The 255990-nt window shown below is 51.4% G+C and overlaps 5 protein-coding genes and 1 pseudogene across 14 annotated transcripts; 4 read left to right on the top strand and 2 right to left on the bottom strand.

The window, feature by feature from the left end:
- The first annotated feature begins 39644 nt into the window (after positions 1–39644).
- Positions 39645–40001, top strand: LOC101036638 (protein S100-A7). Its single transcript, XM_003929321.4, has one exon. It carries the CDS (start codon positions 39684–39686, stop codon positions 39987–39989), a length of 306 nt encoding a protein of 101 aa, XP_003929370.2. The 5' UTR covers positions 39645–39683; the 3' UTR covers positions 39990–40001.
- Positions 40002–59430: 19429 nt separating this feature from the next.
- Positions 59431–90847, bottom strand: MAP2K3 (mitogen-activated protein kinase kinase 3). 3 transcript variants are annotated; one of them, XM_010339954.3, is made up of 13 exons: positions 90607–90684; positions 79769–79863; positions 76289–76355; positions 75606–75654; positions 74186–74299; positions 73853–73972; positions 72614–72730; positions 71648–71699; positions 70333–70460; positions 69763–69840; positions 62029–62168; positions 61095–61140; positions 59431–60491 (listed from the first exon to the last, which is right to left on the bottom strand). In XM_010339954.3, the coding sequence occupies exons 3-13, from the start codon at positions 76315–76317 to the stop codon at positions 60408–60410; spliced, it is 957 nt and encodes a 318-aa protein (XP_010338256.1). In that variant the 5' UTR covers positions 76318–76355; positions 79769–79863; positions 90607–90684; the 3' UTR covers positions 59431–60407. The 3 variants fall into 3 exon arrangements, with proteins under 3 accessions (XP_010338256.1, XP_003929366.1, XP_074244424.1); XM_003929317.4 differs by lacking the exon at positions 79769–79863 and having other exon boundaries at positions 90607–90847; XM_074388323.1 differs by lacking the exons at positions 59431–60491; positions 90607–90684 and having other exon boundaries at positions 61104–61140; positions 62018–62168.
- A 40072-nt stretch (positions 90848–130919) lies between these two features.
- NATD1 (N-acetyltransferase domain containing 1) lies at positions 130920–145342 on the top strand. The gene is made up of 3 exons (XM_039476160.2): positions 130920–131185; positions 140318–140436; positions 141197–145342. Exons 1-3 carry the CDS (start codon positions 131080–131082, stop codon positions 141311–141313), a joined length of 342 nt encoding a protein of 113 aa, XP_039332094.1. The 5' UTR covers positions 130920–131079; the 3' UTR covers positions 141314–145342.
- Positions 145343–154380: 9038 nt separating this feature from the next.
- TMEM11 (transmembrane protein 11) lies at positions 154381–171868 on the top strand. 2 transcript variants are annotated; one of them, XM_074388322.1, is made up of 3 exons: positions 154441–154526; positions 158489–158779; positions 170981–171868. In XM_074388322.1, coding segments are annotated over exons 2-3 (519 nt in total). In that variant the 5' UTR covers positions 154441–154526; positions 158489–158777; the 3' UTR covers positions 171498–171868. The 2 variants fall into 2 exon arrangements, with proteins under 2 accessions (XP_003929368.3, XP_074244423.1); XM_003929319.4 differs by lacking the exon at positions 158489–158779 and having other exon boundaries at positions 154381–154526.
- Positions 171869–176816: 4948 nt separating this feature from the next.
- Positions 176817–247669, bottom strand: DHRS7B (dehydrogenase/reductase 7B). Of its 7 annotated transcripts, XM_074388320.1 has the most exons (9): positions 222763–225301; positions 207439–207556; positions 206781–206900; positions 198691–198869; positions 192252–192361; positions 187880–188096; positions 187276–187368; positions 182339–182491; positions 176817–179980 (listed from the first exon to the last, which is right to left on the bottom strand). In XM_074388320.1, exons 4-9 carry the CDS (start codon positions 198842–198844, stop codon positions 179775–179777), a joined length of 933 nt encoding a protein of 310 aa, XP_074244421.1. In that variant the 5' UTR covers positions 198845–198869; positions 206781–206900; positions 207439–207556; positions 222763–225301; the 3' UTR covers positions 176817–179774. The 7 variants fall into 7 exon arrangements, with proteins under 7 accessions (XP_074244421.1, XP_010338253.1, XP_074244422.1 ...); XM_010339951.3 differs by lacking the exons at positions 207439–207556; positions 222763–225301 and adding an exon at positions 247585–247669; XM_074388321.1 differs by lacking the exon at positions 207439–207556.
- On the top strand, positions 232282–232631 carry LOC120366805 (small ribosomal subunit protein eS24 pseudogene; annotated as a pseudogene).
- Positions 247670–255990: the final 8321 nt, after the last annotated feature.

The raw sequence follows: 255990 nt of genomic DNA, 5'->3' as shown, positions 1-255990 counted from the left end.
GGCCCCTGGACACCAGCAGCCTGATTCTGTCGCTGGGCCTTGGTGCCTGCCTCCGTCAGGAACACTGTCCCTCCAAACTACCCTACATGCAAGGGCAGCTGCGGTGGCGTGTCTGTGAGAGGCCTGCCGACCACCGGGACTCACCTGCTGTGCCCAGTGTGTGTTCTTCCCAAGCTGGCCATTCTCTGAGGTGTCTGGCTCACTGTCGTATCCCCCACCAGCATGGCACCCCCAGGAGGGCAGGAGCTTGTCCTCCAGGCGTGTCCGCAGGGCAGGACCTGGCACACCGAAGGCATGCCATGAGTGCAGACCAGTGCTAACAGACTCAGCTCAGGAACGTCTCAGCCACAAACGTTCTCCCACCCTCCTCTCTCCGCACAGCTTGGCTGTCATAGCCACTCCCAACTCCACCTGCACTGTCACAAAGCCACGCTGGCCCCTGCAATCACAGGCTGTTTATCAGCACAAGCCTTGCCCCCTCCTCCAGGCAGGTGGCCAGGATCTGGGTCTCACTCGGCCTCCCATCCCCACCCACCATAAGGCCGGCAGAAGGCCAGGTGCTGGCCAGTTCCAGGATATGCACTTCTGATAGGGTCGCCTTCCACCTGAGCCGGGTCCACACCCTACCTGGAAGGGTGGAAAGAGGATCTGTCACTCAGGCAGTGAGCCTCAGAGCAGAGCCCAGTTCCAGCAGCCCCGCCCTCAGCCCAGTCTCTTTCCTCAACACCTTTTGTCACTAGACACTGTGATGATACTAACAGCAAAGGTGGCAAGGGTCGACGCCCACCACGCACCAGGCAGGCACCAGGCTGCAAGCTAAATGCCAACCAACACCACAGGCCACAGGCAGATGCACAGAGAAATGACGCCTGGGTGGATAGAGGCACTTGCCCCAAGAGGACACGGCTGCCCCTGGATCACGGTGGGGACGTGGCTCGAACCCGCACACAGTCGCACCCACATGCGCACGCGCAGCGCATGCACGCACGCCCCTCCCCCTGCCTAGGTGCCCGCGGGCCCCTGGCTGACCCTGCGGTATTGATCTGAGGCACATGGAACTTCAGGAACGGTTGGCGGCCCTGGAAACAGGACACTGAGTCCCTCCTGCCCCGTCAGGAAGCAGGCATTGATCAGCTGGGCCTGGAGCTGGCCGGTTGACTGATTCCCCGTGGGGGCTCCGCACTCCCGCGGCCCCGCCCTCTGCTGGAGCAGCAGCTTGGAGGAGGATGCGCTAACCGCGGCCCGGAGGGCAGCCGCCAGGGCCAGGGCTCAAGCCAGGACGTTCAGCCGTGCTCCATCTGGCATCTCCTGGCCAGGCCTGGGTGTCAGGGTTTCTGTCCTGGCGAGACTTAGAGGCATGCGAGACGCTGGTCCAAGCCCGCCTGTGTCCAAGCTGCTCTTCTGAGAGCCTCGTGCTTGGGGTCCCCCTCCTCCTACACCATACCCTCTACCATATGTGGTGGAGGCAGCCCCAGGGCCCAGGGGTGGGCGAGTGACCCAGGTCTGGCTCTGAGCATCACAGCAACCTGTTGAGGGATGGACATGTGATTGAATCCAGCCAATGAGAATCAGCCCTAGGACTTTCGCTGGGTCTGCAGGAAAGCAGGAGCTGTATTTTCCAGGGCTTGGGGGCTGGCCAGGGACCCCGGGACACCTTTGCCTCCACATGGGGTGAGCCCACATGAAATGAGACCCACCCAGAGAAAGCAGAGCTGAGATATTGAGAGCAACAAGAATCTGGGCTGGTCTTTGGAGCCCCTTAGTTCCACCCCGGGGCTTTTTATTATAGGCCAGAACCATCCCATTTTTGATTTGGGAAATTTCCAACAGCCTCAAGGGGCTGCTGGTGGACGCGATAGATGTCAAAAGACCAATAAGTCCTCCAGAATCCCCTCAAGCTTTCTGAAGTTCTCTCTCCTTTTCTGAAACGGGCCGCATGAGAACCCTGCCTGGCAGAGCCGTGTGGGGACCACTCTCTATGGTATGTGTGAGGAGCGGTTCATCCCTCCCTGCCTCTAAAGGGACAGAGCTTCCAGGAAGGCGGGCAAAGCCTGCAGGCCCCAGGAATAAAGGGCAATAAAGAGAGGGAGGGAAGTGGCTGCAGCATCTCTCAGAGTTAAAAATAGCTTCCCCAAGGAGGCCTCCCCGCCGGGATAATCCGGCCAATTATCAGCCCCTCTCCACCCTGGTGGGCACTGCCTGCCTCCTCCCTGTCCCCACGTGGGGTCATCGCTCCACAGACAGGGCCTCTGCCCCAGCACCAGCCCCATGACCCTCCTTCCTTGTGGGGGCCGGGCCCCAGCCCTCGGCCCAGGACCCCTCTGAAATAGAAAGGTCCTGACAGCAGTGTGAGCTGTCCAAAACACACTGTACCCCCAACACACGCAGAGAAAAAAATAAATCAGGAGGCAGCCTGGGGCCTGTTGCGTGATTCTGTTTATGTTAAGAAAAACGACAGATTTGCTTCGCAAAGAAAAAATCTGGAAGTTTGGAGACAAATTGTTGGTGATTGTGTCCTCCTGGGACCTTTTTCTCTTTCACTGCTGCGCGGAGGAAGGTGTCTACCTGTTTCCCGGGGCTGTGGGCTCAGGCCCACCTGGTGAGAGCCCATGGCTCCCATCACAGGCGAGAGACGTGGACAGGTGCGCAGGCCAGCCTCACTCGGCCCCGAGGAAGGAGAGTCGTATGCACTCGGCGCGTGGGCACATTGTAGCTTTCAGGGCTGTTTTGTTTGCATTTTGTACAGCAAGCATTTATTGCTTCAGCAATTTTTTAAAATCAAGTTATTTTGTAAATGGAATAAAGCCCGATGACCGGGCAGCAGGGTCAGGCAAGGATTCCCAGAGCTGGAAAGGCCAGAAGCCAGCCTCCAGTACCTGCCCCGCAGCGCAGCTCAGCCCCTGGCTCTGGGCTCTCTCGAGGCCTCTGTTTTCCCACTGTCCCTTATCCCTGTGGTCAGGCTGGACCTCTCGATGTGTCTGCTCTAGGCTTCCAGAGGAGTTTTCAGTTCTGTGCCTGGAGCTGAGCAGACCCTGGGAGTGACCCTCTTGGGACCTCTGTCTGTGAAACAGGCTTGCGCTTCTGAAGGCTCAATCCAGCCCTGTGCTTGGACCTCAATGTGCCAGGGTCTGGTCTTCCTTGAGTGGTGCTGGAGGCTGAGTGTGGGCTGGGATGAGCCAGGGCCAAGCCAGGGCAACCACCCAGGTCACCTTGGTCCTAGGAAGCCAGAGCCACAGGAACAGGGCTGGAAGGCTTGTCAGGCCAGGGCAGCCTCCGTGGGTGTCTGGCACCTGGCCTCTGGCCCTCTGGGGCAGGACTAGAGGGCTGGCTTGGCCTGGGGTCCTTTCCCAGGAACCAGCTGGGGCCAGAACTCTTTAGGGAAGCACCCACAGCCTGGGCAGCTCTCAGGCACAGGGGCCAGAAAGGAGGGAGACGACTCCTAGGTTCCAAGCCTTTGCCTTCTCCTTCAAAGCCTCGGTTTCCTCAGCTGTAGGATGGGTGTGATGCCCGCTGGGCGGGTACTGCTTCACACGCAGTGCTATTTACAGTGCCCAGCACCAGGTAGGCACTCAGATTATCCACTGGAGGAGGGAATCAGTGATGCAACCCTCCCAGGAGATGACACGTGGGAGGCAACCCAGCACAGGGACTGGCAGACACTGGGTACTCCGTGGAGAGGCCCCCTCCCAGCCTTCCTGGATGCCCACCCTCCCAAGCCATCCAGTCGCCTCCTCTGGGCACTCACAGCCTCCTGGGCTTCCCCACCACAGCTCCCTTGGGACATTGCTCCTCTCCACTTCTGCCCCTTCCTCATACTAGGGGATCCTCAAGGGCAGAGGGAGGCTCTTCCCAGCCACATCCCACCTCTGGCCCCTGCACCTTCCTCTCCACCCACGCCAGCACCATCCTCAGCCTCCACACCAGCCTGGGGGCACCTCCCTGCCCACAACCTAAACCCTGAGGGTTCAACCACAATCTAGGAACAGCTGGTTAAGCTAAGAAGACACATCGCCTTTTATCCCAGGAGCTCCGGGTCTAGGAATTTATCCCACGACACCTGGGGACTCACCTAGAAATAGCAGCAACCTGCCTGGTGTCCCCAAGGAGGCAACCACGAGAGCACACATGGGTGCAGGGAGCGGCCCCCCCTGTGAAGGAGCCAGGCCCAGGCTCCAGGGCTGGAGCAGCTGCCTCTGGCCTCGAGAGAGCAGCACCCAGCCCTTGGTGGGTGCTCAAGAAATATTTGTTGAGTGACTCTAATCGAGAAAGTGCTCTAAGACAAAGTAAAGGTACAGTGCAGAGGAGTATAGTTCACTGGACGTTTAAAAGGTGCATATGTACACACACACACACACACACACACACACACACACACAGGTGTGTGTATGTTGGTAGAATATTCTGGAAAGAGATGCCAGAAACTGGCCATCGGGAGGGCAACTGGGAGGTTAGAGGGAGGAAGAGGGGGCCAAAGACCTTCTCTGTAGGGCCATCGTATCTTTAGACCGCGTTCAAGGATTTTAGGATCCCTCAAATTAATTCAAGAGCTGAGAGAAGAGGGAGGCTCCCCGTCCTATGGGAGGCTGGGCCAGGCAGCCCACCCTTCCCGCCGGTCCTGAACTCCTTTCTCACGGGGTTCCCTCCCTCTCCCAACTCCCCGTAGAGCTGCTGAGCAGGCCCGACCCCATCTTGTCTGTGGTGATTAATAAACACCCCATGATGGCCTGAATCTTGCAGAAGCTCCAGGGAGCCGGGTGCCTCTGCCTGGACAGCCTTGCCCGCTACCCCTGGACCGGGAAGACTTGTTAGCAATACAGATACGTGCAAGGCTTCCCAGCAGGTCCCTAGGACCCACCTCCTCACCCTTGCCCACCCTGTCCCTGGGTCCCAAGTGCCCACGCTACTCTTGTCTTGGTCCATTTAAATCCTCACCCTAGGTTCGGTGCAGGTCTGTGCTGAGGAATTCGGTCCCAGGGCTGGAGGAAGCCCTCTCCTAGGCTGGCCCATCCACAGTACAGGGGCAATTAGTATCTACTCCGTTTAAAATCCATTAACCTACCTAGAAATGGGGATGATAAATATAGAACCCATTGTTAATCGGCAGAGCCCAGCTCAGCCCCAGGGAATGTCCCTCTGTGAATACAGAAATTGAGCAATGACCCTTTAAATGGGTCAAACATGCGTTAAACCCCACTTGTGTGCCAGGCATTCTAAGGGGGAACAGCACAGGCTCTGGAGGCAGATCAGCTTGGGTTCAAACCCTAACACCATCGTTTGCGAGCTGTGTCACTTTGGGCAAGTCACTTAGCCTCTCTGTGCCTCAGTTTCTCCCTCTGCAAAATGAAGACACCAATGGTGGCTGCCTTTCAGGGCTGAGCGAAGGTTGTGTGAGGGAGGCCCTCAGCCCAGTGTCTGCTGGCCGCCGCTCTTCGCCGTCATTTACTGCTTGTGGCGCTGCTGAGGCTGCTGTTCCTGGCGGGAAGCTCTAGAGCTGGGGAACGCCAGGATGGAATCGGGGTCTCTGCAAGTGAACGGGAAAGTGTGGGCCAGCCTCCAGCTGAAATGTGGCCTTTTCTTCCACGGTGGACTGAGACGGCAAACCTGGCAGCGTCAGCGCGCCTGAGGCTGTCACCAGCAGAGGCCACAGATGTGTCCACATCCCAGTCTGGACTGGCAGATGCCCCCACAGCTCTCTCACATTTGTCTCTGGGTGAAAGTGACAGGTAGGCTGAAACCCACCAGGCAATCCTGCAATCCTATCACCAGCGCCTCATAAGGGAAGGGTGCACACAGTTCAACCCATGACACACGTGCCATTTCACCATTTTAGCAACCGGCTTCCTTTGGAATCCTGGGTGCTACTGGATGTATTAAGCCTTAGATTCTGAAGAGGAGTCAGGAAAAGTCCAGCCCCCTCAGAAGGATGGCAACAGGCGGTACTGACCACTAACCTCCTGCTCGCTCCAGCCAGTCCTGGCCCGGTTACCAGGGCCTTACACGTCCATCTGCACAAACTCTGGCATCTCTATGACCCTTCTAAGAGATCAGACCGAGAAGGGGGTGTCTGAGCCCTGGGCCAGGGGTGCGTCATGGTTGGGGGTACCTCTGTCCACCTCATGTCCTGGGGAGGCCTCACACATTCACCCCCATAACCTCAATTTCCAAGTCTGCCTTGAGAGCTCTCCCACCCCGAGCTACGGGGGTCACTCCCTGGCCAGCCTCCTGGCCGGGTCTTGGATGCCCTTTGTTACCCCAAAATCTTCTCCAAGCTCACCATCTCCAGCCCCCTGAAGCTGGGGAAAGCAAGCAGTGAAAACAAGAGCTGGGGTGGGGTCAGCCCCCCCAATCGGGCTCCCCAGGCCTGAGTACCAGGAGGCAAGAGGGTAGGGGTTGTCCGCAGGCAAGGGGTTCTCAGATGCCGGCGGTGGGGGGCATGGAGAAAGCAACCCCTCCTCCCATCCCTAAAGGTGGCAATCTGCTGAATGCAGGTTCCAACATCGCCTGTGTTTCGGCTCATTCACGCTCCATTCTCCAGGCAGCCTTCCCACCTAGATCTCCATTCCCCCAATTAGAGTATTTTTTGTCAATTGACAAATGAGGGAAACTGAGGCACGGAGCAGTTAAGTCCAGGGTCACAGAGCTGTGAAGTGGCCAGCTACAGAGAGGACAGCCAGAGTGCCTCACTGCATTCCCGGCTGGAGGAAGCGCTTGCGGGGTCCAAGTTCCCAGGCTCTCCGGTGTCTAAAGGGCCGACCAGCACTGGGAGTGCGGAGTCCTGGGGAGGAGAGAATGCTGAGAAGAGAGGGATGGTGGCAGGAGCCGGGGAGGGGTGCCCGGTGGAACCAAGGCCTCTCGGAGACTGAAGCTCAGCCTCTGTTCTTTGCAGAAGAAAGAACAACCGCCCTACAATCCTAGCAGGTCAGAGGGACGCGCACTGCAGAAGGGGCCTGGCCCACATATGCTCCGGGGCTTCTCATGCTAATCCTTGTCTAGGTCTGGTCGAGGCAGCCACCAGCTCCCTGAAGCCTCCACAGGGGAAACCAGGGGCAGATGGAAGTGGGGAGGCAGGCTGAGTCCCCAAAGCACCCAAGACAGGGGCTGCCGCTTCCCATCACATCATAGCTTTGGGGAGCCAGTTACAACCGGCTCCCCCAAAACGGGAAGGTAGTGAGCACTCCATCACAGGAGGCGTGCAAGTAGCCAGGACCCTCTGTCCCTGAGCAGCAGCCTTGGGTGTCTGGGTGGGGTGCTCTGGTCAGCTTGCCCTGTGTGGGCTGGGGTAGGGGGCGGACAGCAGAGATCAGGCCCGTCTAGGCGCGGCCACGAGGTCAGTCCCAGAGTTGGGCACCATTGTCCTGGGATCTGTCCTGGGCCTTCAGCCGAGCCAGGGCTTAGACGCAAAATGGGTGCAGTGAGGGAAGCAAGATGGGGAATTTGGGGCTTTGTGTCAGCACATAGCTCCCACTGGGAGAGGCAGCTGCCCCTCCCCCAGACCCCCATGCCCAGGCAGGGCCTTACAGCCTCCCAGTCACAGCCCCCACCCCCAGCATTGTCTGGGGAGGCCATTGGGAGCCTGAGGAAGGATTTTTACCCTTTTGCTTTTGAAACACTTCCACTTTCCACCTGGCTGTGCCCTGCACACACTAGGGGCTCCTGCCTGGAGAAAAACTTGAATCAACAAACTGTTTCCAAATGGAAAGACAATGTTTTGCAAGGCAGCGGGGACAGTGGCACAGGCCGCGCTGAGCCTCCGAGTGCAGTCACTTCCTGGCTCATGCCTCAGTGTCCCTCCTAAGGTCTCCTTCTTACATTTTGGAGCCCGGAGCTCCTGGGAGCTCGTGGCCCAGACGGGGGCTGAGGGAAGAGCTGTCTGTCTGCCTGGGCCACATGGGCTCCTGGGCACCTAACCCCAGGCTTTGTCTAGGTCTGGTTGAGGCAGCCACCAGCTCCCTGCAGCCTCCACAGGGGGAAACCAGGGGTAGATGGAAGTGGGGAGACAGAGCCAAGTCCCACAGCACCCAGGAGAGCCGTGGCCGCTTCCCAGCACGTGGCAGCCTTGGGGACCCAGCTGCAACCTCTGCACTAACCCTCCCATGACCTCAGCTCCACCGCAGTCTGCAGGTCCCCATGACCTTGAGATCTCACCTCCTGTCCCTCTTCCTGTCATACCTCCTTGTGATTCCTGAACACACCAGGTCCTGCCTACCCCAGGACCTTTACACTTGCTGCTCTCTCTGCCAAATACTCTGCTCACTCTTCTACCACCCTCAGGTCTCTGTTCAAATGTCTTTTCTCAGGGAGATGCCTTTTCTGGAAATCTTATTTAAAACTTGCCCTTCCCATCCTCTCATGCCTTCCCCAGCACCTGCCCTGTGGCCAGCGCTTTCCGGGCACCATCTCACCGATGGCCCTAGCTTCCCATAAGCCAGCTCAGATTAGGTCACCAGTTTTACCTGCAGGCCCCAGGCTGACGCATTAAGACTTGCATCTGCAGGGCTGGCCCCTGCACCACTGCTCTTTTCTGGAGCACAGGCCCTGGGAACCATGGGGCTAGTTGGAAAGGGCTCCCCTCATCTCCGGTGAATCATGCCAGTTGCCCTTCTGCCCACACTGCTTTCCCTGTGGATGGTGCTGCCAGTGTGGTGTGAAGGACTGTGGGTGCGTGGCTCCCCCATCTCACTCCTCTGGGGCCAAATGTAGCTGAAAACATTATATTGAAGCCAAGAGATCTTCCCAGAGGCCTTCTCCCCAAGAGGAAAGTCAATAGGTGCTTCAGAGATGCCCACACAGGGTGCCTGTCCTCAGCATGTGCCTATCTATGTGGGGGAGACCCCACACTGAACAACAAGACAGCTAAGGGCTGAGCTCACCTGAGTATAAATCTGGCCTCAACCTCTCCTAAGCCATGAGACCTTGTTAAGTCATTTTATGATCATAAGACTCAGTTTTTCCATCTGTAAAATGAGAAAAGAAATGGCTCCCTGAAAATGTTGTAATGAGAATTTTAAATGAGATTGATACATAAAGTACAGACAAGGCACACAGAAAGTACTCAGTAAATAATTTTTAGTATTGTTATCATAATAATCCTAGCCATCTGTACACCCATCCAGTCATTGATGGATCCTTCCATCCATTCTTTCACCCATACTCATCCACCCATCTAGCAACATGTTTGTCCATCCATCCACTCATCCATCCATCCACTCATCCATTCATTCATCCACTCATTCATCCATCTGCACATTCATCTATCTGCTTATCCATTCATTCATCCAATCGTTTATCCATCCACCCATCTGTTTATTTATTCATCCATCTGTCCACTCATCCATCTATCCATCCACTCATCCATCTCTCCACTCCTCCATCTGTCCATCCACTCATCCATCTGTCCACTCATCCTTTCATCTATCCATCCACTCATCCACTGAGCCACTCCTCCATCTGTTCACTCATCTATCCACTCATTCACTCATCCCTCTGTCCATTCATCCATCTGCTTTTATCCATTCATCCCTTCATACATCCATCTGTCCACTTATCCATTTATCCACTCATCTATCCATTCATCCATCCACTCATCTACATATCTATCCATCCATTCATCTGTTTGCCCATTCATCCATCCACTCTTTTATCCATTCATCCATCATCTATCCATTGATCTAACTAAGGATTCATTCACTCATCCATCTACCCACTGATCTATTCATCCATCCCCCATCTATCCATTCATCCACTCATTCATCCATCCACCCATCCATCTATTCATCCACTGTTCATCCACTTCTCCATCCATCTGCACACCCATCCATCCACTCATCCATTCATTCATCCATCCAACAATTCATCCATCCATCCATTCATCTATTCATCCATGCACCCATCTCTCCATTCATCCATCCTTCAATCCATCTATACTTCCACTCATTCATTCATCCATCTACTCATCTATCTATTCACCCATTCATCTAACCATCTGTCCACTCATCCATCTATCCATCTGTTCATCTATCCACTGATTCATCTGTCCTCTCACCTTTTCATCTATCCATCTACTCATCCATCCATCCATTCATCCATCCATCCATCCATTTATCCATCCACTCACTCATCCATCCATCCATGCATCTTTTCATGCATTTGTCCACTCATCCATCCATCTACTCATTTATCTGTCTACTAATCTATCCATTCCATTGATTCATCTGTTCACCCATTCATCCATCCACTCATTCATTCATTCATCCATCATCCATCTCTTTATTCATCTATCTGTTCATTTACCTCTCCGCTCATCCATCTGTCTGTTCATCCATCTTCCTATAAGTTTCCTTTCTTCGCCATTTACAGCATGGGCTTTCTCACTCATCTCTCACTTCCAGAGACTTTTCTAGCATCTGACCTCAACCTTCCTAGTACAACTCCCCTCTCTGTCCCCCATTGCTGACACAGTCAAGCCCAAACTTCAAACTTAGCTGAATATTCACCTTCTACACTGGACTCAGCAGAGGCTTCAGGGCTCAGGTGGTGGAAGAGAAAAAAGGAGGGGGTAGGGCCGCCACCACCTCACCCCCGCCCCAGCCGGCCCTTACTCTCCACTCCAGGCCAGAGACGGTGGAGCAGGCAGCCTGCCCTGCAGGTAATTAATCAATAAACCAATCATTGAAGTAATATTAATTTGGCACTCACTTGATGCCAGGCACTGTGCCCACTACTGGGGAGAAGACAGTGAACAGAGCAGAATCCCTACGCTTGTGCAGGTGGAGTTCTAGCTCAGGAGAGAGAGAACAAACACGCTGAGTGAGGAATTAGAGCATAAGGCGTTATGGAGAAAAGTGGGGCGAGGGGTTGCCCTGTTAGGTGGGATCACTAGTTTCACCGAGGAAGACCTGAAGAAGGTATGAGGAGCATGGTGAGGACAGCAGCAGGCAGAGGGAACAGCACGTGCAAAGGCCCTGAGATGGGACTGGTGTGGGGAGCTCCAGGGAAAGCCTCCGTGGTGGAGCAGAGGGAGTAAAGGCAAGAGGGGTGGAGTTTGGGGGGGCTCAAGGCCTTGGGGAGCCTTTGCTTTTGTTTCTGGAGAGGGTGGATCTGTGGAAAAGTTTGACAGAGGGTGACCTGAGCCGATTCAGGTGTGAAAAGGCAGAGAGGAGGCTCCCCTGCAGGCCCTCAGGGTGGCTGGCGTCACTTGCAATCTTGGATGGTCCCTGGAATGCGTCTGCCTCCCCCACTGACTGGAGGTGCCTAAGGACAGAGACTGGTCTCCAGCACTCAGCAGGGGCCTGGCTGTGGAAGGCAACGGGAAACATTGGCTGAGACGAAGGTGGGGGAGAGACAGATGATAAGAACGAGAGAATCAGTGAGCAAAGGAAAGGATGTGCTAGTGAGTGAGTGAGGCCACAGGCCGGGGGCTCCCCCATTCCCCTCTTCCCAGGCCTCTGGGTGCCCCACTCCCCACCTGTTAAACTGTGTAATCCTCCCCACCTAGAGCTCCGAGGCCCTGGCAGTCTCAAGCTGCCGCCCCCAGCCTCTACAGGCGGTGGGTGACAGCACTGGGGGTCTCTGCTCCAGCTGGGGGTCAGGAAGTCCTTCCATCCACTCCAGCAGCTGCAACCAGACACCTGGTCCCTGAGGCTAGGGAAGGCAGTGGAAAGGACTCCAAGGGGACCCCACCTTTGTCTAGAGATGCCAGGCTGCTCCCCCACCCCAGTGCCATTGCAGCCACTCTCAGGAACTGCTCAGCCTTAGTAATGCTAGCTTCTCCCTCCCTGGAGGCCTCATCTAGGCCTGGGGACCAGGAGGACAATTAGCATTCGCGTCTCCATTTCACAGATAGGGAAGTGGAGGCCCCCCTCCCCCGCCCTGCTGGTCCCAAGCCCCTTTCAGCAACCTGTCTCAGTCCACCTCCTGTTCCTCAGTCCCATATGTAGCTGTGAATACAAAATCATGTTTTCAAAAGCTACTTTGAAATTTAACATTTTCCACGTAAAATAGAAACAATACTATCGTGTTCTATTTTGCCTCAGCCCAGGATCAGGCTATGCTGGGGGGCTGAGTGCTCCCCAGAACACCCAGGGGAAAGGGCCCCTACCCCACTGCTGCGGAAACCTTCACTTCAGAATTCCTCAAGTTTAGCCCAACCTCCATGAAAGAGATTTGGACCTGGCAGCCCGGCAGGGGCTGATTTACCCAGGGACCTGCTGGGGACTCCCTATTGGGGTGAGGTAAACAAAAACGCTTTGCTGCAGAGGAAGCAGTTAAACCAGGCCGGGAAGGAGACAGAAGGCGTTTCAGCTCTGAACAGAGCCAAGGTGGGGCAAAGCACAGACCTGGAAGCAGGAACCTGGCTGGATGAGCATGGGGCGGGGTCACGGGGCAGCAGGCAGGTCACAGGAGTGCCCCAGGTGAGCTCTCATCAGGAGCACTGTGGGGAGCCGAGGCAGCGAGGCCATCTGTGTCCCGGCCCCCGTGGAGCTGAGTGTGGTCCTTCCTTCCTAGTGCAGCCTCTGCTCACAGCCAGGCCCCTTTCTACCCAGCAAGGAGAAAGGGTCTCAATGTTGAGGGTGTCCCCTTCCTGGAAGGGCTGTTGAGGCCCCAGGATCTGCCTGTCCAGCAAAGGCTGAAATTCTCACACTGGTGGCTCATTGTGGGAGCGACTTGAGGGGTGGGAGGACCACGAGAAGCGTGGTGGGGCAGACGGCAGCACAGGTGAGGGGCCCTCTCCTCAAAATTGGAAGAAAGGGACAGTCCCACCCAGCCACAGTCAGCGCCACACGCCTGTGGGCACATGAACACGCACACACACGCACATACATGCATGCATATATGCACACACAGTCACACACGCACATATATGTATGTGCACATGCACGTATACACACAGACATACATGCATGCATGCACATATGCACACCGACCCACGCGTGCATGCATGTATGCACACATGCACATATGCACACACAAACCTGCATGCACGCATGCACGCACATATGCAGACACGCACGCACATGCATGCATGCACATACGCATGGATGCACACACATACACTCATGCATGCATGCACGTATACACAGACATACACATGCATGCATACACACATGTGCATACAGACACACGCACACACGGATGCACACACATGCACACGTGCATGCACACACACATGTATACACACACTGACACACACGTGCATGCATGCATGCGCACACTTCAGCTTGGAAAATATCTGTGGCTCTCCCTGCACACTGTCATTATAAAATAATTGAGCGCTTGTAACACTGTTTCTCCTTGAGGATCCCAATTAAGACATCACTTCATGCTCCTCCTCCCCTGAAGGCCTTCTCTAATTCCCCTCCCCTGGCACGCAGGGCAGGCAGCGCTAAAAATACTGTTCCAGCCACACGCTCCCTCTGCCACGCCTTCCCCCTCCCCACGCTTACCCCACCCAGAGGTCAGGTGCCCCTATCCTCCCTGAGTGACCTGGAACAAGTGACTTCATCTAGGTAATGGGGAGAAGAATGGCATCTGTCTCATCGGGTCCTCATGAAGATCAAAGAAACGCGGGTCAGGCAGGGTCAGGCCCTCCACGGCCTGGGTCTGGTACGTGTTCCAGGTGGGATAGCTCACTTTAGGGTGCGGCTCAGCCCAGATTGTGAGGTCCCCGCTTCCTGCCAGCGCCATCCTGGAATGCCAGGGCTAAGAGCTTCTAATTCTAATTCTAATGCAGACAGTCTGATACTGAGTTTCACAAGGATTCGGACTCCTGGCTGCTCAGATCCCAGCAGATGCCAAGTCCCCTCTTCGCTCCCCACACCTGGCCAGAGCCCCCATGGTTGCCAGAACACAGGCAGTGCCCCCACCACCACCCCACAGGCCTTCCTGCTGCCTCTGAGCGCCTCATGCACAGCCAAGGGACTTCTGGGAGACTGGAGTCAGACCTGAGCCCTCAGGCTTAGCATAGCAGTAAGAATATAAGATCTCCCTCTGCCACCTCCCACCTCCCTCCCTCTCCCCTCACCTCACAGGCTTGCTAGCTTCCCCCCCACCTAGGGACACTTACACGTGGCGTCCACTGCCTGTGACCTTCAGCCCTTGCCCTCCACTTGGCAGCTTCCTTCTCACCACCCAGGCTCAGCTCGAAGGTCTCCTGGAAGAGGCTTCCCCAAACCCTCACAACAGCGGCCACCCCACGCCTGTCTCCTGACGCCTGCTTCGTCTCCTGCGCAGCCCTTTCCTTCCAGAAATCGTCCCACTGATTGCTTTCTGTGTTCACTGTCGCCTCCTCTACTGGAGTCTCTCTCCCTGCCGTGTTCCAGTGCCTGGCATGCAGTGAGCACTCACTAAATATCTGTTAGTGAATGAATGAATTCTGCAACCAGGAGAGCCTAAGGTCTTGGCTCTCCCACACCAGGTCCGATGCTTTGTTAGCACAACAAACTTTTGTTGATTGACTGACTGATGGGGCACAGCCCCTCCGTAAGGGTAGTTCACATACACTAGGCGAGACAGTCAGAAATCAGCCATGCAACCCTTCTTGGCAAAGATGACAGAGGCGCCTGACTCACTGGCCCTACAGCCCACACAGCGCTCCACTGGCCATCACTACCTGCCTCAGAGATGGGTGAAGCCCTTTCAGCGGGTCCAGCCGCCACTTACACCTCGCTTTCCTTTGTCCTCCCCGGCTCTGCAAGGGTCAGCTGCAGCCCTGCCCAGGCTCACCGGAACTTGACATCTTGACCTTGGATGGGGCCTCTGAGGCCTGTGGTGGGGGGGTGGTTGCTGAAGGGGCAGAAGGTCTGTCAATAACGGCAGGTCCTGAATGGAGCCAGAGTAGGGGCTGGGAGGGAGGGGCAGGGCTAATGGGCTGCTAATGGCCCTGTAGCTGGGTTGTGGTGACCCCTGGCTCCCTAGGGGCTGGGAACAGTGCTAATGGGGCTGCCCCTCCCGCAGCAGGCCCTTCCTTTCTGTTCCAGGTCAGCCCGGCTGTTAAGGGGTAAGTGGCAGGAGAGAGGGAAGAGTGATCAGCCCCCTCCATGATCCCCACCACCCTGGCCCTCAAGGCAGCTCAGGGAGCCCAGAAAGCAGCTTAGATTGTGGCGGAGGACATAGGCACTCCATCACCTCATTATCAGTGGGGAGCTGAGGCTGCTGCGTTAATCAGGTCCCATTCACCTTTTCCCCTCTTGTTCCCATGTTCATGCTTCACCTCTCCTCTCTGGATTCAAGTCCCCAGGCACAGGCCCCAGCTGGCAGAGAAGGCCAGGGAGGGCACAGTAGGCACAGTACCCAGGCCCCACGCAACTTCCAGATCCACAGTGGGAGCAGTGAGAGGAGACAAGATAGATTCAAGCCTTGAAAGCCAGCTGAGTCTGAAGTTTGGGTTTGGATCTGTGAGCAATGGGAAGTGAAGAGAGGGCTTGTGATGGGAAGGTTGGGATCAGAAGCTAGAAAAATCTCCAGAGAGAAGAGATGATTGCAGAGGCTGATGTAGTAAATAATGGAGAATGGAAACAGAGGGAATGTGAGGAGATGGATGAGTGGGCAGGTGGGTGAGTATATGCGCAGGCAGACAGGCAACTGAATGGGGTGAGCAGAGGTGCTAAGAAGGATGGATGCATGCATGGATGGATGGATGTACGGATGGATGGATGGATGGATGTACGGATGTATGTATGGATGGACGGATGGATGGATGGATGATTGGATGGATGTACGGATGGATGTACGGATGGATGGATGGATGGATGGATGTGCGGATGGATGGATGGATGTACGAATGGATGTATGGATGGATGGACAGATGTAAGAATGGACAGATGGATGGATGTGTGGATGGATGGATGGATGGATGGATGGATGGATGGATGGAAGGATGGCTGGATGGATGTAAGGATAGATAGATGGATGGATGGACGGATGTATGTATGTATGGATGGATGGATGGATGGAGGGATGGATGGATGGCTGGCCGGATGGATGGATGGATGGATGGATAGATGGGTGGATATACAGATATATGTATGTATGGACGGATGGATGGATGGATGGTTGGATGTATGTATGTATGGATGGATGGATGGATGGATGGATGTAAGGATAGATGGATGGATGGACGGATGGATGGATGATTGGATGGATGTACGGATGGATGGATGTACGGATGAATGGATGGATGAATGGATGGATGGATGGATGGATGGATGTGCAGATGGATGTGCAGATGGATGGATGGATGGTTGGATGGATGTATGGATGGATGTGTGGATGGATGGACAGATGTAAGGATGGACAGATGGATGGATGTACGGATGGATGGATGGATGGATGTGCTAATGGATGGATGAATGGATGGATGGATGAATGGATGGAGGGATGGATGGATGGATGTACAGATGGATGGATGGATGGATGGATATACGGATGGATGGATGGATGAATGGATGGATGGGTGGATATACAGATGGATATATGGATGGATGGATGGATGGATGGTTGGATGGATGTACGGATGGATGGACGGATGGACGAACGGACAGACGGATGGGTGGATAGACAAACAGATGGATGAATGGATGGCTGGTTGGATTGGTGAGAGGGTTCACGGATGCATGGATGGGTGGATGTATGCTGGGTGGATGAATGAATGCACAGATTGATGAATGGACAAGTGAATGGGTGGGTGGGTAAGATGGATGGATGGATAAGTGAGTGGACGGATAGACGAATGGGTAAGTGGATGGGTAGGTGAGTAGGATGGATGGATGGATGGATGAGTGAGTGTACAGATAGACGAATGGGTAAGTGGATGGGTGGGTGGGTAGATGGATGAATTGATGGATGAATAAATGAGTGGATGAATGAATGGATGGGAGAATTAGTGAAAGAGTTGGTGGATTTTGAATGGGTAGATGCATGAGTAGGTGGATGGATAGACGAATGGATGCATGCATGAGTGGGTAAATGGATGGGTGGATGGATGGATGGATGGGTGGGTTGACAGATGAGTTAACTGGTGAGTGGGTCAGTGAATAAATGGAGGGTGGCTGAATAGATGGATGGATGGAGGGATAGATGGATGGATGCGTGAGTGGTTGGCTAGGTGAGTGAATGGAGTTAGAGGGATAGATGGATGGACAGGGAATGAATGGGTAAATGGATGACTAACGAATTATATTTCTCTCTATTCCAATGAAGTCATAAAATCTATGTGCCAGTGTTTTTTTTATGGAGAAAGGGACTCATTTAGGCCAAAGTGCCCTGGGTGCTTGTAAGTCATAATGTGGCCCTGGGGAAGGCCTAGCCGCCCTCCCATGATGAGCTGCCCTGTCCTCCTCCCTCCCTCCAGCCTGCCTTGGCCTCCAGGAGGCCTCAGTTTCCCCACCTCCAGGCTTTTGCCCAGGCTGTCTCTTCTGCCTTGAATACTCTTGCCAAAACTCTTCTCCAGGAAGCCCTCTGGAGCTGGCTTAGAGCCTGGTCTGGGCTCTCGCAGAGGCTTGGTCTTCTGTTTGAAACAGCCTTCACCCAGACTGTGAGTCTGGGGGGTGGGGGGTGGGGAAGGGGGGCACGGAAGCGGGGCGGTGGTGGGAGCCATCATCTCGACACACAGGCAGGAGCCCTGGGACAGCCCCAGTTACCTCTGTTGCCCAGATCCCCGCCAGGGACCATATGCCAGGTCCCTCATTATCGCCTCTCACCATGCAGTTTTCCAGATGAGGACCAGCCCCAGGTCAGTAAATGGCTAGATCTTTATTCAGCAAGCGTGGCCTGAGGCTCTGAAGGGGCAGGAGGGGCGGAGGGGAAAGGGTCCTGGGGACAGAGAGCCCAGGACCCAGCAGCAGCAACAGGAATAAAAAGGCTGTTACCATAAAGGCAGTGCGGCAGCCACAGCAGCTCTGTCCCATCTCTGCTGTGTGACTGTGGAGCACATCCTTAACCTCTCTGAGCCTCAGTTTTTTCATCTGAAAAATAAAGTCAAGTTATCACACAACCAGAGGTCAAGTGGTGAAGGACATGCAGGTGCTCAGGGGAACATCCATGACTGTGGTCGTCGGTCGTGCCTCCCAAGCTGGCTTCTCAGCTCCCCTCAAATCCCACCAGCAAGGTCAGTCTCGCTACACTCCTCACCGTGGCCTCAGGCAGGCATAGGGCCTGGAGGTGGGACCTGTCGGTGGTGGGTGCAAGCACTGGTGTTGGGGGTGGGGGCTGAGGGTGGTAGGAATTGACAGCTGGCCAGCTCGGGCAGGGGAAGGGCTGGAAAACCAGGCCAGATGCGGCGGCATTAACCCAAGGGCAACAGGCCACAGTCATAACTTCATCAAATGCCCAGGAGGGCCCTGGGCTAGGCTTGTGGGTGGGGATCCACTGTGAGAAGAGGAATCATAGACTCACTGGAGGAGTCAGAGACAGAGCATGAAAGATGGGAGCCAACTTCCATTCATTCATTCATTCATTCATTCATTCCTTTGCTGAACGCCTGCTCTGGGCCAGTCCCTGATCTGGGCGCTGGGGACAAAAGAGACCAAAGCCCCCGTTCTTGTGCAGGAAACAGACAGCTAAAATGGAAATGCGTCAACTTCAGAGGAGGCAGTTTCAGGCAGAGGTCGGGGTATGAAGGTCAGGGTAGCAGGGAGGAGAATCAGGCGCCAGTGGCCATGCAGCCAGGGAGGTCAGTGAAGGCCTCTCCAAAGACGGATGTTTGACAGGAGACGTGAAAACTGGTGCAGAGACGGAAGAAGAGCGTTCCATTCTGAGTGCAGGGGGTCACCAGGCACAAGGCTTGGAAGCAGGACAGAGCATGGCGGCTCACGCAGAGCCCAGAGAAGCAGAACGCTGGCTCCGAGTGGGGGAGAGGCTAAGCCGGATCATGGGCCCTGAGGGTCACAGCGCAAGGCTTGAACTTTATTTTTTTGTTTTGTGGGGAGCAGCTGGAAGGTTTTAAACAGGGGCAAGATGGTCTCTCTGGTGGGTTTATTTCTTTTAGTTGAGATGCTATTTATATAACATAAAATTAACCATTTCAAAGTGAACAGGCCAGGTGCAGTGACTCATGCCTGTAACCTCAGCAATTTAGGAGGCCAAGGCAGGAGGATTGCTTGAAGCCAGGAGTTCGGGACCAGCCTAAGCAACGTAATGATATTCTGTCTCTATTTTTAAAATGTAGTTTTTAAATGAATCATTTAGTGGAATTTATGATACTCACAAGGTTGTGCAACCGCCACTTCAATCTAGTTCCAACACATTTCCGTCATCCCAAGAGAAAACTCTGTCCCCATCTCCTCTCCTTTCAGTCCGTCGTAACCAGGAACCTGCTTTCTGTCTCTGTGGATTTTCTACAAACACACTGGCACTTTTGCCCTTTGTCTCCCCACTAAAATGTTGCTCTCCTGGGACAGGGACGTTTCTGGGACCTGCTCACCTGCAGTGCCCAGCGCAGTGCCTGACACACAGTGAGCACTCCGTGACCTGGCGGAAAGAATGAATTTGAGGATTGCTGTCCACTGGCATTTCCTGTGAATGAAATCCTGCACACACGCTCCTGCACCTGGCTGCTTTCACTCAACCTACGCCGTGAGGCTCATCCGTGTTGCGTGACCGGCACGTCCTTCCTTGTGTCGGTTACATGATGCTCTGCTGTGTGGACAGACCACGTTTCACTTTGCATCCTCGGGTGATGGACGTCAGGATGCCTCCACCTCTGGCGACAGTGAGCAGCCTTGTGTGAACATGGCCGTGGCGGTGCTGTGTGGACGCCTGTCTTCATTTCTCCCGGGTGTACACACCTGAGCATGTGATCGCTGGACCACGTGGTGACGCAAATGTGCCAGCACGTATGGAAAATGGGACGGTCGGGAAACGAAGTTGGATGTGGGGCTGAGGTGACCCCCCCAGGCCGGGCTTGCTCTTCCCACACCAGCTTTAGGACATGCTCCCCTCACAGCGGGGCGACTTGGAGCCAGAGTCTGATGCCAGGAAGGGCTTGCTGGGGAGCCCCAGAGTTTGGAGCGGGGTGGGCGCTCAGCCACCCCAGGAGCCAGAGAAGCCCCGCTTTGAGAAGCCTGCAGGCCCCAGAAGCAGATGGCTACGCAGGCTCCTGCCGCTCTGCAGATCTGTCTCACGCCCCTGCGGAGGCCAAGCGAGGAGAGGGACACTGGGCGGCGGAGCTGCTGGACTCGTCCTCGGCAAGGATGAGCCAGGCCCAGCAACTCAGCAGCCCGGATGTGACGAGCACAGTCACAATAAATCAACTGTTGCTCACCCCACCGCCTCTCTTCTCCCCTCCCTGCCAGGGCCGTGCTGTGAGCCTCAGGTGAATTTCCTCCCCTTCTTCGAGGACCCCCAGGCTTCTGGGCTTCAAGGTAGCTCACCCTGCCGGAAATCCAGGAGGATTGCCACCATTTCCCAGAGGCTGCTCTGTGGGCACAAAGATCTGGGGCCCGTCCTCTGACACTTTAAGGGCCTCCACATGCCCTTCTGTGAAATGGGAACAAGAATCCTTGTCCCACCACCTGCCTAGGAGCTGCACAGGGGGAAATGAAAGCCCAGTTCCCTGAAACTGTGGGAGCCTGTCACAGCATTGCACCTTGCTGAGCCTCAGTTTACCCAAATACTCAGCAGGATTGGACCTGTGGCTTCTCTGCCCCTCTGGCCTGTCGCCCTGAGCCAGGAGGAGTGCCTCCCACCCAGGCCGGGAGAAGGCCTGTATGACAGGGGAGGCGAGGCCCAGCCCAAGCCCAAAATAGCACGGGATGGCAGGATGATGGAGGCAGTGCCAGGCAGCGGCGGGGTGGGTAATTGATTGCCCTGTGCCGGCCATGAATAAAACATCGGCCTCTGCTCCATGCGGGTTCATTATTTGCTGGGGGGACAGGCCTCGTTTATTAGGGTTGCCTCTGCTTGCTTCCTCCGCCTCCAGATGAAGAAGACCCTGCCCTTGCCCCTCCCTCCTTCCTCTCCTGACTTGGCTCCCCAGTGCCCAGAGGACAAACTGAGGCTCTGGGCAAGATGACCTGTCCGTGTCCTGTCCCATCCGGTCAGCAGCCCCGACTTTCATACCTCCCTGCCTTTGCCTGTGCTATTCCAGCGCCTGGAACCCTCTCTTTCTTCCCTGAGGAAATCCTGCGCTCACCCCACAGCCCAGTGAAGAAGCTCTTTCAGGAGGCTTTGCCTGTCCTCAACACCACCCTGGGGGACACAGGGCCCCACCCACGCTGAGCGGGGTTAGTGTTGTCCCACCCCTGCAACAGCTGACCGCTGGCCTGGGGGCCCTGCTCTCCACTCCCCAAAACCACACTGCTCACTCTCAAAAGTGCAAACCCCATTCAGTCTACCTGGAGGCGCCGTTTTTCACCCATCAGGTTGTCAAAGACCCCAGAGTGGCATGGGCCATAACCCCAGACCCACTGATGACTATGGCTCACAGAGAGCCAGGTCCCTGAGCAAGGCACAACTGGGACGCCACCATGGTGCATAACACGTGGGGACATCCACGCTGTCAAAGGGGACAGAGCCAGGAAAAAGGAGGCAGCAGCTCCAGTGTCCCCACATGAGACACTTCACCAATGCATCAGGTTTGCAAAACCCTGGGTGCAGAGCAGTGCCCACACAGGCTACCTTTTCTGTTCAAAATAACCACAAAAAAGGACCCAGCGACAGAGGCTCACACATGTAATCCCAGCACTACAAGAGGCCAAGGGAGGATGATTGATGGAGCCCAGGAGTTCTCAACCAGCATGGGTAATAGAGGAAGATCCCATCTCTACCAAAAAAAAAAAAAAAAATTTTTTTAATTAGCTGTGAGTGGTGGCTCATGCCTGTAGTCCTACCAACTTAGGAGGCTGAGTCGGAAGGATCCCTTGAGCCCAGGAGTTTGAGGCTGCAGTGAGCTGTGATGTCATCACGGCACTCCAGCCTGGGCAACAGAGTGAGACTGTGTCTCGCGAAAACCAAAACTGAAAAACAACCGAACAAAAAAGAACCGCAAAAAAGATGTCATAGCAATGCTGTGTGTACGGAAGCCTCCAGAGAACACACAAGCAATCCAGCACTGACCTCTGGAGAGAACTGAGAGGCTGGGGGCGCGGCGGGGAGGGAGGCCCACTCCATGCCTGGATGACCGTGAACATGGGGCCATGCACAGTGCCCATGGAAATGAAATAAAACCTGCCAGCCTGCTGGCTGGGGACTTGCAGTAAAGCACAGACACCACGGACGTGATTGTTGCTGGTGGAGGTGGCAGCCTCTGGATGCCTCGGTAGCGTTGTTCTGGTAGCTGAGCGGAGATGCCGGCAGCATCCCATGCAGCATGTGCCCGGGGGCCTGTAGCCTCGACAGCCGCCCACCTGGAGGCACTGACGGCACAGAAAGGAATCCGGGAGGGCTCTGTCCCCTTCGATAGCGTGGATGTCCCCATGCGTTATGCACCCTGCCCCATGGTGGCATCCCGGTTGTGCAGACCGGCTGCAGTCAGTACCCTTGCTCAGGGACCTGGCTATCTGTGAGCTGGAAGGTAGCTGGCGGGGGAGGTGGAGGAGAACCCTGAGTCATGTTTCACCGCATGACAGACGTCCCTGAATCCACCCGGAGGCTGGCGGAGGCTCTGGCCTCTTCTTGCTGCCTCTCTGTTTTTGAAAATGCATTGCTGATGGAGTGAAGGGACTCACCCTCAGGACAGCCACCCCACCAGGCTGGGCACCCAGCATTACCCCATTCCAGCCCTGGGCTGCGTGTGTGTGTGTCTGGGCGTATCTGTGTTAGCATGTCTGTGTGTGTCTCTGTATCTATGCAGGTATAGATATGTATGTCTATTATCTGTATTTATGTGTCCATGTATGCATGTGTGTCTGTGCAGATGTGCCTGTATGTGTGTGTGCATGTGTCTATGTGTACCTGTGTTTGATTGTGTCCGTGTGTCTGTATGTGATCATGTGTGTCATGTATGCACACGTGTCCGTGTGTCTTCGTACCCATGTGTGATTGTGTGTGTCCCTGTGTGTCTGTGCTGTGCATGCCCCAGGTGTCTGTGTGCACGTGTATGTATCTGTGTGTAGCTGGGTCCGTGTCTAGCTGTGTAAGAGGCCCCAGCAGGGGAGGCTGGGCTCTCCCACGGGCCCTGATGAAAGTCAAGTCCGTAAAACAAACCTTCTGAGCTCCAAACCCCTGGTCCTAGGAACAGGCTGGATTTGGGAGTAAGTCAGGCCGGAGTGACTGTGAGGTGCCCAAGCCTGTGGGAACAAGAATGAAGAGGAGTCCTGGGTTTGGGGTCCAGGCCCCCCCAGCCAGTCCTGAGAGGGCAAGAGAGTGATCACGGCAGCCCTGTTGGCTGGGCTGATCCTCTGGCCCGAAGACTGCAGGCGGCGGCGGTGGTGGGTGGGTGGGGGGTCTTCCTCTTGGCCTCCAGGGCCACTAGGTGATGCTCAGGGCTAGGGGTAGGGACGGACCCTTCATGACACCCTGGAGCTGCCTGACTGGCCCTGGCTGTGCCTGCTACACAAGTGCTATGTAGTGACAGCATGAGATGTGACGTCACTGAGGCCTCCTGGAAGCTGAGTCTGTTACCGTGGAAGAAGACCGTCCGTCTTCCTCCTCAGGCAGCTCACGATTCCGGCAAGGAAAGAGGCCCACAGCCAGACCACTGCCACCGGCGCAGTCGGGCCACGGCCACAGGCGCATCAGGCAGGATCCGGCCGGGAAGCGGAAGCCCTCAGGTCTCTCCAACCGAGAGACCTGCGTCTAGGGAACTGGTCACACCGTGATAAAGGCTCTGCCACCTAAACAGGGGATGGGGAGGAATCCCACACTGGAATCAGCACGAAGCCGCCATCCCAGTCCGGAGGCAGGGAGGAAAGCCTGGGGTCACCAGTCCCAGGGGCTGTGTTCACGCGAAGGGAGAGCTGGAGCCTCTCCAGGGCTGTCTGGAGCCATCGGGGGGATGTGGCTGCTGCCAAGGAGGCCATCCAAGGAGAGATGTAAGGAGACACGCGCCCCTTCCCCCACCACCGCCAAACGCAGAAGCCTGAGAGCAAAGGATGCTAGGAAGTGACCTAAGGGATCGAGCAGGGGCCCACCTGGCAGGCTCCGACGGGGCAGCACAGCTAGGCGTGCAGCAGCCGGTCCCAGTGGCCTGCCCGAGCCCCAGCCCGCCGCGCATCCTAGCAGCGGCCTGGTCTACATCAGGTGCTCAAAAGCAGGCATCGCACAGTGAATGGATGCCGGGCGGGAGATCAGCCAGGGGGCTGGGGCCCCAGGTGGGAAGAAGGAAGGGGTGGACGCTGGGTGCATCCGAGCCGAGACCTCAGGGGCCCTGAATGCCAGCTTAGGTTTGGCTGAAACCTGAGGGCTGGCATGTCCCCAAACAATCTCTGTCTTACCATCAAGTCCCCTGACTGCTCTTGTTTCTGTCCTGAGCTAGGCAGCCCAGTGTTCATTTCCCTCATTCTCCAGACAAGGAAACAGGCACAGAGGTGTGGAGGATCTCGACAAAGCGACCTGCCCGAGGCGTTAGTGAGGGGCAGCACAGCCCAGCAAGCGGCGGTGGACGCAAGGCCCATCCACCCCCAACTTCCCAGAGTTGGAGAGATTGCTGCAAACTGCCAGCGATGGGTGACAACCAGGAGCACCTTGTCAGGACTGTTCGGTGACCTTTCAGTCCTGCCTTGTTGGGTGGCAACCTCGCTTCAATCACCAACGTTTTTCTCCAGGCAGACGATAAAGAAGCAGAAACCTGGCCCAGTGCAATGGCTCATGCCTGTAATCCCAGCACTTTGGGAGGCTGAGGCGGGCAGATCATGAGGTCAGGAGATCGAGACCATCCCGGTCAACGTGGTGAAACCCCATCTCTACTAAAAATACAAAAAATTAGCTGGGCATGGTGGCGCATGCCTGTAATCCCAGCTACTCGGGAGGCTGAGGCAGGAGAATTGCCTGAACCCAGGAGGCGGAGGTTGCAGTGAGCCGAGATCGCGCCATTGCACTCCAGCCTGGGTAACAAGAGCGAAACGCCGTCTCAAAAAAAAAAAAAAAAAAAAGCAGAAACCTGTGATGACACAGGTGCCATCTGTGCACTGTCCACATCCTCTTGCCAGGGCCACATGCCCGGGTCCTCGCGGGACTCAAGCGAGAGGGTGGAGGAGGAGAAGCAAGTGCGGAGGAATTGCAGGCCAAAGGGGTGGACGCTCCTCACCCCAGGTCTCAATTCCTTAAGAAATCAGGACTTTTTATGGAAACAAATCTCAGATTTGAAAATGCTGGCCCCTAGTTGGCATGTTTAAAGTAGGTAGAACGAATCCATGGAAGCCAGGCTGAGTGTCTGCAGTACGGGCCAGGCCCGTGAGCTCTGCCGGCTCTGAAGCAACTTTCTCGAGTGCCAAGCACATGCCAACCACAGGCCCTTTGCACTGCTGCTCCCTCCCCAGAAAGCTCTTCCTGCTGGCATCTCGGGGCTCACTCCCACACTGTCTTCAGGCATCTGCTCAAATGTCGTCTCCTCCAAGAGGCCTTCCCTGACCTTTTCTTTCCCATTTTATGGGCTGATTTTTCTTCCCAGTGCTCACTTCCACCTGACATCTCAGTTTCATCTAGCTCGCGATGAGACCATCAGCTCTGTCATGAGGGCAGGGTCCCTGGCTTAGGCCTCCCTGGATGCACCGGGCCTGCTCAGCTCAGAGCAGACACTCAGTCAACATTTAATGAATCTGTGGTTTAGCACTTCAGGACCCCTGGAGCATGGCCACAGGGACACGGGGCCCCCAGGACCACACACGTCAGACATGATGTCTGAAAGAGGGGCCAGCTGAGCGGGTTTCCACCCCTTCCCACCCCACAGGCTTGCTGAGAACTTTGGGAAGGCCCAACCCCACTGGAGGCCTCAATTTTCCCACCTGTGCAATGAGGGGGTGATACGTGCTACAGTCTCGGGGGCACATGTGAGGTCCCAAGGCCGCCATCATTGCCAGCTGCCTCAGCCAAGCAGAGGGACAGAGGGATTGATCAGCTCCATACTGATTGTGTGGTCACAGCTGCTCTGGAGGGGGCAGGAAGGATGGGAAGTGGAGAGGAGCCAGGGCCCCTGGAGGAATGAAGAGAAAATGCCACCCACCCATCAATGCCTGGGGCTGGCCGGCGGGAGGGACATGATATCCATCTGAGGGTTTCTTTCCCTGTCACCTAGGGGTTCGGATAGGCTCACGTGAGCTTCAGGGAAGCCAGGCAGGGGTGAGTTCTGAACACGGCAAAGAGCCCTTCCCAGCACACCCTGAGGAGGCCATCCCAGAGCCTCCCTGCCTCTAAGACTTGGAGCAGCTGAGGCCGGAGGGCTGAGGCAGAGGAGCTCAGGGTGGGGGGGGGTGGGGAAGGTCCCTGCCCCCCCAAGCCATGTTTCTTAGATGCCGCTCACCGAGGCTGGAAGTGTATGCCAGGCTGGCATTCTGCTGCAGAGCCCGCTTGAGACTTGTTTTCACACAAAAGCCCCCACGCCCTGCCCTGGATCTGCCAGGAAAGCCAGTGCCAGGAGATGAGATGCTGAGAATGTGGCCAGCTCTATCCGGGAGCAATAGCCCTGTGTGGGACATGCAGCTACAGCACAAAGACCTAGGACCTGCGGATCTTGGGAAGGGAGCGGGGCTGAGGCTAAATCCCAGCTCCACTCCAACTTACGGGGCAAAACTCTTTTCCGCAGAGGACCTCCATTTCCCCATCTGGAACCTGTCCCTCGGAGTCCTGGAGCTCCTGGGTTTCAGGGAGGGAGGGGCAGAAAGCAACCTTGGAGTGGACTGATGGGCAGGTCGGGAGCCCAGAGAGAAGACGCAGACGGGACCAGACCATGAGGACTGTTGTCAAGGCCTCGACTGGCAGGAAAACAAGCCCTTAAACACGGGGACTGAAATTCAGCCATTACGCTGCTGGGTCCCTACCCCACAGAATCGGAACAGACGCTCAGACAAAGCTTGTAGATGAATGCGGATAACAACGCTGTGCACAGCAGCCAAGAGGTGGAGACAGCCCTGAGCCCATCCGCAGATGAATGAACACACAAGTGTGTCCGCACAATGAACCCGCTCATCCACGACATGAAGAGCGTGGCGTTCCGGCACTGGTACAGCATGCAAAGACCTGGAGGACACAGAAGGACAAATGCTTAGGGTTCCATTCACATGAAATGCCCAGAACTGGCAAACCCATACAGACCAAAGCAGATCAGAGGCTCCCGTGGGCTCAGGGGAGGGCACGTGGGAAGTGACCGCTCCACGTTTTCACGGGGTCTTCTTCTGGAGCAATGGGAATATTCTGGAACTAGAGTGGCGTTAATTGCACAACATCGTGAGTGGAATGCCACTTAATTTGTATGCTTTAAGGAGGGCAATTTTACCTCAATAAAAAGGGAGGAACCCTCCACCGGGGACACAGCAGCCCATGCAGAGACGTGGCAGAGAGGCGGGGCTCTGGATCTGGCCCTGGGGAGGAGGACACCCATGCCAGGGCTGCTGTGGGGGAGGAGCGCAGAGCACGGGGCCCAGGGCAAGTGATACATTTGCTGCGTTTGTCACCCTCCCCAGACCACGTTTCTGCAGGGCGACCCAGGCGGCTCAGGCTGGCTGTCCTGTCTGGGGAGGTGCCGGGCCGACCCAGGCCACACCTGGGGCCACAGCCTTCACAGTGGCCAGGAGCTGAGCCAGAGTGGGGAGTCAGGTAGGTGGGGTTGGCCCTCTGCCCGTGGCTAGCTCATGTCTCTGCCCTGGGCCTCACCCACCTCTGAGAAGGGGATAGAGACCAGTCCTCTAGGAAGCTTCGCGCCAGAACATTTCTGCATCTGGAGCCCCCAGGGAAGATGATCCATCAATCAATCTGTTGATCCACCCACAGGACCAATGGAGGCAGGATGCCACATTGGGTAAGCAGTGGTGAGCAAGCTGACAGACAGGTTCAAATCCCAGCTCCTCCACCTCCCAGCCTTCCACCCTCAGGCCCTAGCTGCCCTAGCCAGCCTTTCTGCGCCACAGTTTACCCACCTGTAAAATTCAGGTAATAATCACCACTACCCCATAGGGTATTGTGAAGATGGAAAGAGTCGGTGGGAACAGCCCCTGGCTTGTGGCGTGGGCTCTGGAGGTGGGGACCGATGTCCTGTCTAATTCTCACTGTTGAGAATTAGAACAAACTGTCGTCCAGCTAAGGGGAGAAAGGAGCCCTGCACAGAACCAGCCAGAATGAGAAGAGACTGCATGGGCTCCTGCCACCAGCTCTGCCCCCTCCTAAGAAGCTGTGCTGAGCTGTCCCCAGAGTGGACACTAGAGGAGAGGCCAGGAGAGGGGGGCTCGGGAGAGGACCGAGGAGGTGCCCCCCACTCACTCACACACTCATAAACTCACTCGCACACACTCGGTCACACACACTCACAGTTACACACTCACACAGATGGAATCACACAAAGTCACATACACAGAGTCACACACACAGTTACACACTCACACCCTCACACAGCCACACTCAGTCACACACTCACACAGAAAATAACATATAGTCACATAGAGTCACACACACAGTTACACACCCTCACAGTTACACACATTGAGTCACACACACAGTTACACACACACACAATCACATGTTCACATACACAGTCACACACACTCACAGTTACACACTCACTCCCTCACAGTTACACACCCTCAGAGTTACACACACAGAGACAGAGAATCACACATAGTCACATACAGAGTCACACAGTTACACTCACACCCTCAAACGGAGTCACACACACTCAGTTACACACACATACGAACACCCTCACAGTCACACACTCAGTTACACACTCACACACAGAGTCACACACCCACAGAGACACAGAATCACACACAGTCACATACAGTCACACACACAGTGACACACTCACACACTCACATACTCACTTGCACCCGCAGAGGAAGAACGCTGAGTGGGTGGGGTGCTCTGGCCACGCGCGGGGGCAGCCTCAGCCCCAGCAGCCACACTTGATGAATTTTGCATCACCTTGGCTATGAATAGCTTCCTCTGCAGCGAAACAGACAGTTCAAAGAAAGGAAGAGGACCTGATGAGGGAGAAGGAGGGTGAGATGCACCCCGAATCCCTAACTCGGCTCAGGAGGACAGCGGGGCGAGGCAAGGACGCAGAGGGTGGACAGGGCCTCCCACTCCCACGGGGATGCCTGCGTTTCCAGAGGTGGCAGGTGAGGCTGCGAGGGGTCTCCCGCAGGGCCCTGGCAGCCCTGTTGTGCTTCCAAGATGAGGCCGGAAGGATGCAGTGGGGACAAGAGGGTGTCCGGGAGCCTGGGCAGCACGTGGGCCACCTGCTCATGTGCTTCGAGGCCATTTCTTAGATGGGCACACTGAGGCCTGGGAAGATCACTGTCCCGTCAGGGACCGTGCACTGCATCCTGAGCCTGGGGAGGATGCTGATGGGCCGGGGCACGGAGGCCGCAGGGAGCCAGGTCCAGCAGGCATGGGCGGGGAGGCTCAGCATGCATGGCTAGGCTGAAGGTGTCATGGGGACCTCTGCAGCCTCTGGCTGGAGAACCTGGCTTCCAACCCCAGCTCTACCCTTTCCTGCCTGGGCAGCCCTGGGCAAGACACGACACCTCTGTGTGCCTGTTTCCCTAGTAACTAACTCATAATAATGCAAGCACCCCACTTACCAGGTGGTGGACAAGGTGCAGCCCCAGAGTCCCTGCTGCTCACCCGCTGTGGAACTGTGCCTCCCAGCTCGGTTTTCCCATCTGCAGAATGGGCTGCTGCCACTGTTCCCTGCCCCAACGATGAGGCGTAAAGCATTGAGAATGAGCCCTGCACAGTGTCAGGGCCACGTGAGCTTTGTCAGCGCTACCAGCTTCTTGGCCAGTGACACCCATAAACAGAGAGTCCCTGCTAGGCAGCCCCCACCTGCCACCAAGGGGGCACCCCTAAAGATTCAAGCCATATGCCTCGTCCTGCCAGGCCGCCAGCCCTGGCTGAGGCCCATGCAATGGGCACCCAGACCAGGGAGCTGAGTGAGGGATTCCAGGCGGGTGTGTGGGTGGATGCCAGGCAGTCGTGTTAGCCTGGCTGCCCTCTCTGGCCAGGCTGGGGTGAGTGGGTTTCACCTCAAGGCCGTCTTGTGTGAACTATGGGAATGTCCCAGCTGCCCACTAGCTCTCCAGAGACCCAGTGCCGGCACCACAGCCCCGAGGCCCCAGCGTCGTGGTGCCAGCGGCTGCACTGGGCACCTGCCGCAGGTGGGCTGTCTCCTAAGTGCTTTGTGTGCATTCGCTCCATTAATCTCCAAAGCCATCCCCCGGGGCAGGTGCTGTTAGCATCTCCACTTTACGGAGAGAGAAGCAGAGGCGCAGGGAGCTAAGGGAACGTGCACGGGACACGGGACCCCACCCACATCCCTCTGGCCTCCGTGGCACCCAGCATTTCTGATCCCAGCTCTTCTATTCCAGTGCTGGGACATCAGGGTGGGTCCTTTCCTCTCCCTGGCCTCAGTTTCCCTAGCAGTGAAGGGTCCCGGTGCACAGAATCTAATCCCTGGCCCCTCTACTTGCTGGCCTAGAAGGTGACTCCTTCGCCCTCTCTGTGCTTCTGTTTCCTCCCCCGTAAAACGGGAAAGGGAACGGCCCCTGCCTCCCAGGAGTGAGCTCCTAGGGCAGTGCGTGCGCTTAGTAAGTGTTCAGGAAGTGGCAGCCGTGCTGTTATTATTGCTGCTGCTACTGCTGTGAAGTGAGTACTCCCTGAGACCCCTGACCAGAGGATGAGGGTGTCCAGTCACCCAGGGACCCAGAGAGGCCCAGGAGGTGGCCTGTGCCCAGGGCCTGAGGCAGCTGCAGGAACTCACAGCCTCTTGAAGTGGGCAGAGCTGCGACCCTCCCTCTGTTCTTCCCCACAGCCTCCCACTGTCAGGCCTGCCTCCACGGCCTCTCCGCTCTTCCCTCTGGCCACATCAGAAGGGACCACAAGGAAGCAAAGATTCAGAGAGTGAACTTTCCCACAGGGACCATCCCAAAGATGCCCACACTGGCATCTTGCAGCCCCGTTCTCCTGGCAGGGCCTGGAGTCCAGAGGGTTCCCAGCATAGCAGCTAAGAGCCAGGACTCTTCAGAGTCCCAACCACTATGACCCATTCCTGGCTTTGCCACCTACCTGCTGTGTGAACTTGGGCAGGTTGCTTTGCCTCTCTGTGCCCCAATTTCCCCATCTCCAAGATGGTAGGTGATAGCAGCCCTAGAGGAGGTGGTTGCGAAGATTCACGGCCATGACACAGACAAAGCATTTAGCCTGGCACCCACTGGGCTTGATGTCCCGGCTCCTGAGGCTGCCAGCTGGTGAGGACAGCAGGACTGCTGGCATCAGACATTCCCTGGGCCACAGCTTTTCTAATTGTGTGAACTCAGGCAATCCACTTCATCGTTCTGTGCCTCAGTTTCCCCATCTGCAAAACAGGCCTAATAACACCTATCTTGGGACATGATGCGGATTCAACGAGGAGATTAGCCCAGGAGAGCGCCTGGTGAACAGTGCTGTTCCTGCGATTGCTGCTGCCGCCATTGTCACCCCCGCCGTCCAGGAGACACCCACAGCATCTGTGGCTTTCTCTGGGGCATGCCCCAGCCTGGAAGACACTGGAGACTTCCTCTCCAGATGACAAGGAGCAGCTGAAGGATGCGTCTCCTTTGTTTTCTTCCCAGCAAAGCTGACATGTGACAAACATGTCAAAAGGGAAAGGAAGGTCGTGAGCCCTGGGCGGCCAGGCCAGGGCAGAGCAGGCACCGGGGAACAAGTGGTTCCCGCAAAGTAGGTCTTGGCTCCGGGTCCCAGAATGTGTCCCCTGGAGACCCTCTTGCTGCCTGTGTTTCGTCAGCCTTCGTGCCCAAGCCTCGGCCACCTGCCTCCCCAAGCTTACCTGCACGCACACCTCCGTGCTCACTGGCCCACCTGGGAGTGTCTCACTTACTGACTCCATCAGGGTCAAAGCCAGTTGGCTCTAGACAGGTGCCAAAGGCCGGGCATACTTGGATCCCAATCTCAGACCTTCCTCAGGCTGCGTAACCTCACCCACGCTGAGCCTCGGCAAACAACCCAGAGCTGGCGAGAGCACAATGAACGTCGGTGCAGAATCAAGGGCAGCTCCTGTCCCCCGCAGCCACAAGACACTTCACAACCGCATTAGAGTTTATTCCCCACATACATACCACCCCATGACCCCATGACCTCTTTTTTTTTAGACAGTCTCACTCTTGTCCCCCAGGCTGGAGGGCAGTGGCGCGATCTCGGCTCACTGCAACCGCCGCCTTCTGGTTTCAGCAATTTTCCTGCCTCAGCCTCCCAAGTATCTGGGATTACAGGCAGCTGCCACCACACCTGGCTCATTTTTGTATTTTTGGTAGAGACAGAGTTTCACCATGTTGGCCAGGCTGGTCTCGAACTTCCAACCTCAGGTGATCTGCCCACCTTGGCCTCCCAAAGTGTTGGGATTACAGGCGTGAGGCACTCTGCCCGGCCGACCTCCTTTGTCTGTTAAGACAAACCTTTCATTGGCTTCTAGCACCTTGGATGTGCTCCTGTCTGACTGTGTCTGCCTCCTCCATCAGGCTGGAGGCTCCTGGGGTGGAGATACCAAGTTGGATTTCTCACCCTGGTCCAAGCACTACCCAGCATAAGGCCTGACGTATCAGGGCCAGGGGAGGGAGTGGTGCTCAGAACATGTTTATTGATAGAACTCAAGATCGCTTTCACTACATCTAAATTGCAATATGGCTGCAAGTTATTTGCAGCAACTTCCGTGAAGAAAGGACTCTATCTCCCCTCCCTCAAGTCATGTGATTGCCGTGCCAGTAGAAGGCAGAGCAATGCTGTGCCAGTTCTGAGACTAGGTATCAAGGGGCCTTGCAGCTTCCACTCTTGTGCTGGGGACTCCTCTGCCACCAGTGACCCAGCCAGGACTAGCCCACTGGAGAGTGAGAGGCCCCCTACAGCACCAGGCCCAGATGTCCCAGCTGAGGCCACAGACAGTGAGTAAGTGGCTGAGAGCAGCTGAGCCCAACAAAGAACTGTGAGCTAATGAAAATTGTTGTTTTGTACCCCTGAGTTTAGGGGATGTTTGTTATGGCATGCTACCTAACTGATACACACCGTAGCCCCATTTGGCAGGGAGAAGATTGGGCTTTCAAGAGGGCAGAGCTCAAGGCCTCATCTCCATCAGGGGCTGCAGCAGTGAATTAAAAGTGCATGCCCAGAGGATGAGGAGCTGTGACCGCATCTGCCAGCAGTTTTGGCTGCATCATTAATAAAGACATATTGTTGCAGATAAAGCTCAGACCACAGGTACCTTCCAATTGCTCCTGACATTTTTGCACTGGCTGTTCATTGATCCAGCTGGCAGCCTGGCCCCCACCAGAAAGCGTAAAAGGGCCAGCGGGCATCAGTGTCCTCCCTGAGACGGGGCCACAAGGAGAGGGGCTTCTCTTTTGCCTAGGAAGTCAGCCGTGCCCTGGATGGTGGCAGAGGGGAGGTCGGAGCTGGCTTGGCTTCCCCTGTGCCCCCCGCAGCCCCAGCCACACCAGGCTCAGCATTTTCCACCCATGCCCTGCCTCTGCCACTGCTGTTCTTTCTTCCGGAGGCACCATTTGCTCATTCCCTGCTAGACCATGTCCAACTCACACGCAGCCCTCAAGGCCCCTCCAAGTGAATGTCTTTGTTGTCCCTACTGCCTGTCCCCTCGTTCCAGAAAGAATCCTCCTCTTCTGTGAGCCTTCCCAGATCACTCAGCCCAAGACTGAAAGCACCCGCATTTCTCCCTATGAGCGTCCCTTGACCATCATTGTGGCTGCTTGTTTCTTTGATGCCTGTTGGCTGCACCAGGCTGAGTTTGGTGAGGGCGGGCTGTGGGCACGGTGGCATCCGCAGAGCAAAGTCCGCTCACCAAGGGGCTCTGTAGACACACGGGGTGAGTGCGTGAGTAAATGAAGAAACGGCCGAACAAGCGAACGAACTCGCTCGCCCTCCTGAGGCTCACAAGTAGGAGTGGAGGCAGAGATCAGTGGAGGAGGGCCGGGCGCGGTGGCTCACGCCTGTAATCCCAGCACTTTGGGAGGCCGAGGCGGACGGATCACGAGGTCAAGAGATCGAGACCATCCTGGCCAACATGGTGAAACTTCGTCTCTACTATAAATACAAAAATTAGCCAGGCATGGTGGCACACGCCTATGGTCCCAGCTACTCGGGAGGCTGAGGCGGAAGAATCACTTGAACCCAGGAGGCAGAGGTTGCAGTGAGCGAGATTGCACCACTGCACTCCAGCCTGGCAACAGAGCAAGACTCCGCGTCCAAAAAAAAAAAAAAAAAAAAGAGATCAGTGGATGAGGGGCAACGGGCCTGGGGCCCCCGCAGGCAGTGGGACCCAGCATCCCAGGGACGTGGAAGCCAGTGACCCAGCCATGGCGCCAGAGGCCAGCCTTGCGGGAAGAGGGCTCCCGGGCTCGGAACTGTGCTCCCTCCCAGCCCTGCGCGGAGCCTCGCACTGGTTACTTGCCTCTGTGTGCCTTGGTTTCCCAACCACAAGGTGAAGGTGACGGTAGCTGCTTGGGCAGTAACTATGGAGCTCATTGTGGGTTGGTATAAAAAGTTGGTGGACCAGAGCTGGCTGTGCCAGTGTTGGTGGTTGTTTCTGAGTATTTGCCATGGGCAGATGCCAGGCTCACACCCACCCCAGGAGACAGTTAGGATGCCCATTTTGTAGATGAAGAAACGGAGGCACAGAGAGGTAGTCACTGGTCCAAGGTTACACAGCTGGTAAGAGGCAGAGCCAGGATTCTAACTGAGCCCTCACTCCACAGCCCAGGTGCTGGACGGAGGGACAGGACAGGCACTGGCAGGAGGGGTGCTGGCTTCCTGCTCATTGCCCCTCTCCCACTCCCTCACAGGACCGTGGGTGACAAAGGGGACGGCGGGCAAGAGACCTTCTCAGCCGGGATGCCGAACGCTGCTGCCCAGCAGCCCGGCCATTCATCTTCACTGACCGCAGACACCAGCGCCAGCCTCTTAGCTCACAGCCAACGAGGTTAAAAATACACCCAAACCGTGTTTCCATTGACTTGGCCCTGAGTTACGGCCTGGGCCCTGTGCTGCCTCCAGCTCAGACTCCAGAGATTTGGCAAGCCAGGCTGGCTGGGGCTGCAGAAAGCTGGGCACCCTGCCAGAGAGACCAGCTCCCCTTCCTCACCTATGAAAGGGGCTGACCGGCCCCTGCCTGCAGACACCACGCCCGAGAGAGGCTCCTCCAGCCCCGACCCTGTGGCCAGCAAGGAGCCGGCCAGGCCTGGGGTTCAGAAGAAGAAGAAAGGAATTTGGAATCGCTGTCGTGTCAGTTCCTCCTCCTCAGCTGGGAAGAACTAAAGAGGGGCCTGTATGCTGAGCCAAAATCAGAGCCCGAGGGGCCTTGGAGACCGCAGAGAGGGTGCTGAGCTTTCTGCAGCCCCGAGGGTGGGGCCGAAGACCTGGTGTGCTGGTCGGTGCATGGGGTGAGTTCTCTCCCAGTCTCCCTCCCCACGAAGCGAGCAGAGGTGCTGTGGCCCCTCGGCCTCGTACGCCTCTCGCCTCCACATACACACATTCACGGGGTTCCACATCTACTCGCAGGCGGGCAGATGCCTGGCTCACCTCCTCGACTGACATCTCCCTTCTCCCCATGAACAGAAGCCAGACCTCATCCAGCTGGGGCCAATGGCGCAACCCCCAGAGCCGGCTGGCCATCGCAGCAGCCTCTCACCACACATTCACACTCAAACGCCCGAAAATGACCTTTAATAGGAATTCCAGTCCTCCATCGGATGAACCAGATTCTGGGTGCTCGGTGGCCGCCTGTGGCTGGTGGCTGTCATTTGCACAGCGCAGACCTGGACCATTTCCATCAACACAGAGAGTTCTGTTGCACAGCTCAGCTCTCAAAGCCCAAACCAGTCAGGGAATCCCACTCCCCATGGGACACGAACTCATCGTTTTTGATGGTTGCATAATATTCCATGGTGTATATGTGCCACATTTTCCCTGTCCAGTCTATCATCGATGGGCGAACTCTGACGACATGAGACTAAGGCATGAAAGGACAAACGTGATTCCACTGACATGAGGCCCTCAAGTTGTCAAATTCATAGACAGGGAAAATGTGGCACATATACACCATGGAATATTATGCAACCATCAAAAACGATGAGTTCGTGTCCTTTGTAGGGACATGGATGAACCTGGAAACCATCATTCTCAGCGAACTGACACAAGAACAGAAAATCAAGCACCGCATGTTCTCACTCATAGGTGGGTGTTGAACAGTGAGAACACATGGACACAGGGAGGGGAGCATCACACGCTGGGGTCTGTTGGGGGGAAGTAGGGGAGGGACAGTGGGGGGTGGGGAGTTGGGGAGAGATACCATGGGAAGAAATGCCAGATACAGGTGAAGGGGAGGAAGGCAGCAAATCACACTGCCACATGTGTACCTATGCAACAATCCTGCATGTTCTTCACATGTACCCCACAACCTAAAATGCAATAAAAAAATAGAAAAAGAAAAAAAAAAGAAAAAGAGAAAAAAGTTCATAAAGACGCAGAGTAGAATGGGTTTCAGGGGATGGGGGCGAGACGGGAAGTTGTTTAATGAGGGCAGAGTTTCAGTTTTGCGAGATGAAAAGAATTCTGGAGTTGGATGCTGGCGATGACCACACAGCAGTGTGACATACTTAATGCCATTGAACTGCGCACTTAAGAGTGGTTAAGATGGTAGATTTTATATTATGTGTATTTTACCACAATTAAAGATTTGCTGACATGCTATGCGGAACTGTGATATTGTTAAATATATGTTTGGTCTTCTTCCCTTTTCCTGGCATTCAACTCCTGAAATGCTTGGAATCTCCAAAGCAATATCTTTTTGCATGTGAATGATTCACGGAGGGCCAGCAGCCCCTGGGCAGCTTCAGGATGGGACAGGTCAATGGAAAGACCAAGGCAGGATCCATCCTGGGGAGAGGAGAGAGACGTGGTTAAGCTGCTCACCGGTGACACCACAGTCATTTCATCAGTCATAGCTCCAACATGAAGCCTCCATAAAAACCCAAAAACAGGTTCAGGGAGCTGAACACATGAAGGTTCCTGGAGGGCAGTGCCCCCCCGGAAGGGCATGGAGGCTCCCCACCCCTTCCCCATCACTTGCCCTGGGCACCACTTCAGCTGCAACCTTTTTCATATCTCTTGCAATAAACCAGTAAATATACGGAAGTATCTCCCTGAGTTCCATGAGCCACTCTAGCAAGTTAAACCCAAGGAAGGGGTCATGGGAACCCCAGTTTCTAGCTGGTCAGCCAGAAGCACAGGTGAAACAACCTGGGGCTTTTGACCGACATTGGAAGTTGGGGGACAGTCTTGGGGACTGAGTCTTGGGGACTGACCAAACCGGACTGGGGTCTGCTTGCCAGGTACAGTAAAGCCAAACGTTCACATTGAGATTTTGCAGCAGGAGAAGAGAGGGCATTTATTTGCAGGGCGCCAAGCAAGAGAATGGGGACAGCTCACACGGAAGACCCAGCTTTCTCAGGTGCTAACAAACAAGGCCTCTTAAAAGCAGGAGTACATTTCAGGAAAGCAGTACTCACAAGTACAATCATAACTCAATACATGGAAGCTACACATTGGTTTGGCCTAAAAAGGTGGGATATCTTGAAGTGAGTGCACTTCCAGGTCATAGGTCGATTCAAAGACTCTCTGTTTGCCATCGATTGAGGAATCTAGGCTTTGTCTAAAAACCTGGGGTCAGCAGACAGGAATGGTAAGGTCTGGCCTGTGGAGGTGGCTTCTTCCCCAGGCCCCACAGGAAGAAATGTAGATCAAAGAACAGCAGTGGTCAGAGTTCAGTACTCAGCTCCCCCTTATCTGAAGTCTACCGGCCGGCCGATTCCACGTGGTGGGGGTCCAGGTTTGTTGTTGTTATTGTTGTTGTTGTTTTTGAAATGGAGTCTCGCTCTGTCACCCAGGCTGGAGTGCAGTGGTGTGATCTCAGCTCATCGCAACCTCCGCCACCCTGGTTCAAGCGATTCTCCTGCCTCAGCCTCCCAAGTATCTGGGATTACAGGCACATGCCACTGCACCCGGCTAATTTTTGTATTTTTAGTAGAGACGGGGTTTCACCACCTTGGTCAGGCTGGTCTCGAACTCCTGACATCTTGATCCACCCGCCATGGCCTCCCAAAGTGCTGAGATTATAGACTAAATCTCTTCTGTGGCTTCCTCCTCTCCTTGGATATCTCGGGGTGGGCATTTCTGTTATTATCTGTTAAACTTGCCTGCTCGTTGCTGTGTCTCACACACTTAACAGTTACAAACAAATACATACAGTGCTAAATGTAAAGTTCAAAGTCTTAAAAAAGATAGAGTAGTGTAAGTGACTGTTTCCATGCTCTTCAGATGAGGAAGCCCTGTGTGCCAGCATGTCTCCAAAGACAAACCACGACAGAATAGACTGGTACATTTGATGACAAAGCAGTCTGAAACACCTGTGGATTAAAAAAAACACCGGAAGCACTGGCCGGGCGCGGTGGCTCACGCCTGTAATCCCAGCACTTTGGGAGGCCGAGTCGGGCAGATCACGAGGTCAAGAGGTTGAGGCCATCCTGATCAACATGGTGAAACCCCATCTCTACTAAAAATACAAAAATTAGGCATGGTGGCACGTGCCCGTAGTTCCAGCTACTCAGGAGGCTGAGGCAGGAGAATTGCTTGAATCCAAGAGGCAGAAGTTGCGGTGAGCCGAGATCGTGCCATTGCATTCCAGCCTGTTAAACAATACGGGATGCTTTAAACTATTAAATTTATTGGAACCATGTTCCAGAAAAGGTATCTCCTTAAGTTGAGAAATAATGACGCTGCTGTAGCTTTATGAAGAAGAAGGTGGTACTCTGATAGACTGTGCATCAGAATTAAACACGGTACAGCCACTCTGGAAAACATTTTGGCAGCCGAATCTACATTTATCACAGAACCCAGAAATTCTATTCTCAGCTATTTACCCAGGAGAAATGAAAACATGTGACCACACAGAACTTGCACACAAATGTTCACAGCGTCTCTATTCACAATAGCCCAAAACTGGAAACAACCCAAGCATCCCTCAACTGCTAAACGGGTAATAAGCTAATCATGGCACATCTATACTATGAAATACAGCTCAGCAATAAAAAGGAATGGACTTTTGAATCAATCTCAAAAGCATTCTGTTAAGAGAATGAAGCTAGACACAAAAGGCTAGATACAGGATGATTCCATTTATATGGCATTCTGAAAAAGGTAAAATTCTAGTGACAGAAAATAGATCCATGCTCGATGCGGGGATGGGAGGGATGGGGTGGGAATGGAAGTCAACCACAAATGTGCAGGTGAGATCTTTGGGGTGCGAAGGAAGGGTCCTAAATTTTTAGCATAGCAGGGGTTACACAGCTGTCTCCATTTATCAAACTGACACTTCAAGTTGGTGAATTTTAAAGTCTATAGATTATGACTCATTAAGCTGATGTTTTTAACAGTTTTTTAAAGCATGTTATAAAACAACACGGTTAATAGGGTCTCAATTGACACATCTCTCTCATCCTTCCCCTGGTGACACGTCCCAGCTCTGCCTTTTGAAAGCAAAGATGAGCAGCACTCAAGCTGAGAAGTCCATAGTGGGCATGATCAACATGTTTCACAAATACACCGGAAATGACGACAAGATTGACAAGCCCAGCCTGCTGACGATGATGAAGGAGAACTTCCCCAACTTCCTCAGTGCCTGTGACAAAAAGGGCACAAATTACCTGGCCAATGCCTTTGAGAAAAAGGACAAGAATGGGGATAAGAAGATTGATTTTTCTGAGTATCTGTCCCTTCTGGGAGACATAGCCATTGACTACCACAAGCAGAGCCACGGAGCAGAGCCCTGTTCCGGGGGAAGCCAGTGATCCAGCCCCACCCAGGGGCCTCCAGAGACCCCAGAACGATAAAATGTGTCCCACCACAAGACACGTGCCTGATGTCCTTCTCTTTGTGACTGACATTGTCAAAACTACAAATTCCAGGTCAAGTTTGTGAGAATTTGTGAGAGACCCCAGAACAATAAAGTGTGTCCTGCCACCAGACAAAAAAAAAAAAAAAAAATAGGGTCTCAATTTTGTGCAAAAAAGAAGTACACACCTATGTTAGTCAGGACAGATTAAGACGGGCTGTGGTAACAAAACCCCTCAATCTTGATGGCTTAAGCAAAGTAATATTCATTTCCTCATCACGTCCCAGTCTAAGATAAACTGGGCCATGTCTGAGGCAGCTCTGCTCCACACAGTGATGCTGGCATCCAAGCAGCATCCACCCTCAGTTCTGTCCTCTCAACACGTGACTCCCATGGTTACTGCCAACAGAGGGGAGGGTGTGCAGAGGCCCCAACTCTTAACTGTCTCCACTGCAGTTGGCCCAGCTCCCCACTGCGTCCGCCATCTACCGGAAGAGTCATGTGGCCCCAACTCAGCAGGCAGGGAGGCTGGGAAAGGAAGGAGACCATGGATATGCAGCAAGGGCCGATTGTCTCTGCTGCAACATTTCCTTAGAGACACCAGCTCCCTCTTGCTCCCTTTTTCCTGTACAGAGAACACCCCCTCCTCTCTAAGGGGAGGAAACCTGTCCCACCCAGCGCTGCCTCCAGCCCAGGGTGATGTGCAGGTCCTATGTCTGTGAGGGTCCTGTTGTCCGGGGCCTTCTGAACGTAAACGACAAGTGACCCACCCTTCTCCACACCCCTCAATATACGCCGGTGGACACCACAGGCAGCATTCCCACCTAGCGCCTGTGCAGACAGGTCAAGATTCACAGTGCGTCTGAGAGCCTGCCGGCACGCTGTGGGCAACCCCTACCTTGAGGATGAGGATGGGCTTTTCGTCAGGCCCTGAGGCTTCTCAGGGCAGAAACTCCCTTGTCCAGTGTCATCCAGGGCCCCTCATTCTGCTTTTTGGGGTGTTCTCTTTCTGCCGGTTTCCCTTTTCTTCTTATCCCTATCTGCGGTGAGATCTCCCACTTTCTCAGGCCACTTCCTGTCTCCTAGAAGGGCAGAGGTTCTAATATCACTTAATCTCATTTCAAATTTCAAATCATCAAAGGCTTTTGCGGGCCAGGTGTGGGAATTCCCTGCAATCATATTCCCTTTAAACACTTCGTAGGATTCTGAGCTAGTTGCCTCCAATCCGTTCTGTGTGCTTTAGAGGGATGACGGGGGATCAAGGCTCCCTCTACCTTAGAAGTCACTGTGTCTGCGGAGATCACCACAGCCATAAAAGAAAGGAAGGGAGGGAACGTACCAGGCCTTAACCGCTTCCAACTGGAAGTGACAGTCATTGCTCAAACTGGGAGGACTTGCTACACGTCCCACTTGTGGGTGATTACAAGGGGTCCATAGAAAAGTCAGAGGAAGGCTGGGCACAGTGGCTCACGCCTGTAATCCCAGCCCTTTGGGAGGCCAAGGCAGGTGGATCACGAGGTCAGGAGATCGAGACCATCCTGGCCAACATAGTGAAACCCCATCTCTACTAAAAATAAAAAATTAGCTGGACATGGTGGCACCCACATGTAATCCCAGCTACTCAGGAGGCTGAGGCAGGAGAATCACTTGAACCCGGGAGGCGGAGGTTGCAGTGAGCCAAGATCACACCCCTGCACTCCAGCCTGGTGACAGAGTGAGACTCCATCTAAAAAAAAAAAAAAAAAAAAAAAAGAAAGAAAGAAAGAAAAGGCCTGGAACAGTGCAGGCCCCATGAACTTTCCCTGTAATAAATTAAAACTCCCTTCCAGGCAGGGCCCACACTGAGAACTGGCTGAGAGTGGTCAGGGTGTGGTGGCTCATGCCTGTAATCCAGCATTTTAGGAGGCCAAGGTGGGCAGATTGCTCAAGCTTAGGAGTTCAAGACCAGCATGGCAAATCCTCATCTCTACAGGAAACACAAAAATTAGCTGGGCATGGTGACACACACCTGTAATCCCAGCTATTTGGGAAGCTGAGGCAGGCGGATCACTTGAGCCCAGGAGGTCAAGGCTGCAGTGAGCTGAGATCATGCCACTGCACTCAAGCCTGGGCGACAGAGTGAGACACTGTCTCAAAAAAAAAAAAAAAAAAAAAAAAAAAAACTGGCTGAGAGTGGCATCCAAACTGGGCAGAACAGAGACAACAAGAATCAAAACCTAGAAATGAAAGAAAGAAAGAAAGAAAGAGCAGGAGAGGAAGGGAGGGAGGGAGGGAGGGGGAGAAAATCCAGGTGGAAAGGAGGAGGGATATAAAACACAAGATCCTATTTTTTAACACTTCACAAAAACAACAAAAGGAAACGATAGAGCCATGAAGCTAGAAAAGTGAGTCTGACCCACCCCTCTTCTTGAGAGTTTAGAAAACTCATTTCATTCAAAAATGAGCAACACAAAATGATTGTGGTTAAATCTCATACAAAGTCATTATAAGAAAAATGAGAATGGGGATTCCGTGTTTGGATCCCCTTCCACGAACACTCCCTTCGTGGAAGCCGTCTTTCTCTCTCCTGGATTTTCCCTCTGGAGTCCCCTTCCATGAACACTCCCTCGTGGAAGCCTGTCTTCCCCTCCTAGACTCCATCTCTCTCTATTCCCTTCCACTCCGTGTGGAAGCTGCTTTCCTCTCCTGGATTCCATCTTTCTGGATTCTCTCACTCAGTGTGAGAGTTAGCTATTTATTTCTCTCTCCTTCTCCCATTCTCTCTCTCTCTCTCTCTCTCTCTCTCTCTCTCTCTGTCTCTAAATAAATCAAAATAAATAAATAAAAATTAATTAATTAATTTAAAAAAGAAAAACGAGAATGATAAGCGACGCCCTCACAGATAATGAAGACATTCCAAGAAACACATGCCCCTAAATACATACCTGAAAGTGTAGAAACTCATTTTAAAATGAGCCAACAGAAATTAAGAAAGTAACAAAAGATACAAAAGAATAACAAAAGTTGGAAGACTTCAGGAGAGATGTGCTAGAACTAAAGAAATAATTAGAAATAAAAGAAAAACTGATTTCAGACTAAACTAGAAGGAACACAAGAACAATGAACACAAAGAAGACAAAATGGTGCATGTTTCTAAAACAGAAAAATGGAAGACAGAGAACTTGGATTAAGAGAAAGTGACTGTGAAGATGACAGGCAAATGATCTAACATATGTATAATAGTAGCTGCTGAAAAAGAAAACCACATCTAGGGAATCGAAGAAAGATTATGCACTACAATTTAAAAACACTTTCCTAAGATAAATAAAAACTTAAAACGACATTGCGTACTTTAAAAAAGTGACCCAGCCGGGCACGGTGGCTCAAGCCTGTAATCCCAGAACTTTGGGAGGCCGAGGCGGGTGGATCACAACGTCGAAAGATCGAGACCATCCTGGTTAACATGATGAAACCCCGTCTCTACTAAAAATACAAAAAATCAGCTGGGCATGGTGGCGCGTGCCTGTAATCCCAGCTACTCAGGAGGCTGAGGCAGGAGAATTGCCTGAACCCAGGAGGCGGAGGTTGCGGTGAGCCGAGATCGCGCCGTTGCACTCCAGCCTGGGTAACAAGAGCGAAACTCTGTCTCAAAAAAAAAAAAAAAAAAAAAAAAAAAAAAACTGACCCAGCGCATTTGACAGAGAATCATATTCTATGACATATTCTATGGATGCCATCGAGGATCCGGGAAAAGATCAAGTCACTCTTAGACAAGATGGCATGAGAAAAAGAAAAAGATGAAGTCACTTACCAGGAAAATCAGATTGTCATCAGACTTACCTACACCAATACTTCATGCCGGAAGACAAGGGACTAGTATAGCCACATTATTAAGGGGGCAAAGTATGATCCAAGAAAGATATGTGTCCAGCCAAACTGATGTTCAAGTATAAGGGACATGAACAATTTTCGACATGCGACAACTCCAAGAATATTACCCCTGGGAGCACCTACTGAGGACTCCGTTAGAAAACAAGCATCAGGCAGCCAACGTGACTAGAGAAACATAAACATAAGGGCTGATGGCAACAATTCAACATATATGGCATATACTTACTTGTACAATTAGGACCAAGAAATGGTTGTAAGGAATAAAGTGTAGCATGTTACAGTACGAATGCAAGATATTTCAGGGGAAATGAGAAGAGCATATGAAAGGTAGAATACGCTTGTTGACTGCCTTATAGTTAATATCTAGGCGTGAAAGGATATCAGATCAGGTGTTTTGGGAGAGAAAGGAAAGGGAAGAGAATACTAGCAAATTTCAGTATTGCTCACGGTAGGAAACAGATAAAAAAGAGGGGGCTGAAAGCACTATGTGCAGATATGGGATAAAGGTTAGCATGTCAACAAATCATGACCCTTCCTAAGTACAAAAAAAAAAAGAGAGAGATAGAGAAAAATAAAAGCCACACTGGAAAACAATTTGCTTAAAAAATTTACATCAGTTTAAATGTAACAGAAAACAACATGACAGAACTGAGGTTAAACATACCGATCTCATACCTGGTCTTAATTCACATATTAAGAGAAAAAAGATGTCTATATTGGCTAGCAAAACGAAATTCAAATCTGTGCTTTAAAGTTTCTCTGGAGGCTGAGGTGGAGGCTCACACCTGTAATTCCAACACTTTTGGAGGCCAAGGCAGGAGGATTGCTTGAGCCCAGGAGTTTGAGATCAGCCTGGGCAACATAGGAAGACCCTATCTCAAAAAAAGTAATAGCCCAGTGCAGTGGGGCACATCTGTGGTCCCAGCTACTCAGGAGGATGAGAAGGGAGGATTGCTTGAGCCCAGGAAGTTGAGGCTGCAGTAAGCTATGATCACACAACTATACTCCAGCAAGACTCTGTCTCAAATCAAAATAAATAAAATAAGATAAAATAAAATCTCTCTGGAGTGATGGCCAGAACATATTGTCTAGTGAAAAGTGTGAGGTAGGAAGTGACTCTCATATGCTACCATTTATCTAATACAGGGGCAGGATATACACAGGTATGAACCAGCTTATATAAAAATGAAAAAGGAAAGGTGTTCTAATTACCTGAATCAGTGTAACAAACTACGTTTTTCATGGTTCTGAACAATCGTTGTATTACATAAAAATTATTTGGGTCAGGAATTCAGGCAGGGCTGGCTGGGTGGTTTTTCTTTCCCATGTGGCACTAATAGAGGTCACTCATTCACATCCAGTTGGAGGATGAACTGATCTGAAGGCTCCTTGATGGCTTCCCTCACGTAACAGTGTTTGGCAGGAAGGCTGGGCTCAGCTGGGGGTGCCTACACATGGCCTTTTCAAAAAGGGGTGGCTGGACTTCTTCACGTGGTGGCTCAGGAAGCGCTGAGCATGAGCATCCCAGGTGAGCTGGGTGGAGGCTCTAAGGCATTTTCCAACCCACCTCAGAAGTCTGAGAATCATTTCTGCCACACTATTAGCTAAAGCTGTCACAAGTCCTCCAGATGCAACCAGAGGGACATAGACCACATATCTGACTGGGATGAATAGCCAAGGACTTGTGGCTGTGTTTCACAAATGCCATGAAGGGGAGACTGTATATTGTGCATATGGTTACACATGGGGAGGAGTGGGGAAAGGGTGGGGCGGACGAGGAGAGAAGTCAGACTTCTCTGAATAGAATTCATTTTGTAGATCCGATTTTCGAAGCATGTAAGTATGTTATATGATTATAAATAAAAGTTTTACAAATTCCCTAAACACTGAAAGCAAAAGGAAACAAACGTACCTGTGTATACACATTTTACAAGCACATTGAGAGGAAGTATTCCAAGGAACTTTAAAATACCGTAATATGACTATGTAGCCCAGATATAATATGTCCTAAAGACAAAAAGAAAAACTCATCTTAAATGGTTCCAATCATTGCATTATGTTGATGATGGTGCTGATATTATTCTGATATCACTGTGTGTGTACAGTGGCTTCATGCAAATGGTTTTCTGACTTTATTAATCTGTGTCATTGAGAACCAGATTCTTGCCTAGAGAAAATGAATACAAATGAATAGTAGAAGTTAAGTGAAAGGCCTGCAGTCCTAAATTTGAATAAGTAGTATCACCATGAATTAATGATGTAGAAATACTGACCACAGGCTGGGCTCATGCTTGTAATCCCAACACTTTGAGACCCACCTTGAGAGGCCGAGGTGGGCAGATCACTTGACGACAAGAATTCAAGACCAGCCTGGTCAGCATGGTGAAACCCGTCTCTACTGACAAAACCAAACCAAACAAAAATTAGCCAGGCATGGCAGTGTACACCTGTAATCCCAGCTGCTTGGAAGGTTGAGGCAAGAGAATCATTGGAACCCAGAAGGTGGAGATTGAAGTGAGTGAAGATCAGGCCACTGCACTCCAGCCTGGATAACAGAGGGGGCTGTGAGAAGGGGAAGAAGAAGAAAGAAGAAAAGAAGGAGGAGGAGGAGGAGGAGGGGGAGGAGGAGGGGGAAGAGGAGGAGGAAGGAGGAGGAGGAGGAAGGGGGAGGAGGAGGAAGGGGGAGGAGGAGGAAGGGGAGGAGGAGGAAGGGGGAGGAGGAGGGAGAGGAGAAGGAGGGGGAAGAGGGGAAGGAGGAGGGGGAGGAGGGGGAGAAGGAGGAGGAGGAGGAGGGGGAGGAGGAGGAGGAAGGGGGAGGAGGAGGAAGGGGGAGGAGGAGGGAGAGGAGAAGGAGGGGGAGGAGGGGAAGGAGGAGGAGGAGGGGGAAGGAGGAGGGGAAAGAAGAAGGAGGAGGGGGAGGAGGAGGAGGGGGAGGAGAAGAAGGGGGAGAAGGGCAAGGAGGAGGAGGGGGAGGAGAAGGAGGGGAGGAGGGAGAAGAAAAAGAAGGGGAGGGGTAGGAGAAGGAGAAGAAGGAGAAGGAGAGGAGGAAGAAGAAGAATTAGAAGAGGAAGAAGGAAGAGGAGGAGGGGAAGGAGGGGGAGAAGGAGGAGGGGGGAGGAGAAGGAGGGGGAGGAAGGGAAGGAGGAGGAGGAGGCGGAAGGAGGAGGGGGAAGGAGAAGGAGGAGGAGGGAGGACGAGAAGGAGAAGAAGGAGGGGGAGGAGGGCAAGGAGGAGGAGGGGAAGAGGGAGAAGAAAAAGGAAGGGGAGGGGTAGGAGGAGGAGAGGAAGAAGGAGAGGAAGAAGAAGAATTAGAAGAGGAAGAAGGAGGAGGAGAAGGAGGAGGGGGAGGGGGAGGAAAAGGAGGAGAAGGAGAAGAAAGAAGAAGGGGAGAAGGAGGAGGAAGAAGAAGAAGGAGAAGGAAAAGAAGAAGGGGGAGAGGAGGGGGAGGAGGAGGGGGGAGGAGGAGAAGGAGAGGGAGGAGGGGGGAGGAGAGGGAGGAGTGGGGGTGAGGAGGGGGAGGAGGAGGGGGGAGGAGAGGGAGGAGTGGGGGGAGGAGGAGGAGGAGGAGGAGAACTACTGACCACTGTGCACCCCGGGTACTCAAGTCATGGTTTTTCAAATTTCATTTTATTTTTCTTTTTTATGTTTCGTTTTACATGCTATTTTGACAAAGGCTGTGGTTTCTCAACACCATTTCTCACTAAAAGGAATGAGAGCTCCTAGGAGAAATGGCTGACGACAGGAGCAGTAAATGCACACACTAAACCTGCAGCATCTCACCAAACCAGAGAGCAAGTACAGTCTCAAAGACCACTGCGGTCATGTCCTAAGTGCTCAAAGATGCGACAATTTGAACTTCAATAAGAGCAATTAATACAATCAATTAAAACACAGAAAATATCCTTGAACTCATGAGTTCATAGTTATTCTTTTATCCCTACTTGATCGCCAGTGGAAGAACAATTTAGTTTAGAAAACTGTTAGAGGAACCAGATCAAGCATATATCACTTTATAAACTGTACCATCAAGTAGCCAAATAGCAGAGGTTTGGTTGAGAGGAAGTTTCTATCTATAGAAACATTTCAGTGAACACATGAAGGAATGATAGCATTAGAATATCACCATTATGCAACCACTAATTTGTTTTAAATTTATTTGCAACCGCTAATATATTAATGAGTCTAGGCAGTGAGCATCAGCAGCTGCTAATACCACAAAGAGAGGACAGAACACTGCCTCCCAACAGAAGAGCACAGAACTCCGCACCAAGTGTTCTTGCCAAAAAATAAAAAAGGTCCAACCTGATCTGGTCGAGTGGCTAGACCAGCTACCGATGTACCGGAAATACAGACTAGGGGAATCTAACAGCACGGTTTCTTCAACGAATAAATTACAAGGAAGAAAACAGGGAGGGGCAACCACTCAATGAAAGACACCAAGACAATCCATCAGCCCGTCGAGACGCAGGGTCTTACTCAGATACCAAATCAAACCACTCTTTTGTTAATTCTATTACTTATGAGACCATTGGAAGTTTGAAAAGAGACTGGATCGTTGCTGATATCAAGGGATGATTGTTACTTGTGTAAATATTAAAGACGGTTGTTGTCATTTTTTAAAAGATCCTAATCGTCCAGAGCTATGCTCTGAAATAGTTGTGAATTAAATTATACAATGTCTGGGATGAATGAAATGGGAATGTTCGGATAATTTGGGAGGGGAAGTGGCTGAGGGAAGGATGAGCCAGGACTTCTGTGCAGGCATCACTGCTGCAGCTGATGGTGGCTTCCTGAAGGTTCCTTATGCAACTCTCTCTATTTCTGTGTATGTCTGTACCTTTCATAATAAAACCCTTCTGTATGTAAATTTTCACACCATAAAAAATTTATATGTAGAAAAAAGGCTAGAAGGATATAAATCAACATGCTAGCAGATGGGATTATAGGTAAATTTACTTTTTAAATTGCTTAGTATCTTCTAAAGTACTCTAAAAATCTGGGAAAGAGATGAAAGCAAATGATTCCACCCTTCCGAGGAAGGTTTCGCCTGGGCCCTGCAGGTGGTCGGGTGCATTGGCACCACTGGACCAAGCAGACATTTGGCTGTACCAACCACCGCCCTTACAGGCAAATGCGCTTTCCCGACCCAAACTCTCTTCTGGGAATCATGCCCGAGGAAATCATCTCAAATCTGAAATGCCGACAAAACTGCCTGCGCGAGTGTCCACGTCGGGGCTATTTACTGGAGTGGACGCTGGAGCCGGAGGCCGCGTCCAGGGAGGGGAGTGCCTCGGGGAAGCCACAGAAAACGGTGACCGCGGGGCAGAAGGCCGCGGAGGCTGCTGGGGCGCGTGCGCGTCTGTGCATCCGACACATGCGTTTTGCAAACCAGTGTGGAAAACGGACGGAAGCCCGTTATTAGCCTCCCGGGACGCCCCGCTCGTATTTAAAATGGAAACGCCCCTAGCCCCTCCTGGGGGAGCCTGACTTTCTCAAGCCGTCCGGAAATTCCCAGGAGGCCTAGGGTCCCTCACCCCACTGCTGCCGTGTTCCGTGTCCGGCACACTCGCGACCTGGCTTTGCCGTTTGCAACGTGTCCCTGCCCTCCTGGAGGGCTCCGTCTACACCCGCTCCTTTTCCCCACCTCCGACGCCCCTCCCAGGCTGCCGCCTGAGCCCACTTTCCCTGGAGATGAGAGAAGGTCGGGTTTCCCCGGGAGGGTCCTCATGGGCAGTTCCGGCCGGGCCACTCCTTGCCCCAGGACGCCCTGGGCCGGGCACCTCCAGAAACATCTTCCCGCCTCCCCGGCAGGAGCTCCCTTTCCACACCGGCAGAATCCTCTGCGTATTTTCTTACACGAAGACCACTCTGTCCCCGCTTTAAAGTGCGTGCCCCATGCCTGCGGACGGAATGACAGCCCTCACCTCGATTCCCCTCCCGCAGCTGTGAACCCCACTGTCCCGGGGGCAGCCGGCTCCCTTATAAATACTACATTTCCCAGCCTCCTTTGCGGCCACAGCTGGCCATGTGACCCAAAACCGCCAATGGGGTGCGAGCGGCGCGGGGTGTCCCTCCCGGAGGTGGCCTGCAGGAAGGGGAAGAATCCACACAGCCCAGGGCAGAAGAGGGATCGGGCCCAGGCCGCCGCCGCCGCCGTGAACCACCGACTGTTACAGGAGCGAATAATGGTCGACCTTGTTTAAACCGTTGTTAACTTGAGTTTTGGTGTGTGTTTGTCTTTTGAGACGGAGTCTCGCTGTGTCGCCCAGGCTGAAGTGCAGTGGCGCAATCTCGGCTCACTGCAACCTCCGCTTCTCGGGTTCAACAATTCTCCCTGCGTACGCCTGGCTAATTTTTGTATTTCTTAGTAGAGATGGGGGTTTCCTCATGTTCGCCAGGCTGGTCTCGAACTCCTGGCCTCGGGTGATCCTCCCGCCTCCTTCTCCCAAAGTGCTGGGATTAAAGGCGTGAAACACTGCGCCTGGCGGGTTTTGTTTTTTAATATGTAACCAACCCTGCATCCTAGCCAATAAACTCACTCGATTAAAACCTGCCCAGGGCCAGTGGGTTGCCTCTTCAGGTTCTCCCAGAGGCAGAACCTGAGAGGAGGATTCAGGTGCAAATGTTTCCCTAGGGAGGTTCTCCCAGCAGAAACCAGCGAGGGAACCTGGAAAAGAGAAGGAGAAGCCAAGCAAGGGTTTCTTCCATTTCCACCCCTGCTGTGGCCTGAGCCCAAGGGAGCTCACAGCACAAATTAGGCCTCTCACTTTGTCCTGCCTTCAGGCAAGGGGCTGGGCTTTCCTGCTGCATACATCTCTGAAGCAGGTGTGAGATGCAAGGGTTAGCAGCACACACAGAGCAGGGAGGGAGTTGGCTTGTCCCTATAGGAAGGTCTGTAGGCTGTGGTCAAGGCACCAACATTACTGTATGCCCAGGAGTCTCAAGACTCTTTGCAGCAGCCTTCCAGGCCCTCCGTGATTTCCACACCTGTCAACCTCTCCCACCCATCTCGGCCCGCCTCCTCACGCCCTGGCCCAACAAGATGAATGACTGTTAGCCCCAGAAACACTTCCCCGGACCTTCAACCAGGAGTGCAATACCCCACCCCACCAGCCTTTATCCCCAGGACCTCCGGCCAGCCACACTAACAGCCAGGCCTTCATCCTCTGCCTCTCAGAGATTTCTGGCAGACAGCACAAGACCTGGGATAGGACTGATCAGCAAAGCATGCTGGGATTTGCCCAGAGAGGGCGTCAGGTCCCAGCACACGGGGCTGACAACATGAAGAATCAGAGAGGTGCGGTGACTTGCCCAGGGCCACACAGGTAACGGGGAAGGGCTGAGATGGTGAGAAGAGGAGAAAGCAGTGCCACAGAGAAGTCTAAAGGTGAGAGAGAAGCTGGGAGAAGTAGACCTCAGACTGTGGGGAGCCCCCAGTGCTGGTGTGGACGGCGTGGTCCAGTGGGGCAACAAGGTTCCCTGTGTCATTTGCTGAGCACTTCGTGGTCAGCTCCTGCACTCCCTGCTATGATTCGCAGAGGCTCTGTCTTCCTTGGGTTCTCCCAGTACACTCTGAGACATGAGAAGATTTGGACTCAAGTAAATCCTAGGAAATACCCACAGGGAAGTGGAGAAGTGAGACAGGGAAGAGCCAACCAGGGCCATGTTATCAGCAGAGCTAAAGCCGGCTGCAACTGGAGCTCCCTCCCCTGGAAACAGCACAGGATATACACTTCCAGGTCTCTCTCGGCTGGACGGATGCTCCTGAGGAACAGCAGCCTCAGCTTTGCACTCACGCAAGCAGCCTTGACCCCTCCACTCCACTCCACGGCAGCCAAACCGTGAGAGACGTGATGACTCACTGCAAGTCACCCACAGACAGAAGGGACCAAGTGGGCCCCAAGAGGGGGTTTGGGCACCCGGCCAGGCTCTGCCCTAGTCCAGTCAGGGCTCCAGGACCCCAAGATGGCAGGTGTGTGCCCACTCATAAGCACAGCCTGTGAAATCTCACAGTCCTGGGTCACCTCCTTCCTGCCTCCTAGCCCATGGTCTGAGGGCAAGGCCAGCTCTTCCATGGATGTGCGTCCTCAGGGAGCTCACAGGGACAGATTGTAGTTGAAGGCGACTGGAGGAAGAAGAGTAAACTCGGGCTTGGCCCAAGAGGAGGCAGTGGAGGCAGGGACCAGAGGGACAGCATGATTCCTGGGGCACCTACTGTGTGCCACCGGTTCCCCACCACAGGGTTCTGTTGAAAGCACCCTCAGTCCCGAAAGATCCTGCTCCAATTTGCAGATGAGGAAACTGAGTCTCTGAGGGGTGCGGTGACATCTTCAAGGTCATACAACCTGGCGCAAGGGTGTCAAATTCAAGGTTGTCTGATCCAACAGCTGGCGACAGTGGGGGCTGAAGAGACACGGAGTAGGGCTTTGAGGGCAAACGGGGTGATCTTGCCGTCGCTGCTGTCCTTAATGCAATCAGATGACGTCTCTCCCAGTCACAGCCCTCCCATGACTTCCCTTCCGCCCTGAATATGAAGTTCAGCCTCTCTGCCATGGCCTGCAGGGCCGGTGCCATCTGTCCTTCAACCCCTTGGTCTCTTGGGTGGCACGAAATCCCTGCCTGCCCCGGGGCTTTTAAATTCAAATGTAAATAATTTAATTAATTGAATATAATCATTTGATGGTAATTAAGCGTAACTAGTTTAAATGACTTTGCTAATTAACTTAGATTGAGTTCACTGCTTCTCCCTGGAGTGATCATGGGGTGATGCTGGAAGAATGGGGGGAGCCGGGCTTATCTGGAGGGTGAGTGCCTCCTCCCTGCCTGATGCCCTGGCTGAGCAGGCCCAGCTGTGTCTGAACTGGACAGCTCCAGTTCTGGAATACAACCTGGCACATATGAGGGGCTCAGATAATACGTGCCATGGGCCAAGCCCTGTGGAGAATCACCCAGACAGGGCCCTGCCGTCAAGTTCATGCTGTACCTGCTTTTCCTTGGATGTTGTGGGAGTAGGGAGCCATGGAGGGCTTGGGAGGCAGAGAAGGGATGAACTTCCTCGCCTAGTACACAAAGTAACTCCCCCATCCCCAGCCAGAGCCTGCAGCTGCCGCTGCCTCCCCAGGCCTCTCCAACTCAAGTCCCCAATAAGGCCGGCCCAGAACAGGAATAGAGCGGCCCACGGCTTCTTCGAGGACAGAGTGGGTGGCTGCAGCTAAACCTGGCTTGGCAGGTGGCTCACTGAGGCGGGGCAGAGCCTCAGCTGGGGGTAGGGCCTGGGGGCCAGACACAGGGGTTTCTGAGCTTCCCTGGCTCTGCCTCACTCTCTGGTGGCCTCAGGAGGGGCTGGAGCCTCGCTGAGCCTCTGTAACCTCCAGGAGAAGCCGGCTGCCTTAGGCATGAAGATACACAAGTTCTGATAAACATAGTACAGCCGATGTATATATAGACCCTCCCACCTGGTTCCAAAAGGATTTGCAACAGCTTTCACAAGAGGCGAAGAAATGAGCATTGACAGCGAGCCAGGGTTTACACATGGGGCCCCCACGTCACAGGCCTGGGGGACTAGAACAGGGACAAGAAGATAGAACCTGGATCCCTCCAGGAATCGCATGTGTATGAGAGTGAGCTCCCCATCAGAGCAGCTATGCAAGCAGAGGCCAGCAGGCCCTGGTGGGGCTATGGTTGAGGGGACTGGTACATCAGGGAGAGGTGTGGTCAGATGCAAAGCCCATGTTGGAAGATGAGGTGGCTGGTCCTGCCCGCCCACCACGGCCCCTCTCCACAAGGAAGCCAGGATGAGATAATGCTGGTTTGGGGGACCTGTCTTCATCAGTTTCATTGTTGCTATAACAAAATACCACAAACTAGGTGATCGCTTCTTTTTTCTTTTTTCTTTTTTTTGTTTTTTGAGACGGAGTTTCGTTCTTTTTTTTTGTTTTTTTTTTTTTTTTTGAGACGGAGTTTCACTCTTGTTACCCAGGCTGGAGTGCAATGGCGCGATCTCGGCTCACCGCAACCTCCGCCTCCTGGGTTCAAGCAATTCTCCTGTCTCAGCCTCCTGAGTAGCTGGGATTACAGGCACACACCACCATGCCCAGCTAATTTGGAGTTTCGTTCTTGTTACCCAGGCTGGAGTGCCATGGCGCGATCTCGGCTCACCGCAACCTCCGCCTCCTGGGTTCAGGCAATTCTCCTGCCTCAGCCTCCTGAGTAGCTGGGATTACAGGCACGCGCCACCATGCCCAGCTAATTTTTTGTATTTTTAGTAGAGACAGGGTTTCACCATGTTGACCGGGATGGTCTCGATCTCCGGACCTCGTGATCCACCCGCCTCGGCCTCCCAAAGTGCTGGGATTACAGGCTTGAGCCACCGTGCCTGGCTCTTTTTTCTTTAAGTGGAGACAGGGACTCGATCTGTCACCCAGGCTGGAGTGCAGTGCTGATCACCACTCATTGCAGCCTCGAACTCCTGGGCTCAAACAATCCTCCCACTTTAGCTCCGGGTGTAGTTGGGACTACAGACATGCACGACCACACTTGGCTTTTTTGTAGAGATGGGGTGTCGCTATGTTGACCCAGCTGGTCTCGAGCTCCTGGGCTCAAGCGATCCTCCCACCTTGGCCTCCCAAAGTGCTGGGATTGCAAGTGTGAGCCACCCGCCCAGCCCAGACTAAACAATAGAAATTCCTCATGGTTCTGGAAGCTGGGAAATAAAGATCCAGGGCCAGCATCTGACAGGGCCTTCCTGCTGTGTCCTCCCATGGCAGAAGGAAGGTGGAAGGCTTGCTAGAGGGTTATTATAACCCAACCCCTCGGGTAACTAACCCACTGGGAGGTGGCTGGCAGCATTCATCCCTTCAGGAGGGCGGGCCCCCAGGACCCAATCCTGCTGTGAGGCGCCACCTCCCATCACAGCAGCTTGAGGGGCACATTCAATCCTGCTGGCCCCTGCCGCTTCCCTGGGAGGAGAGGAATTGACCACAGTTTCAGGGCTGCTGGAGCCTGAGCAGCCAGGCGAGCAGCACAGGCCTCCTGGGGCTCTGCCCTCAGAAACTGAGCTCAGCGCAAGGACTTGGGAGCAGGATCACGGCGCTCACCCTCCCAGCATGGGTGCTGCCTGCTGTCTTGCCTGGAGCTCCTGCCTTCCCTTCTCTCAGGTGCGGAGTCCTCAGCCAGCACGATGTGGGGATCGGCTCACTCCTGGAGAGCCTTCCCAGGGCAGAATACACAGAATGGTAGCACCGCCACCAGACCACCTCCGGAACAGCCCTGCTGCCTGCTGGCTGCACTGGGCCTTGGGGCAGCCTTCCTGCACCAGCCCTGTCTCCTGTGAGCAAGGATGGCTCCTCCTGGTCTTGTGGGGGAGGCAGTCAGTGGGCAAGAATGAAAATAAATAAATGTGAAGAAAGGGCGGGCCGGGCGCAGTGGCTCACGCCTGTAATCCCAGCACTTTAGGAGGCCTAGGCGGGCGGATCATAAGGTCAGGAGTTTGAGACCAGCCTGGCCAGTGCGGTGAAACCCCATCTCTATTAAAAATACAAAAAAAAAAAATCAAGCCGGGCGCGGTGGCTCAAGCCTGTAATCCCAGCACTTTGGGAGGCCGAGGCGGGTGGATCACGAGGTCGAGAGATCGAGACCATCCTGGTCAACATGGTGAAACCCCGTCTCTACTAAAAATACAAAAAATTAGCCGGGCATGGTGGCGCGTGCCTGTAATCCCAGCTACTCAGGAGGCTGAGGCAGGAGAATTGCCTGAACCCAGGAGGCGGAGGTTGCGGTGAGCCGAGATCGCGCCATTGCACTCCAGCCTGCGTAACAGGAGCGAAACTCCGTCTCAAAAAAAAAAAAAAAAATGGGTGGGCGCGGTGGCTCATGCCTATAATCCCAACACTTTGAGAGGCCAAGGCGGGTGGATCACGAGGTCAAGAGATTGAGACCATCCCGGTCAACACGGTGAAACCCCGTCTCTACTAAAAATAGAGAAAATTAGCTGGGCATGGTGGCGCGCACCTGTAGTCCCAGCTACTCAGGAGGCTGAGGCAGGAGAATTGCTTGAACTCAGGAGGCGGAGGTTGCGGTGAGCCAAGATCATGCCATTGCACTCCAGCCTGGGCAACAAGAGCGAAACTCCGTCTCAAAAAAAAAAAAAAAAATTAGCCAGGTGTGGTGGTGCGTGCCTGTAATCCCATCTACTCAGGAGGCTGAGGCAGGAGAATTGCTTGAACCCGGGAAGTGGAAGTTGCAGTGAGCCACTCCAGCCCAGCCTGGGCAACAGAGTGAGACTTCATCTCAAACAAACAAACAAACAAAAGTGCAGCAGGGTGAAGGTGGTCAGGGAGGCCTCTCTGAAGTGGCATCTGAGCAGACTCCTGAGCGGTTGCACATCTGGGGAATAGCATTCCGGGTGGAGAATGGGACAGTCAGTCCAGAGGCCCCGCTGCCAGGCTCCAGGTAAAGTGCAGGGAGCGAGGCACAGGGTACAGGGGAGATGGGGGCAGGCACGGGGTGAGGCACCGTGGACCATCAGGAGGCCCTCACCGAAGGCAGGAGCCACAGCAGGGATCTGAGCGGAGAAGAAGCTTCCCGCCCTGGCCTCTAGAAGGGAATTCACCAAATCCTCCTTCTGCAGCCTCACTGATCCTGAGCAGGCCTGTCTGCTGTATTTTTCTTTTTCTTTTTCTTTTTTTTTTTTTTTTGAGACGGAGTCTTGCTCTGTCACCCAGGCTGGAGTGCCATGGCACGATCTCAGCTCACTGCAACCTCCATAGCAAGCCTCCCAGGTTCAAGCTATTATTCTGCCTCAGCCTCCCGAGTAGCTGGGACTACAGGCGAGCGCCACCATGGCTAATTTTTGTATTTTTAGTAGAGATGGGGTTTCCCATATTGCCCAAGCTGGATCCACCCGCCTGAGCCTCCTAAAGTGTTGAGATTACAGGCGTGAGCCACCATGCCTGGGCTTTTTTTTTTTTTTTTTTTTTTTTTTTTAGATAGAGTCTCACTCTGTCATCCAGGCTGGAGTGCAGTGGCATCATCTCAGCTCACTGCAACCTCCGCCTCCCGGGTTCAAGCGATTCTCTTGTCTCAGCCTCCCGAATAGCTGGGATTACAGACGCGCGCCACCACGCCCGTCTAAGTTTGGTATTTTTTTTAGTAGAGACAGACTTTCATCATGTTAGCGAGGCTGGTTTCGAACTCCCGATGTTAGGTGATCCACCTGCCTCAGCCTCCCAAGTGCTGGGATTACAGGCGTGAGCCAACGCGCCCGGCCTGTCTGCTGCATTTTTAATGCTGCCTGATGAGGAGGCTCTCACGGCTGTAATTGAACAGAAAGTCCACATGCCTCTGCCATCACCCCGTCCAGAGACTCATTAATCCCGGGACTGGAAGAGGCGCCTGCCCGGCCCCTGCTGCCTGACAGGAAATGCGGCGTCTGGCCTCGGGCGAGAGGGGGTCGGGCCGCTCCCCATCTCCATTCCCACACCTCAGGGCCGAGGCGCCCTGCCGCTTGGGACCGCCACGGAGGTCGTGGGTAGTATAAAGGGCCTGGGCTTTATAGATGTCACCGATCTGCACACTGGCTTCCCCACTCTGACGGTTGGACACGCTCTGTAGAAGCCAAAGGGTCCCATAAACCGCAAGGGAACTGGACACCACCCGGGCGGCAGTCGTGTGCGGAGGGGCCGGCTCTCTGCGAAGGGCTGCGGCGTCCGGCCAGGCCTGCGAGCCGCGAGGGGCGCGGTGAGCTGCGGCGCGCTGGGTCATCCGCAGGGGCGCGCACGGTAAATCGCTAGGCGTGGGGTCTGCTGCGCTCCGCAGACTGCAGAGCCCCCGGAAGCCCCGAGTGCTGGGCCGGGGGTTGCACACCGGCACGCCGGCCGCGGAGACCGAGAACTGGGTCGACGGGTGGCAAACCCGCGGAGCCCAGCCGCGCGTTGGCTCCGCGCTCCCGAGGACGCGGACCAGCGCTCGGGTCCGGGCGGGGCTCCAGGGCACGCGGTGGAAGCCGAGCTCTACCGCCCCCTGGCGGCTGCAGGAAATAGCGCCTGGGGCCGCGCCCCGGGACCCGGGTGGGTGGCCACGCTGACTCCTGGGCAAGAGATTCATTCCCTTCCTCCCCTCCCTCCCTCCCTCCCTCATTCATTCTTTCATGTGTTCATTCAGCAGAAGCAGAGGGATCCCTCGGTGTCGGTGTCGGCAGCATCCTCAGCGCTGACGACACAACAGTGTCAAGTCAGGTCTGCCTGGATAACGCAGGATAATGCGCTAGATTGTCTGGGCCTGGAAGGCAGAGGCTATTTGAGTCAGCGTGGTCCTGGAAGACTTCCCTGAGGAGGTGACATGGGAGACCGGGATGGGGGAGGTGGCAGCCATAAAAAGCTGGGGGAGAGGGTGTTCTAGGCAGAGGGGACAGTCAGTGCAAAGGCCCTGGGGTGAGAACAAGTCTTCACGACTGAAGGATGGAGGGAGGAAAACAACAGCTCCCAGGAACTGCTAGCCCCTGTGCCAGGGAAGGGTTAGTGGGCAGAGGTCTGTCCCAGACTGGAGCTGGAAGACAGGAGGAGTGGAGAGACAGACCCCATGGGGACCCTCCTCCTGGGAACACACCCTAGGCTTCCTCAGAGGACCACAGAGGCCCTGCTCTTGGACCCTGAGCCATGGTGGGCTGAGTCCCCTCATGCCTGACCTGACCTGGGCCATCACGCCCACCCTCCCAGCATGGGGATGAATGCGACTCCTTCCCAGCTGGTTAAGAGCCAGCACTGGGATCTGGGTGTATGCTGGGTCCAGTATGACAAGCTGTTGGAGTCCCTGGGTCCTGACTGGTCCCCATGAGTGGGTGAACTGAGACTGATGAACCAAGGTGGACCCAAGTCCTTCAGGCCATCAGCTGAACTTCGAATCCAAAGGTACCACAGCCAAGCACACCCCACTTAGGTGAACAAATTCCCTGCTGCCCGGCCATGCTGCTGGTGTCACGGGGCCAGAGGGGACCCTGCATGGGCACCTTCATCAAGCTGTCCCCACTCCCCTCGCAGCCTTCTCCAGAGCCCACCACCTGTCCCCTAGTCTGCTCTTCTGTCTTATAAGCTGTATGGCTTTGGGCAAGTAGTATCAGCTCTCTGGGTCTGCTTTCCCATCTGTAAATTGGAGGTCATGTAACCTCCATGAGGCCGCCATGTCCAGTCGAGGCACAGTGCCTGGGGTGCTCGCCACTCTGTGCACCTGGCTGTCATCACTGCTCCAGGACAGTGGGATGGGTGGCCGCAAGGGACTGGGCCTGCATGTTCGCTGTTCTTTCCAGCATCAGTACAGGGCCTGGTGCCTGGATGGTCACAGGATATCACCTTGTCACAGCCCTCTGGAGGCCTCTGTGTCCTCAGATGTAGGAGGGCCTGGTGGGTTGGCAGCCCTCCCTCCCCTGAGCATGCCACCCTGGCCCTAGTCCAGAGGCAAGGGTCCCTCGAGAAACCCCAACCTTCCCGGAGTAAGAGGGGGCTCACAGGTGTCATACATAGTCTCACACAACCTTTAGTCCTTTTCTTTTTTTAATTAAAACAGCAACCAGGTACCTGCCCCAACCCATCAGGAAAGGACCCGGGATGGGCAGTCATTTTTTCAAAAAAATATATTTTCTTTTTTTAAAACACCACCAAAGCAAATCCATAGCCCCTGTGGAGCCGAGCCAGAAGGCTCCCCCTGCACTTCTCGGAGCAGAGACTTGGGCCCCTCCCACTAGACCCCAGCGGGAGCAGAGGGTGAGGCTCTGCCTGCTGGTGCCTTACGGGATGGGGGAGAAGTGATCAGCTCCAAACCATGCAAGAAAAACAAGCCAAACCCAGAAAGCAAAAGAAAAAAATCAACAGAGGATAAATTAAAAAAACAAAACAAAACAAAACAAAAAAAAGGTGAAATGACACCAATAAAGGTGGCGGGCAGGACTGGGTGACCCAGTGTGCCCCAAAGAGGCCCTGTTCGCCCGTGCCAGGGGAAGGCCTCGGGCGGCTCATGGCATCTCCCCCATGGGATTCTTGGGGGATTCACATAGCTCATCCCCACTTGTGGACCCCGCACCAAAGTCGGGATAGAGGTGTGACCACCCTGGGCCAAAGTGTGTAAAGTCCATTCAGTCAAGAGAGTAAAAAAATATACAACTTGGGTGGCATCCAGGCTGGGCAAGGCACCTGCTGTGCAAGGGGCAGCAGCATCTAAAGGGGCGTCCAGGCCCCGGCAGTCCAGGGTCTCAGCAACTGGAGACGGTCCTCAGAGCAGCAGGGAGAGAGAGGCACTTCGGGGCCACTAAGGGCCTGGCTGGCGGTCCCAGCGGTCTGCTTCTTTGGCACTTGGGACAAATGGCTGGCTGCAGAGCCAAGTGGGAGCAGCCCCCTCGGTTCCTCCTGGATGCCCTGGGCCGGGACGGCAGTAGCTTATGGTGCGGGTGAGCACTGCCCCTGCAGATGGGCCTGTGGGGCTCGGGAGGGCCGGAGTGGGGTCCAAGGCCCAGGCCCTATGAGTCTTCTCCCAAGATCTCCTTCACGAAGGCAGCAATGTCCGTCTTCTTGGTTTTGTGCAAAGTGAAGAAGGGGTGCGCCTGGGGGTGACAGAAGGCACACTCACCATGGAGGGGGCAGTGGCAGGGGGAGGTGCCACTCCTCCCCAACCAGCCCCAGCCCAAGTGTTCCTCCTGCCTGGCAAAATCCTACTCATCCTTCTAGGACCTCCACCCCCAGGAGGTACTCCATGACTGTCACAGATGGTGTTCGTGGCTCCTCCTCAGCTCTCTTGTGATCACTCTTCAGCCACACTAACCTCCCTTTCCCCCACACATCAGGCCTCTGCCCATGCTGGACCTTCAGCTTGGAACAGCCTCTCCATCAGCAGATAACCCTTATTCATCCTTCCAGGCTCAGTTCAAATGGTACCTCCTCCATGAAGCCTTCCCTGATGCCACCCTTGGCCCCTCTGCCCCATTCTATCCCACACTGCCCGTGTACCCTTCCCAGAGCCTGGCGTGAAGGAATGATGGAGGAGGAAGCCAGGTATGCAGAAGCAAACGAATGAATGAGCACCTAAAGGAGTCAGCGTGGGGCCAGAGGAGCTGCCCGTCTGTGTGCAGGATGTGGCCCTCTCCTGAGCCCACCCAGCCACCAGCCAGCCCTGAAGAGCAGGGCAGGCACCTCCCGCCCACACTCACCATCAGCTCCAGGTAGCTCATCCGCTCTGCGGGGTTCTTCCTCAGGCTAGGAGAGAACAGTGCAGGTATAGCCAGGCTGGCAGGGAGGAAGGAAGCCCAACCCCCAAAGGCCAGCCAAGCCACTCTAGGATTGCCCCAGGCCTGGGGGACATGTGCACCCAGGGAAGATGGGACAGGACCATCCAGGGTTTCTCCCAGGGTGGAGGGGCATTCACAGGGGCAAACTAGAGGCTTGCAGCAAGTTTCTCTGGCTCTTGGGGTCCTGGTTTTCTTGTCTCCTTAGTGACCTCGGAATTTCCGTATCAACACCGAAACAGGACTCTCCAATGCTCTGCCTCACAATCATATGGAGACAAAACTCCTTAGCATGGGTCCTGGGAGAGGTCAGTCCCCAATTAAAGGGGCCAGACTGCCCAGGGGCTCTGCTGGGCTCCTCTGTTGCTGATGATGGTCAACAAGTACCGGGACCTTGGGTGTGAGCCACGGTACCCGGCTGCTTCTTCCTTACCAAGTTCTTGCTCTATTTAAGGATGGTCAGAGAAGTTGGTCTGTATGACTCTGCCCTTTTCCTTATTCCCTCTGTAATCTCAAACATGACTTTTATAAGGCTCCCGTGGGGCATTCTTTAATTTGGTTCAAAGTTCTAGATATCAATAAAAGCAAACTTGTTTTCTGTGTTCAAATCTTCCATATACTTTTTCCTCTTTTTCAGCCTATCTGATCTGCCACTTCTGGAAGAACTGCATTAAAACCTCCTGCCAGGACCATAGTTTTGTCCAACACTCCTCATGCTCCAGCTGTTTCTGCCTTACATATTTTGATGCCTTTCATCAGGGGGGGTTATCTGCTAAAGGAAAAAGGAACAGGGCCCAGGAAGATGCTGGGATCAGGCCAGGGAGGGCACCAATAGGCACTCAGCATACCCTGGACTCACCACTGCGCAGTGAAGTCCACAAACTCGGGGGAGAAACGGTCAGCTGGGAGCTGGGGGGACGGCTCCTCCACCACCTGCTTCAGCTGCTGAAACGGGGTCCCCCAGGACTCGTAAGGGAATCGTAGGATGGCCATCTCAATCTGCAGCAGGGACAGGGAGGTCAGTGTATCTGGCCCTGGACCCAGATACACCCACGCTCTGCAGCCAGGAGCCAGGGTTGGGGGCTCTCGCCCATCCTGGCACCAGAGCGAGGCCTCAAGGCTACACAGCTGATCTCCCTACCACATCCCAGCAGAGCAAAGGTGAAAGCCAGGGATGGCAGCTCTCAGCTCCCCCGACCCAGCCAGCAGGACCCAGTTCAGAAAGCAGATCCAGCGCACGCCAGGACTGGTGAGACCATCGCTGGGTTTTCAAACAACCTGAATTCTGAAGATTTTACAAAACAATCCAGGTTCCAGCTGCTCTGAAAAAATCTGAGAAGCTGGTAACCTCGGGCTGCAGCAGGTGGGCAGGTCCTGGTGGTCACAGCCACTCCCCTCCCTAACATCTGATCATCTTGGACTTCAGCATCTGCTGACATTTATTTGGGCTGCTATTTTCACAGAGAAAGCACACAAGAAGTCACACACACGCGCGCACACACACACACACACACACACACGGCCCTCCCCAAGGCCGTGGACAGGGTGAGACCACGAGGCTGCTTCGCCTCTGCACCTGCAGGCTGGTGGGGAGCCGGAGCCTGCAGCCTCATCTTCTGCGGGGCCCCGGCACTGTTTTCCACCTAGACAGGTGGCCTGTGTGGCCACATGTGCCCTGCTGGAGCCGGACTTCCTGTGGGTGACATCGAGCTGATGGGTCTCTGTACTCGCTCCAAACTCCCAGCCCTGTGCCCTGCCTGTGGTCAGCAGGAAGTCATCATGGAAGGGACGAGCGACCTAGTGTACAACCAACTCTGGGCTCCGACCATCATGACTGGATGGAAAAAACAAGTCATGTCAGCCCTGGCCCCGGCCTGGAAGAACAGAGAATTCTCGGGCTCCAGCATGAGGCCCCTTGCTGACGGTCATCATCCCAAGATGGACGGAAAAGACCTCAGCACTAACACATGGCGCTGGACCCTAGGACCGTGCTGAGAACGTGCCTCCCATCAGGCTGGAGGCCCCTTCTAACCCAGACACACACACACACATGCACAGCTCACTGCGCGTGTGTGTGCATGTGTGCATGCGTGTTCGAGGGACAAAACCGTACCAATTCAGGGAGCTTTCCTCTTAAAACTTTCAGGACTCTAATCTGTAGAGCAAGGAGCCCACATGAGCTGCAGGAGAAGGACCAGCAGCCATGACCGTTTCTTTCTTTTTTTTTTTTTATATATATATATATATTTTTTTAGTAGAGACGGGGTTTCACCATGTTGACCAGGATGGTCTCGATCTGTTGACCTCGTGATCCACCCACCTCAGCCTCCCAAAGTGCTGGGATTACAGGCTTGAGCCACCGCGCCCGGCTATCATGACCGTTTCTTAACTGGAAAAGCAGAAGTGTCCAAACCCCCAACCTCACACTCCTTTAATTTTTCTAAAGAGCTAAAAAAAAGAAAAACAACAGAAAAAGGCCTCCAGGCACAAAGATGTGCCACATGGTATCATCTGCCAGGAGATGTTTAGAAGCAGCCTGAATGTCCAGCGCCAGGGGGCGGCCCCACCATGGGGCTGAGACCCAGCCAGGACTGCAGACGCACCCCTGTGACTCCCCAGCGACAACACTCACTCCCGCCCTGGCACGACCCCTCCCTGTTCTGGGTGATTGGCACTGGTGTCCTGAGGCTTGTACAGCGAGTGGGAAAAAGCCAACACCGAGAGGGCTCTGGGGCCCTTGCAGGATTGGGGGAGGCCGAGACCCAGACCGGGGCCCCGCCCAGGAGACTCTCCCGACAGTTTCACCAGCCACTCCCGCAGGATGGCGGAGAGTTTCAAAAGGAAGGAAAACATCAGGAACAAGGGAAACACCCCACATCAGCAGACAGGGTGAGTGCAGGGCGGATGGTTATGGAGTCTTTGGAAGGGATACACACACGGGTCTGTATAATTTAGAGAAACATGAACAATATGTGATGCTATAAAATAAAATATGTTTTTTAAAAAGAAGTATTACATATTGTTCATATTTCTAATTATAATAAAATATATTTTTATTATATATAATAACATATATAATAAAAATACGACATTTATGCTATAGTGCACAATGTTAGCATTGAAATGGGGTAAGAGGTGTCTCTAGGTAGAATAACTACAGTCATTTTCCCCTTACTTTGCCTTTGTATTTCTGTGTTAGCTTTCCACTACTTTGGTAACTTACGGCAGAAAAACCTAGGCGTGCCTAACGTGGCCACCTCCGCCTCTCCCTGGGTATACCCGCCGATCCTCCATCAGGCTGAGAGCATTCCCTGCCCTTAAACCTGGGCTGGCCTGTGACTGGCTGACTGACACAATAAGGCAGAAGCAATGCTGTGCCAGTTCCAGGCCTAGCACTTCAGAGGACTTCCTTTTGGATGCCCGCCACCACGAAAGAACTCCAAGTATGCTGATGCTGCCACACTCTGAAGCCCACGGAGCAGGCCACTGTGAGTAAGTGGCATGGAGAGGCCACACAGAGGAGGTCCAGGACTGTGAGTCTGTCTTGGGCCTTCCAGCCCAGCCCAGCCAGTGCCAGGTATAGCAGAAGAGCCATCCAGCTGAGCCTAGCCACAATGGCTGCAACATGAGAAATCAGAAACTGCTGTTGGTTTGGGTCACTAGGTTCTGCGATGGTTTGCTATGTAACACTTGACAACCGAAATATGCACTTAGCACGTACTTGTCCAAGTTCTACCAGCCACATTAGAAGGTCACTAGCCATGTTGGGCCCAACAGTGATGATAGATAGACAGGTAGAAGGGAGACAGGGAGGTGGGGAAGGGACATAAGCGTGTGTGTATGTGTGAGGTGGTCATGAGGGGGGACTCTTTAATTTCTAACCAGTTCTGTGCTGTCTAAATACAGCAAGAACTTGTCCTTTTCAGCTAACTTAGAACTTGGAAAACTGTTATATTAAAAAAATATTCCTCTCCACCTAAAAAAAAAAAAAAAGTTTAATTGAAAAATTGCATGTCACCAGGCCGGGCGCAGTGGCTCATACCTGTAACCCCAGCACTTTGGGGGGCCAAGGGGGGCGGATCACCTGAGGCCAGGAGTTTGAAACCAGCCTGACCAACACGGAGAAACCTTGTCTCTACTAAAAACATAAAATTCCCCGGGGCAAGGTGGCGCATGCATATAATCCCAGCTACTCGGGAGGCTGAAGCAGGAGAATTGCTTGAACCCAGGAGGCAGAGGTTGCAGTGAGGTGAGATAGCACCATTGCACTCCAGCCTGGGCAACAAGAGCGAAACTCTGTTTCAAAAAAAGAAAAATTACATGTCACCAATTAAAGAAAATTGAAGGCATTGCCCAGTCCCACCTCTCTGACAAAATTATTTCGACTTTGAGTCTTTCCTAGTCACTGTCTGCAGATACACTGTTTATAAAGTCACAGCCACAGGCTGGGCACAGTGGCTCAAGGCCAGGCCTGGTGGCTCACGCCTGTAATCCCAACACTTTGGGAGGCCAAGCCAGGCAGATCACCTGAGGTCAAGAGTTTCGAGACCAGCCTGGCCAACACAACGAAACCCTGTGTCTACTAAAAATACTAAATTAGCCGGGCATAATGGCCGGTGCCTGTAATCCCAGTTACTCAGGAAAATCGACTGAACCTGGGAGGTGGAGGTTGCAGTGAGCTGAGATCATGCCACTGTACTCCAGCCTGGTCAACAGAGTGAGACGTTGTCTCAAAAAAAAGGCCCGACGTGGTGGCTCACACTTGCAATCCCAGCACTTTGGGAGGCCGAGGCAAGTAGATCACCTAAGGTCAGGACTTTGGGACCATCCTGGCCAACACGGCAAAACCCCATCTCTTCTAAAAATACAAAAATTAACTGGGTGTGGTGACTCACACCTGTAATCCCAGCCACTGAAGGGGCTGAGGCAGGAGAATCATTTCAACCCAGGATGCGGAGGTTGCAGTGAGCTGAGATCGTGCCATTGCACTCCAGCCTGGACAACAGAGTGAGAATCCGTCTCAAAAAAAAAAAAAAAAAGCGGCCGGGCGCGGTGGCTCAAGCCTGTAATCCCAGCACTTTGGGAGGCCGAGGCGGGTGGATCACGAGGTCAAGAGATCGAGACCATCCTGGTCAATATGGTGAAACCCCGTCTCTACTAAAAATACAAAAAATTAGCTGGGCATGGTGGCACATGCCTGTAATCCGAGCTACTCAGGAGGCTGAGGCAGGAGAATTGCCTGAACCCAGGAGGCGGAGGTTGCGGTGAGCCGAGATCGCGCCATTGCACTCCAGCCTGGGTAACAAGAGCGAAACTCCGTCTCAGAAAAAAAAAAAAAAAAAAAAAATAGCCAGGCATAGTGGCACAAGCCTGCAATCTCAGTCACTCAGGAGGCTGAGGTAGGGGAATCACTTGAACCCAGGAGGCAGAGATTGCAGTGAGCTGAGATCACTGCATTCCAGTCTGGGTGACAAGAGTGAGAATCTGTCTCAAAAAAACAAAAAGTACATAAATAAAGTGACAGCCACACGACGATGATAACATATGGTAGCAGCAACACCAGTAAAACCCAAAACAGCAGCGTCAACTCTGTATCCACCAGACACCTCTCTGCCCTCGCTCCCAATCCTCCCTCCCTCTCCACTGACCCAGCCATGCAGGCACACAGCAGGCGCAGCCCCACCTCAGGGCCTTTGCACCTGCACTCCCTGGGTCACCATGCCCTCAGGTCAGCAGAGCCCCTCCTTGCAGAGGCCTCCGCATCTGCTGCAGTCGCCCTCCACATCTCCCCAGAGCCACCCCACCTGCTCCACTCTTCTCCACCCCTGGGGCATAAAAAGAAATTTATTTGGACTTTGTTCCTGGAACAGAGCTCCTACAACGCTTGGAATTTCCTGAGTGACAGGAGTGGCTTTTGTTATCCACAAGGAGCCTGAGTTTATGCGAATGAGGTACCTAGATGGCCTCAGGATGGGGGCTGCTCCCCAGAAAGCCCTCTGAGAGGAGGAGGGGCTGGAGACTGTGGTCTATAAAAACTTGCAGTGGGTGTGAGAGCTCAGGCCTGTAATCCCAACACAGCGGGAGGCTGAGGCAGGCAGACTGCTTGAGCCCAGGAGTTCAAGACCAGCCTGGGCAACACAGTGAGACCCCTTCTCTACAAAACATGAAAAAACTAGCTGGGTGTGGGGCACACACCTGTAGTTCCAGCTACTTGGGAGACTGAGGTGGGAGGATGGCTGCAGTGAGCCATGATCACACCACTGCATTCCAACCAGAGTGAGACTCCTCTCAAAAAAAAAAAAAAAACTCGGCCGGGCACGGTGGCTCAAGCCTGTAATCCCAGCACTTTGGGAGGCCGAGGCGGGTGGATCATGAGGTCGAGAGATCGAGACCATCCTGGTCAACATGGTGAAACCCCGTCTCTACTAAAAATACAAAAAAATTAGCTGGGCATGGTGGCACGTGCCTGTAATCCCAGCTACTCAGGAGGCTGAGGCAGGAGAATTGCCTGAACCCGGGAGGCGGAGGTTGCGGTGAGCCGAGATCGCGCCATTGCACTCTAGCCTGGGTAACAAGAGCGAAACTCTGTCTCAAAAAAAAAAAAAAAAGAAAAAACAAAAACAAAAAAAAAAACTCTCCATGTGAGGCTGGGCACAGTGGCTCCTGCCTGTAATCCCAGCACTTTGGGAGGCTGATGGCGGGCAGATCACTTGAGGTCAGCAGTTCAAGACCAGCTTGGCCAACATGGCAAAACCCCATTTCTACTAAAAATACAAAAATTAGCTGGGCATGGTGGTGCCTGTAATCCCAGCTACTCGGGAGGCTGAGGCACAAGAATCGCTTGACCTAGGAGGCAGAGGTTATAGTGAGCTGAGATTGTGCCACTGTACTCCAGCCTGGGCGACAAAGTGAGACTCTGTCTCAAAAACAACAACAAAACTATATGAGCTTGGGGAGCCTGCAGGTTGACAAGCACAGGGGTGCAAGGAGGGCGGCAGGGCACAGCGGCTCAGCACCCCACACTCACTCCCCTTCCCCCAGGAGGCTCTTCCATCTGGCTGGTCCTCAGTTATATCCTTTCTGATAAGCCAGTAAACACAAGTAAAGAGTTTTCCTAGGCCGGGCGTGGTGGCTCAAGCCTGTAATCCCAGCACTTTGGGAGGCCGAGGCGGGTGGATCACGAGGTCGAGAGATCAAGACCATCCTGGTCAACATGGTGAAACCCCGTCTCTACTAAAAATACAAAAAATTAGCTGGGCATGGTGGCGCGTGCCTGTAATCCCAGCTCCTCAGGAGGCTGAGGCAGGAGAATTGCCTGAACCCAGGAGGCGGAGGTTGCGGTGAGCTGAGATTGCGCCATTGCACTCCAGCCTGGGTAACAAGAGTGAAACTCCGTCTCAAAAAAAAAAAAAAAAAAAAAAAAAGAAAGAGTTTTCTTGAGTTTTGTGAGCCATCCTAGGAAATGATCAAACCTTAGGAGAGGGTCGTGGGGACCCCCAATTTGTAGCTGGTCAGTCAGTAGTATGGGAAGCCTGCTACTTCCAACTAGTATGTGATGTGGGGGCAGTCTGGTGGAACACAGCCCTCACCTACGGGGTCTGTGGGAACTCCAGGTAGCATCAGAACCAAACAGAACCGCAGGACAGTGGGTGGGTGTCTGGAGAATCTGAGAACGGGTTGCTGGTGTTGGAAAACATCCTAAGTCTTACTACATCTTACCAATTTTGTCTGATGGCCTCACACCCAACACCAAATAGTCAAAGGGACTGGGGCAAGCGAATGTCCTGGGCCAGGCTGCTCTAGGCAGGAAGGAGCTGATGCCCAGGACACTCCATTGGTCCCAAACCACCCAGCTGGCCAAGGCCACCAGCCTGAGCCCTACCTGCAGTTGGCATCGTCCTTCCACGCATATCCTGTACAACTTCCAGGCCCTGGTTGGGGACACATCCCGGTGGTCTTCCCAACCCTCCAATCCACTGTCCACATGGGAGCCAGAGTGAGCTCGCCCACACCTTGACCTGAGCCCCAGCACGGAAGGCATGGGGGTTCTGCCAGGTAATTCTAGAGGCAACTGCTCTGGTCCCACCCCTGCACCTGGACTTCCGTCGCACCTACCCTCACCCTCCCCAAGCCAGGGGTGCCTTTGGCCTCCGCAGGCCCAGGACTGACAGCCCACCCACGCCTCCTACCACCCCACAGCAATGTGCCGGGATGCCACTCACAGCAAAGCTTCTGCTATGAAATGTTTTTGAAAACATTTTTATCATCCTGCTTTTGCAAGATTTACATACCAGCAAATCACATAACTTGGGATTGGCTGTGATTTCTCAACAAGCACCAAGAACTCCGGAGAAGCCACATGGTCACTGTGTCAAGAGTGCCCAGGCCTTCATGACAGCTGACCCTGACTCTAGGATGTTCCCTTAAATAAATGGTAATTTCTCATGGCACATTTTCTTCTCAGATTTTGAAGCAAATACTTTTTTCCAGGATGTAAACTATGTGATGAGTTCCCCAAAAGCTCAGGGCCCCAGGCACGGCCCCACCCCACCCCACCCGACTACCAAGGGCAGGCCCTGGCCCCACACAGTACCATGGTGATGCCCAGGCTCCAGACATCAGACTTGACATTGTAGCCCTTCTGGTTCAGCTCCGGGTTGATCCTCTCAGGCTGCAGGAGGGAGCAGTGAGGCATGAACACCCACCCCAAGCAAGCTCCTGTAGCCAAGCCCTGCCCCCCGATCCCAAAACTGAGTGCTCAGCTTTGCCCACCTGCCCATGTGACAGGGGAGGAAACTGAGGCTAGGAAGGCCTCGGTCATGCTTAGAAGGCTTACTCCTTGCCTTGAGCTGCCCCTACCCAGGAGCAGGCCCTACTACGGCCCTCCTGACAATAGGGGTGGGGCGGGACTTGCACAGCCACCAGTCTCCTCCACGGAGGTACATGCAGCTTACCACCCAACTGGGACACTATGGGGGGCAGTTAACCACAGGGTACAGAAGGGCTGCCCCCGTACAGCAAGACACAGGTAGCCCTACTATGGCAGGAAATAGTGTGGGGAGGCTCTGCCTGGCGGACAGAGGGCACGGCCAGGGTGGCCAATCTGGACAGGTCTCTCCCCGCACCATCCTCTCCTGAGCCTGGGGGCTCGGGGACCACTCACGGCCATGTAGGGCTTGCAGCCGGCATCCATCGTCTTAGCCACAGAGTCCACCAAGTAGCCACTGATGCCAAAGTCACACATCTTCACGTGGCCCTCCTTGTTGATAAGCACATTGGAGGGCTTCACATCTGCCAGGGTGGGACATGCCTCACTCAGCCACATCTGTGGACCATGACTGGAGGCAGGTGTCATGCTCTGCACAGCGGCATCCCCCTCCCTGGACCAAGGCCCCTCCTGTGCCCGCTCCCAAACCCCAGTGGGCAGATTCCAGCAGGGTCCCAAGGGTTGGGCCAGGGAACTGAGGCTGCAGGAGGCGCCAGGCCAGTTGACAGTTATACTCAGTCCTCAGGGCACAGCCAGGAAGTGCCCAGCCCGGCCCAGCCACTTCGGGGAAGGCAGGACTCCAGGTGCTTGGCTGGGGGCGCCATGCCTGCATCTGCCCTCCAGATGCGAGGCCCAGTGAGAGCCTGGCTCGCGTGGGTGCTCCCAGAGGGCAGCAGGGTCCATTACAGCCTGGGAGGCAGGATCTGCAGGCCTGGACCTGGAGTCCCCACAGACCAGCACGGGCGACCAGCCCGGCAGGGATTCTCCACGCAAATGCACACAGGACACTCGCATCCCCATGCCCTCCATGAGGATGTGTGTAAAGATGGAAATGCACAGAAAAAGGAACAGAAGGTTCCGTGCCAAATGTCAACCACAGTGACCCACAGGCGGGGGCTGAGACGGGCACCCAGTGGTCAATGGAAACTAAGCCTAATTCATCTTTTGAAAAGCAGTAAATCTGGAAAAACAGACGTGTACTCAGCAGCAAAAAGGAACAAACCGAGACCACAGCAGACCTGGCTGGGTCCAGGAGCATCAAGCTAGTAAGGCTGATGTTCCAGAAAAGGCGAAACCCACCCACCATGGGGAAACCAGACTTGCGGCTGCCGTAGGCACATGGGGGCGGCAGGGAGGGCCCGAGAGAACGTTCTGGGCTGGGGTGAGGGAAACGTCCTGGAGCTTGGAGGGAGGTGCTTGTGCGGGTGTGAACGTGATCATGTGTATTCTGCTGGAGTTTCACGATTTGTAAACTGTATGTCAGAATGGAACCCAGTCCACCTTGCCCAGGACAGAGGTCGAGCCAGTCCTTGCTCCGAACACCAGCAAACCTGAGCAGGTGGAAAGCCGCCAGGACCCCATCGGGCAGTCACAACCTATCACCTCTCTGAGCCTTAGCTGCTCATCACGGAAACAGGGAAACGTCCACCCGCCTTGGCCTGGGACCCCTCTCGTTGGCCACACCGTGCCTGGGTAGCTGCAGGGCACTGACCTCTGTGGATCACCGACAGCTTGCTGTGCAGATGCTCCAGGGCCCGCACGATCTGGCGGTGAGGTGGGAAGGAGGGAGAGACAGGGCTTCTGTTATTCCTGGTCACGTCAACGACAGAGCAGTAAGACCCGGTCTGTGTCCGCCTGCCTCCTGCTCCTGCTGCACAGGCTAGGCACCTCCTCATCCCGGCCTCCTGCCCTGTGCTGGCATTTCCCCAGCTGCATCCCAACAACCCTGCTGCAGACACACTCGGCCTCCTGCCTCCTCTCACCCTCCCGGGCTCACCTCCCAGGGGCCATCATCACTGCCTGCCAGGCTCTTCTTGGCAGCTCTTGGCAGCCTGCTTCCCTACCCCATCTCCCCTCCCAGGGTACAGCCAGCATTCTAGCACTTGGAGCCATTTCCCTTGAGAAGGGTGGGTGGGGAGCCTGAGGCAGGGGTACATTGTAAATGTTTCCAGATGCGGTGAGGATTGAACCAGTGTCACCGGTTCCATTTTCCTTTTTTCTTTGGCCACTGGGATGCTCAAGCCCAGGGTCGCTGCCCTCCCTCAGTGACTTTTTAAGACTCGAAAAGCACATATTTTGGATGCTAACCTTTTTTCCCCAACTTGGCTTGTACCTCTGTGAGCTGCCCCAGGGCATTTTTAGTATGACGCTGTTGTAAATACTAAATTCCTTTTTTTTTAAATGGTCTGGAACTCATGGGTCGGACTCAATGGCTCAGACATCCAGATCTACCAAATCCGTGGGGCTCCTGGAGCCCCACAAGCTGAGGTCTCCTAAGTAGGAAGACTCTGGTCTGGGGTAGAGGAGGAGGGTCTATGCAGGACCACTGCCCAGGTTCAGGGGGCACACTGATGCCCAGCTCTGCCCAAGACACCAGCATCAGGCAGGCTCTATGCCTGCTGGCAGGGCTGGGCCTCTGCCTATGCACCTGGGACCCCCAGCCCACTGGGCTACTCACAGACACAGCAATCTCCCCGAGGATGTCCTCTGGAATTGTCATGCCTTTCTCCAGCACCTTCCGGTAGAACTTGTCCAGGGATGTGTCCATGAGCTCCATGCAGATCCACACATCTCCCTGTGGGTGACACCCAGAGCTCAGCCAGGCTGCTGGGCTGCCGTGTCTGCACCACCTGCATGGCCTGCCCCAGCACCAGCCCCCACCCCTTCCTCGACATGTGCCCACCCACGGAGCCACGGTTCACCAAGCCGCCAGCCCCCCCACCAACCTGCCTCTGCCCGCTTCTCCCCAACATCTTCCCACCTCCCCACTGCCAGGTTCGGGCGCCAGCCTCCTCCATCTGATCCCTAAATCCAGGTGTCTCCAGGGAGGAGGGATTAGCACACAGCCTCGCCGGGTCCCTCCACTGGAGCTTCAGAATGCACCTGCACCAGCTCCATGGCAAGAGCCAGCTGATCCTGGCAGATGGCTCCCTGCCTGCAGAGACCTGCTCCCTCTTCCCCAGTGAACGCCTGCGGACCCGCCTGGTTGGGAGATGCACAGGGCGTACCCACAGGCTGCAGGGGCCCCATCAGCTAGGAGCTGACAGAGGATGCTGAGCTCTTCATGAGTGAAGAGTGAGGCCAGGTGAGGCCGCCCTGACCTTGCCCCGATCGCCCGACTCAGACACCCTGACCTTAGCACAGCTCCTTGAGGGCAAGTGAGCAGTATGAGCCCGGCGCCGCCCAGGCTCCTGGCCTCCCTGCTCACCCACACCCACCCGGCTTGGCGGAAGGCAGCTCCTTCCAGCCTCAGTCGCTCTCTCAGCACACACCCCATCCTGTCCACAGACCCAAAACCCAGAATCCAGATCGCACACTCCATGGCCGCTGCCTGCTCGGGCACCCCACGCCCCATATGCCATGGGGATGCAAACGGTCACACAGGCAGAACAGAGTGCAGCCCAATGCCAGGCCCTAGGCCATATCATTTAACCTCTCTGTCAACTTTAGGAGGCAGCCACAACTACCCGCCTCATCTGACAGATGAGGAAACTGAGGCACCAAACCAGAAAGTAACAGCCAGGAGACAGGGGAGCCTGGTGGCCTGGCAGGGCTGGTGCCCCTGGGAGCTGTGCTGGCCCAGGTGGCTCCCCATGTCCCCAGCACCTGGCACACTGGAGGGACTGAGTGGCAGTGGGTTGCAGGCGACTGATGGGTGGGTGGTAGAGCACCCTGCCGGCACCGTGCAAGGACACACCTCTCGGAATAGTGCGCCATAGAAGGTGACAGTGTAGAAGCAATCGACCGTGCGCATGTTGATGTCCAGGTCCATGAGCAGCCGCTTCTGCTCCTGTGAGTTCACGGTGGCCCGGATCCGCTGCAGAGAAGGGCTGCCGTTCAGAGGTTGCCATGGCAGAGGCCAACTCCCCACTCGTGACAGGAGGGCCAGGAGCTCAGGGGGCTACGTCCAGCATGCCCCAAAACGTCTGGCCTTCGTACTGGTCACTGAGAGGGACAGGCAGGGCCCCATGGCAGAGCTCAGCCCGCCTCCTCCCGGGAGCCCTTCCAGCTGTCTCCAGGCACTGCTCACCTTCACGGCCATGATGGTGCCACTCTGGGCATGCCGCACCTTCTCCACCACCCCATAGGCTCCACGCCCCAGTTCTGAGATGGTCACCAAGTCATCGGCCTCCACCTCAAAGTTCTTGGGGGACAGAAAAGAGAGTCAATGGCCACCAAGCTGGGAGCCAGTCCTTACCCCTCACCCAGTGGAGATGGCTGGGCAGCGTGAAGAGGACCAGCTGGTTAGATCTGGGCTCAAACCTCATGCCCACCACTCCTTGCTGTGTGACCTTCAGCACATCACTTAACCTCTCTGAGCCTCACATTGCCCTCTATAAAACAGGTACAGCGCCAACACCCCAAGAGGCTGTGGAGTGTGACTGAGACACCCATGAAATGCCACACCAACAGGCAGAGTTCTGGGAGAGAGGTGCCCTGTCCCTCTTTCCCCAGCCCCACTCAGCTGGTTGGAATGAGACACTCATTCATCCACTGTTTACCAAGCATCCACAACGTGTTTTGGGCACTGGGGACACAGTGACAACAAAGTCTTGCCCTCACAGAAGTTCCCCTCTGTTGGGAGGGACAGAAAAAGGAATAAGCAAATAGATGAACAGGACAGCAGGTGGTGAGGGTCAGGGGTTGCAACAACCTGGAGGGAGCGTTGGCAAGGACAGGCCTAGGGAGTGCGGTTTCTTTTTTTAATTTGAAACGGTCTCACCGTCACCCAGGCTGGAGTACAGTGGCGCGATCACAGCTCGCTGCAACCTCCTGGGCTCAAGCAATCCTCCCACCTCAGCCTCTCAAGCGGCTGGGACCAGAGGCATGTGCCACCACACTGACTCATCTTTTGTATTTTTGTACAGACAGGGTTTCGCCATGTTGCCCAGGCCTGGTCTCAAGTTCCTGGGTCCAAATGATCCTCCTGCCTCAGCCTCCCAAAGTGCTGGGATTACAGGTATGAGCCACTGCACCCGGCCGGGAGTAGGGTTTCTCCTGGGAGGACCTGGGCATGGCACGGTCCCTGGGCCAGGATTCTCAATGGCTGGTGCCCCTCCAAGGCTTCCGGAGGCATAAAATGCAGGTTTCCCTGCAGGCCTGAGGGGATAATCCAGCAGGTCTGGGGCGGCCTGGAAGCCTGCATGTTCAGTACCCGCCCTAGGGCTAGGATGCGGGGGCAGGGCCTTGCTCTCAGCTCAGAACCCCTCCTGCCAGCTCAGAGCTCGCCAAGCTCCAGTGAGGCCACCGATGGTCCTCATTCCCACCAGGAGGGTCAGACAGTGGATGGCCAGGGCCACACAGCCAGCGGCGCAGGACCAGGCTCTTCTCCAGAGCCTGACCCTCTCTGACCCCTCAGTCACCTCCGCCCAGAGTGGCCCTGCGGGGTCAGCTCTACCCGCTGATCGAGTAACGTCAGAGGCCCCGCCGGGAAGATGGCCGGCACCTACTCTGTCTCCAATGGTGATGAAGGTCCGGGAGTCCAGGTTCCGGGGGGGTCTGTGGAGAAAGAAGACTCCGTGACCCTCAGAAAGAACCACATCCTTCCCCAGGAGCAGCAGCAGATGGGCCAGTGTGGGGACAGGCGTGGGGTGAGGTACACCCTGCCCCAGGGGCGCCTCCTCGGACCACCTCCTCTCATTGGCTGCTGAGCACTTGCCCCAGAAGGGCCTTCTCGGACCACCTCCTCTCATTGGCTGCTGAGCAGAGGCGCCTCCTCGGACCACCTCCCCTCATTGGCTGCTGAGCACTTGCCTCAGGGGGCCCTCCTCGGACCACCTCCTCTCATTGGCTGCTGAGCATCTGTCCCAGAGGCGCCTCCTGGGACCACCTCCCCTCATTGGCTGCTGAGCAGAGGCGCCTCCTCAGACCACCTCCCCTCATTGGCTGCTGAGTGTCTACACTGGGCTGGGCATGGCCCAAAGAGCCTCCAAGACGGGGTAAGGAGTGAGCAGAGTGGAGCAGATGGCTCTGCGGAGCGTCCGGCAGCCATGCATAGCCAGACCCACAGCAGGTGCTGCCCAGGACAGGACGAGGCAAAGCAGCACCGGCCCCCCTGCTTCTCACCCCTGCCGCTGAGCCCCATGCGGGAAGCCTCTCTAGGGTCAGCCAGGGAGAAACTAGGCAGACTCACGTGGGGTTGGGTGCGGGCGGCTTGGACATGCAGGATATCCTCAGATCCTTCTTCCTCTTGGATTTTCCTAGAATGGAGAGAAGGTGAAGAGTCTGGCCTACCCCTTGGTCATCAATATCCCCTGTACTCCCCTCGGGCTGCGCAAAGATGGGGACAGGGATGACTCAGGCCCTGGCCCACAAGGGTGCCAGCCTCTGCCATCACCTGAGCTGGGAGCCCCCTCTCCGAGCCAGGACTTGAAGCCTTCAAAAGGGGAAAGAGGCCTGTCACAGCCCTGCAGGGGGTACAGAGAGGACAGACCCAGGCCTGGAGGCTGGACCTCAGGGCCTTATCTCAGCTCTGCCCACTGGGCACATCTTGAGTACCTCCCTGGGCCTCAGTTTCCCCATCTGTGAGGTGGCCTCACTGCCCTAGCTAACTAGCCAACAGGGGTGTAGGGTGAGAAGGGCCCAGCAGCAGTCCAGCACCTGCAGCAGCCACTGTCCAGGAGCCTCATGGCTGCAGATAGGGGGACAAGGCTCATACCATGTCCAAGATGAAGAAGGCCAGGCCCTCAGAGAGGGCAGCAGGTGGTGGAGCAGGCCGAGGCTCCAGCCCAGGTTGCCCTCCAGGCTAGCTCTGCTCACCCTGGAGGCTGACTGGTGATGCCTGTTTCCCTCCCATGAAAAGTGCTGGCTCTCTCCCCTCCCCTGCACCAGGTAGGCCAGAGTCCTGGGGGAACACCTTCCTCACCCCACCGTGTCCACATCTCTCAGGCTGGCTGCAGGAGCGTGGCTGGGTGCACAGCACTCAGCTGGTATTAACGGAAGGTCAGCATTTCTGGGGCTCCAGGCACAGTGGGGCTGGCATGCAGGTAGTCAGGGCCGCCCTTTGCAGAAGGCACAGCCACCATTCCACAGGTAGGAGAAACAAGGATCAGAGATGCCAGGAGCCTGCCTGCCCAGGAGCTGAGCGGACCTGAACCTAGAACCCTGGCCCCAGGCACCTGACAGCAGGCTGGATTCTCCAGAGGAGGGAAGGGACTTGCCTGGGTCACCTGGTGCTCTGGCACCAGCAGGCAGCAGGGCTGGAAGTGACACAGCTCCCCGAGATCACCCAGTGCAGACATGCTGACCACATGTGTGCCCTTTCGGGAGCTTCAGCCCCACTTCCAAGCATGGCCCTGCCACACCTCAGCCCTCACCCACTACTCCTGCTTGCTGCTGCTGCCTCACCCTGGCTGCTGGCACTGGGGCCTGGAAACTGCCCAGGGCCCTGCTGCCACCTGAAAAGAACACCTCGGTCTCTGAAGCCACCTCCAAGCCAGGTTCAGACCCAGCCTTGGCCACGGTGTAACACAGCCTTGGGGCCACACCTGAGAACCACACACCCGGGCCCAGCGGCCAACCCAACCCAGATGGAGGGTAGGGGGTGGTTCCCGCCACTGGGAAGACAACAGCGGAGCAACAGGAAACAGAATAGCCTTGGTGGGGACGGGGATCCCAGGGTCCATCCTGGGGCAGGTGGGCAGAGTGCAGGGGCCAAGCAGATACCTGCAGCCTTTCCACCAAAGCCGCGCCAGAGACCCCACTGCCAGGCCCCAGAGGCTTCAGAAACAACAGCGTCCACAGACAGAAGCAGCAGCAGCTGCTGCTGCCACATGCACTGGGCACCTGCCTGCTGACCACTCACCCATGAATCAATCGCCTGGTCACCACGCCTGTGTGTGCCTGGTCACTACGCCTGTATGCACCTGGTCACCACGCCTGTGTGCGCCTGGTCACTACGCCTGTGTGCACCTGGTCACCACGCCTGTGTGCGCCTGGTCACTACGCCTGTGTGCATCTGGTCACCACCCCTGTGTGCGCCTGGTCACTACGCCTGTGTGCGCCTGGTCACCATGCCTGTGTGCGCCTGGTCACTACACCTGTGTGTGGGCAGATGTACCTCATCAGTGAATGTGTTTTTATCTCATATTAAGAAGCCACGAAGCCGGGCGCGGTGGCTCAAGCCTGTAATCCCAGCACTTTGGGAGGCCGAGGCGGGTGGATCACGAGGTCAAGAGATTGAGACCATCCAGGTCAACATGGTGAAACCCCGTCTCTAATAAAATACAAAAAATTAGCTGGGCATGGTGGCGCGTGCCTGTAATCCCAGCTTCTCAGGAGGCTGAGGCAGGAGAATTGCCTGAACCCAGGAGGCGGAGGTTGCGGTGAGCCGAGATCGCGCCATTGCACTCCAGCCTGGGTAACAAGAGCGAAACTCCGTCTCAAAAAAAAAAAAAAAAAAAAAAAAAGAAGCCACAACACACTGACTGTCAGGGACCACATGGGTCTCCCTGTGAGTCTGTCACAGCCACAGCCACCAGCCAGAGGCAGGGTCCTCTCATCTGTGACTCCGGATGCTCCCACGGTCCTGCAGGAAGGGGCTCCCAACCTCATTTTACTTGGGGAAGAGGCTCAGAGAGGTCAAGCCACTTGCCCCAGGCTGTGCAGCAAGTCAGGGCTCTGGCCTGGAGTCACTCCTGGGTTTGCTGACTTGGAGACCCCAAGAGGCCAGGCCGAGGTTCACAGCACCCCGACACAGGGAGCCCTCCCTGAGGCAGAAGGACGGGCCCAGGTCTAGTGCTCAACAAGAAATGGCAACCAAGTCTGGAGACCTAGAGGCTCAGCACATTCTAACAGGAAAAACCATGGTATGCAGGGCCAGCAGCTCCTGAGGCCACTCTGTCCTGCCTCTGGGTCAGTGGCTGTCGGAACTTCCTGGGCTCTGGGGCAGCCATGGCATGGTGCCCTCCTCTGCATCTCGCGTTCCTCATATACAAAACAGCTTGAGGCGAAAACGCCACCCACCTGCCCCACACAGCTTTGCAGGACAAAGTGAGATTGTGTCTGCAAAGTGCTCAGCTCAGGGTTCACCGCACAAAAGGGGACCTGTGTGGCCTGGTCACCATGGATGTGACTAGCCTCTCCGCAAAGGTGAAAAAAAACTGTCCTAAGTAATGAGAATTATAGGTAGCTTTTATTCCTGACCAGCCTTTTTTTAACCAGAATATAAAATGTTAGTTAAAAATTAAAGCCCTGCCCCGGGCATGGTGGCTCACAACTGTAATCCCAGACCTTTGGGAGGCCGAGGCTGGCGGATCACAAGGTCAGGAGATCAAGACCAGCCTGGCCAACATGGTGAAACCCCATCTGTGTGAATATACATATATGTGTTTATATATACGTGTGTACATATATATGCGTAGAGAGAGAGAGAAACAGAGAGAGAAAGAGAGACTTTTTGTTTGTTTTAACTAAAGCTCTGCACAGAGCCCCTGGGCCTTGACCTTGCCCCAGCCCCTTGCAGTCCCATCCTTTTCCTGTGGGGTCCTCGCCGCACCCGCCCTGCTCTCTCTGCTCTTGGTCCCTCTGGCCCCAGCCTGCCACCCACCTCACACCCTGGGACTTGGGGATGTCGTCTCATGTGCCCCCCTTCACCAGGCCTCAGTTTCCTCACCTGTCAAAGGCACTTCCACATATGGGCTGGATGGGTGGGGACCACCCTCGTCGCAGGCCTGGGGAGCGCAAGGCCTGGCCTCTGCATCCACCTGCCTGTTGGGGACACCGGGCCTGCATCAGGAGGGCCGCAGGCTCCACAGGGAAGCCACCCAGCTGTCAGAGGGAGTGGGTGAGGCCGTCATGGAGACAGCCCAGAAACAAGCCTCAGGCTGCTGCAGACGTCAGAGCTGGGCCCAGATGGCCAGGCAGCCCAGGGCTGCCCAGGTGCAGCCGTTGTACCAACCGTCACCACAACAAACAGAGGCTCTCGGCGGCCACTGGCAACCCACAACAAGCCTGCCTGTCCCAGCTCCCAGCACGGGATGTCCTGGGGTGTCCTCCGCGTATTCCAGCCTCACAGCACCTCCCAGGCAGGGGTAAGGAAACTGAAACTGACCAGAATTCAGCCACTGACCTGAGGCTACCCACAGGTAAAGAGGGGCACCCCCAGACTAAGACACAACTCCCACTGGCCGTGGCAGCTCTGCCCTATCTCCTCCCACATACCCCTCGCTAGAACCCGAACCCTTGAATGAGCCATTCCCTGAATGAGACCTTCTTTCCCACCGCAGGGCCTTCGTGCATGCCCTTCCCTCTGCCTGAAATGCTCTTCCCTGTGACTCTGTCCTAGCTGATGCATGCTCCTGCCTTTCACCCATTCAGAGAGGCTGCCTGACCGCAGAGGGTCCAGTGGCCGGCTCTCCCTTGTGGCCTGCTGGCATCTCTGCTGTGGAATCGCATAGGCGGCCGTTCTGCAGTTCCCATCTCAGAAAGCCAGTCAGCAGCTCACCTGGGGCACTCACTCTGGAGCCTCGGCTTGGGCTCATGGCAACTCTGCCCCTTCCTAGCTGTGCGCCGTCAGGCAAACGGCTTCACTTCTCTGAACATATGTGAAGTAGAGACTACAGCCCACCCTCCCGGGGTTATCAGCACCTTGCCGTAACAGCGCCTGGTGCATGGCGATTAGGTGAGGCCATCTGGACATGCACAGCTCCAGAGATAACACCACCCTCAGCCCCAGACCACCCCTGTCCACCCTCTCAGTGACTCCACGAGGGAGTAGGGGAGGTCCATGTGTCTGTTGTACCAAGCACGTGGGAGAAGAGGTGACTTACAGAGGCCACACAGTGGGCGTCTGGTGGGGTGGCCATAAAGGCCGGTCTGTCTGGCTGCCCCTCCGCCCTGGGCCTGGGGAAACTTGAAACAGACTGAGCTGTGCAGCCCTCTCGGGGTCACCCACAAGGGAAGGGAGATGACCCCTCCTTGAAGCCCCTGCCCTGCCTCCACTCACAAAGGCAGCCCCCACGCCACGCCATGTGCAGGAGCATCACCAGGTTTCTGGTGACAAAAGTAATCTCTGCTCCTAGTTCACTGCCCTCGCCTGACTTCTGAATGTTCCAGGAGGTCCCTGTTCCACTGTGGAAGTTCTGGGCCTGCCAGGGAAGGAGCCACAGGCACTGGGAGATGGGAGCAGCAGGGGGCGCCACCCTGCCCCAGGCCACCTCTATTCCGCAGGGTTCCTCAGGGACAGCAACAAGGCCAACTGCTCCATGGCATGGGGGAAACTGAGGCACTGAGAAGTGTGCACAGGCTTGTGCATGGGCAGATGCACCTCGGCAGTGAATGTATTTGGCTGTGACCTGCCAGCCACAGGCCCCTCTCCTCAGGACAGGCCGTGCCGTCAGAGGTCCAGAGGCGCTGCAGGCACCATTGCCAGGCACCTGTGGGCAGCAGGGGTTGGCCATGCACCTCCAGGCAGGGCCCCTCGTCCTGAGGTCCTGGGGCCCCTGTCCCAGGCTCTAGAGAGGACGCAGGACATGGGGAAGTTTCTCCCATCTACCCAACCCCTTGCTCCATGCCAGGCCTAGACTGCCCCATCCAGCCACGCATTTGGCTACTGCAGGCCTCACCTTCTCTATCCTCACCTCGCAGGCATGCAGTAGGCTGGGGTGAGGAGGCTCTGCCCGCCACATCCCTGCCCTGCCTCTGTGCAGCTGTGCAAGGCCAGCTGGCCAGAGCCTCGCACCCTCCCCCCACTCCACCCCACAGGGCCTTCCTCACCTGCAGAGCACTGAGGACCCCTGGCCTACCTACCTGGCAGCGCCCCCTCCCCAGTGATGCTCCGGGCCAACACAGCTTGGGAGCACCCCTAACATCCAGGGGGAGGCCAGACACTCAGCCACACCGGAGCACCCACGGCTGCCCGAGGGTCCTCCTACCCAACGCCCACAGCCCAGCAGAGACAACTTGGCCCACCTGCAACACAGAACCACCTGTGCTTTGGAGGGAAGGATCCAGGGAAGGGCCAGAGGTGCGGGCCTCACTGAGGAGGGAAGGAAGCAACACAGGAGGACCCCAGGCAGAGTGACCTGGGCACAAGGCATGTGAAAGACAGGGAGGCCACAGCAGGCAGCTGTGGGCATCAGAGTATGGCCTGGCCTCCCATGGCCAGACCTCACCAGTCTGGGCCCTCCATGCCCCATGGCCATCAAAACGCCCATTCTTCTATACCTAGAAATTCCATATTGAGCAGCTCACCCCCACGCTACAACACCTACTAACATTTAGTGAGCACCTACTATGTGCCTGGCCTCTGCAAATTACTTTCATTACATCTCATTTGATCCTCTCAGCAACCTCTTGAGGCAGGTACTAATGTGATCTCCATGCTACAGATGGGGAAACTGAGCCCAGGATTTATAGAATCAAACGGCTGGCACGTGGAATTGGTGAGCATTCTGCAGGTCCTCAGCAGGATGCCAGGAGCAGCCTCCCAGGGACAGGAAGAGCCAAGAGCAGAGGGAGGACAGCAGTGTGAGAAAGAGTATGCTGATCAGACCGGGCACGGTGGCTCACACCTGCAGTCCTGGCACTCTGGGAAGCCAAGGCAGGTAGACCACTTGAGGTCAGGAGTTCGAGATCAGCCTGGCCAACATGGTGAAACCCCATCTCTACTAAAAATACAAAAGTAGCTGAGTGTGGTGGCGCATGCCTGTAATCCTACTTTGAGATCACCACCACTCCTGATCTCAAGTGATCCACCCACCTCGGCCTCCCAAGTGCTGGGCAACATGACAAAATTCTATCTCTAAAAAAACCAAAACAAAAATTTAGTGGGTGTGCGGGTGCGTGCCTGTAGTCCCAGTTACCTGGAAGACTGAGGTAGGAGGATCGTCTGAGCCTGGAAGGTCGAGGCTGCAGTGAGCCACGACTGTGCCACTGGGCGACAGAATGAGACCCTGTCTCAAAATAAAACAATTTTTTAAAAAAGGAAAGAAAATGCTGGTTTCTACAGAGTATTCCAAGGAGAAGCAAGAGACTGCCTTTTTGTCCCTTTGAGATTCCTGCCCTGATCGATAAAGGCTACTCAAATGCAGACAATTTAAAGAAAAGAATTAAAAAAGAGGCCGGTTTGAAGCCAGCCCCAGTGCCCTGCTCTGTCTGGAGGGGCAGCCGTACTCACTGAGCTCAGGAGGGGCTCCGCAGCAGGCTGCTCAGACTGGACAGTGCCTGAGAGACTGGCCAGTGCAGACACTGATACCGGGGCCCCGGGACCCACCCGGGTTGAAGCACCAGGACAGCAGCAGAGCCACGCCCCGAACCTGAGCCCCGAGCCTGGGCCCCGCTCCTGTCTTCCCCACAGTCAGCAGAGCAACCACCACAGCGTCAGCCCCATGCAGCCTCGGGGTGAGCCGCATTCCCTCTCCGGGCAAGCCCCGGTTTCCTCCCTTGATGTTCTACGGACGGGTGAAGGGGCCAGGACCTCTGGGAGAAGATGAGCAAGGGTCAGGAGTTGTAAAGACAAAGCCGTGCTCCCAGGACAGTCCTTTGTGACCTTGAGCAGGTCAGTGTCCCGCCAGGCCTCGGTTCACTCACTCCTGAGATGGAGGTGATCACAACACACCCAGGTTGCTGGGTAGCCCTGAGATCTGAACGAGTCCATGCACACAAAATCCCTGGCACAAAACGGGTCAGATCGGTGGGACTCTGGCCCCAGGCCCCCACACTGTGGGGTGGGGGGCCCATGCTCAGGCTTCAAGACAGCGTGACAGGGGAGGGGACCCACAAGTGATGCCCTCCCTGAGCATCAGAAGAATGGGGCATTCCTTGCACTAGGCTCGTGGGCTGTGCTCCAAAGGTCCCCATGTGGGGCTGACAAGGTCAGCAAGGCCATCTCCGGCCACCTGCACTGTCAACAGGCCTGTGCTGCTGCAGAACAGAAAACGAAGCTTCTGAACAAATGCCATCTGTGCTTCATTGTTCTCACTATTTCTATGTTTTTTAAAGAGACAGGGTCTCACTCTGTCACCCAGGCTGGAGTACGATGGTGCCATTACGGCTCATCGCAGCCTCACCCTCCCAGGCACAAACAATCCTCCCACCTCTGCCTCCCGAGTAGCTGGGACTACAGACGTGTGCCACCACACCCAGCTAATATTTTACATTTTTTTTTAGAGATGAGGTCTCCCTGTGTTGCCCAGGCTAGTTGTGAACTCCCGCCCTCAAATGATCCTCCTGTTTCGGCCTCCCAAAGACTGGGATTTATCGTATTGAGCTCAGGAGTTCAATACTAGCCTGGGCAACATGACGAAATCCTACCTCTACAAAAACAAAAACAAAAATTTAGTGGGTGTGGTGCTGCATGTCTGTAGTCCCAGCTGCCTGGGAGGCTGAGGTGGGAGGATCGTCTGAGTCTGGAAGGTCGAGGCTGCAGTGAGCCATGACTGTGCCACTGAGTGACAGAGTGAGACCCTGTCACCAAAAAAAAAAAAAAAAAAGTAAAAAGGAAAGAAAATGTTGATCTCTGCACAAAGTATTCCAAGGAGAAGCAAGAGACTGCCTTTTCGTCCCTTTGAGATTCCTACTAAACAAAATCTTACAAAGCATGGGGTTGATGACGATAGATACCAAAAAGGGGTCTGTCCCAGCCACCGGGGTGCAGTGTGCCATGCCAATGGCAGGAGGCTGGGGGGTTGACCAGAAGGCCAAGCCAGGTGAGAGCAGAACGGTGAGGGCAGCTATCTCTACCCCCCGTACCCAGAGTCGTCCTGGGCAGGCCTCCCCTGTGTGCCTCAGCGGCCAACGAACACCGCCAATGCAACCTTCCTGGGCATCAGTGCCCCAGCCCCCACACACCTCCTGATTAGGTCTGAATGCTCCGCCGGCATCCACAGCCCCTCGCAGCCCTGCCCCAGCAAGGCAGCCTCCTGGCCTGTCACTGCGTCACCGCACACACTGGCACATGCAAACCTTAGGACGGGCCTCGGAAGGCCTTGGGGACATCAGCGCGGTGATACAGGCGAGGGCAGTCAGAGGACCCGGTACAGCCACACAGCTTGCGGGGGCACAGCAGTGGCAGCCTCGGACACACACACCTATTCAAGCAGCCCCACGCTGAGCACGCCCCATGTCAGCCAACTGGATCCTCGCAGCCGCTGGCCAGCACCGGCCTGCCTCCGACCACATGCCAGGCGGCACTGTGGCCCACACAGTGGACGCGGGATGTGGGACACCGAGGGAGCCAAACATGCCACAAATGCACTAAAGCTCAATCTTTAAAACTAAGCAGAAGCAAGGAATGCCGAGCCACAGCTAGGGCGGCTGCTGCCCCGAGGAGTCCAGGCCGCTCAATCTCTTTAGCTGGGTATTGGGTACACAGAGCTCACCACACTGTCATTTTCTAAAAGACGTATATTCTGCATGTCCTTTTAGTGTCGGTGGATACAGTTACAACTTTTTTAAAGGAGGGGGATGAAAGTCCTGCCTGCTGGGACGGCATCAGCCAGGAGGTGTCAGCAGAGCCAGGCACCATCCCGGCTGTGGGCCGAATGGCAGGAGGTGATATGGGCTACCGTGGGCAGGGGCCCAGCTGGGAGAGGGGCAGCTGGATGTGGCCTCCCCAGAGAAAGCAGAGAGGGTGGCCCTGGAATGCAGGGCAGGGAGATGACAGGGACATGTGCCCAGGACTGGGGTCAGGGGAAGAAAGCCTGGGGCCCTCTCTGGAGCCGCTGCAGCCAGGCTTGGTATCTGGAAGCTGCAAAGGGCCCAGCACGCTGCTGCTGCCTCCCCTGGCCCTCTCTGGCCTTCAGGCCCTTGACATGAGGCTGTTTGAGGTTTCCAGGGCCACTGCTTCAGGGAGGCACCTGCAGAAGTCACTGGGCAGACAGGCCTGACGAGGGTGGGCAGTGCCAGGAGGGACGGCCAAGGGCAGGCGTGGATGGCATGTGGGCATCAGTCATGGGGCGCTGCCACGACATGGCGTCCTCCATGCTGCTGCCCAGCAGCCCTCCTCTGGGACCCCTCCTGAGACACTGGCACCATGACCCTGTGCCCAGTTCCCCACCTCAGATTGGCCCAACTTCCACCAACACCCCTGACTCAGGACAGGCCCTGCTTCTGCTTCCCAGGCTGGCCCAGGGGGCTGCGTCCTGATTCCCGGCCCCACCCCGCCTTCTCCCTGTCCTCCTGTTAATGTCGCATGCCAAAGCCGGGGACGGGACAGGCCTGCAGGAGCAGGCTCCAGCTCTCTGCTCCCCACGTGCCCTCCCCAGGAAGGGCCAGGAGGCCAGGGGCAGCCCCTAGCCCCAGCCTGGGGACCAGAAGTTTAAGAGGCCCTAAAGCCTGATAAATTCTGGCCTAGATTAAAGGACCCTATTGCCCAGAGGCCTCGCACCGCAGTGCCCAGGAGCCCACCGTCATGAAGCCCTGCTACTGTTTATCCACCACCAATGAACTACAGCCACAAAAGTAACAACAATAAAATAGTAACAGGTGCCATTCACTTGACAAATGCTATCTGCAATTTCGACCACTACCCTGCACGGGAGGGGTGTTTACTCTCACTTTACAGAAGAGAAGACTGAGGATTAGAAAGCACACAAGATTTACCCAGGTGAGGAAACAGCAGAGCCAGGATTCGAACCCGGGGCCATCCGACCAGAGCCCAGGTTCTCCTGACTTCCTGCCTGGCAGAGGCGTGCCTCAGCTGGGTTCTTTGTAGACAGAGGGCAGTCTTGCCATGACTCGCGCCTGAAACTCAGCAAGTGTGGAATGGAACTAGCTGCATCCAGACAGACAGCGTCCTCGTTCCCAGTCTGCAGAGGAGGAAATGGAGGCTTCTCCTCTGAGAGCTGGGCCATGCCCAGGGGACAGAAATCATTTACAGAGTGCAGCGAGTGGACCAGCTGCAACTTGTCCAATGTCACATCGCAAAAGGGACGGAGCTGGGGCATGAACTCAGGCAGTTAGGCTCTGGAGACAGGTCTCACAGCCTCTCCACATAATCACCTTCCAGGACTCAGGCCGGGCCCCTCCCCAGCCTACCCTGCACCACCTCTGCTGCTCGCCCTCCCTGAGTCCCAGCTGCACAGCTGAACCTGAGGAGTCCCCTGGGCCAAAGGCAGTAAACAGCCACTGCCACCTGCTCCTGCTCCATGAGCAAGAGGAAGCAGAGCCCCTTGCCTAATAGAGGAAGTTCCTGGGTGGGGCACAGAGGGCCTGCCCAGGGGGTCCCAGCCCAGCCCGAGGTCCCGGAAGGGGCCACCTCCAGTGCCCCAGCTCAGGGCTAGGTGCCACCTGCAGGACACGTAACCCCCTCCCCACCCACCAGCCTGGCGGCATCGCCCCTTTAAGCTGTAGGCAGCCGGCTGGCATGCCCAGCGGGTGAGTCAGCACCCAGTGCCCGCTGACTCACGGCCGGAAGCCTCCGCGGCCCCGGCCCTCTCCTCACACAGGCCAACTGAGAACCTTGCTCCCTTTGGGCCCTGGGCCATGGGTTGGCTGACAGAGAGTTTCCTGTGCGTCACAAGAGGGGTGGGGGAAGTCCCCGAGGTGCCACCTCCAGTCTTTCCGACAGCCGGGGGTGGGGGAGGGTGGCCGCACCAGGCAGGGCTAGGGCATGGCAGTGCTCCGTGAAGCCTCGGTGTCCCCATGGGGCAGTCAGGAGTCCGCAGCCACGGTCCAAGCTGTGTGAAAATTAACCATGAAGTGCCCCCACAGGTGGCACTCTTAGGGCAGAAGGGGCAGAACCCATGCTCTGAACGACAACAGGACGTGTGGTACCCTGCAAGGACAAAGGTGGCTTGCACATTTGCCCCTGCCCACTGGCCCAAAGTTGGCCATGTGGGCAAGGAGGCCAGGGGAAAACCAGCAGAGCTCCGGGCCTGAGGGCTGCATACACACGGAAAACTCCCCAGGCCCATGGCACGGAGGACGGGCCGTGTACCTGCTGCAAGGCAGGAAGCTCAAAGGTAAAGCTCCAGTAAGGTCAGGCGCCAGCCACTCCCTGCCGTGTTCAAATTCCTTTGAGAAGGTGGAGAAGGCTCCATGCTGGGAGGCCCAGTGCCCAGGATGGGGCGGCCATGGCGCAAGGATCTCCACCTATTGGGGCAGGCCGGCCATCCTCCCTCCAAGCTCAGCTCTGCATCTGTCAAATGGGTCGGATTGCGGGGAACATGCCTCAGGCCCAGCGTAAAGCGCTGTGTGCAGGAGAGGCAGCACCTCTGCTTCCATCTGTCCTGGAGGTCCGACATGGCCGTGACGACAGGCCCACTGCACAGGCTGAGAGCAAGGCCAGGGGTGAGGGTGTCCCACCAGCTCAGCTCAGGCATCTAGCATGGGAGCGGCACACAGAGGGTCACTGGGAAGGCCTCTGTAGAGACACACAGTCCTGGGGGAACCCTAGTCCACCTGTCACTGCTGTGTGGCCTCAGGCAAGGCACTTAATGCCTCTGGGCCTCAGCTTCCTTATCTGTAAATGGGGCTGTGAGGAATGAATGAGGAAATGCATGGCACATGGGAAAAAAAAAGAAGGCGCTCACAGGGATTTTGGTGAGGGGCATTGTGGCTCTGCCACCACATACTTCCCCAGACCCCGAAGAGGCTACAGGGTCCCTGGGCCTGAGGGAGGTCCCTGACCCTCCATTCAGCCCACCCAACCTCATCTGGGACCTGGGTTCACATCTAGAAGTTCATCCTGGCCTTCTCGCAGCGTTCCCACCACCTCTATGACCCCTCTCCCTGCACAACACTGCAACTGGAACTTTTATTTTGCCGAGGCATTCCCTGCCTGAAGAGCTAAAAAAGCCTCCAAAACAAACAGTGCTTCCTCCCCCTCCCCGAGCTCTCCAGAGTGGAGAAGTGTCTGATTTCCCGGTTCCCAAGCTCCACGAGGTCTGTGCAGTGAAGTCCCTCCTCAGACGCCTCCCCCCCCACCGCGAGTGCCTCCTGAGTTACTCACAGTGGTTGGGCAATTGTCAGGGATCCGGCCTCCCACTTATGTAAGGCATAATTATTCTGCCCACCCGGCTCCAGCCACCACAGCAGCCAGCAGCAGGGACCAGGAAGAGCCCATGCCCTCCCCAGACCCCCATTGGGCTTCTACTGGCTTGCACCCTCCAGGGCAGGAGAGTGGTTGACCCCTGATGAGGGGGTGCCCACTGCTACCTGCCTCCTGCTCACTCTGCAGCAGAGTCCCAGCAGCGGAGGCCTTTCCAGGAAGAATGAAAGCAACAGGGAGATGTGTGCAGCCAGTGTCCCCTGATGGGCACCAGCTCCGCAACAGCGAGACGTGTGCAGCCAGTGTCCCCTGATGGGCACCAGTTCTGCGCCAGGTGTTCTTCGCTCTTTGAGTGAACGCCTCAGAGCTCATAGCATTCACCACCCCACGCCCCACTCCCTAGTCCACAGAAGCAGGTGTGATTACTTCCAATTTACAGAAAAGGAAACTGAGACCCAGAGACACCAGGGAGCTTGCTGGGGTGAGGCAGCCCATTCATTACGGCTATGTCCGGTTTGGAAATCTCTCACAGCCCAGCCTGCTGAAACTCCGACGCACCAAAAACATCCTCTCCTCTTCCTGAAAAAAAAAAAATCCCCTTCTGCCCTCCAAGTCTCGTCCTTCCCCCCCTCCGCATGACAAATCCTGCTGCCGCCACCTCACAAAAATTTCCAGGAAGGCCAGCTACTCGGAGAAGAGCAAATCCCTTGCACAGCCAGCACCCTGGCCTGGCGGCTGGCCCAGATCCCAGGCAGCCAGGACAGGAACCAGATGGGATGAGTGCCCCAAGTGCAGGGAGAAGCTTGCAACTCAAGACAGAGAGGAGCCGGTAGAGAGGGGGCTGCACCTTAGGGAGGGGTGAGAGGACAAGGGAGGTTCCTGGGGACACAGGACTGCAGGACGGGGTGGAGGTCAGCCAGGGAAGGGGCAACATAGGGCCTAAAGGAGAGGGAGAGCTGGGGGAGAGGAGGTCAGGCGGTTCCGAGCTGGGGTTTAGCCAGAGCACCCGCATAGGGGTTACAGTGAGGTCCGAAACCACAGGGGCACTCTGGGGCCCAGATGGAGACGCAAGCGAAATCCCAGCCTAGATACAGCCCTGGGTCCCGAAACTGGACGTGGGACTGGGTGCTGACCAAGGACCCAGGTGGCGGCCGGTGTGAATCTCACCCGGGTCCCGCGGAGGGAGAAGACTGGGAGAGTTCCTGTCTAGGCTGCAGCCATAAGGCCCAAATGAGGTCAGAGTGGGGCTCCTGACTTGGATGGGTGGGAACAAAGTCCTCGCCTGGGTCCAGCCTGGGTGATCTCGAGCCTGGGTGCAGTCCCAAGGCCTAACCTGGGGGTTCAGGTGAGGTCCCAGGCTGGGGCCGGTCCCGGGACCCCAAACAGGAAGGGGTTCCGTGACAGGGCGCCGCTGCCAGATCGAGGACAGAATAGGGTGGGACCACAGAACGGTTGGAGTTTGCAGCCTGGCCCCAGACTGGGCCCGGGGTCAGGCCGAGGTTCCGGCGGGGAGCGCCTACCTTTGGACTGGGGCATGCTGGCGGGTTGGCTCGAGGCGGGCGACTCCATGCTGCAAACGGGTCCGGGACGGCGGCGGGGACTAATCTAGAGGACAGCAGGCTCCACCGGGGCCGAGCACGCTCATGGCTGCGGGCAGACGGCCCGGGTCAAGCGGAGGAGCAGAGGCACGCGGCAGCAACTGCAGCGGGACGCGTCCGCAACTGGCGGCGCCGGAGTCAGACTGGGCAGCGCCCCGGGGACCCCTGCCGAACGGCGCTAACTTAGGCCCCACCCCTGCGAGCCGATTGGCCCTCCCGTTTCCAAGGCCTGTCCCCCGCCTATCAGACGCCGGCTGTCCCTGCCTATCAAACACACGCCCCACCCCCCGTGGGCTCAGGATCCTGGCCCCTCTAGCTCTCTGTCAAGTCCGCCCGCCGCCCGAAAAACCGAGGCCCGGCCAGACTCCGCCCTCCTCGTCTAAAGCCTCGCCCCTCGCGCTGCCCGTCAACACGCAAGCCCCGCCCACTCCCGGGACCCACTGAGCCCGCTACTCCCTGCAGGCGCCAGGCCCCGCCCAGCACCCCCAGACCCCGCTCAGCACCCCTAGACCCGCAGCCCCGGCGGGTGCGCTGCGAGGACGCGTTCTCCTGGGTGCGTGGTCTGGAAAAACCCCGAGATCCCCAAAGGTGGCCCTGCTGGGCCTGGCGAGGCGGGCGGGGATTAAAAGCACGCTGCTGGGTTGAGACCGGGTTTCAGATCCGATTCGGCAACTTTGCAGCGGGACTGGCCTCGGGCAGGTCGTGACACTTGAGCCTCAGTCTACGCCTCTGTGAGCGGGCGGCGGTGACAGCCACCTCCCGGCCCTGCTCGCTAACACGCACGGAGGGCCCGCGCCAGCAAACGTCCACTTGCGCCCGGGCACCAGGCGCCCGGCCAGGGCGCGGAGTCGGTGGTGAGCTCAGAGATGCCCGGTGACGAGGCAGCATGAGGAGCTTTCGTGGCTGGTTACTGCTGCCGCTGTTCTACACAGGGGGAAACTGTCTCAGAAGGAGTGAGGTGGCATGCGGTGCATTTTATCCCGCGAGCCCAGGCCCCATCCCGGCTCTCTTGGGCCTTGGTTTTCAATCCTCTCCTGCTAGGACCTCAATCTGCTCATCTGCATAATGGGTGGACGGGCCAGTCCTCCCTCTGCTCCCACACGGAACCTCGGGGAATTTCAGGAACCGCTGACCAATCTGGTGCTGGGATCAGCTGACTCTGGATGTAAAGCCAGGGCTAGTGAGGGCAGAATGTGCCAGGCAAAGGTCAATGGGTCAGCCCCTGGCCTCCAGGCAGACATGAGTGTGTACCCTGTCAGGGACCTCACGTGAGGGAAGCAGATTCCACCACCTGCCAGAAACGCTTGAGGGCAGGGCTGACCTCTGCTTGCCCAGGTGTGAAGTGGGGGTGATGCAGGCCCCGTGCACACAGCGGCAGGGAGGGCCAGGTGAGATAAGAGGGAAGCCTTGGAATCATCACCTTTCTCTTCCTGCATCTCCTGTTTACCCTTCCCAGGCAGTGGGGTGGAAATCATGAGCCTGGGGCTCAGACAGGTATGGACTCCAACACCAGCTCCCCCACTTACTAACTGGGTGACCTTGGAGAAGTCACTGAGAAGCTCTGTCCCTCAGTTTACCTATCCCATGGGGACAATAAGGTCTCTGAAAGCATTTCATGAGTTCAGGAGTGGAAATGCCTGGCCTAGGGCCTGGCACTCACTTGGTGCCCAGGACATGTGAGTTAGTAAACACTGTGGGCTGCCTCCATCCTAGCCATATAATCCCGAGTGACCTGTGCTTACCCATCTGTAAAATGCGCATCCAGCAGCCGTTTCCTTTCTACCAGAACTGCAAGCCTGGTCCAGCGAGTTTTCTGGGTTCAGGCCCTGGCCAACGGCCTTGACTCCTGCTCCCCCACACTCCTCCTTGTGCACTCTGCTCCTTGGGATGTTCAAGAGTCTTAGTGTGCCCCTCAAATGTGCCAGGGATGGTTCTGCTGCAGGGGCTTCACCCTTGCTGCTACTGCCCAGAACATTTCTCCACTCAAGCCTCCTGGGGCTGGTTGCCTCTCATCCCTCAGACCACCTCTTAAATGAATGCCCCTAAGAGGCCGTCTCATCATGGTCCTCATACTGAGGCACAACACCCATGCTGCTGATGCCTTTGTTACTGACTGAGTTTTTAACACAGTTCTCCCTCCAGACCACCTCATTCCCTGCTGTGTCCCCGATGCAGCCCAGAACCAGGCACATCGTAGGTGCCTAATAAATATTTGAGGAATGAAAAAAGGAAGGAAGAAAACATCCACAGACCAGGGTGAAGCGACTCCAGTCCCGTGCCAACCTCCGTGGCGGCCAGATGACTCAGACAGGCTCTCACATACAAGGAGTTTGTGGATTAGTCAGGAGCCCGATAAACAGTGCAGGAATCACAAAACTCCATGTGAGTGCTATAAATAGATGCATGAGCCAAAGTCCCAGGAGGATGCCTGGGTGATGCCGGTATCTCCATGTGGGTGGGGTCAGGGAAGGCTTCTCAGAGGAGGTGGTTTTGAGACTGGACCTTTAAGGAGGTCCAGGGCCGGTAGGAGCTTGCCAGGCAAAGAAGCAAGATAGAGCATCCCTGGAAAAGAGCAGCAGGGGCAAGGGGTTGGAGGTGTAAAACGGGTCACACATGAGGACCACGTGAGGGCCAGACTGGGACGCACAGCTGCACTGCTGCAGCTCAAGAAGTACCACCGAGGACCGTCAGAGACAAAGGTCTCTTGCTGGCTTGCCGTAGTGACATCTCCTGATTTCCTTCTGATTGTAAGTGGCACAGTCAGGCTGGGGAACTCCATGACCACGCAGAAATCAGAAGGAATGTTTGACGTGGGTCACAAGAGGCTGCGTCTTACCCTGACTCCTAGGGAAAAAGTCCCAAACCCCCTCTCGGCAGACACAGGGAAACAGAGGCTCTGGATGGGAAGGATTGTGGCCAAAGTCAGGATACAAGCATGATCTGAGGTAGGCAGGACCTGGGGTGACAGAAGGCTGTAGAGACAGGCTGACCCAAACCCAGGATGTGGGCAGCTCATTCATTAATTCAACAGATATTTGTTGAGCAATTACTATGTAACTGGCACTCAGAGCACAACATTGAATAAAACTGACACAACTCCCTGGCGAGTATGACCTGGTGTGTGAGCCAGACAAGCAAAATGACTGTCAAAGTGTGGCAGGCCAGACACAGTGGCTCACACCTGCAGCCCCAGCACCTTGGGAGGCCGAGACAGGTGAATCATTTGAGCCCAGTGGTTTGAGACCAGCCTGGGCAACCTGGCAAAACCTCATCTCTACCAAAAAAAAAAAAAGTTGGCTGGGTATGGTGGCATACACCAGCTACTCAGGAGGCTGAGGTAGGAGGATCACTTGAGCCCAGGAGGTCAAGGCCGCAGTGAGCCAAGGTTATGCCACTGCACTCCAGCCTGGCAGATACTGAGACCCTTTCAAAAAAAAAATGCTGGGCCAGGCGCGGTGGCCCACACCTGTGATCCCAGCACTTTGGGAGACCGAGGCGGGTGGATCACAAGGTCAAGAGATCGAGACCATCCTGGTCAACATGGTGAAACCCCGTCCCTACTAAAAATACAAAAAATCAGCTGGGCATGGTGGCGCGTGCCTGTAATCCCAGCTACTCGGGAGGCTGAGGCAGGAGAATTGCTTGAATCCAGGAGGCAGAGGTTGCAGTGAGCCGAGACCGCGCCATTGCACTCCAGCTTGGGTAACAAGAGCGAAACTCCATCTCAAAAAAAAAAAAAAAAAAAAAATGCTACGGGGAAAAGTAGATGAGGGGACAGGGTGTGTGTCTGGACGTGGGGGCTATAATTTTAAGGAGGGAGGTCAGGCAAAGCCTCCCTGGAAGGTGCCATGTAAGCAGAGACCAAAGGACATAAGGGAAGGAGACATCTCGGGGGGAAAAGCATTCCAGGCACAGGGAACAGCTGTGCAAGGGCCCTGAGGTGGATGGTTAGCAGGAGAGTAACAAGGAGACCCGTGTGGCTGGGTGGTAGGAGCTGAGGGGTCCCTGTTCTCACCTATTCATACTCCTTGGACATACTTATTCTCATGTGCCGCTTCAGACCCATGCAAGTCCACACACCCCAAATACACATGCACACACACACACAAATGCAAGGGGGTGCTCAGGTGCGTATGTGCACGTGGAGGCACCACATAGGCACGTCCACAGACACAAGCCACAGCACAGCGGTGCACATGGTATGTGCATGCTCTTGCCACCAGCTGGGCCTCCCCTGCTTGCTGCCCCACAGCGCCCTCTGGTGGCCAGGGCACAGCAGCGCTCTGGGGTGCCCAGCAGCGCGGGACCCACTGCCCTCGCTGCTTTGACCGCCATCTAGCCTCCTCTCCTCCGTGCTTCCCGCCCCCAGGCCTTCCACACTGCAGCCAGAGCCTTCCCAAACATGGCTGGCCAAGTTCTAAACTCCGCCCTGGCTCAGAGGTGAGGAGCTTGCAACACTCCGATCCCGGCTGACTTCTCCAGACATCCCTCAGTCCAGCAACTCCCAATTCAAGCTTTCCTCCTTGTACCTTTCCTTTTTTGTTTTTTGTTTTTTGTTTTTTTTTTTTGAGACGGAGTTTCGCTCTTGTTAACCCAGGCTGGAGTGCAATGTCACGATCTCGGCTCACCGCAACCTCTGCCTCCTGGGTTCAGGCAATTCTCCTGCCTCAGCCTCCTGAGTAGCTGGGATTACAGGCACACGCCACCATGCCCAGCTAATTTTTTGTATTTTTAGTAGAGACGGGGTTTCACCATGTTGACCAGGCTGGTCTCGATCTCTTGACCTCGTGATCCACCCGCCTCGGCCTCCCAAAGTGCTGGGATTACAGGCTTGAGCCACCGCGCCCAGCCTCCTTTTTTGTTTTTTGAGACAGAATCACTCTACCACCAGGCTGGAGTGCAGTGGCATGATCTCAGCTCACTACAACCTCCACCACCAGCCTCAAGCAATTCTCTGCCTCAGCCTCCCGAGTAGCTGGGATTACAAGCACTCACCACCACGCCCGGCTAATTTTTTTGTAATTTTAGTAGAGACAGGGTTTCACCATCTTGACCAGGCTGGTTTTGAACTCCTGACCTTGTGATCCACCCACCTCGGCCTCCCAAAGTGCTGGTATTACAGGTGTGAGCCGCCGCGCCCGGCCTCCTTGAACCTTTCTTTGCAAAGGTTGTTCCCTGGGTGAGGAATGCCCTTCCCTGCCTTTCCACCTGAAACATTCCCTACATTCCTTCAAGGCCTGATTCTGAAGCTGGGACAGGAGGCCCTGCCTGACACTACTTCCCCCAGTGCCCCTGCCACAGCCCCTCTCACCATGGCTCACTCCCCCACCCCCCGTCAGTGGCTGCCTCTCCCATCGGACTCCCGCTGCTTCAAAGCAGGGCCTGTGGCTGGTTCTCCCCGCAGCAGCATCAGGCCATCCTGGGGGTGGTGGAAAAGTGAACATTTACCCTTGAGAAGCTTGGAGGCAGCAATACATGGTTCCTGAGCACTCACACAGGGGCGGGGGCTGAAGTCGAAATATACAGAGGAAACCTCAACAGAGGCCCACCCGCTTTATGGAAATCATCATCACTCTCAAACAGCAAAAGATGAATTCCTACAACTGACTGGCTCCCCTAGCAAAACATCAAGTCCCATTTTTACAGCTCCTACTATGTGCTAGTCCCTCCAAGCACGGCATCTTGTGGACTCACTGTGATGCAAGCTGCAAGGGGGCAGTGCCTTTGCTCTGGTCACTGCAGTGACCGGCACATAGTAGGTATTCAGTGAATACTTGTGGGGTAGAGCAAATTTCTCAACATCCCAACAAGGTGTCTACGATTATCATCGCCCCATTAAACAGATGAGAAAATGGAGGCTTGGAGAGGTGCCCAGAAGCATCCAAGCCTGCTGGTAATGGCAGAGCTCTTGTTTGAAATCTATTCTGTCAGACGGAGCATTTTCCCTGCCTTTTCCTGCCCACACTTCCACTAAAACGTTTTGCAACACCCCCTTCCAAGCAAAACAAATGGCCCTTGAGCCTCTTTCGCTGCTTTCTGGAAAACCACCAGCTCTACTTATAACAGAGCAGTCGAGTCTGGCATGCCAGGATCCCTGCAGGGTTGCACAGTAACCCTGTGGCTGTCCCCAATACCAGTCCAGAGGTCCCAGGAGTCTCAGCATGGTGTCTCCCTGCCCAGGGTCCTCAAACGTAGCACTTCCTGCCCAGCAGGCAGGGAGCAGCCATGGGGACAATATTTCTTGGCACCTGTTGCATGCCAGGCCTAGTGACTTGACACACACCCCAGGGAAGCGGGTGTGGTTAGACCTTCATCTCTCAGATGAGGAAACTGAGGCCCAAGACTTCAGCTTGCCCACGTCCCACCACCAGGAAGGATAACACCAGATTTTTAACCCACACCAACACCATAACAGCCTTCTGCGTGCTGGGCTTTTTACTTCAAGCTGACGCTTCACATCTAGAAGCCCAGACTGCAGGGCTGTCCTTATTGTCACCTGATGGGTGAGAAGTACTACAGCCATGGAGAAATGAAGCAACTTGCCCAGGAGATCACATAACCAGGGAGCAGAGAGGCAGAAGCGTCCCAGCGGGGCTGACTCCATAACACGGGTGCATCCAGCATCTCTGCCTCTTCAAAGGGCTGTCTTCTAATCTGAGCCAGGAAGAAGAGGAATGACCTCGAACCAATGATTTGCCTCAGCCAGGCCTTGTAGGTCACCCTGTCCGCTCCCATCAATGCTTCCGTCCCTTTTTGACCATCCAAGCCTGGGTTTACGTCTCTCCCACAAAGGGTGTCTCACCCTTTCATACCAGGGTCTTTCATTCCCAGTAGGCTTAGACCATTATCAGCTGCTTTTTTTTTTTTTTTTTTTTGAGACGGAGTTTCGCTCTCGTTACCCAGGCTGGAGTGCAATGGCGCGATCTTGGCTCACCGCAACCTCTGCCTCCTGGGCTCAGGCAATTCTCCTGCCTCAGCCTCCTAAGTAGCTGGGATTACAGGCACCCGCCACCACGCCCAGCTAGTTTTTTGTATTTTTAGTAGAGACGGGGTTTCACTATGTTGGCCAGGATGGTCTCGATCTCTCGACCTCGTGATCCACCCGCCTCGGCCTCCCAAAGTGCTGGGATTACAGGCTGAGCCACCGCGCCCGGCCTTTTTTTTTTTTTTTTTTTTTTGAGACGGAGTTTCGCTCTTGTTACCCAGGCTGGAGTGCAATGGCACGATCTCGGCTCACCGCAACCTCCGCCTCCTGGGTTCAGGCAATTCTCCTGCCTCAGCCTCCTGAGTAGCTGGGATCACAGGCACGCGCCACCATGCCCAGCTGATTTTTTGTATTTTTAGTAGAGACGGGGTTTCACCACGTTGACCAGGATGGTCTCGATCTCTTGACCTCGTGATCCACCCGCCTCAGCCTCGCAAAGTGCTGGGATTACAGGTGTGAGCCACCGTGCCCGGCCCCATTATCAGCTTCTTAAGCAATGCTGAAGTTGCGTCACGACCAAACCCATCCACCCGTTCCATATGCGTCCTCAGTATCTAGTTTTCCCTGACACTATGGGAGGCACTGAGGATAGAGTGAAAACCAAGACAGACAGGTCCCTGCTTTCATGGGGCAGTGAAGACCTCCTGCCTTCATGGGGCAAGCCTTCTGGAGGAGCTTGAGAAATAAGGCAAATTCAGCATTGATTAACATAAATCTATAAAACAACCAAAGTGGAGCTGAGTGAGGTAGCAGAGAAGCACTGGGTGGTCAGTGCCCAGTGTCCCTGCCTCAGCAGGTCAGGGAGGCCTTCCTGGAGGAGGTGGCTTCTCTGCTCAGGCCTGGCTGACGAGAAAGAGCCATGTGAAACTGGGGATGGAGGCTGGCTTAAAATAGCATGTAGAGTGAGTGGGACTTCTGGCTAACATGGAATGAACAGGGATAGTTTTCTCCTTTCCCTCCCCAACCCCAATAAGATGACAATAAAAAGAAAAATGTTTACATTGCAAACTTACAAAGAAAGTCAATGACAAACATAAAAAGTCTGCAGAACTTTTTTTTTTTTTTTTTTTTTTTGGAGACAGGGTCTCTCTCTGGCACCAAGGATGTATTGCAGTGGTGTGATCTCTGCTCACTGCAGCCTGAATCTCCTAGACTTAAGTGATCCTCCTGCTTCAAGCTCCAGAGTAGCTGGGACCACTGGCCTGTGCCACCACACCCCACTAATTTTAAAATTTTTGGGGAGGCCGGGGCGGGTGGATCAAGAGGTCAAGAGATCGAGACCATCCTGGTCAACATGGTGAAACCCTGTCTCTACTAAAAATACAAAAAGTTAGCTGGGCATGGTGGTGCGTGCCTGTAATCCCAGCTACTCAGGAGGCTAAGGGAGGAGAATTGCCTGAACCCAGGAGGCGGAGGTTGTGGTGAGCCAAGATCGCGCCATTGCACTCCAGCCTGGGTGACAAGAGCGAAACTCCTTCTCAAAAAAAAAAAAAAAAAAAAAAAAAAAAATTTATGGAGACAGGGTCTTGCTGCCACGTTGCCCAGGCTGGTCTCAAATTTTCCTGGGCTCAATCGATCTTGCTGCCTCAGCCTCCCAAAGTTCTGGGATTAAAGGCCCAAGCAACTGAACCCTGCCTACAGAATTTTCGAAGCTGGAAAATTAATAGTAATCACCTAGGCAGAGTGGAAGAAGTTGCAGCCAAATTCTGCATATCAAGGGGATCATTCAAGGCCGGAGGCCCCCCAGAAACATAGGCTGGGGGTCACAAGGTCCCTCTGGAGGTGGAAGGGTAGGTAGGGACAAAAACATGATGAGTTAAGAGTTTGTGCCATGCACGGTAGCACGTGCCTGTAGTCCCAGCTACTCGGGAGGCTGTGGGAGGATCCCTTGAGTCCAGGAGTTCTGGGCTGTAGTGGGCTATGCTGATCAGGTGTCTGCACTAACTTCGGCATCAATATGGTAACCTCCCGGGAGCGGAGGACCACCAGGTTGCCTAAGGAGGGGTGAACCGGCCCAGGTCGGAAACGGAGCAGGTCAAAACTCCTGTGCTAATCAGTAGTGGGTTCGCGCCTGTGAATAGCCACTGCACTGCAGCCTGGGCAACATACTGAGACCCCGTCTCTAAAAATAAAAAATAAAAAGAGTTTGTAAAAACAGCAGTTGTGCCTTCCAGCTTCCCAGAACCGAAGGTCATGAGTCTCCAGATTTGAAAGGATCTACTCAGTGTCCAGCTTGATGCAAGAAGAAAACAGGCTATTATGAATTCCCAGGAAAACAAACAACACAAAATAGAAAACGTTGTCACAATGTACTCCACAGCTCAGCTGGGAACAATATTTACATAACCCTAATGCCGTAAACATCAAATACTGATGCATCCCGAAACTGATGACTGGGAGCTCACAGGAGACAAAGCACAGGGTTCATACCTAAGAGAACCGAATCCTCACTGAGAGCCGGCGGATATTGTTTAAAATCACAAAGAAAGAAAAGAATCGCAGTATATGCGATTGAGAAATAAGGAGGGAGGAGCTCAAAGGGCCGAAGAGATGCACCTGCCGAGTCACGGCGGGACTGGGTCTATTCGGGTGACCAGGACCCGAGCTGCACCGGCGCTGCGCATCCTGGGGAGGCCCCTTCGCGATCGCCGCCATGAGCCCTGCAGCCGCTGGCTCCCCGCTCCCTGCGCCACTGCCTCCCTACAGACCAAAGGCAGCTGCAGGGCACGGGCAAGGAAGGCCCACGTGTCCCCAGCACACAAGACCGAAGGAGGAGAGGAGCGCAGGGACACAGGGTGAGCAGGCCAGCCCAGGTCGTCGAAGGCCAAAAATGGAGTATTTTTAGGGAATCTTTTTTTTTTTTTTTTTTTTTTTGAGACGGAGTTTCGCTCTTGTTACCCAGGCTGGAGTGCAATGGCGCGATCTCGGCTCACCGCAACCTCCGCCTCCTGGGTTCAGGCAATTCTCCTGCCTCAGCCTCCTGAGGAGCTGGGATTACAGGCACGCGCCACCATGCCCAGCTGATTTTTTGTATTTTTATTAGAGACGGGGTTTCACCATGTTGACCAGGATGGTCTCGATCTCTTGACCTCGTGATCCACCTGCCTCGGCCTCCGAAAGTGTTGGGATTACAGGCTTGAGCCACCGCGCCCGGCTTTTAGGGAATCTTAAATCACTCGGGACTCTCGGGCCCGCCACAACCCTCCACGCAGCAGCGCGAGCAAAGGCTGCAGCGCAGAGAGGCCGCTGGGACCGCCCAGCCACGCCCCAAGCCATGCTCCGACCACGCCCCCAGCCGCGCCCCCCAGCCACGCTCCAGCCACGCCCCCAGCCCTCCAAGGAGCCCAGGGCGAGCCTCTGATTGGCTGCGCCCGCACACAGGGTCGGGCGGGCGGCGGGGCAGGCGGCCGGGGAGAGTGTGCGGCCGCCTCCAGCGCTGCAGCCACGAGCTCGGTGGAGTGGAGTCGCCGGGTCTGCGCAGGGCCGGTTGAAGGGGCGCATGTGCCCCGGACAGAGCCCTTCGGTCCTGGCTGGGAGCGTGGCCTCGGGTCCCAGGTCACAGCTCAGCCCTCAGGGACGGGCCTCCCGAGGGCCGCGGACCTTGGGGACCTGGGGGCGTGGAGCCGGACCCGAAGCCAAGCCTCAGATCTGTGCGGGACAGCGGCGTGGCCGACGCTGTTAAACCGGTGCTGTAAAGGCCTCGTTTTCTCTCCCTGAGCGGCTCCCCAGATACCCATGCAGAGAAGAGGCCGCTTCTCCTCTCCCGTCAAGTGTGCCCCCGGGTGCAGCAGCTACGGGTTCAGCCCTTTAAAGGACAGTCACCCACCCCATACTTCCCAGCAAGGAACAGGTCTTGCTTGTATGAGGGTAGAGAGGACATTCAAGTGGTTGGTCTTGGAAAACTGCCACCCGAAGGATTGCAAACATTCTTGGGTGGAGAGAAGAATTTGTCCCCGGGTGGAGGAGGGCTGCTGGGTGCTCCTGAGGCCGCTGATGAAGGGAATTCATTTCCTCTCCCGGGTTCCTGGGGTTCAGACTGATCCAGACATCTGTTGGGCGGGCAGCCAGGATGCCCCCGGCGTGCTTAGAGAAGTGGCTTTCTTTGCCTTCCTGAGGATAGATTTACACTGTTCTGAGTCTGCAGGTTATATTTTGTGCTTGGGGACTTCAGAGTCAAGGACAGTCTGCAGCAGGAATGATGCACCATCTACAAGACTGCCCCTTGGGAGGCTGGGGCAGACGGATCACGGGAGGTCAGGAGTTTGAGACCAGGCTGACTGACCAACATGGCAAAACCCTGTCTCTACTAAAAATACACAAAATTAGCTGGGCGTGGTGGCGCGTGTCTGTAGTCCCAACTACTCTGGAGGCTGAGGCTTGGAGAATTGCTTGAACCTGGGAGGCGGAGATTGCAGAGTCCGCCTTGACGGAGATGGTTCTGATGGGAATGACTTGAGGGGGGAGGAACAGCTGTGAGAGCCCCTTCGGTGGTCCGTACAGGGCAGTGAAGGAGCAGCCTTGGACTAGGGACCCTGAGTCGTCCTGTCTGGGCATGAGCTGGCACCCTCCTTGGAGGCCATATGGCCCAAACATGGGCACTTCTGCTGGTAATGGGATCTCTCTCTTCTGCCAGCTGGTTTCTCCCCTGCTTGAGCTGGGAAAGTCTGCTAAAGGCTGCAGCCTGATCTGAGTTGCATGGTAGAAATGTAGGAAATACACCAACACGTCAGCCATGATGGTTTCTGGACCCTGAAATTACAAAGATTGTTTTGTTTTGTTTCTTTCTTTTTTTTTGAGACGGAGTTTCACTCTTGTTACCCAGGCTGGAGTGCAATGGTGCGATCTCGGCTCACCGCAACCTCCGCCTCCTGGGTTCAAGCAATTCTCCTGCCTCAGCCTCCTGAGTAGCTGGGATTACAGGCACGTACCACCATGCCCAGCTAATTTTTAGTATTTTTATTAGAGACGGGGTTTCACCATGTTGACAAGGATGGTCTCGATCTCTTGACCTCGTGGATCCACCTGCCTCGGCCTCCCAAAGTGCTGGTATTACAGGCTTGAGCCACTGCGCCCGGCCCTATTTATTGTTTTGTTTCTTTACACTTTTTCTGACAAAGATTTCTGCAGAAAGTGTTTATTATTTTCAGGATATTTTAAATTTATAGTCTTTTAATGTTAAAACAAAGCCACTGCGCCCGGCCCTATTGTTTTGTTTCTTTACACTTTTTCTGACAAACATTTCTGCAGAAAGTGTTTATTATTTTCAGGATATTTTAAATTTATAGTCTTTTAATGTTAAAACAATATAATTAAGATAACATTTTAATATGAATAAGCAAAATATCACAATTATTTCAACTCTGCCTGTTCTTTACAGCTCAAATCCTGCCTCCTCCATGCAACCTCCCAGGATTACCCAAATTGAGGTCCTCACGGGAAGCCAGAGCCAGGAGGAACATGTCACCATCTAGTGACCTGAGACCCAGACTCAAGTGTTGTTGGGGGCTAGGGTGTGTGCAGTGGGTTGGGAGTAGTGCAGGGGGTCCCATCAAATGTTCCCTGATTCTAATCCTGCCCCACTGTTTTACAGGGACAGGGAAAACAGTGTATCTAGAATTTGACCCTGAGCAACCCCTGTCCCCTCATGGGTTCCAGCAGATATGTGTTGAGAAAGGACTGATGACCAGGGTTGGGGGAAGTCACAAAATCCCCTCTTTGCTTATCTCCTGCTGTGTCACAAACCACCATAAACTCAGGAGTATGAAACAGCGGGCACAGTAGGGATGGCCTGTCCCTGTGCTGGAAGGTCCCAACCTCAGCTGGATTCAAGTGTGGGTTCCTTCACCTGCACGTTCACCTCCTCCTCGCCTGGCCTAGGAGAACCCTAAGCTGGGCCCTGCCTGACTGGGGACTGGAGCACCTCCACCCAGCCTCTGCCTGTGACTTCCTCATAGCATGGCGACAGACATGGAGCACGAGTGTCCCAAGAGAAGCAGATTGAAGCTGCCTGGCCTGATGCAGCATAAACAGCCCCCGGCTTCACTTCTGCGTCACTCTGTGGGTTGAAGTAGCCCATTTAGATATAAGGGGAGGTGACACAGACCCTGCCTCTCAATGGAGGAATGACAGAGAATTTGCAGCCATTCTCTAAAACCTCCACACTCCTGGAATTGATTGTGAACTGTGACCATTCACAGGGCCGTCTGCCACACTTCCCAGTCTGTCTGCACATTTCCTAGAGCAGGGTCCCTGGCGGAGGCTTCCTCCTCCAGCGGGGAGGGGCCGGGACCTGAAAAAGATTCTGAGGCTGTGGTGGCAGGTGGGCAGTAGAAGGAGGCTGAGGGAGGAGGCCAGGGTAGTGGGGAGGCTTGGAGCCTCCTCCAGATCAGGGTTGGGGCGGCTGCCAATCACAAAGATAAAACCAGGCGGGGCAGTGGGTGTGGGAAGGGGCGATAGAGCGTGGTGGAGAAAATGTGGAGTTGATAGGCTGATGACCACGCCATCTTTCTAGGCCACATGTCAGCACCACCTCCCCTGGGCAGCCTGCCCTGATGCTCCAGGTGGAATTAGCATGGGCTCCTCTGGGGTTCTTGCAAGCCCTGTACTGTCCTCGAGCCAGATGTATCTTTGGGTTCCTAGTGTCATTCAGAGCAAGAGAAAGGCCCCTGTAAGCCTCGAGGCCTCCCGCAGTTGGAAGGGCCAGGCCGCCTTGGCCAGCCTGCTTCAGGGTCTGCTGCAAACCTCTGGACGGAGTTCTGGTCCTTGTAGCTGCTTGGGTGGGGAAGCTGGCCTAAGAGGCAGCCCTGCATGGGACAAGGTTCAGAGATGGGGCCACATGAGCTTGACGGGAGAAGAAAAGGGGACTTCACGGGTAAATGGGGATGGCAAGGCCTTCTGGAGGGCCTTTGTGACGATTGGTGAGGACGCACACAGAGCATGCGTGCTCTCAGAACTGTGGGCCAGACGGGGGCCCATCCCACTCAAAGGACACAGCCCATGGATTCAGTTTGGCCCAGCAGTCAGGCACTGGGGCTGAGGAAACCGTGTGCCTGGTTTCAAATCCTGCTCTACCACTAATTTATTGAGTGCATCACTAGGTCTCTTTAAGCCTCAGTTTCCTGGTCTGTAAAATGGGACAATAACACAATAACAGCCACTCCCTGGAGTGAGATCATTTATGCAGTCTGGTGTTTCCTCCCTGCTGGGTGCTCAACAGCTGCTGCCTGCCTCTGGCTGCAATCATATCTCAGGGCCACCCTTCTGGGCTGCGGGGTTCTGGGCAGCCATGTGGCCTCTTCAAGCCTCTGTTGTCTCATTTGCAAATGGGAATCGTGGCCTAGACCCAGGTGCCGTGGTGTGGCTCTAATGAATGGGAGATGTCTGCACGCACCCAGCACGCTGGGCTGTGGATTCCTGCCTGACGATGGGGAGAGCTGTGATGTTGTCTCTCCCACAAATCCCGGAGGGCGAGGCCACCTCCCAGGCCTCCCCTCCCATGAGCAGTGCGGTGGAGCAGCCTAAGCCAGCTGACTGGTTTTGATAAATGAGGATCATAAACACCAGATAACACAGAGAGCGCATCCTGGAGCTCTGGTAGAAGCTAGGGCTCCTTCAGGGAGGGCCGGCTGGAGGGGACCCGACTGGTGGGTACGGGGCACCAAAGAAGCCCTGTGGGCAGGTGCTCCTGGCAGTTCTGGGCTGGGAAGCACATCAGCGTATCCACAATGACAAAATGAAGTAATAAATAATGGAAGTCATCAGAATCATGGTAAGAGCACCCACTATTGGGTGTTGATGGTGTTGATGATGTCATTTAATGCTCAAAACAACCTTGAGAGAAGATCTTGGCAGAATAACTCTCAGATGCAAGGCTTGCCCCCAGAGCATGCAAAGAACTCCTACAACTCAATAGTAAGAGAGCAACACAATGAAAAACACACTAAAGATCTGAACAGACGCCTCCCCCAGGAAGACATAGGGAAGGTAAATAAGCACATGGAAAGAGACTCAACCCTGGGGGTCATCATGGGAATTCAGTATGCTGAAACCCCGTCTCTACTAAAAATACAAAAATTAGCTGGGCGTGGTGACGCGCGCCTGTAGTCTCAGCTACTACGGAGGCTGAGGCAGGAGAATTGCTTGAACCCGGGAGGCAGGGGTTGCAGTGAGCTCAGATTGTGCTACTGCACTCCAGCCTGGTGCCTGGTCCCTGGTGACAGAGTGAGACTCTGTCTCAAAAAAAAAAAAAAAAAAAGCCGGGCGCGGTGGCTCAAGCCTGTAATCCCAGCACTTTGGGAGGCTGAGGCGGGTGGATCACGAGGTCAAGAGATCGATACCATCCTGGTCAACATGGTGAAACCCCGTCTCTACTAAAAATACAAAAATTAGCTGGGCATGGTGGCACGTGCCTGTAATCCCAGCTACTCGGGAGGCTGAGGCAGGAAAATTGCCTGAACCCAGGAGGCGGAGGTTGCGGTGAGCCGAGATCGCGCCATTGCACTCCAGCCTGGGTAACAAGAGCGAAACTCCGTCTCAAAAAATAAATAAATAACTAAATAAATAAAGAAGGAAGATAATTCCAAGTATTGTTGAGGATGTGCAGAAGCTAGAACTCTCACACATTGCTGTGGGAATGTGAAATGGTAGGATCACTTTAGAAAACAGTTTGGCAGTTTCTTATAAAGTTAAATACACCTACTTAGGACTCAGCCGTTTCACTCCCAAGAGAAATGATAACTGTGTTTACACACACACACAAACCTGAACACAAATGTTAGTAACAACTTTTTCCATAATAGATAAAACCTAGGAGCCGGGCGCGGTGGCTCAAGCCTGTAATCCCAGCACTTTGGGAGGCTGAGGCGGGTGGATCACGAGGTCAAGAGATCAAGACCATCCTTGGTCAATATGGTGAAACCCTGTCTCTACTAAAAATACAAAAAATTAGCTGGGCATGGTGGTGAGTGCCTGTAATCCCAGCTACTCAGGAGGCTGAGGCAGGAGAACTGCCTGAACCCAGGAGGCGGAGGTTGCGGTGAGCTGAGATCGCTGCATTGCACTCCAGCCTGGGTAACAGAGAGCGAAATTCCGTCTCAAAAAAAAAAAATTAAAAAAAAAAGCAAAACCGTAGTGGCACAGGGCCATCCGTGGTGGCAGGGGACTGGGATCAACTGCAAAGGAGCACGAGGGAAATTTGGGAGTAAAGGAAATGTGTATGATAATGGCAGTGGTGGTTTTTTGTTTTTTGTTTTAAACAGGCCTCACTCTGTCACCCAGGCTGGAGTGTGGTGGCGTGATTTCACCTCACTGCAACCTCTGCCTCCCAGGTTCCCAGGACCAAGCAATTCTCCTGCCTCAGCCTCCTGAGTAGCTGGGATTACAGGCAACCGCCACTATGCCCGACTGATTTTTGTATTTCTTTTTTTTTTTTTTTTTTTGAGACGGAGTTTCGCTCTTGTTACCCAGGCTGGAGTGCAATGGTGCGATCTGGGCTCACCGTAACCTCCGCCTCCTGGGTTCAGGCAATTCTTCTGCCTCAGCCTCCTGAGTAGCTGGGATTACAAGCACGCGCCACCATGCCCAGCTAGTTTTTTGTATTTTTAGTAGAGACGGGGTTTCACCATGTTGACCAGGATGATCTCGATCTCTTGACCTCGTGATCCACCCGCCTTGGCCTCCCAAAGTGCTGGGATTACAGGCTTGAGCCACCGCGCCCGGCTCTTTCTTTTTTTTTTTTTTTTTTTTTTTTTGACAAAGAGTCTCACTCTGTCATCCAGGCTGGAGTGCAGTGGTGCATTCTCAGCTCACTGCAACCTCCAACTCCCTGGTTCAAGTGATTCTCCTGCCTCAGCCTCCCAAGTAGATTTTTGTATTTCTAGTACAGACGGTGTTTCATGATGTTAGTCAGGCTGGCTGACCTCACTTGATCAGCCAGCCTTGGCCTCCCAAAGTGCTGGGATTACCGGCATGAGCCACCACACCCAGCCTGTAGTGGTGCTTATGCAACTGTATACATTTGTCAAAAATCATCAAACTGTGCACTTAAATGGCTGCATTTTATTGTATGTAAATTATACTTCATTAAAGCTGAGGGAGGAGCAGAAAATCCCTTTCAATGAAGGGAAAAACTGTGAGCAGTCGGGGCCATTATTGTCATGTTACACATGAGGAGCCTGAGGCTCAGAGGGTGACGTCATAGGCCCAAGGTCAAGAAAAGGGTCTGTGGTGAGACTGGGCTTTGCCTGTACTCTCACCCTCAGGCCTCTGCCCTGCATTTGCTATATGACTACAGGCTGGCCTCAGTTTCCCCTTTTTTAAAATGGATGTGGGGTGAGCAAAACCCAGGCCCCCTCTGGTGATGCAGCAGGAAAACCCACGCCCACAGAATGGTGGCACTCAAGAGAGACTGCAGGAGCCACTGGTTGGTGCCTGACCCAACCTGGGCTGAGGATGGGGACAAGCTTCTCAGAGTGAGGATATTTAACCTGGGCTTCAAAGGATGAATAGGAGTTTGCCAATAGGAGTGTGGGAAAAAGGACATTCCAGATAAGGGGTGACAATGTCCCATATGTCTCTCCAGGTGCTCTGTGTCTTGCTGCCTGAAATTCCACTACTAGTTTCTGCCATTCCTCAGGGCCAAAGCCTGGCTAGTGGCAAACCCTGACAGGAGGAAACACGCAGAAGCCTATGGGGAAGCTGGAGGAAGCTTCGGCAAGGCGGGGCAGGGACCATGTGACAGAACTGACCTTGTGCAGGGCAGCAGGGCAGGAGCTTTCGAATGGGTCACCTCATTAACTCCTTACCCCTGAAGCAGCTCAGAGATGTCAGGTGAATCCCCGAAGGTCACACAGCAAAACCAGGGGTCGGGCTGGGTCTGCTGATCCAAAGCCACTGCTTGTGATTTAGGGATCGGAGGAAGTGGAGGCCTCAGGACCAGCTCCCCACCCCAACTCACTATGCGGCTCAGACAAGTGACTTCTGCTATCAGGCCCTCAGCTTCCACCTCTGTGAAATGGGCTGTAACAGAACCACCCTCTCAGAGCTCTGTCAGGAAGAGAACAGACAAAGGGATAGGAAGTGCCGACTCAGCCTCTCCTGGCCAAACGCTTGCACCAGGCGTGTCATGAGGAGAACGGAATTAGGGAGGGAAGTCGGCTCTGAAAAGAGACACTCCCTCCGCCTCTCTGGGCCTCAGTTTCCCCATCCTGCATTGCGGGAGGATTGGGCTGAATGACATGTCACAAACCAGGGGCCATTTCTAGCACCCGTATGTTTTGTTTCAGCCCCGTGGTCGCTTTCCCTACTTTTCCTCTGAATTTTTATTATGTAAAATTTAAGCACCCAGGAAGTCAAAAGCAGAATCCACAGCCACCATCTGGTACAGCCCGCCGGGTGCCGGCACTCCACCGCGTGCACTCTCTCCTCTCTACACACAGCTATGCACTGTTTTCTGAATCATTTGAAAGTAAGCTATTGGCCAAGAGCAGTGGTCACGCCTGTAATTCCAATGCTTTAGGAGGCCAAGGAAGGAGGATCACTTGAGGCCAGAAGTTCAAGACCAGCCTGGGCAACATAGCAAGATCTCTCCCTATTCCTCAATCTTTATCTAAAAGTCATTTAAAAGAAAAAAAGAGGCTGGGTGCAGTGGCTCGCGCCTGTAATCCTAACACTTTCAGTGGCCGAGGCAGGTCGATTATGAGATCAGGAGTTCACGACCAGCCTGGCCAAGATGGTGAAACCCTGTCTCTACTAAAAATACAAAAGAATTAGCTGGGTGTGGTGGCGGGCACCTGTAATCTCAGCTACTCAGAAGGCTGAGGCAGGAGAATCGCTTGAAATCGGAAGGCGGAGGCGGAGGTTGCGGTGAGCCGAGATCACGTCATTGCACTCTAGCCTGGGTAACAAGAGCAAAACTCCGTCTCACAAAAAAAAAAAAAAAAAAACAAAGTTCGTGACTTTGTGACCATCTGCTCATCATCCGTCAGCATGCAGCAGCTGAGAAGAAGGTCATTCTCCCACAAGACCATGATATGCTTACCTCACCTGTGAAAACGCTGTTAATTCCACGGATACCTAACACACAGTCCACACTCAGCTTACCCAGTTGTCCCCAAAATGTCTTTCATGGCTAGACTTTTTGTTTCAAAGTAGGAGCTAATCAAGATTCAGATGTTACATTTCGTTTTATCCCTTTTGGGTGAACACTTTTCTTATTTCGAAAAAATTAACACCTACAGAAAAACAGCGAGGATCATGCAGTGAACCTGTACGTGGCCTTTGCTTGGACTCAGCAAGGGTTTCCTGTTTACCAAAGTACCTTTCTCTTCTGTCTGTCTGTCTCTCTCTCTCTCTTTCTCTCTCTCTCCCCAACAACCATCTAAATTACCAGCAGAAAAACCTAGCTGTGTTTTTAAATCAATTCAATTACCATTTATTTATTTGTTTGCTTATTTATTATTTATTTTTTGAGACAGAGTCTTGCTCCATCACCCAGGCTGGGGTGCAGTGGCACCATCTCTGCTCACTGTAACCTCCACCCCCCAGATTTAAGCAATTCTTGTGCCTCAGCCTTCTGAGTAGCTGAGACTACAGGCATATGCCATCATGCTGTTGGCTATTTTTTGTATTTTTAGTAGAGACAAGTTTTCGCTATGTTGGCCAGGTTGGTCTTGAACTCCTGGCCTCAAGTGATTCCCCCACCTCGCCCTCCCAAAGTGCTGGGATTATAGGTGTGAGCCATCACACCCAGCCAGAATTCACTGCCTTTTTTTTTTTTTTTTTTTTTTTTTACTTTTTTTGTTTTAGAGACGGGGTATCACCATGTTGGTCAGGCTGGTCTTGAACTCCTGACCACAGGTGATCCACCTGCCTCAGCCTCCCAAAGCGCGGGGATTATAGGCTTGAGCCACCGCACCCGGCCTAATTAATTGCCATTTAAACATCAAGAAGCCTCACATTCTTATTTGATTTTCAGCTCCTACTGAAAACCAGAAGACTCAGCCCAGGGCTCCTATGTGGAACAATGTGCTGGAAGGAGGAGAAGCTGCTCCCAGGACAGACTGGGTGGTCCTACTTTGCCACACTCCACACTCCACACTGCTCCTTCCTGTCTGACGCCCAGCCATCTCCTGCAATCATGTAACCTGCCTGGGCCCTGCACCGTGGAATTTTTGATCCTCAATTAATTCCACTAATTTTTTTTTTTTTTTTTTTTTTTTTTTTGAGACGGAGTTTTGCTCTTGTTACCCAGGCTGGAGTGCAATGGCACGATCTCAGCTCACCGCAACCTCTGCCTCCTGGGTTCAGGCAATTCTCCTGCCTCAGCCTCCTGAGTAGCTGGGATTACAGACACGTGCCACCATGCCCAGCTAATTTTTTTTGTATTTTTAGTAGAGATGGGGTTTCACCATATTGACCAGGTTGGACTCGATCTCTCGACCTTGTGATCCACCCGCCTCGGCCTCCCAAAGTGCTGGGATTACAGGCTTGAGCCACCGCGCCCGGCCCGTTTTTTTTTTTTTTTGAGACGGACTTTCGCTCTTTTTGTCGGGGCTGGAGTGCAATGGCGCAATCTCAGCTCACTACAACCTCTGCCTCCCAGGTTCAAGCGATTCTCCTGCTTCAGCCTCCCTAGTAACTGGAATTATTACAGGCATCCACCACCACACCCGGCTAATTTTGTATTTTTAGTAGAGACGGGGTTTCACCATGTTGGCCAGGCTGATCTAGAACTCCTGACCTCAGGTGATCCACCTGCCTCAGCCTCCCAAAGTGGTGGGATTACAGGCATGAGCCACTGCGCCGGGCCCCAGATAATCTTTAAGGACCTCAGATCTCTTCGGGGTGGGAGACCATCCTCACCCTCGGGAGGCGACTGCCCATCAGTGCCAGTGGTTTCACAATGCATGGACTTTGTAATCACTTATCCTTTGCTCTGGAGGTCAGACTCTAGACTTACCCTCACAGCGGTTCAGATCCAAATTCCACAAGCTACCAACAAGGAGACCTTTGGAAAGTTCGCAGATCCCCTCCTGCTTCCAGGGTGGGTGTGAGGACGGATGAGAGAATGCCCAGGACGCACTGAGCATAGCACCTGGCCTAGGAGGAGCCCCCAGGGACCATTTTCCTGAGGAGATGATCAGGCGGGTGGGCAGAAAGGAGTACTCATCCATCGAAACGCAATGAAACAATGGAAATGACCTAAATCCCAGCAAGAGGGAACGTGATAGATCGTGATTATATCCCTAAAATGAAAGAATCAGGCCAGGCGCGGTGGCTGACGCCTGTAATCCCAGCGCTTTGGGAGGCCAAGGTGGGCGGATTACCTGAGAGCAGGAGTTGGAGACCAGCCACAACACGGAGAAACATCGTCTCTACTAAAAATACAAAAAATTAGCCTAAAAATACAAAAAATCAACAGAGGGCGGGTGCGGTGGCTCAGGCCTGTAATCCCAGAACTTTGGGAGGCCGAGGCAGGTGGATCACGAGGTGAGGAGTTCAAGACCAGCCTGGCCACGATAGTGAAACCCCATCTCTATTAAAAAAAAAAAGAATCAACAACCGAGACAAAGATGCTGTACTTTGAAATAACCAGATAGCCGTCGATAAAGGACTGCTGTATCCAGGAGGATGGTTAGGGTCTCGCGCTGTGAGTGCCACGCCCCCCACTCCGTGGACTGCTGTGTGCTAGGGAGAGATAGGCGGGTCTCCAGGAGAGACGGTTAAGTGATACGCCAACTTAAGGTTTAAAAGTGAGGAAATAATATATATTTGTATTTACATGTATTTATGTGTGGAAAACACTGGAAGAATTCATGAGCAATGAGTAAAAATGCTTCCCCGTGTGAAGGAGAGGAGTTTCTGGCAGATGGCAGATGGCAGACAAAGGCAGTGGGGAGAGTTTCTTCTTGGTACCCATAGATACTTCATTCTAGTTTTGAAACATAAATATATTACCTAATCAAAGTTATATTTTAAAATATCTTTTTTTTTTTTTTTTTTTTTTTTTTGTAAAGATGTTTCCCAGGCTGATCTGAAACTCCTGGCTCAAGTGATCATCCTGCCATGGCATGAAGTGTTGGGATTACAGCCGGGCGCGGTGGCTCAAGCCTGTAATCCCAGCACTTTGGGAGGCGGAGGCGGGTGGATCACGAGGTCAAGAGATCGAGACCATCCTGGTCAACATGGTGAAACCCCGTCTCTACTAAAAATACAAAAAAATTAGCTGGGCATGGTGGCACATGCCTGTAATCCCAGCTACTCAGGAGGCTGAGGCAGGAGAATTGCCTGAACCCAGGAGGCGGAGGTTGCGGTGAGCCGTGATCGCGCCATTGCACTCCAGCCTGGGTAACAAGAGCAAAACTCCGTCTCAAAAAAAAACTAAAAATAAAATAAAAATAAAAATAAAATGTATTTTTTTTTTTAAAAAGTGTTGGGATTACAGGTGTGACCCAGCCCGCTCAGCCTAAAACTATTCTTACAGAATAATTCTGTGGTTTTGTATATATTAACAGAGGAAAATGATCACACTGCATTGTTAAATTGAAAAAAAAAAACAAGGACGGGTGCGGTGGCTCAAGCCTGTAATCCCAGCACTTTGGGAGGCCGAGGCGGGTGGATCATGAGGTCAAGAGATCGAGACCATCCTGGTCAACATGGTGAAACCCCGTCTCTACTAAAAATACAAAAAATTAGCTGGGCATGGTGGCGCGTGCCTGTAATCCCAGCTACTCAGGAGGCTGAGGCAGGAGAATTGCCTGAACCCAGGAGGCAGAGGTTGCAATGAGCCGAGATCGCGCCATTGCACTCCAGCCTGGGTAACAAGGGCAAAACTCCGTCTCAAAAAAAAAAAAAAAAAAAAAAGGCCGGGCGCGGTGGCTCAAGCCTGTAATCCCAGCACTTTGGGAGGCCGAGGCGGGCGGATCACGAGGTCAAGAGATCGAGACCATCCTGGTCAACATGGTGAAACCCCGTCTCTACTGAAAATACAAAACAGTAGCTGGGCATGGTGGCACATGCCTGTAATCCCAGCTTCTCAGGAGGCTGAGGCAGGAGAATTACCTGAACCCAGGAGGCAGAGGTTGCGGTGAGCCGAGATCGTGCCATTGCACTCCAGCCTGGGTAACAAGAGCGAAACTCTGTCTCAAAAAAAAAAAAAAAAAAAAAAAAAAAAAAAAAACAGCAACAACAAGCTATATAACAGAGAAATCTGATCTTGATTAAAATTTTGTTGGAAAACATTCTTCTTATTTTTTTTTCTGTGAGACAGGGTCTTGTTCTGTTCCCCAAGGTTGGAGTACAGTGGTGCGATCTGGGCTCACTGCAACCCCTTCTTCCCCAGCTAAAGCGATCTTCCCACCTCAGCTAACGAAGAAGCTGGTGTACACAACCATGCCTGGCTAACTTTTGTATTTTTGGCAGAGACAAGGTTTCATCATGTTCCCAGGATGGTCTTGAACTCCTGGACTCAAGTGATCTGCCTACCTTGGCAAAATGCAGGGATTACATGCGTGAACCACCACACCCAGCCTTGTTGGAAAACATTCTATTTGCATATAAAGAGCTCCATGAGGCTAGGCATGGTGGCTCACATCTGCAATCCAAGCACTTTGGAGGCCAAGGCGGGCAGATCACCTGAGGTCAGGAGTTCAAGACTATCCTGACCAACATGGTGAAATCCGGCCTTTATTTAAAAATAAATAAATAGGCCGGGCGCAGTGGCTCAAGACTGTAATACCAGCACTTTGGGAGGCCGAGGCGGGTGGATCACGAGGTCAAGAGATTGAGACCATCCCGGTCAACATGGTGAAACCCCGTCTCTACTAAAAATACAAAAAATTAGCTGGGCATGGTGGCGCGTGCCTGTAATCCCAGCTACTCAGGAGGCTGAGGCAGGAGAATTGCCTGAACCCAGGAGGCGGAGGTTGTGGCGAGCCGAGATCGCGCCATTGCATTCCAGCCTGGGCAACAAGAGCGAAACTCCGTCTCAAAATAAATAAATAAGGCCAGGCGCGGTGGCTCAAGCTTGTAATCCCAGCACTTTGGGAGGCCGAGGCGGGTGGATCACGAGGTCAATAGATCAAGACCATCCTGGTCAACATGGTGAAACCCTGTCTCTACTAAAAATACAAAAAATTAGCTGGGCATGGTGGCACGTGCCTATAATCCCAGCTACTCAGGAGGCTGAGGTGGGAGAATTGCCTGAACCCGGGAGGCGGAGGTTTCGGTGAGCCAAGACCATGCCATTGCACTCCAGCCTGGGCAACAAGAGCAAAAACTCCGTCTCCAAAAAAAAAATAAATAAATAAATAAAAATAAAAATAAAAAAAATTAATAAAGAGCTCTACGTGTGCAGGGCTTTGTCTGTCTGTTCTCTGCTGTTTTCCCAGAATTCAGAACACAAAGCAGTTGCTCAATAAGCACGGTGTGAGTGAGCAAGTGAATGACTGAATGAGTGAGTGAGTGAGTGAGTAAATGAATGGATGATTACAGGATCAGGAAGATGTCTGAGGTCATGTGGCCAGCTGAACAGTGGTGGATTTATGACTTTTATCTTCTTGATATTCTTGATATTTATCTTCTTGTGTTCTGAAATTTTTTTTTTCTTTTTTTTTTTTTTTTTTTTTTTGAGATGGAGTTTCGCTCTCGTTACCCAGGCTGGAGTGAGTGAGTGAGTAAATGAATGGATGATTACAGGATCAGGAAGATGTCTGAGGTCATGTGGCCAGCTGAACAGTGGTGGATTTATGACTTTTATCTTCTTGATATTCTTGATATTTATCTTCTTGTGTTCTGAAATTTTTTTTTTTTTTTTTTTTTTTTTTTTTTTGAGATGGAGTTTCGCTCTCGTTACCCAGGCTGGAGTGCAATGGCGCGATCTCGGCTCACTGCAACCTCCGCCTCCTGGGTTCAGGCAATTCTCCTGCCTCAGCCTCCTGAGTAGCTGGGATTACAGGTACGTGCCACCATGCCCAGCTAATTTTTTGTATTTTTTAGTAGAGACGGGGTTTCACTATGTTGACCGGGATGGTCTCGATCTCTTGACCTCGTGATCCACCCGTCTCGGCCTCCCAAAGTGCTGGGATTACAGGCTTGAGCCACCGCGCCCGGCCCCTGAAAATTTTTAATGAGCACTCCTCATGCTTCTAATCAGGAAAGAAAAACAGAAAAGGCAGACCAGGCACAGTGGCTCATGCCTGTAATCCCAGCACTTTGGGAGGCCAAAGCTGGTGGATCACTTGAGGTCAGGAGTTGGAGATCAGCCTGGCCAACATGGTGAAACCCCGTCTCTACTGAAAATACAAAAATTAGCCAGGTGTGGTGGCGGGCGCCTGTAATCCCAGCTGAGGCAGGAGAATCACTTGAACCCGGGAAGTAGAGTTTGCAGTGAGCTGAGATTGTGCCGCTGCACTCCAGCCTGGGCAACAAGAGTAAGACTCTGTCTCAAAAAAAAAAAGAAAACAGAAAAACAGTAAAGGCACAAAAAGAAAAAGCAAAGGCTCTGTCTGCAGGTGTCATGGCACCCGGGGCTTGGCAAGGGAAGCGGGTAGACTCACTGGGAAGGAGCCTGGGCTGGTGGCTGGCACATGTCCCACATGCCTTGCCCACACTGTTCTACCCCAGCAGCAGAGCCAAGATTCCCCGGGGTGGGCAGCTCAGGAGTACAGAGAGTCAGGGCTGCAGGAGCCCTGTGGAGGGAAGATGAGGCCCAGAGAAGGGCTGTGACTGGCCTGAGGCCACACAGCAATGCCAGGTTGGAACCAGGCCTGCTCAGGTGTCGCCCTCCAACACCAGGACACTTTGATGCTGGATGAAGCAATTCACACTTCTTTTTTTTTTTTTTTTTGAGACGGAGTTTCGCCCTTGTTACCCAGGCTGGAGTGCAATGGCGTGATCTCGGCTCACCGCAACGTCCACCTCCTGGGCTCAGGCAATTCTCCTGCCTCAGCCTCCTGAGTAGCTGGGATTACAGGCACGTGCCACCATGCCCAGCTAATTTTTTGCACTTTTAGTAGAGACGGGGTTTCACCATGTTGACCAGGATGGTCTCGATCTCTCGACCTCGTGATCCACCCTCCTCGGCTCCCAAAGCGCTGGGTTTTTTTTTTTTTTTTTTTTTGAGACGGAGTTTCACTCAGGTTACCCAGGCTGGAGTGCAATGGCGCGATCTCGGCTCACCGCAACCTCCGCCTCCCGGGTTCAGGCAATTCTCCTGCCTCAGCCTCCTGAGTAGCTGGGATTACAGGCACGCGCCACCATGCCCAGCTAATTTTTTGTATTTTTAGTAGAGACGGGGTTTCACCATGTTGACCAGGATGGTCTCGATCTCTTGACCTCGTGATCCACCCGCCTCGGCCTCCCAAAGTGCTGGTATTACAGGCTTGAGCTACCGCGCCCGGCCTGCAATTCACACTTCTTACCTCTGGTTCACAGATGGGGAAACTGAGGCCCGGGGGGGTAGAGCTAGAGGCTCTAGAGACAGACTCAGCATCATATCCTAGACCTATCGGACACCACACTTTTGCTGGTTCTCCTCCCTCTCCTGCAGGGGGCAGTAGGATCTGGGTCGAGCCCCAGAGCTGCCTGCACATATGGGGGTCCTCACGCTGCTGTTGGCTATTAGGATTCTGGGGTCGAGCTTGGCTGCCTCCCTGGAGTCGGTTCCCTGGCCCCACAGAGGGGGTCAGAAAATCTACAAATGTCCCTGGAGCCCCTGGGGAGCCCTGTAGAGACTGCTTACTCCTGGAGACAGAACACGGAGGGGTTGGGTTTGAATCTGACTTTGCCACTTGCCAGCATGTGACCTAAGGAAGTGACCTCCCTTCTCTGCAAAGCGAGGCTGAACTGCGCACGGCACCTTCTGCACAGCACTGCCGTGAGAGGGAGGAGCTCAGGGCCACAGGCACCGCCACTGCTGTCACTGTGTGTAGCGAGAGAACAGGGGTCCCCTGCTCCCCACCTTCCCATCCAGGGTTCATCCCTCACAGGGAGGGCAGAGCGGTTCTCAAAACCGAGGCCAGTACACCATTCCCTGGAATCCCACGCAGCTGTGAAGGGAAAGACTGCAGACCCGTGCAGCACCAGGTGACCATTCTTTTTTTCTCTCTCTTTTCTTCTTTGAGACAGGGTCTCACGCTCACCTAGGCTGGAGTTAAGCGGTGCAATACTGTTCACTGTAGCCTCCACCTCCTGGGCTCAAGCAATCCTCCCATCTCCGTCTCCTAAGTTGCTGCGGAGGCACGTGCCATTGCACCCCTCTAATATTTTTTATTTTCATAGAGATGGAGTCTCACTATGTTGCCCAGGCTGGTATCAAACTCCTGGGCTCAAGCAATCCTCCTTCCTCAGGGGAAGGAATTTATCATGCTGGGATGATAAACTGTTTCATAACTTTGTAGTGGTCATGCTTAAAGGATCAGATATGTTTGTCAAAACTTGCAGAGCGTGCTGAAAGAATTTCTACTCCATATAAACAGTACATTCCATTTTTCTTATTTATTTATTCATTTATTTTTAATTTTATTTATTTATTTATTTATTTTTTGAGACGGAGTTTCGCTCTTGTTACCCAGGCTGGAGTGCAATGGCGCGATCTCAGCTCACCGCAACCTCCGCCTCCTGGGTTCAATCAATTCTCCTGCCTCAGCCTCCCTAGTAGCTGGGACTACAGGCACGCGCCACCATGCCCAGCTCATTCTTTGTATTTTTAGTAGAGACGGGGTTTCACCATGTTGACCAGGATGGTCTCGATCTCTTGACCTCGTGATCCACCCGCCTTGGCCTCCCAAAGTGCTGGGATTACAGGCTTGAGCCACCGTGCCCAGCTATTTATTTTTTTAAAGATAGGGTTTCACTATGTTGGCCAGGCTGGTTTTGAAATCCTGACCTCAGGTGATCCACCCACCTCAGCCTCCCAAAGTGCTAGGATTACAAGTGTGAGCCACCGCACCCGGCTTCCTTTTCATTTTTTTTTTTTTTTTTTTTTTTTGAGTCGGAGTTTCGCTCGTTACCCAGGCTGGAGTGCAATGGCGCGATCTCGGCTCACCGCAACCTCCGCCTCCTGGGTTCAGGTAATTCTCCTGCCTCAGCCTCCTGAGTAGCTGGGATTACAGGCACACGCCACCATGCCCAGCTGATTTTTTTGTATTTTTAGTAGAGACAGGGTTTCACCATGTCGACCAGGATGGTCTCGAACTCTCGACCTCGTGATCCACCCGCCTTGGCCTCCCAAAGTGCTGGGATTACAGGCTTGAGCCACCGCGCCCGGCCATTTTTTTTTTTAAGACAGAGTCTCGCCGGGCGCGGTGGCTCAAGCCTGTAATCCCAGCACTGTGGGAGGCCGAGGGGGGTGGATCACGAGGTCAAGAGATCGAGACCATCCTGGTCGACATGGTGAAACCCCGTCTCTACTAAAAATACAAAAAATTAGCTGGGCATGGTGGCGCGTGCCTGTAATCCCAGCTACTCAGGAGGCTGAGGCAGGAGAATTGCCTGAACCCAGGAGGCAGAGGTTGCAATGAGCCGAGATCGCGCCATTGCACTCCAGCCTGGGTAACAAGGGCAAAACTCCGTCTCAAAAAAAAAAAAGGCCGGGCGCGGTGGCTCAAGCCTGTAATCCCAGCACTTTGGGAGGCCGAGGCGGGCGGATCACGAGGTCAAGAGATCGAGACCATCCTGGTCAACATGGTGAAACCCCGTCTCTACTGAAAATACAAAACAGTAGCTGGGCATGGTGGCACATGCCTGTAATCCCAGCTTCTCAGGAGGCTGAGGCAGGAGAATTACCTGAACCCAGGAGGCAGAGGTTGCGGTGAGCCGAGATCGTGCCATTGCACTCCAGCCTGGGTAACAAGAGCGAAACTCTGTCTCAAAAAAAAAAAAAAAAAAAAAAAAAAAAAAAAAAAACAGCAACAACAAGCTATATAACAGAGAAATCTGATCTTGATTAAAATTTTGTTGGAAAACATTCTTCTTATTTTTTTTTCTGTGAGACAGGGTCTTGTTCTGTTCCCCAAGGTTGGAGTACAGTGGTGCGATCTGGGCTCACTGCAACCCCTTCTTCCCCAGCTAAAGCGATCTTCCCACCTCAGCTAACGAAGAAGCTGGTGTACACAACCATGCCTGGCTAACTTTTGTATTTTTGGCAGAGACAAGGTTTCATCATGTTCCCAGGATGGTCTTGAACTCCTGGACTCAAGTGATCTGCCTACCTTGGCAAAATGCAGGGATTACATGCGTGAACCACCACACCCAGCCTTGTTGGAAAACATTCTATTTGCATATAAAGAGCTCCATGAGGCTAGGCATGGTGGCTCACATCTGCAATCCAAGCACTTTGGAGGCCAAGGCGGGCAGATCACCTGAGGTCAGGAGTTCAAGACTATCCTGACCAACATGGTGAAATCCGGCCTTTATTTAAAAATAAATAAATAGGCCGGGCGCAGTGGCTCAAGACTGTAATACCAGCACTTTGGGAGGCCGAGGCGGGTGGATCACGAGGTCAAGAGATTGAGACCATCCCGGTCAACATGGTGAAACCCCGTCTCTACTAAAAATACAAAAAATTAGCTGGGCATGGTGGCGCGTGCCTGTAATCCCAGCTACTCAGGAGGCTGAGGCAGGAGAATTGCCTGAACCCAGGAGGCGGAGGTTGTGGCGAGCCGAGATCGCGCCATTGCATTCCAGCCTGGGCAACAAGAGCGAAACTCCGTCTCAAAATAAATAAATAAGGCCAGGCGCGGTGGCTCAAGCTTGTAATCCCAGCACTTTGGGAGGCCGAGGCGGGTGGATCACGAGGTCAATAGATCAAGACCATCCTGGTCAACATGGTGAAACCCTGTCTCTACTAAAAATACAAAAAATTAGCTGGGCATGGTGGCACGTGCCTATAATCCCAGCTACTCAGGAGGCTGAGGTGGGAGAATTGCCTGAACCCGGGAGGCGGAGGTTTCGGTGAGCCAAGACCATGCCATTGCACTCCAGCCTGGGCAACAAGAGCAAAAACTCCGTCTCCAAAAAAAAAATAAATAAATAAATAAAAATAAAAATAAAAAAAATTAATAAAGAGCTCTACGTGTGCAGGGCTTTGTCTGTCTGTTCTCTGCTGTTTTCCCAGAATTCAGAACACAAAGCAGTTGCTCAATAAGCACGGTGTGAGTGAGCAAGTGAATGACTGAATGAGTGAGTGAGTGAGTGAGTAAATGAATGGATGATTACAGGATCAGGAAGATGTCTGAGGTCATGTGGCCAGCTGAACAGTGGTGGATTTATGACTTTTATCTTCTTGATATTCTTGATATTTATCTTCTTGTGTTCTGAAATTTTTTTTTTTTTTTTTTTTTTTTTTTTTTTTTTGAGATGGAGTTTCGCTCTCGTTACCCAGGCTGGAGTGCAATGGCGCGATCTCGGCTCACTGCAACCTCCGCCTCCTGGGTTCAGGCAATTCTCCTGCCTCAGCCTCCTGAGTAGCTGGGATTACAGGTACGTGCCACCATGCCCAGCTAATTTTTTGTATTTTTTAGTAGAGACGGGGTTTCACTATGTTGACCGGGATGGTCTCGATCTCTTGACCTCGTGATCCACCCGTCTCGGCCTCCCAAAGTGCTGGGATTACAGGCTTGAGCCACCGCGCCCGGCCCCTGAAAATTTTTAATGAGCACTCCTCATGCTTCTAATCAGGAAAGAAAAACAGAAAAGGCAGACCAGGCACAGTGGCTCATGCCTGTAATCCCAGCACTTTGGGAGGCCAAAGCTGGTGGATCACTTGAGGTCAGGAGTTGGAGATCAGCCTGGCCAACATGGTGAAACCCCGTCTCTACTGAAAATACAAAAATTAGCCAGGTGTGGTGGCGGGCGCCTGTAATCCCAGCTGAGGCAGGAGAATCACTTGAACCCGGGAAGTAGAGTTTGCAGTGAGCTGAGATTGTGCCGCTGCACTCCAGCCTGGGCAACAAGAGTAAGACTCTGTCTCAAAAAAAAAAAGAAAACAGAAAAACAGTAAAGGCACAAAAAGAAAAAGCAAAGGCTCTGTCTGCAGGTGTCATGGCACCCGGGGCTTGGCAAGGGAAGCGGGTAGACTCACTGGGAAGGAGCCTGGGCTGGTGGCTGGCACATGTCCCACATGCCTTGCCCACACTGTTCTACCCCAGCAGCAGAGCCAAGATTCCCCGGGGTGGGCAGCTCAGGAGTACAGAGAGTCAGGGCTGCAGGAGCCCTGTGGAGGGAAGATGAGGCCCAGAGAAGGGCTGTGACTGGCCTGAGGCCACACAGCAATGCCAGGTTGGAACCAGGCCTGCTCAGGTGTCGCCCTCCAACACCAGGACACTTTGATGCTGGATGAAGCAATTCACACTTCTTTTTTTTTTTTTTTTGAGACGGAGTTTCGCCCTTGTTACCCAGGCTGGAGTGCAATGGCGTGATCTCGGCTCACCGCAACGTCCACCTCCTGGGCTCAGGCAATTCTCCTGCCTCAGCCTCCTGAGTAGCTGGGATTACAGGCACGTGCCACCATGCCCAGCTAATTTTTTGCACTTTTAGTAGAGACGGGGTTTCACCATGTTGACCAGGATGGTCTCGATCTCTCGACCTCGTGATCCACCCTCCTCGGCTCCCAAAGCGCTGGGTTTTTTTTTTTTTTTTTTTTTGAGACGGAGTTTCACTCAGGTTACCCAGGCTGGAGTGCAATGGCGCGATCTCGGCTCACCGCAACCTCCGCCTCCCGGGTTCAGGCAATTCTCCTGCCTCAGCCTCCTGAGTAGCTGGGATTACAGGCACGCGCCACCATGCCCAGCTAATTTTTTGTATTTTTAGTAGAGACGGGGTTTCACCATGTTGACCAGGATGGTCTCGATCTCTTGACCTCGTGATCCACCCGCCTCGGCCTCCCAAAGTGCTGGTATTACAGGCTTGAGCTACCGCGCCCGGCCTGCAATTCACACTTCTTACCTCTGGTTCACAGATGGGGAAACTGAGGCCCGGGGGGGTAGAGCTAGAGGCTCTAGAGACAGACTCAGCATCATATCCTAGACCTATCGGACACCACACTTTTGCTGGTTCTCCTCCCTCTCCTGCAGGGGGCAGTAGGATCTGGGTCGAGCCCCAGAGCTGCCTGCACATATGGGGGTCCTCACGCTGCTGTTGGCTATTAGGATTCTGGGGTCGAGCTTGGCTGCCTCCCTGGAGTCGGTTCCCTGGCCCCACAGAGGGGGTCAGAAAATCTACAAATGTCCCTGGAGCCCCTGGGGAGCCCTGTAGAGACTGCTTACTCCTGGAGACAGAACACGGAGGGGTTGGGTTTGAATCTGACTTTGCCACTTGCCAGCATGTGACCTAAGGAAGTGACCTCCCTTCTCTGCAAAGCGAGGCTGAACTGCGCACGGCACCTTCTGCACAGCACTGCCGTGAGAGGGAGGAGCTCAGGGCCACAGGCACCGCCACTGCTGTCACTGTGTGTAGCGAGAGAACAGGGGTCCCCTGCTCCCCACCTTCCCATCCAGGGTTCATCCCTCACAGGGAGGGCAGAGCGGTTCTCAAAACCGAGGCCAGTACACCATTCCCTGGAATCCCACGCAGCTGTGAAGGGAAAGACTGCAGACCCGTGCAGCACCAGGTGACCATTCTTTTTTTCTCTCTCTTTTCTTCTTTGAGACAGGGTCTCACGCTCACCTAGGCTGGAGTTAAGCGGTGCAATACTGTTCACTGTAGCCTCCACCTCCTGGGCTCAAGCAATCCTCCCATCTCCGTCTCCTAAGTTGCTGCGGAGGCACGTGCCATTGCACCCCTCTAATATTTTTTATTTTCATAGAGATGGAGTCTCACTATGTTGCCCAGGCTGGTATCAAACTCCTGGGCTCAAGCAATCCTCCTTCCTCAGGGGAAGGAATTTATCATGCTGGGATGATAAACTGTTTCATAACTTTGTAGTGGTCATGCTTAAAGGATCAGATATGTTTGTCAAAACTTGCAGAGCGTGCTGAAAGAATTTCTACTCCATATAAACAGTACATTCCATTTTTCTTATTTATTTATTCATTTATTTTTAATTTTATTTATTTATTTATTTATTTTTTGAGACGGAGTTTCGCTCTTGTTACCCAGGCTGGAGTGCAATGGCGCGATCTCAGCTCACCGCAACCTCCGCCTCCTGGGTTCAATCAATTCTCCTGCCTCAGCCTCCCTAGTAGCTGGGACTACAGGCACGCGCCACCATGCCCAGCTCATTCTTTGTATTTTTAGTAGAGACGGGGTTTCACCATGTTGACCAGGATGGTCTCGATCTCTTGACCTCGTGATCCACCCGCCTTGGCCTCCCAAAGTGCTGGGATTACAGGCTTGAGCCACCGTGCCCAGCTATTTATTTTTTTAAAGATAGGGTTTCACTATGTTGGCCAGGCTGGTTTTGAAATCCTGACCTCAGGTGATCCACCCACCTCAGCCTCCCAAAGTGCTAGGATTACAAGTGTGAGCCACCGCACCCGGCTTCCTTTTCATTTTTTTTTTTTTTTTTTTTTTTTGAGTCGGAGTTTCGCTCGTTACCCAGGCTGGAGTGCAATGGCGCGATCTCGGCTCACCGCAACCTCCGCCTCCTGGGTTCAGGTAATTCTCCTGCCTCAGCCTCCTGAGTAGCTGGGATTACAGGCACACGCCACCATGCCCAGCTGATTTTTTTGTATTTTTAGTAGAGACAGGGTTTCACCATGTCGACCAGGATGGTCTCGAACTCTCGACCTCGTGATCCACCCGCCTTGGCCTCCCAAAGTGCTGGGATTACAGGCTTGAGCCACCGCGCCCGGCCATTTTTTTTTTTAAGACAGAGTCTCGCCGGGCGCGGTGGCTCAAGCCTGTAATCCCAGCACTGTGGGAGGCCGAGGGGGGTGGATCACGAGGTCAAGAGATCGAGACCATCCTGGTCGACATGGTGAAACCCCGTCTCTACTAAAAATACAAAAAATTAGCTGGGCATGGTGGCGCGTGCCTGTAATCCCAGCTACTCAGAAGGCAGAGGCAGGAGAATTGCCTGAACCCAGGAGGCAGAGGTTGCGGTGAGCCGATATCGCGCCATTGCACTCCAGCCTGGGTAACAAGAGCGAAACTCCATCTCAAAAAAAAAAAGAAAGCAAAGTAATAGGCCGGGCATGATAGCTCATGCCTGTAATCCCAGCACTTTGGGAGGCCGAGGTGGGTGGATCACCAGGTCAAGAGTTCAAGACCATCCTGGCCAACATGGTGAAACCCCATCTCTACTAAGAATAGCCAGTTTCTTTACTGCAAACTATTTTATCAGCGAGGTCTTTATGACCTGTAGCTTGGGTTGACCTCCTATCTCATCCTGTGACTTAAAATGTCTGATTTTTGTGTGTGTGTGTGTGTGTGTGTGTGTGTGTGTTTTTTTTTTTTTTTTTTTTGAGACGGAGTTTTGCTCTTGTTACCCAGGCTGGAGTGCAATGGCACGATCTCGGCTCACTGCAACCTCCGCCTCCTGGGTTCAGGCAATTCTCCTGCCTCAGCCTCCTGAGTAGCTGGGATTACAGGCACGCGCCACCATGCCCAGCTGATTTTTTGTATTTTTTAGTAGAGACAGGGTTTCACCATGTTGACCAGGATGGTCTCGATCTCTTGACCTCGTGATCCACCCGCCTCGGCCTCCCAAAGTGCTGGGATTACAGGCTTGAGCCACCATGCCCAGCTTTTTTTTTGAGACGGAGTTTCTTGTTACCCAGGCTGGAGTGCGATGGCACGATCTCGGCTCACCGCAACCTCCGCCTCCTGGGTTCAGGCGATTCTCCTCCTCAGCCTCCTGAGTAGCTGGGATTACATGCATGTGCCACCATGCCCAGCTAATTTTTTGTATTTTTAGTAGAGATGGGGTTTCACCATGTTGACCAGGATGGTCTCGATCTCTTGACCTCGTGATCCACCCGCCTCGGCCTCCCAAAGTGCTGGGATTACAGGCTTGAGCCACCGCGCCCGGCCCTAAAATGTCTGATTTACTAAGAATGCAGCCCAGCAGGTCTTGGCCTTATATTACCCCATTCCTATTCAAGATGGAGTCACTCTGGTTCAAACACCGTCTGACAAGATCATGCCCCAAACCCTCCCAGGTCAGAGTCCAAGCCAAAGACCCCTCAATCCATCCGTAGGACCTCTGGTCTCATCCCCTGCCCCCAGATTCACCCCCTCACCCCTCACTTCCTTCAAGTCTTTCTTTCCTTCTTTCTTTTTTTTAAGACGGGGTTTCACCATGATGGCCAGGCTGGTTTTGAACTCCTGGCCTCAGGTGATCCACCCACCTCGGCCTCCCAAAGTGCTAGGATTACAGGGGTGAGCCGCCCTCCGTGCCTGGCTCAACTCTTTCTTTCTTTCTTTCTTTTTTTCTTTTAGAGATAGAGTTTCACTCTGTCGCCCAGGCTGGAGTGCAGTGACCTGATCTCAGTTTACTGAAGCCTCTGCCTCCTGGGTTCAAGCGATTCTCCTGCCTCAGCCTCCCAAACAGCTGGGATTGCAGGTGTGTACCACCACGCCCGGCTAATGTTTGTATTTTTAGTAAGGATGGAGTTTCAACATGTTGGTCGTGCTGGTCTCAAACTCCTGACCTCAGATGATCTGCCCACCTCAGCCTCCCAAAGTGCCGGGATTACAGGCGTGAGCCACCACCCCACCCCTGACGGCCTCTTCAAGTCTTTCATAAAAGACTCCACATCAGCTGATGTCTGTTCTGGCCACCCAGTCTGAAACCAGAACCTCCTCCAGGAGCACACCTCGTCCCCTGCTGAAGCTTCCTCTGGGCCACCAGAAGGACCAGATCATTGTTTTCTTCTTTGCTTATTGTCTCTCCCCGAGCCAGAGCATCAGCTCCTAAAGGACGGGGAGTTTTTCGTTTTGTTGACTGTTGTGTCTCCTTAAAACGGTACCTGGCATGCAGTAAGCGTCCAATATTTGCTAAATGACTGACTGAATAAATGATATCCTACGTCTACAACCTGGTCTCCACATGGTCTGGTTTTGGCACAGATTTCTTCCCCAGGGTAGGGAGGCAGAGCACATCCACTGACTCAGCAGATGGTTAATGCTCACTTGATTCTTTTGTTTATTCTTGTTCCCTAAGGGATTTCTGCAAGGGGAAAAGATGCCAGCAAACTAAGGATATTCAAAAGTCGGGGAGAAAGAAGGGAGCCAGAGACAAGGAAGACCCTGGCTTTTTACTGGGCCTGGTGGGTGCTGGGCTCTGCCAGGGACCGATCAGAGAGGAATCTGCCCAGGATCTAGGCTAGCTGGGGGATAGACACTAAATAAATGTGACTGTAGACATGAGGGCTTCCCAGAGGAGGTGATATTTGGACAACAGCATGTGCACAGGCCCAGGGGTGGGAAAGCGTATGGCCTGTTCATGAAACTTCAGTAACATGTTCTGGCCTCCCCGCCCCACTTAAGTGCTCTGGAGATGGAGAAGTCACCTGAGACACTCACGAGGTTACATCTTGCTTGCTCAGGACTGCAGGCGCCGTGACTCAGCCGAGGTTAAAGACTTCTGTGACTCCAGAATCCATTTCTGTCTCTTAGCAAGTAATGACTCACTCTCTAGTCTTGCTTTGTTTACAGATCCCCAATACAAGACACACTGGTTAAAACAACAATAAAAACAAGCTAGCAGTGGCTAGTCTCGGTAAATATAGCTGACAAAGGAATAACAACTGAACAACAAAAATCACTCTAATGAATTTAAAAATGAAAAAATTAATTTTGGGCCACAAAAGTTTTGGCACAAAAATAGGCCAAAGTGTTCACAACGGTGGATATCCAAATGGCTAAGGGGCATATAAAAAGAGGCACAATATCTGCGTTCACCAGGTCACCGCAGACGACAGCTACACTGTGATGTGACTTCACAAGCAGAACGGCTAACTTGGCAAAGATGGAGCAATGAATGAAACTGACAAAACTGTCGGCAGGTGTGTAAAATGGTACACCCACTTTGGAAAAAGCTCTGGCAGTTTCTAACAAAACTAAATATACACCTACGCATAAGATCCAGCAAAGGCCAGGTATGGTGGCTCACACTTGTAATCCCAGCACTCTAAGAGGTCAATATCGGAGGATCACTTGAGGCCAGGAGTTTGATACCAGTCTGAACAACACAGAGAGGCTCCCATCTCTATGAAACTGAAAACAATTAGCCCAGCATGGCAGCACACACCTGTAGTCCCAGCTACTCAGAAAGCTGAGGTGGATCACTTGAACCCAGGAGATTGAGGCTACAGTGAGCTGTGATTACGCCACTGCACTCCAGCCTCGGTTACAGAGTGTCTCTTAAAAAATCAAAAATTCCAGCTACACAAGAGGAATTCTACAATGTAGACACTAAAAGACATGTTTAAGAATCTCCATAGCAGATTTATTCATAATAGTCCAGAACCAAAAGAGCCCAAATGCCCATCAACAGGTGAATGGATAGACTGCGATATATACTTCTAGAAACCAAAAAAAAAAAAAAAATTCTGAGCTCCTCAACCGATTGAATAAATCCCCCCTCTTCCCCAAGGGGATTCCAAAGACACTTGAAAAGCTAGTTCAGGCCATGATGGGAAGGGAAGTGGGACAAGCCTCATTTAAAACCCCCCTCCCGTTGAAGTTGTGGCACAACTGACCAGCATTAACATGAAAATATACATCATGAGACTGACAAAACAGACTCTCTGTAGCACTGAGATACCAAATTCCAACCTGAGTCTGGTATAGCATCACAGGACAGATAACAGGCTCTGAAAGAAATGAAAGAATTTCACCCCAAATTATATTCTTCCACATATTCTGGAATGGCCCTGCAATGCCCTCTCTAGTGTGGGAAATTTGCATGTGTGGAGAGTCTCCCTCCCTTTCTGAGTCTTTTCCTGATTAAGGAGAGATTTGACTAAGAGTCTGACACCTTTTAAAGTCCTAAAAGAGACATTTACCATCTATTCTTTCTGAAGCCTGCTACTCAGAGGCTTCATCTGCATAATAAGAACTCTGGCTTCCACAAGCCCCCTTATCTTAACTCAAGTATTTCTTTCTGACATCAACTCTTTGGGCAAAGCTTAACTCTTTCAACTAACGGCCAATCAGAACATCTTTGAATCGGCAGGGCGGGTGTCTCACGCCCGTAATCCCAGAACTTTAAGAGGTCGAGGCAGGTGGATCGCCTGAGCGTAGACAACACGGTGAAAGCCCATCTCTCCAAGAAATAAAGAAAATTAGCCGGGTGTGGTGGCCTACGCCAGTGGTCCCAGCTACTTGGGAGGCTGAGGTGGGAGGATCAGAGGATATTCTCAGTAAATACATCTGACAAAGGAATGGCTTGAGCCAGGTAGGCAGAGGTTGCAGTGGGCCAAGATGGTGCCACTGCACTCCAACGTGGGTGACAGAGACCTTGTTTCAAAAAAAGAAAATATTTGACCAGGCGTGATGGCTCACACCTGTAATCCCAGCACTTTGGGAAGCCGAGGCGGGCGGATTTCCTGAGCTCAGGAGTTCGAGACCAGCTTGGGCAACACGGTGAAACCCAGTCTCTACTAAAATACAAGAATTCAGCCGTGCATGGCGGCGAGGACCTGTAGTCTCAGCTACTCCAAGGCGGAGGTTGCAGTGAGCCGAGATCGCGCTACTGCACTCCAGCCTGGGCAACAGAGCAAGACTCCCTCTCAAAAATAAAAAAATAATAAAAAAAGAAAGAAAGAAATAAAATATTTGAATATATCTATGACTCATAAGCCCCCACCACCTTCTGGATGGCCGAACCAGTGTACACCTTACACGTATTAGGTGTTTGCTTGTAACTTCTGTCTCCCTAAAATGTATAAAACGAAGCTATAACCCAAACACCTTGGGCACATGTTCTCGGGATCTCTTGAGGCTGTATATTGGGCCATAGTCACTCATATTTGGCTCAGAATAAGCTCTTCAAGTATTTTAGAGTTTCGGTTTTTCCGTCAAGACAATGGAATAATTACTCGGAGGTGAAAAAGATGCAACCACAGGGATGGATCTCACAGATAAATATTGAGCAAAGGAAATTGGACATTAAAAGCACATATTGGGCTGGGCGTGGCGGTTCATGCCTGTAATCCCAGCATTTTGGGAGGCCACGGCGGATCCACCTGAGGTTGGAAGTTCTAAGCTAGCCTGGCCAACATGGCGAAACCCCGTCTCTACTAAAAATACAGAAATTAGCCGGGCGTGGTGGCGCACGCCTGTTGTCCCAGCTACTTGAGAGGCTGAGGCAGGGGAATAGCTTGAACCCGGGAGACGGAGGCTGTAGTGAGCCGAGATCGCGCTACTGTACTCCAGCCTGGGCGACAGGGCGAGACTCCATGTCACAAAAATTAAAATTAAAAAAAGTAACCTGTGTGATACACTGCACAGCTATGGACAGCAGGCGTGAAGCTTCAGGTATGAGCAAGAGGGGAGGGCTTGGGTCTGAGATTGAGCCTTGTGGAGCCTAATTCCTTTGCCTTTCAAAGAAGTCTGAGCCCCAAGTGTCTTCAAGCAAGTCCCTGCCCCTTTCTGGGACTGAGCCTCTCCATCTGTAGACTGGATCCAGGGATCCCCAAGGCCTCTCCCTACATTTCTGCCTCTTTGGGAGAGGTGGCATTTGACACCTAACCCAAGCAAGGTTTCAAGGGGCAATTCTTCCCCAGTAGCCCAGGCTGCGCACACGGGTGGGCGTAAACACGGGTGGGTGCGCACTCCTAGCACCAATCGCCCCAGGGCTCCAGCTGCATGAGAACTTCTGCACGTCTTTCACTGCCTTAGATCTCTATTTACTCGTCTGTAAAATGGAGTCAAGCGTATCTGTTGCTCAGGCTTTGGTGATACATCTCAGCGCAGTGTTCACTGAGCGCTTTCTGTGCGCCAGGGCTTTGCGATACACAGGCCATGCACACAGCAAGTGCTTAATAAATGGTGGCCGTCTTGGGGACGATTAGAATTCCCATACAGGTTGTTACGTCTTTTTTACAAGGGTCCTTGTGGTGGCCCCAAAGTTGCACGTGGGACAAACGCCAAGAGGAAAAGTAGCTCGGTGCGCGGCGGCCCGTGTTGTTTTGTTTGGGGCTGCGAGCAGAATCTGGCCGGCGCGGCTCCTTTAAGAGCGGACTGGAATGTATCAAAACAAAAAGGCCGCGCGCCCACTGGCTGCGCGCCGCACGTGACCTCACAGCTGATTTCCTGGCCCCCCCTCCTTTTTGTTGCTGCGGCCGCCGCCGCCGAGTGTCAGTTTCAGCGCCGCCGCCTGCGGTCTCCCAGGCCCGAACCAGCCCACCGCCCGCCGCCCGCCGCCCGCGCCCGCGCCCGAGCCCCGCCGCGCGCCCGAGCCCTCCCCGCGCGCCCAGGCCCCCGCCGGCGCCACTCGGGTCCCCGCGCCGCAGCCGCGCGCGCAGATGGCGCACTCGGCGGCCGCGGTGCCGCTGGGCGCGCTGGAGCAGGGCTGCCCCATCCGCGTGGAGCACGACCGCCGGCGCCGCCAGTTCACCGTCCGGCTCAACGGTAACGCTGCCCCGGCCCGCCCCCACCTTTTGTGTGCGAGCGTGCGGGGCCCGCCGGGGCAGCCCCCTAGCTGGGCGCCAGTCCCCCGCGCGCCCCCGGCCCGGCCCGGGCCCCGCCGCTTGGGAGGGCTGTTGCGAGCGCGCGCCGCGGGGTGGTCCTGGGCGGCCGGAGCTCTGGGCGCTGGCTGGGTTGCGCTCGGGGCCAGGTGGGGGCGCGGCCGGCGCTCCGGGAACGGGAACGGGCTGGGCAGGGGCGGACTTCCCCTGAGAGCAGTGGCCAGGGCGGATGGGCCCCTGGAAAAGCAGAGGCAGGAGCTGGGGCAGCGCGGGTCCCCCGTCTCAGCCGCAGGGGACCCGCACCTGCTCAGGCCCAGTTGTTCACCGCTGTTGGGCACCCACTGAGAGCTGCCGTTTGAAAGCTGTTCAGCCGTCACCTGTCCCCTTCTATGGGTGTCATACAGCTTTTTGCTGTCCCGGGACCCTTAGTCTTTCTACACTGGGGAGATTGGAAGAATCCTCCCTGCGGACCTGGAGCTGACCGCGAAAGAGGCTTTTGGTCCCGTGGCGGGTGGGAGGGCGGCGAATGGCTCTCACTATCAGACTTCAGCGGCTCTGGGACTTGCCATTTGCGTCACTTCTGTGTGCCTCAGTTTCTCCCTCTCCGCAATGAGAATAGCCCCAGTGCACACCCCATTGGATAGTTGTAAGGATGAAACACTGTAACAACTGGAAAGGATCAGACCAGCTTGTTGGGCACTAGTAAGTGCTGGTAAGCGTGGGCCGATCGTGATTCATGAAGCCAGAGAGCAAGGTCAAGTCCTTCCGTGTAGAGAAGTTTGGACTAGCCCATCCCCCAGGAGGTCAGACGGGTAGAAAATAGAACTACAAAAACCAGGGCCTTTACCCACTGTGGCCCAGCCCGCCCCAGTGGGAATGTCCAAGCTGGACCGGCCCTTAGAGGCCACTGTGCCTGTTTTCAAGAAGGGAGGGTGGAAGGCCAGGAAAGGGAAGGGCTTGCCAGAGGTCAGGCCGAGAGCCGGGGCAGAGCTGGGATGGCATCCTGACTGGTCTGACTCTCTGAACGATGGGGCTCTTGCGATCGGCACGTGGCTTCAGCCGGGAGGGACCTCTGCCAGATCTCTGATGCCATCTGGAAGGTACTGAGTGTTGAGCCAGGCCCCACTACAGCATCGTGGATGGTCTGTCACGATATCCTGACACTGTTGTGACACCCGCCCCATGTTACAGATGTGTAAGCCAAGGCTAGGCACCAGGAAGTGATTGCCCTGCATCAGCCAGAACTTCAGCGTTGGCCCAGCGGACTCTACACCAACAGGCAGAGGCTGCTTCTGCTGTGGTGCCGGCGGGCTCAGCTGGCCGTGACACCCGGGCCCTGGCCACTCAGGGAGAGAGGCCTCATGGCTTTCAGATCCTCCTTTCTGAGGTTCCAGGGCAGCCTCTGGTTCCCTTGGGGACTCGGGAAGCCCATTATTACACTCAGGGACAGAAAGAAGAGGGGAAATGTTTGTTTGTTTTTTTTCTTTCTCTTCCAAGTGGGTACAGCCAAAGGACAGCCCTCCAGAGCTGGCAGTGGTCAGAGCTGGACATGCCCAGCCTTGTTTCTAAACTTGCCCCCTTATGGAACTTACTACCCAGACGGCTGACTACAGATGTGGCTGAAGATCCCTCCAGCCAAGCCCAGGGGAGAAAGAAGGGAGGCCAGAGGCCCCCAGGGGAGAGGCTGTGCAGCATAGGGAGGGCCTCCTCTGGGCCTCCAGGCCATACTGGGTTTGGGTGTGTGTCTTGGGGCCAGAGAGGGGTTGTCTGAGTCTGGGCCCTAGCCTCCCTGAGCCGGGGAGGGGAACAGGCTGTGGTATCATTCCTGACCTGTAAGGCAAGCCTGGAGGATGGGACTGTTGTGCCCACTGAGAGATACGAACCCAGAGGCTGAGGGCTCAGGTAGTCCCGGGCTCCTGGTGCAAGAGTGTGCCTGGGCTGTCCACGTGGCAGAGCTAGACTGATTCTTTTCCTTCGAACTCTGGTTCTGAGTGAGGGAAAACGTTTAAGAAGCTTTGTTGATTAAGCACTTACAGTGTTCTAGGAGGCCCTGACCCGGAGTCACTTCATTCCATAGCCACACGGCACACGGAGAGGGAAAACTGCATTGCCCCTATATAGATGGGGAGACCGAGGCATGGGGAAGTGAAAGCACTTGCCCAAAGTCTTGCACCACAGAGGTGGAAACGCTGAGATTCACCCCGTAAGTCTTTCTTGAGTGCCTACATGTGCCAAGCCCTCCTTCAGGTGTTGGGGTCTCGTGGGGCTGACAGTTTAGAGAGGGAAATGGACAAGAAATAGAGTCAGTTTTAGCATGTCCTAGAAAACAAGGGCTCTCATGAAAAGTGCAGCAGCCAGAGGGGAGGCTGCGTCGGGGCAGGGCTGCTGTTTAGAATCATGTGTTCAGGAAGGCCCCTCCCTGGAGGGTGGCATTTAAGTGAGGACCTGAAGGGGCAAGAGATGGCGTTACAACAGGGAAGAGTGTTCAAGTGGAGGGAACAGTGACAGCAAAGGCTCTGCGGCGGCCAGTGTGTGCAGGATGGGTAGGAGGCACAGGGGCAGGTGGCCCAGGGCCTGGAAGCCAGCGTCCTGTGGGCTTGGCTTTGACTCTGAGGCACCCAGGAGGGTTCTGCTGGAGGACGGAGGGGATGCGCCAGCTCCCTCTGGCTGCTCTAAGGGGAGCAAACTCGGGGGGGCCAGGACAGAGTAGGGAGGTGGCTGCTTTACTAGTGCAGATGGTGGAAACAGGTGTGGGCAAGACATTCAGATCCCGAACAGATGTGGAAGGAAGCATGGCTGTGACTTGCTGATGGGTGATGAGAGACGGCTTGTGCTCGGGCTTGTCTGATCCCACATCCCAGTTCTGAAATGCAAGCTTGTCATCACTTTGTAGATGAGGAAACTAAGGCACACAGCCTGTAGGCAGCTAAGCCGGAATCAAGCCCCCAGCGTCCATCTGAGGATGGTTTCTGAAGGTTAGAGGCAGCTGGAAGAGACCCTCACCTCCCAGGCAGCCCCCTCCTCGGCCTTCCCTCTCTCCCTCACAGGCAGGACTGAGTATCCCACTTGCTGCAAGGGAAGAGTCAATTGAGGGTTGCAGAACCCTGGAACTTTCTGCATCCTCCCTAACCCTCATTTTACAGACAGGCAGACTGAGGCCCCAGAGAGTCAGCTGCTGCCTCTGGCCTTCCTCAGCACCCCAGATGCAGTGGAGCTGAGACCGCAGCCCCAGGTCTTGCGGGGTGCTCAGATCACAGTCCCAGTATGTATGAGGCCCCTGGCTGTGTTGGGCTGGGCTGGACCAGGGTCCTGTGGGGAGGGGAAGGACCTATGGTTGAGCTTCTCCAGGCTCACAGTCGCCTCTGCCTCACCCACCAGTGAGCCATCAACATGTGGCCCCTCCCTGATCCAGACCGTGCTTATGGAGTGCCGGAAAAGCCGGCCAGGGTGTCTGCTTGTCTTTGTTCAGTGCCACGGCTCCGGGAGCCTGGGCTCTGCCTCGTCTGCCTTGGTTTCCTCATCTGTACATTGGCGTTTTGATCTGCCAGCTCTCCTTGAGGGGTTGATGTGGGCTGAGTGGAGAAGGCAGAGGTCAACACCTTCTGCAGACTTCACATCTCTTAGGGGTCCTGCCCCTCTTCCTGACCTGCATGCTTTGGTCTTTCTCCATGATGACCTCCCCTGACAACTTCCTAGGACCCCTTTGGTCCTGAGGTTGGGGAGGGGCAGAGAGAGCGTGGGGGTACAGAGACCCAGGGATGGGTCCCCCACCAGCAGAGCAGCTTTAACTTTTCTCAGACCAGTCACAGTCCATGACGTTGGTGGGGTTGTCAGGCCCAGGAGGGAAGAGGGTGGTGGGTGATCGTCCTGGGGCAGAGAGGTGTCAGGACTGGCCTGAGATCACCTGGCAGGGTTGAGACTGGAACTGAGAGCCCTGCCCTGGGCTTGTTCCTGTGACTCCCACGTGACAAGTACTGACCCCTGTGCTAGTCTGAGGTCTGGAGCTCTCAGGGCAGCTCTTAGGGCCTAGCCCAGAAGGGGGAGGCTGTGCCCGTGTCACTGTGAGCTGAGACAGCAGGATCCACGGTGCCCAGAAGCGAGAGCATGGCCGACAGTGCTGCCCTGGTGTCCTGCTGTCCCATCATGTGGGCTGTGGGCAGCCAGGGGAGGCCTCTGGGCAGGTGATGTTTGGGCTCACCTGGAATGAGGAGGAAGGGTCCCTGGAGGCCTTGGGCAGAAAGGTGGTGGGCAGGGGCACAGCCACCAAGGCAGAGGCCAGAGAGGCAGCTGGACCCCAGGCACGTTCAGAAAGCTGTGGCTGCTGCCTTGCCGAGGGTCAGGTCAGATGAGAAACGCAAGGCGACATGGAGCCAAGGACCTTGGCTCAAGCTTTGGGGACTTGGGCATTTGCTGGCATCTCCAGGCAGATTGGGGGCAGGATGAAGAGTTGAGTACAAGGACTGGGATTGCATTTGCGGGACGTGTTATGGGTGTAGACACTTGTGACTGGGGGGCCTTTGAGGCGCAGTGCCGTGTGATCTGGCTCATGTAGGGTGTCCCTTTAAACTCGGTCTTTTCCACACATGCAGCCCCGCCACCATCCTGGCCACCCCAGACGCCCTCTGTTCCCCTTTCAGCCTGAAGAGTCTCCTTTGACTCAGCCCTATCCCCAGTCAACTCCATGCACCTCCGTGACTCTCATTCCAGGTGAGCCCAAACATCAGCCTACGGTGATCTTAGGCCGGTCCTGACGCCTCTCTGCCCCAGAGATCTCACCTGTCCTGAGATGGTCAGCACCACCCTCCTCCCTCCTGGGCCTCAGTTTCCCCATCTGTATACATGGGGCTGTGGGAATCCTGCCTGTTTAGTGGGATGGATGTGAGGATTGCCGTGTGGAGAGAGCAGAGCACAAGCCTGCCCCGTGCTGGGGCTGCACACACTTGGGCCACCACCATTCCTGTCCTGCTGTCTCCCGGAAGCCAGGGCCCAAGGCGCAGGCCCAGCTGTGGGAAGGCCAGCATGCTGGTCCAGCCAGTTGTCCACAGGTCTGCTGCAGGGCCCTAGTGTGTGACTGGCAGACAGAACAGCAGTTGTTTTAGTTGGGCAGATATTTCTTGGGTGTCTGCCCGGAGCTGGGCACCTGGAGTATGGTAGTGGCTGAGCTGTGTGACCACTGAGAGCCAACGGGAAGCAGAGAAGTTCTGAGGCCTCGCAGGGTCAGGCCCATCCATGGCCCAGGTGGCTACTCCAGAAACAGTGATCAGGGTGTGCACAGAGGAGCACTAATGAGCTTGCCAGGCTCCTTGTGTTGACCTCCCTGCTTGCCCAGGCTGGAGTGCAGTGGCATGATCTCAGCTCACTACAACCTTTGCCGCCCGGGTTCAAGCGATTCTCCTGCCTCAGCAACTTCCTATCCCAGGGCCTTTGTACTTGGTATTCTCGCCAGTGGACAGCTCATACCTCATGTGTCCTATGGGGTCCCTGTATGCCCTCTTTACAGTGGCAGCCCTGCCCTTCCCCACCCACCCCTCTTCTGATGTGTAGTGATCCTTGGCATGTGTCAGCTTGCCACCTGTGTGCCCTCATTGATGTATGTATTTATTTAGAGACAGGGTCTCATTCTGTCACCCAGGCTAGAGTGCAGTGATACAATCATGTCTCTCTGCAGCCTCGAACACCCGAGTTCAAGTGATCCTTCTGCCTCAGCCTCCCAAATAGCTGGGCCCATAGTTGTGTACCATGCTCAGCTAACTTTTTTTTTTTTTTTTTTGGATATGGAGTTTGGCTCTTCTAGCCCAGGCTGGAGTGCAATGGTGTGATCTTGGCTCACTGCAACGTCTGCCTCCCGGGTTCAAGTGATTCTCCTGCCTCAGCCTTTCAAGTAGCTGGGATTACAAGCACCTGCTACCACGCCCAGCTAATTTTTATATTTTTGTAGAGATGGGATTTCACCATGTTGGCCAGGCTGATATCGAAATCCTGACCTCAGGTGATCTACCCGCCTTGACCTCCCAAAGTGCTGGGATTACAGGAGTGAGCCACTGTGCCTGGCCTTTTTTATTTTTATTTTTGTAGAGACTGGGTCACCATGTTGCCCAGGGTGGTCTTGAACTCTTGGGCTCATGCAATCCTCCTGCCTCTGCCTCCTAAAGTGCTGGGATTACAGGCACGAGCCACCGTGCCCAGCTCCTGTATTATTTGTAATGATACTATTGTGTAATAAATAGATAAGATGTCCACGCTGGGCTGGGTGCAGTGGCTCACGCCTGTAATCCCAGCACTTTGGGAGGCCTAGGCAGGTGGATCGCCTGAGGTTGGGAGTTCAAGGCCAGCCTGGCCCGCATGGTGAAACCCTGTCTCTACTAAAAATAAAAAAAGTAGCCATGCTTGGTGGCGGATGCCTGTAATCCCAGCTACTCGGAAAACTGAGGCAGGAGAATCACTTGAACCTGGGAGGCAGAGATTGCAGTGAACTGAGATTGCACCACTGCACTCCAGCCTGGGCACAGAACCAGACCCCGTCTCAAAAAAAAAAAAAAGATCTCCATGAGGAAGAACGTCATGGGTTTTATTCACTGCTGCCTGCCCTGCAACCCAAACCCTACTGGGACATAGTAGGCCCTCAGTGAGCCTGGGGTAATTAAATGGCCAGGGTAGGTAGGCAGCTCTGTTGGTGACCAGGTCAGTCCCAAAATAGCCTCCCACTCTCTGCTTGCCTGTCCTGGATGAGTTGAATTAACCCCAGTAGGTGGGGAGCCAAGAACCACGTCCCTTGCTGTGTAGCCAGGACAGGTGGCAGTGGCCATAGCTAGGCCTTGGCCAGGGTGGTGGGCACAGCCCACAGAAGGACATTTAGGCCCACAAGGAGGCGGCGGCAGGGCCAGAGGGGGCGGGGGCTGCAAGCCTGAGCAGAGTGGGGCTGGGGAACCCTCAGCTGGGCCTGGCAGGAATGGGGGAAGGGCATTGGGCAGAGGGCAGTACCTAGGCGATGGCGGCACAGGACGTAGCAGGTCCGTCGCTGGAGCAGGAGTGGCTGTGACTCGGGGCCGTCAGGCCTGAGCTCCAGTGTCCTCTTGGCCTGTGTGTGACTTGGATCCCCAGCTCTCGGTAGTTCCGCATCTGGAAATGGGGACATGAATTGTAGCCGCTCTCCTGAGGCCTGGGGAGAATCAAAGGAGAGACCGAGGGGCAGAAAGCCTCCTTGCTGCTGCTGGCCCCGGTTCCTGTGGCCCTGGACACGTGGTTGGACCTCTTCCCCTTGTGTCACCCAGCACAGGCTTTAGGGCAGGTTCTCTGGGATTTTGAAGCTAAAACACATGAAGCATGGTGTGCTTTTAAAGAGTGGAGAAGGACGCGTGGCGATGAGCGTCTTTCAGGGCCAGCATGGTGAGTTTCCCACCTGGGGCCCTGTGCCCGGGCTGTGCCCCACACACCTTCCCTATACGGCCCCCTAACGGCCTCCCTAACGGCCCCACCCAGCTTGTTCATTTCCTTCACACACTTGGAGCTCCCTGAAGCTGGATACCTCGCGATAGTCCGAGACTCCCCTTTCCCCGCTTGACCACATCCGAGCCATCAGCAAATCCTGCTGGCTGTGCTTTGAAAACCCATCCAGTCAAAACCCTGTTCCACACAGCCCTGCTGCCCTGCCCTGGTCTGTGCCCCATCTTCACCCTCGGGACTCCCGCCCCCCATCAGTTCTCCTCACGGTAGCAGCAGGATCCTGTGCAGTCATGAATCACATCTGTCCTTTTGCTGATGGCCTTCCGGTGGCACCCAGCTCAGATGGCTTAGGAGGCTCTGCGGGACCTGCCCTATCACCTCCCTGCCTCACCGCTCCACTCTAGCTACCCCTCATTCAGGCCCACTCCTGTCTCCACCTGCCCCCATTCCCTGGCATCCTACACATCCGCTTGATTTTCATGTCTATTCCCTTTCTCCCTGTTTCATGAGGGCGTGACTCCTTGCCTGGCTTGTTCGTTGCTGCATTCCCAGCATCTGAAACCGTACCTGGGGCTCAGTAAATATTTGGTGGATGGTGGGTGGGCTAATGGATGGCTCGGTAAGTGGACAAAAAGACGAGACCCTAAAAACTGTGGTTGGGCCAGGTGCGGTGGCTCACACCTGTAATCCAAGCACTTTGGAGGCCAAGGCGGGCGGATCACCTGAGGTCGGGAGTTCAAGACCAGCCTGACCAACATGGTGAAACCTCGTCTTTAAAAAAAACAAAACAAAACTGTGGTTGGAAGAACTTGAGTTCATTGTTTGCCCAGCGGGAGTTTGGGGTGGGCTGCAGGCCCGGTGGAGTGTGAAGGCCCGTTTACCATTGCCTCCTGTGTCCAGCGTCCGTTTGTCACGGACTCTGCCAACAGGCCTCTGATCTTGCCCGCCGCGTCTCTGGCAGGGTCTGGCAGGTGATCCCGTGCGTGGCGCAGCCCTGTCTCTCTTGTCTCTGTGCTCTGCCTTCATTGCAGATTTGCTGAACCCTGTTCTGTGTCCAGTGCTAGGTCCCGGGACTCCCAGATCCAGGGCTGTGGTGGGGTGCGGATGCAGAGAGCCGGCGTACAGAGGGGGTGGCAGGGCCCTGAGGTGCTGGGACTGACACAGTAGCAAAGGTTCACATGGGGCTTGAGTGTTCCAGGCACTGCTCTCAGCGTGTCACAGAGGTTAGCTCATTCAATCCTCTAAACTAGGCGTTCCCAAGCTTTTTACACGGGGCCAGTTCACTGTCCCTCAGACCGCTGGAGGGCCGCCACATACTGTGCTCCTCTCACTGACCACCAATGAAAGAGGTGCCCCTTCCTGAAGTGCGGTGGGGGGCCGGATAAATGGCCTCAGGAGGCTGCATGCGGCCCGCGGGCCGTAATTTGGGGATGCCTGCTCTAAACCATCCTTTGAAGGACATTTTATTATAGCCCCACTTTATGGATGAGGAAACTGAGGCACTGAGAGGTTATTCAGGATTCAGCTGTCGCAGGTGAATGGCTCCAAATGCCTGTCTCTTCACCCCGGCCTCTGTGCCTGAGTCCACTGGGATAGGAGTCTCTATGGGCTTACCTGTCTCCACAACCCCCAGGATGTCATGACCGGGCCGTCCTGCTCTATGAGTACGTGGGCAAGCGGATCGTGGACCTGCAGCACACCGAGGTCCCAGATGCCTACCGTGGGCGCGGCATTGCCAAGCACCTCGCCAAGGTAGGGCAGGCAGGCAGCAGGGCCAGGCGGGGTTGGGGACATGGGGGCTGCCACCCGCTGTCGGAGGAGATGGTGGCCCAGGTAGTGAGTCCAGCCTGCTCTTGGCCCTGGCTCCTGTTCTGCGAGCCCCAGGCGTGGCTGAGCCTCCAGGGTCCCCACACACCTCTTGTGTGGCAGGTGCTCCACAGGAGCCTGATTCTGTCCTGGGGCCCCGGGCCTGGCCTGTAGTAAGTGCTCAGTCAGGCTTGTAGAACCGATGGATGACTGTTGGGTACATTGGCTCCCAGCCATTCTGGCCCCATCCCTTCATCCCCACCACATCCCAAACCCCAGGCTGCCTGGAGAGCAGGTTTGGGCTTCATGAGGGGAGTTCCAGCCAGAGCGGAGAATGAGGAGAATGAGCGTCAGTCCCCTGAGGGCCGCCGCTGGGACTTAGCTGGGCCCTCTGCCGGCTTCCCCTCCTCCACCCCCACCCCGCCAGGAGAATTGCAAGCAACCTTTGCCCTCCGTACTGCCTGGGGCACTGCCGCCTGGGGCATGGGGCTTGTGCCTCCCTGGGGAGACGTAATGTGTTTTTTCCCTGTGCACTGGGCCAGTCTGTGGGGATCATGCCAGATGAGGCTGAAACTCGACAGTGACTGACCTGGGCAAAGTGGGAGGGCAGTCTGGGAGCCGGGGCCTGGGGAGGGAGCAGACGATGCCACCTCCCGGTGCCAGCTGCAGGCCCTGACCACTCTCCCCTCTGCCCGGCTGCTCCCAGGCTGCCCTGGACTTCGTGGTGGAGGAGGACCTGAAGGCCCATCTCACCTGCTGGTACATCCAGAAGTACGTCAAGGAGAACCCCCTGCCGCAGTACCTGGAGCGCCTGCAGCCGTAACCCCGGCCCGCGGGCGGGAGCGCTCCCTGCCGGACCCTTCCACGGGCCCTCGCCTGGCCCCGCGTGCTCTCAGGAACCTGCTCCCACTGGGAACAGACTCAGAGTTATTTTTGTAAGGACACTCATCTGTGCCCCACATCCAGATTTCTGGAGGCGGCTGACCAATGATGGGCAGTGACCCGGTCACCAAGGCGGAGAGGAGGCCGGGTGGTCCCCGCTGCTCCCACTCTGCAGAGACCAGCAGCTTCTCGGGAAGCCTGCGGGGAGCATGCGGGGGCTAGGGCCAGCCTGCATCCCGCCCGCCAGGCTCCACTCAGAGATCAGGAGGCCCAGGGCGGGACCCCTGCTGCCACCTCTCCTGGGCCTGTGTTCTTTCTGGAAATTGCAAGGGTGTGCCCCAGAGTCAAGAGGAGCAATAAGAAACCTCGTGTGCCAGCTTCTGAGGGTGGCAATGCCAGACCCCGCCTGCCACCAGCGCTGCCCTCGTCCCTATCTCAGACCCCAGGCCCGGTGCAGGCAGGGCCCCAGAAAGGGGCGGCTCTCCCTGTCAGAGACCAGGAGAGTAAAGGCTGAGCACTGGGCCAGGCTCAGCCACATGTGCGATTCACACCTGTGAACACACACACGCATAGGATGCAGCTGTGGGCGGGCCGGTGGCGCGTGCCGTGGGTGCTTTCCTCTCCTTGGTACCCCCATATATCTTTTTGGCCTCTTGTGTGTAGGTTCTGCAGGATACCGAGGCCCCGTCCCCATGGGCTGCTGTCCCCTGTACCCCTGTCGTCTGGGAGCAGCTCTAAGGGGCCTGAGCAACTGCAGTCCTGCCCCTTGCTGGCCTTGGCCACCTGCCTGGGCCTTCTCCAAGGAGATGCCTTGGAGCTGGGGGTGGGAGAGAGGCGAACTGTTCTCCAGAAACCACCCTCAGCGTCAAAGAGGAAGAAGCATACCAGCCGCAGGGACTTCTGTGCGCTGCCAGTCATCGGTGTCCTTTCGTGGCTGCGCATAGCCAGGCACAATCACTGCCCACCGGCCCAGGCTCCTCCCCAACCCAGCCTTCCTGGGTGCAGCCTGGGAGACACCAGCACGCTTTGGTGGGACCAGCTCTCTGGGACACACTGGCTTCCCCTGGGGCTGGCTCAGGTCCTGCCCTCTTGTGTCAGCTTTAACAAGGGTCACATTCATCCCTGTTCCTCTGTGGGGCTAGAGGGCCACCCTGTAGCCAGGGGCCCTTTAGGGCCAAGACATTTGTCAGTTAACACTACATCCCTTGGGAGTGATGCATCCCCACCAGGCTTCTGGTGGTGTCAGGCTGGGCTCTGGGCAGTACAGGGAGAGGTTGATCAGGACCCCAGGACCCTGATGCCTTCCTCCTCCCTCATTCAGGGGCGCTGGTTGCCATGGTGACTTCTCCCTTTGACTCCATGCGCAGGCGCTGGCTGCTCTGTGGTTGCATTTTCCATTCACCTCCTTGCTACTCCCAGTCTTGGCACTGAGACACCTCGCGTTCCTTCTCCAGCCACAGCAGCTCAGGCCTTCCTGCCAGGCCACAGGACCATGGAAATCTGCATGTGCTCCCTGCCGGTGGGGGTCCCCGAGCCCAAGTCTCCTTAAAACCCCTGCTGTGAGTCACAGTGGGGACCAGTAGGGGTCACCATCCTGAGCAGCCCCCCCATCCCTGCCCCTTGCCCTTTGGCACATGCTCCCGCCCTGACCTCCAGGAAGTCAGCTCCGTTTGCAAAGGGCTTGTGTGACAGGTCGGAGAAGGCCCTGGGCCTCCAGGGAGACACAGCTGGCAGGAGGCGGGCTCAGCTGCTCCCAGTCCCCTCCAAGGCTGGGGTGGCCCGTTGCTGGCAGAGTGTAAGGAAAGAGCAGAGGATGGGCAGCCAGGCCTGGGCCTTCCCCTTACTGTCCCGGGGCAGCTGGGCTGGGGGCTGCCTTTCCCCTCCCTAAGGTCACCCCCTTTCCATCTGCACGTCCCTCCCCAAGTTCAAGCACATACTCCATCATGACCATGGAGGGGCTCGGTGAGCTGGGGCTGTCCCTGTGGCCTCCAGGCCATCCACAGGCGGGTTCCCTGCAGTGGCGGCACAGGGAGCCCTCACAGGAGGCCCTGAGGGCAGCGTGGATGTTGAGGACCAGGAGGGAATGGGCCTGGCCCACCCTGTTCCTGCTCCAACTGGATTCCTCCCCCATGTTCAAGCAGGTGACTCCATCTATCCCGCCCACAACACGCTTATACTCGAACCAGGAGGCGTGGGACTGTGGAGGCCTGCCCAGGCCGTGCGCCCGGGGACAGAGGCCAGGGCTTTCTGAGGAGACCTGATCCAAGCTCCCGCAGTTAGGACCTGAGCCGCCTCGCCTTGGGCTGCCTTAAAGCACTGCTGACACCCCGGGGGTTTCACGGGGCCTGACCCAGGGTCTTCAGCAGAGCAATAACCACATCTCCCCAGGTTGGGTCGCCACAGACACCCTGCCCCGGAGCCCCCAGCCCATCCTGTCTGGTGCTACACTGCCTGACAGCCCAGCCTCACCCCTCCCCGTCCTGGGTCACCTGGGAGTCCTTGGTGAGGACGCCGCCACGTGGGGCCGGTTTATGCAGCTGGGTGAGAACCAGGGCGGGGCGGGGGATGCTCGGGGGCCCTGAGGTCTCCCACAGAGCTGCTCTCCTGCCCGCCGCACCCTGTGGGGTTCTCTTTCTTGCCAGGTCAAAATGGGCAGTGACTTGTGCCTTCCCTCCTCAGGCCCGTGGTGGGGTGTGGGCCCAGCTTGTTCCTGGACCGCCCCCTTCCTCACTGCAAGCTCCTCCATGGGTCTCAAAGGAACGTTTCTGTAAAAGGTGTGGCCTGGCGTGCAGTGCTGTCCCCGAACTGTCGCTCCCCGCAAAGCAACCTGCTGCTCGGCCCTGGCCTTAAACCGGTGGGGAGAGGGAGGCAGACTTCCCTGCCTGGTGTCTGGCGGTTTCTCAGTTGGTCCTCAGCACAGCCTTCAGTGTGGAGGGTGATACCCTGAGTGGCACTGGGGCTCGGCTGAGGTCCTCCCACAGGATAACGGGGACCCCAGGCCCCACACCACAGTTCCCAACCACCTCCAGGTGTAAAATGCGCCCCAAGACCGCAGCATGGCTTTGTGGGATTTCCTAGGAATGGGCAGTGATGCCACCTGCAGCCTTTGGGATTCCTGGTCCAGTGCAGGGAGGTGAGGCCCAGCCTCGTGCTGACACATGCCCTTCGGGGAAAGCTGTGGCCAATATTTCTAAAACAAGTGAAAATCTTGCACCGTGCCCAGGGCCACATCTCATTCTGTCCCAGCTCCCAAGGGAGGGAACAGCCCGTCGGAGGACAGCTTCTCGTTCCCACTTGGGGTTACGTGGCTGCCCGGAAGGAAGGAAATGGCCAGGCCTGTTGCAGTCGTACTCCACTTCATCTTCACGGCAGCCCCGAGACATGCCCATTATTAGGCCCATTGGACGGATGGGACCGAGGCTCAGAGTTGGGTCACAGGCCAAAGCCCACGCTGATCCAAGGTCCAGCCCAGCTCCGGTCCTCCTGGTGGCGTGCAGCTTGTGTGATAAGGGTTCTCATGTCTGCCTGCGGTGACAGATGGCCTCGAAAGCAATAAACAAAACTTCCAGCAACTTCGACACTCAGCTTCCTGGTTGCAGCAGGTCCTGCCTCAAGCCCTAAGCCGAGCAGCTGGTCAGGAGTGCCGGGCTGGTGGGGAGATGGCTGAATCACCTGCGAAGCCGGGGTCGTAAGCGGGAATATTCGTGGAGCCCCTGACCGTATACTCAAGCCGCTCTTCCTCAGTTCAGGGTTCTTGGATTTGCTCAAGTCCACCCAAATATCCTTTTACGATTCTCAGGGTCCCACTCCTTCCAGATCAAATGCCCTAAACGTTACGTAAGAGTTCCGGCAAGGCTGTGAATTCCACTTGCATGGTAACTGCGACCTGCAGGGTCGGATTTAGGGTTTGTTTTCAGTTGTATTGGTCTTAGAGCTACACGATATTAAAGAGATTTTTCTGGTTATCAAAGATGCTCTCTGGTTTTCTGTCCGTGCCTTGAGCTGGGTTTGTCACTTCTGACTCCGGTGTGGTCAGAAGCCACCAGTCTCTCCAGCTGTCCCCATGACATAATGAAGGGCTGCAGCCATTTGATCTCTCAAGCCTTGCCTTCGAGACACTTCACCCCAGGCACTTACAATAGGTGATATTGTAAGGACCAGTTTTGCCGCCGAATGCTGTGATTTTCCAGGGTACCATGTCCCCTCTGCCAGTGAGGTCATGGCTGTGTTCCAGCCCAAGCCAGGCAGATAACCAATCCTGATTTCCAGCATTAAGGGTCTATTTCTAGGAAGTCCTTCCCACTAGCAAGGACATTATCAGTCAGTGAAGAGTGGAACTGGTTATGAAAACTGTTGGATGGCCGGGCGCGGTGGCTCATGCCAGTTATCCCAACACTTTGGGAGGCTGAGGCAGACAGATCACAAGGTCAGGTGTTCAAGACCAACCTGACCAACATGGCAAAATCCCATCTGTACTAAAAATACAGAAAAAATCAGCTGGGCGTGATGGTGGGCATTTGTAAACCCAGCTACTGAGGAGGCTGAGGCAGGAAAATCGCTTGAACCCAGGAGGCAGAGGTTGCAGTGATCTTAGATCGTGCCATTGCACTCCAGCTTGGACAACAGAGCAATATTCCATTTCAAAAAAAAAAAAACTGTTGGAAGAATGAGAGGAGTGAGAGAGATTACCCAAATATTGGTAATGGCAGGAAGCTTTTACCTCGAGGCTGGAGGAACAGGTGTCACCCAGAGTGTCTAGGGATCACGGGACTGCTGAGGGCGCTCCTGGGAGAAACTTGCTGGCTGAATAAGACCCAGATGTGCACCCCTGCTGATGACTTCTGTTGTCACCACTAAAAACACCCCCAGGTCCAGGAACTTTAGTGTCTTCTAATTGATCAGTGCTTCCTACTGGCAGAAACAAATCGGAAACCCACTGGTAAGGGCTCTAGCACATGTAGTTTGCACGCTTCCAGCCTCTCTGTGATAGAGGAGAGAAAGGACCTGCAACCAACAGTCAGTCACAGCAAGCAGAAGTATTCACACTCAGCTATGACATAACGTGGCATATCATGTAATGCCAGTTCATTGATACCAAGGCTGAGGCAAAGCATCTAGAGGATGACAGGCCTCAGAGCCAGGCAGACCCAGAATGGATAGAAAGTAGGTAGATGATTGGCCTGCAGGCTGTGCCCCTTGCAAAGCTCTCTCATCTTTCAGACCCCAGTCCACGTGTCCTTTCTCCAAGAGAGCCTTGCAGAAGAGTGAGTGGATGAGTGAGTGAGTAGATGGATGGAGTGCTAGAAGTAAAAGGTCCCTTGTTCTGGGGTCAAAGGTCATTAAACGGAGTCATGTCGGGGGTCTGGCTGGGTGAGATTCTATTGTTTTCTGAATTGGGGAGAGGGCGGAACCCAGGAGCTGAATAAACCCTTGAGAGGTTTATTCCTGAAAGTTATCCTGATTCTGGAGGAAACCTGATGGGGGTCACATGTAGGGTGTGGAAAGACGCTGAGACTGCAGGAATAAGCCTCCGCCTGGCCATTCTGGAATCTAGGAAAGGAGAACGAAGGAGTACGAATGTTTCGGTGTTTCATCTGCCATCCAAGACGAAAAGTCCAACTGGGTAAGAAAAGCAGGTCATCTCATTTAAACTTCCCAACAAGCCATGAGGAGAGAACCTGCATCCCTTTCAGGTGGAGCTGCTGCCCTTTGGAGGTACGATGCCATCTGTACCGTGCTCAGTGAGGGTGACCCGGGCAGATGGGGCTCTATCTTCTTCCCAGGACCAGAGTTCAGGGGAGGGGGATGAGAAAGTGCACACGGAGTAAGAAACTCTGTGACCAGACTGTTGGTGCACACACAGGCGATGCACCCAGCCGCAATGCACAGAACCTGCAAGGCTCTCTTGAAGAAAGGACACGTGGACGGGGGCCTGAAAGATGAGAGAGCTTTGCAAGGGGCACAGCCTGCAGGCCACACGGGATCCAGGCCTCACGGACTCAGACTTCATCTCCCACTACTCTTCTCCTTTCTCACTCCGCCCCAGCCACGCGGGCCTGCTGCTGGTCCTCATACCTGCAAAGCTGTTCTCACCTCAGAGGCTGCCCTCTGCCCAGAGCTCTCTTTCCCCAGATATGTTCATGGCTCCCTCCCTCACCTCCTTCAGTTCCGTGCCCAGTGATCTCCTTCTGGATGAGTCCTGCCTTCTTAATTTTCCCCTACCCAACCTTTAAATTGCTACCTCCTCCACTTCTGATCCCCTCACCCTGCCCTATTTTCCAACCATTGATTTCTTCTTGAGCAATGTATGATTTATTTATTTGAACTGGTTTACTATTCATTGTCTCTCCCAGCTAGGATACAAGCTCCACGAGGGCAGGAGTTTGTTGTTTTGTTCATTGCAGTATCCCAGCATCTGGATCTGTGCCTGGCACACATTTAGTGCTGAAAACATTTGTTGGATGGGTGAGTGAGTCAATCAGTGGATGGGTGTGTGGATGGGTGCGTGGATAGGTGGTGCATGGATGGATGGGTGGATGAATGGGTGGGTGGGTAAGTGGATGAATGAATGGATGAGTGGGTGGGCGAATTAGTGGATAGGTGGGTGGATGCTGGATGGATGGGTGGGTCGGTGGGTGAATAACTGGGTGGATGAGTGGCTGGATGAATGGCTGGGTGGATGGATAGGTGGATGGATAAATGAGGGAATGTATGGATGAAAGGGTGGATGGGTGAGTGGGTAGATGATATGGTGGATAAATGGATGGGTAGATGGGTGGATAGGTGGGTGGCGGGTGAGTGTATGAGTTGGTGGATGGATGGATGGATGGGTAGATGAGTAGGTGAATTGGTGGATGAGTGTGGGTGGCTGGCTGGCTGAGTTGATAGATGAGTAAAAGTGGATGTGTGGATGGATGGCTGAGTGGGTGGATGAGTGAATGGGTGGGTGGATGGATGGGTAGGTGGGTGAGTGAGTGGGTGGATGGATGGGTGGATGAGTGGGTGGGTGGATGGATGGATGAAGGTGTGGGTGGATAAATGGCTGGGTGGATGAGTAGGTAGATGGATGGATCAATGGATGAGTGGGTGGATGAGTGTGGGTGGAGGCTGGCTGGATAAGTGGATAGATGGGTGAATAAGTGGATGTGTGGGTAGATGGGTGAGTGGATGGATGAGTGAATGGGTGGATGGATGGATGGGTAGGTGAGTGAGTGGGTGGGTGGATGAGCAGATGGGTGGATGGATGGATGAATGGGTAGATGGGTATGGGTGGATGAGTAGGTGGATGGATGGAGAAGTGGATGAGTGGGTGGATGAGCGGATGGGTGGATGGGTGGATAGATGTTTGGGTGGATGAGTGAATGGACGGATGGGTGGATGGGTGAATGACTAGCACAGTGAGAGAGAGAAGGCTCCAGGAGGGCTAACCAGAATGAGAAAGGCCTAGAGATGAGAGTCGTGCCATCCCTGAAGGACTGAAGTAAGATGAGTGAGGCTGGCAGGGATGAGGCTGGAGAGGTAGGACAGCTAGATGATGGAGAGCCCTGAGGGGCGGCAGAGATTGTTAGCAGTTCAGTGGGTTTTCACTCATGGGCACACAGCTGCACCTCCTGCCACATACTGCAGGTGGGGCCTGAGGTCTGCATTCTGCAAGGAGCATGGATACAGGCTCTCTCCAGGCTCTCTCTTTCCCAATCCACTGCTGAATACCATTGGTGATTAGGCCTTGGGAAGGGTGAATCTACTCACTGTAAAGAACACAGTTTCGGAATCACTGCATTCAGCTTTGCAGGAGAAAAGCCACATGCCACTAACGAGCTCTTTGGCTTGAATGTGTTCTGACTTACACATCTCTGTGGTGTTTTCATCATTCTGCCTTTTGGGGCCTATTTGTTACAGCAGACAGTATGCACTAATGAGTCTTCCAAATACAGTACTGCCATAACTTGAAACCTAGAACACGTAGCAGTGGCTTAGTGGACAGGCAGCAGGGAACACGGAAACAGATGTTGCAGAATGGAAAGCGGGAGACACACGTCATGCAGGGGTGACATGTTTGTTGGAGCTGGAGCCTACAATAGCATGGCAGGCAGAGTGGGGAAGAGTAGGCGTGTAGCTCCAGAGGAAGATGGCTAAGTGAGCTGCAATCAAAATGGATGTTGGGCTGGGCGCGGTGGCTCACTCCTGCAGTCCCAGCACTTTGGGAGGCAGAGGCAAGCATATCACAAGGTCAAGAGATTGAGACCATCCTGGCCAACATGGTGGAAATCCCACCTCTACCAAAAATACAAAAATTAGCTGGGCATAATGGCATGTGCCTGCAGTCCCAGCTACTTAGGAGGCTGAGGCAGGAAAAATCGCTTGAACTCAGCAGAGGTTGCAGTGAGCCAAGATCACGCCACTGCACTCCAGCCTGGGAGACAAGGTGAGACTCCGTCTCAAAAAAATATATATATGTTGGTCACTCCTTTGGTGTATAGTAAGGCATTGTGAGACAGAGATGCACTCAAGCAAAATATTAATAGTGTATAAATGGAAGAAACGGAAATATGAGGCCAGGCATGGTGGCTCACGCCTGTAATCCAAGCACTTTGGAGGCCAGGGCGGGCGGATCACCTGAGGTCGGGAGTTCAAGACCAGTCTGACTAACATGGTGAAACCTCATCTTAAAAAAAAAGAAAGAAAGAAAGGGAAATATGAAGAGTTTGTGGCCGTGCAGTGATGGAAAAGTGAACTGTAAATGGATCTCAAATACCAGGAAATATTGAAAAGGTTTGAAGTAGCAAAGGCTCATGAAAGCTCTCAGCTCAGGCCGGGCATGGTGGCTCACACCTGTAATCCCAGCACTTTGGGAGACTGAGGCAAGTGGATCACGAGGTCAGGAGTTCAAGACCAGCCTGGCCAAGATGGCGAGACCCTGTCTCTACTAAAAAATGCAAAAACGTAGCCAGGCATGGTGGCACGTGCCTGTAATTCCAGCTACTCGGGAGGCTGAGGCGGAGAATTGCTGAAACCCAGGAGGCAGAGGCTGCAGTGAGATTGCACCACTGCACTCCAGCCTGAGTAACAGAGAGAATCTGTCTCAAAAAAAAAAAAAAAAAAAAAAGCTCTCAGCTCTACAAAGGCCTCAGTTGCGCAGCAGCGATCAAATGAAGTGAGTGGTCTTGCCACACGGAGATGTTCTCAAGGTCAGTATCGGTAAATAGACAGAAACGGCAGAGACAGAGACGTGCGAGGAACCGAAGAAATAAAGCCGCTAGAGGAAGATGGTAGAAAGTACCTTGGGTGTGGCCACGTGGAACTTACTGGGAGGAAAACTGCCTAAGATCTGGAGGGAATTGTATTGCCAAAGACACACCACAAGCCTGTGTTGTAGAACGAACCTAGAGCCTCCATCCTTGGACAGACAGGAAAAGAGCTGCAAAAACCATGTGGTCCCCACCTCAGATGTCGCCAAGGAGAAAAGTGGATGAGGAGGTGCCTCCCGAAACCAGAGCTGGGAAATCCCTCCGTGAGTAGGACAGGGGGCTTCGCGACACCGCCCCCTCACATTCTGCCATCGTGGGGTGGGGGCTGGCGGGTATCCCCATTCCCCCTTCCCTAATGAGAAGACTAACTGCCCCCAGCCAGTTCAGAGGGAGCAGGAACTGGATTTTACTTGGGGGGGTGGTCACTGGATGGTGCTGGTAGAGAGCATGGCATGTTCCAGAAGGTGCAGGGCCACAGGCAGAGACGGATGGGGTTTGGAGTCATCCCTCTGGGGGAGGGTGTGATAGAAGAAAGAACACACTGGTGACTGTTGCTGAGACTCATAGTGAATCATTACAAATCCATTTTCTGACCTCCCTGGATACACTATTTCATAGTTTCCCCTTGCAGTCCATGGTGAGCAGAGGTGGACTGAAGCTTCTAAGAGGGGGAGGGCCCCTCCCTAACCTGTTTCCCCTTCACTGGCTGGATACAGAAGGGGAACAAAACAGCTGGAGCCTGGGTCCCTGAATCACTGTGTGGAGGAAAGCTATCCACTGGCAAGAGACACCTGCTTCGCACCACAGTGAGGAAGACGCATACTGAACTGCATCTCAGCAATGTAGCGTTTCTCAGCCCGTTTGTCCCAGCAGCTAACAACACAGGCCATGGCCAGGGGCCTAGACTTGTTGCTGAGGCTCCACTAGAAGATTCTAAGCAGAAAAACAGTATGGTTGTATTTAGTGTTTTAAAAGAATTATTGTGGCTGGGCCAGGTGTCACACCTGTAATGCCAACACTTTGGGAGGCTGAAGGGGGAGGATCACTTGAGCCCAGGAACTGGAGGCCAGCCTAAGTGACACAGCAAACCTCTGTTTGAAAACAAAAAGAAGCTGGGCGTGGTGGCTCATGCCTGTAATCCCAGCACTTTGGGAGGCCAAGGCGGGTGGATCACAAGGTCAAGAGATCGAGACCATCCTGGTCAACATGGTGAAACCCCGTCTCTACTTTTTTTTTTTTTTTTTGAGACGGAGTTTCGCTCTCGTTACCCAGGCTGGAGTGCAATGGCGCCATCTCGGCTCACCGCAACCTCCGCCTCCCGGGTTCAGGCAATTCTCCTGCCTCAGCCTCCTGAGTAGCTGGGATTACAGGCACGCACCACCATGCCCAGCTAATTTTTTGTATTTTTGGTAGAGACAGGGTTTCACCATGTTGACCAGGATGGTCTCGATCTCTCGACCTCGTGATCCACCCGCCTCGGCCTCCCAAAGTGCTGGGATTACAGGCTTGAGCCACCGCACCGGGCCACTTTTTTTTTTTTTAGGCCAAGTTTCACCATGTTGGTCAGGATAGTCTTGAACTCCCAACCTCAGGTGATCCACCTGCCTTGGCCTCCAAAGTGCTTGGATTACAGGCATGAGCCACCGCACCTGGCCCAGTATCACTTTTTTATTAGACAGTCTCACTCTGCTGTTCAGTCTGGAGTGCAGCGACGTGATCTCGGCTTACTGCAACCTCCACCTCCTGGGTTCAAGCAATTCTCCTGCCTAAGCCTCCTGAGTAGCCTGGATTACAGGCACATGCCACCATGCCCAGCTAATTTTTGTGTTTTTAGTAGAGATGAGGTTTACCACGTTGGCCAGGTTGGTCTTAACTCCTGACCTCAGGTGATCCACCTGCCTCGGCCTCTCAAAATGCTGGGATTACAGGCATGAGCCACTGTACCCAGCCAACAGTATCACTTTCATAGAGTTGTTGTGAAGATCAAGATGTAGATCACTCGAAATATAGAACAGCACTTGGCACTACATAATAATCAGTTGTTACTGTTACCTTGTGCTGTTTTTCTAAGTTCCATATATGTAACACCTCAGGAAATACAGCAGTTCTCTGAGGTACCATAATAATATCATCCCATGAAACAAACCAGGCAGCTGAGAAACATAAGTTACACGAGCAGCCCTGAGCCAGAAGTGCACCACACTGATCCAGAGAAAAGACAGGCGTTATCTGCAGGCAGGGTCATACCGTGGAATTGTCCAGAGGTCTCCAGCATGGGCTACACTGACACTTGGAGGCAGGGCTGTATGATCCAACTGGAAGACCAGGTACTTTCTAGAAACTGGACAGGTACAAGGTCTTGAAACATAGAAGTTGGCTGGGAGGCAAAAAAGGATTTTAGGCAAGGCATAGAACATCTGTGTACCTACAAACCGTCTGAATTTACTAGGCTGGTAGGTTCCAGACAGTTGAATTTGGAGAGCGAGGCAATTTTCAAACTAAGGAGGGGCTTCTCGATTGTGCTAAGGAGTCTGAATCACACACCGTAGGTGATGAGGGACCGTGAAAGGATTGTAAGAAGCTAAAACTGTAGTAGAATGTGAGCTGGAAGGAAATCCAAAAGAAACCTCAACAATGAGAGGGTCGCCCTCCGCCTGCTGTGGCCTGCAGGGGGTGGGGAGGGGGTTCCACTGCACAGGAATGTGACACGCCCAGCTGGTCTGGATCTGGACCAGGTTTTCGCATTTAAGTATTCGTGGGACCAACTAATATATCTAGCAACGTTGTCTGTGGGAGCAGTAGAGGGACTGAGAAGTTCACAAACTGTAAGAGATCCCCCAAAGAGTCCACAGATCTGAGGCAGCAGCACCTGGGAATCTCAAGGTTCCGGTTAGTCCTTCCTGACTTTGGCTCTTTACAGGAGTGTCCAGGCAGGGAGATGTCGGGTCCTGGGTTTCCGTCAGGTGGATGGTTTAGCCCTGCATCTGCCTCCAAAGATTCCGAGATTATGCCATCGCAGCGGCAGGGCAGGCGTGGCTGCGGGGCAGGAACTGAGTCTAAGAGGCCTGGAGGCCCTGCCTAAAACAGGGCTATGGCTGTCGCAGGGCCCTCTCTCCTTCGCAGCAGTTATTACACAGCTATTCCCGTTCTGTGCTTTCAGATCCTCTCCTCTAACCGCCTGAACCTGCAAGCGGGAGCCTCCGGTGGCAGCAGGGACGGCGTGTCTGTCTCGGTCTCCAAAGTACCCAGGAGTCTAAGAAAATTGGGGGGATGGTGTGGGAGCAGCGCCTGCCTCCGAAGAGGGCCCGGGCGGCGCCTCCCGACCCTCGGTGACCTTACGGGCCGAGGCTGTGAAGGGCAGGCGGGTCGACGCGGAAGGGCCGGGCGCTAGAGGCCCGCAGACAGAGCGGTGGCCCCCGGCCGGAGACGCGGCCTGGAAGGAGGAGGCTGCAGGGCCGGGCGCCTCTGCGCGGCGCTATGGGAGTTGTAGGCACTTTTCTGTCCTCTCTCCATCTGCTACTGGCTCACGAAACCGGAGGACGTACCGGCGGGCAGGCGCCGGTGACTCCCAGGCTGAGAACGCCGGGAACTTCAGTTTCTTCCAAAGTGCTTGAACCAGGACGGCTCCCGGGGGCCACGCGCCCTCGCAGAAGTACTACGGGACCGTGCGACCCCGGGGGCGGGGCTTCCGGCGCGCTGCCTTGTGGGTGCGGTAGTTCCGCCGGGTCCGGCTTCCGCCCGCCGAGCGGCCCACGATAGCGGGCCGGACTACACTTCCCGTCGGTTCGCCTGCTCTCCCGATGCCGCCTTGGCGCGAGACGTTGGCGAGCAGAGTGTCTCCAAGATGGCCGCTTGGGGAAGGAGGCGTCTTGGCCCGGGCAGCAGTGGCGGCAGCGCCCGAGAGAGGTGAGACCCAAGGGCTTGTTGCTCCCGGTGCAGGCGGCTTAGGGGCCGGAGAGCCCAGCGCGGCTTCCGGGGGTTGCAGCAGCCTTCCTGCCCTGGCCCCCCGGACCCCCTCCGGGCATACGGGGTTGCAGTTCCGGAGGATCCGGGATCCGGGTGGGAGCCAGGCCGAAGGTCTCGGCGGAGAGCTTAGGGGAAGGGAGGTTACCCGAGCTGGGTAAGGTGGGCAGCGGCCGTGCGGGGCGGGGCACGAAGCCGGGCTGTGCGGAGAGAGACGGGCGCCCCGCGCAATCCCCAGGAACCTGCCTAGCTGCCCGCGGGCCGAGCGGCGGCGGAAGCACCCGCCCCGCTTGGCCACGCGCGTGGCCATCTCGGCCGCAGTCCCCGACGTGCGGAGGACAGGGCCCCCAGAGAGAGAAAGAAGGGGAAGCCTTCACAGAAGGCCGGCCGCTGCAGGGGCAGTTTAATTCGCACGTTTACCAGGGAGCTTTAGCGCCCTCCCCCCTTCCATGTGTCTCTTCCGGGCCCGGAGCCGGCCGCTTCGTCGAGGGGCGATTCTGGAGACTTTTGGATTGTTCTGTGCGAGTGCTCCTGCTGTGGAAGTCCTCTAAAGTACCTTCACTAATGAATAGTGTGTCGCTAGGGAGCTAGGAGCGTGTTTCTTCCAAGGGGGACCTTCATTTGAATAACCAGTTTCTAGATGAGATTGGAGTAGTTTCCGTATTTCATGTTGAAGTTGCAGTTTTTGCTTCTAGGAAGCAGTTTCAGCTAGTGGAAGTCACTAGAAGCTGTTCAGCCAGTAGGAGTTTGGGAGACGATGTATACTGGTGGAGCCACCTGGATTAACTATCCGCTAAAGCTTGACTGGAATAGCAGCCGTTAGCAAAAAAGGAAAGTTTTGGTTTTGCTGGGTCCCCCACTCCCCACCCCACCCCGTCTTTCTTTTGGTGAGGATTGTATAACAGAAAAGTTCTCTTCCTCTCTACTATTCTGCATTATTCCTTTTCTATGACTGATTCCATCCTGCGTTCATTGCTATTGCTTGCAGATGGCTTTCCCAGCTGGGAAGATTATTCCTGTTTGGCAGTTGCGATAGAATCCTTTAGCTCGCCTTTTATCCCTGAGCCTGGTTATCCAACATTGCCCATTCTGCATTTCCTCTTCCTTGGAAAAGCAATGGCAAACACTTTTGTTTTTCTAACTCCTGCCTGGTATTTCTTAGATTGGGCTATTTAAATGAGTTACCTCACTGGTTTTCACATGCCCTTAAGGAAACATTTTCAAGATATTCAATGCAAACAGTAATAGGAAATAACGTGTTTAGAAAACACAAAATATTAGAGAGACACGTAGGCCCTCTAGTTGGATTAAAATCCACTGAAGGCCGGGCGCGGTGGCTCAAGCCTGTAATCCCAGCACTTTGGGAGGCCGAGGCGGGTGGATCACGAGGTCGAGAGATCGAGACCATCCTGGTCAACATGGTGAAACCCCGTCTCTACTAAAAGTGCAAAAATTAGCTGGGCATGGTGGATGGCACGTGCCTGTAATCCCAGCTGCTCAGGAGGCTGAGGCAGGAGAATTGCCTGAGCCCAGGAGGCGGAGTTTGCGGTGAGCCGAGATGGCGCCATTGCACTCCAGCCTGGGTAACAAGAGCGAAACTCTGTCTCAAAACAAACAAACAAAAATCCACTGAAAAAGCGCTGAAGACGGACGCCTCAGGCAGGGAACAGGAGCCTTGGCAGCACAAGTTAAGCTTTTTTTTTTTTTTTTTTTTTTGAGACGGAATTTCGCCCTTGTTACCCAGGCTGGAGTGCAATGGCGTGATCTCGGCTCACCGCAACCTCCGCCTCCTGGGGTCAGGCAATTCTCCTGCCTCAGCCTCCTGAGTAGCTGGGATTACAGGCACGTGCCACCATGCCCAGCTAATTTTTGCACTTTTAGTAGAGACGGGGTTTCACCATGTTGACCAGGATGGTCTCGATCTCTCGACCTCGTGATCCACCCGCCTCGGCCTCCCAAAGTGCTGGGATTACAGGCTTGAGCCACCGCGCCCGGCAAGTTAAGCTTTTATTGATCTAAGAAAACAGATATTAAGAGTTGTTTTTGCTTTGGCTTGAGACTAGTACTTATTCAGAATGGAGTCTGCAGACCAGCAGTGTAGTAGTGTAGTTGATTGTTGAACCTCAACAGTTTTTGTTTTTTGTTTTTTTTTTTTGAGACGGAGTTTCGCTCTTGTTACCCAGGCTGGAGTGCAATGGCGCGATTTCGGCTCACCGCAACCTCTGCCTCCTGGGTTCAGGCAGTTCTCCTGCCTCAGACTTCCGGGTAGCTGGGACTACAGACACGCACCACCATGCCCAACTAATTTTCTGTATTTTTTTTTAGTAGAGACGGGGTTTCACCATGTCAACCAAGATGGTCTCGATCTCTTGACCTCATGAGCCACCGCGCCCGGCCCCAACAGTTGTTTTTCTGAGTCGGTGTTTTGCTCTTGTTACCCAGGCTGGAGTTCGATGGTGTCATCTCGGCTTGCTGCAACGTCCGCCTCCTGGGTTCAGGCGATTCTCCTGTCTCAGCCTCCCGAGCAGCTGGGATTACAGGCACACGCCATCACACTCAGCTACTTTTTGTATTTGTAATAGAGATGGGATTTCTCCATGTTGGTCAGGCTGGTCTCGCTTGCCTCGGCCTCCCAAAGTGCTGGGATTACAGGCATGAGCCACCACGCCAGGCCGAACTTCGACAGTTCTTAAGAGAAATTTAAATTAGTTGCCAATAGATTTCACATAAAACGTTTCCTGAAAAGCTGGGTAGTGGCTGACTCTTTTTGGTCAGGACAAGCACTCTCCAGTTCATGGTTCCTCACCTGACAGCTTGACTCAATGCATTTAACCTGCTTGGTCTCTAGGTGTTCAGGTTTGGCCTGGAGCTGAAGGCTCTACCCACACATGCAAGTGTTGTGTGCCAGCAGGAATGTGGCATTTGGTTTTGTAGTTTGGATGTCACCATCTACTCTCCTAGAACACGGAATGGGTGGAGACTACTCTGTTTGCTTTTGCTATAAAGCCCTAGTCAGGTTCTGTTGGAAGAGTCACTTGCCCAAGCCCAGCTTCCCTAAGATCTTTCCATGCTGAGGAGTGGCTGGAAACATAACCCGCTGTGGGGCTAGCAAGCTGACTTCTGGGCATCCCTCCATTCCTGCTCAGTTGGTGATGGGTGTTCAGGTGGGGCAGGGCGGATTAGCTGATGGCCTAGATTATGAGATCTGAGTGTATTATTGGCTCTTATGACTGAAGTAGGCTGTTTATGGCTCTCTTAAATGACTTTGTTCCATGTCACATTTGTGCTGACTCCAAGCTCAGCTCCATGTTATATGAGTGCTCTCCCCAGTTGCTGCACATACCTGGTTGGCATCTGCTTTTGCCGAAGCTGAGGGAAACATTGGTTTGGGGCAGGGGCAGGAACAGAGCAACACTTTGGGCGGACTTACCAGATTTGCCAGTGGCTACCAACTCTTAAATCATGCGTTGTACATAAAGGCCCCACCTGGCGCCAGATTGTCCCCAGTATTACTGCTGGCGCTGTGTTTTAGCTGCTCCAGCTTAGCGCCTGTGGCGTGTGGGTTCTTGCTTTACTCTGCTGAGTCTAGAACCACAGCTCTAGAATCAGTGCTCGATTAACAGCAGTTCAGTAGCCACCAGCCACATGTGGCAGTTACATTTAAATTCATTAACATTAAAGAAAATGAAGACTTCTGCTCCTCAGTCTCACTAGCCACATTTCAGGGGCTCAGTAGCCACTTCTGGCTTGTGGCTACCACATTGGACAGCATAGGTGGAGAACATTCCATCACTGCAGAACGTTCTGACATGGACGGTGCTGGTTTTGACTAAAATAGGAGGGGTGGAAATAGCAAAATGGTAGTGCTTGCATGTTGATTTTTCTCTCCACTCCATTAAATCTAGGGAACCAACAGTGTTTGTAATGAAGAACATCAGACTCTGAGCTGTAACCTGAATTCTTGTCCAAAATTCAGCACACTGGCAACGAGCACATCCAACCGATTGCCACTTGTCCTGTCGGCGTCTTTGAGACACACTTGCCCATCTAGGAAAGCACAGTGCAGGTATCTGTGTTCTGCCGCCGTGTGCCAGCCTGGACCAGCTCAGAGACAGCCCCGCCTGTCTTACTTGGGCTGCTTGGCTTCACTCTCTCAGGGCCCCTGAGCCTCCCGAGCCCTCCGTGATTGTTGGAATGTGAGTATAGCTGTGTGCTCCGAGTTCCTGTTTTTCTAATCACGTGAAGATGTACTCGATCTGCTTCTGAGCATGATATAAGGCAACCTGGGGTATGCCGAGGGCCAGATGCACTGGGCTGAAGGTTCAGGTTTACGGTGAAGTTCCTTGTTGTGGCCTTGCTCTCCCCTGGCTTGCATGGCCGTCTGCTCCAGCGTTTTCCAGGCAGCCAGTTCCGTGGGCTGACGTCCATGGCTTTCCATGCCATGCTTTATTCCCCGGGACCTGACCTCTTCTTTGTGAACTCAGGTGTGCCTGGGCCCAGGTGGCCCATGCAGGTTCATCCAGTGAGCAGATGGAACACAAGCCCTGGATGCAGTTTGGGTCATGGTCCTGGGGTGACAGCTTCCCTTTCCTTTCTGATCCTTCCCTTTTAGACTATCAGGGTTTGGGAGTGTTTACTCTCTCGAAAGACTCCCATGTTCCCTTTTGTGTATGGTGGGAGTGTTTGTTTCCTTCTGGCTGGAATGAGATGAGCAGATATGGGATCTGCACCCAAATGTGTGAGGGTTTAGCCACTGGTCATGGGGTTCTACTCAGCTACTTAACAAAGAGCCACATGTTCTGGAGAGCCACATGTTCTGGCTGCAGAAATTGGATTCATAGGTTAGGATGGGGGTTCATCCTCTTTGGCATTGATGTGCCTTCAAGTTTTCAAGAATTTCTTTTTCCCTTGGTTCACCCAAGCAACCTGAATTCCAAGTGCATTAATTTGTGCCTCAGTGGTTCAGTCATTTAGGTCAAAGTCACATTCCAGGGAAGACCCCCCCCACCTTCTGAAGAGGGGAGGGCTGCACCTGGGTCCACGGAGGTGGGGAGGTGGCTCCTCTGCCCCGGCATTTGGGTGTGCACATACTCGTCAGTGATCGAGGTGCCAGGGCTGGAGGTGGGCAGCACTCCATGAGTGAGCACACCCGGGAACCTCCCGGCCGCCACTGGGTTCCGCCCTGGTGCCAGCAGCCACGTTAAGGGCACAGTTCTCAGGAAAAGCTGACAGCCATGCAGTAGTCATAACTGTTCTTCAGAGCAGGGCTGTCTAGTAAGAGTTTCTGGCACGACAGATCCTGGTGTGTCCCTGCAGTTCATTGGGGCAGCCATCAGCCACCTGTGGCTGTCAGGACTTTGCAGTGTCTGAGGAGCTGAGGTTTTATTTATATACTTATATATTTTATGAGACAAGGTCTGGCTCTGTCACCCAGGCTGGAGTGCGGGTGTGACCTCGGCTCGCTGCATCCTCTCCCTGGCTCAAACCATTCTCCCACCCCAGCCTACCGAGTAGCTGGACCACAGGCTTGCACCACCACACCCAGCTCATTTTTGTATTTTTTGTAGAGGCGAGGTTTTACCATGTTGTCCAGGCTAGTCTTAAGTTTGTGGGCTCAAGCAATCCACCCACTGTGGCCTTCCAAAGTGCTGGGATTATAGGTGTGAGCCACTGTGCCTGGCCAGGAACTGAGTTTCTTGATATGTCTAACTTTAATTAATTTAAATTTCATCAGCCACATGTGCCTTTGGCAGAGGGGCAGTGCTTGGCGACTGTTCCCGTCTTCACTGCAGTCCTATGGGAGAGCCAGGGCCTCTGGGGCCCCATTTGACAACACGGGAAACTGGCTCAGAGGGGCCGGGTGTGTTGCCCTCGGACACAAAGCCAGTGGGCAGCCGAGAGGGAACTTGAATCCAGCCTGAGGACTCCTATACTCAGGGCGCTGTGTTCCTGCTCCCCATACAGAAGGGCTGACAGTTACAGTGTGCAGCACAGGAAAGTGTCCTCTGAAACAGACGAAAGGGCCGGGTGTCCTGTGAGAGTTCCTTGGCCTGTGGAGCTGTCCTCAGGGTGTGGGTCCGCCTGCCTGTGCCTTTGAGTCTGGACACAGGCTTTCACTGCTTCATTCCCGTGCTTTCTGTAGGTCCCGAAGAAGCAGGGCTTAATTAGGCAGACGTGGGTGGAGGTCCAGCCCAGCACCTCCTGGATCATAGGTGAGCAAAAAGCAGCCGGACAGATGGACCTAGTTTGACCTTTTTCCAGTACTAGTTCTCTTAATAACCATAATTGTTTTTCTCCTCCTGTCACTCCCGTGGCGAACGCCTGTAATCATTACAAACGCCCTCCGCCTTCGTCTTTTGGGAACCTGTTACATTCAGGCCCAGTGCTGGGGAAACTAGGAAAATGCAGCTTCTGTCCTCGTGGAGTTTCAGGCCTGCCTGTGAGCCCAGGTCCCTCTCCAGGAAGGGCTTAACGCAGATGCTTCCACTCAGATTTGGCTCTGCGGTGTCTCTCAGGACGGGGGAGGTGATGGTGGCTGGCCTGGCATCTTGGCCAGTGTTTCCTCAAGGGAAACAGGGACCTGGAACTGTCCTCCTCTTTTTGGGCAGGACTGCAGGCTGACATCAGCATGACACCTCAGCCATGAGAAGCTGTCCACATCCAGACTACCGCCTCTCATGGGCACCGAGAAGGTTCTGGAGCAGGAAGTGAGCCACCTCCTGTTCCTGCTCTTCTTGGCAGTGGAAGGAGGTCCCACGGGTATCTGGTCTCTTTACCTCAGATAGAGTTGAACAGAGTTTTTCTTTTTAAGAATAAGTTTATAATTATTGTTCCCATTATAAAAGAAGCACGTTTGGTTTTTTAGAAAAATACAGAAAAGCATGAAGAAATTGAAAAGTCACCTATTAGTTCAATGGTGTAATCTTGGCTCACAGCAGCCTCTGCCTCCCTGGTTCAAGTGATTCTCCTGCCTCAATATCCCGAGGAGCTGGGACCCCAGGCATGTGCCACCACACTGAGCTGATTTTGTATTTTTAGTATGGTCTCACCATGTTGGCCAGGCTGGTCTTGAAGTCCTGACCCCACCTCAGCCTCCCAAAGTGGTAGGATTATAGGCGTGAGCCACCATGCCTAGTTTTATCTTAGATTTTTAAAAGTTATATGTTAAACACATCAAAAGTTATGTTTTTAACATGTGAAAAGTAATAAACATGCCACAGCAGGATGGCCCTTAAAAACAAGGCAAATTGCAATTCCAGCACTTTGGGAGGCCGAGGTGGGCACATCACCCGAGGTCGGGAATTCAAGACCAGCCTGACCAGTTTGGAGAAACCCCATCTCTACTACAAAATTAGCTGGGCTTGGTGGCGAATGCCTGTAATCCCAGCTACTTGGGAGGCTGAGGCAGGAGAATCGCTTGAACCCAGGAGGTGGAGGTTGCAGTGAGCCAAGATTGCGCCATTGCACTCTAGCCTGGGCAACAAGAGCGGAACTCCATTTGAAAAAAAAAAAAAAAAAAAGCCAAATGAAAGAAGCCAGTTGCCGAAGACCACGTGTTATAGGGTTCCATTTAAATGAAATGCCCAGAATTGGCAAATCCAGAGTCGAGAAGCAGATTGGTGATAGGCAAGGGCTGGGAAGGTCTGAGGGAGATGTGAAAGCGCAGATTGGTGCAGAATTTCTTTCTGAGATGATGAAAATGCACCACGATCAGCCAGGATAGCTGCTATTAAAAAAGAAAATGCGGCCAGGTGTGGTGGCTCACGCCTGTAATTACAGCATTGTGGAAGGCCAGTTGGGCAGATCATCACAGCTCCCTTGCTTTCTTGTATAGTGGCACCATGGTACTCCAGCCTGGGCAAGTGAAACTTTGTCTCAAATAAATAAATAAATAAGGCCCAGTGCGGTGGCTCACCCTGTAATCCCAGCGCTTTGGGAAGCCACTGCACTCCAGCCTGGGTGACAAGAGTGAAACTTTGTTTCCAGTAAATAAATAAAACTGAGACCAGGTGCAGTGGCTCACGCCTGTAACCCCAGTGCTTTGGGAAGCTGAAGCGGGTGGATCACTTGAGGCCAGGAGTTCGAGACCAGCCTGGCCAACATGGTAAAACCCCATCTCTACTAAAAATACAAAAATTAGCTAGGCATGGTGGCTCATGCCTGTAGTCCCAGCTCTTTGGGAGGCTGAGGCACAAGACTCGCTTAAGTCCCGGGAGTCAGAAGTTGCAGTGAGTTGAGATTACACCATTGCACTCTAGCCTGGCGGATAGAGCGAGACTCTGTCTCAAAAAAAAGAAAATGGAACATAAGTGTTGGTGAGGATATGGAGATTTGGGAACCCTTCTGTGCTGCTGGTGGGAATGTAAAATGGTGCAGCCGCTGTGGAAAACAGTATGGAGGTTCCTCAAAAAACCTAAAGAAATGGAACTACTGTATGATCCAGCAGTTCTGCTTCTGGGTATATATACCCGCGCAAAAAAACAGGGACTCAAAGAGATGTTTGTACACCCATGTCTGCAGCAGCGTTATTCACAGTAGCCAGTGGTGGAAACCTGAGTGTCCCACCACAGATGAATGGATTAACAAAATGTGGTTTAATACAGTGGAACGTTATTCAGCCATAAAAAGGAAGAAAATTCAGATACCTGCTACAGTGTGGATGACTCCTGAGACTAATTATGCTGAGTAGAATAAGCCAGACACAAAAGGGCAAATACTGTATAGGATCCCACTTATATGAAGAACTTGTGGCCGGGCACGGTGGCTCAAGCCTGTAATCCCAGCACTTTGGGAGGCCGAGGTGGGTGGATCACGAGGTCAAGAGATCGAGACCATCCTGGTCAACATGGTGAAACCCCGTCTCTACTAAAAATACAAAAAATTAGCTGGGCATGGTGGCACGTGCCTGTAATCCCAGCTACTCAGGAGGCTGAGGCAGGAGAATTGCCTGAACCCAGGAGGCGGAGGTTGCGGTGAGCCGAGATCGCGCCATTGCACTCCAGCCTGGGTAACAAGAGCGAAACTCTGTCTCAAAAAAAAAAAAAAAAAAAAAACAGAACTCGTATAGTCAAACTGATGGGGGTAGAAAGTAGTAGCATGGTAGTTTGCAGGGGCTTGGGAATGGGGGGAACATCTAATGGGTAGAGTTTCAGTTTGGGAAGATAATCCTGGAGGTGGATGCTGGTGATGGTTGTACATCAGTGAGCATGGGCTTATTGCCAGTGAACTGGACACTTAAAAGTGCTTACGGTGATATGTTTTATGTGTATTTTACCACGCTTTAAAAAAGACAAAGTGATGAACCTTTGTGCTCCCTGCCCAGCGTGATAGAGAACTAGTTACCCTGGCCTGCCTCCTGCAGCGGAGGCCCTGTGCCCAAGTGGGCCACAGCTTCCTTGCTGTCTTGTATAGTGGGCTTTCAGTTCCCGAGCTCTGCGCGCCTTAAGAGTGTGTGAGACTTGTACCTTGGCTCAGGCCACTGGAGCTAGTTCATGGCACTCATGGAGGAGGTGCGGCTCTGCCCTCGCTCTCCTGTCGGTCATCTTTGGCTCTCACCAAACAGTGCTCTGAACCTTCTTGTGTAGCTGTTGCATTCTGGGGAGACGGCTCCAGACGTTGGCTGCTAGGACAGACACAGGGTGCCCACATCCCAGATTTGGAGTTGCTCTGCTGAGTTTTCAGTGTGACCGCCTTTGAACTGGAATGCTACTGTTCCCAGGGGATTCCTTCGCTGACTGTGTGAGAGCCGATTGAGTTGGGCTCAGGTGGAGAGATGAGGGCCTGAAGGCTGACTCTGGCTGAAGGCTGAGGGAGGGAAGTTCAAGACACCCACTCACAAGCGCCTGCAAGCTACCCTGAGGCCGCAGAGGGGGATCCCGTTCAGTGTCTGCAGTAGCCCCCCTGAGGTGCTGGAACAGGCTGACTCGCTCCTAGTGCTACAGGCTCAGAGTATACAAAGCGACCTCAGTGCTGGCATGGTGTATTTAGGAAAGTGATACTGATCCTTTTGCTTTTCTTATTCCTTGTTAAGACCCACTTCGGACACTGATCTTTAAGTACCAGAGATATGCCAGATTCACAAAGATAAAAAGTCATTTACTAGAAAGGGCCTCCCTCCCTTTTCTTTCCTGAGCCTCTCAGTTCCCTCCCTAGTGACCAGTCAGAAATCTCAGGTCTTTGGTTTGCATATCCTTTCAAAAATGTTCTGTGCATGTAAAAGCAAATAGAGACTTTTAAAACTATACTACAGATAGCATACTGCCTTTTCCTCTGAACTTCTTGATTTTGCTTGGAGACTTTGCTGTTAATGGTGCTGCCTTTTCCTCTTTTTTTTTTTTTTTTTTTTTTTTGAAATGGAGTGCAATGGCTTGATCTCTGCTCACTGCAACCTCCACCTCCCAGGGTCAGGCGATTCTCCTGCCTCAGGCTCCTGAGTAGCTGGAATGACAGGCGCATGCCACCAAACCTGGCTGATATTTGTATTTTTAGTAGAGACAGGGTTTCACCATGTTGGCCAGGCTGGTCTCAAACTCCTGACCTCAGGTGATCCACCTGCCTCAGTCTCCCAAAGTGCTGGAATTACGTGCAGAAGCCATCACACCCAGCCTCTTTTTTTTTTTTTTTTTTAAACATAGACTCTATTATGCTCTCCTACTGGTCATTTCACACCTGCAATGAAAAGCAAAAATACAGTCCCTTAGGAAGCCCAAAGCTCGGAAGATTCCAACTAGCTCTTACTTGAAAAAAACAAACAAACAAAAAAAAAACAAGTCCGGGCACGGTGGCTCACGCCTGTAATCCTAGCACTTTGGGAGGCTGAGGTGGGTGGATCACCTGAGGTCAGGAGATCAAGACCAGCCTGGCCATCATGGTGAAACCCCATCTTTGGAAACACACACACACACACACACACACACACACACACACACATAAACACTGCATATAATTTTTTTAAAAAGAAAGAAAAAAAATCTCCCATGCACCGGGTTTCAGGTCGCCCAGCTCCTGAAGCCCATGACCTTACAAGCTTGGGGGCAGCTAGTGATGCTCTCCCCTGGTTTGAGACACCTTCTGACTGGGTTCTTTCCTTCATTAGGTTTTATTTGACCCACAAGCAGAAGCAAGCCATACATGGATGGCTGCTGGGTGAGCGGGTGCTGGCTGGACATGTCTCTCTCCTGGGAGTACTTGGCAGTTTCTTTTTCTTTTCGTCACTTAGGCTGGAGTGTAGTGGCAAGATCTCGGCTCACTGCAACCTCTGCCTCCCGGGTTCAAGCAATTCTCATGCCTCAGCCTCCTGAGTATTACAGGTGCCCGCCACCACGCCTGGCTAATTTTTGGAATTTTGGTAAAGATGGTTTCACCACATTGGCCAGGCTGGTCTCAAACTCCTGACCTCAAGTGATCGGCCCACCTTGGCCTCCCAAAGTGCTAGGATTACAGGTGTGAGCCACCACGGCTGGTCATGGCCATGAGTTTCTGAAGTGAGAGAAGTCCAGCAGTCCCTGTCAGCAATGCAGACCTGAACCCCAGGAGCCCAGCAGCGACAGCTTCAAAACCTGTGTCTGTGTGTATTTTGGTTTGAACCTTGCTGTCTCCTTCTAGGGTCTGTCTCATTATGGAATCCCAGAAATCCATTTCCCTAGACTTCACATGTCCTTTCCCAAAGGGAAACTGAGATTCCCTTTGCCTAACTGGCTTTAAAAGCAGAATTGGTGAGCCCCCGGCCTCAGTGCAGCTGTGCAGGACGCTGCCTTCGTTTGGGGGCAGTGTGGCTTATGCCCTTTGTGTTTTTGCTGTGGGTAGGTGTCTTAGATGGTGGGCAGCAAGAGTGCCCGGCCCACAGAAGACACTGAGGCTGCAGGAGGCCGAGGCAGTGGTTTGGCAGGCAGGTGGGGGCAGACCCATGCCACCACCTCAGGATGTATGCTGGCGAGTGCCCCCATGTCCACATGCTTGCTCATGGCTGCGCCATTCACAGGACTGCCCACAGCTAAGGGCAGAGGGTACCCGGTCTCCTCACTCCCTGTGCTGGGGGGTGGGCCACACTTGGCAACAGCAGTGATGTGGAGGGATCCTGGAAGGCCTTGGTCTCTCGAAACTTCCAGGCTGGTTGGGACTCACGGGCAGACCCACCCATCCTTCCCAGCAAGCAGTGGAGCCTGCAGAGGGGTCTGGGTGGATGTGGGTGCCAGCTGGGCTTGGATGGGGGCCGGAGGGCGTGAGGGACTGGGATCTGCCCACTGCTGTGTTTCCAGATGGGGCAGTCTGTTCCGGTGGCTAGGGGTTCCACGGATTTCCTCAGTGGGACCAACAGTGGTTTTCACTACCTTCAGGATGACGCCGCCCTGCTGGGCAGAGAAAGGGACTGCACGAGGGTGGATTTGGGTGTTGGTGAGAACATTGTGTAGCCCCAGCTTGGCACCTCCCTTTTTCTTTGAATGCTCCTGAAGGAGGAAGCCCGCCTCTGGTGCCCACCCCAGGGTGTCCCTGGCCTGGTTTTGACGGTCAGTAGGATGCACAGCTGACTTGGAAGCAACTCCATTTTAGTCTCAAGATGGGGACAAGATTTGGCCCCCCACCCCTACCTTGTTCTCTGGCCTCTCTGCTCCTCTTGCCTGATGGACTTGAGACCAGAAGGGAGTTTTCTTAGGAGTGCTCCCACCTGGGAGTGGAGGCCCCGCGCCTCCCTGCACACCACCCTCGATTTCTCATATAAGCATGTGGGGGCGTGCTGCTCAGCCTTCAGTCCTCCAGTGCCAGTGAAGACCCTGCCTCTGGTCTGCTTGTTTGCCGAGTGTGGCTTTAAAATGCTGAATCTGGCTGGATGTGGTAGCTCTTGCCTTTGAATCCCAGGACTTTCAGACGCCGAGGAGAGTGGAACACTTGAGCCCAGAGTTTGAGACCAGCCTGGGCAACATGGCAAAACCCCATCTGTACAAAAAAAAAAAACTTTTTTAGGCCAGGTGTGGTGGCTTACGCCTGTAATCCCAGCACAAGGTGGGCGGATCACGAGGTCAGGAGTTCAAAACCAGCCTGACTAACATGATGAGACCCCATCTCTGCTAAAAATACAAAAATTAGGTGTGGTGGCAGATGCCTATAACCCCAGCTACTTAGGAGGCTGAGGCAGGAGAATCACTTGAACCTGGGAGGCAGAGGTTGCAGTGAGTTGAGATCACGCCACTGCACTCCAGCCTTTGAGACAGAGCGAGACTGTCTCAAAAAATAATTTTTTTTTTTAATTAGCCAGGTATGGTGGCACACACCTGTAGTCCTAGCTACTCAGGAGGCTGAGGTGGGAGGATCTCTTGAGCCTGGGAGGTCAAGGCTGCAATGAGCAAAGATCGCACCTGCCTGGGTGGCAGAGCAGCACCGTGTCTTAAAAATTGTTGGCTGGGCATGCTGGCTCACACAATCCCTGCACTTAGGGAGGCTGAGGCAGGCGGATCACGAGGTCAGGAGGTCGAGACCATTCTGGCCAACATAGTGAAACCCTGTCTCTACTGAAAAAAAAAAAAAACAACAACTTAGCCGGACATGGTGGCACGTGCCTGTAGTCCCATCTACTCGAGAGGCTGAGGCAGGAAAATCACCTGGACGTGGGAGGCAGAGGTTGCAGTGAGCCGAGATTGTGCCACTGCACTCCAGCCTAGGCGATAGAGCGAGACTCTGTCTGGAAAAAATAAAAAAGAAAATTGTTGAATCCTGCCTGGGAATAACAGCTGACATGGGCTCCCCCTCACCTCTCCTCTAAGACCAAATGGAAAAACTCCACTGAGGACTTCAGAAGGAAAACCCTCCTTTCCCCATTTCATAAGCGAATGTGCCGTCTTACAGAAACAGCTCATCAGTTCACCCCAGCAAGGCAGGCAAGACACTGGCACACAGTCACAGGCGGCTTGGCAGCGCTGATTTCTCCCCAGTGCATGCAGTTTAATTAGGGCCTATGATTGAATTAGGAAGCTTTGCCTTAGCCCAGCTTAATTACTTTTTCAGGATAAAGAGTTCCCTTTGCCCAAGTCCAAGCCAGTGCCTTTTGTGAAAGTGCTTCCCACCTGGGAGTAGGGCCGTCATGCTTGGGGGCACAGTCAGCCCATTACTGATGACTTTCATCTGCAGTGTCTCCACAGGAGACGTTAACCAGTTGTTTATCCGACCAGAATGAAACCCTGCCTGTTAGGTTTGCTTATTTGTTAGCTGAAGGCTTTGAGCTGGGGGGGTCTTAGCAGTAGGAATACGATCGCCTGTTTTTCTCCATTGGAGTTTGCCCTGACAGTCCGATTTCTACCACCCATCACTTGGAATTGCTCCCACCCTTGAAGGAGGCTGGGGCTACCTTCATGCTGGGCTGAGGTTCTGGAGTGGCTTGTTACGAATGTCTTCATTCATCACCCCCATGTTACCACTGGCCAGGTGGCTCAGCTCCCCATGACTTTCCTCTGCACGGGCGGGCGTGCATGCCAGGACAGCACAGGCAGGCGGGCCCTTCGCATCTGGGCACATTGAGGGCTGTGCTTCTCTTTGGCCAGTAAAGGAACCTGCTTCCTGTCAGACATTTGGAGCCATAGGTAGATGGGCCATGTTGACCCTCGTGTGGCCGGAACACTGTTCCAGAGTCTCCCAGTTGGAGGGGCCTGGGCTCCGGTAGGGGAGCAGTGACCAGCAGGTCCCTGGAGCCTCGTGTCCCTTAGTCAGATGGGTCTGACCGTCTTGGGGCCCAGGGTTTGCCGAGGGAAGGGGCTGCTTTTCACTGAGTAGGGGACAGAACATGGCTGTGCACAGCCTTGGGAGCCACGAGTTGGAAAACTTGATCCAGCCTCAAGAGTTGTGTGTAGCAGTGTCCCCGTCACGGCTCAGGTAAAGCCTTCTTGCAGGTGAGGACAAGTGGCATGCAGGGTGACCGTGCAGAGATTCAGAAAGATCTGGGCCAGCTGAAACCAGCCAAGGAAAGATGACAAGGAGTGGACAGCCCTGAATTCAGGCCTGCCTGCCACAGGGGAAGAAGATCCTGCTTTGGGTGGGAAATTTGCACCGGATAGGCCCGAAACCAGGAAAAAAACAGACTGCCTAAAATGCAGCTTGGCCCATGGTCAGTGCCGGGGTGCCGCTGGGCCACCATCTGACCTTGCTGCAGAGCTGAGCCTTCCATGGGCCGGATTACTCTCCTGCTGGTTGGGGTTGTGTGGAGCATCCCCAGTCCCAGGGGGAAAGCCCCTTGTGTGGTCTCTGTGGCAGTGTTTCTTATGCAAATGAGTGGCTGTAGCTGGTGGTGCAGGGGCCTGGGTCTACAGGGCCAGAATTGGTGTCATCGTCTGGGCTGGATGTTTTGAAACCCCTCAAGTGACCTTCCTGCCCATTAAATTTGGGGGCCACTACTGTTCCTGTGTGTCTTTTCCAAAATCAGTGAAACGGTCGCTTTTCCTATGGAGTGGGCTAGTGTCCTGGGTCTCCTGTTCTCCCCTCCGCGATGGCGGGGTGGGTGCTGCTGCCGGCCCGTGGAAGGTACCCAGGGCCTGTACAGCCTGGCCGCCCAGGAGAGCCAAAGGAGTTTGGGTTTCAGTCACCCAAGGCAAAGCCCTTCCTTTTGCCTCTGTTCTGCAGGGCCAGGATGACTGCTTAGGAACTGCGGAGGACAAGGGCTTAGCTTTATCTGTCCCGAGGTCTGTTGATTTCCAGTGAATCCTCCTGCAGGTGCCCTGATTAAGAGCAGCTTTCAGGCGGCTGGCCTCGTGCTGCAGTTGGTGTCCATGTGATTCTGCCCAGTCGTTCTCTCCCGTTTAGGCTCCTGGGCTGACTCACAGATCAGTTGGTCCACAGCCTTAGGCTAACCACCAGGCCTGCGTTTGTCATTTTTAAGTCAAGGTATTTCTTTTCCTGCCTTTTTTAATATTTCACTATTTTTTTCAGGAAATTTTTTCTTTCTTTCTTTTTTTTTTTTTTTTTGAGACAGAGTCCTGCTCTGTTGCCAGACTGGAGTGGAGTGGCACAGTCTCAGCTCATCACATCCTCCGCCTCCTGGGTTCAAGCGATTCTCCTGCCTTAGCCTCCTAAGTACTGGGATTACAGGCGTGCGTCACCACACCTGGCTAATTTTTGTGTGTGTGTTTTAGTGGAGACAGGGTTTCACCATGTTGCCCAGGCTGGTCGCAATCTCCTGACCTCGTGATCGACCTGCCTCGGCCTCCCACAGTGCTAGGATTACAAGTGTGAGCCACCACGCCTGGCCAGGAAAAATACTTTTTACTGATTGTCTTGTGTTGGGATGAGAACCTCAGTGAGAGGTGCCCTCCGCAGTGCAGGCTGTAAGTTGAGTCGGAGGCTCAGACCTCCCCCAGTGCTGAAACACACGCACGCCTAATCATACTCCCTCTTTCTCCTGCCCCCTCCATCAAAAGGGTGAGCTTGTCGGCCACGGACTGCTACATTGTGCATGAGATCTACAACGGGGAGAATGCCCAAGACCAGTTTGAGTATGAGCTGGAGCAGGCCTTGGAAGCCCAGTACAAATACATCGTGATCGAGCCCACACGCATCGGCGACGAGACGGCCCGCTGGATCACTGTGGGCAACTGCCTGCACAAGACGGCCGTGCTGGCGGGCACCGCCTGCCTCTTCACCCCACTGGCGCTGCCCTTAGATTATTCCCACTACATCTCCCTGCCCGCTGGCGTGCTCAGCCTGGCCTGCTGCACCCTCTATGGGATCTCCTGGCAGTTTGACCCTTGCTGCAAGTACCAAGTAGAGTACGACGCCTATAAACTGTCACGCCTGCCTCTGCACACACTCACGTCTTCCACCCCGGTGGTGCTGGTCCGGAAGGACGACCTGCACAGAAAGAGACTGCACAACACGATAGCCCTGGCCGCCCTGGCGTACTGTGTAAAGAAGATTTACGAACTCTACGCTGTATGATTTCGGGAGCGCAGGGAGAGAAGCATAACCGCCCGGCCCACAAGAGACAAGAGCATTCAGATCGCCACAGTCACGTTTCTTAACTCTGTGAGGCAGCAGAGCCTGGGAAGGTGTTTGGCTTAATATTTGTTATTTTTTAAAAAAAATAACAGATCACGGGTGTACCCAGGGTTTTTTCAGCTCATTACACTAAGATGTGGATTTCCATACCCCGAGAGGAGGGTCTGAGGCTGTGGAAGTCTAATTGGGCAGTGGAATGCTGCTGAGGGGGTGTGGACGTGCTTTGGGGGAGGTCTTTAAGTATATTGTTTAACTGTACCATCCAGAGCCCAACCAGAAGCTGTTGACCATTAAAATTATGAGCATTTCAACTCCCGCTGTTCTCTCTTTCCGTGACTGCTGCTGCTGCACATCGGCCCCGGGCGGCGGTCGCCACCCTGCCCTGCTCCTAGCGACAGCGCGGTGTTACCACTTAGCGATGACAAGCCTAGATCCGAGGTAGTTGTGGGGCCAGACCCCACCCAGGAGCTGTCTCCTGGCTCACCTCGGCCTCAGCCTTCCTAAGGCCAGCACTGCTACCGTGCTCCTCAGGAAGATGGTGGCGTAAGGTGACAAAGCTTGGAGGCTTTGGGGTGTCCACTTGGGTTCATGTGGGGAACTCTGGGCTCTAGGATTCCTCTTTAGCGATCTGAACGTGCTTCTTTGAAGCACAAAACTGGACCCTGAGTTTATTAACCCATTGCTCTAGGCTGACAGAAGAGCCCTCAGAGCAATCTTGGAAGCACCCCCTGGCCTCGGTGCTCCCTGTTACACAGGAGCCAAGCCAGTGCTGCTCCCTCACACCAAAACGTGTGTCACCTGCCACGTTTTCTCTAAGGCAACGGTGGCCAGTTTTTTGTTTTTGTTTTTGTTTGAGACTGAGTCGCTCTGTTGCCAAGCTGGAGTGCAGCAGCACGATCTTGGTTCACTGCAACCTCCACCTCTTGGATTCAGACGATTCTCCTGCCTCAGCCTCCCGAGTAGCTGGGACTATGCCAAGCTAATTTTTTGTATTTTTTTTTTTGAGACGGAGTTTCGCTTTTGTTAGCCAGGCTGGAATGCAATGGCGCGATCTCGGCTCACCGAAACCTCCGCCTCCTGGGCTCAGGCAATTCTCCTGCCTCAGCCTCCTGAGTAGCTGGGATTACAGGCACACGCCACCATGCCCAGCTGATTTTTTTGTATTTTTAGTAGAGACAGGGTTTCACTATGTTGACCAGGATGGTCTCGATCTCTTGAACTCGTGATCCACCCTCCTCGGCCTCCCAAAGTGCTGGGATTACAGGCTTGAGCCACTGTGCCTGGCCCAATTTTTTGTATTTGTATTAGAGACCGGGTTTCACCATGTTGGCCAGGATGGTCTCGATCTTTTGACCTCATGATCCACCCGCCTTGGCCTCCCAAAGTGCTGGGATTACAGGTGTGAGCCACTGCGCCCCGCCTGGGTGGCCAATCTTTTAACTTCACTGCACCACATTGGAAAAATAATTGTCTTAGGCCACACATAAAATACGATAACACTAATGAAAGCTGATGAGCTTTTTTTTTTTTTTTTTTTTTTTGAGACGGAGTTTCGCTCTTGTTACCCAGGCTGGAGTGCAATGACGCGATCTCGGCTCACCGCAACCTCTGCCTCCTGGGGTCAGGCAATTCTCCTGCCTCAGCCTCCTGAGTAGCTGGGATTACAGGCACACGCCACCATGCCCAGCTGATTTTTTGTATTTTTAGTAGAGACGGGGTTTCACCATGTCGACCAGGATGGTCTCGAACTCTCGACCTCGTGATCCACCCGCCTCGGCCTCCCAAAGTGCTGGGATTACAGGCTTGAGCCACCGCGCCCGGCTGAAAGCTGATGAGCTTTTGAAAAATTGCAAAAAAATAATGTTTTAGGAAAGTTTATGAATTTGTGTTGGGCCACATTCAAAGCTGTCCTAGGCAATATGTGGCCTCTGGGCCGCTGATTGACTGATGATTGTACAAGCTTGCTCTAAGGCCTTGGAAAAATGGGAAATTATCTCCTCCACAAAAAGGCTGGGGCCCCTGCCTTCACTTCCCCATTCACCCTTGAAGAGCCATATGGCACCTCTTCCTGAAGGCCAATTTTTTTTTTTTTTTTTTTTTTTTGGTGACAGTTTTGCTCTGCTGCCCAGGATGGAGTGCAGTGACGTGATCTTGGCTCACTGCAAACTCCATATCCCGAGTTCAAGTGATTCTCATGCCTCAGCCCAGAGTAGCTGGGACTAAGGTGTGTGCCACCACGCCCGGATAATTTTTGTATTTTTAGTATAGGCGGGATTTTGTCATGCTGGCCGGGCTGGTCTCAAACTCCTGGCCTCAAGTGATCTGCCCACCTTGGCCTCCCAAAGTGCTGGGATTACAGGCGTGAGCTGCCTTCCCTAGCTAGGCCAGTCTTTAAGAGACAGCCAAAGTGGTTTCTCACCTAGTTTTTTTGTTGTTGTTGTTGTTTTTTGAGGCAGAGTTTCACTCGTTACCCAGGCTGGAGTGCAATGGCGCGATCTCAGCTCACCGCAACCTCCGCCTCCTGGGTTCAAGCAATTCTCCTGCCTCAGCCTCCTGAGTAGCTGGGATTACAGGCGCGTGCCACCATGCCCAGCTAATTTTTTTTTTGTATTTTTAGTAGAGACGGGGTTTCACCATGTTGACCAGGATGGTCTCGATCTCTTGACCTCATGATCCACCCGCCTCGGCCTCCCCAAAGTGCTGGGATTACAGGCTTGAGCCACCGCGTCCGGCCCTCACCTAGTTTTAAAGGCTCCATCAGGAAGACCTGATGTCACAGTAATGAAGGGGTGCATGGGAGGATTTCAAGAGGGGTGACAGGGCCATTTTTTGTAGGGGACATTCAGAGCGTTTAAAGACTTTAAAATGGACCTGTGGCCCACAGAAAGCTTAAGAAACTTTAATTCCAAGAGATTGAGAAATACCACTCAGTTGAGTGCTGGGGGCGTGACGGCGTTGGGTTTGCACCACCGTTTACATGACAGTCTCCGGCCACCTGGAATGATGGTAAAGAGGAAACTGTCTTGGCCACACAACTGATCCCAGAAAAACATGCCCCATCTCGGCAGTGTGATTGAAATGCAGGTGTGCATGGGCCCTTAGGTGTCTGCCTGCTGGCATCTGAGCCTGCTGGCAGGTGTTTGTTTGTTGTTGTTTTTTTTTTTAAATGCCCGTATTTGGAAAAGGAGTCCCATGCCTGGCCTGGAAATACTCTGCCTACAACTTAGATTTCATGGGGGATTTGACTAGAAAGCACAAGTTGGGTAAGTCGAGGCAACCTCAAGTCAGCTGAGCAGAAGCCCTCACCCGACGTACAAACCAGGTGCAAACAGGTAGCTCTCCCACCATTCCCAAGCTGCAGTGAACAAAGTGATTCTTGTTGGATGTACTAACCCAGATTCTGAAACACACCATTTTGGATACACGGCCCCTGGCCAGGGAGGTGTGGTGTAGACAGCAAGCAGGGTTTGGTGTGCCTGAGGCCGGCAGCGTGGAGGAGGAGAAGTGCGCCTCCATCCCTGCTGTCAGTGCTGACTTCTCTGTTCCCACCACTGCCCCACCTAGATAAGCAGTCGCGGCAGAGCCGCTGAGTCACTTATGCTCATCTGTGATACGCAACAGTATTTTTGAAGAAACTGCATTCGACGGCTGAGTACAGTAGCTCATGCCTGTAATCCCAGCACGTTGGGAGGCTGAGGCAGGAGGAGCATTAAATACTTGAGGTCCAGGAGTTCAAGACGAGTCTGGGCAACATAGCAAGACCCTGTCTATACAAAAAAAATACAAAAATTAGTCAGGTGGTATGCAAATGTCCCAGCTACTCGGGTCTGAGGTGGGAGAATCGCTAAGCCTGGAAGGTTGAGGATGAATGCATGAGCTGTGATCACACCACTGCACTCCAGCTTAGGAAACAGAGTCGACAAATCTCTTTTTTGAGATGGACTCTGTCGCCCAGGCTGGAGTGCAATGGCACGATCTCGGCTCACTGCAGCCTCAGCCTCCCAGATTCAAGTAATTCTCCTGCCTCAGCCTCCCAAGTGGCTGGGATTACAGGTGCCCACCATCATGCCCAGCCAATTTTTGTATTTTTAGCAAAGATAGCGTTTCGTCATGATGGCAGGCCGGTCTCAAAACTCCTGGCCTCAGGTGATCTGCCTGCCTCGACCTCCCAAAGTGCTGGGATTATAGATTACAGGTGTGAGCCACCGCTCCCGGCCAAATTTTTGTTGTTGTTTAAACAGCATTCAGTAACTGCCAATTAAGAGAAAGCAAAGGCCAAGTTACCGGGGCCCTCATGTGCAAAATCCACTTAAATGAGTCCTACATGGACCACTTTAGGGATAGACTGTGTCACTAATCTAATAAACAGTTTCAGCTACCTATCCCCACCCATTTTCAGAGAAGAATGAAGAGCCGTTATGTAAAAGGACAACTGATCAAACTGGATCCCGTTCCGGTCTGTCAGCTCGCTCCAAAGTTTTCACATCTGGTGCAGCAGCTGCTGGGCCCTGAGGGAAGGAAGGGAGACCTGCTGGGAGGTGGGCAGGGCGCCCAGGGGCCGTACACTATTTCTTGGATTCACTAATCAGCTACGGCCCCTCTACACTGCACGGAGATGCTGCTGTTTGGAAAAGGTAATTTGGTTTTATTTCTCCGTCTCTGGTTTGGGCATGATGTGAAACACCAAGGCGCTTGAAGAGCAAAGTGGAAAGTGCCTTTGAACTTCATCAGAGATCTGAAGGCAGAACCAATTAAAAACTGCCTTTTCAGACCTCCCCAGCAGAATTTAAGGATGAAAGAGAAGGGGGCAAAACCCCTCTAAAGACAGAAAAGAGAAACTGGAACAGCAGCATCACTAACCCCGCTGGCAAACGTTCCTATTCAAACACTGGTTTGAAAATGGGAGCGCAATGAAGGTTGCTCAGGGCCATCAGCTGCACCTGGGCTGTGGCTGCGCTCCTTGCTTTGGAGCAAAGCACATGGGGCTCTCACCCACAGGAAGCCGCTTCAGCTGCTAAGTCGGGACAATTCTAAAGGCTCAGTAAGTCCCACATTATCCAAACCCTTGCTGTCTCCAGGAAGGGACACGGAACTCCAGGGACCCGAGGCGACCGTAGGAGCAGCATGGACATGAAAGAGCACAGCTGCCGGCCCTTTTGGTCCTCAGCCTCTGAGGGCAAGAGCATCTGTCTGGTGCTGGCGTAGGTCCCCTCTGGGACTTGCTAACCTCCTCAAGAACAGCGGGCCGCAGACTCTGGCTATGGCAAACAGCTTTATTTAGCAGGTTTTAATAATTGTTCACTTTGTGTTATAGTTTATATGGTAGAATATAAAGTTTTTCAAGGTAAGTTTTACAAAGTGAGCTGAGGATTTTAGAATGTTAAGTAAACAACCAGTAGTACTGAGATCCAGCTCGTCTCCAGCTGCTAACCACTTTAATTTGAGAGGAAATAAACTTTAGAAATGAACTTGACCTAACTCAGTAAGCCTCAACATGTATTTTTCATAAATTAGAAAGGTGGTAGCCGGGCATGGTGGCGCACACCTGTAATCCTAGCTACTCGGGAGGCTGAGGCAGGAAAATCACTTGAAGGTGAATCACAGGAGATGGCGGTTGCAGTGAGCTGAGATGGCGCCATTGCACTCCAGCCTGGGCCACAAGAGCGAAACTCCATCTCAAAAAAGAAAGGTAGAAGCAGGTGTTCGTTCTGGCTGCAATCTAACCAATTACAACTCACAGGTGGCATGTAGGTTGAGGAATCTTTAGTGCCAGCCCAAGCTCCATGCTTGCCAGCTGAGTCAGGTCACAGTGGCCCCAAAACCAACCACTTCAAGAACATATTTGACGTTCCCGTCTTCTGATGACGGAGTACATGGTTGCTAAACTTGCATTCCTTTGAGGGCAGTCTATCACATCAACCTCCAGTTGCTGACGACGTCATATAATGGAGAGGAAAGGACAGCACCTGGACACCACGTGCCTCTGAGTGTGGCAGCCAACAGCATCCAAGGAGAGACGTCCTCTCGTTTCCATCAGAGGGCGAGCGCCTTTCATGGCTGCCATTTCCTGGAAACCTGCTGTGCGCCTGGCACTTTCGTTCAACTTCAGACTCGGGCTGAGCTTTAGAAAGGTGCTGCTGCTGTCTCAGTACCAGCTGTTGCCTGGGTTTACTGTCTCCACTGTGAACACCAAGGAGACCCTTCTCTTCCATGGCAGAAGGGAGGTTGACAACTTACCTGGAAAATGAAGAACCACCCATCACTATGTCCACACTTTACCAAAGGCTCTGGGAACGTCCAGGAAATGTTATGAGCTGGGGCAGGTCACCAGATCTAGTCACCCATTTGTCCTCCTACTCCCAGGAAACCCAAAACCCTCTGGCACCCTAACCAAAGGCTGGCTGTGGCCATTTTTATCATCTGTTTAGGGCAGCTGTTTAAAATACAATCTCAACAAGGCCAGAGTTGGGACATGGTGCAAAATGTCAATATGATATGCTAGGAGATTTGTATTCCAATGTATTTCAATTTTCAGTTTTAGTAACAGGAAGTTTCTTCCTAAACATCAGAAATGAACTCGACCTACTCAGTGAGCTTCAACCCTGTATTTTTAATAAATCAGAAAGGCAGAAACAGGCATTCTTTCTGGCTATGATCCAGCTAGTTACAGCTAACAAATGGCTCACTTCCACCAGACCAGGGGCTGCTGTGGGATCTGCCCAGCTGGCCAGTTTGATGGTTTCACTGTTAGAGGACGCGCGGCCATGCAGGGTTCTCCTCTTCCTTTTGGCTGCTGTCTCTTTAGTAAGTTTACCTTCTGCTTCGAGTGGTGCCTGGCATCCTACAGGGATGTGGTGAGAGTTAAGAGAGAAATGGAAATTCCTTTTTTTTCTTTTTAAAGACAGAGTCTTGCTCTGTTGCCAGGCACCAGGCTGGAGTTCCGTGGCACAATCGCAGCTCACTGCAATCTCTCCTCCGGGGTTCAAGCGATTCTCCTGCCTCAGCCTCTCAAGTAGCTGGGATTACAGGTACACGCCACCACACCCAGCTAAGTTTTGTATTTTTTGGTAGAGACGGGGTTTCACCATGTTGCCCAGGATGATCTCGATCTCTTGACCTCGTGATCCACCTGCCTCGGCCTCCCAAAGTGCCGGGATTACAGGTGTGAGCCACTGCGCCCAGCCTAGAAATGGAAATTCTTATGAGGTGCTAAAGCCAGCATCCCTTAAGCCATCACATACTGGGCCACTTTTTGTGTTGGATATCACAGGGCCCTGGAAATGGGCATGACGACTGACTTCTTGAAACTACTGAGTTGCCAGGCGCGGTGGCTCACGCCTGTAATCCCAGCACTTTGGGAGGCTGAGGTGGGCGGATCACCTACGGTCAGGAGTTTGAGACCAGCCTGACCAATATGGTGAAACCCCATCTTTTTTTTTTTTTGAGACGGAGTTTCGCTCTTGTTACCCAGGCTGGAGTGCAATGACGCGGTCTCGGCTCACCGCAACCTCCACCTCCTGGGTTCAGGCAATTCTCCTGCCTCAGCCTCCTGAGTAGCTGGGATTATAGGCACGCACCACCGTGCCCAGCTAATTTTTTGTATTTTTAGTAGAGACGGGGTTTCACCATGTTGACCAGGTTGGTCTCGATCTCTCGACCTCGTGATCCACCCGCCTCGGCCTCCCAAAGTGCTGGGATGACAGGCGTGAGCCACCGCGCCCAGCCGAAACCCCATCTTAAAATACAACAACAACAACAAAAAAACTACTGAGTTTTCCCTTGGGTGCTGAAGGTGGTCTTTCTGCCAAAACAATGAGGTTTAAGTCAAATACGAAAACAGCTGGGTCAGGTGACGTCGCATCTTCTGATTCTAAGGTTGAACCAATTTGTAGGAGTTGGCAGGGCTGGAATTCACAGGACACAAGGTTCTAGTCCTTGAAGACGACAACTCTGACTATTTGAGACGTTTCTTTCTTATTTTTCTCGTTAAACTGCAGCTCCATATTTATTCCGAAGTGTTTCCCCTCACCCTGGAAGAAGCTTGTTGCCTTTTTTGGTTCTCCTCCTCTGCCAGCAGATCTGCACAGACGTGTTTCTCCAGTCCTTCCCGCTTGTGAGACAAATCTCCATTCAAGTCTTCACAAATGCAACTGTCCCTGTAGAGGAACCGAGCCTAGGAGTGTGTCTTCTCTGCCCTGGCTCTGGCTGGTCGGAGCACTAGACGTTCTTGGATTTCCGCTCCTTTCTGGCCCTGGAGGCCATGAGGCTGAAGAAGAGCCCAGGAGCCAGAGTTCGAAGATAAATGGCCAAGGAAGGCAGCACATCAGCCAGGATCACATCTTTCTTCTTCTTCCCCACAGCAGCGAGAACGTCCTGGGCAACTTCCACAGGGCTTCGGCCCTGGGCTGTGGTCTTGTCCGTAACTAAAATAAACAAAATAAAAGAAAACACAGTAACTTGGAAGCAGAGGTCCCTCTTGAGGATCTGAGCTGACGTCGGCCGTCAGGTCAGCCTGCTGCCTGTCCCAACACGAAGCTCTTCCCAGAGCCAGGAAGCCCGTGGTGTGCCACCATCCCTGATGATTCCGTGTTCCAGGGAAATGAGGAACCATTCTGTGGTTGGATATGGGTCAGTGGAGGAAGCGAGAGGTGGGTGGGATGTGGAAACAAGGTAGACTGATGACCCCAGTCAGGGCTTGGAACCAGAGCGAGTCTGTCTGCCCGGTGGTCCACAGCAAAGGCACAGGGTGAGCCCGGTGAGCCCCTCACTCCACTTCTGAAAAGCAGCCTCCTGACCTGGTGAGCGTGTGCCTGTTAGAACAACCAAAGACTAAGGGACGTTGTGCCACCTAATTTGTCTTGGGTAGCTTGGCTTCAGGGTGTCCAGACAAGGTGGTCAGGGACTGTATGACCCCCATATGCACAACAAGCTTGCCAAGAGCAGACAGATGCCCCTGTTCTCGATGTCAAGTATTAACTGGATGAGACACAGGAAGAAATCCTTAATTTGTTTTAGACGTTAGAAGGGACAGCTGGGAGAGATTAAGAGGAAGTGTTAGATTAACAACAACTGATGTTCCTTCTACCCTAGTAATTTGACAATTTTGCCAGCAAAGTAGGACCAGCTGACAGGCACCCAGGAGAGACCACTACCACAGACCACATAAAACCACCTTTTTTTTTTTTTTGAGATGGGGTCTCACCGTGTTGCCCAGGCTGGAGTGCAGTGGCACAAGCACAGCTCACTGCAGCCTCAACCTCCTGGGCTCAAGCAGTCCTCCTGCCTCAGCCTCCTGAATAGCTGGGACTATAAGCAGTGCCACCACAGTTGGCTAGTTTTCGTATTTTTTGATGAGGCAAGGTCTTGCAATATTGCCCAGACTGGTCTCAAACTCCTAGGCTGAAGTGATCCTCCTGACCTCAGCTCCCAAAGTTCTGGGATGACAGGTGTGAGCCACAGTGCCCAGCCATATGAAACCACTTTCAAGTTGTCCAGATTGCCTGAGCTCCCTCACCAGTGTCTGTTCTCATTGTGTTTTTGTTAATGCAGAAAAACAGGAAGTTTTGGATTACAGCTTATTTTTAAGTGCCACGGAGATCATTTTTAAAGTGGTATCTTTTATGTATCAACAGGTATAAAGCTGTACCAGGCCCCATGCCTCTGTACAGTTTCTATTGTGGGGAAAACAAGACTTTGTGAGAGAGCAGCTGCTGCCAGGACATGGAGAGCTTGGTTCAGGTCTGGCTGGGCTGGGTGCAGGAGCATAAGGCCCCGGGCGGACACCACAGCACAAACCCCAGGAGATCACATCAGGGAGGAGGACACGGCAGGACAGCACTGGAGGGTGTGCAGACCCTGTTCCAAGCACGGGAGGCAGCACCAGCTTCAAGGGCTCCGGTGCTCACAGCACACAGGTCTCTGCTTGACCTGAGCCTGCATGCTGGGGCCGGCTACTCAGCCCACGAGTGGTGACTGCAAGTCAGCTCGGCACTGTCTCCAAATGAGACAAGATGGAGGTGCTGAGACTGTCACCCTCAGCCTCACCCTGAAGCCTGGCCCTGATAATCAGTCATTTCTCAAGCTACGGGACGGAGGCAGACCATCAAACACCTTACACTTGCCATGAGGTCAATTCACTCAACCCTGATACTGATACTCCTTGGAACACGGGGTCTGTGAGAGGGTTAGTTGGAAGTCTGGTGGCATTTCGGCATGGCAAATTCCTTTTAGCCCTTGAGTCCTGCCCACAGAGGTCCTGTTCTGAATGCTGCAACGGTTCACACTAAGGGTGGGCCTTGGTGAGGTAAACGAAGCTAACTCACTAGTCCGTGTCTAAAACCAACACCTCTGTCAAGCTTTTCCCCTTTAAAAGTTCTGTTCCAGATGAATATGACCAAAGCATCACTGAGGTAAGAGCAGCATGTCTCACTGTGGCTGATCAACAGATTTTCTTTCTTTGAAACAAAGTCTTGTTCCATCACCCAGGCTGGAGTGCAGTGGCACAATCTCGGCTCAATGCAACCTCCGCCTCCTGGGTTCAAGCGATTTTCCTGTCTTGGCCTCCCGAATAGCTGGGAGTACTGGCCTGCACCACCATGCCCAGCTAATTTTTGTATTTTTAGTAGAGACAGGGTTTCACCATGTTGGTCAGTCTGGTCTCGAACTCCTGACCTCAAGATCTGCCCACCTCGGCCTCCCAAAGTACTGTGATTACAGGCATGAGCCACCGTGCCTGGCCAACTGACAGATTTTCAAAGGAGAAAAGAGAAACCAGGCCTCACCTCCATACCTGGATCCATCCGCGGTGATGGCATTTACGGAGAGGTTGGTGTGGATGTAGCCAGGGCTGATGACAGTCACCTCAATTTCATACTGTTCCATCTCAGCACGCAGACAGTCAAAGAACGCCTGGGTTGCGTGCTTGGAGGCTGCGTCTACACATGTGGATGGAGAGGCAGATGAGTGAGTGGGCGTGGTCTGGTGCCCAACTATTCACTACCATTCATGCTCTCTGTTTTTAAAACCTGTTTTTTTTTTGTTGTTGTTGTTGTTGTTGTTTTTTTTTGAGACGGAGTTTCGCTCTTGTTACCCAGGCTGGAGTGCAATGGCGCGATCTCGGCTCACCGCAACCTCCGCCTCCTGGGCTCAGGCAATTCTCCTGCCTCAGCCTCCTGAGTAGCTGGGATTACAGGCACGCACCACCATGCCCAGCTAATTTTTTGTATTTTTAGTAGAGACGGGGTTTCACCATGTTGACCAGGATGGTCTCGATCTCTTGACCTTGTGATCCGCCCGCCTCAGCCTCCCAAAGTGCTGGGATTACAGGCTTGAGCCACCGCGCCCGGCTCTGTTGTTGTTTTTTGAGACGGAGTTTCGCTCTTGTTACCCAGGCTGGAGTGCAATGGCGCGATCTCAGCTGACCGCAACCTCCGCCTCCTGGGTTCAGGCAATTCTCCTGCCTCAGCCTCCTGAGTAGCTGGGATTACAGGCAAGCACCACCATGCCCAGCTAATTTTTTGTATTTTTAGTAGAGACGGGGTTTCACCATGTTGACCAGGATGGTCTCGATCTCTTGACCTTGTGATCCACCCGCCTCGGCCTCCCAAAGTGCTGGGATTACAGGCTTGAGCCACCGCGCCCGGCTCTAAAACCTGGTTTTATTTGTGATCAGGTCTGGCTATGTTGCCTAGGCTGGACTCCAACTCCTGAGCTCAAGTGATCCTCCCGCCTCAGCTGGGACTGCAGGCATGGCCCACTGAGCCCAGCTCTAAAACCTAGTTTTATAATTTAAGATTATCATATTATAACAATGTTCATTTCCTGACTTGGAGAAGTGTACTGTGCCCTTGTTCTTAGGAAACACACTGAAACAGGAATAAAAGAGCATTATGTCTCCAGTTTCAAATGGTTCAGGAAAAATTATACACGATATACACACATAGTTTTATATATATTAAAACTGTATACATGCATATACACACAGAGAGAATATGGTAATGGAAATTAGGTAAAAGGTTAACAGGGAATCTGCATGAAGGGTACATGGAAGTTATTTGTGCTGTTCCTGCAACTTTTAGTCTGAAGTTATTCCGAGTTAAAAGTTAAAAAAAAAAAAAATGAATGCCTACTGGGTAAAACATTACAAAAGTCCTCCTAGCTTCCAAATTCAACTCCCAGAGATAATCAGTGCTAACAGTATCCCAGGATTTTTGTTTATGTTTTGTTTCTGGGCATGGTGGCTCACACCTGTAATCCCAGCACTTTGGGAGGCCGAGGTGGGTTGATCACGAGGTCAGGAGTTTGAGACCAACCTGACCAACATGATGAAACCCCGTCTCTACTAAAAACATAAAAATTAGCCAGGTGTGGTGGCAGGCACCTATAATCCCAGCTACTTAGGAGGCTGAGGCAGGAGAATTGCTTGAACCCAGGAGGCAGAGGTTGCAGTGAGCCGGGATCGTGCCTTTGCACTCCAGCCCCGGTGACAGAGTAAGACTGTCTCAAAATAATAATAATAATTATATTTTGTTTTTTCAGAGAAGGCATCTTCTCTGTCACCCAGGCTAGAGTGGAGCTATGATCATAGGATCATAGGTCGTTGCAGCCATGACCTCCTGGCCTCAAGCAATCCTCTCACCTCACCCTCCCAAAGTGCTGGGATTACAGGAGTAAGCTACCATGCCCAGTGATTTTTTTTTTTTTTTTAAGACAATCTTGCTCTGTCACCCAGGTGATCTCAGCTCATTGCAATCTGCGCTTCCTGGGTTTAAGCAATTCTTTTTCTCAGCCTCCTGAGTAGCTGGGATTATAGGTGCACATCACCACACCTGGCTTTTTTATTTTTTATTTTTAGTAGAGACAGGGTTTCACCATCTGGACCAGGCTGGTCTTGAACTCATGACCTCATGATCCACCTGCCTTGGCCTTCCAAAGTACTGGGATTACAGGCGTGAGCCACCGGGCCTGGCCAATTTATTTTTTTATATATCCTACATATATCCATGTGATTTTACACATTTTATATAAACCATATATATGTATATGTGTATATACGTGTGTGTGTGTGTGTAAATACAGAAATGAGCTCCTACCTATTCTATTGTTCCTGCAAGTAGCTTTCTTTACTTGGTGGCAGGTAGGACAGCTCCCATGCTCGCCCTGCCGACCTGCATGTAGCTCTGGCTGCCTAGTCCTCCCCGTGAGTTACCAGGTGACAGAAGGGGCCCCAGCAGTAGGCCTTCATGGGTGTATAGAATCCAAGCCTGCCCTTCTATATATCTCATTTTTACAAATATCCAGGCAGTGGCTTTTCATCTAGAAGAGCTATAGAGCTTACTCCACCTGCAAGAAACAGAGCTGTGTCTGCTCTGGCGCAAGGGCTTCACACCCCAGTAAAAGGTGCTCCGAATGGGAACACAGTGACCCTATAATGACATTCTGGGAAACATACCAGCATCTCCACAGTAAATCACAGTTTCCTCCAATTCAGATTTAGCCTTAGGAAAGAAGGGGCATCCGTCAGCTAAGGAAACAGGAAGGGAGAAAGCAAGGAAGTGTCGCAGCAAGTCACAGGAGGCAGTTCAGCAGTGTCTCTGAGCTTGCTGCAGTGCCTTGCTGGGCCTGCTCCATTGGCTTGGGGCACAGTTGCTGGGGCTGGATGAGTTGTCTGTGGGTGGATGGAGAGGACTGCTCCTATCAGCCATGATTCCAAAAGTACAGTCCAAGCTTGGGGACAGGAAAGAGTGGGTTATCCTGTAAGTCCCCAAAATAGACTGCTACACTCTGACACCTGGGTCTCCCCAGAGCTCTCAGACTGTCAGTTCTCAGCCAGGATGTGCTGACCTAACCGACTGCTCAGCCAGGCTGTGCTGACCTCGCCACCGTTCACATCACTCACCCTGCCAGTGTGAGGCCCCGTACTAAGCACACTGTGTGGATGATGTGATGTGGTCTTCGCTTTAGCAGTGTGAGAGAGAGAACGCTCTTCTCCCCATTTGTAGGTGAGAAGGCCATTACTTATCTGGGTTAACCAACTTGCCCAAGAGGCACTCCATATTTAGCCTGGTCATCATAAAGCTGAATATGGAGACCAACCATTGCATGCCTTACTGCAGTCAGTGGGCCAACTGGACAACAAAAATCAGTGGTATTATTATAAATCAAAGTAAAACTTGAAGATAACTTAGTATAAGGAACTTCAGCTAGGCGCAGTGACTCATGCCTGTAATCCCAACACTTTGGAAGGCTGAGGTGGGCAGATCACTTGAAGTCAGGAGTTTGAGACCAGCCTGGCCAACATGGTGAAACCTCATCTCTCCTGAAAATACAGAAGTTAGCTGGACATCGTGGTGCACATGTAAGCCCAGCTACTCAGGAGGCTGAGGCAGGAGAATTGCTTGAACCCGGAAGGCGGAGGTTGCAGTGAGCCAAGATTGCAGCACTGCACTCCAGCCTGGGAGACGAGAGCAAAACTCTGTCTCAAAAAACAAAAGAAAACTCTTATGTCCTTTACCCTGATTTACCTATTATTAACATTTTAACTCATTTGCTTTATCATTTCTGATTCCATATGTATTTTTCCTGAACCATTTGAGAAGCCTTAGATGGCTGTCCTTTCCAAAGTTGAAATAGAATATTAACAAACAGGGAAATAATGTATGTACAAGCATGTATGATGATTGTAAATCTCACTAATATGTAAGGAAACAGGATCAGAAGAGTTAAGTAATGTGTTGAAGAAAACAGAACCAGAACCAAAAGGTAGAGCTGGGATTCAGACCTTGGAAGAAATGATAAACTGTGTTACACTCCCAGTTCACAGCTGGCCCTGCCGTGTCACGGAACGGGATGCTGTGGCTGCCCTTGGAAAGTGCTACAGCAGCTCAGCTTTCCCTGCCTTTGCTGACCAGGCTGTGGCTGGGCCTAGCCCTTGGGTAGCGGAGAGGAGATGAGGCTGGCATAGGCAGTATTTCCTTTCAGGAGGTGATGCAAAGAAAGGACAGTATGTGTAATTACCTTAAAGCCCTTTTTATGGAAACCTTCTGAGTGCCCAGAGATAAAAATATTTGAGAATGTTTTATGTAGCACCACTGCTAATGGTCAAAGACTGAGGGGGAAAAAAATGCTCAAGTGTCTAGAAAAATGGCCAAATCAATTAATGTCACACTCATTCAATGAATTACTCTGTATCCACGTGAAAGGATGGTAAATCCATACATGCTGATGCAGAAAGATTCACTGTTAAGTGGGACTGACTAGCCACAAAGCAGTATGAATAATGCCAGCCCATTTTTGCTTATTTGAATTATACGTAGAAAAAAATGTGGAGGCATATGTCCCAAAGTGATGGCATGATTAGATCTGTGGGACAATCATAACAGTAAGAGTGGCTAGCCCACGCCTAGCGCTTAGTGCCTGGGGCAGCTCCACGCACCGCACTCACGAAGTCCTGCAAGCTGAGGCTGAGGCTGAGGCTGTCTCCATTTACACTTGAGGGCGGGGCACAGAGAAGTAGGGACACTTGCCCAAGGTTACAGAGGGGACAGAAAATGCAGCCGGGATTTGAACCCAGGCCTGTGGCTCTGGAGAACACGTTCTAAAGTGCCTTTGCACTCTGGATAGTTTATTTCTACAATGTCTAAATTCTGAATAGTAAATGTGTGATTTTTATAATCAGGAGAAAACAATAAAGCATTTTGTGGGAGACAGAAGAACTCACATGCTGATCGAAAAGGAATGCTGATCTTGCCCTGGATGCTGCTGACGGCGACAATGTGGCCTTGCCTCCTCTTGATCATGGACGGCAGGAGCGCTGAGGACAGAGGCAGGGGCTTAGACAAGTACCCGACTTCCAGTCATTAGTCAGAGCGAGGGAGAATGGTGAAAGCCCCTTCGGGTGGAGGACTATCTGGGAACTCCCAGCCTCCTATGCCCCGCAGAGTGCCAGCAGGCCAGCAGGAGGGAGGGGAGAGGCAAGGAAACAAGGACGGAGGTCACTGCAGGTGGGTAGCTCAGTTCCCTTTTCCTGCTGGAGCCTCTCCCCTGGACTGAAATCCGTGGTGGGACGTAACAATTTCCCACCTTGTAGGGCTTTGCGGGCACCATGAAAAAGACACGTAGGGAAGGCTGCACCAGTGAGGCTGTCACAAAGGAGAACATCTTGACTGGAAACTATAAAGCAGATACCAAAACTGTAACAGTAACACCCACTCCAGGGCAATAGAGAGGATGGAGACAGGGAATGTTTAGCCGAAAAGGATCCAAGTGAAGTAAAAGGAATGGCAACATATCACTTGTGACTGCTGGTTTCTCAAAACCGTTACCTTTCGTTAGAGCAACGGGGCCGAAGTAGTTTGTCTCCATGACCCTCTTGTCCACATCCACTGTGGTGTCCATGATGGTACCACGGTAGCTGATCCCAGCATTGTTGACAAGTATGTCCACACAGCCAAAGCACTGCAGGATCTCGGCTGCTGCTGCAACGATAGCCCCAGGGTCCGTGAGGTCGAAGGTCACCATGTAAGGCTTGTGTGTCTGCACCTGGTCAAATACAACAGACGGCAGATTCACTTTCTGAGTGACAGGCCGTCTGAGCTATGTACAGATGTTTGTAGCTACAGATCGCTAAGGCTCAAAGCAATAATGAACTTTATACTTTAAGGAACTAGAAAAAGAACAGCAAACTAAACCCAAAACCAGCAGAGGAAGGAAATATTATAATAAAGATTAGAACAGAGATAAACAAACAATATGGAAAAACAACAAAAATCAATGAAACCAAAAGCTAGTTCTCTGAAAGATCAACAAAATTGAGAAAGCATTAACTAGACTGACAAGGAAAAAACACAAATAACCAAAATCACAAATGAAGGTGGGACCACTGACTTTACAGAAATGACAAGAGATGATAAAAAAAGATTGTAAGAGATTATAAAAAAATGATTATAAAAGAATACTATGAACATTATTTGCCAAGAAGTTAGAAAAACCAGAATAAATGGATAAATTCCTTGAAAAACACAAATTACCTAAACTGACTCAAGAAGAGATATAATGTGGCCGGGCGCGGTGGCTCAAGCCTGTAATCCCAGCACTTTGGGAGGCCGAGGCGGGTGGATCACGAGGTCGAGAGATCGAGACCATCCTGGTCAACATGGTGAAACCCTGTCTCTACTAAAAATACAAAAAATTAGCTGGGCATGGTGGCACGTGCCTGTAATCCCAGCTACTCAGGAGGCTGAGGCAGGAGAATTGCCTGAACCCAGGAGGCGGAGGTTGCGGTGAACCGAGATCGCGCCATTGCACTCCAGCCTGGATAACAAGAGCAAAACTCCGTCTCAAAAAAAAAAAAAAAAAAAAAAAAAGAAGAGATATAAAATCTCAGGAGACTTGTAACGGATAAAGAGATTGGATCGGTAATCAAAAATCTTCCAGCAAAGAAAAGTCCAGGACTGGATGGCTTCACTGGTGAAGTCTGCCAAACATTTAAAGGAGAATTAACACCAGTCCTTCTGGTACTCTTCTAGAAAACAAGAAGGAGAAAACACTTCCTAATTCACTCTGAGGTCAGCATTACTTTGATACTAAAGCCAGATTAAAGATATCACAAGAAAATTATAGAGTAATATCTCTAGTGACTACAGTTGCAAAAATCTTCAACAAAATACCAGTAAATTGAATTTAACAGCATATTAAAAAAGTATTCACCATGACCAAGTGGGATCTATCCTAGGAATGCAAGCAAGGTTGATTCAACATAGGAAAATCAGTCATGGCCAGGTGCAGTTGCTCATGTCTATAATCCCCAGCACTTGGGGAGGCTGAGGGGGGAGGCTGAGGTGGGAGGCTCGCTTGAGCCCAGGAGTTCGAGGCCAGCCTTGGCAACATAGCAAGACCCTGTCTCTTTAAAAAGTAAAATTTTTTTTTTTTTGAGACAGAGTTTCGCTCTTGTTACCCAGGCTGGAGTGCAATGGCGCGATCTCGGCTCACCGCAACCTCCGCCTCCTGGGCTCAGGCAATTCTCCTGCCTCAGCTTCCTAAGTAGCTGGGATTACAGGCACGCGCCACCACGCCCAGCTAGTTTTTTGTATTTTTAGTAGAGACGGGGTTTCACCATGTTGACCAGGATGGTCTCGATCTCTTGACCTTGTGATCCACCCGCCTCGGCCTCCCAAAGTGCTGGGATTACAGGCTTGAGCCACCGTGCCCGGCTAAAAAGTAAATTAAAAAAAAAAGAAAATTGATCATTTTATTTGTTTGTTTTTTTTTTTTTTTTTTTTTTTTTTTGAGACGGAGTTTCGCTCTTGTTACCCAGGCTGGAGTGCAATGGCGCGATCTCGGCTCACCGCAACCTCCGCCTCCTGGGTTCAGGCAATTCTCCTGCCTCAGCCTCCTGAGTAACTGGGATTACAGGCACGCACCACCATGCCCAGCTAATTTTTTGTATTTTTAGTAGAGACGGGGTTTCACCATGTTGACCAGGATGGTCTCGATCTCTTGACCTCGTGATCCACCCGCCTCGGCCTCCCAAAGTGCTGGGATTACAGGCTTGAGCCACCGCGCCCGGCTCGAAAATTGATCATTTTAATACACCACATTAATAGAATGAAGAAAAAAAAAACCCACTTGATCATCTCAAGTAATGCAGAAAAGAGATCTGACAAAATCAAACACGCTTTCAAGGTAAACATACTCAATAAACTAGGAATAGACCAAAAATTCCTTAACACAGCAAAGGATGTTTATGAAAAACCCAGAGATAACATACTCAGTGGAAAAAGATGGAAAGGCTTCCTCTAAGATCAGGAACAATGCAAGGATGCCTGCGTTCACAGTGGCTACTCAACATTACACTGGAAGGGCTAACCAGAACAATTAGACAAGAAAAAAAGAGACCCAATTTGAAAAGGAAGGAAAAAGTAAAACTATCTCTGTTTGCAGATGACATGATTCTATATAGACGAAATTCCAACAAATCCACAAAAGCTAAAAAGAGTTAATCAACAAATTAAGCAAAGTGGCAGGGTACAAGAACAATATCCAAAAATCAGCTGTGTTTCCATACACAAACAATAATCATCTGAAAAGGAAATCAGGAAAGCTAATCCATTTACAATAGCAGTTAAAAAAAATTAAATATGCTAATGTTTGAATGTGTCTCCCAAAACCCATGTGTTAGAAACTGAATCCCCAATGCAATAGTATTGAGAGGTGGGAACTTCATGAATGGATTAATGTGTCATTGTGGGAGTGGCTCCCTTATCAAAGAATAAAATTCAACCCCTTTCCCTATCTCTCACCCATGTGATGCCTTCCTACATGTTATGACGTGGTAAGAAGGCCCCTGCCAGACACCAGACCCTCACCAGATGCTGGCCCCTCAAACTTGGATTTCTCAGCCTCCAGACTTTGATAAATAGATCTCGTTAATAATTACTCAGTCCTGGCACTCTGGAAGGCCAAAGTGGATAAATCAGTTGAGGCCTGGAGTTCAAGACCAGCCTGGGAAACATAGCAAGACCCTGTCCCTACAAAAAAATTAAAAAATTAACCCAGCACAGTGGCGTGTGCCTGTAGTCCCAGCTACTCAGGAGGCTGAGGCAGAGGACTGTTCGAGCCTGGGATTTTCAGGCTGCATCGAGCCAGGATCACACGACTGCACTCTAGCCTAGGTGACAAAGCAAGACTATGTCTCTAAAAAATAATTAATGATAATAAAATAAAAATAAAAATTACCCAGTCTCTGATATTCTGTTACAGCAGCATAAAACAGACCAAGACAAATACTTGGCAATAAATCTAAGGAGGTGAAAGACTGTATACTGAAGACTATAAACAATGCTGACAGAAATTAAAGAAGATATAAGTTCATGGAAAGACATCCTGCATTAATGCAATGAAGACTGTTAATATGAGAGTACTACCCAAAGTGATCAACAGATTTGATGTTATTCCTATCAAAATCCCACTGGCAGTTTTTGCAGAAATAGAAAAAAATAATCCTAAAATTCATATGGGAATACAGTGGGCGCTGAATAGCCAAAACACTCCAGAAAAAGGACAGCTGGAGGACCTCAAAACTTATACAAATAGTCGGGCGCGGTGGCTCAAGCCTGTAATCCCAGCACTTTGGGAGGCGGAGGCGGGTGGATCACGAGGTCGAGAGATCGAGACCATCCTGGTCAACATGGTGAAACCCCGTCTCTACTAAAAATACAAAACATTAGCTGGGCATGGTGGCACATGCCTGTAATCCCAGCTACTCAGGAGGCTGAGGCAGGAGAATTGCTTGAACCCAGGAGGTGGAGGTTGCAGTGAGCCGAGATCGTGCCATTGCACTCCAGCCTGGGCTACAAGCAAGATTCCATTAAAAAAAAAAACAACTTTTAAAGTCATCACCAAGCCCCATTTCCACCCAATGAGTAGAGCTTAGCCAGGTAAAAGGAAAGGAAAAGCAAGAGAGAACCTTCTAAACTCACAGTGCTAACCAGCAGGGGCACTGGGATGTAAATCACTGGACAGTTCTCTCCCCAGGCAGGGGGCCCAGTTTGCTATGGAGACCTGCTGCCTTCCCTGGGACACTGTGACACATGGATGTCCTGCAGCTCAGCAGGCCAGGAGTGGGCCGCCACCTCCTCAGTGCCTACAGAAGATGGCCTGCACTCCTTCCCCATGGAAAGCACGCCCCTGGCTCACCTTGGTGGCATGAGAAGCAGTGAGTTCTCTGATGAGCTCTTCCAGGGCCTCACCATTCCGGCCACAGAGCACCAGCTTAGCACCCGCAGCATAGAAGACCTTTGCACACTCTAAGGGAAGAGAAAAGAGCCTTGACAGCCATTCTTCCCCAGTGCCGTTCGGTTCAAATTCACCCAGTGTTGCCGTCTGCTGTTTCACACCCTTGACGTGTCTGTGTTGGCCCCTGCTGTGTGGCCCAGCATGAAGCTGGGAGCTAGGGCCCAGTGCGGGGCTCATATCCAATGCTACAGACATCCACATGGCAAAGAGAAAGGCAGGCTGAGATGGACAGATGGGTTAAGTACCACGCTCAGAACACCCCATGATACTTCTGTTCACCTGGATCAGCTGTGAGCATCACCCATCTTCACAGGGAGCTCAGCGTCACTCAGGCAGGGGCTTGTCCTGACAGGCAAGGATAGTCAGGGCCCGCTATTATGATGCCGTGACCTGCCAAGGCTGTGTGGTGGCACTACCCAGGCACAGCTCTCCTGGAAATACATGGTCCTGTAGAAAAGCTGGGGCAGAGGACTGAGGCCTTTCCAAGGTGTGATGGGCTGTTTCCCAGGGAGTCCTTAAGGCAGAGGGAGCAGAGTGCCTGAGAGGCCACAGGCAGATGGGGCTGGGACAGAAGGTCTAACAGCCTCACTGGCTAGGGAGGGGTCAAGTCAGTGCATGGGAGTGCCTGTCACACGCAGGACTATGAAGGATGCCTGCCTTTGAAAAGGCTCAGTCCCACTGGGCAGGAGGGAGTGGGGACACTGGAGGAAAGCAGACACTAGCAGACACTACAGAGCCCACTGCACTATTCCAGGTGACAACTGATGAGGACTTAAACGAAGACCACAGCAGGGACAGTCCAAAGCTAGTCAGACACGTGCTCTATATTGTTTTGGTGGCAAGAAACAGAAACTAAACTCACACTGGGGTAAAGCAAAAAGAGAATTTACCAGAGGGATTGTGGGGAAGCTCAAGAATGGAGAGGAGAGCCGTGGGGGCGCTGTCACGCGTGGGAGGGCCCCAGAGCTCACATCCACACGACGCCCCTGACACACAGTTTTGTCTTGTCTCTTCCCACCCAGCTCTGATCCAATCCCAGGGAAGGCTGTGATCAGCCTTGAATGGGGGCCCCAGAAGAGTCACAGGTTAATTCTCCCGTGGCTAAGCTGGAGGGCCTGACAAAAAAAAAAACCCTGGATGCAGGAGGGTAAACCCTGAGAACCGGGGGTGGACTACCCTGTGGGGAGTCAGAAAGGAAACAGTGATGGGAGGAGAGGAGGCAGAGGGTGATGCTGCCACTTCTTGCTTGGCCTTCCCTGCAGCATATCCTATATAAATAAATAGTGCCTTGAAAACACGCATACAGCTTATGAAAAGCAGCAGCCCAGTAGCCAAGAGAATGGACTTGAGCTAGACTTGAACTCCAGTAAGTTAGAACCTCTGTGTTTCTGACTTTCCTCTTATTTAGGATGCTTTTCATCTATCAAGCACTGTGGTAAGAGATTACCTACCTTAGCTCATTCAGTCCCTGGGGGTGTGGCTGTGGGACGGAATAAGCTAAGGTAAGTACTCTCCTACTGCAGTGCTCCCTAGATGAACAGCACTACCGCAGGGTCAACTGTCGTTTTTGTATTTCTATTTATTAAAAAAATTTTTTCTTTCTTTTTTTTTTTTTGAGACAAAGTTTCGCTCTTGTTACCCAGGCTGGAGTGCAATGGCGCGATCTTGGCTCACCACAACCTCTGCCTCCTGGGTTCAGGCAATTCTCCTGCCTCAGCCTCCTGAGTAGCTGGGATTACAGGCACGCACCACCATGCCCAGCTAATTTTTTGTATTTTTAGTAGAGACGGGGTTTCACTATGTGGACCAGGATCGTCTTGATCTCTTGACCTCGTGATCCACCTGCCTCGGCCTCCCAAAGTGCTGGGATTATAGGCGTGAGCCACCGCGCCCGACCTTAAAAAATTTTTTCTAGGGACAGGGTTTTGCTCTGTTGCTCAGGCTGGAGTGCGGTGGCACAATTACAGTTCACTGCAGCCTCGAACTCCTGGGTTCAAGTGATCCTTCCATCTCAGCCTCTAGAGTAGTGGGGGCCATAGATACTCGCCACCATGGCTGGCTAATTTTTGTATTTTTGTAGAGATGGGTATTTTGCCATGTTGCCCAGGCTGGTGTCAAATTCCTGAGCTCAAGCAATCCTCCTGCCATGGCTTCCCAAACTGCTGAGGTTACAGGCATGAGCCACTGTGCCTGGCCATATTTCTGAACCACTTTGTAAAAATGTTGTAGCTGGGCATGGCGGCTCATGCCTGTAATCCCAGCACTTTGGGAAGCTGAGGCAGAAGGATCGCTTGAGCCCAGGAGCTTCAGACCAGCCTGGGCAAAATAGGGAGATCTTGTCTCTATAAAAAAGAAAAACTTAGCCAGGTGCGATGGCACATGCCTATAGTTCCAGCTACTCAGAAGGCTGAGGTAGGAGAATCCCTTGAGCCTGGGAAGTCAAGTGAGCTGTGATCATACCACTGTACTCCAGCCTGGGTGACAGAGCAAGACCTATCTCAAAAAAATAAAACTATAAGTGTAAATAAATAACAATGTTCTAAAAACAGATGATGAAAACTGAAACGTAGTTTTTGACCTTTTTTTTTTTTTGGATACAGGGTCTCTTGGTCTGTCACCCAGGCTAGACTGCAGTACTGTGATCGTGGCTCTCTGCAGCCTCAACCTCCCAGGCTCAAGTGATCCTCCACGTCAGGCTTCCAAGTAGCTGCAACTACAGGCACATGCCACCACACCTGGCTAATGTTTGTGGAGACGGGGTTTCACCGTGTTGCCCAGGTTGGTCTAGAACTCCTGACCTCAAGCGATCCTCCTGCCTGGGCCTCCCAAATCACTGGGATTACAGGTGTGAGCCACCGCACCCAGCCGCATGCTGGTTTAGAGAGGCACTCCTGTCCTCACCCGACGTGTAGTCTCCCTCGAATCTCACCAGCAGATCTGTACAGGACACCTCGACCCCTGGCCCACCCTGACCTGACACCAAGTGAAGCCACCGACTTGGTTCCAGACCAAATCTTAGAGGCTCAGGTGACCAGGTGGTGCCCTAGCTCCCAGTTCATGGACGGGAATGGCCTTTGCAGGCTAGTTCCATCTCAGGGAGCCAGATGGTGAGGAGCCAGTGCTGTGGGGTCAGAAAATCAGGGCTGCCATCTAGCTCCTCAGCTGGGAAAGAAGGAAAGGTCAGAGGGGCAGGCAGTGGCTACTGGTCTGAATAGCCCTTCCCTTAGAGAAGTGTCAAACTTCCTTAAAGCTAGATGCACTCAGAACAGGGGAGGAGAGGAAACTCCAGTGTTCTTCAGCACCAGGGGTCCTGAAAGGTCTGAGGGGAGGCTCCCTGATGTCTGTCTCATGGTGTAAAGCCTCCCTGTGGTCCACAGCTCCTCATTCAGCTCCCCACACAGGACTAGCTCACCCCAGGCGCCTCTCCACAGACCCGACAGTCTTCGGGAAAGAGGTGCTAAGCAGTCTCAATCTAGACACACCATCTTCTTTGAAGGACATGAGGCTGGTGTGTTCATTGACTCATCCAGACAAAGGGCGGAAGCTCAGAGAGAGCACCCCACCCTGGGTAGTGAGGCCTGGTCCCAGTGCTCCAGCCCCACCTGCCCTGGTGCACTTCTCAGCAGAGCAGCAAAGTCCCCACAGCAAGGAGGGGGGTGGTGGCTGCACTCCAAGCCAGATGCCCGCATTCCTGAGGCTAGAACTGCTCATCCGGTTTAGAAATCATTCCCAGAGTTTAGGAACCGTGGGCCCTACTTGCTTCCTCACCCCATTTTGTCTTGTCCTGACCAATGCATAGGACATTTGTGAGGGGCCACCAAAGGGAGCAGACACAGAACCGAAGGTGGGAGGCCCACGGGAGTCTGAACAACTTTGGGAAGATGACTGCCTCAATTCGGTTTGAGTTTTGCTTCCTAGCAAAGCTAAGACAGGAAATGAAAGTTTGTGTAGGGAGTGACAGAAATGAAAACAACAGATTGGAAGGATTCCATTTTCATTTCTTCCAAAAGTTGATACTGGAAGGTACGAGGGTCCAAGGAGAAAGGAGAACTCCAAGGTACCGTATGTGAAGGGCTGTGGGTGTCTGTCCAGTGCCACCGGCACGCCTGGCTGGAAATCAAGAGAGCTGTGTGCAGCCATGTGGCTAAAGCTGGAGGAGGCAGGCATCCAGAACGTTCTGTTCCTTTAGTCAGTGGTCCCACTATTCCACAAGGACAAGCTCAAGAAGCTTAAATACAAAACAGGAGACAAGATAGGGTAGATATGAAAACTGAAGACTCATTGCGTAGCTCCCAACCTTCTGGGTGGCTGCACAGCAGGTAGAGCCGCTGAGGACAGCATACAGCTCTGCCTCCTCAAAGAAGTACGGGAACAGCAGCGCATCCTTGGCGACATCAACCGTGGCTGTACTTGACGTGGCCAGTTAGGAATCTGCCCTACTTTATCTGGATGGAGGGATTCTTGTTCCCAAAAAGTTAAATGGGGCAGAATATAAGCAGTGACAGGAATTCAGGAAAGGCCTGACATCTCATGATACATAGACAGGCCTGGTGACCTCTGTGACGTTTTCTGTTCCCTTCATAACCTTGGTGTCGGGAGAGGAGATGCAGAATGAAGATGACAGCATGCTTTTCAAACATCCACGGATGGGAGCGCCTGTGACTCAGAGCTCCACCTCTGCCATCTCTCAAATGCTCTTCAAGGACTTTCACAAAATGCTTCTCTTTGAGCTCAAGAGAAGTGGTTGCTGACCACTCTATATATAGTAACTGAGTAAGGTCAGAGGACTGACGATGGCAAAGGGCCTGCGGACAGCTGTCCCTGCAAAGGTCTGGATATCCAATGACAGACATGGTGTTCACCCACGGAGACCTCACCTAACGTCCACAGTGGTGCATAAATGAATCCATACTCCCTAAAGCCTTCTGAGGCCACCCCTGGCCAACTGCAAGTCAGTTCCACTACAAAGGCCCATCTGCTCCTCTATGTTCATGCAGCACCCAGGTGTTGAGTCCCTGTGCGACCACGCTGCTCCTACCTCTGGGCCCATCTGCAATGTCCCGTCTCCCAGCCCACCTTTCCTTTTCCCTGGCCATCTCCCCTGCTGAAGCTTTAAGACTGTGAGTTTTAGACAGAGAGATGTAGGTTTGACTCTGGGTTTTGCACCTTCTGGCTGGAAGTCCTGGTCATTCCTTGCCTGAATCTTAGCTACGAGAAGTCAGTGAGATAATGCATGTAAAAATGCTTAGCACCACCCAGCACACATACATGTGCCCTGTCCCCAGCAGGCTGGTTGGGGAGCATACGTTACTGCAATGGCAATATACAGAGATAAGTCCTTGCCTTTCTCCTTACAACAGTCGACGGTGACATCCTTGAAGGAAGGGACCCTGTCTTTTATCCGTTTGTCCTAGCACCTGGCCCAGAGCCTCCCACTTAGCAGGTGATCCATCAGCTCCAGCTGAGCTGTCAGCAACCAGAAGATGCAGCAGCAGGTGGGGTCACCACAATTCAGGGAACTCCTCAGCCTTCTTCCATGGAACTCCTCAGCCTTCTTCCATGGAACTCAGCGTGAGTATGGATGGCAGATGGTGCGGTGTGTGCACGTGCAACGTGCCAAGTCAATATATGTGTGTGGCAGGAAAACAGCAGAGCTCTGTAACACACAGCCTTCCAGAAATGGGAGAAGGGGAAGCCCAGGTTTTGACACTCCAAGCCAGGGTCCCGGAATATCATTCCTGAGACTTAGAAGCTCACGGTGTTCACTGGGTTGCAACGGACCTAGAGTGGAGACCCTGGAACAGCTGAGGTGCCATTTATCCTGTCTCTGGCCTTGCTGAGACCATGCTAAGGGTACAGTCAGGGGCCTGGCACTGGGATAGCAAGGCTCACAGAAAGCGTGCACCAAAGCTGCAAACCGGAGGTCCCCGCTGAATCCAAGAAAAGACATGTTTTATTTGGTCCTCATAGAGGTAAAAACACGTTTTAAATTAGCTGCCGGATTTGGAAATTGGGAGATTTCACATAAAATTTCTAATTCAGCAAGCAACTGGGGCTGAGCAGGGTTGCCCTGCGAGGGGCATGCATCCCACCCCACCCCTCAGGGCCAGGCCGCTTCGCTTGCTCTTTCCTCCCATCCTGATGCTGAGTCATTTCTTAATGCTTTGGCTCCTGCTGTTCCCACTTGGACCAAGGACAGTGTCATCCGGCCCCCTTCCCTTATCTGCACTTCCTGCTGCCACTTCGGGCATTTGTGGTGATGGCCCCTGTGCAGCTGGGAGGCTCCTCATCCCTGGCTGACTTCTCCCCACCCACTGGCAGCACTGCCTCCAGGACCTACCTCTGCCCAGCCCTGAGGTGGCGCCTGTGATCACCACCACAGCGTTCCGCACGTAGGCCTTCCCGCGCACCCACTGCAGCAGCCGGAAGAGGCCGAAGACTCCCAGGCAGCCGAACAGCAGGGGCAGGATGGCTGTGGAGGTGATGAAGTCCATGGCCCTCACCTTCAGCAGACTCTTCCTGGAAGAACCAAAAGCAAACACACCAGTGACAAAGTAGCAGAGCTCAGGGGACTTGCCTAGGCTCTTCCTCTCGTCTGATAGGAATCCCAGGTCTTCCTCTATGGACTCCAGCTCTAAGCCCCGGCAAGTATTGTCCCAGGCCTGACACCCTCGGCCGACTGTTCAGCATTGCGGAACTTTCTCATCTCAGCACTGACAAGAGCAGACAGAAAAGCCACAGGCCTCGTGCTGCCCCTCAGGGAACAAGCGGAGATTGCCATTCAGCCTAGGACGCAGTCACCTGCAGTGTTACAGGAAGAGGTCACGTGTCAGTACTCACCTTCTCTCCTTTGGAAACCTGTGTTGGCCTTACCTCTAATAACGCGTTTTCAATCCCTGAATATTTGTGAAACCACAAAGGGTTTTTTTAAGGAAAGGAAAAAGAAACTGTAACAGTCTTATCCTCTTCAGAGCAGACCCTGAGAGGACGGATGTTTCTGGGTGGGGCAGCCCCTTGACTGTTACTGTGAGGGCCACAGATGGACTTCTGACCACAGGTCTCACAGATGCCCAGAGGGATTCAGTGCAGGGCCCTGTGCCAAGCACCAGCATGGACTCCGGCCAGGGAGCGTGCTGCCCCACTGTGCCTGTGGCATGTTCCCGCCCAGCATTCCCCATTGAGCCATGGTCAGCCAGATGAAACCCGGAGGCTATATGAGTGTCTGTGCAACACTGTGCAGCTGATTCTCGGGAAATGTGTTTTTCCCCACCTGCCCTTATTTCTCCTGAGCCTCCCCCATTCCTCCACATTCACCTGTCCCCCTGTGCCCAAAGCAGGAGATGAGAGGGAGACCTTATCTCCTGGTGACCTCAGCTGGTGAGGACCATGGTAAGCACCATGTGCTGTCGCTGGAAAGCAATGACCTGGAGTCCACTTGAGGAACAAGCCAGAGTCTATGAGACAGAAGGCTCACGGCCCAACTCCAGGGCTGTGGTTTATGAGCATAGAATCCTTCTCAGGAAAGAAGAGGCTAGAAACCAAGAAGAGAGTTCTGGCAAACCAGCCTGTGGCTTTAAATTATCCATCGGCTTGGAGCAATGATGTAAAACCTCACCCACCTACTTTAATATCCCAGCTCAAGCCCACTTTAATATCCCATCCAGGGCATCAACTCTGGATGCCAGAGTGAAGCCAGGAATACTGCGGACTCCCAACATGCATCTGTCTATGTACCAGGTCGCTTTGATCCTGAAGTTCACGTTCAGGGTAGTTGTCCTCATCTATGCTAAACTGCTGCCTGCAAGAGGATTCTACCGCAACTGGAACTGTCAACTCAACTAGTTTAGCATTTACGTTTTCACCTGCTTTTCCACATATACCTGAATTCTTTTTTTTTTTTTTTTTTTTTTTTTGAGACAGAGTTTCGCTCTTGTTACCCAGGCTGGAGTGCAATGGCGCAATCTCAGCTCACTGCAACCTCCGCCTCCTGGGTCCAGGCAATTCTCCTGCCTCCAGGCAATTCTCCTGCCTCAGCCTCCTAAGTAGCTGGGATTACAGGCACGTGCCACCATGCCCAGCTAATGTTTTGTATTTTTAGTAGAGACGGGGTTTCACCATGTTGACCAGGATGGTCTCGATCTCTTGACCTCGTGATCCACCCGCCTCGGCCTCCCAAAGTGCTGGGATTACAGGCGTGAGCCGCCGCGCCTGGTCCTTTTTTTTTTTTTTAAATTGAGACAGAGTTTCGCTCTGTCACCTAGGCTGGAGTGCAGAGGTGCGATCTTGGCTTACTGCAACTTCCGCCTCCCAGGTTCAAGCAATTCTCCTGTCTTAGCCTCCTGAATAGCTGGGATTACAGTCACACACCACCAAGCTTGGCTAATTTTTGTAATTTTAGTAGAGATGGGGTTTTACCATGTTGGTCAGGCTGGTCTCAAACTCCTGACCTCAGGTGATCCGCCCACCTCAGCCTCCCAAAGTGCTGGGATTACAGGCATGAGTCACCGCCCCTGGCCACACCAGAATTCTTGACCATAAAAAATAGCCACATTCTTAGACTGTAAAAATGACAGTTTCCCACAAACTGCCACTTAATCCACTTCTGGAAACTCCTCAGCTACTATCTGCTGCATGGCTATAGCTCCCTCTTGCTTTACACTAGGCCAAGCCTCCGCTGGATGAACTGGGGATTAAAGTGGTATCTAAAGCACCGAGCTCTTCGCCCAGACACTACTGGTACCATCCCTGCCCCAAGAGGAAGCTCTGGCCAGGTATTCTTGCCTGCAGGGTATGCTGGGTCCTAAGGACCCTGTGTCTGGAACCTGGGAAGTGCTCAGTTAAGGCGGAGAGCAGGCACCAAGGCCTGTGCCACTCCAGGTTCTGTGGGCGCTGCCTGGAGTTCTGCACAGGACCAAGATCCTGAAAACAGGGAATGTGGGAGGGTTTCCCAGGGGAAGGACGGATAAACAGTAGGAGGCGGGAATGGTTGCCAGTTTGTTGATATAACTTTACCAGAAAATTATAACAATTGACAGAAAGCGAGAGCAGGCTCCAGGTAAGTAAGTAGAGCTTAGAACTTGCATGTAATAAGCTGGTTGAGGAGTGCAGGCTTGCGCAGAGTTCAACCCAGCTGGATGGCTATTTGCTAAAAGCTTTTTTCTCACTGCAATCCCAGGTCTTTGTACCAGGCAGGTCTCCGCGTAGGACTACCCTGCCTTGTCCAGAATAGCGCAGGGACCAGCCACTGCCCACAATGAGCTTGAGATGTGAAAGGAGTGGGGGCCTGGGCTCCCCTAGGCGTGTTGGGTGAAAACCCCTCTGAACACTCCGCCACGGGCTAGGGGAGGCCAGAGCCTGTGAAGTCCACCCCGTTTCAAACCTACAACCTGAGGCTAAGGCAGAACGCCGCTGAGATTATTGGGGTCAAGAGCCAAGTATGCATCCTGTTGCTTCCCAAAACTCAGAGACTGCCTGAAAAACACAAACTGTAGTGTAACAGTGGCAGTGCAGGGGGCGTGAGGATGAACCTCAAGCCAGCCTGGCTGGGGTGACACCCGGACCCAGTCACTTGGCAGCCTGGCAAAAGGGCCTCACTGCCCTGGGCCTCGGTGTCCTCACTTCTGAGCTGACGCTGAGAGGACCTGCCTCCTGGTTTGCTACAAGGTTGGATGAATTCATCTGTGTGCACAGAGGGAACACAGCTGCCACCAGCATCATTGTGACCATGACTAACTCAAAGTTCCTGGCCCAGGACCTCACCCAACAATCAGACTCCCAAGGCTCTCTGTAGGGACCCCTGGCTTATGAACAGTGGTTCTTTCCAAATAAAGGAAGCTCATTAAGTGTCCAGTGCCGTTTGACTTCTATATCTTCATAAACCCTTCAGTTTAATCAAATTAACAAATAGGAAAAAACTCTACAACACTGTCAGCAGTCGGGCTCTCATGTCCCGAGTTTTATGTTAGAAAATGTGGTTATCAAGGCCAGCAAAGCAAGAGAGAGCAGACAGGTACTAAAATGTCCCTCAACCCCCTGCTCACACCTGGGAGGAGCAGGATGAAAATAAACCAGCTCAGCAAGCCTCCCCAGTGGAAGACGATTAAAGCTCCCAACAAATTGCACTTTCATGCAACCTAATTAAAACTCAAGCCAGCAATCTATGACATGAAGAAAGAGAAAACTACACACCGTCTTGTATACTTCTGGGACTCCTTGAGCACCTGACACAACATCCAGCCTTGGTCTCCTGGCCCTGGGGACCACTTTGCCTGAGGCAAACATGGCACCAGGTGAATGGGATCCATCCTTGGCCTGGGCCGCTTGCTGTGGGGAGAGGGCACGTTGCATTCAGTCTGGTGGGTTGCTATCAAATCGGAATGCAAAGTAAATTAAAAGCCAGTGCCAAGGACGAACACAGTGCCTCACACCTGTAGTTCCAGCACTTTGGGAGGCCAAGGCAGGGGGATCGCTTGAGGCTGGGAGTTCAAGATCAGCCCGGGCAACATGGTGAAATTCCGTCTCTACAAAAAATACAAAAACTAACCAGGCATGGTGGTGCACATCTGTAGCCCCAGCTGCTTAGGAAGCTGAGGTGGAAGGATTGCTTGAGCCTGGGAGGCTGAGGCCGCAGTGAGCCAAGAGTGCACCACTGCACTCCAGCCTGAGTGGCAGAGTGAGACCCTGTCTCAAAAAAAAAAAAAAAAAAAAAAAAACACAAAATCCAGTGCCAACTCTCCCCTGCTAACACAGAATGACCATGGTGGGAAAAGATACCCCAGAGCAAGCCATTTATCTGAGAATCAGGTTCAATTCCAGCATAACTTTCCTGACCAGATGCTGTTCATGTTGATAATCCCAACTCCTAGGATTTTTTCAAATTCTGAAAGCCCTCCTAACTGTTCTTTTCTTCAGGGCATGTGGCCACGCTGCTGGGCCTCCTTGGTCAGGGAGAGGGGCCAAGCCCAGCCCCAGGCCCTGTAACACAACGGCACACAACTGCAGTGACAACAAACAGGAGGCAGAGCCCGTACCAAGGCTGCCTGTTCGTTATGGCCCCAAAGCCCTCCTTTATCAATTACAGCACTTAACATGGCTACCTAGGAACCTGGACACATACAATTTTATTTAATTAATTAATTAATTAATTTATTTATTTATTTTTGAGACGGAGTTTCGCTCTTGTTATCCAGGCTGGAGTGCAATGGCTCGATCTCGGCTCACCGCAACCTCTGCCTCCTGGGTTCAGGCAATTCTCCTGCCTCAGCTGCCTGAGTAGCTGGGATTACAGGCACGCGCCACCATGCCCAGCTAATTTTTGTATTTTTAGTAGAGACAGGGTTTCACCATGTTGACCAGGATGGTCTCAATCTCTTGACCTCGTGATCCACCCGCCTTGGCCTCCCAAAGTGCTGGGATTAGAGGCTTGAGCCACCGCGCCCGGCCCCCACAATTTTATTTTTTAATGCGCTTGTCTTTGGAAGTCAGGATGGCCATGAGAACTAGCCAGGGAAACCCCCATCACCTTGCTGTGATGTCCAGGGCTTTCTGCCAGCAAAAAGGACAGCTTCACAGTGGGAGAAACACTGTTCTAGCTGGCCACATTTCCAGATTAGGAAATAAGTCTACATAAAGCACGGTCAAAGGGAAGCCTGTTTTCTTTGAAAATGACATACAAGAAGGACTTTAATATATTTATCAATCATGTATTTTATACCAAAATCCTTATTAGCTGCTAGTTTCAGATACATAGCCAGATCACGGACTGAAAAGGCAAGACTGGTTGTATAAAAAGGGACTGGGAAAAAATATCTTGCTCACAATGTTCAGCCTTTGGAGATCGACTTATAAAAAGAAAGGACAGAGTCCATCCAGCACCACTGGGAGCCATGGCAGAAAGCAGGACAGAGACATGGGGAGAGAGACTGAACCCAGAAAAAGGTGAGAGCCCCTCAAATAGAAACCATAGCACACATGGCATCTGGAAGCAGAGGGCACCACCTACACATGGAATGTGTGCACTCAATCACACCCTTAGTCCTCGGGCAAGAGATCCAAAGCATGGTCTCGCACTGATGATGAGCTCCATGAACCGGCCTGAGGAAGGGACAGAGCTCAGGGACTCACATACCAATGCTGTCTGCTTGTATTTCATCCCTTGCCAGATCAATGAGCTCTAGACCCAGGTTCAAAGAGTGCAAAGGCGGCAAAGTCCTTCTAAGGGTGAGTGTTCCTTGGGCCCAGGCAGCCAGAGTTCCGGGCTTCTTCCCGTGATTCTGGGATACTGCTGCTCCTTTACTTTCTGGTGAACCCACCACTGTCTAACTCCCTCCCATCAGTTTATGCAGCTCATCCACCCTTTAAAGAGCTTCTGGAACCTCAAATTAGACATGAGACTATCACCAAGAAATCAACTGTGAGCACAAATGCCACCCTTTATGCCATCCATTCCATTCCTTCTACTTTGGCCAAAATTCTCCATTGCATTTCACAGATGGAATCCGTTCCTAAGATGCCTTTCTCTCAGGCATTTTTTTTTTTTTTTTAAAGAACTGTTAATAAAAATAGGTCATTGGAATCTACTCAGAAACCATGCAAAGAAATTAAACTACTAACTGCCACATCTGAGAATAAAAGGAGGGGATCTCAAAACCTACTAAAGTTTTTCTAAAAAGAACAATTTCAGGTCTATAAGAAGGATTAGCCATGAAATACTTTGCCATGTTACACACAAGGAAATCGGGCTAAGGGGCAGAGAGGAGTTCCAACTGGAAGGCAAGACACTGAAACCACACGGCACGGAGTGGCTTAGCACCGCTACAGCAGTCAGGATCCTGTTCCCACAAACTTACACCTACTATTTTATTTTATAACCAATGGCCAATTCTGATCAGCTGCTCTATTTAAGGTGACATAAACTATGGGTCATGCTTATGACCTGTGTCTTAAAATATATCTGAAAGTTTCTGTCATTTTCAGAAAGTAAAGGCAGGGTCAGACTGCTTTTTTTGTGTCTCAAACATCTGAGAAGCCATAGTTAAGGCTGCCTTCAACTGGAAAAAAAAGAACAATATCCTACCTCAGATGGCAGCTACCTTGCCAGTGGCGGGTCCTGGCGCCAGTGTCTTCTCTGGTCTTTTGACCTGGGCCAGAGGACACCTTCGGGTCAGCAAGCCCTCCCTGGAATGCCTAAACAAGCCACGGCAGAGTGGCCTGTGGGGTATATTTTCAGAAGCCAGACTTCAGGCCCCTGGTTTAAAAGAGAACAGGCTGGCTTTCATAAAAATAAAACCTGAAGGAAGGCTGGAGATTTCAGACCAGGCTCCTGAGTATTCAATCCTGGGAAGAGCAGCCACGTTGAAGTGAGCTCTGCTCTTCAGTAAGACACCGAGCACATGCTTCCCAGCAATCCCGTGGCGGGGCGGGGGGGCGGTGGGGGGCAGGGAGAGGTGCCAAAGCCCAGCCCCGGGCCCTGTAACATGACGGCACAAGACTGCAGTGACAACAAACAGGAGGCAGAGCCCGTGCCAAGGCTGCCTGTTCATCACAGCCCAAAAGCCCTCCTTAACAATTACAGCATTTAATATGGCTACCTAGGAACCTGGACACACACAATTTTGTTTTTTCACGTGCTTTTTAAAGTGAATTTAGATCAGGCACAGTGACCAGTGTCTCACGTCTATAATCTCAGCACTTTGAGAGGCCAGGGTGGGTGGATTGCTTGAGCTCACAAGTTTGAGACCAGCCTGGGCAACACAGTGAAACCCCATCTCTACCAAAAGTAAAAAGCAGCCAGGCAGGGTGGCATATGCCTGTAGTCCCAGCTACTTGGGAGGCTGAAGTGGGAGGATGGCTTGAATGCAGGAGGTGGAGATCATGCCATTGCACTCCACCCTGGGTGACAGAGACCCTGTCTCAAAAAAAAAAAAAAAAAAAAGTGAATACAGTGTTACTGGAAGACGCTGGACTAATGTCACTCTTTCCTAGAAAACACACCAGAGGCCCAGGCCCCCCGCCCTGACCCTGAGAGAAACTGGACAAGCACTCACTGTGGTGGTGAAGAAGAGAAAACACCAGGTTGGCATGGGGGAGGGGGACAAGGCCACCGTGCTGCAGACTTGCTGTGCGACACAGGCAGATTCATTCACTACAGCAAACTATCACACTCACATCAGAAGGGGGATGATCGCTCCATTGGGAAAATGCATGGGAAAGCACTTTGTAAATGTGAAAATCTTGAACAACTGTGTTGTTGAATCATCAACTGAAAAAAGGCAATTCCCAGAGAGGATTTCAGAAACATTCCAAGCAACAGCAGCCAAGCTGGCAGCTTTAAGGACTCGCCATGTGTAAGTATGTTTGGTAGAAAGACCAACCTTATTCCTCCACACCCACACCAGGGATCACCTCAGATCCTGGATGTTGTACACTCACCCGGTCAACTACACTTCTTGTGTTCCCGCTGGTACCAGGCACGGGGCTAGGGCTGGGGTGGAAGGCAATGAACGAAGGAGAAAAGCTGTCTGACCTCATGGAGCCAGCCTCTGTGGGAGACTGACAATACACAAAGAAACACAAAAATTAAATAATTGTGATAATGAAAGAAACAATCAATGTAAAACAAGAGTAGTGGGCTGTCCAAAGTGCAAGCCTTGCCCGAAGATTTCATTCAAAGTCAGAACAATTCAAACTGCTGTGCTGGCTGAACAGCAGCACCTGGCCGGGGCCACTGCTAATTTGTCACTCCTAAATCAGATTATTGTCTTTAAAAATTACGTATAACAAGAGCAACAAGACAGAGAAGGCGCCAATGTAAGTATGAGGTCAGAAATCTAGGAGTTCAGTAATCTAGTTTAAAAGGAGATGCTAGAGCATCAACCAGAGTATTTAAGAGGAACTATATACAGGCATCAGTTTCAGAAACTTGAGAATAAAGCAAGGCTGGCCCAGTGGCTCACACCTGTAACCCCAGCTACTCAGGAGGCTGAGGTGGGAGAACTGCTTGAGCCCAGGAGTTTGAGACCAGCCTGGGCAACATACTGATACACCATCTAAAAAAGTGAAAAAATTAACCGGGTGTGGTGGCATGTACCTGTAGTCCCAGCTACTCAGGAGACTGAGGTGGGAGGATTGCTTGAGCCCAGGAGTTTAAGGTTGTGGTGAGCTATGATGATGCCACTGCACTCCAGCCTAGGCAACAGAATGAGATCCTGTCTCAAAAACAAAACAAAACAAAACAACCAGAATGAAGCACAATAAATGACAATATCTGCACTCAAGATTGAGCACGGCTAGGTACAGTGGTTCATGCCTGTAATCTCAGCCCTTTTGGGGGCTGAGGCGAGAGGATCGCTTGAGCTCAGGAGCTTGAGACCTGCCGTATCAGTCAATCAACAAGCAACCTGGTAAAACTGTCTCTACCAAAAATGCAAAAATTACTAGGGTGTGATGATGTATATCTGTGGTCCTAGCTACTCAGGAAACTGAGGTGGGAGTATCGCTTGAGCCCCAGAAGTCGAGGCTGCAGTGAGCCGTGATCACGCCACTGCACTCTGGCCTGTGTGACAGAGTGAGATCCTGTCTCAAAACAAATAAATAAAAATGTTTTAATTTAAATAAAAAGATTGAGCACAATTACCCACTATGTATCTGCTGTAGCACAGATTCATTCAACAAATAATCACTAAACACCTACTGTGTGCTAACTGTTCCGGGCTCTGGAATGCAGTAAACAAAACTGGGAATAAATTATTGTCCTCATGGAGATAATGCAGTGATGAAAGCAACAAATAGTAAACAAGATAAATAAAATGTGCATGCACGAATGTAACATGCTGAGAGCTGTGAGGGAAAAGAAAGGCAGGTAGGCCGGGCGCGGTGATATAATTTGGATTCAGTGATTTTTCAATTATGCTCCCTTCATTTGAAACATTGGGCCCTTTATATTTCATTTCTTCTTTTAGTTGGCCAACAATTATCTGAATACCCACTAAGGAATGTGGAGCTTGGACCCCATCAATGAATCAAGAAGACCTAACCCGATGCCACCGTGTGCGTGGACTAAGGCAGGGAGGAGAATGATCAGTCATGAACATTTAAGTACCATGTGGCAAGGGCTACGGGGAGGCCACTTGTTGCTATTTTAAGCACCTAGCTAATCTGGTCATTTGTATTGCTTTTCCATCAACTAAAATCCCTTGTAACATTCCACAGGATTTTCTTCATGGCGGCATTGAAGTGGGGGCAGAAAGAGACCTCACTACTAACACTTCATTGCAAGCAGACTCTGGGAGATTTGTAGCAGGAATAGAAACAACAAAAGCAGTTTTACTTTCTGATATGCTTTTTTTTTTTTTGAGACAGAGTTTCGCTCTTGTTACCCAGGCTGGAGTGCAATGGCTCAATCTTGGCTCACCGCAACCTCCGCCTCCTGGGTTCAGGCAATTCTCCTGCCTCGGCCTCCTGAGTAGCTGGGATCACAGGCACACGCCACCATGCCCAGCTGATTTTTTGTATTTTTAGGAGAGACAGGGTTTCACCATGTTGACCAGGATGGTCTCGATCTCTCCACCTCGTGATCCATGCGCCTCGGCCTCCCAAAGTGCTGGGATTACAGGTGTGAGCCATCGCGCCCAGCCCTCTGATATGCTTTTTGTTTGTTTTTGTTTTTGAGATGGAGTTTCCCTCTTGTTACCCAGGCTGGAGTGCAATGGCACGATCTCGGCTCACCGCAACCTCCGCCTCCTGGGTTCAGGTAATTCTCCTGCCTCAGCTGCCTGAGAAGCTGGGATTACAGGCACGCGCCACCATGCCCAGCTAATGTTTTGTATTTTTAGTAGAGATGGGCTTTCACCATGTTGACCAGGATGGTCTCAATCTCTTGACCTTGTGATCCACCTGCCTTGGCCTCCCAAAGTGAATTCAATTCACTAGAAACTGGCAAAAACTCGAGAAGTAAATGTCCCCCTAGCGTCCAGACAATGTACCAAAGCCATTTCTTCCTAATTTAACTTGATTATTTAGATTATACCTGTGTGTGTGTGTGTGTGTGTGTGTGTGTGTCTTTTTTTTTTTTTTTTTTTTTTGAGACAGTCTCACCCTGTCACCCAGGCTGGACTGCAGTGGCGCAACCTCGGTTCATTGAGACCTCCGCCTCCTGGGTTCAAGCGATTCTACTGCCTCAGCCTTCTGAGTATGTGGGGATTTCAGGCGCCCACTGCCACACCTGGCTAGTTTTTGTGTTTTTAGTAGAGACGGGGTTTCTCCATGTTGGCCAGGCTGGTCTCAAAGTCCTGACCTCAGGTGATCCACCTGCGTCAGCCTCCCAAAGTGCTGAGATTACAGGCATGAGCCACTGCATCCGGCCTATACCTGTATTTTAAACGGTACCAAGGATTCTCAAGACATATTAAAAGATAATTTTAAGAGCCTTCATTATAGAAAACACTCTCAATGCTAAATACTTTTTGATAAGTAGAAGGTAGAAGAAAAAGTGGGTCTCTAGAAGTTCATTCTTGCCTGCTGTCCTCCTTGGTAACTCCTATTCAATCTTCTAGTCCTGCTTGAGCACCATCTCCTCCCTGAAATCTTCTAGCCACCCAGCAACCCTGACCTCCATACCTGGACAGCATTAGTCACTTCCTTTTCAGTGCAGCCTCCATGGCATCTCACAAAGCATCACAACCATTTCCCTTCACTGCCACGTGCCTCCCTAGACAGCAGTTCTCTGAGAGTCTGGCCTTTCATTCTGACTCACACTATCTATGTGGTGAGAACTTCGTAAATGTTTGTTGAATAAGACTCTATTGTGGAAATAATCTAATCCAATCCCCTCAGATTACAGAAAAAAAACAGAGCCCAGATGTGTTATTCTGTTAACCTACACTTAGTATTAAGCAGAATCCTGAAGAAAAGTTCTCAGTTCATTTTAACCACTCACCAGTTGCCGTAAGAAAACCAAACATTCCTGCAGCTTCATCTAGGCAAAATATCACTACAACAAATTACAGCAAACAAATCACATCCTGGAGCAAAATAGGTCATTCACTGGGGATTAAACATTAAATGTTGCTTAATTTCATGTAGTCTCATGGTTAAAATTGGAACATTTTGAATTCCAACAAATTCCTGTCTTGGTTTCCTCAGAGTGAGATCATCATGTCTCTGTTCGCTTTTTCTCTCAGACAAATCTGCCTTACTGTCATTTATCTAGGATGATGGCTCACCCTGAATTCCAAGTTATTTTTAGAACTGAAAAACATTTTTGCGAAATTTAACTAGGAAATGCCCTTTACTCTGAAGCAGATTTCTATAACAGCTCTCCTGAAAACTTTTAGTACACTGACTTTTAATGCCAATAAACACACAGGAGGAAGGGCACATGCTGGAAAGACTGACTGAGAAGGCAAGTGTCATGAGTTGAGAAGGCTGTGCCACTCCCAACATCTATGATTTCACTTAAAAATAGCCTAGCAGGTGCCCTGTCATTTTCTTTACCAAGCATCCTAGCAAATATTTCCTGAGGACACGGCTGTGTCTCTTTAGGCCAGGCATACAGTAAGTTATCAATCTATTTCCCCCACTGTCAGATTTCTCTTTTCTTCAGAGATACATTTTGTTTTCCTCTTATTTCTCTCACAGGGCCTTCTTCCTGAGGATTCAAGATAATGTCTGGAGTCATTTCCTTTTAGCCTAAAGGACTTCCTTTTAATACAGCATTTCTTGAAGGACAAGTCTGCAATCTACCAGTTATCTCAGTCTTTGTTTATATAGGAATGTCTTTACTTTAATTTTGAAGGATAGTTTTAGATACAGAATGTCATGTATATCCTTTGAATATATAATTCTACTGCTTTGTAGCTGCCATTTTTTTATTAATAAAAATTTTAAGACTAATTAATTTAGGTTCACAGCAAAACTGAAAGGAAAGTACAGAGTTCCCATACACCTCTGTGTCCACACAAGTACAGCTTCCCCCATTACCCACATCCCCTACCGGTGTTACATTGTTACAACACACGCCGCTGTCACATCATTGTCACTCAGAGGCCAAAGTTTACATTAGTGTCCAGTCTCAGTGCTGTGCGTCCTCTTGGTTTGGACAAATGTATACTGACATATGTCTATCATTGTAGTATCTTACAGAATAGTTTCACTGCCCTCAAAATCCTCTGTGCTCGACCTATTCATCACTCCCTCCTCCCTAACCTATGAACCTTTATCTTTGGTTTTGCCTTTTCCAGAGTCATATAGTTGAAACCATATAGTACGTGGCCTTTCCAGATTGACTACTTTGACTTAGTAATATACATTTCAGTTTCCTCCATGTCTCTTCATAGTTTCATAGCTCACTTTTTTTTTAGCACTGAATAATATTCACTTGTCTGTATGTACTAGTTTCTCCATTCAAAGACATCTTGGTGGCTTCCAAGTTTTGGCAATTATGAATAAAGCTGCTATAAACATCTGTGTGCAGGTTTTTGTGTAGATATAAGTAATTTATCTGCAAAAATATCAAGGAGTGTGGTTACTGGTTGTACGGTAAAGCACATTTCATTTTCTAAGAAACTACCAATTGTCTTCCAAAGTGGCTGTAGCATTTTGCATTTCCACCAGTAATGAGTAAGTTTCTATTGCTCCACTTCCTTGCTAGCATTTGGTGATGTCAGTATTCTGAATTTTAGCCATCTATTTGGTGTGCAGTGGTATCTCACTGTCATTTTAATTTGCATTTTCCTTATGAAATATGCAGAGCGGCTGGGCGCGCTGGCTCACGAGGTCAAGAGATCGAGACCATCCTGGTCAACATAGTGAAACCCCGTCTCTACTTAAAATATAAAAAATTAGCTGGGCATGGCGGCGCGTGCCTGTAATCCCAGCTACTCAGGAGGCCGAGGCAGGAGAATTGCCTGAACTCAGGAGGCGGAGGTTGCGGTGAGCCGAGATCGTGCCATTGCACTCCAGCCTGAGTAACAAGAGTGAAACTCCGTCTCAAAAAAAAAAAAAAAAAAAAGAAATATGCAGAGCATCTTCTCCTATGCTTCTTAGCCACTTGTATATTTTCTTTACCCAGATGTCTCTTCAAATCTTTTGTCCATTTTTAAATTGTGTTATTTTTAATTTTTTAACTTTTGAGACAGAGTCTCACTTTGTCACCCAAGCTGGAGTGCACTGGCATGATCTAACGTCACTGCAACCTCTGCCTCCCAGGCTCAAGTGATTCTCCTGTCTCAGCCTCCCGAGTGGCTAGGATTACAGGTACGCGCCACTACCACCCAGCTAATTTTTGTATGTTTAGTACAGACGGGGTTTCACCATGTTGGCCAGGCTGGTCTCGAACTCTTGAACTTAAATGATCCACCAACCTTGGCCTCCCAAAGTGCTGGGATTACAGGAATTAACCATCATGCCCAGCCCTATTTTTCACTGATGAGTTTTAACAGTTGTTTGTATATTTTAGATAACAGTGGTGGTGTTTGTTTTGTTGTTGAGAAGGTGTCTTGCTTTGTAGCCCAGGCTGGAGTGCTATGACTCATTGCCACCTCAACTTCCTGGTCTCAAAGGATTCTCCTGCCTCAGCTTCCTAAGTAGCTAGGACTACAGGCATGTACCACTGTGCCCTAATTTTTAAAACACATTTTTGCAGAGACAGGGTCTTGCCATCTTGCCCAGGCTGGTCTCAAACTCTTGGGCGCAGTGATCGTCTCATCTTGGCCTCCCAAAGGGCTGGGATTATAGACATGAGCCACCATTCCAGCTGATAATAATCCTTTATAATATGTCTTTTGGAAATATTTTCTACTAGTCTGTGGTTTGTCTTCTCATTCTCTTGCCATAGTCTTTCTTAGACTAGAAGCTTTTAATTTTAATGAAGTACAGTTTATCAATTCTTTCTTTCATGGATCATGCACAGAAGTCACCACCGTATCTGAGGTCATCAAATTTTCTCTTATGTTGTTTTCTAGTTTTGTAGTTTCGCATTTCACATTTAGGTCTGTAATCCATTTTTGAGTTAACTTCTGTGAAAGGTGTAAAGTCTCCCCAGAAAATGGGTTAAGGAAATAAAAGGTGTAAAGTCTGTGTTTACATTCTTTTTTTGCATGCTGATAGTGTTCCAGTACAATCCGCTGAAAAGACTTAACCTTTTTTCCATTGTCAAAGATAAGCTGGCTCTATTTATGTGAGTCTACTTCTGGGCTCTCAATTCTGTTCCATTGATCTACTTGTTGTTTTACCAATATCACTGTCCTGATTAATGTAGCTTCATACTAAGTCTTCAAGGCAGGTAGTGTCAGTCTTCTGACTCGTTTCTCCTTCAATATTGAGTTGGTTATTCTTGGTCTTTTACCTCTCCATATAAACTTTAGAATCAGTTTTTCAATATCCATAAAGTAACTTGTTGGGATTTGGATTGGGATTGCATTGACTCTATAGATAAATTAGGAAGAAATTATATCTTGACATTATTGTTCTGTCTGTGAACATGGAATATCTATTTAGTTGATATATTTGATCAAGTTTTATAGTCTGCCTCATTAAAAACTTGTTCATACTGTAATTGTGTGTGTGTGTGTGTGTGTGTGTGACAGACTCTTGTTTTGTTGGCAGGCGCCAGGCTGGAGTGCAGTGGCATGATCTCAGCTCACTGCAACCTCCACCTCCCAGGTTCAAGCAATTCTCCTGCCTCAGCCTCCCAAGTAACTGGGATTAGAGGCACGCACCACTACGCCCAGCTAATTTTTTATTTTAGTAGAAACATGGTTTTCACCATGTTGGCCAGGAAGGTCTCGATCTCTTGACCTCCTGATCCACCCATCTTGGCTGCCAAAAGTGCTGGGATTATAGGCGTGAGTCACCGTGCCTGGCCCTGTAATGTCTTTTTAATTTCAAACTCTACTTGTTCACTACTGGTATATAGAAAAGTGATTCATTTTTGTATATTAACCTCGTATCCTGCAACTTTGCTTAATCACTTGTTCCAGGAGTTTCTTGTTTTTTCAGATTTTCTACATAAATGATTGCCATCTGTGAACAAATACATTTTTATTTCTTCCTTCCCAATCTTTACAACTTTTATTTCATTTTATTGTCTTACTGCACTATATAGGACTTCCAGTATGATGTTAAAGAAAAAATTAAGGCTGGGCGTGGTGTCTCACGCCTGTAATCCCAGCACTTTTGGGAGGCCGAGGCAGGCAGATCACAAGGTCAAGAGATCGAGACCATCCTGGCCAACATGGTGAAACCTCATCTCTACTAAAAATACAAAAATTAGCTGGGTGTGTTGGCACGTGCCTGTGGTCCCAGCTACTTGGGAGGCTGAGATGGAAGAATCATTTGAACCCAGGAGGCAGAGGTTGCAGTGAGCCAAGATTGCGCCACTGCACTCCAGCCTGGCAACAGAGCAAGACTCCGTCTCAAAATAAATAAATAAATAAATAATGATTCGATATAAGATTTGGGTGGGAAAACAATTTTTTTTTTTTTTTTTTTGGAGACGGAGTTTCGCTCTCGTTACCCAGGCTGGAGTGCAATGGCGCGATCTCGGCTCACCGCTCACCGCAACCTCCGCCTCCTGGGTTCAGGCAATTCTCCTGCCTCAGCCTCCTGAGTAGCTGGGATTACAGGCATGCGCCACCATGCCCAGCTAATTTTTTGTATTTTTAGTAGAGACGGGGTTTCACCATGTTGACCAGGATGGTCTCGATTTCTTGACCTCGTGATCCACCTGCCTCGGCCTCCCAAAGTGCTGGGATTACAGGCTTGAGCCACCGCGCCCGGCCAGGAAAACAATTTTTTAAGGTAATGGTGAGAGGGAACATCCTTACCATGTTCCTGATCTTAGTGGGAAAGCTCTGAGTTTTTCACCGTTAAGTGTAATGTTGGCTGTAGTTTTTTGTAAGTATTTTTTTATCAAGTTGAGGAAGTTCCCTTTTACTCCTATTTGCTGATAATTTAAATCATGAATCAGAGATGTATATTGTCAAATACTTTCTCTGCATCTACTGATATAATCATGTGCCTTTTTTTCCTCTTTAGCTCGTTGATGTGATGGATTTTTTCTTTTTCAGACAGGGTCTCACTCTGTCAACCAGGCTGGAGTGCAGTGGCACGATCTTGGCTCATTGCAGCCCTTACCTCCCAGGCTTAAGTGATTTTTCTGTCTCAGCTTCCTAAGTAGCTGGTACTACAGGAGTGTGCCGCCATGCCTGGGTCATTTTTGTGGAGACAGGGTTTCACTACTTTGCTCAGGCTGGTTTTGAATTCCTGGGCTTAAGTAATCCACTGGCCTCGGCCTCCCAAAGTACTGGAACTATAGGAATGAGCCACTGTGCCCAGCCAGATTACATGGTTTTTTGTTTTTTGTTTTTTTTTTTTTTTTAAGACAGGGTCTCACTTTGTTGCCCGGACTGGAGTACAGTGGTGCAATTATGACTACTTGTACCCTCAGCTGCCCAGGCTCAAGCAATTCTCCCACTTCAGCCTCCTAAGTAGCTGGGACCACAGGTATACATTACCACACCTGGCCAATTTTATTATTTGTAGAGACAAGGTCTTGCTCTGTTGCCCAAGTTGGTCTTGAATTCCTGGGGTCAAGCAATTCTCCCACCTCAGCCCTCCCAAAGTGCTGGTATTACAAGCATGAGCCACTGTCCCTGGCCTGATTTGAATATTGAACAAGACTTACATATCTCAGACAAATCCCACTTGGTCATGGTCCCGGTCATTTTCATACATTATTACATTCAATTTGCTAATATTTTGTTGAGGATATTTGCATCTATGTTCATGAGAGATACTGGAATATATTTTTATTTTCTTATATTATCCTTAGTTTTGGTATTAGGGTAATGAAGGTCTCATAGGTTGACTTTGAAAGTATTCTTTCTGCTTCTATCTCCTGGGAGACATTGCAGAAAATTGATATAATTTTTTCTTAATTGTTTAGAATTCATCAGTGAATCCATCTGGGCTTAGTGCTTTCTGTTTGGAAAATTACTACTGATTCCATTTCTCTAATGGATATAGGCCCATTCAGATTGTCTATTTCTTATTGTGTGAGTTTTAGCAGATTGTGTCTTCTTAGAATTAGTCTATTTCATCTAGGTTACCTAGTAACAGGCACAGTTATTAATAGCATTCTTTTATTCTTCATTTTTGTTTGTTTTTGAGATGAAGTTTTACTTGTCACCAGGCTGGAGCGCAGTGGCACAATATTGGCTCAATGCAACCTCCACCTCCCAAGTTCAAGAGATTCTCCTGCCTCAGACTCCTGAGTAGCTGGGACTATAGGCGCACGCCACCATGCCTGGCTAACTTTCGTATTTTTACAGAGATGTGGTTTCACCATGTTGGCCAGGCTGGTATCAAACCCCTGACCTCAAGTGATCCACCAGCCTTGGATGGTGACCAAGATGAAGATACAGAGGACCACTGTCATCTGCTGAGACTACTTCCACTACATCCACAAGTACAACCGCTTCAGGAAACACCACAAGAACACGTTTGTACACCTGTTGTTGAACAAAGTAGTTTATACATGTTAATTCTATCCAATTGACTGCTGTTGAGTTGAACTATGATCTTAATAATTTTCTGCATGCCAAATCTATCTTTTTGATAAAGGAGCACTGAAATCTCCAAACGTAAGAGTGGATTCATCTCTTTCTCCATGCAGTTCTATCAGTTTTTGCCTCACATATTTTGATGCTCTATTACGTGCATATACATTAAAGATTGTTGTCTTATTGGAGTACTGATCTGTTGACCTAATGTAATGCTCTTTATCCCTGACAACTTTCCTTGCTCTGCAGTCTGCTCTGTATAGAAGTATAGCTACTCCCACTTTTTTTTTTTTTTTTTTTTGAGATGGAGTTTCGCTCTTGTTACCCATACTGGAGTGCAATGGCGTGATCTCGGCTCACTGCAACCTCCACCTCCTGGGTTCAGGCAATTCTCCTGCCTCAGCCTCCCGAGTAGCTGGGATTACAGGCACACACCACCACGCCCAGCAAATTTCTTTTTTCTTTCTTTTTATTTTTTGTATTTTCAGTAGAGACGGGGTTTCACCATGTTGACCAGGATGATCTCGATCTCTTGACCTCGTGATCCACCCGCCTCGGCCTCCCAAAGTGCTGGGATTACAGGCTTGAGCCACCGCGCCCGGCCTCCCACTTTCTTTAATCAGTGTTAGTATGACGGATCTTTCTTCATCTCTACTTTTAATCCGTATGTGTCTTTATACTTAAAGTGGGTTTCCTGCAGACAGCATATATTTGGGTCTTATTTTTTACAAAGTCTCACAATCTCTGTCTTTTAACTGATGTAACTGACAAAACCATTGACATTTAAAGTGATGATTGACATAGTTGGATTAGCTGCTATCATATTTGTTACTGTTTTGTTTGTTGCCCTTGTTCTTTGCTTCTCTTTTTGTCTTGCACAGTTGTTCTGCCCATTGTGGTTAGCTGAGCATTTTACATGATTCCATTTTCTCTCCTTTCATAGCTTAACAATTAGGCTGCCGTTTTTTTTTTGTTTTTTGTTTTTTTGAGGCAGAGTTTCACTCTTGTTGCCCAGGCTGGAGTGCAACGGCACAATCTCAGCTCACCACAACCTCCGCCTCCTGGGTTCAAGCAATTCTCCTGCCTCAGCCTTCAGAGTAGCAGAAATTACAGGTATGCACCACCATGCCTGGCTAATTTTTGTATTTTTAGTAGAGATGGGGTTTCTCCATGTTGATCAGGCTGGTCTTGAACTCCCGACCTCAGGTGATAGGCCTGCCTTGGCCTCTCAAAGTGCTAGAATTACAGGCGTGAGCCACTGTACCCGGCCAATTATGCTTCTTTGTAAAAAAAAAACTTTAGTGGTTGCCCTAGAGTTTACAGTATACATTTCCAGTGAATCCAAGACCCCTTTCAAATAACACTATAGGACACCACAGGTATTGCAAGTACCTTATAATAACAAAATATTCCTGATTTTTCCCTCTCTGCCCTTGTACTGTTGCTGTCATTTATTTCACTTACAACAAAGGATACATAAACACATATATATGTTCATTGGTACACATACATGTATTGATATACAAAAGCATACATAATAAAATAAATTGTTGTTATTATTACTGTGAACAAATTTTATCTGTTAGGCCTATCAGGAATAAGAAAAATAATGTTTTTCTTTTACCTTCACTTATTCTTTTTCCAATGTTATTTCATGTAGATTAGAGTTTCTGACTCATCATTTTCTTTCTCTCTGAAAAACTTTTTACATTTCTTGCAAGGCACATCTACTAGCAACAAATTCCTTCAATTTTATTTATTTTTGGTCTGAGAAAGTCTCTGTTTTTCCACTACTTTAGAAGGATAATTGTGCAGGGTACAGAATTCCAGGTTGGTGGGTTTTCTTTTCTCTCAACGCTTTAAATATTCTCCCTCACTGTAATCTTCTAGTTTTAAGCAACTGGGATTTCAGGACCCCAATTGCTACCCCAAAGAGTCAGCAGCCAGCAATAACTGCAAATCTAATAAACCCATCATAAATTTTAAATGCCATAAATTAAAAATGCATGTAATATACCTAACCTACCAAACATCACAGATTAACCTAACCTAACTTAGACATGCTCAGAATGCTTATACTAGTCTACAGTTAGGCAATATCATCTAAGATAAACCCATTTTATAATAAAGTTTGACTATTTCATGTAATTTATTAATACTGTACTGAAAGTGAAAAAGAGAATGGATGTATGGGTATGAAGTACAGTTTCTATATGCATATTACTTTTGCATCATAAAGTTGAAAAATGGCTAAGTACAACCATCATAAGTTGGAGACCATCTGTAGTTTAATTTTCCTTATCTCTCCTTATCCAGCAATGGAAAACAAAGTGAACTTTAAAATTCCTCTTTTCATTAACTGAGATGCTTCTACATAGTATAATATTCTACCATATGCAACATACTAAGAAAGGTAATATTTTCCCGTAAAACTGCATTTAAATGTTTTATTTTATTTTATTTTTTTTTTTTTTTTTGAGACGGAGTTTCGCTCTTGTTACCCAGGCTGGAGTGCAATGGCGCGATCTCGGCTCACCGCAACCTCCGCCTCCTGGGTTCAGGCAATTCTCCTGCCTCAGCCTCCCGAGTAGCTGGGATTACAGGCACGCACCACCGTGCCCAGCTAATTTTTTGTATTTTTAGTAGAGACGGGGTTTCACCATGTTGACCAGGATGGTCTCGATCTCTCGACCTTGTGATCCACCCGCCTCGGCCTCCCAAAGTGCTGGGATTACAGGCTTGAGCCACCGCGCCCGGCCCACTAAATGTTTTATTTTTAAAAACGTTTTCTGAAGTTACTGAGAAACACTCTATTAAGTACCACAATTTAAAATATTACATGTTGATTTTTTAAAAATTTACTAGAGTAATGAGGGTGTCTACCTTTTCTCTGTATAGATTCCTTTGGAAATCTGATTATTACTATGTCTGCTAAAAGGCAAGCATACACAAAATTGTGGAAATGATTTCAGGAGACCTACAAACCTCTGAAGACCATCTGTATGCTCCAAGTTACAATACCTACCTTTAGTGGAAAATCTTTTTATTTTTTTGAGACAGAGTCTCACTCTGTGACCCAGGCTGGGTGTGATCTTGGCTCACTGTAACCTCCATCTCCCAGGTTCAAGTGGCTGTCCTGCCTCAGCCTCTCAAGTAGCTGAAATTATAGGTGCACACCACCATACCCGGCTAATTTTTGTATTGTTAGTAGAGATGGCGTTTCACCATGTTGGCCAGGCTGGTCTCGAACTCCTGACCTCAGGTAACCCACCCACCTTAGCCTGGGATTACAGGCATGAGCCACCATGCTCAGCCTGGAAAATCCTTCTGCAATGCAAATATTCACGATTTAAACTTGGCTGAATTAGTAAACCTGGGTTTTTATAAATCTAGATTCCTCAGACTAAGGCAGTCCAGCATGACAAATAAAATGCTTGCTTTTATTTCCTGCATGTCATAGCAATTAATTTGGAGTAAAAATGTTGCCACGATTTACTTTCTGTTTGACTTGGGAACTTATCCCTGTTGGACCCCAGTTTTCTCACCTCCAGAATGAGTGGATCCTTATTCTATCTGCATCTCAAGGCAGTTATGAGATAAGACCTAAGGAGGTAACAGTTCCTCATTTACCATAAAGCATTACATGTTGAATGAAGTCTGCTGGAATGATCTGTACTCGCATCTGTCCTCAGCTGCTATAAGCATCCTCTACTGCTGCATGTCTATATCAGGTGAGTGTTTCTCAACCTGAGGGTAAGAAATAGATGAAGAGAAAGCACAGAATTGTCTAGAGCAGGCGTCCCCAAACTAGCCGCTTGCGGCCCCCTGAGGCCATTTATCCGGCCCCCCGCTGCACTTCAGGAAGGGGCACCTCTTTCACTGGTGGTCACTGAGAGAAGCACAGTATGTGGTGGCCCTCCAACGGTCTGAGGGACAGTGAACTGGCCCCCTGTGTAAAAAGTTTGGGAACGCCTGGTCTAGAGCCTCCTGCCAGAGCTCCTAGAACCCTCAGATGCACCTGACCTGTCCACAGGGGGTCTCTCTCTGGTGGCCTAAGAAAGGCCACTTGATTCATCTGTTTCCTATGCCATGCACAAGCCTGATGCTGAATAAACGTCTGCTGACTTAATGATGAACAAATGAAAAGTAGATGTGAGAAGAGCAAACATTTTTAACACCTTAGGCTCCCTCACTGTAATCATCTTCTAGTATTAAGCAACTGGGATTTCAGGACCCCAACTGCTACCCCAAAGAGTCAGCAGCCAGCAATAACTATAACTCTTTTGTGCAAGCTGCCGGGTTAGATAGATTGGATCCTCAGAAGGGGCACACAGAGGCATCTGAGAACCACTATTTGACTGTCATAATTCGTAAATATCATGGTTTAAACGGAAAAAGACTGACCCTCTGTAAAGACCTGACAATTCATAAGAAGAGAGAAACTATGTTCCCTTCAGGTGCTTTTCATGTATTGCAAAATGCTATAATGTCACAATCCTTCATTCCTTTGAAAATGTCGTAGAAAGCACTAATATGCCAACTCCACAAATCTGAAGTATCTGGGCATGGTGTTGCATGCCGTAGTCCCACCTACTCAGGAGGCTGTGGCAGAAAAATCACTTTAACCCAGGAGGCGGAGGTTACAGTGAGCCAAAATCACGCCACTGCACTCCAGCCTGGATAACGGAGCAAGATACCATCTCAAAAAAAAAAAAAAAAAAAAAAAAAATTAGCTGGTTGTGGTGGCGGGTGCATGTAATCCCAGCTACTCAGGAGGCTGAGACAGGAGAATTGCTTGTACCAGGGAGGTGGAGGTTGCAATGAGCTGAGATCATGCCGCTGCACTCCAGTCTGGGCAACAGAGCAAGACTCCATCTTAAAAAACAAAAACAGGCCAGGTGCACTGGCTCACGCATGTAATCCCAGCACTTTGGGAAGCCGAGGAGGGTGAATTACAAAGTCAGGAGTTTGAGACCAGCCTGACCAACATGGTGAAACCCTATCTCTGCTAAAAATATAAAAATTAGCTGAGTGTGGTGGCGGGTGCCTGCCACAGCTACTCGGGAGGCTGTGGCAGGAGAATCGCTTGAGCCCATGAGGCAGAGGTTGTAGTGAGCCAAGATCCTGCGACTGCACTCCAGCCTAGGCGATAGAGAGAGACTCTGCCTCAGAAAACAAACAAACAAACAAAAAACCACACAGTCGGAAGTGAAAAAGAAAACAGTAATGAAAAGCCATGAAGACTGCCCATAAGATATAGAAAACTACCTGAAAAGGCCAAAACTAAGAATTATTGGTGTGCAAGAGACAGTTGAGCAAGAGCAAAGGGTAGAAAGATTAGTCAAAGAAATAACAGAAAACATTCTACAACGTAAGAAAGATATAAATATTCAGGAACAGGAAAAGCAGAAAACATCAGATCTGACCCAAATAAGACCCCAAGGCATATAATAATCAGACTCTTTTTTTTTTTTTTTTTTTGAGACGGAGTTTCGCTCTTGTTACCCAGGCTGGAGTGCAATGGCGCGATCTCGGCTCACCGCAACCTCCGCCTCCTGGGCTCAGGCAATTCTCCTGCCTCAGCCTCCTGAGTAGCTGGGATTACAGGCACGCGTCACCACGCCCAGCTAGTTTTTTGTATTTTTAGTAGAGACAGGGTTTCACTATGTTGACCAGGATGGTCTTGATCTTTCGACCTCATGATCCACCCGCCGCGGCCTCCCAAAGTGCTGGGATTACAGGCTTGAGCCACCGCGCCCGGCCAATAATCAGACTCTTAAAGGTCAACAGAGAGAATCCTAAAAGCAGGAAGAAAAGAGAAGCAAATAATATATAAAGGAGCTCCAATTTACCTGGCAACACACTTCTCAACGAAGAAGCCTCACAGGAACCACAATGCAAAAAACCATACAGGAAATCATACAGCCCAGGAGAGTGTAGAACAGCATTTTGAAAGTGCTGAAAGAAAAACTGCAATTCAAAAAATGCTGTACCCAGCAAAACTGTCCTCCAATACGAAGCAGAGATAAAGTATTTCCCAGACAAACCAAAGTTGAGAGTTTACCACCACTAAACCTGTCTTACAAGAAATGCTAAAGGGAGTTCTTCAAACAGAAAGAAAACACTCATGAGCAAATAGGAAAACACTTGAAGTTATAAAACCCTCTGATAAAGTTAAGTACATGGACAAACCTAGAATACTCTAATACTGTAATTGCAGTATGCAATTCACTCATAATCCTAGTATGGAGCCCAAAAGACAAATCTATTAAAACAATAATAGGTATAACAACCTGTTAAGATGTAGGTAATATAAAATTATGTAAATTGAGACAACTAAAAGTCAAACTGTGGGGGAGACTAAGACAAAGTGTACAACTCTTTTGTGCAAGCTGCCAGATTGGATCCTCAGAAGGGGCATACACAGGCATGTGAGAACCACTATTTGATTGCCATAATTTGTAAATATCATGGGTTAAAGTAAGAGGAAAAAGACTGACCCTCTGTAAAGACCTGAAAATTGTTAAGAAGAAAGAACTATCCTCCTTTCAGGTGCTTTTTATATATTGCAAAATGCTATAATGTCACAATTCTTCATTCCTTTGAAAATGTCGTAGAAAGCACTATACATGCCAACTCTACAAATCTGAAAGTTTTTATTTTTAGTATAATTAATCTTTTGCCTGTTAAAACGTGCACTCTGAATGAAAAGACCCCCAAACAGGCTTTGTGTGAGCAACATGGCTGTTTATTCACCCAGGTGCAGGTGGGCTGAGTCTGAAAAGTGTCAGCAGAGGGCAGAGGAATGGGAGTTGGTTTTATAGGTTTGGGTTACGCAGTGGAAAGTTACAGAAGTTACAGTTTAGGTCAGTTTTTTGCAAGCTCGGAGGGGGTCGTAAGGTCTGGAGTCACAAGGTTGACCAAAGTTGGTTACACAGTCCAATGGCCTTATCAATTAGAGCTGGGATAAGAAACAATAGAAGAATGTCTCAGGTTAGTTAGGCACCGCAGGGGTTGATCATTCTGCTTTTCTTTTTTTTAAAGAGACGGGGTCTTGCTATGTTGCCCAGGCTGCAGTGCAATGGCTATTCACAGGCACGATCCCACTACCGATCAGCACGGGAGTTTTGACCTGCTCCACTTCTGAGCTGGGCCAGTTCACCCCTCTTTAGGCAACCTGGTGGTCCCCACTCCCAGGAGGTCACCATAATGATGCTGAACTTAGTGCAGAAACCTGATCGGCATAGGACACTACAGCCCAGAACTCCTGGGCTCAAGCGGTCTTTCCACCTCAGCCTCCTGAGTAGCTGGGACCACAGGCACACGCCACCATGCCCGGTGTTCTTCTGCTTTTCATGATCTTCCAGATACTTCATGTTTTCTAATTCTAGAAAGCCCTCCAGAGGTGTATGTGAGGGCCATGGCACCATCAGCCTAAAAGACCTTACATTCCTGTCTTTTTATATGAGTTATTTATATAAAAGAAAAAGAAATGAAGAGTGGTGAGCAGTGGAATATCAGGAAGGCCAGCACAGAGGGGTGATGGGGTGATGTTTCTTAGAGCTTCTTCGAGCAGGACTGGGGGTGGTGCAGAAACCTAAAAATGGGAAAGAATTTAAACTGCTAGGAGATCTCAGGGAAAGGGGTGATATTGTAGGGTTGCTGGAAGGTTTGTCATACTGACTGATTGGTTATAGCTTGGATACGATTTTGTAGGAATTGAGAGATTTTATCAGCCAAATAAGAAAAGGAGAAAGGCAGATAACAGAGTTACTAAGGATTGGAAGAAGCCATGACTCCCAGTTAGAGAGTGTTCAGCCAGTCCAGTCAGGTCCAGAATAACCATTTGCTTTATTAGTGAGCTTTTGGGCTCTGTCTTTTAATGTATTGATGGCATCATATATGAGGCTGGGTTGGTTTACATAAAAACATTAATTTAGGAACAGGCAAAGACCTCCTTTTTCAACAGTCAGTAATCAAGACCTCTGTGGTTCTGGGAGACAACTGCAGCTAGGGAATTTACCTGAGCCTGAAGAAGAGAGAGTGATTGAGTTAATTCTGCAATGCCGGCAGAGAAATCCTTAGAGAGGGTACGGAAGGTGACGATTCAAGTGGTAAGGGCTGCTATGCCTGTGCTGAGCACAGCAGTAATTCCTAACCCTACAAGTAAGGGAATCAACGGAATGACCCGCTTGTGTCGTGTCAGGACCACAAGGAGAACAGGGAGGCTTTCATCTCCACTGGCAAACTGAATTTTCGGAGTAAGGAAAACTAGGGTACAAGTGTCTGCCCAGTTGGTAGGAAGGCAGATTAAGAGGAATCACAGAGGAAATAAAACTCCTTGGCTTAGACAGAACTGGAAGTGTAAACTGAAAAGGCGAAAAAGTGTTTGGACCCTAATGCCAAGAGAACCGGCAAGGGCTGCGGCTGTTAAAGGCTGTAGCAGGGTTTGGTAGGGTAACTGCGTGGAGGGAGAGCTTTTGTTTTCATGGTGCCCAAGGACGCGTGTGGCATCTATAAGTAACCACTCACTTTCATTAACAAGACTGGGTGTGAGCAGAGAGCGGGAGCGAGATTAAGAGTGAAATATCAGCTATAATTGCCTGGAGGAAAAGTGTAAACTGGCAACTTAAACAAAAGCAGGGCATGTAAAAGTAAATGAGTACAATGAGCACAGTTAGACAGAAAATAACAGAAACAGAGACTTTCTGAGGTGTGGTTTAAGTAGTAGGGGTGACTGCATTAAATAGTGGTGTTAGGAAAAAGAATGCCTAATGAAAGTAAAAGGTATATTAGGTTTATATCGGGTTACTCTTTCACTTCGGGGATATGGGTGAGTTTAAGAGAAGTGAGGGAGAGTAGTTGTGACATCCAGGAGGAGGTGGAGGAGTCAGGCCAATTGTCTGATGGACACAACTTTATTCTGGAATGATGGACCCACTGGGGAGGGTCTTGTAGACAGACAGCAGCTGGGGTGCTATAGACAACCAGGAAGGGTCCTGTTGACTGAGGTTGCCAGAGATCGAGGGGTTAGGCTTTTAACTAGGACTGACCTTCCGGTTAGGGTGTTTTCATATGGCCGGGTATCTGGAGGGGTAAGAGGAAATTAGCAGCCTGGTGGATTTCACATCTGGCTTGTTGAACGACTGGAATATAGTCACCAAGAGGATAAGGTTAGGCCCTTATTCCAAACACCAGTCCTCCTGCTGACTATTACAAGCAGAAAGGTACAGCCATATAAGAGCTCAAAGGGGCTATATCCTGTGGGTTATTTAGGAGTGGCTCAAATCCTGAGTCCTCTGCAGTGGATAACTCTGGCCTTGGCTAAGAGACGAGCGGCCTTAAGAAAGGCCTTCATTGGCTGGGCGCGGTGGCTCACGCCTATAATCCCAGCACTTTGGGAGGCCGAGGCGGGTGGATCACGAGGTCAAGAGATCGAGACCATTCTGGTCAACAAAGTGAAACCCCGTCTCTACTAAAAATACAAAAAATTAGCTGGGCATGGTGGCACGTGCCTGTAATCCCAGCTACTCAGGAGGCTGAGGCAGGAGAATTGCCTGAACCCAGGAGGCGGAGGTTGCGGTGAGCCAAGACTGTGCCATTGCACTCCAGCCTGGGTAACAACAGTGAAACTCCGTCTCAAAAAAAAAAAAAAAAGAAAAAAAGAAAGGCCTTCATTAAGGGGGCATTGATAACAGAGGACCCCTGTGTGGTGAGAAAATCTCTTTCTGCCCATATGGCACATGGTGGTGTAGGATGTGGAAGGCATATTTAGAGTCAGTATAGATATTAACATGTAATCCCTTGACAACAGTAAGAGCATCGGTTAAAGCAATCAGTTCAGCTTGCTGAGAAGTGGCAAAAGGGGGTTTTGTGGCAGCCTTGATAATAGATTAATGGGATACAACAGCATAGACAGCTTTGGCCAGTGCCAACCAACTAGGCTTGGAGGAACTGCCATTAATAAACCATGTGTGGTCTGGGTCTAGAATAGGAAAAAGAGAAATATGGGAAAGTGGGGAGGATGCTCTATGGATTAGGGCGATACAGTCACGGGGCTCAGGGTTTGTGCTGGGTATTAAGTGAGAGGCTGGGTTAAAGTCAAGTCCAAGAGCAATGGTTCCTGTGGGGGTTTCAATAAAGAGATTTCAATAAAGCTGGAGAAGGCAAGGTGCTGAAAATAAGTGTGTAAGGTGTGAAGAGGAAGCTAAACTTTGGAGATTGTGAGAGCTATAGAGGGTAAATGGGGCAGAGCCTGTGAATTTGAGGGATTCTAAGAGTTTCAGGGCAGCAGCTGCTACCACATAGTCATGAGGGCCAGCCCAGGACCGTGAGGTCAAGTTATTTGGATAAAAAGGCTGTAGGCCATCACTTCTCGGCCTTTTGGCTAAGATCAAGTGTAAAAAGGCTATAGGCCTTGGGCCTGGCTCCTGTGTAAGAATCCCGACGGCACAGCCTTTATTTCTGCTGTGTAGAGAGAAGGGTTGAGAAGAGTTGGGGAGTGCTAAAGTAGGAGCAGACTCTAAGGCCTTTTTTAGAGAATGGAAAGAACGGGGGAAGGATTTTTGGTCTATGGGGTCAGCTAAGTTTCCTTTTTAAGTTCATAAAGTGGTTTGTTTAGGAGGGCAAAACCTGGTATCCAGAGGTGAAAGTATCCTACAACGCCTAGGAAGGAGGGAAGCTGTTGTTTAGTGGATGGGGTTGGAGTTTGGGAAATTAACTGGATACAGCTGGCAGGGAGAGCACCTGTAGGCTGGTGAAGGATTACGACAGATGGGGAAGAAATCTGGCCTTTAGAAAAACGGGTTTCTGAGGTCAAGAACAGAATAAATAGTCAGTTGTGGAAGGGGTATGGAAGATAGGAGGGTATAGGGGTTGGTACAACCAGGTAGATGGGAAGTACAATCTGATTAATTAGGTGGAGGTCTTGGACTAGTCTGTAGAATCTGCCTGGTTTTTGGACAGCCGGAATAGGGGAATTGTAAGAAGAGTTTGTAGGAATTAAAAGGCCATGTTGCAATGGACGGGTGATAACAGGCTTTAGACCTTTTAAAATGTTGTGGGATGGGGTACTGGCACTGAGCGGGGTAAGGGTGGTTAGGTTTTAATGGGATGACGAAGGTTGAGTGACTGATAGCAAGCGATGGGGAGGTGGTGTCCTGCATCCTAGGATTAAGGTAGGGAGACAGAAGGGGAGCTACTGAGGGAGGGATGGGTTAGGGAAGGAGGGTGGCAATGAGGTGTGGCTCTAGCCCAGGAATAGTTAAGGAGGCAGAGACAATTTTGCTAGGATATCTTGGCCTAACAGGGAAACTGGACAAGTGGGGATAATGAGGAAAGAATGTAGAAAGGAGTGCTGGCCTAACTGACACCAGATTTGGGGAGTTTTGAGAGGCCTGGAGGCCTTGCCATCAATTCCCACAACAGTTAAGGACGCCAAGGAAAGAGGTCCTTGAAAAGAAGGCAACGTGGAGTGGGTGGCCCCCATATTAAGAAAGGGATAGACTTACCCTCCACCATAAGAGTTACCCAAAGCTCTGTGTCCATGATGGTCCAGGAGGCCTCTGAGATGTTGCAGCATCAGTCTTTAGCTGCCAAGCCGAAGCGACATGAGTCAGACAGTTCGACTTTCAGTGGGGGCCCCACACAGACAGGGCAGGGCTTAGGAGGAATCCCGGGCTGTGGGCATTCCTTGGGCCAGTGACCAGGTTTTCGACACTTGAATCAAGGTCCAGGAGGGGCGGCTGGATGCTGCAGTCTGTGCGCTTTGAAGTCTTTGTGAGCCGGTGGTGTGGCTGGGGTTTGTCTTACGACAGAGGCAAGCACCTGTAGTTCTGAGATATGTTGCCACTGGGCAGCTTCTTCCCAGGGGTGTACATGCAAGCCATGGTGCCGTCAGTCAGCCTAAAGGACCTTATATTGCCTATCCTGTGGCTCTTTCTAACATGACAGCTTTGAGTGAAACAATAATATTACACAGATGTCCAAATCATACTTTAAAAACAAGTAATTTTGGATGGGCACAGTGGCTCATGCTGTAATTCCAGCACTTTGGGAGGCCAAGGCTGGCAGATCACTTGAGGTCAGAAATTCGAGGACAGTTTGGCCAACATGGTGAACCCCATCTCTACTAATAATAAAAAATTAAGCTGGGTGCAGTGGCTCACGCCTGTAATCCCAGTACTTTGGGAAGCCCAGGTGTGCAAGTCACCTGAGGTCAGGAGTTCAGAACCAGTCTGGTTAACATGGTGAAACCCTGTCTCTATTAAAAATACAAAAATGAGCTGGGCGTGGTGGTAAGCACCTGTAATCCCAGCTACTTGGGAGGCTGAGGCAGTAGAATCACTTGATCCTAGGAGGTGGAAGTTACAGTGAGCTGAGATCACACCACTGCACTCCAGCCTGGTGAACGAGAGCAAAACAGTATCTTAAAAAAAAAAAAAAAAAAAAAAAATTAGCTGGTGCGCCCCTGTAATTTCAGCTACTTGGGAGGCTGAGGCACAAGAATCACTTGAACTGGGGAGGTGGTGGTTGCAATGAGCCAAGATCACGCCACTGCACTCCAGCCTGGGCAACAGAGTGAGACTCTGCCTCAAGAAAAAAAAAGTAATTTTTAGCCTGTTACTGTGAAAGGAAAATATTTTGGGCTCCTTCAAGCTGGGAACTGCTCAAGGAAAAATCTACCTCCTATTCTATTCAAAGTCGTCCCTCTGCTCACAGAGATAGATGCATATTCTGACTGCCTCTTTTGGAAAGACTCTTCCGAAACTCAAAAGAATTTAACCATTGTCTCTCACCTACCTGTGACCTGGAAGCCCCCGGGGTAACAGGGTGGGGAGGGGGTCTTCCTTTGGGTTGTCCCCCCATTTCTGGACAGAACTAATGTACTCCTTACATATACTGATTGATGTCTAGTGTCTCCCTAAAATGTATAAAACCAGGCTGTGCCCCGACTACCTTGGGCACGTGTTATCAGGACTTCCTGAGGCTGTGTCACGGGCACATCCTCAACCTTGGCAAAATACGCTTTCTCAATTTAACTGAGACCAGTCTCAGATTTTCTGGGTTCACATTTTGGTAACCATGGTGGTATTCTGAGTGGAGATGCCCTTGACTTTTGCCAAATTTTCTATCGGTGCTTGGTACCAGCATGGGCCACCTTTATGGCGCAAACCAACAGGACAATTTGCTGAGGTCTGAGAGCACCCCCTCCAGAGAATCCCTGACCTCCCAAAATTCAGTTGAGATCTAAAGTTTATTTTGCTGTATAACTCCTCATTTTTTTTGGAGTTTTACCTGCTTCCGGCACAACAAAGGCAAGTGTTTTCCCTGCTTCTATGATGGTAACAGACAGGTAACCCCTTTATGGAGTTTGAGATAAGGTTTCTTTTCCTCCTTCTAGGATGGAAGACAGCAGTCTTCAGCCTGAGACTTATCCCTAAGTAAGTAACTGAATTGGAGATTAACCAGCTGGTCTTAATTTCTCCTTGCCATTAGAGTGCTCAGTGATCCTACTGTTGGGTGGGTGGGTGGGTGGGGGTGTGTGTGGTCTCCCCACTCCAACCTGCTATTTGTTCCTGTCTGAAGCTGTTGTTTAAGGATCCTAATTCTAGTTCAGAGACACATTCTAAAGGGTCTTCCCTATTGCTTTTTCTCCCAAATTTAATCTTACTTTGGTTTGTGCGCATTTGTGTAAGGAACTGAACTGTTCTTTTCATATGTTAACGAAAGACTGAGTTTTCTCAGCTCAGAAGAGAAAGGATATTTTGCTCCTTCCAGCCGAAGGGTGCCCCTGGGTGACTGGTGGCCACGTAGGGGGTCTCTGGGGGTTAATAAAGGTGCCCCTGGGTGACTGGTGGCCACGTAGGGGTCTCTGGGGGTTAATCCCCTCCCCCACAATGACATGCAGTGAGCCTGCATGGAAATCCCCAACAGAAATTAATTTTTTAAATGGCTCATCCAAGAAACACATATGAGGACTGATCACCCAGTATTTTGAGCCCTCTCTGAGGTCAGACCTCTGGACAGAGAAACTGAGACACATAAAAGGGTAGAAATGACACAGTGGTGACATACTGTGTAGTCCTGTCCACAAGCAGCACATACGGATCCGCCCCACAAAAACCCTAGACCACAGCTCAGTTCCTCCTTTTAAGAAAGAAAGAAAAAGGGCAGGAAACAAATACTGAAGAATGAGGAGAAAACAAGGAGAACAACCCCCTTTTGAACACTCCAAAGGTTTGATAGCACTTCTACTTGCCAACGTTTATGTAAAATGGAAATAATAAAGTCTTTGTTCACATTTACATTAAGGAAAAAGAGTCCTAAGGTTGACAGCAAACTATAGAGTTCCTAAGTACTCTTCTCTGTTTTTTCTCTCTACCTGCTCTCACTCTGCTGTTATTTTTCTATTAAGAAAAAACCTCGGCTGGTCCGAGTGCAGTGGTGTTTACAACTAATTGATCACAACCAGTTACAGATGTCTTTGTTCCTTCTCCACTCCCACTGCTTCACTTGACTAGCCTTAAAAAAAAAAAAAAAAAAAAAAAAAAAAAAAAAAAAACAGCCAGGCGCGGTGGCTCAAGCCTGCAATCCCAGCACTTTGGGAGGCCAAGGTGGGTGCATCACGAGGTCGAGAGATCGAGACCATCCTGGTCAACATGGTGAAACCCCGTCTCTACTAAAAATACAAAAAATTAGCTGGGCATGGCGGCGCGTGCCTGTGATCCCAGCTACTCAGGAGGCTGAGGCAGGAGAATTGACTGAACCCAGGAGGCGGAGTTTGCGGTGAGCCGAGATTGCGCCATTGCACTCCAGCCTGGGTAACAAGAGCGAAACTCCATCTCAAAAAAAACCCACGATAATATAGATACAAGTTCTTTTTGCCAGCTGGTAAATTTCTATTTATCTCATGGCTAAAAACTCTGAAGTAAAAGCTATAGGGTGTTGAGGGTGTGTGTGTGTGTGTGTGTGTGTGTGTGTGTGTATTTAAAAGGCCTTTATAATTTCTATAATCCAAACTTTTTCTCTCCACACCTTATAAAATAAACTCTGCTATTTGACTTTCACTTGAGTTGCTTCCTTTAACATGCAAATTTAAGGCTATTTAGCTGACATTTGCCCAGGGTTGTAAAACAGGTTATCAAGAATCTGAAAGTCTGACAGGAAAAAAAAAAGGTTTTTATGAATCTACAAAATGTACTTCTATTGGCATGCCTAATATGTCTACCTATTTATGTGTTGTGTACACAATGTTTCACTACTAAAAATATATAAAAGTGCTCTAATTTATTGGCTTAAAAAAATAAAAGCACTGATATGATTGGCCGGCGAGCTGTGGCTCTCTTTCCCTCCCCGGCTTCGTGAGGATAGGCTGCCATCATGAACGACACAGTAACTATCCGCACTAGAAAGTTCATGACCAACCGACTGCTTCAGAGGAAACATGGTCATTGATGTCCTTCACCCCGGGAAGGCAACAGTGCCTAAGACAGAAATTCGGGAAAAACTAGCCAAAATGTACAAGACCACACCAGATGTCATCTTTGTATTTGGATTCAGAACTCATTTTGGTGGTGGCAAGACAACTGGCTTTGGCATGATTTATGATTCCCTGGATTATGCAAAGAAAAATGAACCCAAACATAGACTTGCAAGACATGACCTGTATGAGAAGAAAAAGACCTCAAGAAAGCAATGAAAGGAACGCAAGAACAGAATGAAGAAAGTCAGGGGGACTACAAAGGCCAATGTTGGTGCTGGCAAAAAGCCGAAGGAGTATAGATGCTGCAATGATGTTATCTATGGCCGTTGTGGATTTTTCACAAGAAGCTTAAAAAACTAAAAACTCTGTGTGTCTGGTTGTTCGAAAAAAATAAAAAAAAATAAAATAAAATAAAAATAAAAATAAATAAAAAATAAAAAAAATAAAAGCACTTAGGCCAGGCGCGGTGGCTCACACCTGTAATCCTAGCACTTTGGGAGGCCGAGGTGGGTGGATCACCTGAGGTCAGGAGTTCAAGACCAGCCTGGCCATCATGGTGAAACCCCATCTTTAAAAATATATATAAAAATAAAAAGGCCGGGTGTGGTGGCTCAAGCCTGTAATCCTAGCACTTTGGGAGGCCGAGGCGGGTGGATCACGAGGTCGAGAGATCGAGACCATCCTGGTCAACATGGTGAAACCCCGTCTCTACTAAAAATACAAAAAATTAGCTGGGCATGGTGGTGCGTGCCTGAAATCCCAGCTACTCAGGAGGCTGAGGCAGGAGAATTGCCTGAACCCAGGAGGCGGAGGTTGCGGTGAGCCGAGATCGCGCCATTGCACTCCAGCCTGGGTAACAAGAGGGAAACTCCGTCTCAAAAAAAATAAATAAAATAAAAATAAAAAAATAAAAAAAAATAAAAAATAAAAGCACTTAAATCAGATGCCAAAAAAGACTAGTCAAATGCTCTTTCAAATTCATGTAACTTAAGTAAAATCTTTAATAAATAAGCTAGTTTTAAAATTATTGGTAAAGTAATATTAGAAATGTCTTAACAATTGCCAGCATACATTTTTTGCTTGCATTTATTAATCAAGAAATTTCATAGTTCTCTGCCAGATACTATAAGGTGTCAACATTTGGCACAAGGGTTACAAAACTTGAAACCCAACCCCAAACACAATAATATTGGCTTGTGTTATTTTTAATAAATAAGACATTGATATTGGTTTAATGAAAATAGCTGCATCTTAAATTTAGTAAGATTATCGTAACTTCTAATCTTTTTTTTTTTTTTTTTTTTTTTTTTTTGAGACGGAGTTTCGTTCTTGTTACCCAGGCTGGAGTGCAATGGCACGATCTCGGCTCACCGCAACCTCCGCCTCCTGGGTTCAGGCAATTCTCCTGCCTCAGCCTCCTGAGTAGCTGGGATTACAGGCACGCGCCACCACGCCCAGCTAATTTTTGTATTTTTAGTAGAGACGGGGTTTCACCATGTTGACCAGGATGGTCTCGATCTCTTGACCTCGTGATCCACCCGCCTCGGCCTCCCAAAGTGCTGGGATTACAGGCTTGAGCCACCGCGCCCGGCCGTAACTTCTAATCTTATGGCTTTAGTCCACAGGCAATAAGGAGGTTTCTTTTGGGAAAGGACTGTAATCTTTGTTTGAAAGCTAAGCTATGAACTAAGTTCCTCCCAAAGTCAGTTCAGCCTATGGCCAGGAATGAATAAGGACAGCTTAGAGCTTAAGAGCAAGATGAAGTTAGTTAGGTCAAATCATTTTTCACTGTCTCAGTTATAATTCTGCAATGGTGGTTTCATAACTTTAAATTATAACTATCATAGTTTCCACAAATAATGTATGTAAACAATTAAAATAATTAGGTAAATGTAATGAAGTAAATACTTGTAGCTAAAACTGGTCATAATTTAGAATATAAAGTTAGATTAAATAATAGGTATTTAATTATTTGGGTATTTTTCAATAAATGCATATTGTAAAAAAAAAAAATCTTGCTAAAAAACAAAAGGGTGTGCCCTTTTTAAAAAATGGCTGCCAGGGGCAGTGGCTCACACCTGTAATCCCAGCAGGTTGGGCAGCCAAGTCTGGCAGATCACAAGGTCAGATCGAGACCATCCTGGCCAACATGGAGAAACCCTGCCTCTATTAAAACACAAAAAATTAGACAGGCATGATGGCACATGCCTGTAGTCCCAGCCACTCAGGAGGCTAAGGCAGGGGAATCACTTGAACCCAGGAGGTGGAGGTTGCAGTAAGCTGAGATTATGCCACTGCACTCCAGCCTGGGCAACAGAGCAAGACTCCATCTAAAAAAAAAAAAAAAAAAAAAAAAAAAAGTGAACAAGTTTTGTCTAATTCAAAGCTTAAAGGTTATGTATAAAACAATGTAAAAGCAATCAGAAAATAAAAAGACGTAAAGAAAGTCATAAAAATAAAGAGGTCTGTGTGTGTGTGTGTGTGTGTGTGTGTGTGTACGGTAAGAAAGCTTAAAGAGAAATAATTTTATATAAGAAAGAATCTTGTATGGTAAATTTAGTCCTAAAATAAAAGAACTGGTTGTTTAAGAAAGAGGGATGTGGCTGCACGTAGTGGCTCATGCCTCTAATCTCAGCACTTTGGGGGGCCAAGGTAGGTGGATCATGAGATCAGGAGTTCACGACCAGCCTGACTAATACGGTGAAACCCCAATTCTACTAAAAATACGAAAATTAGCCAGGCATGGTGGCACATGCCTATAGTCTCAGCTACTCAGGAGGCTGAGGCAAGAGAAATGCTTGAACCTGGAAGGTGGAGATTGCAGTGAGCCAAGATCACACCACTGCACTCCAGCCTGGGCAACAGAATGAGACGCCATCTCAAAAAAAAAAAAAGATGTTCAGGACAAAGCAAAAAGTCCAAGCATGTCATGAATGGTTGGTGTATGTCACAATAAGAGGATTTATGTTTTAAAAAAGAAAGAAAAATGGGCAAGCCAAGTGGCTCACGCCTGTAATTCCAGTTTAGGAGGCCCGAGACAGGTGGGTCACCTGAGGCCAGGAGTTTAAGATCAGCCTGGCCAACACAGTGAAACCTTATCTCTACTAAAAATACAAAAATCAGCCAGGCATTGTGGCGGGCGCCTGTAATCCCAGCCACTCAGGAGGCTGAGACAGGAGAATTGCATGAACCCTTGGGGCAGAAGTTGCAGTGAGCTGAGGTCACACCATTGTACTCCAGCCTGAGTGACAGAGTGAGACTCTGTCTCAAAAAAATAAAAAAAAAATTTAAAATTTAAAACTTTAATATGACCATGTTGTCATATTACGATCGTTTTGGTTTAAGTAGGAAAAAAACCTGAGATTAAAAACTTGTTTTTGGCCAGACACGGTGGCTCACACCTATAATCCCAGCATTGTGGGAGGCTGAGGTGGGCAGATCACCTGAGGTCAGGAGTTCAAAATCAGCCTGGCTAATATGGTGAAAACCCAACTCTACTAAAAATACAAAAATTAGCTGGGCACTGTGGCGCATGCTTGTAATCCAAGCTACTCAGAAGGCTGAGGCAGAAGAACCGGTTGAACCTGGGAGGTGGAGGTTGCAGCAAGCCAAGACCAGGCCACTGCGCTTCAGCCTGGGTGACAGAGCAGGAGTCCATCTCAAAAAACAAACAAACAAAACCCATTTTTAAAAAATTAATGTTATTACATCCATGTATCTTCCTGCATGTGCTTTTAAAGTCCTTGTGACATTGACTAACAGGGCTTTGACTCCTGAGTCTAACAAAGGACAACAAGTTTGCTAAATCTGAAACACTGACTACAATTAAAGCCTCGTCTTCAGGCCCCATAGAAGATGACAATTAAAATAAACTGCATCGCAGAGACACAGGGCAAGAACCTAAAGCTATTCAACTCCTCAAGGCCCAGAGACTATCGTGGAAGAGGTGGGTACGTAATAAGGGCCAATTTTGAAAGATAAAATAAGTTCAGTTTCTCTATAAATTAATAACTAATGTCAAAGGCACAATGATGCAACACCAGCATTTGGGCCCCTGTGTCAGATTAACAAGGTTTTCTTGAAGCATTAACCAACTCCTTAATAAAGGTTATAAAAGGCTTATGGAAGCTGTAAGTTATGGTCAAGATTAAAATCTTATAGATTAAAATTTTAAAAATAAATTTAATTGGCTTCATGCTGTTTTTATTAGGGCTTATTGTTTAGAAAATTAAGTCTTCTCTCTCAATAAAAAGGTTTCACCTCTTGCTTTTTGAAATCCTTGAGTTATCCTTTTGGTTAAATGAATGACTTATTTTACAATGACCTATGATCCTATTTTGTGACATCAAGTGTTTAAAACCTTTGATATTTGACAAACTTTCCAAAATAAAATCATAAATTATGTCTTTTTCTAACCTAATTAATCCTTTAAGATATTAGAGGTTCCCTAAAGTCCAAAAAATCATAATTTGGCTTATCTGGTACAAAAATTATAAAGGAAGCATTGTCAAATATGAAATGGTGTTTGTTTTTCTTTGAGCTGTATTTGTATAAATAGGTTATTGGTATGTATTCCAAAATTATGGGAAACTCCTATAATTCTGATATAACTTAATATACATTAACAGTAATAATCACAATTGTTATGTTAAAATTATTGTGTGCCATAGAGATAACAAATTTCCTTGTCAATTGTAACTTTGACTATGGCTGCCCTAAAATTTTTTGTCATCCACGGACAATTGTCTTGTTTTGGTCTTCTTTAGAAGGTGGTTTTATTATCAGCTATAGGTTTCTGATAACTTTCGAGACTGTGATATCTGAATAAAGGAAAAACTTTCAGGACTCAGAGAGCTAAAATGTTCATGAGTATCAAGCAGAACAGGAATTAAACGTAAGGACTGAACTAATCTTTTGGACTTTTTGCTTAAAACGTTTGCTGATCCTTTGCTTTGTTTTTCAGAGTCTTAAAGCTTTTCTTTTGAGCTACTGACAGCTTCTAACAATTCAGTATACTCCTGTGGAACAAAATATGGAGCATATTTGTTTCTCTCTACCTGCTTTCTCCAGAATCTGGAAACCATTTTTAAGTATTCTTAAGGCAATCCAGTTATTTGCTTAAGTGCTATAAGACTATGTTTTCATTTGTAACAGGGCACAATTGGAGAAAAATTGGTTATTTTACCAAGCTTTGGCTGGAATGGAGTGCTTTCCTTTAAGGAATCAAACAACGTACGTAGCCAATCAAGCCCTTAGAAAGGCTGGCCTCATATTTTGTGTACACAGTCCATGTACAGGGTTTCTGACCTGTGGTAAGTAAAGGATGTCACTTTCTGACAGTTCCAGAAGCACCACTTAGAACCTCAGAAGGAGAGGAAATTCCCCCAGCTCATAGGTATTTAATGACACAAATCCATGGCTGGTCTCAGCTTTATAAAGTCTTATCTGAGATTCCTCCCATGGAAAAAATTCCGCCAAAGCAATTTAAGAGCCTACGTAAAAAAATTATTATTCTTGCAGCACTATATACAAATAATTAGGTAAAATATAGTAAAGCAAACCCGTCCTAGCATGAGTTGCGTTTAGTAAAATTAGGAAACCAGAGCATAAAAAATTATGTTTCAAAACTGTAGTACACCTCTTGTTAGATGCTAGTCTTGCCTAATGTTTTTTAAATTTTTATTGTTTTCTACAATTTGAACTGAATTATAACTTTTCTTGGCTATAAGTCTTCAAAACAATGTTTTCAATTCCCCCCCCCACTTTTTTTTTTTTCCATTTTTCCTAATTTGGAGTCACTGAAAACCAAGCTGTGCTTTCTTAATGCCCTGGGAACTGAAGCCATGCAACTTAAACCTCAGAAGAAAATAACAACAACCTATTTACATACATAAGCCACTTTCATACTTGCCTACTAATGTATGGACTTCAGAGTAATGTGGCCTATATCAATTTTTCCAGGATTGTTCCTTTGCTTGTTACTGTTTTTCTCCTTCCCCCATTTTCTCTTCATAGAACATGAGACTTCACAACCTGCTAAGCATGAGCTTTCAGGACTTACCCATCTAGGAATACACTGTCCTAACCATGAGAGATCAGATAAAACCGGAGACCAGAGACTCATCTTCTTTTAAAATGCTTTTTCCAAATGATTTTAAAAAAGAAAAGCAGGAAAATATCTTGGGCTCCTTCTAGCTGGGAACTGTTCAGAGCAAACCTGCCTCCCATTCTATTCAAATTAATCCCTCCGCTCACAGGGATAGATGAATATTCTGATTGCCTCCTTTGGAAAGACTCATCAAAGTCAAAAGAATGTAATCATTTGTCTTTCACCTATCTATGACCTGGAAACCCCTGAGGGGGGCCTTACTTTGAGTTGTCCTGCCTTTCTGGACAGAACTAATGTACTTCTTAAATATATTGATTGATGTCTCATGTCTCCCTACTATGTACAAAACAATGTACAAAACCAAGCTGTGCTTGTCATCAGGACTTCCTGAGGTTGTATCATGGGCACATCCTCAATCTTGGCAAAACAAACTTGCTAAATTAACTGAAACCTGTCTCAAACCTGTCTCAGATTTTCTGGGTTCACATTACCATTTATGGCTATTGAAAAATAAAAATATTAACAACAATTACTAACTTTTTAACATATTTGCAATGTGCCAGATACTGAGCTACACATCCTCTATACTCATGATCTCCTTTCATCTTCACAGCAATCCTTGGGTAGGTATGACAGTTATTTTCATTTGCTAAATAAGAAAAGTACCTGAAGTCACATCACTAGCAAATGGTGGAAAAGAGATTTCAACCAATGTATTCAGACTCTGAGGCCCACATTCTTAACTCAAGTGCATCAAATAGGGGGTCATGTAAAAGAATAATAACCATCCTTTAGTTGGAACTTTAAACAGGAAAGATTCTAAGACTGTCTAGGAGATACCAGATCCCTAAGCTCAGTTCTAATCACCTTGTTACAAGAAGTTTATCCTAAAACTGCCTCCTTACATATTTTGTTTCTCTAAATGTTCTTCCATACCTAATGACCTGTGACCTAACTGGATGTGCAAACACACTGTAACCTACTCTTGTTAACAAGTAGTCTAGTCTCAGCCAATCACAGCAGCACAGTTTCAGCCAATTATAGGCAGCCAACTGCTCAAATAAGGCAAATACTAGGCTGCAATCAATATGGCTGTTTCTGTACCTCACTTCCTTTTTTTTAAAAAAAAAAAAAAAAAAAAAAAAACAGGATCTCCCACTGCCACCCAAGCTGGGGTGCAGTGGTATGATCATGGCTCACTGCAACCTCTACCGCCCAGGTTCAAGTGATCCTCCCACCTCAGTCTCCTGAGTAGCTAGGACCACAGGCATAAGTGGTATACTTGGTAATTTTTTTTTTTGGTAGAGATGGGGTTTCCCTATGCTGCCCGGGGTGGTCTCAAATGCCTGGGCTCAAGCAATCCTCCTGTGTTGGCCTCCTAAAGTGCTGGGATTACAGGTGTAAGCCACTGGGCCTGGCCTGTACCTCACTTCCATTTTCAGTATGCCACTTTCCCATTTCTGTACATAAATACCATCCAACCACGTAGCTGCCCTGGAGTCACTCTGAACCTATTCTGGTTCCAGAGGCTGCCAATTTGCAAATCATTCTTTGTTCAGTTAAACTGTTGAATTTAATTTGTCTAAAGTTTTTCTTTTAACAACCCAAACAGAATACTTCCAAGCAAGAACTGAACACAAACAAGCTAGCTGCTTAACAGGAACTCAGTATAGTTTCCTTGACTCACTTTAGCTAACATTTTAAACCCATTATAACTCATTATAATCTGGGTTATAATGCCACATCCATAGAGAATTCTGCAAGAGTAGTTTACTAATGTAGTATCCAATTTAATGACCACTAAGTGCTGCTCACATAAACCTGGAAAAATGTATATCCCCTTCAAAACACAGTCTTCCTAGTACAAACAGCCTTACTTAATAAAACACTAGCTAAGTACAGAAAGCAAGCTCTTTATTTAAACCACTTGTAAGGAATATTTAAACAATTTATCAGTCATCTGAATCAGAGCAACTCTATTTTGAACAGAGGCTGGGTAAAATAAGGCTGAGACCTACTGGGCTTCATTCCCAGGTTAGGCATTCTAAGTCACAGGATGAGACATGAGGTCACACAAGATACAGATCACAAAGACTTTGCTGATATGATAAAGCAGGCGGAGGTAAAGAAGCCAGTCAAAACTCAACAAATGAAAAATGGCAATGAAAGTGACCTCTGAGCCGGGCGCGGTGGCTCAAGCCTGTAATCCCAGCACTTTGGGAGGCTGAGGCGGGTGGATCACGAGGTCGAAAGATCGAGACCATCCTGGTCAACATGGTGAAACCCCGTCTCTACTAAAAATACAATAAAACTAGCTGGGCATGGTGGCGCGTGCCTGTAATCCCAGCTACTTAGGAGGCTGAGGCAGGAGAATTGCCTGAGACCAGGAGGCGGAGGTTGCAGTGAGCCGAGATCGTGCCATTGCACTCCAGCCTGGGTAACAAGAGCGAAAACTCCGTCTCAAAAAAAAAAAAAAAAAAAAAAAGAAAGTGACCTCTGGTTATCCTCACTGCTCATTATATGCTAATTATAATGCATTAGCATGCCAAAAGACACTCCTATCAACACCATAACAGTTTACAAATGCCCAGCAATGTCAAGAAATTACCCTATATGGTCTGGGAAGGGGAGGAACCCTCAGTTCAGGGAATTACCCAGCTCTTTCTTGGAAAAATCCTGAATTATCCACCCCTTGTTTAGCATATAATCAGGAAATGACCATAAAAGTAGCCAGCCAGCAGCCCACAGGGCTTCTTTGCCTATGGAGTAGCCATCTCTTGTTTCTTTACTTCTCTAATAAACTTGCTTTCACTTTTATCTATGGATTGGCCTCAAATTATTTCTTACACAAGATCCAAGAACCCTCTCTTGAGGTCTGGATCGAGACTCTTTTCCGGTAGCAAATTCAGTGGCCATCACAGACCACACCCTCTACTAAGCAGTTTAAGTGGCCAAGTCTCATGTTACTGAAAACTTTAGAAGATGGGAGGGAGCACTCAGGTGAAATCCAAAGGAATTTGTTGTATTTCCTATCTGCGTGGGTAGCAAGAAGCTTTCAGACTGAATTTACACACCATTCAATCCCAATTTTCACCCTCATACTTAATGGCCTTCCCAGAATCGAGAGTTCATTTCTGCATTAAAATGGTAACATTGGCTACCAAAGAAAGGTTTCGTATGTGTGGGGTGGGAATGAATAACCCCTACACCATCCAACATTATGGATGTTGCTCCAGTCCAACATTTTACTGTATTGTAAATACATTTTTTTTTAAGTTGTCATCCAAACATACAGTAAAAATTTTAAAACTAAATTTTCCCTGCTGCCCAAAGGGAAAGAGATCTTTTCTTTCCTTCCTTCTCCTTATGGCCTTTCTTTGAAAAACCTAGTATATAAAAAAAAAAGAAAAACCTAGTACTTATGAATCCTTCCTCTGTCCCTTTGATATGTGAGCACATCTCTTTAAAGGCTAAATAAACTAGCCCTAGTTTAGCTTGTTTAAACTCAGTAAATAGAAGACTAAAATGAAAAATGGCAATGAAAGTGACCTCTGGTCATCCTCGCTGCTCATTATATGCTAATTATAACGCATTAGCTATTTTTCTGAAGGGCCTGGAATCTTCTCTTTGACATTCATTCATTCATTCATTTTTTGAGATGGAGTCTTGTTCTGTCACTCAGGCTGGAGTGCAGCGGCACAATCTCAGCTCACTGCAACCTCCGCCTCCCAGGTTCAAGCGATTGTCCTGCCTCAGCTTCCATGTGGCTGGCATTACAAGTGCACGCCACCACACCCAGCTAATTTTTGTATTTTTAGTAGAGGGGGGGTTTTCGCCATGTTGGCCAGGCTGGTCTCGAATTCCTGACCTCAGATGATCCACCCTCCCCAGCCTCCCAAAGTGCTGGGATTATAGGCGTGAGCCACCAGGCTCAGCCAAACTCCTTGAACCCCCTATTTAAATAAAAAAAAAATAAATAAATCCCAGCTACTCAGGAGGCTGAGGCAGGAGAATTGCCTGAACCCAGGAGGCGGAGGTTGCGGTGAGCCGAGATCGCGCCATTGCACTCCAGCCTGGGTAACAAGAGCGAAACTCCGTCAAAAAAAAAAAAACAAACCCTATTTAAAAAACCCCCTATTTAAACATTGAGGAAGACAATGCCCCAGCCCTATTACTATCTCACTATCACTGGAAGTTTAGCCTATGCACCTCAACTACTTATCATAGAGCTGTTTTATGTTTTCCTGTTTTCCTTTGGAAAAAAGTAACCACGTAGCAGAGATGACCAACACAATTACCAGGTGAATTTAGAAATAACTATGAAAGCATGTACAGTAAATGGTGCTGTCAAGTCTTCTTACAAGAGGACAATTTACTATTAATCTTGAGACTATATAATGGGTTGCATCTGCTCACCTACAAATAAATGGTGGGATTTCTTTTCTGAAAGAAATTGCATTAGTATATTATCCATAATACTTCCCAGTCTGGGTTTTTTGTTTGTTGTTTATTGTTTTTTCTTTCTCTCTCTCTCTTTTTTTTTTTTTTGAGTCAGGGTCTTACTGTGTTGCCCAGGCTGTAGTGCTGCGGGATTATCGGTTTACTACACCTTCAAACTCCTGGGAACAAGCAATCCTCCTGCCTCAGCCTTCGGAGTAATTGGGACAACAGGTGCACACCACCGTGCCTAGATAAATTTTTATTTTTTGTAGAGAGAGGGTCTCCCTATGTTGCCCAGGCCAGTCGCGAACTCCTGGCCTCACATGATCCTCCCACTTCAGCCTCTCAAAGCGCTGGGATCATAAGTGTGAGCCACCACACTCAGCCTCACACGGGTCTTTAAGTAACAAAATACAAGCTCCTCCTGGTCTCAAGACTTCACACGTGCCCTTCCCTTCTCCTGTCAGCTCCTTGTCCAATTTAACTTCTACTCAGTTCTTGAAGTCTCAGCTAAATATTATTTTCTTGGAAAAGCCTTCCCTGTCTCTCCTCATTCCCCCCGACATGCCAGTGACTCCATTATATATTCTCACAGCACCCTCTACTGTCCTCCACAGCATGCATCAGAATCGTAATTAATATTTAGTTTTGTTTACATATTTACTGTCTATCTCCCTTGCTAGATTTATAGGCAATTTAAGGACAAGGGCTTTATCTGTTTTGGTCAACATTGTATCCCCAACACCCAGCACACTGCTGATACACTGTAAGTGTTCCATAAAAATCTGTTAAGTGCAGGAATGAATGGAATTTGTAGCTAAGCACTACATTCTGGAGTGACATGGTATTCGCTTTGCCTTTACTAGCTCTATGCCTTTGTTGCTGTTGTTGTTTGAGACAAGGTCTCACTTTTTTTTTTTTTAAGAGATGGAATCTTGCTTTTGTCACCCAGGCTGGAGTGCCGTGGTGGAATCTCCACTCACTGGAACCTCCACCTCCCAGGTTCAGGTGATTCTCCTGCCTCAGCCTCCCAAGTAGCTGGGATTACAGGTGCCCACACCATGCCTGGCTAATTTTTGTATTTTTTCAGTAGAGTTGGAGTTTCACCACACTGGCCAGGCTGGTCTCGAACTCTTGATCTCAGGTGATCCGTCCACCTCAGCCTCCCAAAGTGCTAGGATTGCACATGTGAGCCACCGTACCTGGCCAAGACAGGGTCTCACTTTGCCACCCAGACTTGAGTACAATGGCCTGATCTCGGGTCACTGCAGCCTCAACCTTCCAGGTTCAAGGAATCCATTTGCCTCAGCCCCAACAAGTAGCTAGGACTACAGGCGTGTGCGACTGTGCCTGGCTAATAGCCCTATGCCTTTGGATAAATTCATTAACATCTCTAGGCCCATTTCTCCCTCCATAAACGAAGATTATAGTTCCTATTTTTAGGGTTATTACAGGATTGAATAATTCAGTAAAGTGATTAGCACGGTGCCTGGAACATAGCAAACAGCCAAAAACGATCAACTATAATTAAGGAATAGAGAAAAGGGGACATGTACATGGTAGGGAAGGCATATTCCACACCCTTGACAAGGGCACAAACATAGTTCCTTTATGCATCTATACGGTTGCAATCGGAATAAAATGAATATTTTAAGTATACCACAAAAATGCATTATCTTTTGGCCAGGCGCGGTGGCTCACGCCTGTAATCCCAGCACTTTGGGAGGCCGAGGCGGGTGGATCACGAGGTCAAGAGATCGAGACCATCCTGGTCAACATGGTGAAACCCTGTCTCTACTAAAAATACAAAAAATTAGCTGGGCATGGTTGTGCGTGCCTGTAATCCCAGCTACTCAGGAGGCTGAGGCAGGAGAATTGCTTGAACCCAGGAGGCGGAGGTTGCGGTGAGCCGAGATTGCACCATTGCACTCCAGCCTGGGTAACAAGAGCAAAACTCCGTATCAAAAAAAGAAGCATTATCTTTTTTAATTTTTTTTTTTTCTAATTTAGGTTGTCACCAACAGAAATGCACCATCTAAAAGAACCTGAAGCAGGGATCTGTTTATAAAGCCAAGAATTTTTCTGGATGTGAAGTGATCATGTACTCACTTATCTAGCTTGCACACTTCTGTGTATGGGATCAGGCTCTTTAAGAGCAAAGCACATCATGAATCAATTACTTTAGGCAACAGGGTTCCAAATCTGGGCTTGAAAACCTACAAGACCACAGCCAAGCTAGCTGTGCTGCCCTTGGCCCAGAATATTCGAAAAAGGCAACAGGCTTATGTCTTTAAGATAAGTGTCCCTCCCTTCCTGTAGGAAACTCCATGTCTCAATGAGAAAATGCACCTTCACTCTGGTGTTCTTCAGCATCCCAGTGTCACCCTGGCCATCCACCCACCCCACTTCCTGGGGCCTCCTCCCTTCCCCAATACACCCCCTTTAGCTTTGTTTGGGTCTTCTCTTAGATTTTCCCACTTTGGACACATTTTTTAACCTTTCCCAGTCTGAATTTCTTCATCTGTAAAAATGGAACTAGGCCGGGCCCAGTGGCTCACGCCTGTAATCCCAGCACTTTGGGAGGCCGAGGCGGGTGGATCACCAGGTCAAGAGATCGAGACCATCCTGGTCAACATGGTGAAACCCCGTCTCTACCAAAAATACAAAAATGCCAGGCGCAGTGGCTCAAGCCTGTAATCCCAGCACTTTGGGAGGCCAAGGCGGGTGGATCACGAGGTCAAGAGATCAAGACCATCCTGGCCAACATCGTGAAACCCCGTCTCTACTCAAAATACAAAAAATTAGCTGGACATGGTGGCATGTGCCTGTAATCCCAGCTACTCAGGAGGCTGAGGCAGGAGAATTGCCTGAACCCAGGAGGCGGAGGTTGCGGTGAGCCAAGATTGCGCCATTGCACTCCAGCCTGGGTAACAAGAGCGAAACTCTGTCTCAAAAAAAAAAAAAAAAAAAAAAAAAAGTTTAACCCCCAAAAAGCTCCAAATGTTGCAAAGGACAAAAAATTAGTAAGTGAAATAGTGCTCATTTCCTAAAAAAGATTAATTCAGCAAAACACAATTTATATATAACCTATTTTTTACAAGGCCTTCCTTTAAGGAAATCCTAATACATAATCTTCAGTCAACTGTTAATCTGGAATCCTCACCATACTGCTTTTGGGATTAGCAGAATGCCATCCTGGGGAATCCCAGCAGAAAGGCACATTCTTACTGGTCACCCCAGGGCAAGGCCCAGTCATGACCTCTTCCTTCCATCTCCATTTCATCCTATCATAAACCTCAAGAAAAATAAAAAGCATCATCATCTTAGGAAAAAGTGGCAGGGGGGCTCAATATGTTGATCACGTTATGGCAAGACTCCAGATTATCTCTTAAATATAAAACCTTTGCCAAAGATCCATTCAAAGGCAACCTTTTGTACTTGAATGAATACAAAGTTCTGCAGGGAGGCCTGGGTCTAAAAACCTGCCTTCCCCACTTATTTGTGATAGGTAATCTTAGCTTCCTAACTCTTCTAAAAATATACTGTGATACCACCCATGTTACTCTGTCGCTGTGAGGAGGAAGAAAGATATTTAGATATTTTAGAATGGCCATTCTGGTACGTGGTCAAAAAAGTTAGTTCCCCCACGGCCTTTCTCAAAAAATTATTATTATTTTGCTAGTTCTAACTGTCTATCGCCAAGCCCAGGATCCCTTTTTCCACCTACAACTTTTTCTCCCCCATACAGGTTAAAGAACCAGAAAAGCAATTCCTGGCAATTCCAGTAAGAGAAGCGAGTATAGATGTGTATATGAAACCCAAAAGTTACGTCAAAAGTAACTTCACGATTCTCAAATCATTACACCAAAGGTTTGGATACTGAAAAAAGAGCCTTATGTGGTTACCATTTGTTGAATACCTACTAAGTGTCAGACACCAGCTGAGTACCTTGCACGCGCAGTTTCATTTACGCTTCACAACAACCTTATGAATAGGCTTGTTACTCTCAAATTGACAGCTGAATCGAGACACTAAGAGTTTAAAACATTTGCCCAAAAGCCGCACAGCCAGGAAGCCGCAGAGCAAGTATTGGAAGAGCAAGATATCACAAACAGCCTTTCCCGTGGATGCTCGAGTCAGCACCCTCCTTCTGCCTTTTGAAAAACCGGAGTTCCTTTGCTCGTCCTAACACGCCGTCACTGGCCAAGGTGCCACCGGCCCCCAGCACTCAGCCCTCGGTCCTGCCACTCGCACACGCTGCGGGGCCTCCCCTACGCTGTGCAGAAATACGGGAATAAAGAGGCACGAGCCGGGAGCCCTCTGGGCGCAGAGGCCTTTCACATACAGCGCCCAGCGCAGGTCCGCCGCATCGCGACGCCCATTTCCAGCCGCGGAAACCCGACTCAGAGACCTCGGCCACATGCAGAGTTCTCCGCCCAGCACAGCCGGAGCCAGGGCCTTGGTCCCAGCGCCTGAGCTGAGTCGTCCTACAGAGGTCGGCGTCGCGGTGATCCGGAAGCCGCCCGGCCACGGCCCGCGGCCTTCGCTGGACCACTACACCGCTTCCCCTCACCTAGGCCGGGGAGTCGCCTCAGCTCAAGGCGGGACCCTATCCCCTCACTTCGGAGGTACGGCACCCACCTGTTCGCCGAAGTGGCCATGGGCAATCAATTCATCCTCCCGCCTCGGAAGTGACGTGTACGCAGCCGGCGCGGGTCCGTCCAATCCCGGCGTTGAGGCTGCGCATGCGCGTTGGGCGGGTGTCCCTCAGGGAGCAGGTAGGACCCGCGGGACCAGAGATCTGAATCGGGTCCGCCTGTCTAACTACCGTGCTTTCATCTTCCGGAGGGAGATTCCAAAGGTCGTGGTTGGTGTTCCGTGGACTTTCGGTGAAGAACAAAGTTGGAGAATTCACAATACAGTTATCAAGATGATTATAGTGCCATTCGGTCATCAGAACAGTGTGATGACTGGTACAAAGGTAGTAACAATGAATGAGAGAGAGAGAGAGGCCGGAAACAGACCCCCAGCTATGTACACTATTTTCCTCCTACAAGTAGCCACTGTAATGCAATGAGGAAAGTTTTTTTTTCAATATATAGTGCTAGGTCAATCGAATGTCGACTGGGGGAAAATGAACCTTGACTCCTACCTCAAGTAAAATAATTCTAGATGGATGATGGATGGTAGACCTGAACGTCTCCCATCGTATAGACATTGTTTTATTGTCTAGAGATAAAATCGCAGAATATCATGATCCATAGAGAGGAAAATATATTTTAGCAGAACACAAAAATTGCCAGTTCTAAAGGAAAAGGCTGATAAGTTGGGCGTCAGCAACTATAAGACACCAAAAAGGGCCGGGCACTGTGGCTCAAGCCTGTAATCCCAGCACTTTGGGAGGCCAAGGCGGGTGGATCACGAGGTCAAGAGATCGAGACCATCCTGGTCAACATGGTGAAACCCCATCTCTACTAAAGGTGCAAAAAACTAGCTGGGCATGGTGGTGCGTGCCTGTAATCCCAGCTACTCCGGAGGCTGAGGAAGGAGAATTGCCTGAACCCAGGAGGCGGAGGTTGTGTTGAGCCGAGATCGCGCCATTGCACTCCAGCCTGGGTAACAAGAGTGAAACTCGGTCTCAAAAACAAAAACAAAAAAAATAGCCTTTCTAACATTAGAGAATTAAAAAAAGGCGTGAAGTTTCAAAAAGTCTAGCTTTATTTCAACATCACTGCATGAACCGGTAATTTAACACTAGAAATACATCTTAGGGCAGGTGGCAGCATGGAGAGCATGGGGCACAAGTGCTGAGTTTAGAAACTTTGCTTGCGGTACCCTTTAAAGCTGCCCCCTGGTCCCCTCACCCCCCTACCCGCCTATAAAGAAGAGCCCATCCCGGGCAGCACATCGGGAGCAAAGAGACCAGATGCCCTGCTGTAGACAGACCTCCATGCCTGAAAGAGGCCACCGCCTCTGGGAGCAGGAGCAGCTGCTGGAACCCTTCCTCGCAGGCTTATTTTCCTGATCTCAAGCACCTCCTGCACGCAGGCAGATAGACACCCCAGCACGCAGGCAGATGGACACCCCTGCACGCAGGCAGATGGACACCCCAGCACCAGCAGAATGAAGAGGTGCTGCTGCAGGAGGGCTGTGGCTCTGTGAAGGAGAGGAGCCTCTCTCCAGTGAGGCAGAGGAGCCCAGGCCGCACACCCTGGTCTCTTCCTCCATAACTCCCACCGTGACCAGGATTAAGAACAGCATAGCTACTGCTGACTGGGACCCTGCTGGCGACCCCCTCTCCACCACCTACATTCCCAGCCCCACTCCCAGCTCCAGGGCCGAGGTCAGCGGCCATGGCAGGTGCCGGGATGTCGGGAAGCTCCTCACTGGGCTGGTCCTCAGCTGTACCACTATGGTGGCAGGAGGGCTCTGGAGCTGCCTCTAGCTCCAGCCCTGTCTCCAGAGGGAGGCCCCTCGCCACACCCAGAACCCCAGGCAGGTACAGAGGATCCACACTCCTGCCCACAAACACCAGGCAATGCATGAGGGAAGGGAGGCTACCTTGAGACCAAGCGCTGCCTCGCTATCTAAAAGCTCTGTCGGCATGAGGCTGACCCAGAGATCGACTGGACTGGCCGTTTAGTCCGTAACTTTGGCCCTTGAGTTAAGAACACTGATGGAACTGTTCAAAGTTACTAACTGTGGGTTTTCTGCCTGCGTAACTGGCGGAAGCTAGGATGGCAAAATCATTTCAGTCAAATAAAGCAACACGCGGTAACTTAGTGACCGCTGCCCAAGCTCCCCGGCGCTTCCTTCTGCTGCCACTGGGGGGCCTCGTGCTCCTCTACGCAAGAGAAGAGCTTTAAAGCAGAATGCTGCTGTTTATGGAGATGCCATTAATAAATTTTATAATTGCCCTGCTTTCCCCAAGTATGACATATAAACAGTTAAACTGCCTCAAGATAATTAAATCAGATGGAATAATTTTTATGTAGATTATCTGCTGAGCAGAATATTACATAAGTCTTCTCCAACCCACAGGTAGTCTTACACAGACAGGGGCATATTTTTTTTAATTACTGAGCTTGATATCAAACAATATAAAGGCTGCTTAATAGATGTAAAACAGCCTGCCTTCACAGGAAGGGCATACAGCGGCTGCATTTGCACTGGACAATTTATTTGCGTGTGGACAAAATGTAAAGAAAAACATTTTTTGAATGTTTTCAAAAGCAGCAAAAACCTTGCAACTGGTTGTTAATGGTGATCATTAAAAAATCCGGAGATGACAGATGCTGGAGAGGATGTGGAGAAATAGGAACACTTTTACACTGTTGGTGGGAGTGTCAATTAGTTCAACCGTTGTGGAAGACAGTGTGGCGATTCCTCAAGGACCTAGAAATAGAAATTCCATTTGACCCAGCAATCCCATTACTGGGTATATATCTGAAGGATTATAAATCGTTCTACTATAAGGACACGTGCACACGAATGTTCATTGCAGCACTGTTTACAATAGCAAAGACTTGGAACCAACCCAAATGCCCATCAATGATAGACTGGACAGGGAAAATGTGGTACATATGCACTATGGAATACTATGCAGCCATCAAAAACAATGAGTTCGTGTCCTTTGTAGGGACATGGATGAACCTGGAAACCATCATTCTCAGCAAACTGACACAAGAACAGAAAATCAAACACCGCATGTTCTCACTCATAGGCCAGTGTTGAACAATGAGAACACATGGACATAGGGAGGGGAGCATCACACACTGGGGTCTGTCCGGGGGAACTAGGGGAGGGACAGCGAGGGGTTCAGAGTTGGGGAGAGATAGCATGGGGATAAATGCCAGATACAGGTGAAGGGGAGGAAGGCAGGAAACCACACCGCCACGTGTGTACCTATGCAACAATCCTGCATGTTCTTCACATGTACCCCAAAACCTAAAATGCAATTAAAAAAAAAATATATATATATATATAGAGAGAGAGAGAGAGAGAGAGAGAGAGAAAACAAAACCTTGCAGCTGAGCTCCGGAATTGTTAGTAGAAACCACAAAAAGGCTATGAAACAACACTTAGAGAAACTGCAGGTTAGAACTGGGATTCACAGGAGCTTAATGGAGCGCATTATGTTAAGTGAAATGAGCCGGCACAAAATGACAACTACCACATGATCTCACTTATGCGGAATGTAAAGCAATTGAACTCACAGAAGCAGACCGTAGAATGGTGGTTACCAGGGGCGGGGAGGCAGGGGTTTAGGGAGACAGTAAAAGCATTCAAAATTTTAGTTAAGACAGGAGGAATAAGTTTAACAGATATATTGCACAACAAGGTGACCGCAGTTAAGAACGTATTGTATTCTTGAAAATCAAGAAGTGTTCTCACCACAAAAAATAAGTATGCATATAATCCTGAGTGCAATGGAATCATTGCACAACCTACTTATTTCTAAACAGGTTTTACACAACATATATACAATTTTGCCATTTAAAAAAACTAATTAATTGTAAAAAGAATTAAGTACTGGAAAACTTGTCACAGTTTAGGACAACTCTCTTTGTAAAATAAATGGCTCCTTTCTTTTTTTTTTTTTTTTTTGAGACGGAGTTTCACTCTTATTACCCAGGCTGAAGTGCAATGGCGTGATCTCGGCTCACCGTAACCTCCGCCTCCTGGGTTCAGGCAATTCTCTTGCCTCAGCCTCCTGAGTAGCTGGGATTACAGGCACGTGCCACCATGCCCAGCTAATTTTTTGTATTTTTAGTAGAGACGGGGTTTCACCATGTTGACCAGGATGGTCTCGATCTCTCGACCTCGTGATCCACCCGCCTCGGCCTCCCAAAGTGCTGGGATTACAGGCTTGAGCCACCGCGCCCGGCCTCTCCTTCCTTTCTTTTGTCTTTCTTTGAGACAGGGTTTTGCTTCACCCAGGCTGGAGTGCAGTACCATGATCTCAGCTCACTGTAGGTCCTGCCTTTTGTGGTCAAGGGATCCTCCTGTCTCAACCTCCTGCATAGCTGGGACTACAGGAACATGCCACCAAGCCCAGCTAATTTTTGTATTTTTTGTAGAGGCAGGGTTTCACCATGTTGCCCATGCTGGTCTTAAACCCCTGGGCTCAAGTGATCCACCTGCCTCAGCCTCCCAAAGTGCTGGAATTACAGGTGTGAGCCACTGCACCTGGCCACGAAGTGAATCCTTAACAAGGTCCATAAATTAAGAAGGCAGGGCCAGGCACTGTGGCTAACACCTATAAACCCCCCATTTTGGGAAGCTAAGGCAAGGGGATCACCTGAGGTCCAGAGTTTGAGACCAACCTGACCAATATGGAGAAATCCCATCTCTGCTAAAAATACAAAATTAGCCAGTGTGGTGGTGCATGCCTGTAATCCCAGCTACTAGAGAAGCTAAGGAATGAGAATCACTTGAACCTAAGAGGCAGAGGTTGCAGTGAGCCAAGATCTCACCGTTGCACTCCAGCTGGGCAACATGAGTGAAACTCCTTCTCCGGGAAAATAAAAAAGAAGGCAGGAGGGTCCCCTAATGTCCTTTAGTTCTCTCTAGTCACTGTACAGGACCAGAAAACTAAGAAAGTGAGTTAATCGATAATCTGAGAAAAGACATTGTAACCACATGTGACTCAAATCACACATCTCTCTCAAGTCTTAATGTGTTCTTTGGGTGTTCCAACAGCTTTTACATTTTATTTTCATATTTTCCCCTTTTCATCAAGATCTTTGGAAGAAAGCATTAGAGATGAACTTGATAGTTTTAACTCCTTTTTAAAAATGTTTAAAAGATGTATTTATTTATTTATTTTAGAGACAGGGTCTGACTCTGTCACCCAGGCTGTTGTGCAGTGGCTGAATCACAACTCACTGAAGGCTTAAATTCCTAGGCTTAGCCAGGTGCACACCACATGCCCAGATAATTTTTGTATTTTTAGTAGAGACGGGGTTTCACCATGTTGGCCAGGATGGTCTTGATCTCTTGACCTTGTGATCCGCCAGCCTTGGCCTCCCAAAGAGCTGGGATTACAGGCATGAGCCACTGAGCCTGGCCAAATAACATCTTTAGTACCCAGCTCTGGTACAAAGATAGAAGCTAAATGATCATACAGTTAACGAAAAGAGTCAAGTTCTGTAAAAACATTTGAAGCGATTTATTCTGAACCAAATGAGTGACTATGGCCTGTGACTCAGGAGGTCGTCAAACCATGTGCCCAAGGAGGTCAGGGTGCAGCTTGGTTTTATACATTTTAGGGAGGCATGAGACATCAATCAAATACATTTAAGAAATACATTGGTTTGGCCCAGAAATGTCGACAACTCCAAGTTAGAGTTTCTGGGCTATAGGTAAATTTAAACATTTTCTGGTTGACAATTGGTTGAGTTTATCTAAAGACTTGGGATCATAGAAAGGAAATGTTCAGGTTAAGATAAAAAATTGTGAAGACCAAGGTTCTTTTAAAGTCTCATAGTGGCTGCCCTTAGAGACAATAGATGACAAATATTTTCTATTCAGATCTTTAAAAGGTGTTAGACTCTTAGTTACTATCTCTTTAGGATTGGGAAAGGCTGGAAGAAAAAGATCTAGTTATGGTTTTGTTTTGTTCTGTTTTGTTTTGTTTGAGACTGACTTTCACTCTTGTTGCCCAGGCTGGAGTGCGATGGCATGATCGCGGCTCACCACAACCTCTGCCTCCCAGATTCAAGTGATGCTCCTGTCTCAGCCTCCTGAGTAGCTGGGATTATAGGCATGCGACACTTCACCCAGCTAATTTTTGTATTTTTAGTATAGACAAGGTTTTACTATGTTGGTCAGGCTGGTCTGGAACGCCTGACCTCATGATCTGCCCCCGACCTCAGCCTCTCAAAGTGTTGAGATTACAGGCATGAGCCACCACACCTGGCTATCTGCCTCCCATTCTACTCAAAGTCATCCTTCTCAGGCTCACCTGAGACAAATGCATATCTGAATGCTTCCTCTGTCCTACTGCCTATGTGAAAATACATATTCACTGAGCCATTCTAAATTGTGTATTCATTGGAAGGCTGGTCAAGGACTCAAAAGACTGCAATCTTTTGTCCGTATCTACTTCTATCCTGGAAGCCCACACTTCCAGTTGTCCTGCCCTACTGGATGGAACTGATGTACATCTTACATGTTATTGATGTCTCATGTCTCCCTATAATGTATAAAAGCAAACTATACCCCGACCACCTTGGGCACATGTCTCAGGGCTTCCTGAGGCTGTATCACAGGTGCATCTTTAACCTTGGCAAAATAAACTTTCTAAATTGACTGAGAACTATCTCAGATATTTTGCATTCACAAATAACACACGGTTTTTGCTCAGTCACTTGGCCAACTGGGGACCTCCAAGGCCAGCGATGTCCCCCTGCCTGGGCCTTGCTTGGCCCTTGGCCTGCCACTGGAGGTGCCCACCCACTCGGCCTGCCTGTGCCATAGTTTATACCCATTTTGGCAGTTCCTGAGCTCTTGTCCTGCATCCGAGAAGAATGAGGATATGCTGACACCTGAAGGATGAAGATGGGTGGAGAAGAATTTTATTGAGTGACAGAACAGCTCTCAGCAGAGAGGAGATGCAGGGGGTGGTTCCCCACCCCCACAGTCAGGTGGTTTCTCTCCCAGAGTGGCTGAGTCCAGGGCTTTTATGGGCTCAGAGTAGGGTAGTGGATGCTGATGGGTTTGTGAGTAGGCAAAGGCTAAAGCAAAGGCACCACTGAAGGATAAGCATGGCGGTATAAAAAAACAATTAGGAAGGTGTAGGTATGTATGTAAGGCCGGTTGCCTCGCCAGGAGCTTGGACACACCCACCCATCTCTGCACCCGATACCTACGTCACATCTCTGCGCCTGGAACCTACCTCACATCTCTATGCCCAGAACCTACGTCAGGAGCACATGCTCTCCTGGAAGGATCTGGTTAATGTAACCCTAGCTGGATCTTGCATTAGGGAAATCCTGCCCAACAGTCTACCTACCAAAAGCAGCTTGCCCCGTCTATGTCCCACTCCCCCATAACCAATCAGAGCACCCTGCTTCTCCTCGCTCACTATAGCTATAAAAAACCTACGCCTCAGGAAGTCAGCACAACTTCTCTGGCCCCTTTCCCCGGGACCATGGAGCCTCACCTGGGAGCTAAATAAATTGGCATTTAATTTTCTTATACTGGCCTCAGTTTCCTCATTTTAAACTCGGCAATAACCCTTACAATATGTAAAATAGGTGAAGAGTGGGGATCAATCAGAAGAAAGCACACTAAATGGGCAGACAGGTTCTCAATCCCATCTGAGGATTTACCTGGCACTGTCTTCAGTTTGAAGATGGGGTTTTCACCAGGGGACCCCACCCCTATCTGCCTTAGCATTTGACTGCTTCCTCTCACCATCACAAATGGTTACTTACTAAGGAGTACCTGATAAGGTCCATACCATTTTGGTTGAAGAGAGTTTTCTTGTTTTTAATTTTATTTATTTATTTATTTATTTATTTATTTATTTTTGAGACAGAGTCCCACTCTGTCACACAGGCTGGAGTGCAGTGGTGTGATCTTAGCTCACTGCAACCTCTGCCTCCCAGGTTCAAGCAATTCTCTTGCCTCAGCCTCTCAAGTAGCTGGGATTACAGGCACATACCACCATGCCCAGCTAATTTTTTTTTGTATTTTTAGTAGAGATGGCGTTTTGCCATATTGGCCAGGCTGGTCTCAAACTCTTGACCTCAGGTGATCTGTCTGCCTTGGCCTCCCACTGTAATCCCAGTGCAGGGATCACAGGTATGAGCCACCGTGCCTAGCCTGTGTGTGTGTGTGTGTGTGTGTGTGTGTGTTTTCAAATAGACATGGGCTCTCTATATGTTACCCAGGCTGGTCTTGGAACCCCTAGCCTCAAGTGATCCTCTCACCTTGGACTCTCAAAGTGCTGGGATTCCAGGTGTGAGCCACCATGCCCAGCCAAGTTTTGTTTTTATGTTATTTCAAACAGACGAAACCTGCTGGTTGAAGTCTGTGTTC

The sequence above is a fragment of the Saimiri boliviensis genome, chromosome 17 (assembly GCF_048565385.1).
Source record: "Saimiri boliviensis isolate mSaiBol1 chromosome 17, mSaiBol1.pri, whole genome shotgun sequence".
Classification (NCBI taxonomy): Eukaryota; Metazoa; Chordata; class Mammalia; order Primates; family Cebidae; genus Saimiri; species Saimiri boliviensis.
The sequence above is the reverse complement of the archived record's forward strand: the minus strand, read 5'-3'. Positions and strand labels throughout refer to the sequence as shown.

Coding starts and splice junctions, on each gene's coding strand:
- TMEM11 (XM_003929319.4), top strand. CDS start 154,465: ATGGCCGCTTGGGGAAGGAGGCGTCTTGGCCCGGGCAGCAGTGGCGGC. Junction 154,527..170,980: donor GGCGGCAGCGCCCGAGAGAG/GTGAGACCCAAG, acceptor CTCCATCAAAAG/GGTGAGCTTGTCGGCCACGG.
- MAP2K3 (XM_003929317.4), bottom strand. CDS start 90,655: ATGGAGTCGCCCGCCTCGAGCCAACCCGCCAGCATGCCCCAGTCCAAA. Junction 69,841..70,332: donor GCTGCAAGCCCTACATGGCC/GTGAGTGGTCCC, acceptor TCCCTCCTGCAG/CCTGAGAGGATCAACCCGGA. Junction 62,169..69,762: donor GGAGCCTGGGCATCACCATG/GTACTGTGTGGG, acceptor TCCCTGCTGCAG/ATTGAGATGGCCATCCTACG.
- LOC101036638 (XM_003929321.4), top strand. CDS start 39,684: ATGAGCAGCACTCAAGCTGAGAAGTCCATAGTGGGCATGATCAACATG.
- NATD1 (XM_039476160.2), top strand. CDS start 131,080: ATGGCGCACTCGGCGGCCGCGGTGCCGCTGGGCGCGCTGGAGCAGGGC. Junction 131,186..140,317: donor GTTCACCGTCCGGCTCAACG/GTAACGCTGCCC, acceptor CACAACCCCCAG/GATGTCATGACCGGGCCGTC. Junction 140,437..141,196: donor TTGCCAAGCACCTCGCCAAG/GTAGGGCAGGCA, acceptor GGCTGCTCCCAG/GCTGCCCTGGACTTCGTGGT.
- DHRS7B (XM_074388319.1), bottom strand. CDS start 202,654: ATGGATCCCATTCACCTGGTGCCATGTTTGCCTCAGGCAAAGTGGTCC. Junction 188,097..192,251: donor CTGCTTCTCATGCCACCAAG/GTGAGCCAGGGG, acceptor GTATTTGACCAG/GTGCAGACACACAAGCCTTA. Junction 187,369..187,879: donor CCCCGTTGCTCTAACGAAAG/GTAACGGTTTTG, acceptor CTCTGTCCTCAG/CGCTCCTGCCGTCCATGATC.